Source organism: Schistocerca nitens, chromosome 9 (genome assembly GCF_023898315.1).
Source record: "Schistocerca nitens isolate TAMUIC-IGC-003100 chromosome 9, iqSchNite1.1, whole genome shotgun sequence".
Classification (NCBI taxonomy): domain Eukaryota; kingdom Metazoa; phylum Arthropoda; class Insecta; order Orthoptera; family Acrididae; genus Schistocerca; species Schistocerca nitens.
Genome location: NC_064622.1, coordinates 485303152 through 485532570, shown reverse-complemented (window position 1 = coordinate 485532570; position 229419 = coordinate 485303152). Strand labels below are relative to the sequence as shown.

General features: G+C 40.4%; 2 protein-coding genes across 5 annotated transcripts; one reads left to right on the top strand and one right to left on the bottom strand.

The window, feature by feature from the left end:
* Window positions 1-23397: 23397 nt before the first annotated feature.
* Window positions 23398-58957, bottom strand: LOC126203507 (eukaryotic translation initiation factor 4E-like). The gene is made up of 5 exons (XM_049937833.1): window positions 58804-58957; window positions 58430-58599; window positions 58169-58346; window positions 37660-37799; window positions 23398-24039 (listed from the first exon to the last, which is right to left on the bottom strand). Exons 1-5 carry the CDS (start codon window positions 58831-58833, stop codon window positions 23925-23927), a joined length of 633 nt encoding a protein of 210 aa, XP_049793790.1. The 5' UTR covers window positions 58834-58957; the 3' UTR covers window positions 23398-23924.
* A 16510-nt stretch (window positions 58958-75467) lies between these two features.
* On the top strand, window positions 75468-218603 carry LOC126203389 (homeobox protein slou-like). 4 transcript variants are annotated; one of them, XM_049937694.1, is made up of 10 exons: window positions 75468-75722; window positions 75863-76129; window positions 101049-101372; window positions 136353-136594; window positions 157796-157948; window positions 169019-169129; window positions 173075-173234; window positions 173402-173464; window positions 190421-190651; window positions 218203-218603. In XM_049937694.1, exons 1-10 carry the CDS (start codon window positions 75639-75641, stop codon window positions 218272-218274), a joined length of 1707 nt encoding a protein of 568 aa, XP_049793651.1. In that variant the 5' UTR covers window positions 75468-75638; the 3' UTR covers window positions 218275-218603. The 4 variants fall into 4 exon arrangements, with proteins under 4 accessions (XP_049793651.1, XP_049793653.1, XP_049793652.1 ...); XM_049937696.1 differs by lacking the exon at window positions 218203-218603 and adding an exon at window positions 209585-210043; XM_049937695.1 differs by lacking the exon at window positions 218203-218603 and adding an exon at window positions 199686-201084.
* The last annotated feature ends 10816 nt before the right edge of the window (window positions 218604-229419 follow it).

Genomic DNA, 229419 nt, shown 5'->3' with positions numbered 1-229419 from the left:
AAGAAGAGCCAGTAATTCACAGACTTTGTAGCATGCAAAATAACTTATTTACACATTTGATTGTGAGATTTATCAATCCTTCTGCAGTACCTACTTCTGGTAGTCTGCTGGAATTGAATTTCAAAAAACTAAATATCACAAAGGGAATGAAGATACTGTCACTCGTGTAGGCACTAGAAGCTTCATTTGTCCGCTATAGTCGCTACTACTGGTATTTAACAACATTATGGCACAGTTATCAATTATTTGTTCAAATTCAAGCAAGTTTCTTAAGAACTAGTTCACAATTTATTATTCAGGGACTAGCTCAGGCACACAAAGGCGAACATAAACTCAAGACAAAATTGTTCATGTCGTGGTGGGATTCGAACCCACAACCCCTGAGGAAGCATCTCTGTCTTGGCCTATGTGGCCTCATTTACTTCCTCCCTAGACATTAGCATAATAGTGGCAAGCAGAAGTAAAATCACAGTCAGTCAGTTTCTGTGGCTCACTAGCAGTGTTCAGTTCGAGATAGTCATTGCTCTGATTGAAGAAGACAAGTTTTTGAGTAAGAGATCCTGTCAGGGTGTATGGTGTGCCGTCCACTACTGTAAAGAGATGGTGGAAGAATTATGTTGAAAGAGGCATTACCAACAGAATTCCTGGTGCAGGCAAGAAGAGACTGGATGCACAGCAGGACGACACAGAGCTTGTTACTAAGAGCCAATTGCTTCCCTTCCTAGGTGTGAAGCAGTTGTGGTGAGAGACCAACTTCCCCAGTTCCACTGATACAGTTTGCTGAGGGGTGAGTGAAGATGGCCTGCACGCCTGAAGATCCACCGTAAAACAGGGGCTCGGTAAGGAAAATGTGTTATACCAGCTGGCATTCACAGAGCTCCATCTGAAGGCGGCATGGGAAAACATAATTTTTCATGGGTGAGAAGGTGTTTCCCATGAGCAATAATGGTCCAAGATGGCTTAATGGCCACAAGGGACAAGATATTGTGGAGAATGTGTTGACAAGAAGTGGGCAGCTATCAGTTTCCCACCCAAAACAGTAATAAACACTAATGTATAGTATTAATAACGCCTCCAAGATAGCTCTTCAGCACATTTAATGTGAGCAGGTATTAGTGTTCACCAGGTCTCTTTTAACTGAAAAACTTAGTTAAACAACTAATCCAAAACCAGAATGAGCAGTAAACATGAAAATTAGCAACCTCTCAAGTGACATTGTCATGGACATACACGAAAAATTCATTGGGAAATCGAAAACATGAAGCAGAAACTTTCTTTGCTTAACCCCCACCTGATATAGAAATATGAGCAAAACACAAAAGCCATCAAACATAATTTTATTTTCCCACTTTAAAAACCCTAATAACAAAAATCAGCTCCCATAGCTAGTTATTTGCTATCAGTCTCCACTTAACTCTGAACTAGAATACAAGAATGTCATCAAAACTGTGAGAAAAAAATCTCAAGACCAACATTCAAAGCAGGAAACATTCAACAGCCAAAGGAAATCAAGCACATCACTTCTCACAGAAATAATGTAGTCCATTCTCCTTTTAAGAAGCTGCCAACCGCTAGTGATTTTCACGATGTGCTGCCTTTAGTTAACAACACCACCTTGTATGTCTCTACATTCCCCTTCTCTGCTTTCAACTACAAAACTGCCAACTAACAGTCGCTACTGGGAGCTGTTGCTGTAGTGTCTCGCACCTCTACACTCAATCAAAACATGCTTGGGCACAGAGACATAACACATCTTTATTTTTCTGTCACCAAGTCATCATCCACTCACTCTCACTGACAGAAAATTGAGCAGAAGAACAAGTAAAAAAAATGCTCTCAGTGCTCTAATATTTTGTCCAGATCCCCCATCAATCATACATCCTGGCACGGAATCAATGAAGCACTGGACGTAACTGCCAGAAGAGGCAACTTCTTTCCAGGCTTCAAGTATGCAGTCCCAAAGGGTGTTAGTTATAACTGGTTGGTTTCGTGGCCATTTCTCTTAACAGTGTTCGTGCTACCTCCGCCCACATATCAGCAGCTTGTGGTGGCCAATCCATAATGTTAACGTCCATGTTGGACAGCTGCCGCTGAATGAATGCTGACTTATGCACAGGCGAATGGTCTTCCTGTAGCATGAATTCTCCTCTACTATACACCATTCACACTGAAGGCAGCATCCCAGTCTTCAATATGTGGATGTACTGCCTGCTGTTAAGGGTTCCCTCAATTCTATCAAGCATTCCTGCTCCTCTCGCAGAAATCCAATCCCTGCAGGAAACCGATAGCAGACCACATCTTGCAATCGCTACATATTCTTCGCAATGTCTTGTGCCTTGCGGTTGGTGAACTATTCTTGAGCCATCATTGCTCGTGGAAAACACCTTCTCATCTGTGAAAACTATGTTTTCTCATATTGCATTCAGATGAAGCCCTGCAAACACTTCACTGTGTTCCTGTTTTACAGCAGATCTTCGTGCATGCTGTCCAGCTTCCCACACCCCTCAGCGAACTGTGTCACAGGAACTGGAGAGGTTGGTCTCTCGCCACAATTGCTTCATGATTAGGAAGGGAATCTGTCAGCTCTTACGCACACACTCGTGTGTCCTCCTGCTGTGTGCCCAGTCTCTTCAGTACCTGAGCCAGGAATTATGCTGGTAGTGCCTCTTTCAATGTAATTCTTCCACTATGTCTTTGCAGTATTGGATGGCATGCCATACATTCTGCTGGCATATCTAACCGTAGACTTGCCTTTTTTGCAGCAACAACTCTGTAACGAACACAACTGACTGTCTGCAATGTTGTTTCTGCTTGCCACTCTTATGCTGATGTCTAGGGAGGAAGTAAACATGCTGCTATCAAAAGAAGCAGTAGTGGTGACAGACTTGCCACTTTCAGTGTTCCAATACACCTGCGTGGCTGCAGCCCATGGAGGCCACATAGGCCACTTTTTCAGAGATTTAAGGTTCAAATCCCACCATTGGCATGGACAATTTTGTCTTGAGTTCATGTTCATCTATGCGTGTTTGTGTTGGACCCTGAATAAAAATTTTTGAACTAGTTCTTAAGGGACTTTTTAATAACACATGTGTCCAACATAATTTTCCTAAGCAAAAGGAAAAAGAATCAAGTGTACTGGAAATACCTACAGTAGACATATATGTAATGTATGTCAGGCTGCTGTTGTTGGTTTGTAGTGAATATCACACATTTATTGGATCCAGAGATCGAGTCTAGGGATAGACTTGACATTCCGAGGTTCCATCCATCACACAGATCGATATTCAATTGACAGTTCCCAATACACAGGCAACTTCAATACCCATAGTCATCCTTGTGAATTTGTGTGAATTATATTGTAAACCCTGTGAAGAAATTGGAGACTTTTTTTGCCAATGAAAAATAAACTTGGTACTAACATGTAAGAGGAATCCATTCCTAATTATGATTTTCCTGGAATTAATGTGCAACATAGTCACAACAACAGTACCTCCAGTGCAAGTGTGAGCTGGATCTTATCACTAGAAAAACTAGCGCAAGCAAAATGAATTTCACGAGATGATCAATCTTGACAGATGTCTTTCTATAAGATGCTGGCTTAATCCTCTCCACCTTGTTCCAAAGAAAGATGAAACCTGGCATCCCTGTGGAGATATAGAGCTTTAAATGTTGTTACAGTGCCAAACAGCTATCGAACACCATATTTACAAGATTTCAACTGTCAACTTTCCAACAGAAAGATACCATCTAAAATTGACTTTATACAAGCTTATCAACACATTACTGTTGCGCCAGAAGATGTGCCTAAAACACCTGTTGTCACACCATTTGGAATTTTTGAATGTCGATGCCATTTAGTCTAAGCAATGCAACACAGAATTATAGCGATTTATTCATAGCATCTTGAATGATTTGCCTTTTGTGTATTACTATTTAGGTGATATTTTTATTGCTTCAGCATCAGATGAAGAACATATAACGCCTCTGCAACAGCTTCTTCAATGGCTAGATAAATATCATCATAACATTAATGTGGAAAAATGCATTTTTAAAGAAAAAAGCTGTATCATTCTTGGGTTAGCATATGGCACACCAAGGAATTTCACCTTTAGATGAGAAAGTGAAAATAATCTGTGACTTCCATCATCCTAAAACAGTAGTAAAAGAATGTTGTTCTTTAGGAAGGTAAATTTCTGAATATGTATGCTACCCCATACTGCACAAATCCAACAACCTTTGTCATCTTGTGCAGATACAACAAGAGGGAGAGTAGTCACCATTACATGGACTGGTGAAGTGGATAAATTATTCAGGAAGTTAACTAGCTCAGCTTGCTCATCCCTCAATAGATTTTTCCTGTAGTTTTGATAGCTGATGCTTCGGTCTATGCTATAGGTGCTTCTTTATACCAGCTGCTAGAAGGAATATCTGAACCATGTGCGTTTTTCCCCAGATCTCTCAATAACACTTAACACAATTATAGTACCTACAACCGTGAATTGTTGGTAGCACATTTGGCAGTAAAACATTTTCATTATCTTTTGGCAGGCATAGAATTCACAGTATTCATGGACTACAAGCCACTAACATTTGCCTTTAAACAGCACCCAGAGAAAGAAAAACCTATGCAATTGCGGCATCTGTAATTTCTGTCGGTACATCACTGATTTCAATACTTTCCTGGAGGAGAGAACATTCCTGCTGATACATGTTACAGAGTTGCTAACATCATGTTACCAGCCAGCATTTCAGATAAAGATATTGCAAAGACACACAAAGCGAGGTCCCAGAACTGGCCAAAGTGAAGAATTCAGACTCTGGTTCCTTAGTGTTTATAACAATACTGTTATCTGATGGATCAGAGAGCCTTTGTGACAATTATAAAGGTAAACACAGGCCATATGTTCCTCCATCTTGTTGACAAGTCTTCCATGCACTATGGGACTCGGTTCACCATGGCATCAAAACTCAATGGACTTGTCTTGACAGCCTTCATTTGGCCTTCACAGAAACAAGACATAAAGCTGTTGGTAAAAAAATGTTTGCTATAAACAAGGAAAAATTTCAAAATATAAAACCAATGCTTGTGGAGCTTTCTGTTAAGTTGACGTTGCTTCTTGCATACACATACTGAAGTAGGGAACCATTACCTTGCTGTCAAGGATTCACGTCCTTCTTAACAATGATCGACAGGTTTACACATTGGCCAGAGGACACCTCTGCAGAAAATGTAGCAAGCATTTCATTATCAAGTACTGCCAGTTTTTGAATCCCAAAACTCGTCACCACCAACAGATGATGTCTGTCTAAGTGTCAAGCGTTCACTCGCCTAACAAAGACCCTAGGTATACACCACATTAATACCACTGCTTACCACCCAGCATCGAAAGGCATCACAGTGTCATGCCAGTATTACGAGCATTACTTTCAAATGACTGGGTTGACACCAACAATTTTAATGGGCCCCCATACTTACATAATTTTACAATGTAACACTGCCAGTGCAGAAATGACTTAGGGCAATATAACTAGGCTTCCAGTCAATTCCTTTGATCCTACAATAGAGTGTGACATTCCAACATTAAGTTTCGACTTGAAGCAGCACACGGTGTCACTTAAACCAGTTAATGTTCGACATCATGCCACAGCATCTGTCTTCATCTGCCTGAACTTGTGACCCTTTCACATGTATTTGTAAGAAACGATGTACAGAGAAACTCTCTAGAACCTACCTACGATGGACCATATCTAGTACATTCACACTCTAAAAACGCTTTGTTACTGAAACATCTCATTGTCCAGCAACAGACTCAAGCCAGTCTTCCTGCTGAAGAATATGGATTCCTGATGGCCTGTGTAAGCTCCATGTAAACAACCAGCTCCAGTCACCCAAACTCCAGTGTGTCATCAGCCAACCCAATGATCTACATGTTCTGGATGTACAATGCCCTTCCCAAAAAAATAGTTCAATGTTATCACTTGGGAGGCAGTAATATGGAGCTGTAAGGGACATCATAAAATGTAAACTAATAAAATTTAAAGACACATTGGAGAAAGTAATCTTTTGTTTAGCTGTTTATTGTTTCCACTGCAACTGATATTAAAAGAAGATATACGTGTGCATTCATGGTAGCTTCTTTTGTGTGATGCAGAATAAATAATTTTAATTAGAACCCACAATGTCAGCAATAAGAGGGCTAAAGGTAGGGTCATAATTATTATAACCCACAAATACAATTTCCTCCCCCATGCAAACATCATCGAACATGTATAGAGTGAAACAAAGCCAAGGACACAGCAAATATTTTGTCAAAAAAGTGGGGGGGGGGGGGGTGTCCGATCTGTTAAAAGACGACATTTATTCTGAAAACACCTTTACTTATTTATTTTTTAATTTTATGTATATAATTTTCTCTTTTGAGAGCTTCATACAAACTGTATTTGGTCTATAAAATTAAGCAAGAAAAGCTTTTCTTAAAATAGTGTAAATATACTCTAAGAGTATGTAAGAAATACTTACATGCACAGTTAAAACTCTCTTTATGTGGCAATGTGATACCTTTATTGCCAAACAAATTATAATTCTAATGTAATGTTTTTAATAGAGGGAAACATTCCACGTGGGAAAAATATATCTAAAAACAAAGATGATGTGACTTACCAAATGAAAGCGCTGGCAGGTCGATAGACACACAAACAAACACAAACATACACACAAAATTCAAGCTTTCGCAACAAACTGTTGCCTCATCAGGAGAGAGGGAAGGAGAGGGAGAGGGAGAGGTTTTAAGGGAGAGGGTAAGGAGTCATTCCAATCCCGGGAGCGGAAAGACTTACCTTAGGGGGGAAAATGGACGGGTATACACTCGCACACACACACATATCCATCCACACATATATAGACACTAACAGACATATTTAAAGACAAAGAGTTTGGGCAGAGATGTCAGTCGAGGCGGAAGTGCGGAGGCAAAGATGTTGTTGAATGACAGGTGAGGTATGAGTGGCAGCAACTTGAAATTAGCGGAGATTGAGGCCTGGTGGGTAACGGGAAGAGAGGATATATTGAAGAGCAAGTTCCCATCTCCGGAGTTCGGATAGGTTGGTGTTGGTGGGAAGTATCCAGATAACCCGGATGGTGTAACACTGTGCCAAGATGTGCTGGCCGTGCACCAAGGCATGTTTAGCCACAGGGTGATCCTCATTACCAACAAACACTGTCTGCCTGTGTCCATTCATGTGAATGGACAGTTTGTTGCTGGTCATTCCCACATAGAATGCATCACAGTGTAGGCAGGTCAGTTGGTAAATCAAGTAGGTGCTTTCACATGTGGCTCTGCCTTTGATCGTGTACACCTTCCGGGTTACAGGACTGGAGTAGGTGGTGGTGGGAGGGTGCATGGGACAGGTTTTACACCGGGGGCGGTTACAAGGATAGGAGCCAGAGGGTAGGGTAGGTGGTTTGGGGATTTCATAGGGATGAACTAACAGGTTACGAAGGTTAGGTGGACGGCAGAAAGACACTCTTGGTGGAGTGGGTATGATTTCATGAAGGATGGATCTCATTTCAGGGCAGGATTTGAGGAAGTCCTATCCCTGCTGGAGAGCCACATTCAGAGTCTGGTCCAGTCCCGGAAAGTATCCTGTCACAAGTGGGGCACTTTTGTGGTTCTTCTGTGGGAGGTTCTGGGTTTGAGGGGATGAGGAAGTGGCTCTGGTTATTTGCTTCTGTACCAGGTCGGGAGGGTAGTTGCGGGATGCGAAAGCTGTTGTCAGGTTGTTGGTGTAATGGTTCAGGGATTCCGGACTGGAGCAGATTCGTTTGCCACGAAGACCTAGGCTGTAGGGAAGGGACCGTTTGATGTGGAATGGGTGGCAGCTGTCATAATGGAGGTACTGTTGCTTGTTGGTGTGTTTGATGTGGACGGACGTGTGAAGCTGGCCATTGGACAGATGGAGGTCAACATCAAGGAAAGTGGCGTGGGATTTGGAGTAGGACCAGGTGAATCTGATGGAACCAAAGGAGTTGAGGTTGGAGAGGAAATTCTGGAGTTCTTCTTCACTGTGAGTCCAGATCATGAAGATGTCATCAATAAATCTGTACCAAACTTTGGGTTGGCAGGCCTGGGCAACCAAGAAGGCTTCCTCTAAGCGACCCATGAATAGGTTGGCGTACGAGGGGGCCATCCTGGTACCCATGGCTGTTCCCTTTAATTGTTGGTATGTCTGGCCTTCAAAAGTGAAGAAGTTGTGGGTCAGGATGAAGCTGGCTAAGGTAATGAGGAAAGAGGTTTTAGGTAGGGTGGCAGGTGATCGGCGTGAAAGGAAGTGCTCCATCGCAGCGAGGCCCTGGACGTGCGGAATATTTGTGTATAAGGAAGTGGCATCAATGGTTACGAGTTGTCCTACACTCGTACTCGTACTCTCTGCTGGAAATATCACTTTGCCACGAAGAAAAATGATCCTAATCCTACTGTTAATGATCCAACTCCCCAAGACACTATACAAATTGAACCCTGCCTGGAACAATTCCGTCCTCCGTCGTAGTGGGACCCACCTCCTCTTCCTCAAAATCACCCTCTCCAAACCTTCCAGGAATTTCTGACTTCCAGCCTTGCATCTCAATCCTTCTTAAAAAACCTTAATCATACTCCCAACATCACCACTGCTGAAGCCCAGGCTATCCGTGATCTGAAGGCTGACCGATCCATCGTCATTCTTCCGGCGGACAAGGGGTCCACGACCGTGTTACTTGATCGTCAGGAGTATGTGGCAGAGGGACTGCGTCAGCTTTCAGACAACACCACATACAAAGTTTGCCAAGGTAATCCCATTCCCGATGTCCAGGCGGAGCTTCAAGGAATCCTCAGAAACTTAGGCCCCCTGCAAAACCTTTCACCTGACTCCATCAACCTCCTGACCCCACCGACACCCCGCACCCCTACCTTCTACCTTCTTCCTGAAATTCACAAACCCAATCATCCCGACCGCCCCATTGTAGCTGGTTACCAAGCCCCCACAGAACGTATCTCTGCCTACGTAGATCAACACCTTCAACCCATTACATGCAGTCTCCCATCCTTCATCAAAGACACCAACCACTTTCTCGAACGTCTGGAATCCTTACCCAATCTGTTACCCCCGGAAACCATCCTTGCAACCATTGATGCCACTTCCTTATACACAAATATTCCGCACGTCCAGGGCCTCGCTGCGATGGAGCACTTCCTTTCACGCCGATCACCTGCCACCCTACCTAAAACCTCTTTCCTCATTATCTTAGCCAGCTTCATCCTGACCCACAACTTCTTCACTTTTGAAGGCCAGACATACCAACAATTAAAGGGAACAACCATGGGTACCAGGATGGCCCCCTCGTACGCCAACCTATTCATGGGTCACTTAGAGGAAGCCTTCTTGGTTACCCAGGCCTGCCAACCCAAAGTTTGGTACAGATTTATTGATGACATCTTCATGATCTGGACTCACAGTGAAGAAGAACTCCAGAATTTCCTCTCCAACCTCAACTCCTTTGGTTCCATCAGATTCACCTGGTCCTACTCCAAATCCCACTCCAAATCCCGCTTTCCTTGACGTTGACCTCCATCTGTCCAATGGCCAGCTTCACACGTCCGTCCACATCAAACCCACCAACAAGCAACAGTACCTCCATTATGACAGCTGCCACCCATTCCACATCAAACGGTCCCTTCCCTACAGCCTAGATCTTCGTGGCAAACGAATCTGCTCCAGTCCGGAATCCCTGAACCATTACACCAACAACCTGACAACAGCTTTCGCATCCCACAACTACCCTCCCGACCTGGTACAGAAGCAAATAACCAGAGCCACTTCCTCATCCCCTCAAACCCAGAACCTCCCACAGAAGAACCACAAAAGTGCCCCACTTGTGACAGGATACTTTCCGGGACTGGACCAGACTCTGAATGTGGTTCTCCAGCAGGGATACGACTTCCTCAAATCCTGCCCTGAAATGAGATCCATCCTTCATGAAATCATACCCACTCCACCAAGAGTGTCTTTCCGCCGTCCACCTAACCTTCGTAACCTCTTAGTTCATCCCTATGAAATCCCCAAACCACCTTCCCTACCCTCTGGCTCCTATCCTTGTAACCGCCCCCGGTGTAAAACCTGTCCCATGCACCCTCCCACCACCACCTACTCCAGTCCTGTAACCCGGAAGGTGTACACGATCAAAGGCAGAGCCACGTGTGAAAGCACCCACGTGATTTACCAACTGACCTGCCTACACTGTGATGCATTCTATGTGGGATGACCAGCAACAAACTGTCCATTCGCATGAATGGACACAGGCAGACAGTGTTTGTTGGTAATGAGGATCACCCTGTGGCTAAACATGCCTTGGTGCACGGCCAGCACATCTTGGCACAGTGTTACACCGTCCGGGTTATCTGGATACTTCCCACCAACACCAACCTATCCAAACTCCGGAGATGGGAACTTGCTCTTCAATATATCCTCTCTTCCCGTTACCCACCAGGCCTCAATCTCCGCTAATTTCAAGTTGCCGCCACTCATACCTCACCTGTCATCCAACAACATCTTTGCCTCTGCACTTCCGCTTCGACTGACATCTCTGCCCAAACTCTTTGTCTTTAAATATGTCTGCTAGTGTCTATATATGTGTGGATGGATATGTGTGTGTGTGCGAGTGTATACCCGTCCTTTTTTCCCCCTAAGGTAAGTCTTTCCGCTCCCGGGATTGGAATGACTCCTTACCCTTTCCCTTAAAACCCACATACTTTCATCTTTCCCTCTCCTTCCCTCTTTCCTGATGAGGCAACAGTTTGTTGCGAAAGCTTGAATTTTGTGTGTATGTTTGTGTTTGTTTGTGTGTCTATCGACCTGCCAGCGCTTTCATTTGGTAAGTCACATCATCTTTGTTTTTAGATATAATGTAATGTTTTGTCTCATTGGTATTAAAACACAGGACAGTCTCCTAATATAAGGTTCACTATTACTTCCCGGAATCCCAGAAGCAGTGTGCTAACAGGTGTGGCTACCCTTGCATGTTGGATAAAATTTCAGTCATTTTAAACAGATCCATACAATTTGTGACATTTCATTGCAAAACCTCAGGGATTTTTCACATCCGTTTGAATATTTTGAACTTATAGGAGGTAAATTCATTTATACTGTGTATTCTAATTTTTATACTTAGTGTGACATATTTTAAACTTTAATCCTGCATATTAATCATATTTTGCTGCCTTTAGTGCATAATATTATACTATGTGCACAGCAGTGCATGTCCTCTATTTTGCTCAGTGAAATGATGAATGATAAACCATTTTTTTCGACAATGATTTCAGTGTTCTCAATAAGCGGAGATATAATCTTGTTTCTTTATTGTGCTGTATTTTGGCAAACGACTAATCTTCCTTCACCCTCCAATGTTATTTTATACTTTTTTCCTTTCAGTCTCAATTTGAGTCAAGGAAGTGATCAGGAAACAATGAACGTCAATGATTATTACCGACAGGGTTGTTGGAATAAACAGATGTTCAACTGAGAAGCTAGAACAATTTTTGGTGTTGAAAATGCAAAGAATCTGGAATTACATTTACACTTTCCCAAATTTCCTGAGTTATGTAGTCTTGCGATGGAGAAAGATCATTTTCTGTAGATAAATGCATCAGCCTAAATGAGGAGAATTTGGATTATTATTTACGAGCAGTGAAATGCCCCTATCAAAGCATAAAAACAATGCAAATATGCTCCCTTTAAAAAAAAAAAAAAAACAACTGACTGAAAAGAGGGGTACCAGCTGCCTCTTTCTACCTTCCTCAGCATCTTTAAAATTTTCCCAAACATTTTGGCACGCAAACATACTCTCACTATTTTTAACATGCAACTCCCTCTCGCTCCCACAAGCTCCTCTAACTGTAACTCGCCCACACTCACTAGTCCATTGCTCAACTATCGCTCACACCCATCCACTCTCACTACCTATCGTCACTCATTCATTCATTCATTCATTCATTCATTCAGCCCAACTCATTGTCAGCAACTCTCCGTGCCTCTCTCACTGCCACTGTCTCCCTCTTGCTTTCTCTTACTGCTGTCATCTCATTTATTCCTTCCCACTGCCACTGTCCCTTCTTACTGTCATTATCTCTCTCTTCCTCATTGTCATTTTCATGGACTCTTTTTCTCATTACGATTGTATCTCATCCATTACCACTTTCTCCGTCTCTCTATTCCGCTCCCACTGGCATTGCCTCGTTCACTCTTTTTCCAGCACTGTTATGTCACTGAGAACTATGTTCCGCTCCACTGTGTGATCTCCTTCGCTCTTTCTATACCACATACAACCACTGTCCACTGTCATCCAGTATTTATTACTTGTCCGTCTCTCCCCCCTTGCGACTGTCTCCTCCACTCTCAGAATAAAAAATGTGAATGTGTTCGAATACCAAACTTTTTGGAAGAATTTTAAAGGTGCTGAGGAAGGCAGAACGAGGCAGCTGGTGCCCCAACTTTTCAGTCAGAGCATATTCACCTTTTCTGTGCTCTGTAGGACAATTTTTCAGCTGGTTTCCTTCTTTTCCCTGCTGCAGCAGGGCATGTCGCTCATATGAAAAGAACTGTGTTGGTCAGCAAAATTTTGATAGTTTACTTACTTGAAATTGAAATAACAACTAATTTTACAACTCAGACCAGATTTTTTTATGTGCACAAAAGTTTAATATGTGCTTCAATACTACAACATGACGTTCCCAAAACCATTCTGATGATAATAGAGACACTTTACAGCATATTTCTTCATGCTATGTTACTTTATAAACAACATTTCACCCCACACCAGATTTTATGTATGCCTTTTATGTCTAAAAGTATGGTAACTTTGAATTTCAGTATCTTGGAAACCAATAAATATATCAACAAAATTGTCAAGCTTGCTTGAGGTCAGGATCTTCTGAATGTATCCTAAAAATTCCAGCCATTTGCTGTGCACAGCCACCTTCAAATCCAGCACTCAGTTTTGCTATGAAAATGGTAAAAGCCCTTTTTTGGTTTTTTTTAAGAAACTGCACTTGAACTAATGGTGCCTCCCTAATCCCCTTACGGCCCAATGTAGACCACATAAAATGCAAAAAGAATGCAATGTGCCCTATTTGCTTAAGTAGGTGTAAGTGTGTAATATCCTTATTTTGTCCCCGTACTGTAAGATAGTGACACTAAGACAATCCTTCTGTTGGGTATGCAAATGGTCTGTAGTCCAACATTTCACCTCATACCAGATTTTATGTATGTCTTTTATGTCTACAAGTATGGTAACTTTGAATTCCTGTATCTTGGAAACTAATAAAGATATCAACAAAATTGTCAAACTTGCTTGAGGTCAGGATAGTTCCTGTGAATTATTATGGGTAGAGGTTATACTCAACAGCCATACCAAAATAATAATTGTCTCCTTCTACCGACCCCCGACTCAGGTGATATAATAGCTGAACAGCTCAAAGAAAACTTGAATCTCATTACAAATAAGTACCCCACTTATACAGTTATAATTGGTGGAGATATCAATCTGCCCTCGATTTCAGGGCACCCTAGGAGGAGTGGATGGACGACGCACCCTTGCCCCCACCGTCCCTGCTCGCCATCCATATGGACCTGGACCCGCCATTGCCATCGCCATCTCCATCTTCCCAGGACACACCCTCAGGTCTGGACGTGTGCCCTGGCAGCAGTATTCCAGAGGATATTCCTGTTTCCTTGCAAGCCAGATGGTGGGGTACAGTCGGCACTATGCCATCCTCCACAGTCACGGCTCATCTCTACTTCCAGTGCCCTGCCTCCCCTCCTGTTGTCATTTGCATGAGGATGCCAACAATGGTGTGGCATTTCAGGGAGGAGCAATGTGCTGGCGGAAGCTGTTGGTTGGCAAAGATGAAGCACGAAGATCAATAGTATGCGCTGGATGAAGCGCACCTGTCATGAGATAGAGAGACACCGACAAGCAACACACCGCCAATGCCCTCTTGACAGCATGTGTTTAGGCTGCCACTGCTGACCGGAGGGCCTCACTAACTCAAATTCTAGTTTGGTGTCTGTCAGTCCACTCGCACAGCAGGTGTAGTTAACGCAGGCTATGACAGTACATAGCGTGAGATTTGTGAGTATAGCAAGATTACCAATATTGTCTGCAAGAGGACTATTACTGATGAGCTTGTACCATGAACACGGACTCTATTCAAGTTAAGTAGCAGCTTCATGTAAATAAAGAACCGTATTAATTCACATGTGCATTTGTGTTGTAGAAAGAGGGTACTGGTCACCCATAACAACATCCTCTCCCATGTTTCCTACAGTACAAAACTATACACAATTAAACTCTACCACCTTCAGTGTCTCATTTCCTAATATAGCGTCCTCAATCACCTGATTTAATTTACGTACACGGCATTATCCTTGGTTCACTTTCGTTAATATCTTGTAACCTCTTTTGAAGACACTAGCCATTCCACTCCACTTATCTTGTCCCCTCTGAAAGAATTACAATGTCATCAGTGAACACATTTTTTTTTTTTTCCGTGAACTTAATTTTCCTTTCCAAATTTCTCCTTGGTTGCCTTTACTGGTTGCTCAGTGTACAGATTGAATAACATAGGGGGTACGCTACAACCCTGCCTCACTTCATTCTTAACTACTGCTTCTGTTTCATGTCCTAAATAAACTCTGAAATACAGAAGAAATGCCTGAAGATATGAAAAAGGCACCAATATGACCAATATACAGAGAAGGCCAAACGACCAATTACAGCAACTACAGAGGTATTTCCCTTCTTAGCACACTTAACACCAGTAAGATATTCTCCAGCTGGGTGCTGGAAAATTGTGGCGGATTTAAGATCAACTTTACACAAGGTAGTTGGCATTAAACAAAATATTTCCTATGACACAGTTGAGTGAAAAATACTTTGAATATGACACGAGCCTGTATATCCCATTCATCGACTTTAAAAAGGCATATGAAAATATAACCACACTGACCTCCACAAGATTATGAGTGAATTTGACATACTTCGAGAACTTGATTAGTTTGATACAAATATGTACCCATGCACTGTAGTGGTAGTGCTGTATGAAGCAGAGGTAACCAAGAATTTTGAAGTGAAATACAGACTGAGACAGGGTGATGCACTTCTATTCAATCCATTTCTTGAATGTGTCATCATAAAAGGTGAATATACCACAGTGGTTCAATGTGGTACTGAGTGGCCTTCATAATTGACGAGCCTATGCAGTCAACATTTATCACAACAGTCACAGCATACACACAGTTGCTGATAAAAGGCCTACCTGCAGTTTTTTCTTCTTTAGGACCAGCAGCATAACATATTTCTGATAACGACATGCTTATATAAGCAAGCTTTATTCACGACAGACTGTTTCGTCTTTATCGCCATTTTCAAGTACCTGCAATTGCAATTTTAATGAGAATATGTATGATTGTGAATGTCATTTATATTAAAGTAGGTAGGTATGCTGTTCTCAGGTGTAGACTGATTTGACGTCCACATTACGTAGTTGGTGGACTGTCTTGTAACTGTCACTGTTTTAATAAGATGGTACGTGATATCAATATGTTGAAAGTGAAATGTTAATTACAATGTGACAGTAGTTTGACTGTTCCACTCTTGTGATGATAGATGTTTACAAAGATTGTGCAGGTTACATCGAAAAGAAACAGTTTATCAGGAACTCTATGTAGCACATCTAAAGTTAAGGAACAGTGTAACGCCTTTAACTTTTGATCATATTGCATGTTTTGTACATAGATATATACATGGAACACAAGGAGACATATTCAACATACTCATAACAGGAAATTCACAAAACTTCTCTAGACATCCAGCATCACATATGACAACCTACACACGAATATGAATCTGATTTTTAGTTTTACCCACATTTAGAAAATTTCACAAATATAGAATTTACAGATAACACAACAAATCTCCTTACAAAAGTTCTGAAATAAAACGTAGCCCCCAACACTACAGGAAAATTCTGTAAAGCACTTGATAGCCACTGCTGAAGTTGCAATAGATTTTGCAAATCTCTCATACAGAAGACAAAATGAAATAACAGTCAATGTAACAAACATAGACAAGAAATTATGCAGCCAGAATGCATACAAATACCAACCCAAGACAGAACAGAAAATTTTGAATAACATAAACCATAAACTGCTATTGAGTAATGCTATAGCATTAAAAGTTGATGAAGGGAATAATATGGTCATTCTTAACAAAAACGACTATGTAGATGAGGTCATATCATTCTTTGAATATAACAATAACTTGCAACCCTAGCAACAGATTTACAGCTAAAATAAAGAAAGCCACTAAAAACAGTAATACCATTTTCACTGAACATGGAAAAAAAAACCATGCACGGTAATGAATTCAACTACACTAAAATTATGAGCCCGACCAAAGGCACATAAACTGACGGTTCTGATTCAGCCTGTGATTAAGTGTATAAATAGCCCATCATATTTGATAAGATAAAATTAAATACACTAATAACAAAACTTTATACTTTCAACAAAAAATACAGATCAAAAATTCAGGTAATCTGGCAAGATATACAGAAGACACAAATCCAACCTAATGGTAAATTTATTTCATTTGATGTCACTAATCTATAAAGCAATGTGCCAGTACAGAAAAATATCCAAATAATAAAATTTAACTTGTTACAACATCAGAAAAATCCATAACTGGAACACCTGATATTATAACTCTTTAGAAAATAGCACTATCACAAAGTTGTTTTGAATTTAACAACAAAATTTATACCCAAGCAGATGGAGCAGCCATGGGTAATAGTGTAGTACACATATTAGCCGATATTTTCATAAATTCTCTAGAAGAGAAATTCTTTAACTCAGATTGGCCTACTCTCGACCAAATTGTATACTATTTTAGGTATGTAGATGATAGCCTCATGTTGGTGGATGTCAGCCACGCAGATATTGAAAATATCCATCAAAACTCAACCAATTACATCCTAAAATGAAATCCACTGTGGAAATAGAGAAAGACAATACCATTAACTAATTAGACCTCACAATTAGCAAAAATAATAATCGCCACACATTTGATACGTATAGAAAGACTACCACTTCTGACAGTATTATAAATGTCAATTACTGTAATTCGATGGTTCACAAACTGGCATTTTTCCACTCATGGATTAATAGATTAAACAACATACCATTAGAAAAACCAGAAATTCAAAAAGAACTTGACACACTTCATTATATAGCCTATACAAATGATTTTGACCCGACAGAATCACGAAATTATACTACAAAAATAAAATACCTAAACAGAACACAACACATAGTGAGATATGCCTACCTCAAGAAACGTCACTGACACAGAAAATAAGATACATACTACCAGTCTACCTTGGTAGAATGTCCAACAGATTTAATGCACTTTTTAAAGTCACAAATATTGATCTTGCCTTTTGAATCAATAACAATCTTTCCATAAAATTATGTTCCACCACTACTAGAACATCAAAATATGATAACCCAGGGATATATAAAATCACATGTAACAGCTGTAATAGCTCTTACACTGGCCAAATAGGAAGAAATTTTAACACGAGGCATAAAGAACATATTACACAGAACAAGTATAATCAGTCGAGCTTCTTTCTACACTTGACAAATCAAAATCACACTGCTGATACGATCAAAAATGCACTCCAGATTCTGCACAGAATATCAAAAAGTTTTGCAATGAACATTCTTGAAGAATTAGAAATCCGTACGTACACGAGAAATTATCAACACGAAATATTAAACAAACATACAGAATTTAGACACAAGTACTACCTCATAAACTTTATTGAACTTATATAAAACAATTAAAATTGATAAATTAGTAGCAACATATGCTACAACCAAAGACAATCGTAACAAATTTTAATGAGTAAAATAATGTCACTGCTCATTTGCACAATCTTTGTAAACATATATAGTCATAAGAGTGGAACTGTCCAACTACTGTCACATTGTAACTAACATTTAATTTTCAACATCATTTACCATTTTATTAAAAGTGACAATTATAAGATAGTCCCCTAATGATGTAATATTGATGTCACGTAAATCTAGATGTGAGAACAATACACCTGCTTTAATATAAATGACTTTCAGATTCGTACATGTTCTCACTAAAATTGTAATTTCAGGTACCTGAAAATGGCAATCAAGCTGAAACAGTCTGCCATAAATCACTTATTATAAGTAGCTATTTGGTGATCATCTCTAATAATCATGTCATCATCAGACCTACCTGCACTTTTGGAAGTCATGACATCACAGCAACAATGGCAAATGTACCTGTAACATGATGGGTCATTGATTCACTGCACCAAATAAGAATCCCAGTATCTGAACAACACATTCCCTCAATGGAGGATTTGCTGTGGCGGACTAATTAATTGGCCTGCCAGGTCTCCTGAACTAACCCCTTAGAATTCTCTTTATAGGGCTGGTTAAAGGGGGATGTGTACACTATGAAGAACTTGTCAGTTGCATCACCAAAGCTGGATGAAAGCCCGCCGAAATGAAGTTCAATGTGCAACACAAACACACCCTGCAATGCACTGACAAGTGCAGTGAGGTGGGTGGAGGCTTTTTGAACACCTCTTGTAGGTCGGATCAGTCATGTGCCCCACCATTACTCTGTCCACCATAGGACCTACACAGCATTTCAGTAAGCAATATTCACACTTGTCTTTAAAATCATTCATGGATCTGTAACATTCGAAAATCGGACACATGTTCATGGGACCTTTTTGTTTATTTTCATGTGTAGAATCAACTCACAAATTATATGACATTCCTCCTGACACATCCTGTATATAAAACAATAATGTACATCACAAAAGATAGCGCAGAATGTATTACAAATAATAAAATTCAATTCAGTTCAACATATCAATGTGCATTTAGTCTTAACTGCATAGGAAAGTAACTGATCTTTCCAAAAAACATTTCAACAGCATGAAAAATGATTCAGAATATCTTGAATCTTGGTTCCACCAAACTGGAGGTCACAAAAATAATGCAGTTAAAAACTAAATAACCAGAAATAATACAAAAAAACATTAAATAACCAGGAAATTGTCAAAATAAGCCATATTGAACTTTCAGTCATGATACACATTGAAATTCCAGTGCATGACAATACCATAGCGTGCCACTAGAAGAGCCAAAACAAAATGGTGAAACCCACTAATAAAGCTGAGTACAATAGGGTAACTCATTTCACACATTTGAAGGGAAATAATGCTGCAATATGCCCGGGCTCTTTGCCTCTGTGTATGTCTACTTGTGTGTGTGTGTGTGTGTGTGTGTGTGTGTGTGTGTGTGTGTGCGCGCGCGCGCGAGTGTGTGCCCGTCCTTTCTTCCCCCTAGGGTGGGTCTTTCCGCTCCCGGGATTGGGGTGACTCCTTGCCCTCTCCCTTGGAACCCGAATCCTTTCTTCTTTCCCTCTCCTTCCCTCTTTCCTGACGGGGCGGCCGTTGGTTGCGAGGGCTGGAATTTTGTGTGTGTGTTTGTGTGTCTATTGACGTGCCAGCGCTTTCGTTTGGTGGGTCGCGTCATCTTTGTTTTTAGATATATTTTTTCTCACATGGAATGTTTCCTTGAGGGAAACATTCCACGTAGGAAAAATATATCTAAAAACAAAGATGATGTGACTTACCAAATCAAAGTGCTGGCAGGTCGACAGACACACAAACAAAAACATACACACAAAATTCAAGCTTTCGCAACAAACTGTTGCCTCATCAGGAAAGAGGGAAGGAGAGGGAAAGACGAAAGGATGTGGGTTTTAAGGGAGAGGGTAAGGAGTCATTCCAATCCCGGGAGCGGAAAGACTTACCTTAGGGGGAAAAAAGGGACGGGTATACACTCGCGCGCGCACACACACACACACACACACACACACACACACACACACAAGCAGACATTTGTAAAGTCCCCTAATGATATAATATTGATGTCACGTCAATCTAGATGTGAGAACAATATACCTGCTTTAATATAAATGACATTCAGATTCGAGCCTTTACAAATGTCTGCTAGTGTCTGTGCATGTGCGGATGGATATGTGTGTGTGTGTGTGTGTGTGTGTGTGTGTGTGAGTGTATACCTGTCCTTTTTTCCCCCCTAAAGTAAGTCTTTCCGCTCCCGGGATTGGAATGACTCCTTACTCTCTCCTTTAAAACCCACATCCTTTCGTCTTTCCCTCTCCTTCCCTCTTTCCTGACGAAGCAACCGTTGGTTGCAAAAGCTAGAGTTTTGTGTGTATATTTGTGTTTGTTTGTGTGTCTATCGACGCGCCAGCACTTTTGTTTGGTAAGTCACAACATCTTTAGGGTGTTTCAAAAATGACCGGTATATTTGAAACGGCAATAACAACTAAACGAGCAGCGATAGAAATACACCGTTTGTTGCAATATGCTTGGGACAACAGTACATTTTCAGGCAGACAAACTTTCGAAATTACAGTAGTTACAATTTTCAACAACAGATGGCGCTGCAGTCTGGGAAACTCTATAGTACGATATTTTCCACATATCCACCACGCGTAGAAATAATATGGCGTAGTCTCTGAATGAAATTACCCGAAACCTTTGACAACGTGTCTGGCGGAATGGCTTCACATGCAGATGAGATTTACTGCTTCAGCTGTTCAATTGTTTCTGGATTCTGGCGGTACACCTGGTCTTTCAAGTGTCCCCACAGAAAGAAGTCACAGGGGTTCATGTCTGGCGAATAGGGAGGCCAATCCACGCCGCCTCCTGTATGTTTCGGATAGCCCAAAGCAATCACACGATCATCGAAATATTCATTCAGGAAATTAAAGACGTCGGCCGTGCGATGTGGCCGGGCACCATCTTGCATAAACCACGAGGTGTTCGCAGTGTCGTCTAAGGCAGTTTGTACCGCCACAAATTCACGAAGAATGTCCAGATAGCGTGTTGCAGTAATCGTTTCGGATCTGAAAAATGGGCCAATGATTCCTTTGGAAGAAATGGCGGCCCAGACCAGTACTTTTTGAGGATGCAGGGACGATGGGACTGCAACATGGGGCTTTTCGGCTCCCCATATGCGCCAGTTCTGTTTATTGACGAAGCCGTCCAGTTAAAAATAAGCTTCGTCAGTAAACCAAATGCTGCCCACATGCATATCGCCGTCATCAATCCTGTGCACTATATCATTAGCGAATGTCTCTCGTGCAGCAATGGTAGCGGCACTGAGGGGTTGCCGCATTTGAATTTTGTATGGATAGAGGTGTAAACTCTGGCGCATGAGACGATACGTGGACGTTGGCGTCATTTGGACCGCAGCTGCAACACAGCGAACGGAAACCCGAGGCCGCTGTTGGATCACCTGCTGCACTAGCTGCGCATTGCCCTCTGTGGTTGTCGTACGCGGTCGCCCTACCTTTCCAGCACGTTCATCCGTCACGTTCCCAGTCCGTTGAAATTTTTCAAACAGATCCTTTATTGTATTGCTTTTCGGTCCTTTGGTTACATTAAACCTCCGTTGAAAACTTCGTCTTGTTGCAACAACACTGAGTTCTAGGCGGTGGAATTCCAACACCAGAAAAATCCTCTGTTCTAAGGAATAAACCATGTTGTCTACAGCACACTTGCACATTGTGAACAGCACACGCTTACAGCAGAAAGACGACGTACAGAATGGCGCACCCACAGACTGCGTTGTCTTCTATATCTTTCACATCACTTGCAGCGCCATCTGTTGTTGAAAATTGTAACTACTGTAATTTCGAAAGTTTGTCCGCCTGAAAATGTACTTGTTGTCCCAAGCATATTGCAACAAACTGTGTATTTCTATCGCTGCTCGTTTAGTTTTTATTGCTGTTTCAAATATACCGGTCATTTCTGAAACACCCTGTGTGTATATATATATATATATATATATATATATATATATATATATATATATATGATTGTAATAGAGGGAAACTTTCCACATAGGAAAAATATATTGTGTGTATGTTTGTGTGTCTGTCGACCTGCCAGCACTTTCATTTGGTAAGATATATATCTGAAAACCAAACGAAAGCGCTGGCACGTGGATAGACTCTTTGTCTTTAAATATGTCTGCTTGTGTCTGTATATGTGTGGATGGATATATGTGTGTGTGTGTGTGTGTGTGTGTGTGTGTGTGCGAGTGTATACCCGTCCTTTTTTCCCCCCTACGGTAAGTCTTTCCGCTCCCGGGATTGGAATGACTCCTTACCCTCTCCCTTAAAGCCCACATCCTCTCGTCTTTCCCTCTCCTTCCCTCTTTCCTGATGAGGCAACAGTTTGTTGCGAAAGCTTGAATTTTGTCTGTGTGTTTGTGTGTCTATCGACCTGCCAGCACTTTCGTTCAGTAAGTCACGTCATCTTTATATATATATAGGGAAACATTCCACGTAGGAAAAATATATCTAAAAACAAAGATGATGTGACTTACCAAATGAAAGTGCTGGCAGGTCAACAGACACACAAACAAACACAAACATACACACAAAATTCAAGTTTTCGCAACAAACTGTTGCCTCATCAGGAAAGAGGGAAGGAGAGGGAAAGACGAAATGATGTGGGTTTTAAGGGAGAGGGTAAGGAGTCATTCCAATCCCGGGAGCGGAAAGACTTACCTTAGGGGGGAAAAAGGACGGGTATACACTCGCACACACACACATATCCATCCGCATATACACAGACACAAGCAGACATTTGTAAAGGCCTTTACATGTGGGAGGACCAAGAAAGTTTTCTATCAAGCATGAGCCCCAGAAATTTCGTAGCTTCGGTGAATAGAAGAGCAACAGGCCCAAGACAGCGGAAGGAACTGATGGCATCGCCAGAAATTCATACAAATGGTTTCATCAGTGGAAAAGCAAAAGCCATTGTTGATAATCCACAAGTATTGACAGAGTGCAAACTTTAACTAGGGAAGGAAATTTGTATGCCCATTTCAAATAAATCATTCCAGCTTTTCCCTTATGGAAATTAGTGAAACCACAGCAAACCCAATTTTGGATGGCTGAACAGCGATTTGATCCCTGGTCTTCCCAATTGAGTCTAGTGTGTCAATCACTGCACCATTTCATACAGTGGGAATGCTTCTAGTATGTCAATCACTGCACCATTTCATACAGTGGGAACGCAAGAAGCAGAGTATTTCAGGAAAAGGCAATTAGAGAGCAAAACTTCATGAAAAATGTAAAGTGAATTTATTATATTTATAAACATGTTAAAATCAAGCACACTGTTCACAGAGATTTCTTTATAACAAAAGATATTTCTTAACTACAAATAATCTCGTCCACAAACCTTTATATTTCATTTAAACTTCAAAGAAACAAAGTTTATTTTAATTAACACATGACACTCTACGTGGCACGATTAGAAATATATGTATTAAAATCACTTTTACATTTCACATATCTTGTTTTGTTGATAATTACAAATTTCATGTATAAATTTCAGCTTTGTAACTATGTACAATTTTTCCATAGAAAAATGAAAAATCCTTTACAACTGGGTTGAAAAATCAAATGTATCTCAATTCTAATTCGAAATTTAGGAAATGACAAAATTCCAAAACAGTTTCTTCAGCATTGTTCGAATCTTTGTGAGCCACCAGAACACATAAATTTTGTTATTTTAAATAAATAAAATTAAACAATGTTCTCTTATAAACTCACCACAAAATCAAATATTAGCTAGAATAAACAAAAAAACTCAGGCTGCACATGTTCTATATTCAGCTGTCACAGTCTTGTGTATTCTCACATTTTTTAAAAAACTAAACATGAGAAGATGTTATACAGAGTATGTGATCTTTGTTGCTGATCCAGATTTTGCCATTGTATCTTTGTGACTCTGGTAGCTTATTGTAATATTTCGACCAATCTTCAGCCTCTCTTTAAGTTTATGCCTGCAAATAAAAAGTTTTTTTTAAAGTTGTCTGCACACGCAATGTAGCTGTCACCAAATGTATTCAAAGTCTTCAAATTTGGTTTTTGTGCATAAGGCAGACATCCAAGAACTGGAAATGTTAATAGTATGGAACAAATAACAGTTTTCCAAGCATGAATCTATGTTTAGCATGTTTCACAATAGTATATTAGATACAACTGTACACATTTAAGCACTGGACACCTCATTGAATCTATTTTCCCTCGAAGACACTCTGTGGCACAATTAGAAATACCTAGGCTGCGACCTCCTGGACTTGTGTCACAGGGTTAAGAACTGTACGAGGTCCCCTAAACGGGTCAAGTGTGCACGACACATCAGCAGCTGCTAGTCGGGTAGCTGAGAGTGTGACTGAGACAGACGGGCAGAGATAGAGATAGAGAGAGAGAGAGAGAGAGAGAGAGAGAGAGAGAGTGTGTGTGTGTGTGTGTGTGTGTGTGTGTGTGTGTGTGTGTGTGTGGGCGCGCGCGCGCGTGGGGGGGGGGGGGGGGGGCACACTAGGATTTTTTTTTTTTTAGATTACGCGACTATCCATCCAATCCAGATGACAGCTATAGAAAACCCAGAAGTATAAGTGTAAGACAGAAAGAAATGCATCCCACAATATCGAAATCCTTATGGTGAATTTCCGAAGCATTTGCAATGAAGTGACAAGAGTGTGAAGCGCTCCTGAAAAGTGGTGAAGCTGGCATAATATTAGGTACAGAAAGCTGCTTGAAACCTGAAATTGATATCAGTGAGAGTTCTGGGGAAAATTTAAGTATATTTCAAAACGATGGGCAAATGGGAAATGGTAGTTGCATATTTGTCACAGTAGATAAGAAAATCAAATCCACTGAGATAGAAATCAAAGCTGCATGAGAGATTGATTGAGCCAGACTCAGTATCAAGAATGGGTATACAATGATAATTGGTGCCTTCTAACGTTCACACGATTCCTCTCCTGATGTAATTGAAAACTTTAGAGAAAACTTCAGTGTAAGTTCCCTTGTCACACTGTAATCATCGGTGGAGACTGTAATCATCCAACAATCAATTGGGAAAATCATAGTTCCATTAGTGGTGGACATGATAAAACATCCTGTGAAGCATTACTGAATGTCTTCTCTGAAAAGCACCTAGATTGGATAGTTCGGAATTCCATTCATAATGGAATTATACTGGGCTAATGGCAACAAACAGATCTGACCTCTTTGAGGATGTTGAAACTGGTATCAGTGACCGTGATGTGTGTATGGCAACAATGATTACCAAAAATGAAACCAAACAGAAAATCAGTAGTGTCATATCTCAATGAGGATCTTGAAACTTTCATCGCAAGGTAGCAGCATCTTGAGGAATTATGGCTCAAGTTTAAAAGAATAAGTGACTATGCACTGGATACATATGTACCCAGTACAACAGTTCATAATGGGAGGGACCCTCCATGGTCTACAGTCACTGTAAAGAAACTTCTAAAGAGACTGAGATCACTGCGTAATAGATGTAAAACAAAGTATAGGGCTATAGATATACAGATGCTGAATGAAACCATTTGGTTGCTAAGAGAACAATGTGCACAGACTGCAATGCCTACTGTAGAAGAATACTGTCAAATGCTCTTTCATAAAACACAAAGAAATTCTGGTCATATGTAAAAGCTGTTCATGGCACCAAAGTTAGTGTGCAGCCCCTAACAAATGAGACAGGAACTGAAACTGAGGATAGCAAAGTAAAAGCTGAAACGCTTAACTACGAATTCAAATTTTCCTTTACAAAAGAAAGCACAGAAACAATTGCTCCAATGTTATCCCTGGACCACTGAAAAGATAAGCGGAGTAAGTATTAGTGTCTGTGGTGTAGAGAAACAGCTGAAATCATTAAAATTGGACGAAGCTCCAGGGCCAGACAGAATCCCCACCAGATCCTATACTGAATTTGTGGCCAAGTTAGCCCCTGTTCCAACTATAAGATATCATGGTCCCTTGAACAAAAAAACTGTGCCCAGTTTTTGGAAAAAAGCACAGGTCACACGTGTCTACAAGGTTTGTACGAGCGATGCACAAAACTACTGCTCAACATCCTCGACATCCTCGACATCGATTTGCTGTACAATCATAGAACATACTCTGAGCTCAAACATAATGAGGTATCTGGAACAGAAAGACCTCTTCCATGTTAACCAGCATGGATTTTGATTTTGAAGTCATCTATCATGTGAAACCTAACTCTCACTTTTCTCACATGACGTACTGAAAGCTTTCGATCAAGGCAGTGCGGAGATGCATTATGTCTTGATTTCCAAAAAACATTTAACTCAGTACCACACCTACACTTTTGTCAAAAGTACAATCATGTAAGGTGTCAAGTGAAATTTGTGACTGGATTGATGATGTTTCGATATGGAGGATGCAGCATGTTATCTTGGATGGAGAGTCACTGTCAGATGTAGAAGTAACTTCAGATGGGTAGGGACTGTTTGTAACCCTTGCTGTTCATCCTGTATATTAATGACCTTGCAGACAATATTAATAGTAAACTCACACTTTTTGCAGATAATGCAGTTATTTATAATGAATTACTGTCTGAGGAAGCTGCATAAATATGCAGCCATATCTTGATAAGATTTCGAAGTGGTGCAAAGATTGGCAACTTGCTTTAAATATTCAAAAATATAAAATTGAGTACTTCACAAAATGAGAAAACATGGTACCCTACGACTACAATATCAATGTGTCACTGTTGGAATTGGCCAACTCATACAAATACCTGGGTGTAACACTTCATATGGATACAAAATGGAATGATCGCAGTGGCTCAGTTGTGGGTAAAGCAGGTGGTAGACTTCGATTTACTGGTAAAATAATGGAGAAGTGCAATCAGTTCGCTTTACTGGTAGAATACTGGGGAAGTGCAATCAGTCTAGAAAGGATACTGCTTACAAATCACTCCCGCGACTGGTTCTGGAATACGCTACAGAGTGCGGGACCCGTACTAAATAGGACTAACAGGAGGAATTGACCAAGGTCAGCATGAATGGCCACAGGTTTGTTTAATCAATGGAAAAGTGTCACAGAGATACTGAAGAAACTGAACTGGAAGACAATTAAAAATAGTTTAAGTCTATCTTGAGACAGTCTGTAAATAAAGTTTCAAGAACCAGGTTTCACTGATGACCCTAGGACTATATTACAATCTCCTATGAATTTCTCACATATGGATTGCAAGGACAAAATCAGAATAAATACAGCACACAGAGGCTTTCAAACAATCATTCTTTCCACACTTCATACATAAATGGAATGGGAAGAAACACTAATAACCGATAAAATGGGATATATCCTCTGCCATCACTTCAGGTGGTTTGCAAGTATAGATGTAGAAGTAAATTTATGGTACTAAAGAAAATTTATGGTAGAGTATGAATTATCAATCCCACTGCTAAATATGAATGTGTGTGTGTTATGTAGTGCCCAAAAAGGTCAACCCTTACAAATAAAGTTATTATGGACGGTTACAGTGGAAATAAAATAAGTTACTAGCTTTTTGGCAATGTTTGATAATGTAAATTTTCTGAAGGGCACGAAGGACCATCCCTTCAGGCAAGGTGTTCAAAGAAGAGCAGACACTCACCACTGCCAGCACTGACCTGATCTATAATGTCTCAGATTAAAAAATATATTTGATTAGTGAGCCTAAAACACATGAAAGATCATTTTAAATAATAATTTTTTTAAAGTAATTATGGTATGTATATTAAGACAAAGAAAATATGAATGTTTGTGCGAATGATATCCCACACATTCAAGTACATGACATCTCACTGTAATAAAATTATCATAGTCTTAACACACAATATTAATGTGTGAAATGAATATCATTTGGATAGAAGAGCTGAAATTTTCCCCAGGTATAACTGGCTGATTGACTAATAATGTAAAAACAGGAGGGAGCCTGTCACTCAGTTGTTCAAAATCTGTTTCCCAACAACTTGGGCCAAGTCCCAATTGGTTATAAATTTTAGAACCTGTGGTACACTTGTCCAAATGACACTAAAAATTCATGGAATATCTCCAACCATTTAACACTCTCACATCAGCTTACAAACAACATACAGTTAATATACTATGCGCTATCATAGTGACGCCAAATTCTGGAGGCTCTTCGAGATGCAAGAGGAAGTCATAGATCCAAGGCGAAACGCCTTGTTTGAGCAGCACTAAGTCGATTGTGTTTCATCTGAGTGACTGAATGGAGGCACACCTCAGTATTGGTTTAACTGTCCAAAGTTTTCACTTGTTTCCAGCTACTCTCTTTCTCACATACCCATGACTCCTAATCAGTGATGTTACTAACCTTGGTGGGCCCTTATATATAGCCACTAAATTTTCATATTGAGTTTGCTTGGCTGCTGCGTCTTATTTCATTACCACAAAGTCTGTTGTGTCCTCATACTAAACAGAATGACTCACTCTACCCTGTTTTTGTAGATAAAACGGGGTACAACATATGACCCAGCCAAGGTTCTCTGCTGGGTACTTCCTCTGAATGTTTTGTAGGAGTGCTCTGGGAGTCAGAGTAGGTGAAGAAAAATCTTCATATATGGACACATCTCATCAGCTTAAGGGCCATCAAAATAAAAAACAACTCTGCATTGAGGGCACTAAATTCTGCTGGCATGCAAGTCCTTAGCATGTCATCTGGGAACCTATGAAACATTCAATACAGTTTCCTCAGTTGAGCCATCTCTCTAAACCACTTTTGTCATTACAGAGTCATTTAAAATATAAGACACAATTTGTTCATTTCCCAATTAGTTGTACACAAGTAATTTAAAATTTGTTCTGGGTGCCTCTATTACTCAAATTGTGGAGAACCTCAATATTTCCTACGTTATTCTTTAGTAAAAGCTGTTTCGTCCAAATGTTTAATGGCTTTTGGCTCCAGAGCATTTCATGAACAATCACCCTGCTGTAGGGTGAGAAATGATGGTGCCCACTGAAGATTCTATAGTACTTTTAAAATTAGTTGCACCTTTTCACATTTGGCTGACCGGAGGGGAACATGACACCAGTGCCAAGGTAACACCAGTAGCGAGCTGGATTTTGCTACCGCACTGCCAGCGGTTCGGCTGGTAAAGTGCCCCTGTTGCTACATCAATGTTTGTCAGCTCTCGTAAAGTAATATTTCCTGGCATTGAAGTGTTCTGCAGTCATCAGGTATTGTGAGCAACAGTTTTGTGTTGGCGTCGCATTAACAACAACAGTGCAGTACATCTGAATACAAGATTTCAAAGAAAAGTGTCATCCAAGAACACGTTCCGCAGCCGGGATGATAAAGTTCTGCTGCAAAACATTCCTCGGAATTTGATAATAGTAAAGGACAAAACACCATAGCACTCTGTTGTGATGCATAAAGCTCCAGCAATGCAGTGGAGTAAATTGAGTATTTTGCTCTAGAACCAAGAAAAGTTTCCATGACAAAGTTGAACCTGTATAAGGCTAAGTTAATGGAACTTTTAGTGCTGTACAAGCCAAAACTTCATGCTACCAGGTCAACGAACTGGCTAACGGTAAATGAAATAGTTTAATCAGGCTTCCTCCAACAATGGACGCTCCTGCAAATGTTACAGTACAGGACTGATCTTGAGTTGTCAGCCATACCAAGAAGGTAAATAAGACATTGATTCATGAAAGACTGGGACAAGTTTTGAGTAATACATAATTTCTCTTGTTGGAACACAGCAGAGTTTAGAAATAGTCATCTCAATAACATTCTAAATCAATTGAAATTGTGACAGAATCCTGAAATAGTGTAATATTAAACTGAGTGCAAGTCAGGTCAATATTTTATTAAACAGTCCATTGCCAGTATAAAAATAATCTTGTAACTTCTTGACTTACATTGTTACAAAACCCACAGCAGTTCTCGTTTCACCAGCTTTCGATGGCCCTCGATAATTACATTATTTCACTGACGAAATCTGTAGTCACTTGAATATCGTAGTAGATATGGAAGTTTTGCATACTAATTATATGGCAAAACACTATTGCCTTTGCACACTGTCATTTCCCAAAATCATGTTTTGATATCTCAAACCACTCATGAGATATAAGTAATTACAAATATTTCATTCTAGTTTTCACTGACTCACAAGTTCATGATGGAGCGCTTTACATGCATTCCATTTTCTCGAGACTGGGAACAATGATATCCTTCCAAGTTAAAAGAATATATTATCTACATTTAATATGCAGCAACACGTTATCTAACATGCATCAAACACAAATTCATAACAATACCTTTTTTTCACTGCAAACTACAAATTTCTTGTGGTAGTTTACCTACTATCGAAATATCACAATACGTACGACCATTAACAAAATGATAGGCAGTTCAGCATGAAGCTGACAAATTAAACTATAAGATGTGCAAGAATGAGACTTTATTACCCAATAGTTTCTTTAAAATCATTTGAGAAATGATTGCCGACTGGCCGCTTTGCTCTTCACACAATCAAGTGCCGCGCTGAGTAGGCCTGGCATTATATTGTGGTCACCTGCTGACACGCCCAGCACGCGCTGGCAACTACGCTTCCCTCCACTCGCTGCATACTGAAGTGTCAAAAGCCGCAACTTGTTTTACACGCACTACAGTGAAACTCGTTTTAACAATCAATTGGCCAATCAATTGTTTTTTTGTTCAGATGGTTTTTCAAGTGAAATGAAACTAGTCTCTGCGGCCATGTCAGCTATAAGAATGTTTTCACTCTACCTCTGGTTCTGAGTGTTTTCACTTTATATGAAACAACCAACTGACAAGTCTGTAGTTGCGGCAATTATGTGAACATTTTCTCTTATCTCTGGGAATTAAGTGCTTGCTTTAGCGGATGCCCATTAATTAAGTGACTTGTCTTCTTTAAAATTTGGGCTCCCATCCTCCCCCTTGGTGAGGTATGGTGGGGGCCCCCTCCCCCTCATGTGAGGTTTACCCCATAGGTGGGCACAAATATGAAAAAATAATTTTTAATTGATTTAAACATTACTCAGACACTTCACTTCAATAAAACCACATTTCATACATAAAATGTGGGAAACAGACTTTTAGTATGTGATTAAAAAACACTACTTTAAACATGCCAACTCTGAGAAGCATTGGTACAGGCTATCATTTTGACAGGGCTCAAAAAAATTTACCTTCTGTTGGTATGCAGTACACATGAAATGTCACTGAAGCTTTACTTATTTAGCAGCTGAAAGAAAACATAGTTGGTACCTTCCGTTGAGCCTTATGATTATGTAGCTTTTCAATTTCATCATTTATACGATCACTAAGAGAATTCTTGTCTGTTAACTTCAGCTTATCTTCTTTCCAAAAACTATTTAACTTCTTGCTCGCACATGTGTTTTAGACTTGTCAATATGCTGCTCAACATATGCACTGATACAATATCATGCCGAAAACCATAACATTGGCTTTATATGCATTGTAGGATGACTGACTGGTACGCAGTGACTTCTTCCTGAAGGGCAGAGAACTCCCTGGATGAAAGCTGACACTTGTACGCACTTGCAGCACTTGTTTCAAATTCAGAAATCCCAAGCATGCACACATGTAAAGCATTCAGATCAGTTCAGAGAGGACAAAGATTCATGGGCACTATTGTCTATGCTCGGGCTTAATTCTATAAAACAGAACTAAAAAACTGATGTGAGATTTTCTTTGTTCCTCCCTCCCTGGGACTTTATCGGACTTTATTGAGATTTTGCCAGACCACCCCCTCCCTCCCATTCCGAGTTCACGTAATTAATGGATGGGCCCCTTATATACCTTTTTTTAATCTTTCCCGTTATAATGCTCTGGAACAGTGCTCTAGGAAACAGCAACCTAATTAGTGTTATAATTATGTAGTGAACAGAGTTGTGGTCGCCTGTAAGTTGTTACTTTTTATTTGTTGGTGACTGGTTTCAGCCTACTACAGAGATCATCATCAGACCTACATTTCTTGGTGGTGGTAGGAATCCCTGACATGGTGCAGGTCCAGCCACACCGGTACTGAGACCACTGCAGGGCCTGCTCCACGTCAGGGATTCTTACCACCACCAAGAAATGTAGTAGACCGAAACCAGTCACCAACAAATAAAAAGTAATAACTTACAGGCGACCACAACTCTGTTTACTGTATAATTATTTTCTGTTGTACATGAACCATGAGTAGGGTTGCCAACTTTTTTATTTTTAGGGACAAACAGCTTATGTTATTTGAAGGAGGGATGAATAAAAGTATGTTTCTAAAAATGAAGTATTTTCATAATTTATCTACTTAAATGTGAATTTTTCTTACTTGTGGCATTAAATATGGGTTTTTGGTTGGTTTTAAAATGTTAATAATTGATGTCTTAATAATTTTGTTTTAAGTATCTATTGTCACTTGTCAGAAGTACTTTGTTACCAGAAATATTTCTTGTAATTCATTAATTTTCTTTGAAAATCTTTGATTAACTATTGTTCCACAATATGACTAATCTTTGCAGATACTGTCTATTACATTGATTTTACCCTTAAGGATCACTTTTTACCTGGTTATATAAAAAGCAAATATTGGAATGAAAATAACAGTGACACAGGCGATACCAGAGTGCAGTCAATAATCATGATTTAACAATGAAAAACGATTGAATGTTTCTGCTCAGAGCTAAAATGTTCCAGGCTGCATCGACTATTTGCATTTGGTTGGTCCAACGGACTGGTTTCACTCAAAAGAATAAATGAATAGTTCAACTGATTTATAAAGCTACAAGCAACTGAATCTACTGTTTTCATATGACTGATTATTTGGCTGACTTCCATTTGAAGGCATGTTGCATAGCCAGGGCCTATTGTCGGATAGAAAGTGGTGGCTCACTAGCTTTGACACGGAGGTTAGGGGTAGGGCTCGTTTTGTAAGCTGCTGTTGCCAGTCTGATGTCTGCATGGTGTACTACATCCAACACCCTTTGGTATGACAGTCTTTCTGAACCATAAATGGTACACCCACAGCATAAGTAGGACCAGACAAGTGCTATATAAAACTGTTTTAGGTTAAATCAGTGCAATTACAACACTGTTTTGGCTCATTAAAAATGTGACTCATATGATTCAAATGAACACATACCTTTTTATCTGTTGAAAACTTGAAACCATCTTTTGTGCCCAACCTCCTATACTCTGGAAGCATCAACTGTTAATTGACAAGCTGTCCATGCAAGACAGGAGGAGAAGCAGTAAAGAAAGAAAGAAGTCTATTAAATGTGCCAGTTTGTTGTTTACAAGACTGGAAAGGAAGTAACATTTAAAAGGCTCCCTTCATTTTCATCTACATACAAACTCCACAAGCCATCATACGGGCATGGCAGAGGGTACCTTGTATCGCTACTAGTCAAGACTTTTCCTGTTCCACTTGCAAATGTCCTTTGAGCAACAACGATCTATTGCGTAACAACGATTGAGAGCATGACTTCTATATGGTAATGGAATGATTCCTCAGCAAGACAAGATTTCAACAACATCGGCAACCTTTTACAAAAACGCCAGAGATATGAAGCTGGCTGAATGTTGTACTTCCACATCGTATCATATAACTTTCCAATATCAAAGAACACCCATACAGGCTGTTGTGTATAAAGGGAAACTTCCCGTAGAACTGCCCCTAGAACTGTCAGGTTGTCCAGGTCAAAACAATACTTCTTAAAGTCAAATAAAAAGCAGCTATTGGGTTTCTTGCTCTCTAACAACCATGCTAGAAGGCAATATACCAACTGTAAAACATGATCTTTCACGACCAGAGATATCACAATTAATAAAACATTCCAGGCCATTATGCTGCAGTTGGATGGATTTCACATTATAAATTCACATACTAGCTCATTACTGATTGCAGGAAAATTCCATTTATGCATACCCTTGGACAGTGATGTGACGTTATATGCTTTGAATACTCAAGCACAACTCACTGTAATTGGCTCCCATCATCCATTGTTGCTATCAACCCGTGAAGGAAGACTAGTACACACTTTCTTCAGCATTGAATCCAATTGCCATTCAATTTCATGCCCTCCTCCTCCCTTTCAAGAGCTTCTAGTCTCTTCTTGTATAAACTATTAATTGTCCATGTTTCACTTCCATACATGGCTACACTCCATATAAATACTTTCAGAAAGAACTTCCTGACACTTAAATCTATACCCGACATTAACAAATTTATCTTCTTCATAAATGATTTTCTTGCCATTGCCAGTCTGCATTTTATATTCTCTCTACTTTGACCATCATTAGTTATTTTGCTGCCCAATTAACAATAGCAAATAGCATCTACTACTATAAGTGTCTCATTTCCTAATCTAATTCCCTCAGCATCACCTGATTTAATTTGACTACATTCCATTATCCTCATTTTGCTTTTGTCGATTTTCATCTTATGTCCTCCTTTCAGGATACTGTCCATTCCGTTCAACTGCTCCTCCAAGTCCTTTGCTTTGTGTGCCACAATTGCAATGTCATCAGCAAATCTCAAAGTTTTTATTTCTTCTCCCTGGACGTGAACTCCTACTTCAAATTTTTCTTTTGTTTCCTTTACTGCTTGCTCAATATACAGATTGAATAACATCGATAATAGCCTACAACCCTGTCTCACTCCCTTTTCAACCACTGCTTCCCTTTCGTGCCCCTTGACTCTTGTAACTGCCCTCTGGTTTATGTACAAATTGTAAGTTGCCTTTTCCTCCCTGTATTTTACCCCTGCCACCTTTAGAATTCGAAAGAAAGTATTTCAGTCAATATCGTCTTCATGCAACATGATATCTCTCCTCTCATCTCATCTTCATCTCCATCCTCTTCCGTTTCAATATTACTGCGCACAAGTACATCGCCCTTGTATAGACCCTCTATATTTTCCTTCCATCTTTCTGCTTCCCTTCTTTGTTTAGGACTGGTTTTCCATCTGATATTTTGATATTCATACAGGTGGTTCTCTTTCCTCCAAAGGTCACTTATTTTCCTGTAGGCGGCATAGCAATGTATGCTTCTACATCCTTACACTTGTCCTCTAGCCATTCCTGCTTAGCCATTTTGCATTTCTTGCCAATCTCATTTTTTAGGCATTGTATTCCCTTTCACCTGCTTCATTTATTGCGTTCTTATATTATCTCCTTTCATTGATTAAATTCAAATCTCTTGTGTTACCCACGAATTTCTACTAGCCTTTGTCTTTTTGCCTACTTGGTCCTCTGCTGCCTTCACTATTTCATCTCTCAAAGTTAACAATTCTTCTTCCATATTCCTTTCTCCTGGTCTTGTCAATCGTTCCCTAATACTTTCCCTGAAACCCTCTACAACCTCTGGTTCTTTCAATTTATCCAGGTCCCATCTCCTTAAAATCCTGCCTTTTGCAGTTTCTTCAGTTTTAATCTGCAGTTCGTAACCAATAAATTGCGGTAGGAGTACACATCTGCCCCTGGAAATTTATTACGATCTACAATCTGTTTCCTAAATCTCCGTCTAACCACTATGTAATCAATCTGAAACCTTCCAGTGTCTCCAGGTCTCTTCCACGTATACAACCTTCTTTCATGATTCTTAAACCAAGTGTTAGCTATGATTAAGTTATGCTCTGTGCAAAATTCTATCAGGCAGATTCCTCTTTCATTCCTTCCCCCCAAAAATAAACAATAATTCCCTGTGACAAAACTGTAATAACAAAGGATGCGCAAAAACTTGTGTTAGAATTTGAAGTTACATGAAATATCTGCTGGGAAGATTTGTTTTCACATTTTTTCTCCAATGAATCATATTCCTGTAGTCATGTACATATGATTCAGTGGAAAAAGAACTATAAAAAACGTTTGTGCCAGGTCGATATTTCACCTGTAAACAACTGTGTTTTGATGAAATATGCATGCTGTCTTAAGATGAATTTTATCAATACAGAAGTGGTGGTGATATTTTTTCAATACGGTAAACCAGAATTAATTTGTGGACAGCTGCTGCTGTAAGCCACCACCAATTTGTATCTTCTATAACTGGTTGGATAAGTAAGCTGAAACGCCAGAAATGGCAACGAGCATGCTACCATCAATAGGACCATTCCTCATAATACAATGTTGCAGTGAAGCCAACCTTCAGGTTGAGGGAAGGTTTAACATAACCTCACCTATTTTCCTTTGTATCTGAAATCTAAGTATCTGATTACATCCTATTCATATACAATGGCAACCAAAATTCCTTTTGAATACAAAAGATTATCAAATAATATCAGATTTAATGAAACAATCATAATATGCAATCATAACCTACAACTGAAGTCAATGATATGGCAGTGTCCACATCAAAGTATTTCCCAATTTCAGTCTGTTCATTCAACTCCAAAGTAGAATTATGTACAAAACATAATAACCAGCATGCAGACTGCAAAGAATGGGACACAGCATTCACCTCTCAATTTTCAATTATAACTAGCACGCAGCTTCATACCTTCACAAAGTTCACTCACTACTAACTCCTACGATATACAGAGTGATTCACAAAGATATGCAAATATTTTAATTTGTTATTCTACAAGTAAAACTAAAGAAAAAAGTTCATATAAACATACGTCCACAAATGTTTCGTTACAGAGTTATGGCTAACAAAGACTTTGCCTGAAATGTAGCAACTTCGCTAATATTTGAAGCCACTGCAAAACTGTATGAGGTTAAAGTAAAGCACGATTTACATTTATTTTGTTGTTATCGGTCTGGTGACTCTAATAAAACATGTCCCAGACGTTTATCTGCAGTAGTTTTCCTGAACATCGAGAGAAGCAAAGAAGTAATTTCGTAAAATTTTTAATTTCTTAACTACTTGGACCAATTTGTTTTCTAAATTCCAGACAATTGTACAAAATTTTCAACAAAAGATGTAGAGAATTTAATTTTGGAAAAATGATGGTAATAACATTAACTGTAACTGTATGAATGTGTCAGATAATCTGCTTTTATTAGTACCAGCTTTTATTAGTACCACAGTACACATGTATTCATGTTAAACCTGAAGAAACAAAGCTCAGTGTTAAGGAGGTTGTACAGTGAACATACAATTTCACAATACATTTACAATAAATGTTCAAAAATGTCTCAACGGAATTCGATGTATTTAGCTGCATGTGTATGAACAGATTTCGTTGCTCGTTTCAGTTTCACAGGGTTGTACTTAATTTCATCTATTGCATTCATAATGCGAGCAAGTAATCCCTCACGTGTATTGACTTTGACCTCAAACTATGTCTTTCATCCATCCCCATACACAAAAATCCATGGAAATCGTGCTTTACTTTAGCCTCGTACAGCTTTGCGATGGCTTCATATCAGTGAATTTGCTAAATTTCAGGCAAAATCTTTTATTAGCAGTAACTCTGTAACCAAACATTTGCAGACATGTTTTTATTAACTTTTTTCTTTAGTTTTACTTGCAGAAAAACATTAAAATACTTGCATATCTTCGTGAATCATCCTGAATAATGATACACATTAAAAATTTCTGAGATTTAAAAAGTATGTTTAAGGAATCAAAATTTTGATAAACCTACCCTATTTTCATAATACTTTGTTCATTTGAAGCATCAGATGTCCAAAGGCCAATCTTGTCTCCTTTTGCCCTTATATTGACAACAGCTCCACAGACCTGACTGCTGTATTCATCAAATGCTTCACCAATCAGACACAGTAACTATAAACAGAAATACAAAAATGTATGTCTTCTTAAAACTGAATTAGTATATTAATAAGAAGCATACAAAATCTAAAAAGCATTAAACTTGCATAGGGCACATATATAAGCTACAACACCCTATGGGTTAATTACTGTTCAATATTATTTAAAAATCTTTTGTACATACATCTCAGTTCCATGTAATAACAATACACATTTTAGGCTTCAATTAGAAAGCTAGGATTATTAAGTATGGAAATAAATCCACAGAAACTTCAGCCAATTTAAGTAATGCATGCCCCCCCCCCCCCTCCCACACACACACACACACACACACTCACACACACACACACACACACACACACACACACACCTGTTGTGTTTGTTCATGAGAGATTTCTTTACTTTTCTGTTTTTCAACTTGCAATACATCCTCCACATATAGGTGGAGTAAGAAGACAAAAAATTGCCCCCAAATTTCAGGTATGTCTTTTACTCTACATTAATACAAAAATGTCCAGTGTTTGAGTTAAAATTCCTGCTTGTCTTCAAAACGGTCATATATTTGATGCCGGAAGCTTGCTAACATTGTCTCCCTTCTGCTACACCATTCAAATCCAGAACACTGTCTAGTCTGTGATGCGTCACTACAGTCTGCAGTCCCAGTTAACTTGCACTGAAAGTGGTTTGTGTTATCACTAACAGTACAATAGTTTTGTTAGTAGATGGTTTCATAATGGACAAAAATAAAAGGCTATAAATTGAAAGTAATAGCATATGCAGAATAACATTGAAACGGAGCTGCTGAGCATCATTTCAGCCCTCCACCAACAGGGGAAAAAAAAATAAAAATAATTAAAAAAAAAAAATAATTCACCATAGGTAGGCTAATAAAGAAGAATGAGGAAGACTAAATATGCAAATAGAGAACAGAATGTAAAATGGCCAAACTAGAAGATATTGTATTGAAATTGTTCAAGGACACCGTTACAATGGCACTGGAATTAAAAAAAAAGAGTTCACATGGCTCTGAGCACTATGGGACTTAACATCTGAGGTCATCCGTCCCCTAGAACTTAGAACTGCTTAAACTTAACTAACCCAAGGACATCACACACATCCATGCCCGAGGCAGGATTCGAACCTGCGACTGTAGTGGTCACGCAGTTCCAGGCCGAAGCGCCTAGAACTGCTCGGCCACACCAACTGGCACTGGAATTCAACAATAATTCAAATACGCACTTGTAAGCTAGCACTATAGTGGAACTTAACAGACTTTAAGGGTGGAGCTGGTTGGTACTACATATTTATGAATTGTCATGAACATATCATGCGAACCACAGCCAAAAAAATCTCAGAAAATGCTACAAGAGTATGAAGAAAAAATGCTATCTTTCCACTGCTTTATTATTCAACATCGAAAGAAAACCAGTGTGGAACTAAGCTAAATTGCGAATATGGGCAAAACTACTTTGACATTTGATGTGCTGAGTAACAGAACTGTTGCCATGAAAGGTTCCACAACTAACTATATAAACAAGCGGACAAGGAATAAAAATACACTACACTGTTGTCCTATCATGTTACACGGATGATACAAAACTTAATCCAATCCTCATTTTCAAGTGCAAAACAATGATAAAACCTTCTGCAATACTGTCAGGTGTTGTCGTTCACGTACATGACGAAGAATGGATGAATGAGGCTGGTGCGAAATTATGGATTAACAGAGTGTGCGAGACAAGGAAAGGTGCTTTACTGAAGAAGAGTTCTCTTAGCAGTCATTTCAAAAATTCTGTGAAAGAGAAATTGTGACAAGGAAACACAGAGCTTGCTGTTATTCCAACCTCTTCATGTCTCAACAATTACACCATTTAATGTGTATACAAGAGAGGAATGGAACAAATGGATGATGGATGAAACCCAACACGAATTCACACCGAAAAGAGCTTTAAGGTGACCTACAATCAAACAAGTGTGTCTGTGGATAAGAGTCACAGTCTAGAGTGAGAGAAGACATTATTTTTAAATCTTTCAAGAAGTGCTGACAGCAAACTTCGCAAAGCAATAAACACACTGTGAGACTGTTGTTCGTGTGCCCAATTGTTCCTCATTACGAATTTCTGTGCACAAAGTGCTGTTTTACTCAGTGATGAGTTACCCCAGAATATAACGACATAAGAAATCAGTAAACGAAAATAGGAAAATAACTAAATTTTTAGACTTTTTCATCTTCAAAATGCGATATTTGTATCGCAACAGCTTAGACTTTTAAGAAAATTAATGTGTAACTTCCAGTTCATGTTCTTATCAATACAAACACCTAAGAAAAGCAAACAATGAAAACTCCATGTTGGAATATCAACAATTATGGAAACCATAGCTCATTACTCACCATGCAGATGACATGTTGAGTGTAGACAGGCACAATGAAAAAACTGTTACACATTAAGCTTTCGGCCAAAACCTTCATCAGACAACACACACACACACACACACACACACACACACACACACACACACACGCACACACACACACACACAACGTGTGCCTGCCTGCCACCTTTGGCTGTTCAGGCTGGATAAATAAACCTGTTGGACAGCCTTGGTCACCCACATGGTAATCTAACGTCAACCTTTTTATAGGCCAACTAGAGGAAACCTTCCTAGCCTCCCCAAATCTCTTGTCTGGTTCAGGTTCATTGATACTAATGTCAAGATCTGGACTCAGAGTTAAACTTACACGCTTCCACAACATCACCTACTTCTCTCCCATCCACTTCTACTACTACTAATCCAATGTAGCAACTTCCTGGACGCTGCCAACATGAGTGGGCTTCTGAACAATCTGTTCTACGTCATTACTCACAATAGCAGATAGAAGCGTGAAGCGCAGAAGCACATAACAGAAAACAGCATTCAAACCAGCTATCAAGCATTAGTTCTTTATCTGACACAAGCACGCACGCACAAGCACAAATGTGCATGCATACACTCACACATGTGGCCACAACAAGAATGATGGCTACAGAACCATATGTTTGGGTGTCTATGTGGTTGTGTGTATGAATGTGTATAATTCTGACGAAATAAATCTCGGGTGAACAACCTGGTATGAGTGTGCATAGGACACAATATTTCGGCAATCGACCATGTTGCCATCATCAGGTGCGCTGATGTACTGACCAGCGGTGGGCCGGCGCCATTTATACAGGACAATCCCCCCTCTATCTCCTCCCTCAGGTGCTTCCTACAAGTCGATGCAGTCCGCACGGTACAGGTACAGCGACTGTTCTCCCGCCGCCTGGGTGCTGCGTTTCTATCAGAAAAATAGCTAGTGCTAGAAACCTATTGTGAATGCTGTTTTCTGTTACGTGTTTCTGTGCTCCACGTGTCAATCTGCTATAGGTGACTGCCTTTTCCTTGTTTTACATACAGCTCCTTTCAGAAATTTCCATTACTGCTCTAGGTAATGCTCAGAGAAGGGACATCATAATGTTTTGCAGCTCATACTGTCATGCCCACCACTTAAAATAATAGTGAACTTAGATTTTCTCTCAACTTTTTCATTACATCAGGAGGCGAGTCTGGTGGTTGATAGAAGAATCCAATTATAAGCAATCTTGCATGCAGTTTCAATGTCAAGGGATTTGAGTTTATCTAATGTGACAAATAAACCACATCTACTTCCCACTAGCCTATCCTTTTAATATACACTTACAAGGGGAACTAGCCATAGGTCACTCTCTGGTACAGTGAACACTTGGCAGAGTGAAAGAAGGGTGACAAAGACATTCCTGTTACGGCTAGGTGCCAGCACTCAATATCTTCCAAGAAAATAACAGTCAAAGTCTTGATGAGTCTTCTTCAATTCAATCACATGGAATAAAACCAAATGAGTTAGCAAGGCTCTGGCTAATAGCACAGTTTTGAAATTTTGTTGTCACAAAAGTTATGTGACCCACCGACGCACCAAGCTGAAGATACCCATTTGGCAGAACACTGTGTCCTGCTGCATGAAGAAGTATGTAGCTGTCTGCTGCACATCCTGATCTGACAGGAACTTTCAAGCCTTCAAGCTCTGTTTTAAGGGACCAAAGGCATGATAATTGCATGGGGAGAAATAAGGACTATAGGGCCCAAGTGTCTCCCACACGAGTTGGCTTAACATCTGCATAATAACATTGCAATGTAGGGACATACATTATCAAGAAGCAGTAGCACCCCTTATCACACCATGCCACAATGGTGCTTTCGACAGACATTTTGTCGAATTCACATTCTTCAATGAATGTCTATCAGTGTTTGTCCTTCAGCAGCCACAAAAAGCAAAAGAGGAAGTAGGTCCTGTTTCGATGCATGTGGTAAAAATGTCGCCACAGTTCACGCTTCCGCATTGACCACAAACACAGTGGAAAGACAGAATGCCATACTAATCCCTCTCAGTGCTTATATGCCTGCAGCGCAATTGTGCAATGTTGCATGCAACACTGCAGCAATGCCTTGAAACAAACTTTTTGATTGCCCCTTATACAATGAATTATAGACAAAATAAAAGCATTTCACATCCTATTAAAAACTGGATTTTATCATCACAACTGACATAATGTGTACACGCATATCCAAGAAATTAGTGGCAAATTTAGTCTTTTGATTCCAGCAAGATGTAAACCAATTAATGGAAGGGCATCAGTATGTGTACACATCAGGCACAAAATCTGGAAAGCTTACAAAGGAAACAAGTTGTTAGTTTTTGGAGAAATTTTTGCAATGCTGCATTAAAATGGAGCCATTTCTGTACACCAGTGGCTCTTAGGGTGAGCAAAGCAATCCTTCCCTACACAATGGGCTGTTTGTTGGTGAAATCCATTGTCATTATGTAAATCCCACAACTTATACTTTTACCGACAGGTAAAGAATTACATCATTCACCGGTCGCTCCAGCTTTTGACAAAATGCTTCAATACACATGTTTGGCCACAAAAGTATTGTCTGATTGCAAGATAATTAACTATGTCAATGAGGTTGTTTTCCTAATGACGTTCACACTAGAAAATATGACTGGGGTATATGTGGCACGGTAGTCTCGATTTTCATGCTTCGAAGTTTCTATGAATGCATCAGTGCTCTTGGAGTGTAACAGTAAATACCAACGCAGAAACTGAAAAACTAGAAATTGTGTGTGTTTAATTTTCAGTTATGTTAATTAGGTAATGTTATATAAGATTTGTGACGATAAAGGGTGTATACATGGATCCAAAAAACAATTCCCGGATTTCACGGTTAAAAATACTCTCTTTCCTGAGTGAAAATACATAACACCCCAGGTGAAAGTAATTTTTTTTTCTGTATTAAGAGTCAACACACTTTCCCTTGGAGCTGTAGAACTTTTACTTCTCGATCCCTTGAATGGTAAAGGTTTTATACACTGGCGGAGAACTTCCCGGCTCTTCAGGAAAAAAAAGTCCTGTGAAAAGCAACGCATTTTGGAAAGATATTTGATGTGTGGCAATATCACCAATGCGTATTTTCATAGTACAAATATCTAAATATGAGCTTCACCAAATACACCATGACATCATCTGAAGCATTGACAACGAGGTTGTGATGCACTTTTGGCAACCAACCCTAGTTCATATTGTGTGATTTCACTAGTCAATGACAGCAGATATTCAGAGCACAGGACACATGATGTAATCAGCCAATAACAACATCAGTGTTAAGCACAAACACACAAATAGAAGTTAAATGGTTTAAATTAATGTATATAAAGTACAGCCATAAGAAGAGCTAAGTTTTCACTTATAATACTGGTTGTCAAAAATTTTTTGCTCTTTTTTTCCTCAGTGTATGGTTAGGCAGAATCCTAAGAGCATGCTTAAATTGCAGTGGGAGAATATTTCTAACAGGCACGATTATAAATTTCACTGCTATGCATCTAACATTTCGTAGGTTATATGGCCGAATACATGTTCTATCAAGCACTTCAATTTTTCCAAAGAAAAGCCAATTACATGTGAAATTGCTCAAGAACTCGCCTAGCACTTTCTTTTAAGGATAATTGTACATTTTACCATGGACACTGCATAATCTGTAATCTATGGAACGATTAAAATAAATATGAAAAACTAACCTTGAAGTTTGGTCTTCTTTAGCATACTTTATACTTTAAAATATAACAAACACAAACATACGAGTAAACTTTTAAATAATGGCACAAATGGCTGGTCTTCTAGGCCTGAAATTTTCCTAACTAGCTGGTCCTCAAAGTGTTCAATTTTGAATCAGAGTCAAACACAACTTGATTTAAGAAATTCATTGCACATTCTCACACTAATGCAATTCATCTTGTGCAAAGGAAATTTACTTTGAAAGTAAAGCTTCTCAAACCACCATTTGAAATATTTTTCCGTAACCTGTTAAAAATATAAACAGTTGTGATGTCACATGCATCTAAAGCTGTTTATTGTTACTAAATACTGTTAGTGGTGTTACTAAACACTGTTAGTAAATTGTCAAAGTGTCTATAGCAAGATCCCCGAATAACTCTCCGAAAGAAACAGTAGTAATGCCAATACTGTATTAGGTACCGAATGCTGGTTGAAACCAGACATAAATAGCCGTGAAATTTTGAACTCAGATTGGACAATGTTTAGGATGGCTAGGAGGTGTGTTCATTGCAGTTAAAAGCTGTTTAAACACAGTTGAGATCGATACTGGGTCGGACTGTGAAATAGTCTGGAAAAAGCTGTCAATCTGACAAGAAGTGACCATGGTATTAGGATGTTTTTATAGACCACCGCCATCCACAACAAATGTCGCAGAACATTTCAGGGAAAGTCTTGAGTACATAGGAAATAAATATTCAAATTATCCATTAGTTATAGGTAGAGACTTTAATCTGACATCCATTGTCTGGGAAAATTACATTTTTATCACAGGGGGTAGAAGCAAAGACTCATATGAAGTTATTCTAGGGGCACTCTCAACATACAACCTTGAGCAATTCGTTAGAAAACCAGCTCGAGATGGTTACATATTAGATATCTTAGTGACAGACAGACCTGATCTTTTTGAGGAAGTTAATCTAGAAGAAGGTATTAGCGGCCATAATGTCGCTATAACTGCTATGTCAGTGGAAGTTGGGAAAAAAAGCAAAGAGTTTTCTTGTTTGGGAAAGCAAATAAAAGTGTCATTAATGAATATCTTCTCGTAGTCAGCTCCAAGCATTCACCACGGGACGCAAAGATACTGAGCATCTTTGGTTGGAATTTAAAAGTACTGTCCACCACGTGCTAGAGAAATATGTGCCTAGCAAAAATATAGGGGAGGGAAAGGATACACCTTGGTTCAACAAACATATTAGGATGTTGCTGAGAAAGCAGAGAATTTTGCAGTCCTTTTAAACATAGTCACTTCCCCACTGACAAACAGAAATTATGTGAAATGAAAGCAGCTGTCAAAATGTCAATGAGAGATTCTTTTCATGAATTTGAAAGCAATATTTTATCTGCAGATTTTAAAAATAACCCCAAAAACTTTTGGTCATACGTAAAATCTATGAATGCTACAAATAATGCAATACCTTCGCTTGCTGACAGTATGGCTAATGTAACGGATGATGATCAACAGAAGGCCGAAATTCTAAACCTAGCTTTCAAAAACTCGTTTACGGTAGGGGACTGCAGCACCATTGCCCCTTTAAATTATCGAACAAACGCAAGGATTGCTGACACAGTGTTTAGTGTATCTGGGATAGTAAAACAGTTAAGGTCCTTAGAAGCCAGGATAGCATCTGGCCCAGACAGTATCCCCGTAAGATTTTATGTTGACTGCACTACAAATATAGCAACATTCTTATCCATCATCTATCACAGATCATTGGAACACCGGAAAGTTCCATGGGACTGGCAGATGGCCCAGGTCACAGCAGTCTATAAAAAGGGTAGAAAATCGGATGCACAAAATTACCGGCCAATTTCACTGACATCAATTTGTTGTAGAATCATGGAACATATTTTGTGTTCAGGCATAATGACCTTTCTAGACTATGAGAACCTCATCTGCAGAAACTAGCACAGTTTTAGGAAACAGCGGTCATGCGAGACACAGCTGGCCCACTTTGTGCACGGTATACAACAGGTTCTAGATACTGGCTGCCAGGTTGATACCATATTCCTCGACTTTCAAAAGTCGTTCAACTCAGTTCCGCACTGTTGCTTGCTCCAAAAAGTGCGCACTTACCGTCTATCTGATGACATATGAGGTTGAATAGAAAGTTTTCTAACAGACAGAGAGCAGTATGTCATCCTGAATGGGGAGACTTCAACAGAAACAAGCGTAACATCAGGTGTACTCCAGGGCAGCGTAATACATCTGATGCTTTTTACAATTTACATAAACAACCTGGTTGATGGTATTGACTGCAGTATTAGACTTTTTGCCGATGATGCTGTAGTCTACAAGAAAGTAGTATCACATGAAAGTTGGAAACAAATTAATGAAGATTTGCAGAAAATAAATGTGTGGTGTAATGACTGGCAGTTATCTCTCAATATTAGTACGTGTAACCTACAGCATGTAACAAAGCGAAAATCCCCATTAATGTAAGAGTACAATGCCCAGTCTTTGGAAGCGGTAACATCCGTCAAGTATCTGGGTGTGACTATTTGAAATGATGTCAAATGGAACGATCAGATTACAAAAGTAACAGGTAAGGCGAACTCTAGATTGTGGTTTATTGGTACAATCTTAAAACAATGCAGTCCTTCAACAAAGGAAATTGCTTACAATACTTTAGTTTGTCCAGTCTTAAGAGTATCGTTCGTCTGTATGGGACCCTTATCAGTTGGGTCTGATTCAAGAGACTGAGAAGGCCCAATGAAGAGCGGCAAGATTCACGACTAGGACGTTTAGCCATCGCAAGAGCGTTACAAATCTCGAAGATAGTTTGAAGTGGAACACACTTGCAGATAGACGACGTGCTAAACGGAAGGGGCTGCTCACTAAACTCCAAAATCCGATCTTCGCTGAGGATGTAGAGCATATATTATTACCACAACTTTCAAATGGAGGGGGGGGGGGGTGAAAATAGTTTGGTGCGAATAGTGCCCTCCGCCACACACTTCTTGGAGGCTAGCGGAGTATATATGTAGGTGTAGAGTCTTTGTCCTAAAGCCTGTCACACATTTTGCTATCGACAGATGCTTGTGCGTGTGCGCTGTGTTTTGTTGTTGTAAATGGCACATTTTCCTTGCAACTAAAGTTTTATTTTGGTGTCATTCTCTCATTTATGTTTTATTGGTGCAGTTATATTCTACAGTAACAGGCTAAAGTAAAATTCTAATACATTCCAGGGTTTTTCCCAGACGAAAAAATTCTCAGGTTTTTCCCTGTTGTCCCGAAGCATAAACATCATGTTATACAATCACTTTTAATACGATGTGAAATTCTTTTTTGTTTTGGGTATGTGGTTCCTTCGGAGATGCCTGAAAGGACACCATATATATAAAATTAAGGCAATGACAGCCAACAGTCCCTTCAATGCAGATGCACACCAAGCTTGAACTCTTACAGGATTTGGTGAGATGCCATGAGCCAAGGCAATACATAAGCAGTGTGCGGCATAAGTTGAGAATTTGGGTGTGACAGGAGGCACGCTAGGGTATCCATGCAAATGCAGTGGCCACTGCGTCTGGATGGTACATCTGTCTAGTAAGCAGGAGACCCAGATTTGAATCCCGGTCCAGTACAAATTTTCAACTTTCCCCACAGACTGTATGTACAATACCTTTGTGTCTTGCTTATTTCTTTCACCAATAACTCCACTGTATTTCACAGTGTCACAAAAATATCGATGTCACATACTTCTGTGACAATAAAAGACAAGAAAAAACCAACATACGAATGGATTTGAACGGGGCGCAAAATATCAAAACTGTGCTCTTAGCCATTACACTACACCACAAGTGGGCTGATGAAGTGGTGCTGAAACTTTGACAGACACTGTCTCAGCAATTATCGAATGTTGACATCTACACCTGTATTCCTGGCTGCCTTTCAACTTACCAAGTTTCGACTGTGTCAGAGAGCAGCCTACGATGGGCTCCCCTTGCTAGATTTCCCCCAGTCTCACTGCTGTCAATTTCAGGCCTTAACGAACTTTCCATACCTAGCGTAATGTGAGCCCCACTGTTTTTGAGAAGCACTTCAAACTCTGCCACTCTGATGCAAAAGCTTCGATAGGTTTTTAATACGTTCAATTATGGGTGGCATTTCTTTGGATCTCATCTTGCCACTTCCAGGTCCTATACAGCTATTATTTTCCCCTACAGAAATGGCCTGCTCAATGTTAACATATAAATTCCCACAATTACATAAGGTTTTCGGACGAACATAATACATCAACTTCCTTTTGATGTTCTAGGTCGCGTAAACTGACAAAGTCATCCATAACCCCCTCCATCCTCTATTGTAAGCTTAATTAAGAATTGCCTTTTGTGTATAACACTTCATTTACCTGAACGTCTTTCAACGCAGATATTAACCTATAAAAGGCTTATCTCTCATACCTGTAATCACAGGTATTCTACTACTGGTAATGGTGTCCCCCTTACATTTTTAGCTATCAGTTTAACTAATATATTTTTTCGCCTTCCTGTTATGGATAGGCCCCGTGTTGTGTACGCAATCTCCAAATAGCAGCAACTTAAGGGGTCCACATGCAGAATACTTCTCGGAACTATTCTTGAGTGCTGCTCAAATGTTTTGAATCCCCACCAGATCAGGTGAAAGGAAGGTGTCTCAGCAATTATCGAATGTTGACATCTACACCTATATTCCTGGCTGCCTTTCAACCTACCAAGTTTCGACTGTGTCAATTTGTCATTGGCAGTTTTGAACAACACACAAGTATTAAGGAAATGATTTGGGAATTCAAATGAAAATTCCTGGAGGAGATAGATGCTCATTTTGCAAAATATTACAGAGAAACTGACATTTGTGGCAGACTGCAGAACAATGCTACTGCCATCAGCACACATCCTGCACAAGGACCGTGAAGGCAAGATAAAAGAAATCAGGGCTCAGATGATGATTGGATTGTGGGGCACTCAACTGCGCAATTATCAGCGCCCGTACAAATTCCCAACCTTTTCTCAGTCCAATCTTGCCACGTGCATAAATGATGAAGAAATTATGACAACACAAACACCCAGTCATCTCGAGGCAGGTGAAAATCGCGGACCCCGTGCTCAGGAAGCGAGATCGCGACCACGAGACCACGAGCTGCCGACAAATCAGGGCTCATACAGAAGCATGTAGACAGTCATTTTTGCCTTGTTCCATTTGAGAGTGCAACAGGAAAGCATCAGTTGGCGGGCTGAACAGCGAGGTCATCAGTCCCCAACAGAAAAGTAGTTCATCTGAAGTTAGTAACAGCTGCCAGATATCTGGTGGAATTAAGGGCATTGCTTTCTCATAGAAAGGAGTCCCTTATATCCACAGTTATTGCAGTAATGAATAGACTCTCAGTAGGACTCACATAAAACAAAATGTGAATGAGTCACTCTCTCCCCATCTCTCTTAAGAAGTTTTAAACAGACACACCATGTGCCACAGCACAGGAAGTGGGCTGCAGCTGCACCACGAGCAGGGCACACAGTGCAGTGGGGAGGTCAGTCGACAGGCTGGCCCATCAGCTCCCTGTCTCTGATCCAGCAGTCTGCACTCAACTGCCCAGCCTGGCGGACTGGCCCACAGCCTGTACAGGCCAGGCTGCGAAACACAGGCAGGACGAGTTGAAACTAGTACTGTGCACGACTCTAATCCCAGGGCTCATTTGTCGTGAGAGAACTCTCATGTACAACCAACCCCCTGCCAAGTCAATTACATGGAAAGACATTTACAGAAGAAGCCTGGAGTTTCATAGCAGTAAAAGTGAGAAGCCTGAAAATGTAATGGACATGAGTTGGAGAAACATTAATAACACAAGACGAGAGAAAAAAATCTGATGTGTAAGCAGCTGGGGTCAGGCGAGAGTACTGTGGGTTTCACAAGCTACGGGGGCAGTCTCTCCGACAGCTGTACCACCCCTGCCCCTGATCAACTACAGACAATGGTTGAACACAGGAACAACACCCACTATTCATCAGAATGCTACCACGAAAAGAGAAAAAAATGGTGCAGCAGAAAAAAGGGGCTAACTCCATCTAACAGCAACAAAAACAGATTAAAAGAGGGATCGTCATCAAGGGAGATGGATAAGTAAATAGTGTCGAGGATCCCTTAGAGAGAATGGTGGGAGACACCAGAACCAGGACCAAAACCACCCAGCTCCCGCCACATTAGTAGTTTAAAACATCAAGAATAAAAACCTCATACAGAAACAGGGAATCAGTTCAAATGTATGTGAGACGTCTGCCTATACTGGTTGCAAAAAAACTGGAAGAACGTGCTTAGCACAGAGGTAGGACAGGCCACTTCACCATGATGTGATACAAGGCTCCAAGGCAGCAGAAGACAGCTGAGCCAAACACAGAAACAGGAAAGTAACTGATTTTGTGATTTTTACGAGTTCCTAACCAGGATTGAATAGTGTAATTTCACCTGTGTGCTTTGATAATTTAGTTTCTTGAGTTTCTGCTTATTAATTTAATATCTAACAGCCACAGTCATTGTATTTTTGTCTGCATTGGAAAGTAAACGGATTTTATGCCATATAACAAGTTCCTAATCAGGGGCAAATCATTTAGTTTCACCTGAGTGCTTCGGTAGTTAAGGTTTTTGAATCTCTGTGTATTAATGTAATTTATTAGACATAGTTCCTGCATTTTCGTCAGCGTCTACTATAGAGTTCCTCAGCATGTGCCGATAGCCCATTATATGGGTAGTTTAGTTTTCAAGGTCTTTAGTAAGGATAGGGACTGTGCTTGTCGTGTGCAGATGCGAGTAGAGTTGGTGACACTTCACTCTCAGCTCCAGGTTGTGATGGCTTCGGTTACACAGCTTGAGGCTGCAGTAGATGGGCACCACTGTTATGGGTCAGCTGTGGGGATCCAATAGACATGTAGCATGTCCGAGTCTTCCAAGCGGTCGTCACCGGTGTCCTGCCCTGTTACTGCTCGCACTGAGGTTGACCCTTCACCTATGGTAGAGTGGGAGGTCGCCCCGGGGAATAGCAGACGGCGAAAGACTTCCCAGGGAGCCGCACATAAAGGCTCCCCGGTTAGTCTGACATAGATGTCCCAGGTGCTGTCTTTGGCTGACACTGTTGCTCAGCAAGATGCCGTCGCCTGTCCTGTTTCAGAGGAAACCTCTCAGCCTGCAAGAGCCAGGCAATCACAGAGAGTGAGATTATTGACAGTGTGGAGCTCCAATGTTAGGCCATTATGTGACCCCTTAGGGACATGGCTGCCAGGAAGGGGAAGAAAGCCAATGGGGGTGGGGAGTCATTCCAGTCATGGAACGGGTTCTTCTGGATGCCATGAAGAGAACAGTGTGCAGCCAACTGCAGGCGATGGCTCACATCGGTACCAATGATATGTGTCTCTTTGGATCGGAAGAAATTATCTCTGGTTTCGAGTGGCTAACAGAAGTAGTAAAGTATGCCAGTCTTGCTTGTGAGATAAAAGCAAAGCTGACCATTTGCAGCATAGTCGACAGGACCGATTGTAGACCTCTGGTACAGAGCCAAGTGGCGGGTCTCAGTCAGAACCTCTGACAGTTCTACGACCATGTAGGCTGCAGATTCCTCAACTTGCACCATAGGATGTTTGGGTTTCAGGTTCCGCTGAATAGGTCAGGAGTCCCCTACATGCAGCAGGCAGCAACATGGGTAGCGGGGGCTGTAGGGTTTGGACTGAGCAGCTTTTTAGATTAGAGGGTCTCGGGAAAACACAAAAAGGGCTTCAGTCACAAAGCATGCAAGCTGAACACAGAAAGAACAAAGATATTGTTCTTTCAGCTTATCACACACACATCTCCTTCATATCTGACCTCGCCGTAATTTCTTAACTTTTAATCTGCAGTACATAACCAATAAATTATGGTTTGAATCGAAACCTGTTCCTGGAAATATTTTGCAGTTTAAACTCTGGTTTCTAAATTTGTCCTTTCATTACATATATCCAAACCCTTCCTGTATCTGCAGGTCTCTTCTACTAATGTAACCAGGACAGCTCAACCAAATTCGAGAGCAGAAACTTCATACAATCATTGAATTAATACCACCATTTTATTTAACCGTGTGCTTCTGGGTGAAAAAGAGGCTGTCAGTCATCAAAATATTGTTCTTAAATGGAAACAAACCCATAGCATTTTGTACTTGCAACATATGAGAATTTCAAATGAAAAAATTAACATACTGTTTATCCTGAAAAAAATCTAATATCTGTATAGTCCATGAAAAAACCTCCAATTTAGTTATGTATTGCAAATGGTGAGCAGCATTCACAAGTATGGAGCATTACACAATTAACTGTAATGGGAAAGGTACAAACACTTATGATGTTACCGTGAATAGCCACCAAAATACAATTCAGATTGCTTTAATAGCACTTCACCCCAAATAGCACTCTTGAGTGAAGCTGACAGACAGTTTCTTGGCACCAAGTGAAAGCTTTTTCGTAATGGAAAAAAACCTCTTATACGGTATTTTTTTTAATCATAGCCTGGTCTATACTTGCTCCTGCAGGCTCAAGTTATCAACAGTGGAACGTTTTCTCTCTGAAGTGTACTGCAACAGACTAAGATGCCATTTAAATTTTAGAAGCATACAAGACAGTAATTTCGCGTTCAGTTCTGTTCCCACACAGCTAATGAGAGCAATGTGTAGACTCTCAATCTGTGTCATCTTCAAAATGCCACAATATGTAATTTACAACCCGTTGCTTGCGAAGAGCTACACAACATATAAGCATCAAAAATTAATTGAGACAAAACTCTGTGACAGTAATTACAAAGCCAAACCGAAGTATTTCGACAGTCAATGCCATGTCTGTTGTCAAAATGGCCAATTCTCAGTTTGTCCTGAAATCCTCAAATGCTCCCCCACCCCATGTCATGATACCAAACATGTACTGACTGAACTTAGTTTTTCAGTGGAATACTTGGTATTGCCACTTTCAGTTCTGCATCATAATACGTACTACGATACTGCAGGTGTTGCGGCAGCTCCCATTATGTGTTCAACTCAAAGAGTTACATTCTGTTACCAGTATCTTTGTTGCTGCATTGATTATTGCTTTTTAATATATACAATTTCATATTAACAATGGTTAATTGTGGTTTCAGAGTGTATAGTATCTGACATTACAGAAGTGACCGATTCCACCAGTCTGCTTTGACAATGATGTCATCAATATGGCAGAAACAGCTACTTCTAGTGTGTACAAAATGACGACAATAAAATCACTACCAACACACGCCAATAAAGGCGAACAAAAATAAAAATGACACAATGTTTCAATACAAAAGGCATAGTCCATATCAATTCAGGCAGGACAGGAAAAAGTCTTACCTTCATAGTCTCGGATGTTAAAATGAAGGACTAAGTAAGGAACACATATTTTTTTGTTTCCTAAAAAAAAAAAAAAAAAATCTGCCCAGAGATACAGCCCTCCAAAGATGACACTGTGCATACCATTTTGAAGGTGTGAATTTTAGAAAAAAATTTAAAATACTTATCTCTGGAATAGTTCTAGATATTTTGTTGTTTTTTTTTTATTTGAAAGACAATTGCTTTACAATTACAAAAAATCCTTCATTTGGACTTATCTGACGAAGTTCTTTTACTATAACATTCCGAACTTTTCTATAATTTATAGAAAAAATTCCAGAATGAGATTTTCACTCTGCAGCGGAGTGTGCGCTGATATGAAACTTCCTGGCAGATTAAAACTGTGTGCCCAACCGAGACTCGAACTCGGGACCTTTGCCTTTCGCGGGCAAGTGCTCTAGCATCTGAGCTACCGAAGCACGACTCACGCCCGGTGCTCTCAGCTTTACTTCTGCCAGTATCTCGTCTCCTACCTTCCAAACTTTACAGAAGCTCTCCTGCGAACCTTTTTAGAGAAAAAAAATTTTTTTTTTCAAAAATGCTAATGCATAAAATTTTATTTTTTATTTTATTTTTTTTTTTCTGTTGATTAGTACCACATAGTTCTACATTCCACTTTTACTTTGAACAGGTTTTGTAAAGAATTGAAATTTTTGCCACATATGAAACCTGTTTTATTACCACATTATCACACAACAGGCCCATAAAAATCAAAACCTAACATAATTTTAGTTCTAAAACATGAGTAAGAGACAAATTTTCCAAGCATTTTAAATGGTTCCAAAATGTATGATTTGTCCAAAGACTTAAAGGTTTCAGTTTATATGTAACTTCTGTGCACTCTGTTTTGTACTGAAATTAGCCAGGCAATGAACTAAAAATTTGTTCCACTGCTTCAGTATCTTCCTTTGATATAGAGTGATACCTTCCTGTTGAACCAATTGGAACTGGAGCACTTACAATCTTCAAAACATTGTGAACAGGAAGTGAGCACTGATGGCATTGCTGCTGTCCTTCAGCTGAAGACCTATATTCAGCAGCTGGTCCATGTGGTAGCATAAAGTTCAGTACAATTTCGTTTAACTCATAACTGGTGTCTATAACCTCTGCAATCCACCAGTCACAGTCATAAGCACACACCACAAACATCCCCCATTTCAGGTTGTGAATCTGATTATCATCCTGCTGTTTCTCAGGTGTTGGCCAAACAAACGAAATTTCTTCTTTCTTGCTCTTTAAAGTGCATGCAATATGAGTTTGCCCATCACTTTTGAGTCCAAAATGTGTCTTCAGAATTCTTTTCACAGGAGTAGTTTGTTTGGACCTTTCTATTTTCAGCTCACAGAATTCTTCAATTTCCTCTTTGGACAAAAGAATGAGGGCTGTGGATGTGTAAGATTTCATGATTCTCGTAAAATCGGACAATTCCACATATGTGTGTCCCTGATCCGAGCCACCAGGACTGTCATCAATGTCATGTTGTTGCCGCAAACATAACATCTAACATATTCCGCGATAAGATCAAACATCTGCAGAAACTGTAGATAGACATCATATCATGACACATCTCAGAACATAATGACACACTAATGAACTTCATCCATGCCCAACAAAAAAATCAATTTAAAAAATTCGACTTCTCACTGCACAACAAACACCAAACTTATCAGACCTAACAAACACACCACATACATATAAAAATGGCCAATAAATCACTGAAAACATTTCCACAGCCCACACCAACCACCTAAATTCAAAACCACATTAGCACGCCAAAACTCAAATGAACTAAATACCACACGTTAAACTAAGCACATCCACATCCACCACCATAGGGCACCATCAAATACAACAACAAGACATCTGCAACAGATATGTGACAAAACATCCATATACACATCTCTCCACAAATGGCCAATCCCCTCGGCCACTCCTCCACTTCTGACTAAATTACTGTATTTCCACTTAGCTGCAACAACCAACTAAAAATTGATCATATATATTAAAGCAAAGAACAACATGCTCCATTTTGCTGATACACTACTCCCAAATACTAAAAACTATCAGGAATTATAACTTATATACAAATTTGCACACAAACAGAGCCACAGTTTTTCCTTCTCAAAGTCACTAGTTATTTAAATTCAACATGTTATACAGTTGCCACAAGTGAATCGTAGGCCCCATTCATAAAAAGAAACCTACATTAAATAAAACAACTTCTTTGGCATCAACATTCTGTTTCCATAGTACCACTTTAATTTTGGAAATGCCATGCAAAATATTTTGATTACTACATAGTTTATATAACTTCTTTCATCCCTTATTCACTAACTTCATTAATACTATCTTGCTAGTACTTAAGATTATTAGATAGCCACAAGTGTCTCTTTGTTTCTTACTAAATGTATATAACAGATACGAGATACTTTTAAACATGTCTTGCCATTACAATTTTCTGCTTTAGTTTTCTACTGTTATGTCAAAATATACCTCCAAGTATACAAGTCATTCAAGGTTTTAACGTTTTTTTGTCCCACTCACAATTTTGTGTGGGGGTGTGTGTGCGCATCTGTGCTACCTAGTTATCGTCTATAGTCCATGATGTCCTATTATGGATATTTGCCTGCCAATATCACTTCACACATGAACTAATACAAACAGTGCATTTTTAACGTGTGCACATGAATAAAAAAATGCCTTTGTGTGGGTGCCCAAAGTTACTGGTAGTTTGAGGACATACGTTAATGAAGAGATCTCTTCATTAAGATATGAGCACACAATGCCCCTTTTCTCTTGTGCACCCACTGATACACAGGAACAAAAGCACACTTGCAAAATTTAGTTGGAAGAACATATTTAGGCATGTGTGTTCTTGTGTGCACACATCACACCACTGTTCCAAGAAGTTTGCTATGCATTCATTTCTTTGTTTAGCAATTTGTGCTGTGTTTACTGCGATGAAAGGTGACAGAAAAAGAACTACAAGGTAACTACAGGTAAAACAGCACCATATGTAAACAGCATATGTAGAGAAAAATACAATGTGACAGCAACATTTTGTTCATAAATTTCATAAGGCCTTCGAAAACTGCAATGATAAGGCTGGAAACAACAATCCATCAGTTGGCAACCAGTGACGTAACTACCAGTTTCAGATATATAGATGCAGAGCAAACTTCTTGGAACAGTGTGTGTGTGTGTGTATAGCGCTGTCAGGTCGATAGACACAAAAACAAACACAAACATACACACAAACTTCAAGCTTTCGCAACAAACTGTTGCCTCATCAGGAAAGAGGGAAGGAGAGGAAAAGACAAAAGGATGTGGGTTTTAAGGGAGAGGGTAAGGAGTCATTCCAATCCCTGGAGCGGAAAGACTTACCTTAGTGGGAAAAAAGGATGGGCATACACTCGCGCGCACACACACACACATATCCATCCACACATATAACATACACTGTATATGTGTGGATGGATATGTGTGTGTGTGCGCGCGAGTGTATACCCGTCCTTTTTTCCCCCCTAAGGTAAGTCTTTCCGCTCCCGGGATTGGAATGACTCCTTACCCTCTCCCTTAAAACCCACATCCTTTCGTCTTTCCCTCTCCTTCCCTCTTTCCTGATGAGGCAACAGTTTGTTGCAAAAGCTTGAATTTTGTGTGTATGTTTGTGTTTGTTTTTGTGTCTATCGACCTGCCAGCGCTTTCGTTTGATATATATATATATATATATATATATATATATATATATATATACGCACACTTCACCTCAATTTCTTTCTAGTAGTTTGTTGAGGATTTCCACCTACTTTTTCGTTTCTTTAGTTCAGATGTCAGGTTCCTCAACTGCTGTGCTATTAGATCACCATAAAATGAATATTCACCCACAATTTTCACATGCACTTCTCATAAACTTTCATGCTACTACTTCTCTGTTTCCCTCGTTCAAAACTAAACTTATTCTTTGCAGTGACAAGACAGGAGACCTTTTATCTAATATGGTTCAAATTGCTCTGAGCACTATGGGACTTAACATCTGAGAACTACTTAAACCTAACTTAAGGACATGACACACATCCATGCCCAAGGCAGGATTCGAACCTGCAATCATAGCAGCAGCGCGGTTCCAGACTGAATCACCTAGAACCACTCGGCCACAGCGGCCGGCTGTTATCTAATAATTGATGCTCAGAGCATCTTACCTAAAATGTTTAATCAAATAATCTTTAGAAGCAGCACTCTGCAACTTCTCTTTTTATGTAATTATCTACAAATTTCAGTGGGCTTTCCATTTCAAGGCAAAGAGGCATACGCAAATCCACATGCATTGTAATGGTGTTGGACATTTAAGCTCATGTACAAAACTGGATAGAAATAATGCATGGTGTGTACAGTCTTTCACAAATGTATTTTTAAGCAGCTTTTCCACATGCATTGCAGTGCTGTTTGAAATTTAAGCTCATGCGCAAAGTTAAATAGAAATGTGGAATCATGTGAATGCACCTTCACAAATACATTTTAAAGGAGCTTCAGAGCACGCCCATTCCATTTTAACACAGTAAGAAGATATTGGGAGAACTTTCCACTCTCAAACAAATTACAAGCATTGTTCAAATACACTGAATGGACCACTCAGCACAGTCAAAGAAATGGAAACCCATTTACACTACAATATGGACCCCAAAAAACAGTTATAACATACATCAATGGATCTCTAATCCACACATACAATAGGACAGTCTACAACTGTTTTTCCATATTAAGCAGTTTTCACATATGGTTCATAACACTATAGTTAGACATACCTCTGACATTTATCAGTTTTACTTACTATTTCCAGCCAGAAGTTATCTAGATCACTAGCTCTCTGTTTCTTCTCCAAGTTAATCAACCAACGCCCACCCCTTTTATTCACTTCATCTTCCCACATTGGTCGAATACCCTTCTTGAATAACGAGTAATCGCAGCCTTGTCGTAGTTCACTTGCTGCTTTAATATGATTGTATAAACTGTAGATGGAAAATTTGATGATTGTAACATCGTGTTCGCACTGATGAATAACACAATTGCTTATTCTGATGTGTGATAATACCTCCAGAAGTCCTCCGCTGTCTGAAAGCTTGTTACTTCTTTCTGATTTTCCTCCCAGCTCTTCTGTTTGTCGTTATCTAAATACCACAGAGTCCATGTGTTTTGCAACGGGTGTTTAATAGAGAGTTCTGGTGATACATCATTAACACCATCTTCTTTCTTGTCCGTATCCTAATAAAAAAAAATGGAACGTTATTCAACACAAGTGTTCCATTTTCGCAACCCAGGTTGAACAGCCGGCCACATGCTGCATGCCCGTACTGCATAACAAGCTTGTATACAAAACATTTGTATTAAAATATTGCTGCACAATAACAAACAGCAGTGACCATCACCACACACAACGGAAACTACATGCATTTCATTTCACCTTACCTCCATACCATCGACTTTATTCTCAGCCATGTCACAAGAGACGAACCACCATTATTTGACCGAATTGTCACAGAGCCATCTAGTGGTCAAATCGACACTTACTTTCCATGAAGCCATCTCAAAACTCATCACTGGTCAACAACTACATATGGGATACTCGAGTTACTTTCTCAATCACTAAACTTCACCTCTAAATGGTAGAAGTGGTGATAAAATTCTATATTCAAGCTGTTAAACGGATATCCTATGTCATGAAAAGTAAAATTATTCACCATAGTATTAATGACTCTCTACAACATGGACAATAGAAGGAAGATTAGGGTTTAACATCTCGTAAATAAAACATGGATATTGCTTCTATGACTCAATATTCAAATTTAAATTAAAATTTGTCAACATCACCTACTACGCAAAATGTTCCAAAGCTACAGTGAATTTCTCGCATTTCTCTGTTCATTTTTTTTATCATTAATTGTTCATATAAAGGTGCGGCCACACGGTGGCTCTTTCTTCGTGCTCAATTGCAGACGCAAGGGAAGCAAAGAACATGAACAAAAATTTGTGGAAAAAAACCATGTACCCATGGGCGTTCGCGTATCCACACGTTGCCTAATTGCGCAAATAGTCTGCTATGGATCTCCTTCTTTGCTTGATAGCTAGTGTTGTGTTTACTGTGATAAAAAGGCTACAGAAAAAGAAAAGGTGACTGTAGGTAAAGAAGTACCTAAATAAAAAAGGTTCAAGAAATACAAAGTTACAAACAGCGTTTTGCCAGCATATTTCATACGGAGGCCACAGTGAAATTTCAGATTTTCTGCTTGGGAAACTGAAGCGACAAGGCTGGCAATAACATTTCGTTAGTTAGTAACTGGCAGCTTATATACCAGACTGAACCATTTATTTTGCATTTCAAAACAAAACATTTCTGTGACTGAACCTGAGAAATACTTAAGGGAGTTTGTTAGTCGTTATGTGAAGGTTAATTAACTTTTCGGGCTCTCTACTAGAAAGGAAACCTGCAAAGTGATTTTTGTATAGTTTGGGACAGAGACCGCTTGTATGTTATGTTCGCTCTTTGGAATATTTGATTACTCCTTGTTTGTTACTACCCACAGTTGTAATTGATTTTTGACAGATAAATATAAGTCATTTAGAGTAATAGTGCGATTGCTTAATCGCTACATAAAGCATCATGCAAGAGAGCTAACAACTGATCAATCCACAAACAAAATAAGAAGCACCAGCAGAAGGAACTGCGCGAAGTAACACAGTATTACATATCGTCTGACGACATGAAGTGAAAACAAATGGAAAAACAAATGAAAGTCAAAGAAGAATTACTAATATACTATGAATTACTCATTTATTCACAAATGTTAGTATAAAAAGACAAGATCAATCATCAACACAGATATTTCTCCAGATCATGATGACAATATAACTCGCTTATTTCGTTAGTTCTAGGGTATGCTGACAAGTATCTTCCTTCATGAGGAATGCTGATTATTTTGTGAGGATTGGTGTAAAGTAATTCCCATTTATTGTTATTTCGTGGAAGGAGAGAAGAGTTTGAGCTTTCATAAATCACACAGTCTCGTACATTAATATTCTTGTATCTGGCCAAACTTCTTATCATAATAAGTTTTTCTGTGAATGCCGTAGCTATTGTGAGCATTAAACGTGATCGTTGTGAGTTGTTTAGTGAATTTCGATGCCATTTGTTGCGAGTTGTCATCGCAGATAGTAGTGGTAAGTGGTGAATTCTGCGTAAGTAAGCAAGAGATATAATCTGGACGATATATGGTTTCTTCGAGCAGAGAGCATGCTGCAACTATCGCTTTGAATCGTCAACAATGCAATCCCCGGCGGGGCCACGACATGCGCAAACCGCGAGCGTTCGTGGATCGGACAGATAAAACTTTGGATTGATCTAACTCTTTATTTCGAAAATCAAATTATGGTGACAGCTGAAGTCAAGCATAAACAAATGGAACTCTCTATGACAAAAAAAAAGAATCATATTATGGCTTGATATTTGTCATGGAGAAACCACCAATATCGACTGTAAGTTTCCACTATATCGGTGGTGGTTCCTACAATGCCTCCCACTCCCCCTCCCCCCTTCCCTCTTGTAGACCAAAGATCTAGGTACATATGGGTACTTGTATTTTTTTACTCAGCCTGCCCTACAGCACTTCTCTAAGAACGGAGCCTTCCCAGTCATGATCATCCTCTTAGTGTGCTCCTTCCTGGGGCTGTCACCTCTTGAGTTTTTTATTGTCAGGCCAGTGCCAGATACAGAAAAACCAAAAGGAGGCGGAGCTAAAAATTACTTGAGCTATCTTTACTTTTACCATAATAAAAAATAATCAAGTCACATGCAAAGTTTAAGAAAGTTTTATTTAAACTGATATTACACATATACAAGACAATGCCATCTTATGATATGAGGGAGAGTTCCAATGATGACGTCATGCGGCAATTTATGTATGTGGAACTTTTACTGTCGATTCCGTTCCTTTCTAGTGCATTCGATAGAGCGCCTATACAGTAACAATAGGAACCTTCTCGAAAGTCACTGTTACCAGAGATATATGCTTCAATAGTTTCCCATACCCAATTAGTATTACGAGTTAGGTATAGGAAACTATTGTTATGTTATTAGTAAAAATATTGTTATGAGTCTTGTAACAATGTTTTCACTGAGAAACTACTATGAATTACCGGTACTATTATTAATACTTCACAATCAAATGGTCACTCTCACTCTTGACCAATCTTTACACTTGCACTTGCTACAACTAGGACTTATTACTTATTAACTCTTCAGTCTTAATATTTCTGCTTCTGAATGTAAACTAGCTTCCTATTTGGCGAATAGTCAGTACTTATAACGCCACATATCGAAGTCTCTCTGTACAAGAAAATAATAGAATATTCGCGACTTTTCTCGAACAACTGCCAGACAGACTAACGTATCGAGATCACTAGAATGGCCACGACTTTTCTCGTATGTGTCAGCTATCTAAGTGCCAGGCAAAAACATAAAAAATATGATGACGTAGATGCGCGTGCTACATAGGGAAGTATACCTACTCGATAACTCGATTCAGTCGAGTCGACTGACGAGAGAAACAGACGATTAGCGTGCGGGCTGACTGGTGGGAGCGGTACGGGTGGCAATGCAGGTGGCGCCACAAGGCCGGGGCACATGCCCAGCGCGCCCCCCATATGTAAAAAACAAAGGCTGCTATTGCCTGTTAACATGTTGATGTGCTGCTGCTCCCCATGCTTGCTGGCTGGCGTCTACTATTAACAATAGGGGTGCCTGTGGTACCAAGTGAGCTATTAACATCACTTTTTGTAACTTTGCCTTCACATGTCGAACTGCCCTGTCAGTGTCCATATTTCACTGTAATGGGCAATTGCAAAGATTTCTGTTAATGTGGCTTGTACCTCCACTGCTTTTGGCAGATGTTGTCGACAGAAACTGAGTGCACCCAGGGATCTTTAAAGCTGCTGGTGAGTCACTGGTCGGGTCATCTCGTCCATTATCGATATCTTATTCCCGAGTGGGTGTATTCCGTCTGACACTTCATAGCCCAAAAACGTCACCTGCTGTCTCTGCAGTGTGCAATTTGCATCATGTACTATTATGCCATACTTCTTGATACATTCAAACACAGCAGACAATTACCCCTCATGAAATTTTTCTGACACCGATAACATCAATATGCCGTCAATATAGGCAAAACACCCTTTCAGCCCTCGTAAGTGCATCATTTATAATTCGTTGCCACATTTGCAGTGCATTTTTCAATCCAAAAGACATTCGGACACACTCAGATAAACCATATGGCGTTGTAACTGATGCCTTAGATATAGCTCTTCCACTACCAGTATCTGGTGATAAGCTTTTTTGCAGTCAGTGATGCTGAAGCTATTCGCCCTGCTAACTCCTTAGTGAAGGCGCGAATGTTAGGTACTTGGTAATAGTCGGGTATGGTACTTGCATTCAACCCATGATAATCTCCAAATGACCTCCTTGAGCCAGATGTATAGGTGACGTCCGTGGGCTATATGATGTACGTATGACATTTGCCATCAGTGATTCCTCGAATATTGGTTTTGGTGCTATGAACCAATCAGATATTAACATGCGAGGTCATAGATAGACTGATTGTCTGGGAGGGGTGTAGACGTGATGCACAGCCTTGTGAATCACTGCAGGCACACTTATCACCTTGTTAGACTTTACGGCATGTGGCACTGCTCCAAATTTATGTTTGTCGTTTAGGTAAGTTTCAATCTCATGATTTCTTTTAATCTGTGCGCCATTGATGTCTACTACGATTTTCATGACACAAACAAAATCTGCACCTAATATTGTTTCTGAAACCTCTGAAGGAATGAAAGTTCAGCAGCTGCTATGCTCGAATGCTAAATCCATCTCTAACTGTCACATCCTATGAGTAGCTTTAGCTGATTTATTTTCTCCAATTAATCGCAATAATGTAATCTTACATACGATCCAGAATGCACTACGTAAGAGCAGTTTGATTAAACGACTCTGACATGCAACCTTCTGGAAGGGACACGAAAATGTTTAACTTTACTCATCCTTCAGTAGTCCATGTTTCCCCACTTCTCTGTTCTAAGAACTTTCCTCGAATGTCGCGGCCTCCTGCACTTACTGCTGGTCGATGCTGCCATTTAGGTACATATATGGCTTCTAACACCTCATATCTGTAGCCTCAAAACATCAATGATAACATCCACAGTTAGCTTCGACTCTCTTTCCACTCATATAATTCTCACTGTACACGCTCTTCTAATCTTGCAACAACTGTGATACCTGCTGTTAACACAGCTCGTGCCATTATGTTACTTGCTGAGCAAGCTCTTGGAATTGTTTAGCGACACCTGTTTGTTCAGCTTTCTGTATTCCTGCCACCACCTGTGATGTGTCTTCCTCTTTAATTATTGCCGTGCACGTTGCACGTAAACTGTCCAAGGGCACACGTCCTCTGTCGCACAGTTTACAACTGCTGCTTTTACCATGTCTCACAACTGAGCCAGCCAAATGTGCTTTGTGTCGCATCTGGTATACGCATCTCTCGAAGACATCTACAATATTCTGATGGCGACCTATCTCTTATTTGTTCTTCCTTGTGCACTAGTCGTATGTGTTGACTTAATGGTTTACACGTTCTGCTGATTAAGACTTTTTTGAACTTGTGTAAGGTCACTGTGCTGCAGGTTGTAGTATCACGTCCTCTCCCTTGGCTGCTGCTCTGGCATAAAGAGTACTCATTGTCCTTGCGAAATTCGTGTGCTCGTCGATGATCTCTTCTGGACAAAAGTGAGTTCAATCATTATGAAGCAGAGTTCTGGTTTTCTGGTCTGAAGTGTGGTGCCCATGTTTTCATCTGCTGCTTGTTTTTCATCTACTGGTGAGTGTGCACTTGTAGTTGGAATAGTCTGCACCTCTAATATCAATTTACGTTCTTCAACTTACTTTTGTACCTTGTCTTCACAGTCTGCTATTTGCATTTCCTCGATCTTCTGTTAAGCATCTGGACTCAATTATCTCGATCACCTGTGCATACCATTTCTTCTTTACCATAAGTTTTCAGGATAAGCACTTCAGCTAATGCGACTATTATACTAACTACAGATAAAACTTCAGGTTGATCTAACACTTTAATTTGCAAATCAAGTTTCAAAAATAACTGAAGTCAAGTGCAAACAAATGGAAGTTTCTCCAGCAAGTAAATAAAGAATAAACATTTATGACTTGACATTCGTCATAGGGAAACCAACAATGTCCACTGTACATTTCCACTACGTCATTGGTGGTTCCTACACACTCAAAAAACCTTCCTTCGACCGGGTAACTCTCCAGATGAAATGCTCTCCCTTTTTCTAATGGTGAAGTTTGAATTGTTGACAGAAACTGATGCAGCATTAATTAGTATATACTGACTTATAATTCTTTTGATAACTGGAGTTGTGGTGGTAGATTTTGTGGCACATAATCTGACGTATTTTGAAAAAATATCATAGCAATATGACATGTCTGTATTTATTTTGGATGATAGCAAAGACAAAAATATAACATCACCTTTCTACAACCAATATTGCTGATAGTTACGAGTTTTGCTTTTGCGATTTTCAGCACACAATGGTTCATTTATGTTGTGAAAGTATATGATATTTTTGTTACTTGAGATATGGATAAGATTTGCATTTGAATAAGCAAGTATTATTGAATAATTAGTGAAAGGAAATTTGTAGTTTAAGAACAGTGCACTTTATTCTATAAATTATGAAAATTAATGCAGTACTGGCAGTATGTTCAGTAATATAAATGCAGTGAATTTGAGACAGGAAGTGACAAGGTTACTGGTGGCAGTGTAAATTCATTTTGACTTAGTTTTCAATGAAGAAACTTGAATATCAAATCGCATTCTATAATACAGTATCCTCCTGTGCATATTCAGAAAACATAATTCAAAAATTAGGTGTAGGATAGCTTAAATAATTCGTCATCTCTGACTAATTTGCGACACAGGAGTGAAAATATTAGTTTTAAATGAACCTCCATGGCTCAGTATTCAGCACACCACACAAGAACGTCGAATCTGTGTGTGTGTGTGTGTGTGTGTGTGTGTGTGTGTGTGTAAGTTTATATTATTGGCGAATAATCCCAGAAATGGAAGACATTAAGCCAATAATCTAAAGCCCTCTCTCCTCCCTGATGAAGGAACATTTGTTCCGAAAGCTAGGAACGTATATTTTCGGTTCTGTTTTTTGTGTATCTATCGGCTGTACTGAGCTGAGGTAAGTACTGGACAGCCCCTCTATCTCTTTGTTAGTATTTGTTTCACATCTTTATATGAGATGCTCCATAATTCCACTTATGAACGCCCAATTTTCAGTAGCAAGACTCAAGTGACCATCACATTCGTGATGCCAGAGTAAGTTCAACTTGGTCGTATGTTGTGGTGATGCAAGTTTTCCACGTCTACTCTCTGGTCCCTGGTGGCCATATTTATAAACATCAAGATTACGTTGGGATTATTGTAATAACAGTAATATTCTATGTGTGTGTGTGTGTGTGTGCAAGTTCATAATAAAATTTACAAACAAAAAAATCCCATAATCTCGAAAGAGTTTGTGATGAATATACAGGGTGATTAAAGTTAAACTTTCAAAACCCTGTAGAAATAACTCCACTCGTCAGAATGACGTCGAATTGCGACGGAATATTATCGGAGAAGGGGGAAAACGTATGGCAGAAGAAAAAAAAAATAGTGTGAAAATTGGTCAATTGACAGCGCTGTATGTGTAAGAATACATAAATGAAAATACCTGTCATGCACACGACCCATTGAAGTTTATATAAACACGCTGGGTACATGGCTTTTCTTCCTTTCGCGTCTGCGAAGTTCGCCGTGACTGTCTCAATCCAGGATCGCGTTCTGTTTGTAAACCTATATATAAGAGTGGTGAATTTGCACACGTCGCTCTGCATAAGTGTCGAATACTGAAGGGTTTCAAAAAAGGCATTGGTCTGATGACTGCTGTGGGTCTGGAGAAAATGATTCGGAAATTCGAAAAGACAGGTTCTTTTGGTGTGCAACCTGGTAGAGGGGGGGAAACGAATTGATTCTATATCAGTGGAAGCTGTGGCCACAGCAATGCAGGAGGAGACGAGTGGTGGTGTGCAAATGTGTAGTGCATGGAGAATTGCCCGAACACTGGACGTACCCATGAGCACAGTGCATCCTTCCTCACTATGCATTCAAAATTACGCATGTGCACAAGTTGCTTCCTGTTGACCTGCCAGCATGAGAGAACTTTGCTTTAGAATTAATTGCTCGCATGAAAGTGGACAAAGATTGGCTGTGAAAGATGTTTTGGACAGACGAATCACACTTCCCTCTGACATGATACGTCAATACACAAAATTGTTGATTATGGGCAACGTAAAATCCACACGCAAATCAACCAGTACCACTGTGTGGTGCGGGTTTACGCCATTATTTATAGGCCATATTTTTTCGAAGAAACAGGTGCTTCCAGTCCTGTTAAATGTACCATCACTGGTAAGCCCTATGATTATCTTTTGCGCAACCACGTCATTCCAGCTCTCCAATAGCGTGGATATGTGGTTGGGATCATTATTTATGCAAGATGGCACACCTCCGCATATTGCAATTCCAGTTAAGCAGTTCCTGAAGCGCCATTTCGGAAATGCTAGAATTATCAGCCTGGCCATCCCGATCACCTGATCTTAATCCGTGTGACTTGTGGATGTGGGGCTATCTGAAACATGTTGTGTTCACTGTTCCGATTGCAAATTTACCTGCATTGAAGGCACACATTCTGCAGCACATTCTGAACACACACTTCGATCGGTTGTGGAACATGCTGTTTCTCGATTTCAACTTGTTGCAGAAATCGGTGCATAGCATATTGAGCACGTTTTGACCAGTCACACAGAAATTAATAATCCGATTTGATTTTGATTGATGCTTTTTATGCAGGTTTTGGCCTCAGGATAATTAAAAACCGAGGTGATTGATACTTTTTATGCGGTTTTTGCCTCAGGATGGTTAAAAACCGATTTTTCCCATCCGATGTGATATGACCTTGCCATGGTGCCTATGTAACTAATTGTATCACATCTGTACACCTATGCATACTGAGTAGTACAGTTTTATAACATCAAACATACAGCTTAGGCATTGTTGTATGATTCATTTCTCATTTGTATTCAACCACTTTTAAATTATGATGCTTACAGCGCCATCTATTGCTACACTTTGTAACTATTTATTTTTCTTCTGCCATACGTTTTCCCCCATCTCCGATAATACGAGGGCAGTTCAATAAGTAATGCAACACATTTTTTTTCTCGGCCAATTTTGGTTGAAAAAACCGGAAATTTCTTGTGGAATATTTTCAAACATTCCCGCTTCGTCTCGTATAGTTTCATTGACTTCCGACGGGTGGCAGCGCTGTACGGAGCTGTTAAAATGGCGTCTGTAACGGATGTGCGTTGCAAACAACGGGCAGTGATCGAGTTTCTTTTGGCGGAAAACCAGGGCATCTCAGATATTCATAGGCGCTTGCAGAATGTCTACGGTGATCTGGCAGTGGACAAAAGCACGGTGAGTCGTTGGGCAAAGCGTGTGTCATCATCGCCGCAAGGTCAAGTAAGACTGTCTGATCTCCCGCATGCGGGCCGGCCGTGCACAGCTGTGACTCCTGCAATGGCGGAGCGTGCGAACACACTCGTTCGAGATGATCGACGGATCACCATCAAACAACTCAGTGCTCAACTTGACATTTCTGTTGGTAGTGCTGTCACAATTGTTCACCAGTTGGGATATTCAAAGGTTTGTTCCCGCTGGGTCCCTCGTTGTCTAACCGAACACCATAAAGAGCAAAGGAGAACCATCTGTGCGGAATTGCTTGCTCGTCATGTGGCTGAGGGTGACAATTTCTTGTCAAAGATTGTTACAGGCGATGAAACATGGGTTCATCACTTCGAACCTGAAACAAAACGGCAATCAATGGAGTGGCGCCACACCCACTCCCCTACCAAGAAAAAGTTTAAAGCCATACCCTCAGCCGGTAAAGTCGTGGTTACAGTCTTCTGGGACGCTGAAGGGGTTATTCTGTTCGATGTCCTTCCCCATGGTCAAACGATCAACTCTGCAGTGTATTGTGCTACTCTTCAGAAATTGAAGAAACGACTTCAGCGTGTTCGTAGGCACAAAAATCAGAACGAACTTCTCCTTCTTCATGACAACGCAAGACCTCGCACAAGTCTTCGCACCCGAGAGGAGCTCACAAAACTTCAGTGGACTGTTCTTCCTCATGCACCCTACAGCCCCGATCTCGCACCGTCGGATTTCCATATGTTTGGCCCAATGAAGGACGCAATCCGTGGGACGCACTACGCGGATGATGAAGAAGTTATTGATGCAGTACGACGTTGGCTCCGACATCGACCAGTGGAATGGTACCGTGCAGGCATACAGGCCCTCATTTCAAGGTGGCGTAAGGCCGTAGCATTGAATGGAGATTACGTTGAAAAATAGTGTTGTGTAGCTAAAAGATTGGGGAATAACCTGGTGTATTTCAATGCTGAATAAAACAACCCCTGTTTCAGAAAAAAAAAGTGTTGCATTACTTATTGAACTGCCCTCGTATTCTTTTGCAATTTGACGTCTTTCTGACCAGTGGTGTTATTTCTACAGTGTTTTGAAAGTTTAACTTTAATTATAATCACCCTGCACATAATATAGAATTAAGAATGTGAGCCACATACACATTATGTTTCGAAAGACCAAGCATTGTAGAAATTGTGGACTGAATGTATGAAATAGCCCGCAAGTGTTATGTGGCAGCTGTGAAACTGAAAATTATAAGAAATCGAAACGCCTACATTAACGAATACAATAAAAGCCATGTTTGTGTCAAAACACTGTCCTCATACGTAACTATTCACGTGGGAGCCAAATCTAGCTATATGGTGGGCGATCAAACTCTTGCCATCGAAAATGCTGTGGGAGCATCTTGATTATGCCAGTGGTGTGTGGTCGAGACTTGTCGTGAAGAAGAAAGCACATGACACTTACGTAATATGGGCTGTATAAAATCAGGCGAGATCTCTAAGCAGAACTTCACACTTGGTGGGAGACATTGTTTCCCATGCATCTACAGGGTGTTACAAAAAGGTACGGCCAAACTTTCAGGAAACATTCCACACACACAAATAAAGAAAAGATGTTATGTGGACATGTGTCTGGAAACGCTTAATTTCCATGTTAGAGCTCATTTTAGTTTCGTCAGTATGTACTGTACTTCCTCGATTCACCGCCAGTTGGCCCAAGTGAAGGAGGGTAATGTTGACTTCGGTGCTTGTTTTGACATGCGACTCATTGCTCTACAGGTTAGTGTTCATCACGAACGTGGTTTTGCAGTCAGTGCAATGTTTACAAATGCGGAGTTGGCAGATGCCCATTTGATGTATGGATAGCACGGGGCAATAGCCGTGGCGCGGTACGTTTGTATCGAGACAGATTTCCAGAACGAAGGTGTCCCGACAGGAAGACGCTCGAAGCAACTGATCGGCGTCTTAGGGAGCACGTAACATTCCAGCCTATGACTCGCGACTGGGGAAGACCTAGAACGACGAGGACACCTGCAATGGACGAGGCAACTCTTCGTGCAGTTGACGATAACCCTAATGTCAACGTCAGAGAAGTTGCTGCTGTGCAAGGTAACGTTGACCACGTCACTATATTGAGAGTACTACGGGAGAACCAGTTGTTTCCGTACCATGTACAGCGTGTGCAGGCACTATCAGCAGCTCATTGGCCTCCACGGGTACACTTCCGCGAATGGTTCATCTAACAATGTGTCAATCCTCACTTCAGTGCAAATGTTCTCTTTACGGATGTGGCTTCATTCCAACGTGATCAAATTGTAAATTTTCACAATCAACATGTGTGGGCTGACGAGAATCCGCACGCAATTGTGCAATCACGTCATCAACACAGATTTTCCGTGAACGTTTGGGCAGGCATTGTTGGTGATGTCTTCCACCTATGCTCAATGGAGCACGTTATCATGATTTCATACAGGATACTCTACCTGTGCTGCTAGAACATGTGCCTTTACAAGTACGACACAACATGTGGTTCATGCACGATGGAGCTCCTGCACATTTCAGTCGAAGTGTTTGTACGCTTCTCAACAACAGATTCGGTGACCGATGGACTGGTAGAGGCTGACCAATTCCATGGCCTCCACGCTCTCCTGACCTCAACCCTCTTGACTTTCATTTATGGGGGCATTTGAAAGCTCTTGTCTACGCAACCCCGGTACCAAATGTAGAGACTCTTTGTGCTCGTATTGTGGACGGCTGTGATACAATATGGCATTCTTCAGGGCTGCATCAGCGCATGAGGGATTCCATGCGATGGAGGGTGGATGCATGTATCCTCGCTAACAGAGGATATTTTGAACATTTCCTGTAACAACGTGTTTGAAGTCACGCTGGTAGGTTCTGTTACTGTGTGTTTCCATTCCATGATTAATGTGATCTGAAGAGAAGTAATAAAATGAGCTCTAACATGTAAAGTAAGCGTTTCTGGACACATGTCCACATAACATATTTTCTTTCTTTGTGTGTGAGAAATGTTTCCTGAAAGTTTGGCCGTACCTTTTTGTAACACCCTGTATATGTGCTCACTGTGAACAGACAATTGTGATGTGACATGGTAGACAGCCCTGCTAGGAAACTGTGTAACACATCTGCTCAAAGATTCACAATTTTCACTTTAGTTTTAATTTCACGACCGATTAGACATTGAAAAAATAGCTCCCATCTTTCTTTTATAAATGTGTTTGTTGCCCTTACCTTATTGCTGCACAAAATCTAATTTTGAGTGCAACATTTGGGGTTTTTTTCCTTGTATTTAACTCTTGTCGTGGTTCTAATGCCAAAACGTGCTCTGTAACATTAATACTCATATTATTCAGTGGGCGCCATAATGGAAACAATAATAACTGCCTAGAATTGGTGGCATCCTATGTGAATGATAGCTCATGGTGCCGCAGAAGTATGCCACTAGTTGTAGCGTCACTTTAGCTGTATGTCTCAATCTGTCTTTTCTCAGTGTATTGTGCCAGGAAAACCTGCTCTCTATTACAATACAAATTAGAAAGTATATTTGACAAAATTTTAAGAATTTTAAAATTAGCCATCTATTGCTAAAAATAAAAAAGTAAATTCATTAAGCCCGGTTTCCATAGGCATGATGTCTGATGGATATTCGCCATCAATTGCAGTGTATCTGGTTCTATTACTAAAGAAGTCTTCGAGTCACTCACACATTTGATAGGTCTTTCCTGTCCTTAATTCATTTACTCAAGACATATTCCTCCAGAACACAATTTGCAATAATTTTAAATTTGGTTATAGTTCTGCGATGTTTGCAGGAGAGCTTCTGTAAAGTTTGGAAGGTAGGAGACGAGATACTGGCAGAAGTAAAGCTGTGAGTACCGGGCGTGAGTCGTGCTTCGGTAGCTCAGTTGTTAGAGCACTTGCCCGCGAAAGGCAAAGGTCCCGAGTTCGAGTCTCGGTCGGGCACACAGTTTTAATCTGCCAGGAAGTTTCATATCAGCGCACACTCCGCTGCAGAGTGAAAATCTCATTCTGGAAACATCCCCCAGGCTGTGGCTAAGCCATGTCTCCGCTATATCCTTTCTTTCAGGAGTGCTAGTTCTGCGATGTTCGCAGGAGAGCTTCTGTAAAGTTTGGAAGGTAGGAGACGAGATACTGGCAGAAGTAAAGCTGTGAGTACCGGGCGTGAGTCGTGCTTTGGTAGCTCAGTTGGTAGAGCACTTGCCCGTGAAAGGCAAAGGTCCCGAGTTCGAGTCTCGGTCGGGCACACAGTTTTAATCTGCCAGGAAGTTTCATAATTCCTCTATGTCTGCCGGCCTGTGTGGCCGAGCGGTTCTAGGCGCTTCAGTCTAGAACCGCGCGGCCGCTACGGTCGCAGGTTCGAATCCTGTCTTGGTCATGGATGTGTGTGATGTCCTTAGGTTAGTTAGGGATAAGTAGTTCTAAGTTCTAGGGGACTGACGACTTCAGAAGTTAAGTCCCATAGTGTTCAGAGCCATTTGAACCATTTGAACCTCTATGTCTATAATATTGGAACTATGGTAAATGATGTCCATGCATTGTCTACAAACGATGCTAATAAATGTTTACGTGATCTTTCTAGCATAAATACTCTCCTAGCTTTCTAGCTGGGTGTACTAACCTTAGTAGCCATTGCTGTGATGATGACATCATGATCACTTCACTACACTGGCACAGTCGATAATGTCAAGCCTGTTTGGTCTAAAATATTTCCACAGTGTGTGCGTTATCGAACTAACTAACCAAGACATTTTTTTCGGATAATGAATTCAGAACTACTTCACTAGACTAACTGTGTGTACCACCTGCAATGAACCCACTGACGTCCCAGTCTATACTCGATCAGTTAAAGTCACCTGCAACTAATATTCGCATGGTCAAGGTATATCCACGTTACTGAGCGTAGACTTTCTTTGATTGCTTCTACAGCTGTTGCAGAGTAATTGGGAGGGTGGTAAAGACGTCAGATGGTTACCTGCATTCAGACAATTTCACATCCAGACTAAATTTCGGCCTCAATAGAACCAATATTTCCATTGACTGCAATGTACACTCCCCATCCCATGGCAGTTCATCTGTCTCTCTGATATACATTCCATGCCTCATTAAATATTTTAGTGCTTTCTATTTTGAGTTTCATTCAGCTCCCAGCTCTGAGCATAATTTGAGTGCTCAATTTTTCTGGTTGCATGTAAATTCAGGAACTCTGTTGCGAATGCTTCAGAAATTTACAATTAAAATTTTGTCAGTCGAAGGGTCTTTATTTTGTATCCAGTCTGATTTTCCTCCCTGTGTATCGTTTTGCGAACATTCATCAAAGAACCTATTTCCACAGTGTGTGCATTATCGAACTAACTAACCAAGACATTTTTTTCGGATAATGAATTCAGAACTACTTCACAAGACTAACTGTGTGTACCACCTGCAATGAACCCACTGACGTCCCAGTCTATACTCGATCAGTTAAAGTCACCTGCAACTAATATTCGCATGGTCAAGGCATATCCACGTTACTGAGCGTAGACTTTCTTTGATTGCTTCTACAGCTGTTGCAGAGTAATTGGGAGGGTGGTAAAGACGTCAGATGGTTACCTGCATTCAGACAATTTCACATCCAGACTAAATTTCGGCCTCAATAGAACCAATATTTCCATTGACTGCAATGTACACTCCCCATCCCATGGCAGTTCATCTGTCTCTCTGATATACATTCCATGCCTCATTAAATATTTTAGTGCTTTCTATTTTGAGTTTCATTCAGCTCCCAGCTCTGAGCATAATTTGAGCGCTCAATTTTTGTGGTTGCATGTAAATTCAGGAACTCTGTTGCGAATGCTTCAGAAATTTACAATTAAAATTTTGTCAGTCGAAGGGTCTTTGTTTTGTATCCAGTCTGATTTTCCTCCCTGTGTATCGTTTTGCGAACATTCGTCAAAGAACCTCAGTGCTCTTCGGTATCCTTATGATTTGGAGGGAGCCAACCAAACACACAGATAACTGTTGTTTCTGTGTAGTACCTGCTGTTCACAAAGATCAATCAAGAAAGAAGATAATTCTGCTTTCTAGCTGATTCAGTAAATGAGCCACTCATGGTGGTCTAAGTTATTTTATTCGAGATGTAGACTTACCAAAAACCAAAGCTGAGATTTCAGGTTATATGCTGAAACAGCGGAATGTTATAGACCCACATACTTAGTGTCAATGTACAGGACACAGGATAATGATTTCATTCAAAACTTTAAAAATTAGAATAACCTAAATGCATGAAATGATGTGAATGGCTTGATGAAAGCTTTGAATGTGATGCAGGGACCAGAGAACTGAATGCTACTCATAGGCGCATCAAAGCTTAGTTTAAAAGCTGTGTCGCTACATAGTGGGAATTTTGTGCCTTCAATTCCTGTGTGGCATGCTATCACATGAAGGAAATATATAACAATATTAAATTAGTTCTGGGAGCAATTAAGAGCAAATACCACACAACTGGCAGATCATTGGAGACCTCAAGGTGATTGCAATACTGTTGTGCATGCAGCTGGGATACAAAAAATACTGCTGATTCCTATGTGAGAAGGCAGTCGGTATAAATGTGAACACTACAGAAGAAAACGCTAGTCTCCAAGGGAAGCACTATGAATCTGATGTATGAATGTCCAGCATGGTCCACTGGTAGATGGAAATAGAATTAATCTGCAGCCTTTAAATATCAGACTCGGCCTCATGAACAACTTTTCAAACGGAGTGAACAAGGATTGAGACGCTTTCAAGTACCCGAAAGACAAATTTCATCGGCCGAGTGAGGAGAAATTGATCGTAGGAATCTTCATTAGTACTGAAATTCCTAAAATTCTTCAGGAACAAAATGTTGTGTTAGTCATCCAGAAAAATGAGAAACAATCTTGGAAAAACTTGATCTGTGTAATTTGGGACATCCATGTAATTCTTTTTCTTCAAAGACAGCTGTAAAGTAATAAAAAGCTGCTTATTGTAACAAAATATCTATTAATTGTTAGGTTGACTGGTGATCATAGTTTGAAACTTTTTTGTGGACACACAAAAAATAACTACTGTTGTTTGAAAAGTATGTATCTCTGTTTGTGTTTACCATTTGAATAATTTTGTGCTCATCCATTCACAAGGATACAATTTTGTGTTGAATTAAGCATTGTACAGTGACTGGTCCTTCTTAATGTTACTATGATTTATCGCGATTTTTATTATTGACAATTATCATAATTTTAGTACGTTTAATTATTATGGTTCTTTCCTTTTGTGATGAGGGCGACAGCAGGACAGACGACGCTTGCAACCTTAGTTGATTGTTGTACCCACTGTGTGAACAAGTAGGATCATGTTTAGCGGCGTACCATGACTCACGTCGTATATACAATATGTGTGGTGACCGAATTTAAGTATCAGCTGTTATCGTTTTTTTTTTACTTATAGCAGTTTTAACGCACCAGTTGCTGTTTAATCGCAAGAATTTCATCTACCCAGCGACTTTACAGTTCTGATAAACAGCGTCTTCAAATGTCAATACACTCTTGAGTCAGTCAGTAGTAATGGAAAGCAGTCTGGTAACTCTGTGTTGTGTTTCGTTTTACGCATGGCGCTCTCGTATTCTCATGAAAACTCTGCCTATTGGTATCCCGAACCTGGCAGCCTTAATTACACGGTTATGAAACGGAAGGTAATATTACGAGATATAGCATTCTTCCTGGAGTTTTTAATGTTGAATAGTATGAAATGTAATCAGTTGATGTTTGGGTCTTTGTTTGAGGTTAATGTATGTTTATGTTGTTGTCAGTATATTGTTTATCTCGTCAACAGATAGAAGAGAATGGAGAAAGTGAAGGACCACCTCCGAAAATACCTGGGAACTACTCTTTACCACTGCCTTATGGATGGCAGCCGCCGAGAGTGCAAGTTAATATGAGAGGTGGTGGTATGAGAATGGCGAGAGCTGGACCGTGGAGAGGCGGAGCGGTACCGAGAGGAATGCCAGCATATAACCCACGAGGGTATTTCAGAGGCAATGGAAGAGGGGGTCGAGTAGCACCACCAAGATACTATGAGGTTCTGCAACAGCCATATCCGGTAAGTCCGATGTATCATACATGTTTTACATCATCACATAACCGACGTAAATGAAGTCAGGCTGGACAGAGTATTATTTGTGTAAGATTTGTTAACTTGTAAGCATGACAGGGCTGACAATAAGTTAACATCTATCCTGCTAGTCTGCCAAGTACTTCTATAGCCTACAGATTTTGTTTTGAAATACAAACAACAGTTTCACCTGTTCTATGTGGTTTAAACAGAAATAAACAAACTTTATAAGTAGTTGAACCACATTAATTCACTAGATCAAATGCTAATTCATATGAATTTAGTGTTCATTTATTTGACATTTTATCATACTGACCATGCAGAAAGACACAACGAACTGTGTAATTGCATATTTCATACTGATCACATTGTGACATTTCAAAGTTACATTTCCTTCACTCTTTTTTGTTTGTTTGTTTCAAAGTGCGATAAATACCGAAGAGAGTAATATAAATATTAGCTCTGGAATATGTGTTATAATTGAATTAGAGAAGTCTTATTGCTCAAACTGTACTGTTTATGTTAACGTCTTGGTTTTACGTATTTACTGTGCTTATGACATCTGTCTTTCTGAGTTGCTCTTTGAGTTAAAATTGCAAATAACTTTCTAAATGATCACTATACCTTGTATAGTTTTTGTCTCAGTTTCTTTTGATGGAAGTAATGTTTGTTGTTGTTAAATTATGTTTTTGTGTAGGTTTAATCTGTGCTAAAAAAGAATTAGTTATTATACACATTTCTACCATAAAGTTTATTTACTTACTTTTTTGCCAGTTCTTTCATGGTACATTGAATAATACACATTATATATAGCTGTATTTGGATATAAAAAACAAAAGTCGATGTAACAAACAGTTTCCACATACTTAACTTAATGTTTACAGTATGGTAAGACAAAACAAACACATTGCAAGTCTATTTACAGATTTTAAAAACACGTAATCATCGAAATATATCTTTACAGCATGTGTAATAGTAGTAATTATCAGAAACAGTTTACATATTTACAGAACATTTTTACATTTGACAAAATTTAGAACTTGTAGTTTACACAGATACCTGCGCTAATGGTCATGTTTATGGGCTAAGAAATTCTGATTCAGAAACACAGAAGAAAAGTCTGCAAAAATACTAGTTTTCTTTATTCTTTTTCTGTATTGACTGCTTCTGGCGGTAAGAATCCTTCTGTACATACAAGGAAAAACCCATATATGGCGTGTAGATATAATATTGAATGGTAAGAAAGGGAGAAATGTAGTTCTGCTCCAGTTCTCATACATAAAATCATGGTGTCTTGTGTACAGCAATTAGAATTACACATCTGTAGACCACATAATATTCTAATATGTCTTTGGATATGTATTGTACTGATGGGATTACCAGTATTGTAACAGAATTCAAGATAGGAATACACCACCTTTGCTTACAAGTTTGTGCAGCTTACCCAAGAGGTTGTCACTTGCTGGGATAAGTGCAGTGGTGACGTACTGAATTTAACTGCGGTTTTAAAAATCCCAGTGCTGGTTAAAAGTGTGAATGGAACAGCTAAGATGTTAACTTTATTGTCCAATTTATTCATACACTCCTGGAAATTGAAATAAGAACACCGTGAATTCATTGTCCCAGGAAGGGGAAACTTTATTGACACATTCCTGGGGTCAGATACATCACATGATCACACTGACAGAACCACAGGCACATAGACACAGGCAACAGAGCATGCACAATGTCGGCACTAGTACAGTGTATATCCACCTTTCGCAGCAATGCAGGCTGCTATTCTCCCATGGAGACGATCGTAGAGATGCTGGATGTAGTCCTGTGGAACGGCTTGCCATGCCATTTCCACCTGGCGCCTCAGTTGGACCAGCGTTCGTGCTGGGCGTGCAGACCGCGTGAGACGACGCTTCATCCAGTCCCAAACATGCTCAATGGGGGACAGATCCGGAGATCTTGCTGGCCAGGGTAGTTGACTTACACCTTCTAGAGCACGTTGGGTGGCACGGGATACATGCGGACGTGCATTGTCCTGTTGGAACAGCAAGTTCCCTTGCCGGTCTAGGAATGGTAGAACGATGGGTTCGATGACGGTTTGGATGTACCGTGCACTATTCAGTGTCCCCTCGACGATCACCAGTGGTGTACGGCCAGTGTAGGAGATCGCTCCCCACACCATGATGCCGGGTGTTGGCCCTGTGTGCCTCGGTCGTATGCAGTCCTGATTGTGGCGCTCACCTGCACGGCGCCAAACACGCATACGACCATCATTGGCACCAAGGCAGAAGCGACTCTCATCGCTGAAGACGACACGTCTCCATTCGTCCCTCCATTCACGCCTGTCGCGACACCACTGGAGGCGGACTGCACGATGTTGGGGCGTGAGCGGAAGACGGCCTAACGGTGTGCGGGACCGTAGCCCAGCTTCATGGAGACGATTGCGAATGGTCCTCGCCGATACCCCAGGAGCAACAGTGTCCCTAATTTGCTGGGAAGTGGCGGTGCGGTCCCCTACGGCACTGCGTAGGATCCTACGGTCTTGGCGTGCATCCGTGCGTCGCTGCGGTCCGGTCCCAGGTCGACGGGCACGTGCACCTTCCGCCGACCACTGGCGACAACATCGATGTACTGTGGAGACCTCACGCCCCACGTGTTGAGCAATTCGGCGGTACGTCCACCCGGCCACCCGCATGCCCACTATACGCCCTCGCTCAAAGTCCGTCAACTGCACATACGGTTCACGTCCACGCTGTCGCGGCATGCTACCAGTGTTAAAGACTGCGATGGAGCTCCGTATGCCACGGCAAACTGGCTGACACTGACGGCGGCGGTGCACAAATGCTGCGCAGCTAGCGCCATTCGACGGCCAACACCGCGGTTCCTGGTGTGTCCGCTGTGCCGTGCGTGTGATCATTGCTTGTACAGCCCTCTCACAGTGTCCGGAGCAAGTATGGTGGGTCTGACACACCGGTGTCAATGTGTTCTTTTTTCCATTTCCAGGAGTGTATATTTATTTGCCATTTGACAGTTTTGTAATTTCTGGAGTAGATAAAACAGAAGGAAGAGCAGGAACATTCGTATGTAAACACTTACACTGAAGGTAGTACTCCTGCTAGTACTGTGTAGATATTCTTAGTATACTTCAGAACAAATTGGCATTAAAATGACACATCATTTTCATATAAACTTCAACAACATTTCTGTGAATTTCATTTCCTTTTTTGACCTCTTTAATGTGATAGAAATGGATTACAAAGACGAATTCCAGTTCTGCGTGCATGGGTTCTTTTTACATGTTCTATACAGTGGGTTGTGCATTTGCAAATATTTTAGCCTTTGTAGGAAAAACTGGGTCTGGCATTCACATAAACTATTTGTTACTTTCACAGTTACCAGCTGTAACAATGAAACAAAAGAACAGTACAAAGCAGCTTGTGTGTTATCTGTGAACTGTGTTTCACTGTGAAAGCACAAAAACTACTCTGCAGTATTTGGCTTCTCAGGTGTGTCTCTTGCCTGATCAATAGTAAAACTTTTAAATGCCTCGTGCAAATGCCACATTAATGCTAGTTATAGGAAACAGATCTAGTGACAGGAAGTAGGTTGTGATCATCAGCAGATATTAGTATATGTATAGGGCAGGTTGTGTAAGTATACATAAATTTTTGAATCCATATATACAGTGTGCCTAAACAACAATTCCATTTATACCAAAATACTATTCCATGAGTTAGCGGGCACTGGATGCAGACCCTGCTAGGTCTTAAACATGTGTAACCACGTGTGGTAGGTCTGTTATGTACCCATCCGAGTGAGCCTCCTGACAACACAGGGATCACACGACTGATACGTGAGCTGTTACTGCCCCTTGTATGCCAAGGAGTGATTGCTTGTCTCCTTGGGGCATTGGAACTCCCGGTAACAGCCACCGTGCCAGGCGGCCCGTGCTGTGGCTGGGTGGCATCCATGAAGAGCCCCTGATCGGAATGGGTAGTATCAGGGTGGATGCTTGGCGCATGAAGCGTATCAAACTGCAAAAATCTGGCCATTCTCCAATGGCCATCTCTTCAAATGGTGAAGGATCATTGAATGCTGCTTCATATGACCTGGCAGCCTTCCCTTCCATGGCTATACTAAGGGAGGAAGGGCAGGCTCGCCGTTTTGGGATGAAACACTTTCCCCGCTTCCTTGTCTGTACTGGGATGGATGGTGACACATACACTACCACAAAGCCATTGTGGTATATGGAGGACAAGTTTGGTGAAGTGGAATCTCTTCGTAAGATGCGGTTGGTCTCCCTGTTGATCAAAGCTTCTTCTGCCACCCAATCTGCAGCTCTTTGTGCGTGTGATCTTCTTGGCAATGTCCCAGTGTCTGTGACTCCTCACCAATCTGAATATGGTTCAAGGAGTGATTTTTCATAGAGACCTCATCCTGCAAAATGATGAGAGGAACTCTGGGCTAATCTGGAGCAACACAGTGTTCATTTTGTTTGACGTGTACAGAAGGGTGGCAAAGACAACTGCACCTGTACCAGCGCCTTCATTCTGGCTTTCGAGGGGGATATCCTCCCAGAGAAGGTTAAGGTAATGTGCTACAGATGTGACATGAAGCCATATGTCCCACCAACAGTGAGGTGCTTTTGGTGCTTGCGTTTTGGACAAATGTCCTCCCACTGTATGGTGGATCCTCTGTGTGGTGACTGTGGACACCCATTCCATGAGCGAAGTCCCTGCATCCTGCCGTCTGTGTGAGTCAGTTGTCATGACCGCCACTTCCCTCACTCGCCGCATTGTTCAGCTTACAAGAGAGAAAAGAAAATCCAACAGTACAAGTCCCTGGATTGCATGTCTTATGCTGAGGCTTGCCAAAAGTATGAGAGACTCCATCCAGTGTCACTATCTTCAACTTTTGCCTCTGTTACATCCTTTCTCCCCCCTCCCCCCCCCCCCCGCCCCCCTTAGAGGTGCCATCTCCCCTCTTGCAACCTGAGTCTAACATCTTATTTATGGATGCACTCCATTCTTGTTGGTGACAACCACTGACCGAGTGACATGATCTCCTCTCAGCTTCTTTATGCGTAATCTAGATTCTCGCCACAGAATCGTCCACTGGAATTGCAATGGATACTGCCGACGCCTACTGGAAATACAATGTCTTGTCTCCTCCTGTTCTGCATTCTGTCTTGCTCTTCAAGAAATGCACTTCAGTGATGACCACTCTCCAACATTTCATGGTTATCAGGCGTTCAGTCAGGAGCATGCTGCTCCCTGGATAGTGTCCAGTGGGGTCTGCACTTTGGTTCACTCCGATGTCATTAGTGACTGAATCCCCCTACGTACTAACCTGGAAGCAATAGTTGGAATCATTAGTGGTTAGGAACTTCAGTGCCCACCACCCACTGTGGGGGAGTGCCACTTCAGTGGGTAAGAGTCTCCTAACTGACCAACTTATTACATATCTCGATTTGTCTTTCCTTAATGATGGTTCCCCTACCCACTTCAGTGGTGCTCATGGCACTTTTACTGCTGTCAATCTCAGGATCTGCTCCTGTGCTCTTGTTGCTTCCCTACATTGATCACCCCATGGTGATGTCTGTGGCAGTGAGCACTTTCCATTGATTATATTCTTCCCTTGCTACCACCAGGCAGACACCTCTGTGACAGATCACACTGATGTGGTCGTGCAAGGTGCCTTTGCCATTCCTCTTCATGCCACTGACACTGCTATCATCCTATCCACAAGTCCCTCTCATCATTGACCCATCATTGACCAGCACCATGGTGGACTAAGGACGTAGCAGTGGCTATCCAGGACCATCCTCAGGCGCTTCAATGATTTAAACGACACCCTCCACAGACCAGCCTCCTTGTTTTTAAGCATCTCTGTGTGCTGAGGCTCGTTACCTTATTAAGCAGAGCAAAAATAATGCTGGAAGTGCCATGTGTCCTCCCTGGGGACTTCCCGGGACAACCGGGAGACCCGGGAATTTTTCCATCCAAAAGAAAACCAGGAAAAACCCTGGAATTTTTTAGAATTCTGGGAATTTTTCATTGTTTAAGTTTTCAGTTAAATTTGTGTAATTTTGATTGGTAAGAACTGATACTCTAACAAAGGATATTACTGTATCCCGCTACTGCAGAATAATATTGCAGCAATAAAACATGAACGAGAGAAAAACATGAAAATAAAACTTGGATTGCAAATGAAATGCGCCACATACAACAACAACAACAACAACAACAAAACACAGTGCTCATACAAGCGTATACCAACAGCAAAATGTGGCAAAGGCTCTAGGAAGACTATGCAATGCTTCATAACAACAAATTGCCATCGATGAGCATGACATCACATCTGTTTACATTAGATTAGTTTGATCAGTTACGAGCAGGCTTATGCGCATGCACAGTTGAGTTGCGTATGAGTTGTACCTTCTCTCACCTCTGGCTATAGAAATGTGGCCATTGGCTGAGTAAGCACTAGTGGCAAGCAACCTGATACTACCCAGAAAAATTTTATTGGCAACCAATTTGCCCCTGATTCACGCATGCGCAGCGGGCCCGGATCTTGTTGGGTGGGGGGGGGGGGGGGCAAATTCGTTTCATATTCTTGAGGAAAAGTACATTGGTTCACAAAGCACCTAGCATCCAGCGCATGTTGGTCTATCGATTGTTCATATGATTTTAAACGCATCCCAGTTGGTTTTTGAATATTTTTTAACACATTCTGAATTGATATCTGAATAAATCTCAGCTGATTTTTGAATGCATGCATAGAGTACTTGATGCCTCTGCCGGGGGAATCCTCATTGCATCTAGAAATAAACTTTCCTGCAGACAAAAGGGGATGGGGCTGTACTATTTGAGCGGAATAAAGCCGAACGGATGAATGCCAATTGCTGTTTGTCTATGTGGCTGACTGGGTTTGTGAATGATCAGCATTGTTATAATTACTTTAAAAAAATGCACTCTTGGGGTATCCTCTTATGTCTTGTTTCTTTTATGATTTACTGCAAGATCTTTTAATATTTTACACATACGAACATATGGGCTTCGTACGTCATCTTAGCTGCGCAAGTGCGGTGACGCCTGCTATGTGACACACTCTGGCAACCGCTGAAACAAACCTGTTGCTAACAGGTCGCAGGGAAATATTTGGAATGGCGATTTGAAAAGCGTTTGCTTTCAAAGTAAATTTCCTTTTACGCAAGATGAACTATGTGCGAGAATGTACGATGAATTTCTTAATATCAGAGCATTTGACTCATTTAAAAATCAACTCTTTGATGACGAGCCATTTAGAAGAATTTTGAGCCCAGAAGATTAGACATTTATGTTGATATTAAAAATTTTACTGACATTTGTTTTATATGTCTTAAGGGTAACACGCATAAAAGATCAACATTATATGTGAAAGCTTAGCTTCTTTTGCAGTTTATTAATCTTAGAGACCAATATTATATGTGAAAGCTTTGCTTTTCTTGTAGCAACACTATTAATTTAACCCATTAACATTTGCTGTTTGTGCGTTCACCTTACTTGACAATGATGTTGCTATTAGCTGACTACAACATGTGTCCTATGCTCTGAATACCCGCTGTCATCAGCTGGCGAGATCATGAGCTATGACTGGCTTACAAAATCGCATCACAATCTCGATTTCAATGCTTCGGATAGTAACATGCGCTTTCTGGTGGAATTCAAATTTATACTTTCGTAATATGAAAACATGGAGCGTACATGTTGCTGCACATCGGAGATCTTTCCAAATGTGTTTTTTTTCCCTGAGTTTCGTTTTCTAAAGTGCCGGGAAATTCTACGCTCATGTATAAAAGGGTAACCATTCAAAGGATTGATACTTTTACAGTTCCGAGGGAATGTGTGTCACTTAACTCACCTGGGAGAAAGTGTATTTTTAACTGTGAAAAACCCGGGAATTTTTTTTCCTTGTCCGCGTATACACCTTATCTAAGCTTTGTAGCCTTCCTGGCCGCCAGCGACAGTCAGCTGTCCAGGGTCTTAACCTCCAAGGTGATCTGTGTACTGATCCACTGGTCCTTACAGAACACCTCACGGCACACTTTGCGACGGCATTGGTGTCCTCCTCCTATCCTGCTACCTTTCTCTGGCAGACACACCAAGTTGAACAGACCCCCTCTGTTTCAATCCACACCACGCTGAGCCCTATAATTAATTCTTCACTGAATGGGAATTCTTGCAGGCTCTTACCTCTTCACAAGACATGGCCCCGGGCCCGGATTACATCCACAACCAGGTTATCCAACACTTGAATGTTCCCCAGAGGCAACATCTCCACAGGGTCTTCAACAGCATTTAGCTCATGGGTGATATCACAATGACGAGACAGTATAGTTATCCCCATCCTTAAGCCCGGGAAGAACCCAATGTCTCTAGACAGCTACTGCCCGATTAGCCTGATGAATGTTCTTTGTGAACTGCTCGAGAGGATGGTTCACTTCAGATTATGTTGGATACTTGAATCTAGGGGCCTTTTGTCCCCATATCAGTGTGGCTTCCGGGCAGGACAATCTCCTCCAACTGACCATTTACCTAGATGGGAAACAGCAATCCGACAAGCTTTTACTAACTGCCGGCACCTTGTCGTGCTTTTCTTTGATCTACATAAGGCATACATGCCTCCGTGACTTGGTCTTTCACAGCCCCCTTCCAATTTTTATCCACGTATTTGTATCCCACTATTTCTTCCAGGTTCGAGTTGGCACTTCACTCAGCACTCCTCAGATCCAGGAGAATAGTATCCAACAGGGTTCTGTGCTAATTGTCACATTCTTTCTCATAGCCATCAGTGGGCTTGTAACCTCTGTTGCACCTGTGGTTACCCGTCAGTATGCCGACAATTTTTGCATCTGGTGCAGCTCCCACTCTGTAACATCTGCTGAGCACTGACACCAACGTGCCATCCGATGGGCCTTTGTGTGAGCCACCGCCCATGGCTTCCAGTTTTCTACCTCCAAAACGTGGGTTATGCATTTTTGTCATTGACCCACAGTACACTCCGATCCATAGCTTTATTTAGGCGACCAGCTCCTAGATGTTGTAACACAATCCCGTTTCTTGGGTCTTATTTATGGTATGGCTGCCCCATGTTCGCCACCTAAAGAGTACATGCATGCGGAAGCTTAATGCTCTCCACCTCCTGGCACACACATTGTGGGGTGCAGACCGTACCACTCTTCTCCATCTTTACCATGCTCTGGTCTTGTCCAGATGAGTTTGTGGTAGTCGTGATGCGTCTGGCTGTTGGTGCCTTTCACACTAGATCTGTTGACAGTCTCCTTGCAGAAGCAGGGATTCCACCTCTACAAATACGATGGAGCCGATTCCTGGTTTCTTACGCATTTGCCATTCGCCATTTCCCTGACCGTCTCAGGTACCCTACCCTCTGCGGGTTCGGGGGCTATAATAGGCCTGAGGTATTCCTGCCTGTCTTATGAGGCGACTAAAAGGAGTCTATCACGTTTCGGCCTTTATGTAATGGTCCCCTGTAGGGTTTGACCTCCATTTTTCAAAATTTTCCCGAAGAGCAAGCCAATTGGGGAAGGGCGCCTTACATGGTACATCGTGTCCACCATGCGCTGAGACCTATCGCATCCTTCATTGATGTGGATCTCCACTTCTGCTCATTCTCAAAATATTGGGCGAGGTCACCCTCCTGGGTGCGTATTTTTCCATCAACTGTGCAATATCGTTTTCTACGCTGATGATGATGATGGACTTGTTTGCTTGGTTGCACCTGATATCCAGCCCGGTAGCCAGTCCGTTGTATGGCCATCCTGACAGGTAGCCTTTGCTGCGGCTGGGTGGCGGCTGGGGAGCGCTCCTGGTTGGACTGGGTGGCATCAGGGTGAATGACATGCGATGAAGCGTAGTACTTCATCTCTTGCTGGTGGTCTAACACCAGCAGTCTCTAAGTGTTCACGGGCTCAATTCAACGCACAGAAGTAAAACCCCGAACCGTTCCCCTCCCTGGCCACACTGTGGGAGGAACCTCTGGCTAAGGATGGCAGTGGCTCTTATTTGCCCCATTACCTTTTATGTTTGAGAGCTGATGGGGAATCTTTCATGACGATGAAGCCTCAGCTTTTTGTTGATCATTTAGAGGACAAGTTTGTGGAAGTGGAGAGCTTGTCCAAAATGAGATCTGGGTCAGTCTTGATCAAAACAGCATCCTCTGCTCAGTGATGGGTGTTACTAGCTTGTGACAAGCTGGGGGATGTTTCTGTAACCATCACGCCCCATAAGAGCTTAAATATGGTCCAGGGTATCATCTTTCACAGAGACCTTCTTTTGCAGTCTGACGACAAGCTGCACACCAATTTAGAGCCGCGAGGTGTACATTTCGTTCGGCGTGTCCACCGGGGTCTGAGGGATAATCAGGTTGCCACTGGTGCCTTCATCTTGGCCTTTGAGGGTGATACATTACCTGAAAAGGTCAAAGTGATGGTCTACTGCTGTGATGTAAAGCCGTATATCCCTCCCCCAATGCGGTGCTTTAAATGCTGGAAGTTCGGCCATATGTCTTCCCGCTGTACTTCCAGCGTCGCATGTCGAGATTGTGGTTGCCCATCACATCCCAATATTCAATGTGCCCTGCCTCCCATATGTGTCAACTGTGGAGAGCACCATTCACCTTGCTCGCCGGACTGCAGGATTCTCCAGAAAGAAAGGAAATCATGGAGTACAAGACCCTGGACCGACCAACCTACACTGAGGCTAAGAGGAAATTGGAACGCCTACATCCTGTATGTATGACATTGTCTTATGCTGCCGCTACAACAGTACTAGCTCCATCAGCTCTGCCAACCCCAGTCACCTCTCAGAGTCAGAAGACCTCACCTGCCCCCTTGATGTTGGGGGTACTTCCCTCCGGGGGTACTTCCCTCCCTGTTGCTCCTGCACCACCTACTTTGGGAGCAACCCCCCCAAACCATCGGGTATATCAGTCCCCACTTCTGCGCCGGAGAAGTGTAAGTCTTCTTTGACTCCTCTCTCTAGGAAGGGGTCCCTCGGGTCACTCCCTTCCCAGGTTTCTGCTTGTGGGAAAGATGACACGTCAGTGGCTGAAGAGCCCAAAAGTAGCAGTCCTGGAGACTGAATCAGTGAAGTCCTTCCAGCCAGGGAAACCTAAGGAGCAGCAATAGAAATCCAAAAAGATGATCCCCAAGCCCAAGGGAATTGTGGTGGCACCCACGCCACCACTACCTACAAGCTCTGCATCTGCGGATGAGGTGGAGAGTCTGGCATCAGCTGAGGACCTAGATCTCGCCGGACCCTCAGACACAATGGCTATAGACTACTCAGGCAATAAGTCGGTGGCAGCAGGTGACTCTGAGGTGTAAACAGCCCCATCGAATTTTCTGTGCCTTCCCAATCTCATGATGACGTCATCCTCCAGTACAGGATGTAGGCGTTCCAGTGGAATTGAGGCAGTTTTTTCCACTGCCTGGCTGAGATACGGCAACTGTTAAGCTTTATGCCTGCTTTCTGCATTGCCCTCCAGGAAACCTGGTTCCTGGCAATGCGAACACCTGCCCTCCGCAACTATAAGGGATATTACAGGAACATTAGCGACTATAATCGAGTGTCAGGTGGAGTTTGCGTTGATGTCCTGAACTCAGTCTGTAGTGAAACTGTGCCCCTTCAAACCCCTCTTGAAGCTGTGGCTGTCAGAATAAGGATGATGCAGGAAATAACTGTCTGCAATGTATATCTTCCCCCAGATGGTGCAGTACCCCTGAATATATTAGCTGCACTGATTGATCAACTCCCTAAACCTTTCCTACTTTTGGGAGATTTTAACACCCATAACCCCTTGTGGGGTGGCACTGTGCTTACTAGCCAAGGCAGAAATGTCGAAACTTCACTGTCTCAGTTCGACCTCTGCCTACTTTATACTGAGACTGCCACACATTTCAGTGTGGCTCATGGTAGTTACTCGGTCATTGATTTATCAATTTGCAGCCCAGGACTTCTCCCATCTATCCACTGGAGAACACATGATGACCTGTGTGGTAGTGACCACTCCCCCATCTTCCTGTCACTGCCCCAGTGTCAGGCCCACAGACGCCTGCCCAGATGGCCTTTAAACGAGGTGGGCTGGGAAACTTTCACCTCTGCTGTCACCATTGAATCTCCCCCGCATGGGAACATTGATGTGATGGTTGAACAGGTGACTACAACAATCCTTTCTGTGGCAGAAAACGCGATCCCTCGCTCTTTAGGGTGCCCTCGGCAAAAGGCAGTTCCTTGGTGGCCACCGGAAGTGGCTGAAGCAATTAAGTAGCATCGGCGACCTCTACAGCGGCACCCTTCCCTGGAGCACCTCATAGTCCTTAAATGGCTCTGTGCCCGTGTTCGTCAACTTATCAAACGACGGAAGCAGGAATGTTGGGAGAGATACAGGGTGTCCGAAAAGTCTTTCCCTGATTACATAAATTGATAACCCAGGCTAGAAGTAAGATACAAACATGAAACTGGTGTCTAATTGTTTACAAACTATCAAAGTTTTTTTCACACATCAGTAAACTTCCACATGAGCACCCTTGGTAGCACGTAGCGCATTTAGGCGATATTCAATTTCTGTCCTCACATTAGCCAACATCACTGGAGGGATCGATTCAATGAGTGTGGTTATCCATTGCTGCAGGGTTTCAAGATCTGGTACACATGTTGTTCGGTAGACCTCTTGCTTGACATAACCCCATAAAAAGAAGTCTAATGGGGTTACGTCAGGAGAGCGTGGAGGCCACACCATTGGCCCATCACGACCAATTCATCACCCAGGAAAGGTCATATTGAGCTAGGCACAGACGTCCAAACCCCAATGAGGCGGTGCACCGTCTTGCTGAAACAAGACATCGGGGTGATACTGAAGCAGCTGAGGAACAGCATACAGTTGCAACATGTCCAGATACACTGCAGATGTGATGGTAGCCTCAGCGAAGAAGAGTGGCCCGACAATTCGATCGTGCAATAGCGCGCACCAAACATTCACCTTTGGACTGCCTGTGGTGCACCCCATGACCTCGCCAGGGGGTTGTGAACCCCAAATGCGCACATTATGGCGATTCACTACTCCACTGACAAAAAAGGTCGCTTCGTCGGAAAAGGCAATTCGTCTGAGATAACCATCTTCGTCCTCAATACGTGATAGCATTTCGACCGCAAAGTCATATCGACGTGTAACTGTCATTGGGCAACAATTCCTGAACGATTTGCACTGCACTTTGTATGCACGAAACAATAAACGTTTGTGTAAAATGTCATGGAGAGAGCTTTTTGGCAGCTGTAATTCACGTGAGGTCCTGCGCACCGATTTCTTCGGACTTCGCAGAAAAGACTGCCTTACAGCTTCCACCCTGTCTGCTGAGGTTCTTGGTCGACTAGACCTCGGAAGGTCAGCAACCGATCCTGTGTTCTTGAATTTCTCATACCAGGCTTTAATACTCTTGACATCAGGTGGATTCCTTCCAAATGTTGTCTGGAAGTGTCTCTGCACTGTGGTTGGTGATCGTGTCTCATGGTACCACAGGACACACTGTGCCTTCTCCTGATTGGTTAACATGGCTTCTTGGGCACTGCACCTCATCCACTACTTACGTACACCGAACCTAAAACAGAAAAAAAACTTTGATAGTTGTAAACAATTGGACCCAAGTTTCATATTTGTATCTTACTTCTAGCCTGAGTTATCAATTTATGTAATGAGAGAAAGACTTTTCGGACACCCTGTACATCTTGACCATTGGGTGTCATACGTCACCTTCCCAAGTCAGGGCAAGGATCAAACGTGTTTTTGGGTACCAGACCCCAACAGGTGTTCTTGGTGTTAACATAAATGGCATGTTATCTACCGATGCAGTCGAGATTGCCAAGCACTTTGCTGAGCACTATGCTCGAGTCTATGTGTCAGAGAATTACCTCCCAGCCTTTCGCCCTCTCAAACAGTGGCTGCAAGGGAAAGTCCTCTCGATCACTATATGCCACAGAGAGTCCTATAACGCCCCATTTACCGAGTGGGAGTTCCTCACAGCCCTTACACATTGCCCCGACACAGCTGCTGGACCAGATCAGATCCACAATCAGATGATTAAACATCTCTCATCTGACTACAAGCGACATATCCTCATCATCTTCAACTGGATCTGTTGTGGTGGTGTCTTTCTGTCGCAACGGCCGGGAGAGCACCATCATTCTGCTGCTCAAACCTGGCAAAAACCCGCTTAATGTGGATAGCTATCGGCCCATCAGCCTCACCAACGTTCTTTGTAAGCTGCTGGAAAGTATGGTGTGTTGGGGATTGGGGTGGGTCCTGGAGTCACATGGCCTACTGGCTCCATGTCAGGTCAGTTTCCGCCACGATCGCCATCTTTTTTGATTTACGAAAAGCTTGTGACATGACCTGGCGACACATCATATCCTTACCACATTATACAAGTGGGGTCTCCGAGGCTGCTCCTGATTTTTATCCAAAATTCCCTGTCGCATCATACTTTCCATGTCCAAGTTGGTGCCTCCCATAGATCCCCCCATATCCAGGAGAATGGGGTCCCACAGGGCTCTGTATTGAGTGTATCTCTGTTTTTAGTGGCCATTAATGGTCTAGCAGCAGCTGTAGGGCCGTCTGTCTCACCTTCTCTGTATGCAGGTGACTTCTGCATTTCATACTGCTCCACCAGTACTGGTGTTGCTGAGCGGCGCCTAGAGGGAGCCATCCACAAGGCGCAGTCATAGGCTCTAGCCCACGGTTTCTGGTTTTCAGCCGCAAAGTCACGTGTTATGCACTTCCGTCAGCATTGTACTGTTCGCCCGGAACCAGAACCTTACCTTGACTACAATCCACTCACTCTAGTGGAGACATATCAATTCTTAGGACTGGTTTTCGATGCCTGATTGACTTGGCTTCGTCAACTTAAGTGGAAGTGCTGGCAGCACCTCAATGCCCTCCGCTACCTGAGCAGCACCATCTGGGCTGCAGATCACTCTACACTGCTGCAGTTCTACAGAGCCGTTGTTTAATCCTGTATTGACTATGGGAGTCTGGTTTATGGTTCGGCATTTACTTGACCCAGTGCACCACTGTGGCGTTTGCCTAGCAACAGGAGCTTTTAGGACGAGTCCGGTGACCAGCGTCCTGGTGGAGGCCGGAGTCCATCCATTTGCAGGTTAGGCATGCACAGCTGCTGGCCAGTTACATTACTCACATTTGTAGTTCTCCTGTGCATCCGAATTACCATCTCCCGCATTGGCGACCCAGGTCAGGGCTTCCAATTGCATTTCTGTCCGATTCCTTCTTTCCAAACTGGAGTCCTTGCCTATACTTGAGGTCCATTCACGTACACCTCCTTGGTGTACACCTAGGCCGTGGCTTCGGCTGGACCTTTCACATGGCCCTAAGGATTCAGTTAACCCCGCAGCTCTCCTCTGCCACTTCCTCTCAATTCTTGACATGTACTGAGGCCGTGAAGTGGTTTACACTAATTACTAGATGGCTGATGATCATGTTGGCTTCACGTATGTCCATGGGGACATATTGAACAGCATTCCTTGTCAGATGGCTGCAGAGTTTTCACTGCCAAGCTGGTGGCTACATCTCATGCTCTTGAGGACATCCGTTCATGCCTTCGGGAGTCGTTTCTTCTGTGTACTGACTCCTTGGGAAGCCTACAAGCTATCGACCAGTGCTACTCTCGTCATCCTTTGGTAGCAACCATCCAGAAGTCCATCTATGCCCTGGACTGGTCCAGTCATTCAGTGGTGTTTGTCTGGACCCCAGGTCATGTCGGACTCCCAGGCAACGAACTTGCTGACAGGCTGGCCAAACAGACTAGGCGGAAACCGCTTATGGAGATTGGCTTCTCTGCACCTGACCTGCGTTCAGCACTATGCTACAACGTTTTGCAGCTTTGGGAGATGGAATGGCATAACCTCAGTACGCACAACAAACTGCATGACTACGAATGCGTGGAAGACTTCCACGCGGCCCACTTGCAGGGACTCTGTGGCCCCCGGTCGAATACCTCACGGCTGTTATCATTAATGCTGCCGAACGTTCCATTCCTCATACTACCTCTTCTTCACGTCGCGTTTCCGTCCCCTGGTGGAATGAGGCTTGTAGACATGCTATCCGTTCTTGACGACGTGCCTTACGCACCTTTTGCCGCCATCCTACGTTGGCGAATTGTATTGAATACAAACGACTCCGAGCGCAATGCCGTAGAGTCATCAAAGACAGCAAAAAAGCTTGTTGGGTCTCTTTCACCAGCTCCTTTAACAGTTTTACGCCCTCTTCTGTCGTTTGGGGTGGCCTGCGCCGGCTGTCGGGCATTAAGGCCCACTCCTCGGTAACTGGCCTGACCTCAGGTAATGAGGTCCTTGTTGATCCTGTGGCTGTCTCCAATGCCTTCGGCCGGTTTTTCACGGAGGTTTCAAGCTCCGCCCATTACCACCCTGCCTTCCTTCCCAGGAAAGAGGCAGAAGAGGCTCGGCGACCTTCCTTCCACTCGCTGAATCTGGAAACTTATAATGCCCCCTTTACTATGCGGGAACTCGAACGTGTGCTTGCACTGTCCCGGTCCTCTGCTCCGGGGCCAGATGCCATTCACGTTCAGATGCTGGCACACCTTTCTCCGGCGGGCAAAAGCTTCCTTCTTCATACCTACAATCGCGTCTGGACCGAAGGTCAGGTCCCCATGCGTTGGCGTGACGCCGTCGTTGTTCCTATACCCAAACCTGGGAAGGATAGACACCTTCCTTCTAGTTACCGCCCCATTTCTCTTACAAGCTGTGTCTGTAAGGTGATGGAGCGCATGGTTAACACTCGGTTAGTCTGGATTCTTGAATCTCGATGGCTACTTACCAATGTTCAATGTGGTTTTTGTCGCCGCCGCTCCGCTGTTGACCACCTTGTGACCTTGTCGACATTCATCATGAACAACTTTTTGCGAAAGCGCCAAACGGTAGCCGTGTTCTTCGATTTGGAGAAGGCTTATGATACCTGTTGGAGAGGAGGTATCCTCCGCACTATGCACAGGTGGGGTCTACGTGGTCGCCTGCCCCTTTTTATTGATTCCTTTTTAACAGATCGAAAGTTTAGGGTACGTGTGGGTTCCGTATTGTCCGACGTCTTCCTCCAGGAGAACGGAGTGCCTCAGGGCTCCGTCTTGAGCGTAGCCCTTTTTGCCATCGCGATCAATCCAATTATGGATTGCATTCCCCCTAATGTCTCAGTCTCTCTCTTTGTTGATGACTTCGCGATCTACTGCAGTGCCCAGAGAACATGCCTCCTGGAGCGCTGCCTTCAGCGTTGTCTAGACAGCCTATACTCATGGAGTGTGGCAAATGGCTCCGGTTCTCTGAAGAGAAGACGGTTTGTATCAATTTTTGGCGATATAAAGCGTTCCTTCCGCCATCCTTACATCTCGGTCCCGTTCTCCCATTCGTGGAAACAACTAAGTTTCTAGGGCTCACATTGGACAGGAAACTTTGTTGGTCTCCACACGTCTCTTATTTGGCGGCCCGTTGTACACGTTCCCTTAATGTCCTCAGAGTTCTTAGTGATTCATCTTGGGGAGCGGATCACACTGTCCTGCTTCGGTTGTATCGGTCCATAGTCCGATCGAAGCTGGATTATGGGAGCTCCGTCTACTCGTCTGCTCGGCCATCCCTCTTACGCCGTCTCAACTCCATCCACCATCGGGGGTTACGTCTTGCGACCGGAGCCTTCTACACTAGTCCCGTCGAGAGTCTTTATGCTGAAGCTGCCGAATTACCACTGACCTACTGGCGCGACGTACTACTGTGTCGGTATGCCTGCCGGCTGTTGTCAATGCCCGACCACCCCTCTTATCAGTCCTTCTTCGCCGAGTCTCTCGACCGTCAGTACGGGTTGTATGTGTCTGCCCTGCTGCCCCCTGGAGTCCGCTTCCGTCGCCTGCTTCGACAATTGGATTTTGCCCTCCCTACCACCTTCAGAGAGGGTGAGAGCCTGACACCACCTTGGCTCCAGGCTCCAGTTCATATTTATCCCGACCTCAGCTCACTCCCGAAGGAGGGTCCTCCGGCTGCAGTGTATTGCTCACGGTTTGTCGAACTTTGTGCGCGACTTGCCAGTCACACCTTTATTTACACCGATGGCTCCAAAACTGACGGTGTCGGCTGTGCCTTTGTCGTCGGGGCCGTCACCTTTAAATACTGGCTCCTCGGCCAATATTCCAGCTTTAAGGCCGAGCTTTTTGCTCTCCATCAGGCCGTTCAGTATGCCCGCCGCCACCGCCATTCATCGTATGTACTCTGCTCTGATCCACTCAGTGCTCTTCAGAGCCTTGGAGCTCCCTATCCGGTCCATCCCTTGGTGCAACGGATCCAGCAGTCCCTCCATTCTTTCGCTGATGATGGCTCTCCTGTCAGCTTTCTGTGGGTTCCCGGACATGTAGGAGTGCCTGGGAATGAGGCTGCTGATGCTGCAGCCAAGGCTGCAGTCCTCCTGCCTCGGCCAGCCTCCCATTGTGTCCCGTCATCTGACGTTAGTGGGGTTGTTTGTAAGAGGCTTGTGTCATTGTAGTGGGATACTTGGTCATCCCTTCAAGGAAACAAGCTCCGGGCAGTAAAACCGTTCCCAACTGCTTGGACAACCTCCTCCCGACCACCTCGGCGAGAAGAGGTCCCCTTCTGACCAGGTTGCGGATTGGGCATTGCCGGTTTAGCCACCGCTACCTGCTCTCCAGTGACCCAGCCCCACAGTGCCCTTGTGGTCAAGCATTAACAGTGCGCCATGTTTTATTGTCGTGTCCCCGCTTTAGTCAATCTCGTGTTGTCCTGTCCCTGCCATCTACTTTACCGGATATTTTAGCTGATGACGCTCGAGCAGCTGCTCGTGTTCTTTGTTTTCTAACTTTGACTGGCTTGTCCAAAGACATCTAACTCTTTTACTTATTTTATCTGCATCTTTGTAAGGACTTTCTGGTGTCCCCCCCCCCCCCCCTCCCATTGAGTTTTACTAGATTCTATGTGCTCTAACAATTGTGACTGGGTCCTAATGACCTCAGTAGCTGAGCGCCCTTAAACCCCACACTTGGGTGACACATGGCTACCTCCTGCGCCATGATGACCCACCTCAGTGTTGTTGCGGCCCCCGGCTGACAGTGGCCCATATCTTGGTGAGCTGTCCTTCTTTGGCTGCTCTGTGACAGCCTCTTCAGTTACCAGACTCATTGCCATTAATTTTAGCTGACAACGCCTCATTGGCTAATTTAGCTTTGCGTTTTATACGTGACGATGGGTTTTATCATTCTATATAATTTTCGAGCATGTCCTTTGTCCCTTCGTGTTCTCCACTCTAATGCTTTCAGGCTGGATGTTTTAATTTGTCGCAGAGTGGCTGGCTTTTCCTTTTTATTCTTGTGGTCGGCCAAACATGGTCATGTGCTCTCTTGTTTTTATCTCTTCTACCTGTTTCTTGCTTCTCTTTGTGGTTTTCTTTTCCTGTTTTGTCCATAGTAGTGTTGATTGTCCTTCTGTTGTTCTTCCATTATCCTGTTATTGTGCTGTACACCTCCTTTCTTTTCTTCTTTCCATTGTGAAATTATTTTACCAGAAACAGGGGACTGATGACCTCTCAGTTTGGTCGCTTCCCCTCCCTTCCTTAAACCAACCAACCAACCAACCAACCAACCAACCAACCATGTACCCTGCCCTCTTTGCAAATGAGGGGTGTCTCCCTCCTGACAAATGCCAATGGTTGCTGATTGGCATGCATCGCACTTCCCTCTGTCGGGATCTCCATCTCCACTTACTCCCTCTGCCGCCCCTACGGTTTTCCGATGCCATCCTTGTAAAGTTCCAGGGCGCCGCCACCTTTTAGGCTGATGATTTTAAGACAGTCCTGTTGGCTTAGAACACCATTTGTTGCTGGGAATGTCTAGTGTGCTCACAGCAGAGCTTCTAACCATTCACAGAGCCCTCCATTTTGTTTTTCAGGTCTCTCTCCATAGTGTTTTAGTTTGTTCCAACTCAAAAGGCAGCCTGCAGGCTATCAAGCGATGCTACTATCATCACCCTTCAGTCTCTGCTATCCGTGACTCTGCCCTTGGCCTTGCCACCTGCTCAGTTGTCTCTGGGTCGCAAGTCATGTGAGCATCCGAGGGAATGAACTGCTGACTGTTTGGCTAGAGAAGCAGATACTTAGTCCCCATTCCCTTTCATGATTCCAACTGTGGATAAGCAGATCTACTCCAAATCTGTCTTTGCCCAAAAGTGAAATGACATCTGCTGCGCTACTGCTCATAGTAATAAACTCTGCACGATCGAGGAGTCTACTGAAGTTGGGCACTCTTCCTTCCACTTCTCTCGGAAGTGGTCCACAGTTTTATGCCATCTACTCATTGGTCATACCAGGCTCACTCATTGTTTCATGCTGTGGAACGAACCTGGTGGTTGGGGAGCCAGACTGACAGTATCCCACATATTCGTGGAATGTCTCCTTCTTTTGGCTGTTCATACTAAGTATAGACTTACAGATTCCTTAATTTTAATATTAGCAGACGATTTACGGATGGTTAAGGCTTTGCTTTACCCCTGGAGCAGGGGTAGAGTGGTTGTGGTTGGGACCTCTCTTCATGTCTTCTCGGTCTGGGACCCCATTACACCCCCACCCCCACCCCCCACCCTGTGCTGTCCATTCTGGAAGACGGGAGTGCGGCGCAAAGATCACCACCAGCAGTTTGTGGTCTGTAATTAATGTGGATGTAGTCCGGAAAATATAAATGTGGAACTTCTTAATACCAAAGACAAATGTTAAAGTTTCCTATTCTATCTACGAGTAGTTATTTTGAGTGGATGTTAGCATCTCTGACGCGTAGGCAATCTGTTACTCAGTACCATCATCATCCCTGTGCGTCAACACTACACCTATCATATGGAGAGGTGTCCATTGCCACGATCAGTGGATGCAAAAGTTAAAGGTGGTGTAATGCAGGGTGCCGAGTGCAGCATATACTTCAGCTGCGTGGAGTGTGCTTACGGGCAGCCCTATTGTGAAAATTTTTCTTCTGTACATGGTTTTGCAGATGCACTATATGGGCTGCATGGGGGAGAAACTTAGAACAATAGTTCATCTTCCCCATAAAGTTTCACAGCCCTGTAAGTTTAGAGGGTGGGGTAGAGAGTTGATAGCTATGATGCTCCGGCCAATGGACTGGTTCCCTTCTTTGTTGTGCAGGAACGCAATTATTCCAATTGCTCCTGAAAATGTGGCATTTGTCTAAGTGGCACTCAGTGCTGAATCACACAATGTAGTAAATAAGATGCAAAGGTTTCGCAGGTGGTCTTGACATGTAGCACTGTGACAGTTAATTCACCGAGATAGTTTGCGCAAGTGGTTATGGACATGGTTAAATACTCTGGTTATATCTGAACGATTGATGGAGCTGACGAGACCCCAAAAGGCAAACAGTTGTACTTACATAAGACAAAGCGATTATATATAAAACACCATGTTTTGCGACTCCTCGCCCATCGGAATCTGCAAATATGCATCAGTAAGGTCTGTCTCAGAAAAATATTCTCCTCTGACAACCTGTGTGAGGAGCTCTTCTAAACATTGTTGACTTGCAGCCTCCGCAGAGCTTGAGGTAGCCATTGGATTGCCAAAACACCTCCATCGGTGTGGCCCAAGTTGTTCTAACTGTCTGTTCAGTTGCCTCAGCCTCATGGAATCTATAGAGTTCCAGCTTAACAGCCATCTGTAAGGAGACTGGAATTGGTCATACACAACAGAAACAGGCCACTGTGCATGAACGCAGAGAGATATAAGCCTAGAAATCTGTAACACATTCCAGACCATGTTCAAAAATGGGCACGGAAGCAGCACAAAGGTCATTGAGTTCCGGGAAGGGAGCTATGTCAGAGACAACATGAACCTCATCATTGCTGGAGAATCCAAATGGTGGGGAGGCATCCAGATCAAAAATGTTTCCAGCTCAGTGATTGTTGATAACAAACAGTGTTATCAGTAGTGAGGCCAAGTTGTGTGCTTACCAACTACTGACCACTGGAAAACTTTCGTGTATGAGTTGTGGCATAAATATTATCAATGTCTGATTAAATATTTGTGCATCTTTTTTGAGGAAGTACTCGATTATCGATAACTGCATTCGTTTGCAATAAGTCTGAGGTTGCTATAAATATTGTCTGCCAGGTTGTTAATGTTGAGCATGAACAGCAAGGGTTTCTACACACTTCCCTGGAACATGCTGAAAGTTACTACTACATCTGTAATGGCTCCATCCACAACATTCTGTGTAGTCAAAGCAAGAAATCCTCAAGCCAGTCCCAAATTTTGCATGATACTCCCTCTGATCATACTTTCATCAATAAGCGTTGCTGTGATACTGGGACATACGCATTTCAAAATCAAGAAATACTGCATCTTCCTGACTGCCTTGATCCTTGGCTCTCAGGATATCATATAGGAAAAAAAGCATGTGTTGGGTTTAACACAATAAAAGGATGACATTTTGTTTGATGTATGTCGTTAAGTTTCAACTCTGAACATGTTATGAGATTCTGCAACAAATGGATGGTAGGTTTTTGATCACTTCTGCTACCCTTTTTTGTAGTCAGAACTTACCTGTGGTTTTCTCCAATTACCGACCACAGTTTTTTCAACATGAAGATGCAGAAGAGGGGACAGTGTTTGGTCACTGGGTATGTTGAAACTTAGTTCATTTTCATGGCAACATGAGTGAATGAGCTCAAATATTATGAAAAGAATAGATTGATACTCACCATATGGTGGAGATGTTGGGTCACAGATAAGCACAACAAAAAGACTATAAAACAAGTAAGCTTTCAGCCAAAAAGGCATTCATCCGAATTAGACAACACACACAAATGACCACAGCTGAGACCAGACCTTGGCAACTAGAGACTGTGGTTGTGTGTGTGTGTGTGTGTGTGTGTGTGTGTGTTATCTAATTCAGATGAATGCCTTATTGGCTGAAAGCTTAATTGTTTGACAGTATTTTGTTGTGCCTGTCTGACTTAGAAACTATACTATATGGTGAGTAGCAATCTATGCTTTTCGTAATGTTGTCATTACTCCCCAGAATGTCACAGAGCCACCTCAAGTGTGCACTATGTCTCCCACACACTGCTGGCAGTCACTGCACTAAGTACATATTCATCGTATTTTAAATGAGCACTGCCGTAATATAATAGGATGAGCCAGGGGAGAGGTCGGCTGTGGCAATAGCCTCAGCTGCTCTGTGATTATATCCCCAAGATATGCTTGTGAAGCAAATCATACATCATCGATACAGAACTGTTCACGGCTTTTGAGAGCTCTGGGTCAGATTGAGGTGCAGTTGCACATAAACTTCTCTAACTTTTTGATTAGTGATAATTGTCACATTCACCAACCAGAGAAGCAGCTCTGAAGTACTGGACACTTCTTTCCATCTACAAGCCCAGATTTTTGTGTTCTCGCTGTTTAGGCAGAGAGTCCTGTGTGTCTATTTGTGAACAGGAGTGGCCCCAAATTGGAGGAAAGTGAGCAGGAATTTACATCTGTTTGTTATCTGTTGTGTACCTCTTTCTGGTCACTCTGACATGCCTTCTACAGTTGTTGGTAGGACCCTCAGAATGGTGCCCAAATATCAGTCTACCAAGTATTTTTCATTTTATACTATGGCAAAAGCTGCTGACTAATCCTGTACATCAGCTAATGGTGAAATAATGACAAATGAGATTTGCAGTTTTCTGTGTCTTTGCTACTCTGCATTACTAGGGATGCTTGATCCAAACAGTTAGTTATCAGTGATTTGCTTCTTTTCATTTACCCCAGCAGTATTTATGCTTATTGCCTTTTAAAGGTAGCAATGTCTTACAGAAAGTCTTTATTAACAGCTTTTAATGTTGTGTATTTTTTGTGTGAATATATTCATTAATGTTAGTGAGCATGATATGGAGTCAGTTGGACTTTAACAAAGAGTTTAATCAGTTTGTGCCTTGCGTTCCTAATGTTTTAACCACATATGTCTTACCAGTGTAAGAAATGTTGCTAATAACTGTGGTTTTGAATACCAAAATTTAAAAAGATTCTATCAGTTTTTTATGCTTCTATCCACTGTCTTCCTGTTTTGCAAACTATGCTCTGTACCAAATAGTTTTACAGTCAACTGTGAAAAAAACTTAAACAAAAGAAAAAAGTAAATGATACACTCCAGTATGCATCCAGTTTGGAATATTTTAATAAAGTGCTGTGTTTTCTTCTGAGAAAAGTTCTATATTTCCTAGGAACATGCACTGTTGTATGTGACTATGAGACTGCCTGGGTGAGCTCTTTCACAGCCTACTAATTGTTTTGGACAAGTGGATGCCTCTTTGTATATTCAGGATTAGTGACAAATGGTTATATTAATTTTTGTTGTTGTTGAATTGACAGATACCTCCCTATTTGATTTTGCCTTCAATTTGTGGAGTGGGGTGACACTTTAATAAGAATAAACGTTTCTGTCTAATTGTTTTAATTGAACTTTTCATAGGTAATGTTGAAAAGGCTACAGATAAGCATACACTCGAGATATTAAATGGTAAATATTTCGTTGGAGTGTTGTGATGTTTAAGTTCCTGTTTAACTTAGCAATCAGTTCTGAAATAATTCATTTTTCGAATATAAAGTAAAATGTGATTTTACTGCATCCTCCTCCCACTCTCTTGAACAGTCGAAAATGTGCTGGTAAAAAATATCACACACTTTTTTTTAGTGACATCAATCTCTTACCTCTCACTGCTTGCATACTGTAGTCTTTTTATCTAATTGTTCTCTTAAAGAAGCCCATCTGCAGTAATTTTGTTTATATTAACAGAGGGACTACCAGAAGCCCAGTTGGTTACCTCACTACCAGCAGCATGAGCCTCTGTCGCCGCAGCAGCCGCCGCCTCTTCCTCCGCCGCCGCTACCACCGCCTCCACAAGCCCAGCAACATCAGGCGCATCCTCCACAGCATCAACACCAACACCAACATCAACACCAGCACCATCACCCTCACCCTCACCCTCATTCTCATGCCCTCTCTTCTTCGGGGACCGGTGACACTTCACAGATAGATCCGAACCAGGTGGAGGATCCAAATGCAGGAAACAATATCGTCGTGGTTCGGAAGGCTGTGACTGCACCCGTCTCTGTTGTTGTATGTATACATTCTTATAATCTTGTTTTTATATATACAATGCTAATAGATTTAACAACAATATGGCAGAGTAAATTGCTATTCATGACATAGAGGAGGTGCTGAGTGGCGAGTGGCAGACAGGCGTATTTATAAGTGTGTGTGTGTGTGTGTAAAAGTTGAGCATGTATGAATATTTATATGTTTTTATAAATCTGAAGAACTTTGTCAGATAGCTCAATCAGTTTTTAAAGATACCTGTCTGCTGCAGAAAACTTGCTCTATATGGTGAATCACGCTCTATCCTAATTTGTATTGTTGTTATTCAGTGTCAGATTTTTCCACTATTTAATATATTTAATGTTCTTTCGATTTCTCTGATATCTTTTGAGCACATTCTGAAAAAAGTCTTTAAAAATATCTCAGATATATATTACTGGAAACATGGCAACATGTTTGTCATTTTTTGAAATAGTGTTTCCTGTGGATTTACATTGCAATGGAGAAAAAGTAGTGTTACACTATTAATAATATTAATAGTAACCTTAGACTTTTTACAGATGATGTAGTTATATGTAATCAAGTACTGTCTGTAAGAAGCTGTATAAATATTCAGTCAGATCTTGATAATATTTCAAAGTGGTGCAAAGATTGGCAATTTGCTTTAAATGTTCAGAAGTGTAAAATTGTGAACTTCACAGAATGAAAAAAATGTACTGTCCTAGGACTATATTATTAATGAGTCACAGCTGGAATTGACTAACTCGTGCAAATACCTGGGTGTAACACTCTGTAGGGATATGAAATTAAATGATCACATAGCTTAAATCACAGGTAAAGCAGGTTGTAGACTCAGTTTTATTGGTAGAATACTGCAGAAATGCAATCAGTATACAAAGGAGATAGCTTACAAAGCAGTTGTGCAAATGGTCCTAGAGTATTGCTCAAGTGTATGGAATCCGTACCAAACAGCACTGACAGGCGATATTGAATGTATACAGAGAAGGGAAGCACAAATGGTGACAGGTTTGTTTGACCTGTGGGAGAGTGTCAGATGCTGAAGAAACTGAACTGGTGGACTCTTGAAGATGGACATAAACTATCCCGAGAAAGCCTATTTATAAAGTTTGTAAAGTGGGCTTTAAATGATGACTCAAGGAATGAACTTCAGACCCTATGTATGACTTGCATAGGGATTATCTACATCTACATCTACATCCATACTCCGCAAGCCACCTGATGGTGTGTGGCGGAGGGTACCCTGAGTACCTCTATCGGTTCTCCCTTCTATTCCAGTCTCGTATTGTTCGTGGAAAGAAGGATTGTCGGTATGCCTCTGTTTGCGCTCTAATCTCTCTGATTTTATCCTCATGGTCTCTTTGCGAGATATACATAGGAGGGAGCAATATACTGCTTGACTCTTCGGTGAAGTATGTTCTCGAAACTTTAACAAAAGCCCGTACCGAGCTACTGAGCGTCTCTCCTGCAGAGTCTTCCACTGGAGTTTATCTATCATCTCCGTACTGCTTTCGCGATTACTAAATGATCCTGTAACGAAGTGCGCTGCTCTCCGTTGGATCTTCTCTATCTCTTCTATCAACCCTATCTGGTACGGATCCCACACTGCTGAGCAGTATTCAAGCAGTGGGCGAACAAGCGAGCTGTAACCTACTTCCTTTGTTTTCGGATTGCATTTCCTTGGGATTCTTCCAATGAATCTCAGTCTGGCATCTGCTTTACCGACGATCAACTTTATATGATCATTCCATTTTAAATCACTCCTAATGCGTACTTCCAGATAATTTATGGAATTAACTGCTTCCAGTTGCTGACCTGCTATTTTGTAGCTAAATGGTAAGGGATCTATCTTTCTATGTATTCGCAGCACATTACACTTTTCTACATTGAGATTGAATTGCCATTCCCTGCACCATGCGTCAATTCGCTGCAGATCCTCCTGCATTTCAGTACAGTTTTCCATTGTTACAACCTCTCGATACACCACAGCGTCATCTGCAAAAAGCCTCAGTGAACTTCCGATGTCATCCACAAGGTCATTTATGTATATTATGAATAGCAACGGTCCTATGACACTCCCCTGCGGCACACCTGAAATCACTCTTACTTCGGAAGACTTCTCTCCATTGAGAATGACATGCTGCGTTCTGTTATCTAGGAACTCTTCAATCCAGTCACACAATTGGTCTGATAGTCCATATGCTCTTACTTTGTTCATTAAACGACTGTGGGGAACTGTATCGAACACCTTGCGGAAGTCCAGAAACACAGCATCTACCTGTGAACCCGTGTCTATGGCCCTCTGAGTCTCGTGGACGAATAGTGCGAGCTGGGTTTCACACGACCGTCTTTTTCGAAACCCATGCTGATTCCTACAGAGTAGATTTCTAGTCTCCAGAAAAGTCATTATACTCGAACATAATACGTGTTCCAAAATTCTACAACTCATTATGAGTACAAGATTAGATTAATTGCAGCTCCCATAAAGATATGTGACTGTTGTACCCACAATCCATATGTGACAAATCCTAGTAACTGGTACAGTTGGACATACTGTCTGCCATGCACTTCACGGTGGTTTGCAGAGTGTAGATATACACTCCTGGAAATTGAAATAAGAACACCGTGAATTCATTGTCCCAGGAAGGGGAAACTTTATTGACACATTCCTGGGGTCAGATACATCACATGATCACACTGACAGAACCACAGGCACATAGACACAGGCAACAGAGCATGCACAATGTCGGCACTAGTACAGTGTATATCCACCTTTCGCAGCAATGCAGGCTGCTATTCTCCCATGGAGACGATCGTAGAGATGCTGGATGTAGTCCTGTGGAACAGCTTGCCATGCCATTTCCACCTGGCGCCTCAGTTGGACCAGCGGTCGTGCTGGACGTGCAGACCGTGTGAGACGACGCTTCATCCAGTCCCAAACATGCTCAATGGGGGACAGATCCGGAGATCTTGCTGGCCAGGGTAGTTGACTTACACCTTCTAGAGCACGTTGGGTGGCACGGGATACATGCGGACGTGCATTGTCCTGTTGGAACAGCAAGTTCGCTTGCCGGTCTAGGAATGGCAGAACGATGGGTTTGATGACAGTTTGGATGTACCGTGCACTATTCAGTGTCCCCTCGACGATCACCAGTGGTGTACGGCCAGTGTAGGAGATCGCTCCCCACACCATGATGCCGGGTGTTGGCCCTGTGTGCCTCGGTCGTATGCAGTCCTGATTGTGGCGCTCACCTGCACGGCGCCAAACACGCATACGACCATCATTGGCACCAAGGCAGAAGCGACTCTCATCACTGAAGACGACACTTCTCCATTCGTCCCTCCATTCACGCCTGTCGCGACACCACTGGAGGCGGGCTGCACGATGTTGGGGCGTGAGCGGAAGACGGCCTAACGGTGTGCGGGACCGTAGCCCAGCTTCATGGAGACGGTTGCGAATGGTCCTCGCCGATACCCCGGGAGCAACAGTGTCCCTAATTTGCTGGGAAGTGGCGGTGCGGTCCCCTACGGCGCTGCGTAGGATCCTACGGTCTTGGCGTGCATCCGTGCGTCGCTGCGGTCCGCTCCCAGGTCGACGGGCACGTGCACCTTCCGCCGACCACTGGCGACAACATCGATGTACTGTGGAGAACCACGCCCCACGTGTTGAGCAATTCGGCGGTACGTCCACCCGGCCTCCCGCATGCCCGCTATACGCCCTCGCTCAAAGTCCATCAACTGCACATACGGTTCACGTCCACGCTGTCGCGGCATGCTACCAGTGTTAAAGACTGCGATGGAGCTCCGTATGCCACGGCAAACTGGCTGACACTGACGGCGGTGGTGCACAAATGCTGCGCAGCTAGTGCCATTCGATGGCCAACACTGTGGTTCCTGGTGTGTCCGCTGTGCTGTGCGTGTGATCATTGCTTGTACAGCCCTCTCGCAGTGTCCGGAGCAAGTATGGTGGGTCTGACACACTGGTGTCAATGTGTTCTTTTTTCCATTTCCAGGAGTGTAGATAAATAAGTCTCTGCAACGTGATATTGCCCAGACTATTACAAGAATAGCAGAAAAGACCCTTAGAAATTCTGACAATCCCTTTGAATATAGATTTGTTGTGGCCACTGTGACACACTAGTTTACTTCAAGTGCTGCCACTGGCCAGCTGCTACAGACACTAGGTCAGAGTTGTTCACTTAAGGTGGTCAATATTCTTCATCTTGCCACTGTGTCCAGTCTGATAAAGCTGAGTCAGCACCTCACCCCAGTCAGCTCAATAGAATGGAAAGAGACTAGAATTTCTCATTACAGATTCTGGGCGATTGGATTTTACAGTAAGAATTATTAAACTGTTTGATCAGAGGCCTCATTTGGGTGAGAAAGCAATTTTCATATTTTCGCAAGCTGACTTGCTAAGCCTTTTACTCAAATGGATATCTCATCGCAGATAATGACAATATTAAAGAAACGTGGAAGTCTTACTGTGTGACGATATGAAAAGGAAAGTTGCTACTCACCATATTGTGGAGATGCTGAGTTGCCAATAGGCACAACGAAAAGACTGTCACAAACAAGCTTTCACCCTCTAAGCCCTTTGTCAAAAATAGATGATGCGTGCATGCGTGTGCGCGCACACACACACACACACACACACACACACACTGGTGTAGAATACAGGATTTGTCTAAAAATTTTCAGGAAAACTTTTGGAAAAATAGATTTATTTGAGATATTGCTACAGTGCCTCAAAATTCTTCGAAGTACAGCCGTCGAGCATTGTACTGCCAGTACCTTTTCTGCAGCCCAAAGGCACTTTTAGGTGGATTCCAGGAGATCCTTAAGGGCAGACATGCAAGTTTCTTTGGCGGCACAGGATCCTGTGGTGGTGTCCTTTGGGAAAGTATTTCACTTTTGGGAACAGGAAATAATCTGCTGTTGCCAAGTCAGGACTGTAAGATAAGAGGGTAGGTAAATTGTCACAATGCGGTGAATAATGTTTATAAAATAACTGGGTAAATGATCCGCACAATGGGAGTTGCTGGAAAACAGTGGACCTATAGACTTTTGCAAGATATGGAAAGAAGAAAAGGCATGAGCTGACAAAATAGGCATTGTGATCACTAGAGACCGGATTATATGCACCATAAAAACCTTAAAATATGCATGAAAAATGCGTAATGCGTGTGCATGTCAGTTACTAGGAAGAGTGCTGGTCATGCGAAAAATCGATACATTTAGAATGCTGATATCATTTTCTAAATACTTTGTGGTAGAGGTTAGGAAGGGGGCCTTTCTGGGATCATTTTCTAAAAATTTGCAAAATGGGGTCACATCCCGTGTTTCAAGAATTGTTCCTTCTTTGCTATTGTTGTCGGTAACAAGTGGATGCAATGCGAGTGAGTCACACCAAAACAGTTGATATGTACAGGACCAACTTTGAGATGTATCGCATGCTGAGACACATGCTCAAAAACCCCATAATATTTTATTTAAAAAGCAACATACAATCATGAATTTTTGATCAGCATTAACTTTTAATTAATACTATTGGACAAAAGCACCATTTACAATTTATTTTACATTTTTCTACTACTATAAACACAAACGACCAAATTTTCGGTAGTAAGATTGTGTCTTCGTTCGCTCAAAACATTTTTATAAGCAGAAAAGGACTGTTCTACATCAACTGAGGTACCTGGGCAGTGTTTGAATTTGGGTGCTATGTTGGCACTTATTGTTTCTGGTAAAAGTTCACCCATTCCATTATTAAACCATCAATTTGGCACAAGGGTTCAAAGCCTGGATTATTGTTTAAAATGTTTTCAGACTTTTCTTTCAGTTTTCTTGGGAATACCTCCGGCCATGAGGAGTTTGCTAGAATAATTTTATTCATTAACTCAGTAAATTCATTCAACACCAACCCTTGTGTTTCAAGCTCTTTAATACATGCAGGTATATGGGAAAAATGAGAGATAATCACAGCAATGTCTTTTTTAATACCGGAATCATTAAAAGCTTCCTTGCACTGGCAAACCGACAAAGCCTCTGCACTATCGCAGTTGTTTACTACCCCTCTAATGGCCTCAAAATGTTCTATGTAAAACAACACAGCTTCGACCCATGTAACCCAACGAGTTGCCACTGGTTTGTGAGGTAAAGGCACATTTGGTAGTTTTTCTTCGTAGGTCTTGATGCAAGCAGAAGCCTTTAGAAACAGTTTTTTTGTGGATGAAATCGGTTTATTTACATTCACAAATGTGGAACATACTTCTTGTTATAACGTCAAGTTGAACAAATATATTTCTAGGGCGACACAGTACATGTAAGTCACAGATCAAGTAAACAAAGTAAGACGTGTGTACACTGTAACAGTCAAATCAGCACTGAGTCAAAGTCTAGCGGCCGCTGGCTGACTGGCCACTTAGGTGGCACGGCTGCTGCATGGCTGGCAGGCGGCGCCGCATGTAGAGGACGCGCGTAACTGCGCGGCAGCGCTTTGAAAGATCGGCAAGTCACAACACTTTTCCCCCCTTTGAATTTTTTGCACTGGTCTTGATGGAGGTGGCCAGTAGATTGCTAACGTCCATAGGTGTTGTTTGACTGGCCATAAAGTCTCGAGGAGGAGGCTTCCTGTACGGACGGAAGTGTCCCCGAAGACAACGGGTCGAGATGTGCCCATTGCGGCAAGTCCGGTTGTTATAACAGGAGACACGGGCGATGTGTCGGTGTCCGTAGGAGAAGGATGTGAGTAGAGTTGCTCCGAAAGATGATGGTCATCTGGTTCCTGCATGGGCACATCTCCTGGTGGTGCCAGGTCTTGTGCTGGCACCAATATGATGATGAGAGGACTGTGTTGTGAGTAATGAGAGATTCCAGTCTCCCGAGCATCAGGTAGAGCCGAAGGTGGTATAGCGGCATCCGGAACAGGTGTTGCCGGCACACGAGGCCGAAGCTGGTCCGAATGACGCACTGCAACACCAGTGTCTGTCTGGATTTCGTACAGGCGTTGGCCACGGTGTTGTAAGATGTGGCCAGGACTCCATTTGGCCACCTGCTATATCCCCCCCCCCCCCGTACCCATACAAGGTCGCCGGCGGTGAAACGGCCAAGCGAAGACACCCGCGGCCGTGAGGTGGAAGGCCGCAGAAGATGAAGTAGCGTGTGGGGCTGTCGGCCATGTAAGAGCTCAGCCGGGCTGTGGTCGCCCATGGGGGTGAAACGGTAAGAAGCCAGAAATTGGAGAAGCGCATCATCACCAGCAGCAGAAGAAGTCAGGAGTTTCCTCATCTGAGCCTTAAATGTGCGGACCAGTCGTTCAGCCTCACCGTTTGACTGTGGATGGAACGGAGGGGCCGTGACATGCATGACGCCGTGATGGTCACAAAAATCCGCAAAATCGGAAGAGGCAAATTGCGGACCAGTATCAGTAACAAGAGTAGAGGGAAGGCCTTCCAAGGAGAAAATGGGAGCTAGAGCATTGGTGGTTGCCGCGGTGGTAGGCGATGTGCAACAGACAATGAAACGAAAGTTAGAGTAGGAGTCAATAACGAGACGCCAATAAGTACCTAAAAAAGGTCCCGCAAAGTCAGCATGAATGCGCTCCCAGGGCTTCTCAGGCGATGGCCACGGTGACAAAGATGACTTCGGGTCAGCGGCCTGTGACGCACAAGGGCCGCAGGCAGCGACCATGTGTGCGATTTCAGAGTCGATGTCGGGCCAGTACACATGATGGCGCGAAAGAGATTTTGTGCGAGAGACACCCCAGTGCCTTTGGTGAAGTAGGCGCAAGACCAAAGCCCGCAAATACGCAGGTACCACAACACGCGGTGAAGCATTGTGGGTGGAAAGGAGGATAAAACCATCCCTAGCCGTGAGGCGGTAACGCAAAGTGTAGTAGTTCCGTAACAGATCAGAAGTCTTAGCGGACCGACAATCTGACCAACGCTTCTGAATACAGCGTAAAACAGGGAGAGGGTAGGATCAGAACCCGTAGCAGCTGCCAGCCGGTCCCCAGTGATGGGGAACCCATCCACAACCCGCTGCACGGCAACATAAGTTGGAAACACAAAAGTTCGTCCCTATCGAGTGCCAGATCAGGACCCATGCGAAGGCGAGACAGTGCAACAGCATTCACATGTTGAGCCGTCGGCCGGAAATGAATCTCATAATTGAAACGAGACAAGTAAAGAGCCCAAAGCTGGAGGCGGTGTGCAGCCTTGTTGGGAAGTGACGTTGATGGATGAAACAAGGAAACAAGTGGTTTGTAATCCGTAACAAGATGAAATTTGGATCCATAGAGAAAAACACCAGACTTATGAAGAGCATAAATAATGGCCAAAGCTTCTTTTTCAATTTGAGAATACTTTCGTTGGGCATCCGTGAGCGTTTTGGAGGCATAAGCAATGGGTTGTTCAGAACCGTCAGACAAACGTTGCGCAAAGATTGCACCAACCCCGTATTGAGAGTCGTCCGTGGCAAGAACAAGATGTTGGCCGGATCGATAAGTAGCCAGGCACGGGGCCTGTATCAGGATAGTCCTCAATTTCTGGAAAGCCGCATTGCATGACACGGACCAGTGTAAAGGCACGTTTTTATGCAACAGGCGATGCAACGGCTGAGCCACCGGAGCAGCAGACGGTAAAAACTTGTGATAGTATGCTATTTTCCCCAAGAAGGCCTGCAGTTCCTTAACAGATGTAGGGCGAGGAAGGGCATCGATCGCAGCGACAGTTTGCTGAAGCAGACGAATACCATCCCGAGAGAGTTGAAACCCCAAGTACGTGATAGATGCCTGAAAAATTTTGATTTCTGAAGATTACACTTAATACCGGCAGTATGTCGGACATGAAAAAGTGTGCGGAGATTATGAAGAAGTTCTTCAATGGTGGAGCCAGTGACAACAATGTTGTCCATGTAATTTATACACCCAGGAACAGGGAGCAATAATTGTTCCAAGAATCGCTGAAAGAGAGCAGGGGCGCTGGAAACCCCGAATGGCAATCGTTTGTATTGATAGAGGCCGATAGGCGTGTTAAGGACCAGAAACTGCCGGGAAGCGGCGTCGAAAGGAAGTTGATGATAAGCTTCTGACAGGCCAAGTTTAGAAAAATACTGGCCTCCAGCAAGTTTAGTGAACAATTCGGGGCATAGGGTAAGTGTCGATGAGTCATTGAGCATTTACAGTGGCTTTGAAATCACCATAGAGACGAATATCACCATTGAGCTTAGCAACAACAACAACAACAACAACAACAACAACAACAGGAGGGGACCACTCACTGGAAGTGACAGGAAGCAAGACCCCCGAAGCAGTGGGACGATCCAGCTCCCGTTTGACCCGATCACAAAGGGCCACAGGAATGGGCCGAGCCCGAAAAATCTTGGGCCGAGCAGTGGGTTTGAGCGTGATATGAGCTTCAAAGTCGTTTGGGTTGCACGGTCTAACCCAGGAGAAAAAAGGGACGAAAATGTCCTCGCCAAGGAATCCAATTTAGCATAAGGAATAGCATCAGAGACGATATTGACAGAGTCATCTATGGAGAATCCAAAAACGCGAAAGGCATCGAGACCAAAAAGATTCTCCATGTTACTATGGTCGACCACAGATATGGAAACAGTGCGAACAACGGATTTGTAAGATACCTCAGCATTAAATTGTCCAAAGAGAGAAATCTTCTGTTTATTGTACATCCGTAATTGCCTAGTGACAGGTGATAGGATTGGAGAACCCAACTGAAGATACGTCTGAGAATTGATGATAGTGGCAGCAGAACAAGTATCCACTTGCATACGAACATCCTGACCAAGGATTTGGACAGTGAGAAATAACTTCCCTGAAAGGGAAGAAGTACCATTGATGGACAACACAGAATCAGAATCAGCATCACATTCATGAACGTCAGGTATGCGGTCGGATTTGCAAACGGATGACACATGACCCTTCTTTTTGCATTTGTAACACATGGCCCAACGTTGGGGACAATCCTCTCGTTAATGTATCGTAAAACACCGCGGACATGAAGGAAGTTGCTGTGGGTTTTGCTGCAGTTGCTTAGAGGTTTGTTTACGGTTAGGCCGAGGCTGCGCTTGGGAGCGTACTGCGGCCACGTTGGCCGGCGGGCACACACCGCACGCTTCGTCAACAGTGTAAAGAGGTTGTACTTCCCCGACGTAACCCCGTGCCTCTGTTTGCGCTCCAGCGGCGTGAGAAATTTCAAAAGACTGAGCGATGGATAGGACTTCATCTAGAGTTGGATATGCCAACTGAAGGGCACGTTGCCTAACTTCTTTGTCGGGCGCTGATCGGATAATAACATCCCGTACCATGGAATCGGCGTAGGATTCTTTGTGAACGTCGGTAACAAATTGACACTTTCGACTGAGGCCGTGAAGTTAAGCAGCCCAAGCGCGATAGGATTGATTCGCTTGTTTTTGACAATGATAAAAGGCAACACGAGGGGCTATCACACGCGTATGCTTTTGAAAATGTACGGACAGAAGTGGACACATTTCAGCAAACGACAAAGATCAGGAACTTTCAAATAAGCCAACTGCAACAACAACCGATACATTTGAGGTGAAATCCATGAAAGGAACAGAGACTTACATATTTGGTCGTCCGCGACATGAAATGCCAAGAAGTGCTGTCGAAGATGTTTTTCGTAATCAGACCATTCTTCCGTCGTAAGGAGGAAAAGGAGGGAGAGACAACGACGAGAGACGCCCTGCATTGGATGCCGCGACGAAATCACGAATCGCAGATGTGAGAAGCATTTGCTGTTCAATTAGACCTTGCAATAGTTGCTCTAAAGTAGCTATGGAACTCGTGGGTCAACGATGAAAAAGAAAAATTCACTACCTCGTCGCCAATTGTTATAACGTCAAGTTGAACAAATATATTTCTAGGACGACACAATACATGTATGTCACAAATCAAGTAAACAAAGTACACTGTAACAGTCACATCAGCACCGAGTCCAAGTCTAGCGGCCGCTGGCTGCCTGGCCGCTTAGGTGGTGCTGCTGCTGCATGGCTGGCAGACAGCGCCGCATGTAGAGAACGCGCGTAACTGCGTGGCGGCACTTTGAAAGATCGGCGAGTCACAACACTTCTCCAGCAATCCGATGTATTCCATGAGCAAAGCATGTCACATGAATCAAATTGGAATAAAATACTCGGAGGTCTTTTCTTGCTTTTATCATATTGGGAGCAGCATCTGAAATAAACACAAGCATCCTTTCATCTGCAGAAGATTCTGGAAATATTTTTCTAGTGCCCACATTCACAAATCTGGCGATTGTAGAATGGTTTACTTTCTCAAGTTCTTTGCAGGCCGCTAAATAGGAAGAAGAAGGTTCTTCTTTTAAAGTACAAATAGTTAACTTTGCAGTGTAGTGGCCATAGCTGACATCCAGATAATGCTGTCCTTGAGTTCATTGTGTATTTCTTCCACAACATTTATGTAAATTGTCAGTGTGTTATTTTTACGCAATGTTAATTCATCTGGTATATTTTGATTTAAGCAATATTTGTGCAGGAAGCCTTTGAGGATAGGGTTTGTACATTTGTGAAGAGGCATATTGCTTGCAATGAATGCTTCACAAGATCTATGTTAAACCGACTTTTTTGGTTACCTTTGGACAAAATCCTGCTACTGCAACTTGCTGTTGTCAGAAATTGTCATGGCCTTTTCTTCTGCATTCCTGCGATTTGAAGGCTTGTCTTGACATGCCGGTCTATTTGAAATTATTTTTTCAAGAAACATTTTTCTCACAAACTCGACAATGTAAAACAACTCCGTCCTTTGTAAATGTTCCAGGATATTCAGCTATCCACGAAATGACATTTCTTTTTTCGGACGGCATGTTGCACAACACGTTACACACTACATGTTGTAAACACTTTAAGATGTGTACAAGTAAATAGAAAGCTAAACTGAAACAATGGACATGCATTTAAAAGCTTATGTGGTTTAATTGTTGCCGACACATATGTATGACAGCAGAGGGAATTAACTGGGGACACAGGCATAGGAGCATTGACTCTCTGCCTGTTCCTGTTACTCTTCTGTAATGATTTCACTAGGCAGTGGCTTCTCGGTTAGCAATTGCACGCAGTTCTAGGTCGTGGTCAGTCTATGAGACATCAAAACTAGATCGAGCTAGAGACCGCCCATCTAAATTTTTAAAATATTGTAAACATAGAGCGAAAATATGCATCATCACTAGCTTTTAGTTAAAATATGCAATAACTGGTGAAAAGGAGATAAATACGCAAATGCATATAATCCGATCTCTAGTAATCAAAGTTTTAAAGAAAGGTGAAAGAAAGAAATATTGTAACTACAATGGTATCTTTTTAATGTCTCAAGTGGATAAACTTTATGAAAGAATTGTAGAGCATAAGCGAAGATGCCCCATTGAAGAAAATCTTTTGGTGGAACATTATTGAACCAATTGAACCAGGAAGGGAAGATCAACAACAATGTAATTTTTGCGATTTAATTAATGGAAAAATACTGTGAACACATCTGAGACCTGTGGCTAGCCTTTTTGGATATAAAGGAAGTGTTTGGTGGTGTGAACAGGGAAAAGGTGTGGGAAACACAAAGAAAATTGGAATGCAAGGTGACATGGTGCACAAGATGAAGAATTTGTATGAAGATACCCACAGTACAGTCAAAACACGCTTATAAATGACTCAAAACTACATCAACAACGTGGGTTAAGGCAAGGTGGAGTCCTGTCTCTTCTTCTTTTTGTTCCCTTAATGAACAAGATCCAATGAAAGTACACCAAATTATTGGTGGTGGAAGAAATGAAAGCTATGTTGTTTGCTGATGCTGTACGTCTGTGGGCCGACTCTAAAGAAGACTTTCAAGATCAAATAAACACCTGAGCAGAAGCTGGTCTCATCTTCAGCCGGGAGGAAAGTGAGGCACTGGTCATGAAAATGTATGAGAAACCAATGAGACATGTTGAAATGGTGGGAAAATAGCTACTAATGACTGATTATTTTGGATATCTTGGCAGTGTTGTCTCGGGTACTGCTCCTATAGATGAAGAAATCTCTCACAGAATTGAAGCACGTAGTAACTTCTATCATATCATTAAAGACCGAATATGGAACAAGACTGTATCACTCAAATGTAAAAGTGTCATCTGGGAAACCTATTACATGCCCATTTTGACATATGTGGTTGTGAAACATGGACTTGAGAAGTAAAGACATTGGCGTAATTCAGGCAGCTGTGATGAGGTGTGTTCTTAGCGTGATTGGAAACACGTGGAGGAAATCTGAAAGCAGGCTTAAGTTGTAAGACTAAAAGACAAAATAATCTCACAGCAACTGGCGCAGTATGGACATGTGCGACATGTGGTTGCTCACAGGCTACAAAGACTAACGTACAGACTGAAGCTCAGAGATGAAAAGTAAGAGGGTGACCAAGACGTGTGTATAAAGATAAATCTGACTTCAAGTAGAGGAGACATTTCAGAGATGGCATCGAAGAGGAGAATAATTTAAATGACGGTACTTGGTTGAGAAGCCTCAATTGCCAACCTGTTGAATAAGATGGAACAATGTGGGATATGATTATGAATCATTAAACTGTGACAACTTACTGAAGAACTATAGCTGTTTGTTATAAAATAATGTCAATTTCTACCATTCTGAACTCTTGTGTTATCTAAATAATACTTTGTACCATATTTACCCGAGTGTAAGACGACCGCCCCCCCCCCCCCTTTTTAAGAGGCTCCTTGAAAAAAAAATTATTTTTAATATATTCTGACTGTTTGCCATTTATTGATTATCTAGATTTTGATAGTGCTAGGATAAATAAAATAAACAAAAAAAATTGTTTACATTAATTTTCTGACTATTTTTTGCTCTGCTTTATAACTGTTTCTTCCTCCCTCATGTATGTAATCAGTTTATATCTGTTCTTTTACTAAGAAGGGATGACATGAAAAGAGGGCCAGATGATTTTGTGAAAGGTGTAGTGGTTGGACTTCAAAATTAGTTATTGCTTATAGTTTATCTCAAATGGGAGAATCATTTATAAAGAAGCATCTTACTTATGCAACAGCGTAAGTGTGTGGGACTGGATAGAAGACCTGTAATCTTATCGTGAAAATATTGGAAGTTGTGCCATTGCCTGTTTAACAAAAGGATGCCATGACTATGTTAGTTGAAGTTAGTTGAAGCTGAAATAATGACAAAATAATTTGAAGGTATTGGACTTTGAAATCCCTGAACTAAGTGTTCGAGAAGACAAGGTTCTTGGATATCCTGGCCATGCAATGTGCACTAACAGCATTGACAATTTCTGTTGGCCAGACGCATCTCTTTGTTATCGGCATATTGTGACAGTCCCATAGACAATTTAAAACTATGATAAGAAAGATGGATTACTGCTAACTAAATTATTTGAACAACTGATTGCATTAAGTTAAATATATTTTATGATGTTTACTTAAATGTTGCACATTACAAAATGGTTGTCGCACCTGTAATAGAAAAGGCATCTAGTCGTAACTAGAGGTAAAACAGAAGTGTGTCTCCTTCGTAGCAACGTGGGAGATATAAAAAAAATCATAGATTTATTTAAACAAAAATCTGTAGTCTATGGCATCACAATTTTTAATCATCATCATATCACCCTGATAGCACAGCTTTGGAGGTTTTTGTTATGGTGAGACTTGAGAACACAGATTTTTTCCAAATATGTAGTGGATTTCACTTCTATATTGATGTGAGAATGTTACAACGTCTCTTACTTCCAAACATATTTCTTGCCCTCTGCTCTCTCAGTAGCTGTGTAGAAAACCACCTGACACACTCCCATTCAATTGTGTCATACGTCATGTTGATTCTGAGTACAAATGGATCCAGGTAAACGACAGTTTTAATATGGTAACCATAGCCGAAGTATGCAGTGTAAATTCACTTGTGTGGCAGCAAGAAGTAATTTGCTGCCTACTCGCAACTCCCCTCCCTGCACTCATTATAGTACTCACGTAAGCTTGTGTTACTGTTTCCCCTTAAAGCCTTCCATAGTTCTGTGCTTGAGCAACAGTGAAACACAGATGGGTATATCTTCTAGGGTACAGGACATATTTAACAACAGCAACTAATACATAAATAAAAGGTTACAATCATGATTCAATCCCATTCTCAAACTTCTGCTCGTCCTGTGATCTAGTACCGTCTGTTGGTGCAATCTCCACAGTGGGTCTTTCTGTTATAATTTGTTCTTGCGAGAGCAATTACAGTCAGTTTAATGTGATTGGTTTGATTTTTAAACATTTAAATCCGAGTTAATTTTTTTTCTTGTGCCATCTGGATGTCAGAATCCCGTTCTAAAGCTGATTAAAAGCTGATAACATTTCTCCTGATATTCTAATATCCGAAAAGCTACCAAATTGTCATTTGCGACACAGTTCGTAAATCATTGGTTTTTCATACCCAGATTAAATACTGACTTGGGTTCAGAATCATGTAACTGTTTTTGAAGGACAAAATTTTTGCCTTTGAACATTACCTTTACTTCAGAAGCCGCATAAATGTATGCATATGGTACTCATACATGTATGACAACTTCTATTGCAAACCTATTCAAATGCAGCAAAAGTGGGTGAGTTTATAGAATTTAATGCTATTTCCTCATGTATTTCACAAAGTTGTCAATCTTTTAAACAGTAGTGCATACTTTGCGGTTTCTGTATCCATCCGTTGCACAAGCACCGCGAGTCAGATGTCACAAGTTTGATAGAACGAGGTTGTTACTGTATAGAGCGCTTCTGCGTATCAGTAAATCTCGAGCCTATTCAAACAAAAGTACTGTTTGCTAGGCTCTACCCTTCAGAACTCTTCAAAATAAATTTGTACAAAACACAGCTGCCAAAGCTTCATCTAAAAATGAAAGGTGACCCCTACATTAATCTGTTAAAATACTGTAAAAATGTTTACCTCAGCAGAAATAGTTTAATCTGTGAATATAATATGACCTTGTATTTTTTGAATGACGAATTTGGGGAAAAACCTCATCTTATAATCAGGTAAATACTGTAGTATAAATTATTTAAGAAATATTTCTTAACAGACTTTTAAGTGCTTGAATTTTAGTTATCTTTTTATTCTACTTGAGCAATTTATTGTATGCTTTATTCCTTTATCGAAAATTGTGTCTGTTGTTTGTGTACTCTTGGTAAATGTAAGTTTAATCTGACTCTTGTTCCATGATCATGAATGCTGTTGTTTGTGTGGTAATTGCTGATGTTCTTCTTGTTGTGGCAGGTGAACCCACGCTATCCAGTCAGAACCCCAGCTGTTTAAACAAGTCTCTATAGGAAACTCAGTTGCATTTTTAGTTAATATTCCAATGGGCCTTTTCTTTGGTTTGAAGACTGTGTTCGTGATTAGTGTATGATGTTGTTCTGGACTTCAGTTGAACGGATGGCTTGAAGTTTCTCCCCACACTAACCTAACTTGTTTAAGCTTCTTTATTTCTGCATAACTATCACAACCTAAGTACATCAGACCTACTTACTGTGTTCAAGCCTTGGTCTCTCTTTGCAATATTTATTCCCCACACACTTTCTTAATTGCCAGTGTGACAATTCTTTGCTGCCTCACATGTATCCTATCACCTGAACACTTCTTTTGGTCACGCTGTGCCATGAATTTCTGTTTTTCCAATTTGATTCAGTACCGCTTCATATTATTCAATCTACTCATCTAATCTTCAGTATATTTCTACAGCACCTCATTTCAAAAGCTTCTATCTTCTTCTTGTCTCAGTTACCTGTCGTCCATGTGTCACATCCACACAAAGTGACACTACAAACAAATACATTCAGAAAAGACCTCCTAACACTTAAATTTATATTAGTTGTTAATGAATTCCTCTTTATCAGTTGCCAGGATGGAATGTAAAAATGTTATGAAAAGGAAAGTTGCTACTCACCATATAGCGGAGATGATGAGTCGCAGATAGGCACAACAAAAAGACTGTCAAACAAGTGAGCTTCCAGTCAACAAGGCCTTCATTGGACTTAGACAAAGTACAAAGTAGACACACACACACACACACACACACACACACACACAGAGAGAGAGAGAGAGAGAGAGAGAGAGAGAGAGAGAGAGAGAGAGAGAGAAAGAGAAAGAGAGAGAGAGAGTCACACAAACACAATGTGGTTTCAGTTGCCTGAGACTGCAGTCGTGCGTGTTGCGTTTGCATTTGTGTGTGTGTGTGGTCAATTTTTGACGAGAGCCTTACTGGTCAAAATCTTTATTTGTGACAGTCTTTTTGTTGTGTCTATCTGCGACTCAGCATCTTCTTTATCAGTTGAAGACATAAAGTCTGAAAATGAGTCAGTGATTATATTTTGTCATTTTATTTTACAAGTCTGTCTTGATCACACAAACTTTTACACTTCAATATTACCGGGTTCTGTTACTGCTGTTGATAGCATGCATTTTATATCTGTCCTACTTCGGCCATCATGAGTTATTTTGCTGCCCATATAACAAAATGCCTCTACTACTTTCAGTGTCTCATTTCCTAATCTAATTCGCTCCACATTGTCTGATTGACTTTTACATTCCATTACCTTTGTTTTACTTTTATTAATGTTCATCTTGTAATCTCTTTTCAAGACACTATACATTTCGTTCATCTAGTCCTTAGATGCATCTCACAAAATTAAAATTTCATTGGCAAACTGCAAAGTGTGTATTTCTTTTTCCTGAACTTTAATTCCCTTTCCAAATTTCTCCTTTGTTTCCTTCACATCTTATTCAATGCACAGATTGAGTAGCATTGGCAACAGGTTACAACCTTATCTCAATACCTTTTCAACTATGGCTTCTCTTTCCTGTCCTTTGAACGTTACAGTTGTGGCCTTGTTTTTATACACGTTATAATAATCCTACAGTCTCTGTATTTTACTCCTGCTATATTAAAAACTTCAAAGAATGTAGTTAGTTCACATTCTCAAAAGCCTTCGATAAATCTACAGATGCATATGAACATAGATGTGCATTTCTACCACATATCTTCTAACATACGTTGTTGGGTCGATATTGCATATGTTTCTCCAGAACCCAAGCTGACCTTCATTGAGGTTGGCTTCTACCACTTTTTTCCATTCTTTTGTAATATTATTTATGTCAGTATTTTACAACCACAACATATTAAATCGACTGTCCAAAAACATTCATGCCTGTCAGCACCTGCCTTCTTTGAAATTGGATTTATTATATTGTTCCTGAAGTCTGAAGTTATTTTGTGTCTCTCACATATCTTGCATAGTAGATGAATAATTTTGTCATGGTTAGATCTTCTTAGGATCCAATAAATTTGAGGGAATGTTATCTACCCAAGGAGCCTTGTTTCCACTGAAGTGTATCAGTGCAGTGACAAATTCGTCTCACAGTATAGTATCTCCCATCTCATCTTCACATATTTTTTCTTCTCTTTCTATAGTACTCTCCTCGTGTTTGTTCCTGTCTTACAGAGCTTTTCCTCATATCTTCCAGCTTTTCCTTCTTTGCTTAGTACTGGTCCTCCATATGAGATCTTGATTTGCATACAATTTCTTCTCTTTTCTCCAAAGGTCTCTTTAATTTCAGTACGCAGCATCCATTTTTCCTCTAGTTATGCAATCTTCTGCAGCCTACCATTTGTCCTCTAGCCATTCCTGCTGAGCCATTTTGCACTTTTGACAAATCTCATTTTTATGCATTTTTATTCCGTTGTACCTGCTTCATTTGTTCTATTTTTATATATTCTCCTCTTGTCAATTAAATTCAATGTTTCATGAGTATCCAAGTAATTCTACTATGCCTTGTCTTTTTTTACCTATGTGATCATTTGTAAACCCTACCTATTTCATCTCTGTTACCTATTCATTTTCTGTTGTATTCATTTTCGTTTCAGTCTAACATTGCCTATTGTTCCCTCTGAAAGCCTCGGGAAGCTCTGGTTCCTTCTATTTATCCAGGTACCATCTCCTTAATTTTCTACCTTTCTAAAATTACTTTAGTTCAGTCTGCAGTTCATAACCAATAAATTATTATCAGAGCCTATTGCTACCTTTGAAATTACTTTATAGTTTAAAATCTGATTTCAAAATCACCATGTCGTACCATTGAATGACGGTTGGAAATTAAATAGTGGAAACTATTTATTCACAAGCGATACAAAAAAGTTACATGTTCGCACCTGTTACTGTCCTTCAAAGTAGTCACCAGCAATGCAGAAGGCTTAGTATACCATTAGCAGAGCCTATTCTGTTGATGGTGAGAATGTATGGAACAGGTCTGAAGTGAATGCCAATAAGTAGTTCCTTCATCTTCGGAATCAAACCAAATTCACAAGGACTTAAGTCCAGGGAGTTTAGTGGATGGTACAGTAATTCCCAGTCCCATCGACAGAACAGAGCAGCCATAGCTTGCGCTGTATGCGCCCACGCATCGTCGTGCAAAATGATGGGTGGGTTGCACAGAAAGTGTTGCCGCTTCTTTCGCAAAGCTGGTCGCAGGTGATGCTCTAAAAACGAACAATAACACTGTGCATTGATGGTCTGTCGTGGAGAAACATAATGCGTTAGGATAACACCATCACAGTCGTACACGAGAATCACCATAACTTTCACCATACTGGGGCTCTGATGCACTTTCGACTTTTGCGTCGACCCATAATGACACCATTTGTTGGATTGGTGTTTCAGTTTTGGCTCGTACGATGTGGCCCATGTCTCATCCAGTGTTACGATACAGCATAAGAAAGCCTCTCCTTCGCACTCATAGTGCTCCAAGTTCGTCTGAGCAGCGTCTTAACACATCCATTTCCGCATTTCCATCGAGTCATGTGGAACACATCGTGATGCAATTTTTTCGCATGCCTTCAGGATGCGAAGTGCAGTCATATGTACTAATGCAGTTTTGTGGGTGAGCTCACGAATCGTACGGTGTCGATCACTGTCCACTAACGCAGCAACAGCATGCACATCTTCTTCAGAGACACTAGGACGACCTGCCCGATGCATGTCTGCCGCAGTTTGCAGACCTACGTTGAAGGCTTTTACCCAACGTTCTACAGTTGTGTACGGCACTGCCAATTCTCCGCACGCCTCTTGAAGGCCTTGATGACACTGACGTGCTGTACAACATCTGCCACATTCAATCTTGATCCAACTCCATTGTTCCTGTTTCGAAAACATATTGACATTGTTATGTTAGACTGCTTGCTCACAAGTGACTGTGTTTCCCTCGATTGTGCGCACGCCGGTGATGTGGGACAGGCGAGTCCATTTGCTCAGAGGTAAGGTAGATACGTCAAAAACGTGTGCTATCAGTGGCAATAGTAGTTTCCATTGCATAGTGTCTCCACAGCAGTGTTTCCACTATTTAAGTTTCAATCTATGTATGATCAATCCGAAACCTTCCAGTGTCCTAGGTCTTTCCCACCAATACAGTCTTCTTTCATGATTTTTAAAACAAGTGTTGGCCATGAGTATGTTATCATCACTTTGAATAAAACACTCTAACTTTCGATAGCGGCCTCCACCATCGTCATCAGGAATTAAAATCACTGGCTGCCAGGCTGACACGGTGTTCCACAACTATATAAGTAGAACACTGGTGCCAGCCTTAGCAGTCAATGACTGTAACTGCAAATGTGATGATGGTGAAGACAGTTATTGAAAAGTCAAGTGTTTTACTTGAAGTGACATGGCTTGTAAACTGAAGAGATTTTATTGGATTTATGTTATGAAGACATTAGGCTGTTATCTGATACCTATTTCTGTGTCCAATGTTTCATCACCCAGTGCTGGAGATTTCCTCTGTGGCAATAAAGACTCAAGATAGTAGCTTCAAATTCAAAAATTCTTAGCATGCTATACCATTTTATATGCATCAACGCCACACTCGGGTCATGATGCCGTGAGACTGCTTCCTAGCATCACTGTGTCATGTTGACATGGGCTGTCGATCATGTAGTGTGGAAGAGTTAGCCCTACTTGCTTTATTTAGCACTGAGGCTCACAACTAGTCTAATTTAATCTGTTCTTCTTTTGTGTTAAAGTTGTTTTTATGATTCTGAATTTCTGTTTCCCCTTTGGATAGTGTAGCATAGTAATAATTAGTGTTCGGATCGATATGCACTTAAAACTCACAAAATATGCGCCAAAACTCCTCAAAATATGCAGTTAAATTATGCTCTTACTGCCACTATATGCCTTTAAATATGCAGCTAAAATTCTTTAATTATGCCTTCTCTTAGATCAATTCTTTAAAATATGCATCTTACTTGGGAAAATTAATGAGTAACCATCAAATATTTTCAGTAATGGCTATAATTGAGTGAATAAAATTAAGTATAATATTGGTGCTTACATGATATGTTTGGTAAATTCTAAAAATTAGAGTTTGTTTGACCTACTAACATTTTTTCCGTATTCTCTACATGAAAATTTTTCCTGTGGTCAGATAATAACATTTTCAATCTTGAAAATGATCGTTCAACATCACATGACACTACAGGTAAAAATTTAAGAGCAGCAACGTCAGACGACGTGAAATCATCTAGATTCTCGGAGCATTTCTCTCCTTCCAGTAACTGGGCGGACTTCTGAATCGTAGACCAACCAAGATTTCTATGAAGAATTGCATCCAATTTTCCTCTGAGTCTCTCATCGATCGGACCTGGCCAACTCTTGCTCTGTGTTCTGAGTCCTACGATGACAGCCACTGCCTTCGTAACTTCCTTATTATGAGTCTCGGGTTTCTCAATTAGGTCTGGAAGGCCACCCAAGTGCACTCAGATGAAAGATAGGCTGTGTAACATGCTGGAATTCTTCATGGTGTCCGTAGCTGTTGTTATGGCTAAATTTTTGCTATCTTCCAAGCCCTTTAGGACCTGGAACAAGAAAGTAGTAATCTAGTGAATGTCGGTTTCAACTGAAAACTGCTGTACAGAGAAATAAGCGTAGTATTGGAATTCTATGTTGTGTTCATTTTCTTTGCTTATTCAACTTCTCCAGAACTACATACTCATCCATACCTCTTCAACTTTTCTGTGGTTGTCTGCATAATAGTTTACAGCTGAAATTCACATTCCCCACCTCGTCAAGACTGGTTCAGGTGGCAATGGGCAGTCAGAGTGAGCAGTCTTGAAAGCTCTCACTCGACTTGATGCCTTGATGAAAACCTTCTTTGCTGAAAATATAAGGCTGTTGACCTCTGGCAGTGCGGCTCTGACCTCTTCAGCGACTCGATGGACGCCATGAGCGAGACACGTGAGGTGAATAATTTTAGGGTAAAACATCCGACTGCTCTTTGCGGCCTTCACCATATATGCGGCACTATCTGTCACAATGGCCAAAACCTTGTTCTCCCCATGTTTCTGATCTTCACTTCTCCATAGCACGCCTGAAAGAAAATCAAAGGATTTTGCAATTTTTTTTATTATTTTACTATTGGCTCGGGACATGATGTTTAAAACTAATTATTGGCTTAGGATATGATGTGAAAAACTGCACCTTTATATTACGTATAATTTATTTTAAACTATTCAATATCGGCAAAACTTACACTCTGCTTCCTTCACAGTGCGTGCAATCGTGGTGTGTGTCATTCGTTCCACTTCTTCGCACAGTATGAGGTGTCCTCATCCAGCCTCATTGGCAGTGTGTTTTCCAATTATGGCGTGCACCATATACCGACTGCAAGAATCAGTGGTTTCGTCAATGGATAGCCAGACTGGAGAATCACCAATGCCTTTCCTAATATTCTCCAATGTCTGTAATAGAGAAACTAAATTAAAAAAATACACATAAACATGGGGACAGTATGTAGGAGACACATACATGAAAACAAACTATATCCATTTTAGCACCTACCTATATTTTGACTATTTTCTTATGTATATACATTAACCAAAATAATAGTCGTTTAATTTGCACAAAAAAATTATATTCTTTAAAAATAAATTTACTTTCTTTTTTCCTGTGATGAAGATTTCGAGACAGACTGTCTCCTCCTCAAGTCCTTTCTTCATTTGTCTTTTTCTTTTCACTCACTTTAAATTTAGTTTTCTTTAAATTCAAGTAACAATGTTCATTTTACAAAAATAAACATTCAAACATAATTTAAATTTATTTATTTTTTTTATAAACTACTATTATTTTGGCCCATGTATATACCAAATTATATCCATTGTCTTTCACATACCTACGTTAAAAAAAAAAATACTGAAAAACCTCACCTTTTCATACAGTGGGCCCACATAGGTCTTTCTGAGCATTGACTCGTGAGGAATATCTTTTTCCTGTGTATTTTTTTTCAAGAAGGTCCTTAATCTTTCATTCTCCAGTTTGTTCAAGGGGATGTTTGCTTTTATTAAAGCCTCACAAAGATCTCCATTGAACTCATTTTTGTCGTTCATATGCTTCAAAAATGAGGAGATCAGTGGTTGCTGTGAAGTTTTTAAACTTGTCTTGGTTACGTTGTTCTGGTGTTGAGTTGTCTTTTTATGCTGATCCAGTTGAAATTTTTTCTTAACCCTGGCCTAAAGTGTTGGAGAAGTGAATAAATATCAGTAAGTACGTACAGTTGTACAAAAATGTAAGAGAGCAGTGTGTACCTGTGAGATGGTCACTCAAAACAGTGAATTAAGACTACAAATAAGTTTCTAAAAATTGGAACTTTGATCCCCTCATAACATTTAACATTTTTTTTCTAATTTGCAAGAACGCCGAAGGTAATTCCAAAAGGTTTTTTTTGTTCCCTCCCATTCCTATGTAGAAAACATGCATGCAAATTTAAAAATTAACTTAATAATTATTTTAATTTCTCGGAAATATTATTGAAAAAGAAAAAAAAACAAAATTAAACTTACCTCTTTTTCACATAGTTGGCAGAATATTATTTTTCTGTTTGTTATGTACGCACAATCGCTCTCGATCCATTTCCTTAAATTATTGGTTTTTGGCCTGGGCACATTCATAATTTGAAGAAGGTAGCAAAGAGTTGATGTGAAGAGCATGGAAACACACGCAAGAATGATTCACATTCCGAAATGCCAACAGTAACTAGTAGAGCATAGTTGGCGCATTGCAGAGATCAGGTGAGCGACGTGAATGCATATTAAATGCAGACAACGAATACTGTAGCACGATTCTCCTCCGATAATCCATCTTACAACAAAGAACCATCAGAAGTCTTTAGCATCCTTATCCGAGAGACTACCTAAATGGCAAAATAAGATAATTTCCCTCCATAAGCTACCCACGTTTACCTGAAATGATTTTATTCTGATGGCTCGTCATGTATTATCTCATTTTGGAAATTTATTGGCCTAGTATTCTGGAAGGTTCTTGGGTTGTCAGGGAACAAAATGAACCTCAATATTACCTCTAAATGTAAAAACTATGCATCTTTACAACCATTTCATCTGAATATGACAATAATATGCTCGAAAAAGCCATTTTAAATTTGAAATTAAAGTAGCCTAGTACCTCCAAAATATCATAATTCATGAAGAAACAACACAAGGTACTGTAAAAAAATGATATGCAAAATATGCAAAATCCGAACTCTAGTACTGATTACACATTACTCATTGAGGAAACTGTAGTATTGGACTTAAACCATCATTTGCTACGTGGAACTCTACAAGACATGCAGGAATAGAGTCAGCGAGGTTCTGAAAAGTACTGCTGAGCGAGCTGTCCCACAGATTCTCGATTAAGTTTAAATCTGGAGAGTTTGGTTGTGAATTGAGTACAGTAAACTCATCCTGGTGCTATTCGAGCCATCACATACATTGTGAGCTGTATGTCACATTGTCCTGATGATACATGCTATTGTGTCGAGAAAAAACGAACTGCATGTAGGACAGATGCATAATTGTGTTCATCTGCTGTGCCATCCAGAACGATATCATGCAAGTAATGCCATGAAAACATTCCCCAGAACATAATGCTCCTTCATCTGGCCCTGTCACTCCCGATGATTGTTGCAGGTTGCTTGCTTTCAGACTTTCACACTGTACACGACAGGGCCATCTGTCTGATGGAGCAGAAGCTTGATTCATCTGAAAAGGTCACCTCTTGTGTCCAGTTGTGGTATTGATTTGAAAATTCCAAACTTAGTTGCCAATGAACAGCAGTCAGCATGGAGTGTGAACCAGACTGCAGAGGCTCATATGCAGCAATGTTTGCTGGACAGTCATTGAGGAGACACTGTTGGTAGCCTCTTGGCTCATTGGGCAGTCAGTTGCTCGACAGTTGCACATCTATTCGCCCATACACATCTCTGTAGCTGTTGTTGACCCCTTTCATCTATGCACCACAGTTGCTTCGGTGTCTGTTTTTGATACCACCATTTATCCGTGCACAGTATACTTAACTGCAGCGACACGTGAACAATTTGCAAACTTAGCTGTTTTGGAAATGCTTCCACCCTTGGCCTGAAAGCCGATGACGGTGCTCTTTTGGATGCCAGATAAATTGCTCTGTTTATGTATTATGACGACTGCACTGTGTTCTACATCCCACCAACATGCTTTATATACTCTCCACCGCTAGTGCTACCTCGAGTGACCTGCGAGTGGTGATTGCACATTGATGTTGAACAATGGCGGTGGTCACATAAATATGACTGGACCGTGTATAAGCCGAATAGTAACACACAAAAGCAACTCCTCCTGTTGTGTCTACAGCTGTGGTACTTCAGTTTACAATTCAGTGTACAGTTCTATCATCAGTATCACATACTTCTACTGTTTGTTATTGTGACTTCAGGTGGAAAAAAAAGTGGAGTCTCATTTTCAGATTCACATTTGAAAAAGTTATATACATGGACCATAATTCCCCTTACCTGCTTATGAGATTCTTCATTTTCACCCATTCATCCGATAAAGATATTTAAGATGCACTAGCATACTTACAGACACGCATTGACAGCTCTGCTGCTGTATCAAAATATCACTGACCCTTCAGCTGCAATTAGTAATTTAGTTGCTCTACAAATGAAACTGTCACGAAACAAGGAAGCACAGTCTGAAAGAGTGCAATTGTCACTGTTTAGCAGTAACTAGGTGCTTGGAAAGAGAACAAATGTTATTGCCTGTCAGCTGTTAATGGGGACGATTGAAAACTACACTTCCTTTTGGCTTGATGTGTGCTATGAAAGCAGTGAACAAGAAAAAAGAAAGATAATTGTCCACAATTCCATGCATATACTCTGTAGAAGCTTCATTATTAAATGTTTTAAGATTTCATGGCATGCCACAAGTAATTCCTAACATGCTAAAAGGTATTTTAGTTCCTTATCAAAATGACTACCCATCTTCTTATTTTACAGTCGTGCACTGTTTGAAGTACTTGTTTTAATAGTTTGAATCACTTACTGCTTGCTTGTTGGGGCCAAACTTATTAATTTACTGACTTACTTCCTTCATCTTTTTTCAGTAAGCAATTTTTTTTTAATTATCTCCATTATTGAAAGTTAGTTGTATTACAGGTATTTATGTCTTGGAAGTTACACCTCTGTGTTTGTCGTACATCAGTTGTCAGGTGTCACTGAATGTAATTGTGATTTGTACTATACAGGGTGATTCAGAGGAATAGTATATCTTTATGCAACACTGCACTAAACTGATGCCGTTATATACTATGTGATCAAAATATCCAGACACCCCCAAAACATATGTTTCTCATATTAGGTGCATTGCGATGCCACCTTCTGCCAGGTACTCCATATCAGCAACCTTATTAGTCATTAGACATCGTGAGAGAGCAGAATGGGGGCACTCCGTGGAACTCACAGACTTTGAACCTGGTCAGGTGATTGGGTGTCACTTCTGTCATTCGTCTGTATGCAAGATTTCCACACTGCTTAACATCACATTGTTTCCAATGTGATAGCGAAGTGGAAATGTGAAGGGACACATACAGCACAAAAGCGTACAGGCTGACCTCGTCTGTTGACTGACAGAGACTGCCGACAGTTAAAGAGGGTCGTAATGTGTAACAGGCAGACCATCACACAGTAATTCCAAACTGCATCGGGATCCAGTGCAAGTACTATGACAGTTAGGCGGGAGGTGAGAAAACGTGGATTTCATGGTCGAGCAGCTGCTCATAAGCCACACACCACGCCAGATAAATGCCAAACAACACCTCGCTTGGTGTAAGGAGTGTAAACATTGGACAACTGAACAGTGAAAAAATGTGTGGAGTGACAAATCACGGTACACAATGTGACAATCCGATGGCAGGGTGTGGGTATGGTGAATGGCCGGTGAACATCATCTGCCAGCGTGTGTAGTGCCAACAGTAAAATTTGGAGGTGGTGGTGTTATGGTGTGGTCGTGTTTTTCATGAAGGGGGCTTGCACCCCTTGTTTTTTTGCATGGCGCTATCACAGCATAGGCCTACATTGATGTTTGAAGCACATTCTTGCTTCCCACTGTTGAAGAGCAATTCGGGGATGGTGATTGCATCTTTCAACATGATCGAGCATCTGTTCATAATACACGGCCTGTGGCGGAGCAGTTATGCGACAATAACATCCTGTAATGGACTGACCTGCACAGAGTCCTGACCTGAATCCTACGAACACCTTTGGGATGTTTTGGAATTCTGACTTCATGCCAGGCCTCACTGATTGGCACCAATACCTCTCCTCAGTGGAGCACTCTGTGACGAGTGGGCCACCATTCCCCAAGAAACCGTCCACCACACCTGATTGAACGTATGCCTGCAAGAGTGGTAGCTGTCATCAAGGCTAAGGGTGGGCCAGCCCCATATTGAATTCCAGCATTACCGATGGAGGGCACCACAAACTTTGTCATTTTCAGCCAGGTGTCTGGATACTTTTGATCACATAGTGTATAAGCACCGGCATGGAAGCAAGGGATTAATGTGGCATTTTGCGTCCTTCTGCTGTGCATGCAATAAATGCAGAAATGTGAATTGTGGCAATGCTATTACTAGATGTGTTCAAACAAGTTCAAGGTGCTGTTACTCTTTTCTTGGCTGCTGAAGTACAAACATCCGTAGACATCCACTGGTGACTGAAGAATATGTATGGGGCAGCATGTCTGTAGAAAACCAACGTTGTTGACTGGTGCACCAAAAGATACTGCTGGAAAGCAGAAGTTACACAAACTTGAGTGGGAGACACTCGAGAACCTGCTCTCTAGTCCTGATCTCTCACCATGCGGTTGTCACACCTGCTATCCCACAAAAAGGTCCTTGGAGGGTCAACGGTACTTGTCGGATGAGGATGTGCTCCAAGCAGTTACACAGACTTCTTCACGCAACAGGACATGGTGTTTTACCAAACAGGTATCTTCAACCTGATGTGTCAGTGAGACAATTGCCTTCATGCTTATGACAATTTTGCCTGATTGGCATACCAATTCTGTGCTGTGTAGCCTTCGAACAGAAACCTTTTGATTGCTTGCCCCTTATATATGACAAAGTGGTAGTATAGACTAATTAAAATAAAATGTGCCATACAATATGTTCATTTGTTATTGGTTACAGAGATAAAGCTGTTACAGTGTAATCCAGACAATCATAGGAAGTGTTAAGGAAATACCAGTGATTAAGTTCAAAGTTAATTTTAATAAATTCAACCTCCAACTGCGATAAACTTTCAGATTTCATGACACCACCACTTATAACTACTCTTCTTAGTCTGTCTTGGCAGTCTTGTATGAGAGCAGCCTTATTCATAACCCAAACAATCAATTTGTTACTTGTGTGTTTTTTGTACACTTTGAATTTCAGCTATATCCTCAGGCAAAAATCTGTATTTGTAAGGTCAAGGCACTTGGTCACCAGGAAATGTGACTATTTCTGCTAATCAAGCTTCCAGGGAATGTTGGGTATAGATGCTGTGTCACCTGACAACTAAAGTGTGTAGGGATACCGTCGTGCTGGAAGAAAATAGACATTCTTGTAGCCAAAGGAACCTCCTTCAATAACCCAGAAGCTCATTTTCGGGAAAGGCTAGGTGATGGGCCCCTGTAAGACAGTGCGGTAGTGCAAAAGGCCAGGCCCAGTCGACTGATAGACAAAAAAGCTGGAGGGTTTTCATTGGAGCATCAGTGTGAATTCTGAGTGTTATTGATACCTTCAAGATAAAAGTTGTTCCTTGTGTAAACAGTATTAATGGAAGTGCTTGCGAGTTTCAGTTAGCCAGTGACAAAATATCTGGTCTTCTACCTACATCTCCTTTTTGAAAGTGTTGAATCTGCTGTAAATGATAAGGACAGAGGCCGTGCTTACATCAGTGCACCATTCTCTTATGTACAGTTAAAAGACTTTCACATATAACTTTTGGCCACAGCCTTCATCAGTAAAAGAGAGAAAAACACACACACACACACACACACACATCACAGACACACAACTGCCAACTCCAGCATCATCTTGGGCTGAAATGCTGAAGCTGGTGGTTGTGTGTGCATTAGGTGTGTTTGTATATAAAAACAAAGATGATGTGACTTACCAAACGAAAGTGCTGGCAGGTCGATAGACACACAAACAAACACAAACATACACACAAAATTCAAGCTTTCGCAACAAACTGTTGCCTCATCAGGAAAGAGGGAAGGAGAGGCAAAGACGAAAGGATGTGGGTTTTAAGGAAGAGGGTAAGTAGTCATTCCCGTCCCGGGAGCGGAAAGACTTACCTTAGGGGGAAAAAAGGACGGGTATACACTCGCGCGCACACACACACATATCCATCCACACATATACAGACACAAGCAGACATACTTAAAGACTTTTGTGTGTATGTTTGTGTGTCTATCGACCTGCCAGCACTTTCGTTTGGTAAGTCACATCATCTTTGTTTTTTATATATATATATATATATATATATATATATATATATATATATATATTTTTTTTTTTTTTTTTTTTTTTTCATGAGGAAAGAGGGAAGGCGAGGGAAAGATGAAAGGATGTGGGTTTTAAGGGAGTAGGTACGGAGTCATTGCAATCCCGGGAGCGGAAAGACTTACCTTAGGGGGAAAAAAGGACAGATATACACTCGCGCATACACACACATATCCATCCGCACATACACAGACACAAGCAGACATTTGTAAAGGCAAAGAGTTCGGGCAGAGATGTCAGTCGAGGAGGAAGTACAGAGGCAAAGATGATGTTGAATGACAGGTGAGGTATGAGCGGCGGCAACTTGAAATTAGCGGAGGTTGAGGCCTGGCAGGTAACAAGAAGAGAGGATATATTGAAGGGCAAGTTCCCATCTCCAGAGTTCTGACAGGTTGGTGTTAGTAGGAAGTATCCAGATAACCCGGGCGGTGTAACACTGTGCCAAGATGTGCTGGCCGTGCACCAAGGCATGTTTAGCCACAGGGTGATCCTCATTACCAACAAACACTGTCTGCCTGTGTCCATTCATGCGAATGGACAGTTTGTTGCTGGTCATTCCCACATAGAAAGCTTGACAGTGTAGGCAGGTCAATTGGTAAATCACGTGGGTGCTTTCACACGTGGCTCTCCCTTTGATTGTGTACACCTTCCGGGTTACAGGACTGGGTTAGGTGGTGGTGGGAGGGTGCATGGGACAGGTTTTACATCGGGGGCGGTTACAATGGTAGGAGTCAGAGGGTAGGGAAGGTTGTTTGGGGATTTCATAGGGATGAACTAAGAGGTTACGAAGGTTAGGTGGACGGCGGAAAGACACTCTTGGTGGAGTGGGGTGGATTTCATGAAGGATGGATCTCATTTCAGGGCAGGATTTGAGGAAGTCGTATCCCTGCTGGAGAGCCACATTCAGAGTCTGATCCAGTCCCGGAAAGTATCCTGTCACAAGTGGGGCACTTTTGGGGTTTTTCTGTGGGACGTTCTGGGTTTGAGGGGATGAGGAAGTGGCTCTGGTTATTTGCTTCTGTACCAGGTCGGGAGGGTAGTTGCGGGATGCGAAAGCTGTTTTCAGGTTGTTGGTGTAATGGTTCAGGGATTCCGGACTGGAGCAGATTCGTTTGCCACGAAGACCTAGGCTATAGGGAAGGGACCGTTTGATGTGGAATGGGTGGCAGCTGTCATAATGGAGGTACTGTTGCTTGTTGGTGGGTTTGATGTGGACGGACGTGTGAAGCTGGCCATTAGACAGTTGGAGGTCAACGTCAAGGAAAGTGGCATGGGATTTGGAGTAGGACCAAGTGAATCTGATGGAACCAAAGGAGTTGAGGTTGGAGAGGAAATTCTGGAGTTCTTCTTCACTGCGAGTCCAGATCATGAAGATATCATCAATAAATCTGTACCAAACTTTGGGTTGGCAGGCCTGGGTAACCAAGAAGGCTTCCTCTAAGCGACCCATGGATAGGTTGGCGTACGAGGGGGCCATCCTGGTACCCATGGCTGTTCCCTTTAATTGTTGGTATGTCTGGCCTTCGAAAGTGAAGAAGTTGTGGGTCAGGATGAAGCTGGCTAAGGTAATGAGGAAAGAGGTTTTAGGTAGGGTGGCAGGTGATCGGCGTGAAAGGAAGTGCTCTATCGCAGCGAGGCCCTGGACGTGCGGAATATTTGTGTATAAGGAAGTGGCATCAATGGTTACAAGGATGGTTTCCGGGGGTAACAGATTGGGTAAGGATTCCAGGCATTCGAGAAAGTGGTTGGTGTCTTTGATGAAGGATGGGAGACTGCATGTAATGGGTTGAAGGTGTTGATCTACGTAGACAGAGATACGTTCTGTGGGGGCTTGGTAACAAGCTACAATAGGGTGGCCGGGATGATTGGGTTTGTAAATTTTAGGAAGAAGGTAGGGGTGCGGGGTGTCGGTGGGGTCAGGAGGTTGATGGAGTCAGGTGAAAGGTTTTGTAGGGGGCCTAAGGTTCTGAGGATTCCTTGAAGCTCCGCCTGGACATCAGGAATGGGATTACCTTGGCAAACTTTGTATGTAGTGTTGTCTGAAAGCTGACGCAGTCCCTCAGCCACATACTCCCGACCATCAAGTACCAGGGTCGTGGGCCCCTTGTCCACCAGAAGAATGACGATGGATCGGTCAGCCTTCAGATCACAGATAGCCTGGGCTTCAGCAGTGGTGATGTTGGGAGTAGGATTAAGGCTGGAAGTCAGAAATTCCTGGAAGGTTTGGAGAGGGTGATTTTGAGGAAGAGGAGGTGGATCCCGCTGTGACGGAGGACAGAACTGTTCCAGGCATGAATGGACACAGGCAGACAGTGTTTGTTGGTAATGAGGATCACCCTGTGGCTAAACATGCCTTGGTGCACGGCCAGCACATCTTGGCACAGTGTTACACCGTCCGGGTTATCTGGATACTTCCCACTAACACCAACTTGTCAGAACTCCGGAGATGGGAACTTGCCCTTCAGTATATCCTCTCTTCTCGTTACCTGCCAGGCCTCAACCTCCGCTAATTTCAAGTTGCCGCCACTCATACCTCACCTGTCATTCAACATCATCTATGCCTCTGTACTTCCGCCTCGACTGACATCTCTGCCCAAACTCTTTGCCTTTACAAATGTCTGCTTGTGTCTGTGTATGTGCGGATGGATATGTGTGTGTGTGCGAGTGTATACCTGTCCTTTTTTCCCCCCTAAGGTAAGTCTTTCCGCTCCCGGGATTGCAATGACTCCTTACCCACTCCCTTAAAACCCACATCCTTTCATCTTTCCCTCTCCTTCCCCCTTTCCTGATGAAGCAACTGTTGGGTGCGAAAGCTTGAATTTTGTGTGTATGTTTGTGTTTGTTTATGTGTCTATCAACCTGCCAGCACTTTCGTTTGGTAAGTCACATCATCTTTGTGTGTGTGTGTGTGTGTGTTTTTACTGATGACAGCTTTGACTGAAAGCTTTGTGTAAGTGTCTTAATTGTGCCTGTCTGTAACTTGATGTGTCTTCTTTATGGTAAGTAGCAATCTGTCTTTTCCTGCATTGTTAGTGATATGAAAAGGATAGATTGCTATTCACGATACAGTGAAGATGTTGAGTTGCAGATAGGCACAACAAAAAGACTGTCAAACAAGTGAGCTTCTGGTCAACAAGGCCTTCATTGGACTTAGACAAAGTACACACACACACACACACACACACACAAAAGCGCAACTCATACACACATGACCACAGTCTCTGCCTGCCTTTTTGGCTAAAAGCTTAGCTTGGCAGTCTTTTGTTGTGCCATCTGCAACTCAATTTTCCGCTATATGGTGAGTAGCAGTCAAACTTAACATTACGGAATTTTTAACAACAATAATGTAATATTCGTTGTTTGCTTTGATGATGGCTACTGTGCAGTGCCATTACCAGCCATACAGTTTATCATGTATCATAAAATTATTTGTCACTCAGTAAGTATAAAAATTTATCCAGGAATGAATGGTTTAATTGTAAATATATTTATGATTGCAGTTGGCAGTTTTTATACGATGTGTTGCACTCTGTTAATTGATTTGATGCACTTGCATTTACTGGCCTCCCTAGCCTCATTTCGTGTTATTAATGTGAGTGCTATGTCTGTCGTTAGATCACCGTATATGCTACTTAGGATCCAAGTACCTGCAGTCCAGCATAGCTGAATTGTGGCCTCCTTTAAATGCCACACTACCAAAACCCAGTCATCATTTGCGCTAATGTCTTATTGTCCATAGGTCCTCTCAGAACCTAATCAGCGTAAACCATTTCCAAAATTCTAGCTTTCTGTTCACATTTACTCAGACTCAAAACCCACTTAACTATTTGCTATGTTCCACTACATCCCAAGACTTGTTAAGCTACAGTCTTCAATTATAATCGTGTTCTCGACCGCTCAAGAAACATTAGCTACTTTTTATGTTCAGTTCCACCAAGTGTTTCTCCAAAGACTCGTAAGGTACAAACTATAGTATCAGTGTGCAGAATGAAAACTTATCTGTGTAACAAATTATAATTGGATATCTGTTGTACAGAATAATTTATTCAAAATAGTCCATACTGCAATCTCCCAAAATATCATTCCTCCTGAAACACTATGGGCTATATCAGGCACCATCTGTATCTAACCTAAAACCAACATTCACAATTCTCCAGTTACATTTTAGACATGCAGTTTTAGACTGAAAATTTGTGAAACTGATTTTTTCAGCCAGTGACAAGGGATGGTTGATAGTGACTGTAGATGGAGTCAGTTTTTTTGCCACTGCGCCTTTAGAATGTGTTTGAGCAACATTTTGCCATCAAATTTTATGGTCAACTGAATGAAGATGCTGTTGGTATGATTCGTAAGGCTCACAAGGATGATACCATTTATGCAATGTACATATATTTCTTTTGATGACTGGAGTCACAATACTAATGATACCATTTATGCAATGTACATATATTTCTTTTGATGACTGGAGTCACAATACTAATTGGTCAAAACCTGTATTTTGACAGAATGTCAACAGACAAAATCTGACCAACAGGGTGATCTGTTCTTTTTATGTGCCACAAATTTAGAGGTATTCCTTTTTGTTGAGAACTTTCAGTGCATTTTGTGTGAGAGAGGGAGTGGTTTCTAAAATTTATTTTTCTAATGTGATGTAAAGTTTTATTTTCAGGTGTTTCAGGCTTTATGATGTTGAATAACTTGTTTTGTCCTTAACACCTCTTGAGGAAACTTCATAGCTACTGTTTATATAAAAATTATTCTCATTCATATTTGCAAAATTGTAAGTTGTGTCAGTTAATTATGTATGTAATTATGGAGTTAATATTTTCTCTTTATCTTGAATTGCGTCCTACAAATTCATGTGCACAATACAATAATGTGCAGTATCATTCTCTGGTATCATTTTGCACTTGAATGTGAAATATAAACTCAAAAATTTACTTGAGCAAGTAAGATAATGTATGATAAATTATAGCACTTTGTGTGTAAGAAAAGCCTTTTTTATTTAAGAATATAATTGTATTTTACAAGTAAAATTGTATAAAAACAGGAGGAGACCTTCACCAAACCTAAGTCAAATAAGCGACGACCAATGTCGCAGAGCTATCCATCACGTCCTTGGAACAAGGAAGATGCAGAAAGAGCTTTAGCAGTTGAATCTTCACACATGAAAGGTCTCCGAAATCAGTCTCTGATCATTCGGTTCCCAGACCCAGAGCTTACAAAGGATATGGTCAAAGCATTCCATCCAGGAATTGAGAATGTCCATTTCCAAGTTCCAAGTGGTCCAAGGTACGGTATATGTGAAATTTGGGCAATTAGATGGCTGTTGGATGAAGTGATATTTACGCTTATTATACTGTGCTTGTAGACTGATGTACAAGGAGTGATCAAAAAGTAACAGAAATTTTTGTTGTTCTTAAAGAATCTTTATTTATTCATCAACACCAACTTTGTTCCCTTCAAAGTAATCCCCCTCAGATATAATACACTTATTCCAGAACTTTTTCCAATCTTAGGAGGTCACCTGGAACTGACTTTTCGTTACGGTGTTCAGCTCCATCAACGGTTCTATTTTTATCTCATTAATGTTGACAAAATGATGTCCTTTCATGGTTCTCTTCAGCGTCGGGAATAGAAAGAAGTCGCAGGGGCCATGTTTGGCAAATTTGGAGGCTGAGGCAAAATAACTGGTTTGGTTTTTCCTGAAAATCACAAACAAGCATTGACGTGTAAGTGGGAACATTATCGTGATGCAGCTTCCACTAATGATTTTGCCACAATTCTGGTTGTTCTCTTTGAATAGCTTCACACAAACAGTGTATGACTTTCAGGTAGTATTCCTTGTAGACCATATGACCATGAGGCATGAACTCTTGATGCACTGTCCCATTGTTATCAAAGAAAACATTGAGAAGAACATTCACTTCTCGTAGAACTTGTCAAATTTTTTTGGTCTTGTCTCTTTAGGTAGTTTCCATTGGGACACTGGGCCTCGGTTTCGATGTTATATCCATATAACCATGTTTCGTCACCTGTTATAACTGTCTTTAGAAGTTCTGGGTGATTGTCAACTTAATTCAGTAATTCCTGAGTGATGTCTATGCAACTTAGTTGTTGGTGGAATTCAGCAATTTCAGAACAAACTTTGCTGCTACAAGTTTCATGCTGAAAACATCTAAAAAAATTGCTCAGTGTGAACCAAAGGATATGCTGACATCAGCAACCTCTCTGATGTTGATTTGGCAATTCTCCAGAACAATTTTCTTTACATCTTCCATATTGTTGTCAGTAACTGATGTGCCAGGGCATTCAGGGTGGTCATCACCTTCATCTTATTGACCCTCTTTGAAATTTTGTAAACTCTTATCTTTTTCATAGTAGATACGTCAAAAGCCACAATCAACAATTCGAATGAGGTGCTGCAGTTCATTCCATTTTTCAAGTAAAATTTAATTCAAATTCTGTGATCCATCTCTTTCGAAAGTGAAAATTTGCCATCACTTGAAAACGTGTAGCCTTTTTAACTGTCAGCAATAAATTAAAATTCAAAACAGTTGAAAATACAAACATACGTCAGAAACACATGTACCAACAAGATTTAAAGAATATTGACAATTGGATTTATAAAGCTCGCAAAATTAAAAAAATTCGTACTTTTTGATCACACCTCGCATGTACTCATTGTTACCTAATGTGTACTGTTTGGACAGCTGCCATATCTCTCTCTTGAAGTTGTGACCTCAACAAGTATTGTCATAGTAATCTAATCTACTGCATAGCTGCTTGAAAACAACAATCTGTGAAGCAGTCCCTGCATGCAGTAGTAACCATCTGCAACTAGTTGGGGTTACAATAATCTCACGGGTATGCTTACACATTGTTTGGATGTTGTGATCCAGAGAACTGTTGGGACCACATGGTTGCATTATTGAGATGAAGTGCAAACTAATATACAAGTATACAAATGTGCCACACACATTCTGAGGCCCATCAGATATCTTTTAAAAAGTGTAATGTTTATGAAAAATAACAACCTTGGTAATATGTGTTATTGTTATGTGACATTATCCCTTAACTTACATCAAATTTACTAATCCAGTTTTGTTATAAATGTTGCAGTTTATGGCTGAATGTTATGGCAATATTGCAAACTATTGACAAGGATTAAAATCTGTACTGTAGACCTAGGCGTTCGTTAGCCAACTATTGCTGTGGGTGGATATAGTATAGACATGTAGCTGTGTCATTGGCCTCTGTTGCATGTACATTTTGTTTATGTAGTGCAATAAAAGTTGGAAGTAATTGTTTGTGGTTGAAAGCTTTGCCCATGCGTTCAGAAGTAGCCCCTTTAAATGAAGAAGTGATTAAAATGCTGACTTGAGATAACAATATTGAATACACACATTGGCCTGAAACCACAGAAATTTATCTTGTGGATTATCTCTTTTCAATCTTTGTAAACCATAACATACTAGTTTTACTCTAAAGGAATTATAGTTTCCTTGAGACGTATGAGTCTCAGCTTTATCTTTGATAATGATAGCTGAAGAAAGTATTAAAATTTGAACCGTGGCCGGACCTCGAACACGGGTCTCCTGTTTACTAGGCAGATGAGCTAACCGTTACACCACTGTAGCAGTATGGGTAACACAGCTGCAAGGACTACCCCAGTCCAGTGCTCTACCTAACAAATATCAGTTCACACCTTCAGGCCATTTTCCCCTTCTTAAATCATCAGGATTTCTGAGGCTGTCTGGTTGAAGAAGGGGAAAACGGGCTGAAGGCATGAGTTGAAATTTGTGTTAAAGAGGGAACTGGACTAGGGTAGCCCATGCAGCTGTTTCACTCATACCGCTACATTGGTGTAATGGTCAGCATACCTACCTACTAAGCAGGAGACATGGGTTCAAGGTCTAGCCGTGGTAGAAATTTTAATTCATTCTTCAGCTTCTATCACTATCGAACACTATTTTTGTTTTCTAAATTCTGATTCATGGAGGTTAGGTCATTGATGTGCTACAAGTTCAGCAGAAGAAACATTAATTTCAGTGGTACTCAAGAACAGAATTACAAAGAATCTGTTGATTTTCATTCCTAACAACTCTCAAAAGCACGTATTTTCGTGTGAAATGAGCTCTTTCACAATACATCTGATTACCCTAACAACAGGAACAACAAAAACAACTTTGTAGGAGTACTGTAAGTCACACTTATAAACTATAACTGATCCTGACCTTATAATTCTACCTGCAGACAAAGGCTCCACCACTGTTGTTTTGAACTGCAAGGATTACCTGGCAGAAAGACTCGGTGAGTTGTCAGATAATTCCTCCTACAAACCTTGCCACAGTGACCCCATTCCAGTAATCCAGCAGGATCTTCAGTCACTACTCAAATCCTTAGGCCCATTCCAGAACCTCTACCCAGAGTCCATCTCTCTACTCACCCCTACCACTTCCCGCACTCCTACCTTCTACATGCTTCCTAAAGTCCACAAACCTAATCACCCAGGACACCCCATTGTGGCCGGTTACTGTACCCCCACTGAGAGAATCTTTGCTCTCGTTGACCAACACCTTCAACCTATTACCTGGAACATACCCTCCGATATAAAAGATACCAACCACTTCCTCCACCGACTCTCCACAGTTCCCGTCCATTTACCACACAGTGCCCTGCTTGTCACTATTGATGCCACCTCCCTGTACACTAACATTGCTAATGCCTGTGGCCTTACCACTATTGAACACTACCTTCCCCAACACCAGACAGATTCGAAACCGACAACCTCCTTCCTCGTCTCCATGACAACTACATCCTCACCCACAATTACTTCTCCTTTGAAGGCATTACTTACAAACAAATCCAGGGTACGGATGTGGGCACCCGCATGGCACTATCCTATTCCAACCTATTCATGGGCTGTCTAGATGTTGACCTCCACCTCAAAGATGGCTACATCAGTACCTCCGCCCATATCAAACCTACTAACCACCAGCAATACCTCCACTTAGACAGCTGCCACCCATTCCATACCAAGAAGTCCCTTCCGTACAGCCTAGCCACCCATGGTCATCGCATCTGCAGTGACGAGCAGTCCCTCTCGAAATATACCGAGGGTCTCACTGAAGCCTTCACTGAGTGTAATTAGCCTCCCAAACTCTTACAAAAACAAATCTCCGGTGCCTTATCTTTCCAGTCTCCCACCACCTCCCAAAGTCGTACCGTCCGGCCACAAAGGAACATTCCCCTCATAATTCAGTACCGTGCAGGACTGGAGCAACTGAATTACATTCTCTGCCAGGGTTTCGATTACCTCTCGTTGTGGCCTGAAATGAGAAATGTCCTGCCCACTATCCTTCCCACCCCTGCTACAGTAGTATTCCGCCATCCACCAAACCTACACAATATACTCAAGCATCCTCACACAACTCCTGCTCCCAATCCCTTACCTCATGGCTCATACCCCTGTAATAGACCTAGATCAGGGCTTAACAACTGGCCAGTTTTGAGCGCGAGTACTCGCGTCTGCTCAGGCACGTGCTCACGAGCAGGTGCAAGGTCGTGGAGTAGGGAGGGAGGGGAAATGCGCGCACACGTATGAATAGGACCGCAGCGTGCCTATTGAATTCGCGCCGACTGTGTAACGCTTAAAGTACTACGATCAGCTCTAACAGTCACTTCGCTGGTTAAGAATCATGTCAAGTCGCCGTTGTGTAACCCCAACCATGCTTTCGCAGTTCAACCCCCACTGGGAGGAATTGTATCTGTTTACAGAAAAAGATCGTGTTGCAAAATGTTTAGTATGTCACAAAACGCTGAATTCTTTTAGGAAATTTAATTTGCAGCGACATTATATGTCGTACCAAGCGAAAGACTACGGAAGTGGAAAATGTGATGGACCAGATCGTGCACAGGAAGTTATTAAACTTAAAAGGAAGCTATCCGAAGAAGATCTGGATGACGAAGAAAAATAAACTGATGCAGCTCTCAGAGTGAGCTACAAAATTGCTTTGTTTTTAGCAAAATCCCTGCGCCCCTTCACTGATGGCGATTTAATAAAAGATGTTTGGTAGTTGCAGCGGAACATTTGTGTCCATCTCAAGTTGAACAGTTTCGGATTGTGTCATTATCTGACCATGACCATTATGCATCGCATACAGGACATGGCAGACAACGTCCAGAGCCAGCTTGCAAATATCTATAAAGATTTTATGGCGTATTCTCTAGCTCTGGACGAAAATGTTGATATCACTGGAACAGCGCAGCTTTCCATATTTATTAGAGGTGTTCATAGAGATCTTCAGGTGAGGAAGGAGCTCCTCGATGTAGTAGCCATGAAGAACACTACAACCGGAGGTGATATTTTAAGTAGTGTTGAAGAAAGTGTTGGAAATATAGGATTGTCGTGGAATTCTTTAGTCTACAGACCGTGCACCAGCGATGTCGGAAAAAATTAGGTTCGTTGCGCTGTTGAAGGAGAAAATGTAAAAACTGACTGTGCCAAATGAAATAAGGGGCGTTCACTGTGTGATCCACCAGGAAAACTTACGTGCAAAGAGTATCACTCTAAAAAATGTGATGAGTGTTGTTCGTACAACCAATTATATAAGGAAGCATTTGCAAAGAGTATCACTCTAAAAAATGTGATGAGTTTTGTTCGTACAACCAATTATATAAGGAAGCATGGGCTACAACACAGACAATTTAAAAGCTTTCTTGAGGATGTAGAAAGCCAGTATGGTAGCCTGCCTTATTACAGCGAGGTCCGCTGGCTTAGTCGTGGCGAATTATTAAATCGAATTTTTGCCTATTAGATGAGATAAATATGTTCATGGAAATAAATAACATGTGTGTTCCTGAATTGAAAGAGCCTTCATGGAAATGTGATCTCGCGTTCTTAGCAGATTTAACTAGCCATCTGAATGCTTTGAATATTTCACTACAAGGTAAAGATCTGCTAATTACTCATTTCATAGATCGAATACGAGCTTTTAAAATGAAATTGACACTTTGGGTGAGTCAGCTGGAAGCAGGAAATCTAGCTCATTTTCCTAAATTATCATCCATGCAAGATGTTCACAAAGACTGTGAACGTTATTCACATAGTTGCCCTTAAGGAAGAATTTGATCAACGCTTTCAAGATCTGACAGCACTAGACAGTGATTCTGATCTGTTCTCCTCTCCATATTCAGCGAATATTGAAGAGATTCGTCTTGAGCTGCCACTAGAAATTATTGACCTCCAGTGTGAGAGAGAATACAGAGACAAATTTCAGAACAAGAAAAAAATTTTGGAATTTTACAGACACTTCCCTCAGGATAGATTTTCTCATTTGCACAAACTGGCGGCTACAATAATATCAATGTTCGGTTCCATGTATGTTTGTGAATAACTGTTCTCTGCAATGAAATGTAACAAGACGCGCCTGAGAAACGCATTGTCTGATCGAAATTTAAACTGCACGCTGCGCCTACGATGCACAAGAACAATTACTCCGAACATAGACGCAATTGTAAAGGGCAAAAAGTACAAGAAAACAGAGAATCCCACACTTCAGTGACACCTTTTATTGTGTAACAGTTAACAAATTAATACAAATGTAGAGGCATACACTAAGCTAATAAAATTATGTGGCACGTGTACATTCTCCTTTATTTGTTTCATTTGTCATAGTAATAATTCGTGAGTGATATCCCTGCAGGTGGCTGCGGATTTACATTGACTGGCGGCAGCTGTTGTGTGCCCCACGTCACTCTCCCCACTCTCCGCTCTGGTCCGGTAGTGGGGGTAGCGTGCTCGCGCTGCTCCGTGCTCGCGCCTTGCTGCTCACAGCTTGCTCCGCGAGCACGTATGTTGTGAAGCCCTGACCTAGATGCAAGACCTGTCCCACACCACCACCTACTCCAATCCGGTCACAAACATCACCTATTCCATCAAAGGCAGGGCTACCTGTGGAACCAGTCATGTGTTCTACAAGCTAGGCTGCAACCACTGTGCTGCATTCTATGTAGACATGATAACCAACAAACTGTCTGTCCGCATGAATGGCCACCGACAAACTATGGCCAAGAAACAAGTGGACCACCCTGTTGTTGAACAAGCTGCCAAACATAATATCCTTCTTATCAATGACTACTTCACAGTCTGTGCCTAATGGATCCTTCCCACCAACACCAGCTTTTCTTAATTGCGCAGGTGGGAACTTTCACTGCAATATATCCTATGTTCCTGTAACCCTCTTGGCCTCAACCTTCAATAGTCACTGTCCTCACCCATCCAGCCCCTTCCCTGTTCCCATTCCAGCACTACATAGCCGTCATTCCAACACCACAGTTTTTTTATTTCTCTCCTTTTCCGCTACCCCCCCCCCCCTCCCACCTCTCCCCTGCAGCACTTCACTGTCTGCCACCCCCACCATACTGTCCCTCCCCCTCCCCACCCCAACCTCCTCCTTACCCTCACCCACTCGCCACTCCCATTGTGCAATGGCGCTGCTGCTCGCAGTTTAGTTTCAGTTGCCTGAGACTGCAGTCGTGTGTGTGTGTGTGTGTGTGTGTGTGTGTGTGTGTGTGCGTGCGTGCGTGCGTGCGTGCGTGCGTGCGTACGTGTGCGTATGTGCATGTATTGTTGACGAAGGCCAGTTGTCGACAACTTCAATTGTGAGAGTCTTTTTGTTGTGCCTATCTGCGATTCAGCATCTCCGCTATATGCTGAGTAGCAACTTTCCTTCTCATAATATTGTAGATGTATCGACCGAGGTGACACAGTGGTTAGCACATTGGATGCATTCTGGAGGATAATGGTTCAAATCTGTGTCCGGCCACCTGATTTAGGTTTCTGTGATTACCCTAAATCGCTTCAAGCAAATGCCTGGATGGTTCCTGTGAAAGGGCGTGGCTGACTTCCTTCTCCATCCTTCCCTAATCCAGTGGGACCAATGACCTCCCTGTTTGGTCCTCTCCTTCAGATCAACCAACCAACCACAAATAATAAGTATTTTCTTTTGGACCTGTAGAAAGAAGGAGAATTTTTTGGAGATGTCAGTGGAGTAAAAGAGAGTGTTAATGAAAATTGTGCTTTTTTTTTTCAAGTTCTTACTTTTATTGAAATTGAATTCTTGCGTAGAAAAGGTAAGGAAACCATAGTTTACCTATGTTGCAACTGAGCAAACATTATTCCTTGCAGAATGTGATAGGGATTCTTACAGGTTTGGTGATCTCATTGAATTTTAGTGATTTATATTTTTTGGCACCCCTAGTATCGATCACTCGATGATTGACAATGAGCCTGATACACTCTTAATAGTAAGTTGTTCATTGCACAGACAAATTACTGTGTTTTATTCATAACTAGTAGATTTGAATAAGTCTGTGACTGATATTTCGTGACAGATTTAAGATGTACTTGTCACTGAAACACACACCTCTGTTTTCTACAATATGCTTGTACCAGATAAGCAATCTGGCATGTCAAATTCTAATTCTGTCAATACTTTTCTCTTTTGCTTCCAAACTCTGCAGAAGGTCTCTTGCATAACTTGGTGTACTTATGCTTATGTTGCAACTAAGCCATTCTCTGCTTTGTCTTTCCTTCTAAGTCTAGTAATGTGTACAGAAGAGTATCTCTGTAGTTTAGAAAGTAGGACAGAAATATTGATTGATTAAAACTATGAAGCATGTCTTGACAATTTAAATGAAAGAAACCAAGGGCATTTTAAGTATTTGGATGTATTTTCTTGTCGAGAACTTAGTTGTAATTTGCCAGGCAGAGTGAGTAATTCTGAGCAGCTTCCGCCTTCAGGTGAGCGCATCAAGAATGTGTGGTAAAAAATATTGTTAATCTTTGCACTGTTGAATAACAGGACTGACATCTAGTCCTAGCTACTAAATGAAATTGAGCTATGTCTAGTAGACTGGTCGCTCAGAGCATTTGCTCTGTATGCTAGACGTCTGGCAATGCAATGTATGTATTTCTCAGAGTAATACTTGCTCATTTGTCTGTTTATTACAAATTCAGTAACATGAAACAGAAGAAAGAAGGAAGTTTACCATCAGTGATAAGGTTATTAGAAATGCAGCCACAGTTCAGCTTGGAGCAAGATGAAGAAAGAAACTGGTTGTCTCTTTTTCAAAGAAATCTTTCCAGCATTCACTGTAAGTGGTTTAGGGAAACAACAGAGCATATTTGGATAACTGGACGGTAGTGTGAATACCACTGCTCCAAACTACAAGTCAGGTGTCTTTACTGCTGTGCCACCTTGTTCTGTAGTAACAAATGGAAGATTATGCTCTTCATAAATGAAGCCTACATCTGTTTGGAGAACAGCAGTGACAACGGCATGCCCTCTCCGAAAAGATTGGAGAGCTCTGTTGGCATCTGATCCTAAACCGCACAGAAGCTGTACAGAGGTGCCATTCTGTAAGCCAACCACCTAAATTTTTTTTGTGCCCATCTGCAACTCAATGTGTCATCTTTATCTCTCTGTATGTCCATCTTTTCAGAGATGGTTGCGGGACTCAGCCGTTTGCTATGGGATTTTAAATCAAACAGCTTTCACCCATCTAATCTCCTAACTTATTTTATTTGGCTACCAGTTTCGGCAATTTACTGTGGCATCTTCAGGGCTCTGACTGACATGTAGGAGATTCCACCTCTTTTCTGGTGAAAATAACGGCCAGCATTCAAATATTGGTATCTGTAGATTTCTGCTTGCCATAGTGATCACTTCAACCATCAACTGTGTCGGCAGTTGATGGTTGAAGTGATCACTATAGCAAGCAGAAATCTGGCCCGTATTTTGACCAGAATGGAGGCGGAATCTTGCTACACGTTGGTCAGGGACCTGAAATGGCATAGTAAATCGCCAAAACTGGTAGCCAAATAAAATAAGTTAAGAGATTAGATGGCTGAAAGCTGTTTGATTTGACCTCCTGTCATCTTTATGGTGAGTAGCAATCTCTCCTTCTTATAATATTGCTCATATATGGTTAGATTTAACTGAGTGCCATAAATGGAACCAACTGATTATTTATAAGTTAGAGTTTCCACCTAATGTTTTTCCCTCCAGCCATCCAGTAGTACTTCCAGCAGTGAAGAGCAAATCAGAGAGTGGCCAGAGGTTAGAGGAGGTGGTCTTTTGGCTGGAATACAGACTTTAGGCAGTAAGCAGATCCAGTTAACTTACGTGTAAATTGGAGTTTTCAAGTGATATTCTCCCTCTAGTTTGAGGTGCAGTCATAGGAATTGCCAAGGAAATAGATAAGGTGGTCATTTGACAAAGGATGGTGGACAGACATTGATATTGTGAATCCAAGTATACTTTACATGCAACTCAGAGAAGCAAATATACCAGAGTTTATAGAGATTCAAACAATGGAAAGCCCAGGATGGAATAACAACTATATGGAATTGCTACTCACCACGTAGAGGAGGCATTGACGTGCAGACAGGCACAGTGGTAAAGAATGTTTGGAAGTATTTGAGCTTTCGAACAAAGTCCTACTTTAGATGAAGAGAAGTCAAACATGTTCACAACCATATAGGACAGTCTAAACAAGTGGCCGTGTGTGTGTGTGTGTGTGTGTGTGTGTGTGTGTGTGTGTGTGTGTGTGTGTGAGAGAGAGAGAGAGAGAGAGAGAGAGAGAGAGAGAGAGAGAGAGCTGCGTCTTTGTGAATCTGTGTGTTTCCTACTTCCAAAGTAAGTAGCTGAAATATTTGTAGCATTCTTCTTCGTTGTGGCTGTCACCAACTCAACATACCGAGCGAGGTGGCGCAGTGGTTAGCACACTGGACTCGCATTCGGGAGGACGACGGTTCAATCCCGTCCCCGGCCATCCTGATTTAGGTTTTCCGTGATTTCCCTAAATCGCTTCAGGCAAATGCCGGGATGGTTCCTTTGAAAGGGCACGGCCGATTTCCTTCCCCATCCTTCCCTCACCCGAGCTTGCGCTCCGTCTCTAATGACCTCGTTGTCGACGGGACGTTAAACACTAATCTCCTCCTCCAACTCAACATATCTTTTGTATAGATTCACGAATTCTGCAAGCAAAACTGCTTTATACAAAAATACTTTTACACACACACACACAAAGGTTAATTTCTGAGTCTTATAAAAATTAACAATCATGATAGCAAATTGTTTACTTTACATGATTAAAAGAGAGGATACATTTTGTACACTGGAGCTTACAGTGGCACTTGTAACAGTCACATCCCTCTTCGTATACTTCTGTCTGGCTACTTCAACAAGGGGTGTACTGTTTATATGGACAGATATTACAGTTGACTAGATGTTTTTTACTTTCTGTGGGAGAGTAAGACCAAGGCTGTGGGAAAGTGCATGCCTGCCTAATCAGAGAGGACTTCATAGATAAGGGGTAGCCAATAAAAGGCTAAAGAAAAGTGAGTACATACGTATGAAGAAGAATCACTTGTTGTCTGAAGTGGAGGTACATCTGTCTGCCAGTTCTTTACAAGATGACTCAAGAACACAGGTTTGCAGCAAAGCAGGGATCAATACGAAAATTAAATATGATGCCGTTGTAGACCAAATCTCAACATAACGTGCTGGCAAATGGAATGGTGGAAGAAACTGTTTTTTATCTTTTTATAATGGCAGCTGTGAACGTTTTAATTTCTTATCAAAGAATCAGAAATAATTAGGATAGAGGCCACCATTGGCAAATGTCCTACTGCCATTATGAATGATGTTTGCAAGGAGAGGGGACATACATGAACTGCTACTTGATCAAAATGAGTACAACAGCAGCCATCCATGAACGAATCTCTTTCACAGGAAGATAACACATCTCATGAGGGTACAGAAAAACAAAGTGGCCCAGTGGAATGTCTTTAAGAAGAAAAAACAATGTGTTGGTGCCCTTATCATAGAGATCAACTTGCATGCCAGAGTATTTCAAATTGTACCAAACAAGGGTAACTATTGTTAAACATGATAATGAGAATCTGTGCAGATGTTTTTCAGTAAAAATGTATTGAAATATAAATAAAGTTGATGTGCTTAATTTTGTAGTAAACTTGTTTTATTTTGTAACTGTATTAAAGAAGAACCTATGAACTTCCATTGTATGTTTCCATATTTGTACATATGGATGAGAGTATAGAATGGTAGGTACTGATAGATATGGCAGATATGTCTGTGATTCTGTGAGGTACATACTGCAAAGAGCTTTGCACTCAGTGTTAACTGCCATTGGAGTGTACAAAGTATGCACAGCAATAAGCAGATAACATTTCGATGCGAAAGCGAGCTTCCTTTAATTTGTGCTCTTTAAGATGGATGGAACAAAGAAAATGTTCTATCATGGTATAAAATGAATTGGAGAATGTTTTTTTTTTATAGAGTGTATGGAGGAAACACTGAGTAAAGTGATTATGCTTCCAAAGTGATTGTGTAGTTTACTGTTGTATGACTGTTATAAAAACTGAACAAGCTTTACAGTGGTCTATGTCAGGTTACAGGCTAGGCATTTGAAAGTGTTGTAGTGTGTGTAATTTATACCAGTGACCCACTGAAATAAGTATAACTGTGGTTTACTAACCATGTGAATGTAAATAACAACAGTATTATGAAAAGGACAGATTGCTACTCAGCACTCCCACAGGCCTTGAGTTGCAAAGAGGCACAATGAAAAGGCTGCTAAACATTAAGCTTTCAGACAAAAAAGTTCTTCCAGCAGTCTTTTCATAGGGCCTTCCTGGGACTCAGTGCCTGCTCTATGTAACGAGTAACAAACTGCTGTATTCATATTATTCTTATTTTATTCTGGACTTTCCATTTTGTGGAATGTGTGTAACTTTTGTGCTTAATTTTAATTGGTTCAAAACATATTGTGTGGATGGTTAAGACCCATTCCTCTCTGTCCTCAGTATACAACAGCAGCAACATTGTATAAACAAGACGTTACCATCGGCTATTTCAGCTTATATTTAGCACTGCAGCATACTTGTCACTTCAGCACTGGACAATAAAAACAATATATGGACATCCATATCATAGACCATCTCCCTTACAGTAAAATTCGTGAGCTGCTGTCTGATAAGCAATTCCTGTAACCTTAATCCCTGAAGAGTAAACTGGGTACAATAACAGCTGTATAAGATGCATGAAGTTGAGAACTATGTCTCTTGGAATGAGGAGTTATGGTACATGTTGGTACACACACACAGCAGGTATAAATGTTTAGTAAACAAGACAATAGGTCTTTTGTACCAAAACAGGTCTATCTGTTGGTGTAAGTATCAGCAGGTGTGGGCTGAAGTTGGGCATTTGCTATCATCTGCCACAGACAATTGTTACATGGAGCTGCTTTCAGATCATGTGCGTCTGGCTTGTTTACCCAATGTGAAGGAAATATACATGTTCAACAATATACTATACTGCCCTACTGCTTTTGCATGATATTGTGTTTCAGCAGACACACCTCTTAATTGAGGGTACTTGCCAGGATCTCAAGTTCACTTGCCACCCCCATTGCACTGGCCTGCATGCTCACTACAGATGTGCTCATGTCACAGACTCTATTCCTATCAATCTCTGTGAGTGTGTCTGTGGTTGTGGAGGGATTGTGATTTGACTTAGTTTACATTGTTCTACAAATCCTGCAGCACAATGAACACTGCGGCACACATATTGAAAGGATATGAGGTGGTACTGCTTAAATTGTACTGAGAAAGGTGGCAGTGTTTAACATACTGTATTACATTCAAAATGAGTGAGCCTCAAATTTCCTTCCAGTCATCCGGAATTACATTTTTCATCGTTTTCCTGAATCATGTGAGGTGAATGCTGGGGTGGTTTATCTGAAAAAGCCACAAACAGTTCCTGCTCCACCCTTACCTAGTCAAAGCTTCTGCTCTATTTCTAATGGCTTGAGTTGTCTGTCCAGTGTGATATCTAGTTTCATTAATGTAGTTCACAAATACTCTTTTTTAATATTGCATTACAAATACCAGATCAGTAAATCTGGTAAAAAAAATTGTGCATACTTTTTTCGAAATTTATGTCTACATAGAAAAATTCGGAGTAGGTATTAAAATCCATGGAGAAGAAATAAAAACTTTGAGGTTCGCCGATGACATTGTAATTCTGTCAGAGACAGCAAAGGACTTGGAAGAGCAGTTGAACGGAATGGATGGTGTCTTGAAGGGAGGATATAAGATGAACATCAACAAAAGCAAAACGAGGATAATGGAATGTAGTCGAATTAAGTCGGGTGATGTTGAGGGTATTAGATTAGGAAATGAGACACTTAAAGTAGTAAAGGAGTTTTGCTATTTGGGGAGCAAAATAACTGATGATGGTCGAAGTAGAGAGGATATAAAATGTAGACTTGCAATGGCAAGGAAAGTGTTTCTGAAGAAGAGAAATTTGTTAACATCGAGTATAGATTTAAGTGTCAGGAAGTCTTTTCTGAAAGTATTTGTATGGAGTGCAGCCATGTATGGAAGTGAAACATGGACGATAAATAGTTTGGACAAGAAGAGAATAGAAGCTTTCGAAATGTGGTGCTACAGAAGAATGCTGAAGATTAGATGGGTAGATCACATAACTAATGAGGAGGTACTGAATAGGATTGGGGAGAAGAGGAGTTTGTGGCTCAACTTGACGAGAAGAAGGGATCGGTTGGTAGGACATGTTCTGAGGCATCAAGGGATCACCAATTTAGTATTGGAGGGCAGCGTGGAAGGTAAAAATCGTAGAGGGAGACCAAGAGATGAATACACTAAGCAGATTCAGAAGGATGTAGGTTGCAGTAGGTACTGGGAGATGATGAAGCTTGCACAGGATAGAGTAGCATGGAGAGCTGCATCAAACCAGTCTCAGGACTGAAGACCACAACAACAACAACAACAACAACAGTTGCTATTGTGACTATAATGCTTGACTCAGCAGTATCCCATTTTTTTTCGTTCTGTTAGACACACCTGTTTTCACAAACTTTTTAAAAATATTCATCTGCAGAAATAATCAGTTCCTCATTTAATCAGAAATTTTGTCTTCTGAAATAGGACAGACTAAGGCAAATGAGGCAAAAGCAGTTTGAATCCCAGCTGATGCTTTTAGACAGTGTGGAGTACTGCTGTGATGGTTGAAATCTGGGTTTAAGAGAGTTGTCTTTTGGCTATTTTTCTGTGTGCTGTTGCTGTGATGGCTGAAGTTTTTGTCTAAGAGCATTATTTTTTGGCTGTTTCTTCTATCTACTCATGTTTCATACAGTCCAGCATTGAAGTACAATAGAAGCCAGTTGTAGGTCATCTTTTGTATATTGGGATTACTCTATGGAAGCTGCAAAAAGGTATGTCTATCATCTTTTTCAACAAACAAAATAGTCTTTCCCTTATTTGATGAATTATAGTGAGCACTCAGTTTTGTTGTTGTTTGTGCTCAGAAATGTGATTATGTACAAAATTTCATAAACAGTCATGAATCTTTCCAAAAAGTCTTGCGGATTATGCCTAAACATGATGTAATTCTGTACTGAATGTTGTTTATTATTATTGTTATTATTATTAGTATTATTAATGAACAAGCCATTTCAAAAGATGAGAGTTCATTTTGAGATGCTGCTTAATAGTAGATTTTTCAGTTGACTGTTATGACTGTAAGTTGCACCGGAAGATGACCCCTCAGAGTTTGAAACACTTTTATGGGTTAATTGGAGACTAGTTTGTGACCAAAGGCAATTTTTTTTTGTAGTACAAAATTTATAGGACATAGTCAAGGCATAACAAATTTGACCATGGATAAGATGGAATTGTTAAATTTTGCTTTGAAGTATTCTGCCACAACTCTCTTTGGTCCGAAGCTAACAGTTGTTACACACAGTGTAAATAGACTTTTTTCTCCCAGTGCTGTGAAGAATTGTATTGTACGTACTGAGATATAATATCAAACTATTTCACATCTATCAACTTTGTTGTCTTTCATTATCATATCGCGAGCTTTTTTAAAAATTAATTTCTGTATAATGACATCACCTACCAGGCACAAGTGCTTTTCAGGTTCTGTGGTGCTCAGTGTATAAAACTACTTTAAATCAAAGTTAAATTACACTGAATCTAATGTTTACCAATCTTTTATGCTAGAAATCGCACTAACTACATCATCTTGCTGCCAGCCAACATCTGAATGTTGTTTCCACTTGAAACTTTCAGCAAAGCATTTCAAGAATCAAGCTGCACTGCAGCACTTTAACAAAATGTCCTACTCTTTCACAGAAATATACCACTTATCACTCTCACATTTGTTGAATCTGAGATAAAGCAAAAAATCATATGAAGGCTGAGTGATGAACTCTTCTCAGGTGATCAGCCGAGTGGTTGCGTTGTCTTGTCACAACATTTCGATGAGTTTTGTACCCATCATCCTCAAGTGGGGTCACCTCTGTTGAGGATGATGGGTATGAAACTCATCGAAACATTGCGACAAGATGACACCACCACTCGGCTGATCACCTGGGAAGAGTTCATCACTGGAATACGCTGACAAGGCCTGCAACTGCATTGTATGAAGGCTTGTTGAAAAGTAATTATTTATTCTGTTCTCAATATCGATTGGGATATAACATGTCATGTGTATTACTCAGTCGTCGACTTTCCCACTTTGCTAATGCAAGTTGCAAATATCTGCTCAGAATTGGAGCACGTATCATGGGGTGTGACGTAACTATGTCAGTGCATGAGGAACAACATGCTGTAACCGAGTTTCTAACTGACCACACATGGAACATCCTCTCCTTCAGTGTGACAATACCAGACCACACAAGAGTGCTGCGACACCTGCAACAATCTGATGCTTTGGGTTCACTGTCATCAGTTATCCTCCGTACAGTCCCAACTTGACCCTATCCAATTTTCATCTGATTCCAAAACTTAAAAGAACACCTCTGAGGACTTCACTTTGATAATGATGAAGCAGCGTAAGCTGAGGTGATTCCCAACAAAGTCAAACAGTCTTCAGTTACAATATCAACAAACTTGTCCCTCATTGAGAGAAATGTGTTCATCACCAGTGTGACTCTGTTGAGAAATAAATATGTAGACATGAAGAATAAAGATGTGGAATGTTAATAGTTTTTTTATTTCCATTTAAAAAAAAAGAAAAGCTATAGGAGTTGTCACAAAGAAAATTTGGAGTCATTACTTTTTAGCACAACCATGTAATTATTCGATGATTCATTGTTTTGCACATCCACAAGCAGTTAAATTGGAGACACCTGCCTAGTACGGCCATCCTGATTTAGGTTTTCCGTGATTTCCCTAAATCGCTCCAGGCAAATGCCGGGATGGTTCCTTTCAAAGGGCACGGCCGTCTTCCTTCCCTAATCCGATGAGACCGATGGCCTCGCTGTCTGGTCTCCTTCCCCAAAAACAACCTAGAAACAACAACAACACCTGCCTAGTGGCGTATAGTATCACCTATCAGTCTGATGACTGTAGCAATATAACATGGTATGGATTCTGCAAACACTGAAAGTGTTGGGAGCCAACCTGACACTTGACTTCTTAAATCTTGTGGAAATTGCTTGAAGTTAGTTCAAAGATGAGTTCACCTTTGTACATGAATAACTGGCCTTAATTAAACTCAAATTAATCATTGGACATTTTTACAGGCCACCTAATTCTGCCATAACAATTATGGAGAACCATTCAAAGAAAGTCTAAACACAGTGGCACAAAAGTATCTACTGGGGATAGACAAGAAAATCTGTGGATTAATCACAAGTGGTATGAACAGACAGTCTCGTAAAGTAGTTCTGAACACATTTTCCAAAAATTGTCTGGAGCAGCTAGTTTGTCAATCCAAACCCAATGGAAATATCCTAGACATTGTAGCTAATACAGGCCTGGCCCTATTTACAGTGTCTATATAGAGACAGGGATTAATGATCATGATGTCATCATACCAAAGATGGTTATTAAAGGTAATGAATGCATCAAGAAGGCTAGGAGAGTTTTTATGCAGGTGATAAGCAGATAAGCATTTGTTAGCATCCTGTTTAGACAGTAAATTTAAATCATTTAGCACCAGTAAGATGTACATAGAGAAATTATGGGGCAAAATTTAAACTGATTGCAAATCATTCCGGGAAGAAGTATGTGTCAAGTAAGTGGATTAAGGACGAGAAAGATCCAAAATTCAATAAATGCTGAGGAAGCAAAGGCTTTTGCACTCTCAGTTCAAAAGAGAATGCAGAAATATCAATGGGCAAAAGTCAGTAGAAATTCGTGTGCCTGTAAAAAGAAACATGCACAAAGCATACAACAATTTCCACCACAATACCTCAGAAAAAGATCTTTCCAAGAACCCTAGAAAATTCTGATCCTATGTAAAGTCACTAAGTGTGTCAAAGGCTTTTGTCCAGTCACTTGTCAACCAGTTTGATGTGGCAGTAGAGGACAGTAAAAGGACAGCTGAAGCTTTTAAGTTCATGTTTAAAAATTATTTGTGCAGGAGGATCATACAAACATATTGTTATTTGACTGTCTTAAAGGCTCCCATAAGGAGGACGTAGAAGTAGGCATCCCTGGCATTGAGAAGCAATAGAAAGAATTGAAAATAAGTCACCAGGTCTGGTTGGAATGCCAGTTTAGTTTTACAGTGTGTAGTCTATGACATTGGCCTCTTACTTATCTTGCATTTATCATGAATCTCACCCAGTGGAAAGTCCCAAGCAACAGGAAAAAGGCATAGGTGATTACTGTATATAACAAAGGTAAAAGAACAGAGCTGCAAAATTACAGACCAATATCCTTAACGTGGGTTTGGTGCAGTATTCTTGAGCGTAGTCAGAGTTTGAATATTATAATTTTCCTAGAGACAGAAGGCCTCTGTTTACAAATCGGCATGTATTTAGAAAGCATAGCTCATACGAAACTCGCCTTGCCTTTTTCCCACACATTGTCCTGCAAACAATGAATGAAAGGCAATAGGCACATTCCATATTACTAGATTTCTAGAAAGTATTGCGACGCTTTTGGCTGAAGAATATTAACAGACATTTGAACATACCAAATGGTTTCCCAGATATATGAGTGGCTTGAAGACTTCTTAAGTTATAGAACCCAGAGATAGAACCCTGGAGGGTGAGTGTTCATCAAAGACAAGGGTATCATCACGAATGCCTCAGGGAAATGTGATACGACAGCTCTTGCTCTCTTTATATATAAATGATCTTATAGGTAGCATGAGCAGCAGTCTCCAATTTTTAACTGATGACACTGTAGTTCACTGGAAAGTGTCTTCGTGTAATGACTATAGGACGACTCATGTCGATTTAGACAAAATTTCTATTTGGTGTGATGAATGGCAGGTTGCTCTGAATGTAGAAAAATATAATTTCATGCAAATAAGTAGGAAAGGCATTCCTGCATGTTCAGATATAGTACTAATGATGTGCTGCTTGACACAGTCACCTCAATTAAATATCTAAGCGTAAGACTGCGAAGTGATATGACAGAATGAGTACGCAAGGTTGGTACTGGTGAAGGTGAATAGGAGAATTCTAGGAAAGTGTAGTTAATCTGTACAGGTTAACTGGCACGACCCATTCTCAAGTGTGCAGGTTTCCGCAAGGTCGAATTAAAGGAAGACATTGATGCAATTTCGTAGGTATGTTGCTAGATTTGTTACCTATAGGTTCGGTTGGCATGCAAGTATTACGGAGATGCTTCAAGAACTCAAATGGTAATCGCCAAAGGAAAGGCAACGTTTTTTTGGAAAACGTTATTGAAAAAAATTACAAAATTACATTTTTGACTGACTACAGAAAATTTCTACAGCCACTAATGTATATTTCATGCAAATACCATGAGGCAAGATAAGAGAAATTAGGACTCGTACAGGAGCATATGGACATTCGTTTTCCCCTCGCTCCATATACGAATGGAACAGAAAAGGGAAAGACGAAAGGATGTGGGTTTTTCCAATCCCGGGAGCGGAAAGACTAACCTTAGGGGGAAAAAAGGACGGGTATACACTCGCACACACACACATATCCATCCACACATATACACACACAAGTAGACATCTCACAAGCAGACATCTCACAAGCAGACATATTTAAATATGTCTGCTTGTGAGATGTCTGCTTGTGTGTGTATATGTGTGGATGGATATGTGTGTGTGCGAGTGTATACCCGTCCTTTGTTCCCCCTAAGGTAAGTCTTTCCGCTCCCGGGATTGGAATGACTCCTTACCCTCTCCCTAAAACCCACATCCTTTCGTCTTTCGTCTTTCCCTCTCCTTCCCTCTTTCCTGATGAGGCAACAGTTTGTTGGGAAAGCTTGAATTTTGTGTGTATGTTTGTGTTTGTGTGTGTGTCTATCAACGTGCCAGCGCTTTCGTTTGGTAAGTCACATCATCTTTGTTTTTAGATATTTTTTTCCCACGTGGAATGTTTCCCTCTATTATATTGGAACAGAAAAGGGAATGACTAGTAGTGATACTCTCCGCCATGCACTTTATTGTAACTTGTGGAGTATGTATAAAGACTTAAATGGTGTTCCTGATGAGTTTAATAGAATTATGATCTGGTAGGCTGTGGGCACACACAACCATCATCTGCATGGAACTTGTGACACAATTCAGGAGAGGTGATATGCTGCACTGCCCTGCTAAAGATAGAGGACAGGTCACCTGTGGGGTGCTGCATGGGAACAGACAGCCAGGTCAGAGGTTCCTGTCTCATTCACTGGGGAGAGATGTAGATGAATGTATCATGGACTCCATTTTCTCGTGTATAAATCTCCCCCACATGAGACTGCATCCATCATGTGCCTCAGTGGTGTTCATCTGACAAGTGGGATGCGTCAGTTGTGTGTCTGTGTGTGTTTTCTTTACACACTCGCACCCTACAGTAAGCAAGTACACTAATTATATGGTCCTGGTATCATTTTCCCACTTGTTTGGCATTATTCTGTCTGTGTTAATCTCTGTGCTGTGTGGTATTTGGTGCACAGAACTAAGTATGTGTGGTGGAGCTGCAGCACCCCATTGCAAGACAGTGGTTCTAAATGTTTATTTTGTCCAGTTCTGAACTGCTGAGTTATGTGTTGGATTGTGAGCTGTCTATATACTGGAATACTCAAGATTTACTTAGTTACATTTACTATGAGTGTATTGCTACATGTCTGTACTTTCTCAACAAGAAAGACAAAAAAGAATTACTTGATTTTGCATGAAAACAGCTCAAGCTGCAACAGCCATGTTTTGTGAATAGTCAGTTAAGAAGTTCTAATTCCAATACCAATTTTAGTTATACAGTATAAGTACAGTGATGTGCGATCCCCCACCTCACATGCTTCCACCTCCCAAAGGGCACAACCTTCCCTCTCCTCCAAGTCTCCTTGTTCCTGTAATGTGTAGTTGCTTGAATATGATATAGTATGTGGAAACTAAAGAAGAAATTCCTGAAGCTTTTTTGAGATGTATCATCACTGTCTGTTTACTTTTGTTTATGTAGGTACTGCTTTGTTCAATTAGCTGAATCAACAAATGCAGACAAAACCATGAAGGAATTAGAGAAGATTAAATTTGGATCAGGAACTTTAAAAGTGGAGAAAAAGTTTTCGAAAGATGAAGAGGAGCTGTCACCTGAGGCTATTGATCCTTATACGTAAGTTTTTTTTTTATGTACTATGTATTTATATTATATCATTAATATTGCTGTCCTTTGTAATTTTAAATAGCAAGGCATAGTAAATGAAATGACAGCTTGATAAAGACAAAAATCTACATGTAAAGTGGGAGAAGACAGATACAAACTAGCAATAGCTGATAGAGACAATAGCTTTGGAAGCAAGTATCTGTATATCCAGCAATAGGAGATCAAAATTAGCAACTACATTTATTCTAAGTGATTTAACTGCTTCAATTTTAAATAGGTACAGCTTCTCAAATCTCACACTTTCTCTTTCTGCTGGCAGGTAAAGAAACTCTGATTTTTAAAGTAAGTCTGTCTGCCATCTTTCATTCTCTTTTATTACTATAAGCAAAGCTAGTGGAATTTTCTTCAATCTATATTTCTTTTTATTGTTGTATATTATAAATGAAGGAATAGATATTTCTGAGGTACATGAGCATTGGCACTCATTAATTAATTAATTGCTGGGGTCACTGTGAAGTTACTATATCATCTTCATTGCCATTCCTAACACTGTGCAAAGTGATTGAAGATAGGAGGAAGGGCAGCATGGATCATAAAATTTTAATCTGTTTATTGCAGATTGATTTCAGCTACAATATAGCTGTCTTTAGTGCAATTATATCCAAATCATGAAGACTCGTCATAACAGTTGTGACTCGCCGATCTTTCAAAGTGCCACCGCGCAGTTACGCGCGTCCTCTATATGTGGAGCTGTCTGCCAGCCATGCAGCAGCGGTGCCACCTAAGCGGCCAGCCAGCCAGCCAGCCAGCGGCCTCTAGACTCGGACTCAGTTTGGATTTGACTGTTAAAGTGTACACACGTCTTACTTTGTTTACTTGATCTGTGACTTACATGTATTGTGTCGTCCTTGATATACATTTGTTCAACTTGACGTTATAACAATTGGCGACGAGGTAGTGAATTTTTCTTTTTCATCGTTGAGCCACAGGTTCCATGGCTACTTTAGAGCAACTATTGCAAGGTCTCATCGAACAGCAAACGCTTCTCACAAATGCGATTCGTGATTTCGTCGCGGCATACAATGCGGCGTCTCTCGTCGTTGTCTCTCCCTCCTTTTCCTCCTTACGACGAGACGAAAAACGTCTTCGACAGCACTTCTTGGCATTTCGTGTCACGGACAACCAAACATGTAAGTCTCTGTTCCTTTAATGGATTTCACCTCAAATGTATCGGTTGTTGTTGCAATTGGCTCCTTTGAAACATCCTGCATCTTTGTCCTTTGCTGAAATGTGCTCACTTCTGTCCGTATATTTTCAAAAGCATACGCATGTGGTAGCCTCTCGTGTTGCCTTTTATCGTTGTCAAAAACGACAGAATCAATCCTATTGCGCTTGGGCTGCTGAACTTCATGGCCTCAGTTGAAAGTGTCCATTTGTTACTGACGTTCACAAAGTATCCTATGCCGATTCCTTGGTACAGGATGCTATTATCCGGTCGGTGCCCGACAAAGAAGTTAGGCAACATGCCCTTCAGTTGACAAATCCAACTCTAGATGAAGTCCTATCCATCGCTCAGTCTTTTGAAATTTCTCGCTCCACTGGAGCACAAATAGTGGCAGGGGGTGACGTCGGGGACGTACAACCTCTGTGCGCTGTTGACGAAGCATGCGGCGTGTGCCCGCCGGCCAACGTGGCCGCAGTACGCTCCCAAGTGCAGCCTCGGCCTAACTGTAAACAAACCTCTAAGAAACTGCAGCAAACCCCATGGCAACTTCCTTCATGTCCGCAGTGATTTACGAAACATTAACGAGAGGATTGTCCCCAACGTTGGGCCATGTGTCTCAAATGCAAAAAGATGGGTCATGTGTCATCCGTTTGCAAATCCGACTGCATACCTGATGTTCATGCACATGGCGCTGATTCTGCTTCTGTGTTGTCTGTCAATTGTACTTCTTCCCTTTCAGGGAAGCTATTCCTCACTGTCCAAATACTTGGTCGGGATGTTGGCATGCAGGTGGATACTGGTTCTGCTGCCACTATCATCAATTCTGAGACGTATCTTCAGTTGAGTTCTCCAATCCTGTCACCAGGCAATTACGGATGTACAATAAACAGAAGATTTCTCTCTCGGGACAATTTGATGCTGAGGTAACTTACAAATCTGTCGTTCACACTGTTCCCATATTTGTGGTCGACCGTAGTAATGCGGAGAATCTTTTTGGTTTCGATGCCTTTTGCGTTTTTGGATTCTCCATAGATGACTCTGTCAATATCGTCTCTGATGCTATTCCTTATGCTAAATTGGATTCCTTGGCGAGGACATTTTCGTCCCTTTTTTCTCCTGGGTTAGGCCGTGCAAACGACTTTGAAGCTCGTATCATGCTCAAACCCACTGCTCGGCCTAAGTTTTTACGGGCTCGGCCCATTCCTGTGGCCCTTCGTGATCGGGTCAAACGGGAGCTGGAGTGTCTCACTGCTTTGGGGGTCTTGCTTCCTGTCACTTCCAGTGAGTGGTCCCCTCCTGTCATTGTCGTTGCTAAGCCTAATGGTGATATTCGTCTCTGTGGCAATTTCAAAGCCACTGTAAATGCTCAATGCCTCATCGACACTTACCTTATGCCTTGACCTGAAGAATTGTTCACTAAACTTGCTGGAGGCCAGTATTTTTCTAAACTTGACCTGTCAGAAGCTTATCATCAAGTTCTTCTCGGCGCTGTTTCCCGGCAGTTTCTGGTCTCAAATTGAAAAAGAAGCTTTGACCATTATTTATGCTCTTCATAAGTGTTTTTCTCTATGGATCCAAATTTCATCTTGTTACGGATTACAAACCACTTGTTTCCTTGTTTCATCCATCAACGTCACTTCCCAACAAGGCTGCACACCGCCTCCAGCTTTGGGCTCTTTACTTGTCTCGTTTCAATTATGATTCATTTCCGGCCGACGGCTCAACATGTGAATGCTGTTGCACTGTCTCGCCTTCGCATGGGTCCTGATCTGGCACTCGATAGGGACGAACTTTTGTGTTTCCAACTTATGTTGCCGTGCAGCGGGTTGTGGATGGGTTCCCCATCTCTGGGGACCGGCTGGCAGCTGCTATGGGTTCTGATCCTACCCTCTCCCTGATTTACGCTGTATTCAGAAGCGTTGGTCAGTATGTTGGTCCGCTAAGACTTCTGATCTGTTACGGAACTACTACACTTTGCGTTACCGCCTCACAGCTAGGGACGGTTTTATCCTCCTTTCCACCCACAATGCTTCGCCGTGTGTTGTGGTACCTGCGTCTTTGCGGGCTTTGGTCTTGCACCTCCTTCACCAAAGGCACTGGGGTGTCTCTCGCACAAAATCTCTTTTGCGCCATCATGTGTACTGTCCCGACATCGACTCTGAAATCGCACACATGGTCGCTGCCTGCGGCCCTTGTGCGTCACAGGCCGCTGACCCGAAGTCATCTTTGTCACTGTGGCCATCGCCTGAGAAGCCCTGGGAGCGCATTCATGCTGACTTTGCGGGACATTTTTTTAGGTACTTATTGGCTTCTCGTTATTGACTCCTACTCTAACTTTTGTTTCATTGTCTGTTGCACGTCGCCTACTACCGTGGCAACCACCAATGCTCTAGCTCGCATTTTCTCTTTGGAAGGCCTTCCCTCTACTCTTGTTACTGATAATGGTCCGCAATTTGCCTCTTCCGATTTTGCGGATTTTGGTGCCCGTCATGGCGTCATACATGTCACGGCCCCTCCGTTCCATCCACAGTCAAACGGTGAGGCTGAACGACTGGTCCACACATTTAAGGCTCAGATGAGGAAACTCCTGACTTCTTCTGCTGCTGATGATGCGCTTCTCCAATTTCTGGATTATTACCGTTTCACCCCCATGGGCGACCACAGCCCGGCTGAGCTCATACATGGCCGACAGCCCTGCACGCTACTTCATCTTTTGCGGCCTTCCACCTCACGGCCGTGGGTGGCGTCGCTTGCCCGGTTCACCACCGGCGGACCTTGTATGGGTACGGGGATATGGCATGCTGCCAAAATGGAGTCCTGGCCGCATCTTACAACACCGTGGCTGACGCCTGTATGAAATCCAGATGGACATGGGTGTTGCAGTGCGTCATTTGGACCAGCTTCGGCCTCGTGTGCCGGCAATGCCTGTTCCAGATGCCGCTACACCACCTTCGGCTCTACCTGACGCTTGGGATCCTGGAATCTCTCATAACAATAACCACACATGGCACCACATTGGCTTTACAGATAACAGTTTAACTGCTACACAGTAGCTGAAATTGATCTGCAATAAACAGATTAAAAATTTACAACTGGTGCTGCCCTTCCACCTATCATGGATCTCATTAATTCAGTCACTGTTGCGAATGGAAATAAACCTGACTGTACAATAATGTCTCATCATTTTTCTATATTTACATTACTAAGTTACTTCATATGGTCATGTGGATATCAGCTGCTTTACTGTCCAGACAAAAAAAAAAAAAAAAAAAACATTTTTAGAGTTGCTTTTTTTGAAGATATGAGTGACATTGAAAGTTATTGGAAAAATTGGACATTGTCTCTGTTGTGTTGCATTATTTTTTCCCCTCAGAATGATTCCTGTTATAGGAAGGTCATTAAATATCTGAGTTTTCAGCACAAAATTTTTAACAGTGTGGTTCCCCCATTGCCTTTAGCTAGTAACACGAATAAAGCATGTTAGAATAAATGTTGGATATAGAGCAAAAGGTGAATGACAGATGCACTCAGTATTAAATTATGTTAGAGGCTGTTCTCATATGATGAACCTGAAGCCAATTATTTTCATTTTGTTGTTGTTGTTGTTGTTGTTGTTGTTGTTGTGGTCTTCAGTCCAGAGACTGGTTTGATGCAGCTCTCCATGCCACTCTATCCTGTGCCAACTTCTTCATCTCCCAGTACCTACTGCAACTTACATCCTTCTGAATCTGCTTAGTGTATTCATCTCTTAGTCTCCCTCTACGATTTTTACCCTCCACGCTGCCCTCCAATACTAAATTGGTGATCCCTTGATGCCTCAGAACATGTCCTACCAACCGATCCCTTCATCTAGTCAAGTTGTGCCACAAATTTCTCTTCTCCCTAATTTTATTCAATACCTCCTCATTAGTTGTGTGATCTATCCATCTAATCTTCAACACTCTTCTGTAGCACCACATTTCGAAAGCTTCTATTCTCTTCTTGTCCAAACTATTTATCGTCCATGTTTCACTTTCATGCATGGCTACACTCCATACAAATACTTTCAGAAACAACTTTCTGACGCTTAAATCTATACTCGATGTTAACAAATTTCTCTTCTTCAGGAGCTCTTTTCTTGCCATGGTCAGTCTACATTTTATATCCTCTCTACTTCGACCATCATCAGTTATTTTGCTCTCAAATATCAAAACTCATTTACTACTTTAAGTGTCTCATTTCCTAATCTAATTCCCGCAGCATCACCTGATTTAATTTGACTACATTCCATCATCCTCATTTTTCTTTTGTTGATGTTCACCCTATATCCTCCTTTTAGGACACTGTCCATTCCATTTAACTGCTCTTCCAAGTCCTTTGCTGTCTCTGACAGAATTACAATGTCATCGGCGAACCTCAAAGTTTTTATTTCTTCTCTATGCATTTTAATACCTCCTCCAAATTTTTCTTTTGTTTCCTTTACTGCTTGCTCAATATACAGGCTGAATAACATCGGGGATAGGCTACAACCCTGTCTCACTGGACTCTCATTCGGGAGGATGATGGTTCAATCTCGCGTCCAGCCATCCTGATTTAGGTTTTCCATGATTTCCCTAAATTGCTCCAGGCAAATGCCGGGATGGTTCCTTTGAAAGGGCTCGGCCGACTTCCTTTCCCCTCCTTCCCTAATCCGATGAGACCGACGACCTCACTGTTTGGTCTCTTCCCCCCAAACAACCAAACCCAACCTGTCTCACTCCCTTCCCAACCACTGCTTCCCTTTCATGCCCCTCGACTCTTATAACTGCCATCTGGTTTCTGTACAAATTGTAAATAGCCTTTCGCTCCCTGTATTTTACCCCTGCCACCTTCAGAGTTTGAAAGAGAGTATTCCAGTCAACATTGTCAAAAGCTTTGTCTAAGTCTACAAATGCTAGAAACGTAGGTTTGCCTTTCCTTAGTCTGTCTTCCAAGATAAGTCATAGGGTCAGTATTGCCTCACATGTTCCAATATTTCTATGGAGTCCAAACTGATCTTCCCCGAGGTCGGCTTCTACCAGTTTTTCCATTCGTCTATAAAGAATTCACGTTAGTATTTTGCAGCCGTGACTTATTAAACTGATATTTCGGTAGTTTTCACATCTGCCAACACCTGCTTTCTTTGGGATTGGAGTTGTTATATTCTTCTTGAAGTCTGAGGGTATTTCACCTGTCTCATACATGTTGCTCAGCAGATGGTGAAGTTTTGTCAGGACTGGCTCTCCCAAGGCTATCAGTAGTTCTAATGGAATTTTGTCTACTCCCGGGGCCTTCTTTCGACTTAGGTCTTTCAATACTCTGTCAAACTCTTGACGCAGTATCATATCTCTCATTTCATCTTCATCTACATCCTCTTCCATTCCCATAATATTGTCCTCAAGTACATCGCCCTTGTATAGACCCTCTATATACTCCTTCCATCTTTCTGCTTTCCCTTCTTTGCTTAGAACTGGGTTTCCATCTGAGCTCTTGATATTCATACAAGTGGTTCTCTTTTCTCCAAAGGTCTCTTTAATTTTCCTGTAGGCAGTATCTATCTTACCCATAGTAAGATAAGCCTCTACATCCTTACATTTGTCCTCTAGCCATGCCTGCTTAGCCATTTTGCACTTCCTGTCGATCTCATTTTTGAGACGTTTGTATTCCTTTTTGCTTGCTTCATTTACTGCATTTTTATATTTTCTCCTTTCATCAATTAAATTCAATATATCTTCTGTTAGCCAAGGATATCTACTAGCCCTCATCTTTTTACCTACTTGATTGTGTGTGGCCTTCAATATTTCATCCCTCAAAGCTACCCATTCTTCTTCTACTGTATTTCTTTCCCCCTTTGCTGTCAATCGTTCCATTATGCTCTCCCTGAAACTCTCTACAATCTTTGGTTCTGTCAATTTATCCAGGTCCATCTCCTTAAATTCTCACCTTTTTGCAGTTACTTCAGTTTTAATCTACAGTTCATAACCAATAGATTGTGGTCAGAGTCCACATCTGTCCCTGGAAATATCTTACAATTTAAAACGTGGTTCCTAATTCTCTGTCTTACCATTATATAATCTATCTTAAACCATTCATGTTATGATTTGTATCACTCATAGCATCCCCAGCAGTTTGAAGATGTGCATTGTGAGAAAGCTGTTAGCTACACCCGCTTACAATAATAGCTGACCACATACAGCATAAAAAATCTTGGCCAGTTTAACCACACCAATTAAATACCCACAAATACACACCAGAAACCAAAATTGCATTGAGACTTGAAAGCCCAAAACAGATTTTACATACCAGTTTGCTAGTACCTTGTCAGAATCCAAAAATGCAGAAAGTTATAGTTAAACAGTATTATAGGCAGGGATTATTTTATCAGTCTGCAGACGAAGGGGTTGGAAGACATCATCCGATATTGCTTAGTGAAGTTACTTGTGAACCCAGAGCAAGGGTCATAGCAAGTTAGGACAAACAGTGAAATGCTAAAAAAGCACAAGATTTAATGTAAAAAGGACAAGATTTGAAAACTTAAGTAACTAGAATTGTGAGAGAGTTCAGTTGATTTGTTAATGACTTTTGAACAGCAGGCTGCAAATAGAAGCCAAGGAACAGAAAAAACACCAATACTGGCCTAGCAATAGCCAAGGAAGTAAGCGAAATGAGATGTTGCAAAATATGAGAGAAGAATGAAAAATGAAACATAATTAAATGGAAAGTGTTCACAGTGATTGCAGGAGCAGGGAGTGGAAGACAGGGGTTATAAAATGGCACGATTTATTAGTGTAAGTTGAGGCCAGTCACACGGTGGGAACTGAGTGCATATTGCAGAAAAACTACCATAGTATGTTGTTACAAGAGCATGGCATTACGAAGGAGAGTCAAATGTACACACATGGCAAAAATGTATACACATGGCAAATGAGGCAGTGAAGTTGTGTTGTAAAGTGTGATCTATAACATCCTTATGTGGTATCAGAGTAGACACCCTGTGCCCATTTGGTCACTGTCAGCTGATGTTACTTTCCTCGACAGTGACACTACCTTGGGTGGAGTTTTTCAGACGTTTATAGGGTTAGAGTAGGAAGTAGTTCGAGAGCACATAGTACAAGTCCTGTGTGCCATGCTTTATGGAAGTAATTTAGGTAAGAGCACAGGGTGTGACTTGTGTGTTGAGAATGTCAGGGAGATCGCTGAATAGGATGAGCTTCTTGGTTGACGCGATTTGAGGAATTTGATCAAAGTAAAGACAACAGTGACACTGACCATGAATGTAAATAGTGAAACAGTGTCCAAACAGACTTGCCACAAATGTCATAGCTGCAGGATAGGGAACGTGTTTCATGTCGAAGAATTTGTGATTCGCCCTTGCAACAATGTGTCATGTAACAATGTGTCATGTAACAATGTGTCATGTAATCAAACCCAGCTAGAAATATATAATGCCCTCAGATCACGCATCTCATTGTTGCTTGACAGACTTGATCTTTGTTTTGCTGAATTGTTACTGCTACTTTCTTTATGCCTGCTGAAATAAGTATGTACATAGGCTGGATCATATCAATGCCCCATACTGTTTTTGCACTCTGCACACTTTTTTGTATCACTGTAATCCACACTTCCATGATTCATTGTGAGACCAAATCTCCAGAGATGACTATTCAGAAATTTTCCTGTACCTCCTATGAGTCACTAATGTTTAGTATGTTTATAACACACTTATAAAGTACTACTTATACAACTTATAGGATGTGACCTAATACGCTCCCTTAACCCTCGAGTGGATGCACCGTTTTCCATAACAGGAGTAGGCACGTGGCGTACTTTGTACACATTTAAAGAATAGCGGTCTTTATGTTACCAAGGTAAAAATGTATGAGCAAAATCAAGGTTTAATCTTAGTTTAATAGAACAATGATAAAACGAACTTACATAATATGAGCTAAAGCACTGTTTAGTTAAATAATAATGAAATACATTTCATTATACCACTCTGTTGCCATGGACAGATGTTATCACACAGTAATCACCTGGTTGAAGCATTAAACAGCGCATTTGCATCAGATCACAGACAATTGCCTAATTCTGATATTGTGCTGCTTGCTTGTAATCTGGGGAATTTTCACACACGTATTGTAAAGTTTTTTTCACTTAGCTTGCTGTTATTCTATATTATTGCTGCTCACTTGGACATATGATAACACTATTTATCACAGCGTTAGCTGAAGCATCAATGAAGGAGTATGTCCTGGCTCACAATTGTGAAACAACAATAGAATGGCAGAAAACAATTTTATTTGTGCTTGGCACACTTTATACATAGCTACACGTGCTCCAGGGTTAAAATCGTATGTACTTAATTCTTGTAGTAATTGCTGTACTCATACTATCAGCACATGTTATAGGACTGTTACCACACTATGTGCTTATTTGAGTCTCTCACAATGTAATTATTAACAGTTTCCTCCAAGTTTTCTGGCTGCAACAATAACAGCACCTGCTTCCATTGCCCACTAATAGATGGTGCTAAGATCTAACAGTATAAGTGCTGCTGTCAGTAGTTCTGACATGTGCTGCAGTTCAGAATTAGTCAGCAGTGAGACTGAGGTTAATGTCGCGGAAGGTGGCATGAAGTTTATAAAAGGTACACAAGGCACTTACTAGCAATTTACATTCAGATTTTGTATGAACTACAGCAGTAAAATTTGTTGGAGTGCAGATAGAGAATATGTTATTAATTTATCAGAATCAGGAAAGCTATGAAATATATCTAGACCTCTTAATTCCAGGAAAAACCTATCCAGGTGACTGACGTAACAGTAGTGCAGATGGCAGCTGTAGTGGTTTATGTATATCCATCGCTCAAAAATGAAATAGTTATTTCTGACTACAAAATTGTGTAGGGGATGGGGAAGAACAGCATAGGTTGTCTCTGAAGTATGAGTTTCAGCTGAGAAAATTTGTTTAAGGGAGGCGATGACTAACAAGGAGTGGGTTGAGAGGTTAGGGCAGACTAGGATTTCAGAATGCTTGGGAAATGGTTATTTTTTAAAAAAGAATAGGTGTTTTGGATAGAAGGCTGGAGATCATTTGAAGCAAGAAACTGCAGCGCATCTGAAATGGCTAGGTTTGTATATCTTGTGTAGAAGTTAGCAAATTCACATAAAAAGTAGTGGGTGTTTCCGTGTGTCATCCTTGGATAGGTTAGAAGTTTTAGTGACTTTTGCAAATCCATTACCACATGGGTAATTTGGTTCTCATGGTAAGTACTGAGCAGAAACTGGTGGAGACTCTTTTTCCACCAACTGGCCAGTTTAGTTGTATAGTAGTGAACGCCTTGCCTACTTGAGGATAATGATGGAAATGTTAACTTTTATGGAACGAAGAGTCTGCAATTCTTTAATGGATAAGTTTGGACCATATTGCAGTCATCAGAGGTAATATAGTGAATCCATAAGTGTAAGAAATTCCTGGAATCCAATGTTTCAGTGTGCTATCTTCTTTGCCTGTCATCCACGTCAGTGACCATTTTCGTAATAGATATAGTAATACTATGTTATATTTTAGAAAGGAAGATCTCCATTTTGCTTCTCACCATTGTTAGGACTGTAAGGACAGTATTACATATATCCTACAAATTTTATTCAACACTGCTTCCAAAGGTGCTGAATTGACTGGCTTCTAGTGATGTCAAAGAAACGACAATCTCGTGGCAGAAACAATAAAAGTTCTCAATAACACTGAAACTGACATTGTGCTTCAGATATTATGCTTGCCACAACAAAAATTACATGTATGTTTGTCAGCAGATTCATAGAAGTTGAGTTAAAAGTGTGATATATTTTGTGTTGCAGGTTATATATTGGAAACTTACCTACAAAAGTTAATATAGCTAGTGTCAAGGAGAAATTCCCAACAGCTTCAAGGATAGACATTGGCTTTGCACAGAGGATGAAGTTCACGCGGTATGTACCTTGGTTGGAGAGTCATCATCAGATGTAGAGGTAACTCCAGGTGTGCCCCAGGGAAGTGTGTTTGAACTGTTACTGTTAATGTTGTATATAAATGACATTGCAGGCTATATTAATGATAACTTCAGACTTTTTGCAGATGATACAGTTATCTACAATGAAGTACCATCTGAAAGAAGCTGCATAAATATTCAGTCAGATCTTTGTATGATTTCAAAGTGGTGCAAAGATTGGCATCTTGCTTCAAATGTTCAGAAATGTAAAATAGTGCCCTTCACAAAATGAAAAAAAGAAAGTAGTATCCTATGACTATAATATCAGTGTGTCACAGTTGGAATCGGCCAAATACCTGGGTGTCACACTTTTGTAGGGATATAAAACAAAATGATCACATAGACTCGGTCATGAGTAAAGTGGGTAGTAGACTTTGGCTTATTGGTAGAATACTGGGGAAGTGCAATCAGTCTTCAAAGAAAATTGCTTACAAGTCACTCGTACAACCCATCCAAGAATATTGCTCAATTGTGTGGGGCTTGTACCAAATAGGACTAACAGGTGATATTGAATGTATACGGAGAAGGGCAGCATGATTTGTGACAGGTTTGTTTGATCTGTGGGAGGATGTCAGAGAGATAAGGAACTTAACTGGAAGACTGTTGAAGATGACTCTAGGAATATATTATAATTCATTACATATAATTATATAATTCACTACATATCACTCACATAGGAATCATGAGGATAGGATTAGAATAATTACTGTATAGTTAATTGTTTTCTCTCAAATACCCCATTAGATCATAGTATTTAATTTATAATCATTAAAGAAGAAATTTATGCAGAGTGAAATTACCCTCTTTTCCTCACATCTGTTCTTTCTCAGCAGAATACATAATTGGGTAATTAATGCAGACTATATTGCCTGCAAAATAAAATAAATTGTATACTGTAAATCTTTCTCTAGTATTTAGCCAGTTGTATAACTCCACAAAAGTTGACAAGTTTATTGTTAATGTGGTGATTGCAAAACTTTTGAACATTTTTTGGCTACATTCGAAAGAAGTTACGTGTTCAGTAGCTACACACAGAGTCAAATGTTGACTGTAGTAATTAGTGTTCAAAGAAAAATTTAAAGGCATTTTATAGTTATTTATGAGACATGTTAAAAAAGTAAGGTGATTTTTCAAATTGCGCGGGCAGCGTATGTCCAATTATCGAACTTTTTTTATGTTGGTACAAGTCTCAAACATATGTTCACAGTTTCAAGTGCACAGCATATTTCATTTGTTTTTGACATATGGAAAGGTTAGATGTGTTTTAGTGTGCTCGGTGATTTTCGATTATTATAAAAATGAGCAAATAATTTGCATCAAATTTTGTAAGAAAAATGGAATCAAGTGCTCTAAAACACATGAAATGTTGACAGTTGCATATGGTGAGTGTACTCTAAGTAAAAAAAATGTTTACAAATGGTACAAGCTCTTCCAACATGGCCGAGAAGATGCCAATGGTGAAACTCGCTCTGGGCGCCCCAGCACATCAACAACAGATAATAACGTTGAAGCTGTGAAAAAAATTGTTTTGGAAAATTGTTGAATTACCATAAGAGAAGTTGCTGAGGACGTTGGCATATCGGAATGGAAAAACAATTCATGATTTTGCATCACGACAATGCACTTGCTCATTCGTCATTGCCTGTGAGAGACTTTTTGGCCAAAAACAACACATTAATCATGCCTCACCCACCATATTCACTGGATTTGGCCACCTGCGACTTTTTCCTGTTCACAAAACTGAAGAGACCTATGAAAGGACAAAGATTTTCATTGATTAAGGGAATAAAAACTGCGTTGCTGGAAGTACTCAAGACTGTACCAAAAAGTGCTTATGAGAAGTGCTTAGAGGATTGGAAGAAGTGTTGGCACAAGTGTATTGTATCTTAGGGGATTACTTTGAACATGAATATTGATGACTAAATATTTTTTCCTAAAAATAAAAAGTCACCTTACTTTTTGAACACACCTCATACATGGATTACTGATATAATCTCCATCATACACTTCACAGTAACTGGATTGTATAGATTACAGTCACATTGTCACAAAGAAAGGGTTGTTTAGATTATGCATCACCACTGAAATCTTCCCCCAACCCCCATAAAAAATAAAATAAACTGTAAATGTTATCTCATATGCATACACGTCAAGATAATGACTAATCAGCAGTATTGAAAAAAGATCACTACACACACAAATAATGGCAGGAGTAAAGGTAACCAATCGACATATAGCAAAGGTATTGAATATTTGAGAAGTCCATAAATACAACTTAAAGTGAAACTTCCTGACAGATTGGAATGTGTTCCAGACCAAGAATTGAACCTGGGGCCTCTACCTTTTGCAGGCAAGTGCTCTACTAACTGAGCTACCCAAAATTCAGAATGTCACTAAGTTTTCAGACGGTGTCTTTCCTTAGAGCTACTTAAAAGGAACATTCACATATACAGGGTGTTTCATAATTCCTATTACGGACTTCTAGGGATTGTAGAGGGGACTTAGTAGGTAAAGCTTTGATAAGGAAACCTCGCCCAGAAATGTACCATTTGTTTATAAAATAAATTTAAAGGTGAGATCACTTTCAAATCTGTTGCTTCGTGGTATGCACACAGACTGAGAAGAGGACCATCGCGTCACCTGACGTAACGTACCATGTGCTTACAATCAATGCGTCAGCATTGTGCTCCTTTGTCAGTCCATCATTGAGCAGCAAGGATGACTGAGACAGTATGGGATGGTGGAATGCATGTTTGAAGAGTACAAAGAGGTGCTGATAGTTTTCAATGAAGCTGGATATATTGGTAGGGCTGTACAGCAGAAGTATGTTTTCTGAGTCACTGCAGTGCATCATATACCACATTTGTTCAACTACAACACCAGCTGGGAGAAACTGGTATGTTCGCAACTAGGAGAATCGACTGTGGTGCTCCACGGATCTGCTGCACTCTTGGCATTGAAGCAACATCCTCCGTCACATTGAAGAAAACAATGACGAGTATTAGAAACATTGCCTGTGCCGTGGACATGCCCTATGCAAGCATCTGGTGTCTTCTGCATGACTGGCATTCCAATTCCGATCTAATAAAATGTGCAACCGTTAACTCTGGCATATTCTCCACTGTGACACGTCAATTTCAGGACACCGTTTCTACATAACCGACTTTGCACAGTACATTTTTTTATGGATCAAGCTCACTTCACCAGGGAGGCTGTTTTGAACTGCCAAAACAGCCACATCTGGGACGACAAGAATTGTAATGCCACACATTCACATGGTTATCAGCAAGGGATCGGTATCAGTGTATGGGTCGGTATCATTGACGGTCGTCTTATTCGTCCCTACAGTCTTCCGTACCATATGACAGATCCTAGATACTTGATATTCCAGCAAGAGGTACTGGTAGAGTTTGTGGAAGAGCTCTGGCAATGATTTGTTAATGTGAAAAATGCCAAATTGCACAATGGCTCAGAAACCGCATTAAACTGTAGGCCTGATTAGAACTGGCTGGTGAGGGCCCGATTAGAACTGGCTGGTGAGTGAGTTTAAAGGTAAGAATATGGCAGTGGTATACCACCCTCAATAGAACCAAGTATAGTAAGGTAATAGAGTTTTCAAACCAACATTTAGGTCAGGGACAGCTTCCACTTTATGATTTGTATAGAGATTGTAAATCTTATTTCCATCTTTATTCAGGTAAAATCTGCCTTAAATTTAGTGGGATTGGGGTGAAGCGTGCTTAGTCTCATCTTAAGAAAACAAAATATGTTTAACAGCATATTACTGTTTGGTGTATTTCTTCAATGTGATACTTTCCTTCTATGTGTAATTTCAGATAATTTGTAGCTTTAGCAGCTTTTCTGATCAATATGTTTGTGTGTTCAGGTATGCATTTATTAGGTACAACACAGTTGACGAGGCAATAGAAGCCTACAAAAGCACACACAATCTTGTTCTCGATTCGAGAAGCATCATTGTCAGGTTTAGGAGACAACGAGGACCCGTAGGTCTACCAGGTGAAAGTCGGCCACCGAAACCTCCAAAGGTGAGATACCATTGTTTGGTTTACAGTGAATAGGGGCTTCCATATTTTGCTATGTATAGTGTGGTGTGCTTTGCCTTAAATGTTGCCTTATTTGTGTACATCGTATGGAAGGGGAGAGTGTGTAGCTACTGGTAGCATTCTAAAATACATTCACTTATTTGTCCTAGGCTCAAAAGGAAGCAGCAAAAACACAAAAGGGGAAGAAGGAGAAACCTGTTAAACCTAAAGAAGTGAGTACAACAGATAAAATGTAGTTTTTTGAAACATTTAATATGTTTTCCAGCATCTTATTTGTACAGGTTTCTAATTTTCTTTAATAGTGCAGTTTCTACTTCCTGCAATTGGTCTCTAAATAGAATGGTCCTGCACTTGCCCCTTCTTTCTTCTCAGCCTCAGTTTAAATTGTTTCGGGCATTTTTTGTCTCCTAATTATGAGACCTCTTTTTTTGCTTTGTAGATTTAACCTTTATTCAACACCCGAACCCCTGTTGTACAGTGTTTTTGAGTTTATCTGTTATTACTCTTTACTGATAATTTCTTGCCACAGGTAATGTATCATGCTATCTACTTCATTATTGGGACTGATGCACCAAACACACTGGGAATCTTCTATACATTGTGTGTATGAATTAATGTTTCAAACTGGCACAGTTGAAAGCACAACCACTATGAGTATAAGCAAAAATGTGTGAATAAACTTGGCTCTGCATATAAACTGTTAGTGACATAATTTTTAATTTGCTCTTACCAGCACCCACTGATTTCGCCCACTGATTTCATTTTGTGTAAAACTCATCTTAGCTGGGAAGATGGGCTTGCTTAACCAAAGTTATACGAATTTTGGTAGAAGTATAGTTGCTTTTAATAAACAAGTAGTTTGAGAGCTAGTTGTAAAGTTTTAATTACCACTTAAGAATAATAATGTTAACATAACTAACCCTTTGACTGCTACAAATGTGCTCTCTACATTGGCTTTGTCGTTGCCATATCACTCACTAATGCTGCTGCCTGTTCCGAGAGACGATGTTATGGTCATTATGAAATATGTAACCCCCAATTTTAAAGAATTATTCAGTGGAAAAATTAAGATTTTTGCACACCTTACAACCTGTTACCTTCTCTCAATAAAGGGCTAAATTTCTTTTTGTTGTTTGTCGTAGTTACTGTGCTAGGTCAAATAAAGTAAACCATTGCATGAAATTTTAAAGAATTTCTGCAGGTAAAAATGCATTGCATGAACCCTGTGTGTGCTTGATTTTAGCTCGTATATTAATGTGTGTGAAATGTAAATACACATACAAACAATATACACATAATACTTTACATTTTATTTATTTATGTCTAAGTTAATGTATTACATTATACTATGTCACATGGTGTTCTTTAAAACCTGTTAAATACACCTGACAGTGGAAAATCCAGGAGGCAGTGTAGTTTCAGTTGCCTGAGACTGCAGTCGCGCTCGCGCGCCACGCGTGCGCGCATTTGTGTGTGTGTGTGTGTGTGTGTGTGTGTGTGTGTGTGTATCTATTGTTGACGAAGGCCTTAATGGCTGAAAGCTTTTATTGTGAGAGTCTTTTTGTTGTGCCTAGCTGCGAATCAGCATCTCCGCTATATGATGAGTAGCAACTTTCCTTCAAATATTGTTAAATACATATGAGGTGATTTTGAACGATTGGGCAGTAGGTCATAGTTTTCTACATTTTCTTTGCTCCTTGGCATTTGGTATCTTCTTCTGATAACATAGGTTGCACATCCTTTGCATAGGCTTCCCCTGCTGATTCTTACAAATCGCTAAACTATGGGACAGTTCCCTTGTTTTATGTGTATTACTGTCATGCATAGCATTTCAGCAGACAGCAGTTTGGTAATGAGGTGTTCATGAAATTTTTTTATTTCTATTTATGTATTTGTGGTCCCCTCATACACGAAGTGTCCATTTACACTACTGGCCATTAAAATTGCTACACCAAGAAGAGATGCAGCTGATAAACGGCTATACATAGGACAAATATATTATACTAGAACTGACATGTGATTACATTTTCACGCAATTTGGGTGCATAGATCCTGAGGAATCAGTATCCAGAACAACCACCTCTACTGTAATAACGGCCTTGATACGCCTGGGCATTGAGTCAAACAGAGCTTGGTCGGCGTGCACAGGTACAGCTGCCCATGCAGCTTCAACACGATACCACAGTTCATCAAGGGTAGTGACTGGCGTATTGTGACGAGCCAGTTGCTCAGCCACCATTGACCAGACATTTTCAATTGGTGAGAGATCTGGAGAATGTGCTGGCCAGGACAGCAGTCGAACATTTTCTGTATCCAGAAAGGTCCGTACAGGACCTGCAACATGCGGTCGTGCATTATCCTGCTGAAATGTAGGGTTTTGTAGGGATCGAATGAAGGGTAGAACCACAGATCGTAACACGTCTGAAATGTAACGTCCATTGTTCAAAGTGCCGTCGATGCGAGCAAGAGGTGACCAGGACGTGTAACCAATGGCACCCCATACTATCACGCCGGGTGATACACCAGTATGGCGATGCCGAATACACGTTTCCAATGTGTGTTCACCACGTTGTCGCCAAACATCGATGTGACCATCATGATGCTGTAAACAGAACCTGGATTCATCCAAAAAATGACATTTTGTCATTTGTGCACCCGGGTTTGTCGTTGAGTACACCATCGCAGGTGCTCCTGTCTGTGATGCAGCATCAAGGGTAACCGCAGCCATGGTCTCAGAGCTGATAGTCCATGCTGCTGAAAACCTCATCGAACTGTTCGTGCAGATGGTTGTTGTCTTGCAAACGTCCCAATCTGTTGACTCAGAGATCGAGACGTGGCTGCACGATCCATTACAGCCATGCAGATAAGATGCCTGTCATCTCGACTGCTAGTGATAGGAGGCTGTTGGGATCCAGCACGGTGTTCTGTATTACCCTCCTGAACCCACCAGTTTCTATATTATGCTAACAGTCATTGGATCTCGACTAACGCGAGCAGAAATGTCGCGATACGATAAACCGCAATCGCTATAGGCTACAATCCGACCTTTATCAAAGTCGGAAATGTGATGGTACGCATTTCTCCTCCTTACACGAGGCATCACAACAACGTTTCACCAGGCAACGCTGGTCAACTGTTGTTTGTGTATAAGAAATTGGTTGGAAACTTTCCTCATGTCAGCACCTTGTGTAAATGCTCTGAAAAGCTAATCATTTGCATATCACAGCATCTTCTTCCTGTTGGTTAAATTTCGCGTCTGTAGCACGTCATCTTCGTGGTGTAGCAATTTTAATGGCCAGTAGTGTAGTATACGTGTTCCGAAAAGCAAATGTAGTGCTAATTTCCACCACTTAATATCCTTCTGTATCATTGTTGGATATGACACCATCTGGTCACTTCTGCTGATGCCAGTTTTGCCAATATTATAAGCTAGAATCGCCAAAGTTTTTTGTTTCGGAGGATGACCATGATGCATAAAATTCAAGCTTGATATCATAATAGGCACGTTTGTTGATTGCATCGTAACATTGCAAACATCCCTTCATTTTCATCACACACTGCTGTCATCTTCACTTGCTATCATTTCACCTCTGTTCAGCGGGTATGACATTACAAAACGTGGCGTAAATTTTTTGTTGTACTGTACAGTTCTAGTGACATGTGTTTTGAATTTTAGACATTCAATTGCTAATTCGTAGCTCGTGTAAAAGTTGTTGACAAACAGAGTTCGTCCTTCATTTAGCAATTTAGCTGCAAGTTCAGTACAGACATTTTCGTCTATGCCAATTTGCTTTCTTCTGCTGGTATCTCATCCAGAACATATTTTTGCAGATGACGTATACCATTCAGTGGAACACAGTTTGAAACTTTTTATGCTATAATTGTATGTGATTTTGTTGGTGTGTATTGTCATCCCCTCCAAGGAACCTCCTAAACATACTCATGTGGTGAAAAGACTTTTTGATAGTTGTCTGTCAGTATGTTTAGGAGGAGTAAACCTTTTCCAAGTCTGCTACTCTCATCTGTCTTTTTGTTGTTTGTGAAATGTGATTTCACTAACAGTAATTCAAAACGATTTCTGTGCAGAAATGGAAAGTTGTAAATAGGGTTCATTGACCAACATCTAAAAAGTAATGTCTGTACTAGACCCATCCAAATCATGAGCCCAATGAAATTTGTAATTTCTTCATACGTGGTGGGTTTCCATTTATTCAGTCAACCATGTTCAGTCATTTCGTGTCGATGCAGTTTTTGCCCTGCATATCGGTTAGTCTCTGTGACTAAAGGCCTCAACCCTTTGTTGTCTAAGAATAACAAAAGCGCTTCGCATGCGTTATTATCAGATGGCAAATCCATCACAAGCACACATTTTCCAATGAACAGAAATGGGTGTTTATTGTTAGCAAATTTATTCGACTGGATATTGTGCAATGAATCATCAACAGAGCTCAATTCCTCTTCTTCGTCTGCAGCGAGCTCTTCCAATATATGATCAAGATCTTCACTCACATACGATTCCTCCGTATCGGGATCTGAACGCAATGGACTTCTATTTATCACTTTTTGTCTAAAATGCACTACTTCATCATTACTACTGTTCTCACTGTCAGTTATTCTTTCACATCATCCAAGGAATATTTTGAGGATACAGAAGTCACTAACATGAGTCTCAAACACAGTACGCTTTTTGACTCTATGACAAATCTAGGATAGCTGCAGTGAGATCACAGGCGGTCCTTTTGCTGAAGTGCTTGTCACTTTCCCATTTTTTGAACTAAAAACTTCATTCTTTGTAATGAATCGAAGGCTCTGTGGCATTAGATCACTGGCAACGCACGGACATACTCGAGTCACAATGTCGTTATTTCCTCTCATCGTTCCGTTTAGATTCTACAATCTGACAGTCGGATTTGGGACTCAGGTGAAACTCAACCAAATTGCACTGAGCAACAAATATGTCAAAACTGACAGCTGGATATCACCTCACTTTGTTCTTGAGTTGTCGGTTTTTATATTGGGTGGATGGTTGTGCACAATGTGCACATATCCACCCCTGTGCATCACGAATAGTATGGTCAGAACAATTGTCACATTTCATAATCGGTTCAAGATATCAAAACGAGGTTTATTGCAAATGATAGCACACAAAGAGTCACGTACGTCATACGATAATACTCGAAACTTTTATATTCACTGAGATACGGAAGTAACGTGCCCGTATCGGTGGGAGGGTCAGCAGAACAGGATGTATAAGCACAGGGGCTGCACATGAGTCTCAAACACGTCCTCAACACCTGCACCTGGGGAGTAGCAGAATGTGACGAGTTAACTCGTCCACAGCAGTCAGAGGTTTAATTTTTGTTTGTTTGCTGATACGTGCCTGCAGTCATGGTACACACTCCCCTCCACCAAAGAATTGTAGGAGGCCACCAGAAAGGCCAAAACAAAGAGGCATAGCAATTAATATAGTGCGGTATTGGACAGTAATTTATTTCCAGCAGCAGCAGAAATGTTGCAGCCTTGTCAGGCTGACCCCAATGGGTAGAGAAGTTATTTTTATTGGCCTGACCCAGTGGCAGCATTTCTGATGCTGCTGGAAACGAATTGCTGCCCAATACCCCACTTTACCAATTGGCTACATCTCTTTGTTTTGCTCATCTGGTGCCCACCTACAGTACTTCAGCGGTGGGGATTTCAGTGTGTAGCACTGGCAGAAGTGCCTGCAAATATGCAAAAATTTATTACATATTGTATTTTTTCGAGATGATACTTATAACTTTATGACTATCCCTCCTATTGTGACATGTTATGATTACTGTATAAGTTCAAAGTGTTGGCCTTACAGTTCTGTACTCATCCCCATATTGAGGTTTGAATTTCGTCAAATGACTGTGGATAATTTCTAAACTGTCATCAAGAATTCTCTGCTCCAGTTCTTCAATTGTGTTTGTAGGGGTGCTGTACACACGACATTTAACATGGTCCAGACGCAAAAGTCCATAGTTTTCACAGCAAATAATCTTGCAAACCATCACAACAGATCTGCTCTGACTTGTGCATTATTGACACACTATGTACGAATTGCTAGGTGAGCAATTTTTCGCATTGAAAGTGTTGTTGAGAGTACTAGTTGACCATTTTATTGTTCCATCGGGGTATATACATTCCAGCACAACTGGGAAATCCGGGAATTTTTTCATTTGGGAAAAAAACAGGGAAAAACCCAGAACTTTTTTTAGAATTCTGGAATTCTTTTTTTTTTTTTTAGTCTTCAATTAAATCTTTATACTTTTGACTGGATGAACTGATAAACAGCAAAATGTGTCAAAGGGTTTAGGATGAATACTATGGAATACTTCACAACAATAAACTGCTGACAATGAGCATGATGTCACAACTGTTTACATTAAGTTCATTTGAGCAGTTGCCAGCAGGCTCACATGCTTGCACAGTTAAGTTGCGTATGAGCAATACCTATTGTCACTTTTGGCTACTAGTGTGTAGCTGGTAGCTGTATCAGCAGTAGTAACAAGCAGCCAGATGCTACCCGGAAAATTTTTCTGGCGCGCCCAAGCTGCCAGATTCGCGTATGCACAGAGTAGTCTGAGTTGTAATGGGGAGGGGTTTAGTCTTCACATGTTCCGTGTTTACGTTTAGTGATTTTGTTGTTTCCTCCTCATTTACAATTCTCACTTCAGATGAAAACAAAGCGGATTTCTGTGGCTGGGAGCTGTCAAGTGAATTGACATACATTCACGTAATTACGAAAGGCTAAAATACGTTGCTAGTTTCAGTCTTCTGATTTTATTTTATTTCCACATTTCTGGCAGTCAAGCATTAATCGCTTTGCAGAACAATGAAGTTATTTTTGTCACTTTACGAAATGAATGTGGCTTCTCTCCTGTTTGGCCCTTTGCATCGGCATGACTACCACCAAATTATCAGTTAGGATGAATGGCCATAGACAGAGGGTGTATGCAGGCAACATGCAATTTCGTGTTGCAGAGCATGCTCTACATGACAATCATGACCTCGGCACCTGTTTCACAACACGCGCCACCTGGATCCTTTCCCCAGACACCAGTTTCTCAGAACTCCGCAGGTGGGAACTAGCACTACAACATGTCCTTGGTAGAGATGGGCAAACTTGTTCATCCTTGGGAACTAGTTCACTAGTGATCTCTCTTTTATGGGAACCATTCTTTTTTACTCATTCACCATTCATATGTGTGTGGTACATGGTTCTTATGAAAAATTGAAAATTAGTAGCATAGGTGACTGAAGGTGGAAGGCACCAAGAGGTGGCACTTGTTTCCGCTCTGGAGTACAGAGTTTTTATTCATTACAGAATTCTCACACACTTATAGAAGTAATTTTCATGATTCTGCAAAACTTCTCGTTTAGCCAGCTGTAGCATTATGTGGCCAATCGCAGTGAAATAATATGAGGTGTCACATGAAAAATCGGCTCCGAGTACAGACCGCTCACCAATTATGCATTATTTGTTGTCCACTACGAGCAGAATAGTAAACATGTAATAATTAGGCAGTAAAGAAATAACAAATAAGCTAGTGCAACCAACAACTTCGAAACAATAGATGATGAGTGGTGGGTGACGATGAGCAGTCTAGTACTCGGGGCTGATTTTTCGTGCACCACCCTGTACCACTGAAATAATGTGACAGCAGACAGTCGATTATGGAGCGCGGGCTTCATTCGGTTGTAAGTCGGTCTGCCTTCCGTAACAATGAACATGCTGTTTTACCTTGGATAAAAAAGAAGACAGAAAATGGCCACTCATGTATGCCGTACTGACTTCCTTAGCATGCATAATAACAAAACAACTTGCCTTTTTATAAGCATGTCTTCTGCTGTTTATCGAAATAGTGAAGTAAGCTGATATGCCCTTTTGTTACCTGAAAAGATGTATGTATTACATACCACGTAATTTTTATGTGATTTACATAATTATAGAATATGAAAAGAACCAGAAGTCCAGAGTTCAAAAAAAGGTTTGAAACAGATCTAGAATGGGCATGTGCAGTGGACGAAACGAACAACAACTCGATACTGAATAAACTTGGAGCCGTCGGCAGTGGAACTGTGAGTGGCTACGTAAAGAAGGATGATTTCGGCCGACGGAGACCAAGACAGATGGGAACGGGACTGAGGCTGGAACAAGACTGGCCGACGTGCCGATGCAGGAACGAGACCGAGCGTTTCCTGTTCTGAGGAACTAAAAGTAGAAAGCCGCGACCGAAGTGAACTATGAAAAACTGTTCCTTAGAACTCATTCCTCGCTCTTTCCGTTCATCTTGGTGAACCGTTCCTTTGGACCCATTCGTTTGCGAGGGACCCACCTCTATCTAGTCCTAGGTTCTCGCCACCCACCTGGCCTTAATTTATGTTGATTTCTTCTGTCCCAGCATTTCTTCACTGTAACTACTCTTTTTTCACTTTATTTTAGTTTTCTACATCTTTTATCGTCTTACTCATCTGTTTTTCACTGCTCCCCTCCTACCTCTGCACGTACAGTGCAATTAGCTTTTCACTCGTATGAACTATTGCATGATGTTTAAGCAGTTATCAATGCCCTGCATATTACCCTGTCTTCCACCTGTAAGCTGTTAGGTTTTCAAATCTCGTCCGATGCAGTCCCCAACAATCAATCTTTCCTTTTCATCCCATGCAGCAAGTGTCCCCTGACACACGGTTCTGGGTTGCTTTCCCGAAATCTACTCCTTTTCCAAACCTCTCCAGTCCTTTTCCTTCACTCCTCTTCCTTCCCAATCAGCCCTTCTGCCTGAAAAAAGAGCAACCGGCTCCAAAAGCTTGCCTAATTACAACTGTCTTTTGTGTGTGTGTTCTGCCACCACTTGGTGAATAGATTTTTTTCTCTATCCAATTAAATTATTATGTCAAAAATTGATTGTTTTCCTTGCATATTGTCATCGTAGCTACCCACACACAGTAACACCTGTTTTCTGGTGCTCTGCTGAAATGAATCTATTTCTAAAAGGTTGTAGGAAAATATTATGAATGGTGGTTTGAAAAGTGTTACTTTAAAAGCAAATTTCCTTTTACACAAGATGATATGTTACGTGTGAAATGTCAGGGTGTATACATGGACAAGGAAAAAAAAATCCTGGATTTTTCCCGGATGTCCCGGTTAAAAATACACTTTTATCCAGGTGAAAATACACTTTTTCCGTGATAGGTGACAGAGTACTTTGTCTCAGAACTATAAAATTTAGAAACTCTTTGAATGGTTAAGCTTTTATACACTGGCGTAGAACTTCCCGGCGCTTCATAGAAAGAACACTCCCCTCCTCCCAATAAAAAAAAAGACCTGTTTTGGAAAGATGTTTCATGTGCAGCAGCATGTACACCGCATATTTTTGTATCACGAAAGTATATATTTGAATTCCACCAAACACAGCACCTTAGTTTCCAAAGCATTGAAATCGAGACTGCGATGCCCTTTAGTAAGCCAGTCATAGCTGATGTCACATGATCTCGCCAGCCGATGATAGCAGATCTTCAGAGCAAACGACACGTGACGTAATCAGCCAATAGTAACCAACATCACTGCTATTCAGTAGTGCGAACACATAAATATGAAAAGTTAATGGTTTGAATTAATACACATGGTGTAGCTACAAGAAAAGCTTTCACATACAATATTGGTCTTTTTTGCACATGTTATACTTTAATATACATCACACAAATGTGCCAGTAAATTTTAAAACAATACACAAACGTCTAGGCACGAATTTTGCTAAGTGGTTGGCCGTCACAGTGTTAAGCTTTAAATGAGAATCCAGCGCTCTGTGATTTAAGCAATTCAAAGCACATTTCACATGTAACATAATTCATCTTATGTAAAATGAAATTCATTTTGAAAGTAACACTTTTTAACCACCATTCGCAGTATTTTTCCGCTACCTGTTAGAATTTGTTTCAGCAGTTCTAAGAGAGTGCCAGAAAATGGTGTTATGGCACGTGCGCAGCTACGATGACATAGGAAGTCCTCATGTTCGTACCTATATAGCATTAAGAGATCTTACATTACATCATAAATGAAACAGAACATCAGAGGATACTTCAAGAGCATTGGAATTTCGTAAACCAGACTAAAATGCATAATTCGGCAGAAAGTCCACATTCATATGTCCAAATTCACAAAGAAATAGGCCCCAACCTGATGTTAAGCTTTTCAGGTGGTTTTCGGGCTGCAAATTTTCTTGGAGTACAAGTATCTAATGTTTGGTTCTTTATTATGGCATAACGTCATACGTGCCAGGGGATAAAAACGGGCACTTGTAATTCAGCAAACAGTTGACACTAGCCAGTACTGTGGAATAAAATGCTTCATTTCAAATAAATTGACTGCCTCTGCAGAAAAGATTAATAAAAGCCAAATTTCTTTAGCAAATCAACAAAAATAATTTCAGTATTCTGAAAGGTAATTAATGCTTGACTGCCAAAAACCTGGAATTAAAATAAAATGAGGAAACTAAAACTAATAACATTTCAGTCTTTCGTAATTATATGACTATTTTAATTCACTTGCTAGCTCTCAGCCACAGAAATTCGTTTTGTTTTCATTTGACGTATGAGTTTTAAACGAAGAAGAAACAGCAAAATCACTAAATCTAAACACTGGTCACATGGAGACTACCGTCATCTCCACTGCTACCAATGTAAAACTTAAGTTGCAAAGAAAATGCTCCATTTACAACAACAACAAAACAAGTGCCCACATAAGTGTGTGCCAGCTGCAGAAGTGTCAAAGGCTTGTTTCAGCAGTTCTAAGAGAGCGCCAGAAAATGGTGTTATGGCACGTGCGCAGCTACGATGACGTAGGAAGCCCACATATTCGTACCTATATAGCATTAAGAGATGTCCTAAAGGACAAAGACTATGCAATACTTTGTAACAACAAAGGTGCTTTCATTGAGCATGATGTGATAACTGTTTTTAGGTTTGTTCAAGCAGTTGCCAGTGGGCTCAAGTGGACAGACCTGAAGTTGCGTAAGGCACTGAAGTTGCGTAAGGCAGTGCCTTCTCCTATTTTGAAGTGTGGCTGTTAGTTGTATAAGTTCTAGCTTCAAACAGCCATATGCTACGTGAAAACAAATGAAAGCCAAACACATTTCAGTGGCTGGGAGCTATTAAGTGAATTAAAAGACATTCACATAATTTAATTATGGAAGACAAAAATATGTACTAGTTTCAGTTTTCTGATTTTATTTTATTTCCATGTTATTGGGAATCAAGCATTAATTGCTTTGCAGAACAGTGAAGTTATTCTTGTTGGTTTGCTAAGAAATTTGCCTTTTATTAATCTTCACCGCAGAGGCAGTCTAATTATTCATTGTCGAATTTCAGGTGCACATTTTCATTTTCTGGCATAATGCCATAATAAAGAATCAAACAGGATATAATACAATATTGGTATTCCAAGAAAATTGGTTTCCAGAAAACACCTCTGAAAAACTTTACAGAATTTTACATATCTACTTCCCATGAAAACAATGTTTTTTGATGACAGGACATGTTTCAACACTAGTCTGGTATCTCCTCTAACTTTGATGTTAATTTGTTTTGTTTATGTCTTTATGGAACACAGTTCTTCAGTAAATTGTAGACTGGGAGCACACTGTGTTTTATCATTGAAACTCCACACAAGGCATTATATTTACTCCTGGAGTAGAATAGAAACTACCAATTATACAGTTTCTTGACTTCACAAATAAATGTGTTCATTGTTTATACGGTTCAGAAAAGTCATAAAAAGGTTATTGTTCTTAGTTCTTTTGCACACAAACAAGCAAGAAATTTTTTTTCTCTTTCCTTATTGCAATATTGTGTGGATGTAAACCTGTTTGGAAATGTTAAAACAACATAACAGAGTATGAATAAAAAAATCCATGCAAAAGCCACCATTTTGCAACATATCAGGGTACTTTGAGTTGTAAAGTCTAGTTTTGAAATTAATATTGTGCCAAGGACTGCTTTCGTATTTTGCATTCCTTATTTGGCTAGAATGATGTACAATACCTCCGTATGTCCCCTTCGAACAATATGCTGCAATGCTGCACATGGTCACACAATGCCCCAATAGACACGAAATTCCAAAGAGAAATGTGACGAAAGGTGTACGAGCAGAGCAATCACTGAGCACGGGCTTCCTGCGTCGTCATTGCTGCACATGCGCAGTAATGCCTGTTTTTTGAAGGTCTCTCTCACAGATGAACCTATTTCTAACAGTTCATTGGAAAATATTGCGACTGGCAGTTTGAGAAGCATTACTTTCAAAGTAAATTTCCTTTTACGCAAGATGAATTGTATTATGTGTGAGAATGTGCGATGAATTTCTTAAATCACAGAGCTCTTGACTCTCATTCATAATCTAACTCTTTGAGGACGAGTCAATTAGAAAATTTTGGGTCCAGAAACCAGACATTTATGTCATTATTTAAAATTTTTCTGACACATTTGTGTTTGATACATCTTAAAGGGTTGTTGTTGTTGCTGTTGTTGTTGTTGTGGCCTTCAGTCCAGAGACTGATTTGACGCAGCTCTCCATGGTACTATTCTGTGCAAGGTTCTTCATCTCTCAGTACCTACTGCAACCTACATCCTTCTGAATCTGTTTAGTGTATTCATCTCTTGGTCTCCCTCTACGATTTTTACCCTCCACGCTGCCCTCCAATACTAAATTGGTGATCCATTGATGCCTCAGAATATGCCCTACCAACCGATCCCTTCTTCTAGTCAAGTTGTGCCACAAATTTCTCTCCAATTCTATTCAATACCTTCTCATTAGTTATGTGATCTACCCATCTAATCTTCAGCATTCTTCTGTAGCACCACATTCTGAAAGCTTCTTAAATGGTAAGCTTTCAGATATAGTATTGGTCTTTATATGCATGTCTTACAGGTTAACACATGCAAATAAAGACCAATATTATATCTGAAAGCTTAGCTTTTCTTGTAGCTGTATTATATACATATCAATTTAAACCATGCACTTTTCGTATTTGTGCATTCAACCTATTGAACAGTGATGTTGCTATTGGGTGATTACATCATGTGGTCTATCCTCTGAATATTTGCTGTCATTGATTGGCGAGATCACATGATTGGCTGATGAAAGTGTATCGCAATCTCAGTTTCAACATTTTGGAAACTATTGTGCTGCTTTTTGTGGAATTTGTATTTATACTTTCATAATATGAAAATATGCAGCGTACATGTTAACTGCGCATTGACAATATTTTCAAAATGCAATTATTATTATAAATATAATTTTCCTGGGTTTTAGTCCCTAAAGTACAGGGTGGTTCTTCACCAGTCAATAAAACCTTTACCATTCAAAGGATTGATAAGTTTTACAGTTCCAAGGGAAAGTATATTGTCACTTAATATGGAGGAAATATATTCTAACGAAGGAAAATGTGTGTTTTCAGCCAGGAAAAAGTGTATTTTTAACTGGAAAACCTGGTATTTGAGATTGCTTAAATAATGCTGTTTCTTTGGTGGCTCACTAGAGCGCACCAAGAGGCCGACACACATGGCTCTGGTAAGCCAGCTTGTGAACAATATGTGTCATCAGTGAAGATACATTACTTCTCCCTTCTAGGGGGTGAGAAAACCACATACATAGGTACAAACATTAAAAAAAAAAAATTAGACAGAAAAAATGCACCGGGGAAACTGATTGCACAAAGCACTGAGATTACGAGTCATGGAACACACCAGTGACGGTGATGACTTCCAAAAACAGCAACTGCTGTAGCATGTGGCAGGCAGGTGAAGGTGAGTAGGGGCGGAAGTGATGGGGAGGCAGTTTAGTGCACCGTCTCCCCTCTTGTGAGAGGCCGTAGGGCAGGACCAGGGAAAGGTCTCCATAGTGATGTCCTCGTCGAGGTCTGCAGTCAGCACCAGAGGTGTCAGTGGGGGTGTCAGAGATAACAACTTCACAAGCTCCAGCTATGTAGGTGGTGGCAGTGGCGGCTGCAGCTTCAGGTGCAGCGGGGGTTGCACCAACGACAGCAGTTTAGGAATGGTGCGGAGGCAGAAACCCCAGATGCAGTCTGCCAGGCAGCAACCCCCTCTGTGGTGTTAACTGGACCATCTGCAAGAGGAACAGGCATCTGAGGTGGCAGGTGGGCGGGGGGGGGGGGGGGGGGGGGAGCAATGGCCTCTTCGCTATGGGACTTGTTGTGCATGGCCACAGCATGTTGAAGTGACAAGTGACGACTAGTTGCGTCTCCCCGTCCCCCCTTCCCCATCCACGCCTCCCGAAGACAGGAGCCCAGTTCTGCAAAAACCGCTAGCTCAAACAGGCACACCCAACTGGAACCATCATGAAGCCAATAACACCAATGAACATGGCTTCAGATGCAGCAGGTGAAGAAGCGTCCGTGGTTGCTGTCCCTGTAGCAGCTCTGCTGGGTTCTTGTCTCTACCGGAGTGAAATTTTACGAGATCAAAAAAGGTCTAAAGCAGCTCAATGCACGTGCCAGACACATACTTCCTCATCTGAGTTTTAAATGTCCAAACCACGTGTTTTGCCTCACCATTAGATTGAGGAGGAAATGGGGGAGCTCTGAGATTGTGAACACCCCTAGCCTTACAGAAAGTCGCAAATTCTTGAGAAACAGACTGGGCCCATTGTCGGTAACCATGGCATATGGCAGTCCCTCAGTTGCAAAAATCTTAGACAGGGCCAAAATAGTGGCCGCAGTGGACGTGGACACATAGGGAAACTTGGAATAGGCGTCCACTACCGATTTAGGAAGGGCCTAACAAAATTGATGTGTAGATGACCCAATGGATGCTGTGGCATTGGCCAGGGGAAAAAAGTTGTCTGCGGCTCACCTGTTCCTGAATACAGTGAGTGCAAGCGGTGATAATCCGTGGAATCTGTGGGCCAACTACAGAGTCGTACAACGCAACAGGTGCCTGTCACTCCTGGATAGAGAGAGAGAGAGAGAGGGGGGGGGGTGGACTCTTTCATGGTAATGTGGGCCAGAAAACTAATAGCACAATCTATCCTGTGGGAAAACAGAGACGAAAGTCAGAGCAGAGGGACTCCTGTTGCTGATACAGAACTTGATCTGACACTAAATTTACGTCGTCAACAATGGAGAAACGGAAAGCATTAAACGTATCTAACTTGAAAAAGTCTGCAGTATGGGAATGATCTGCAACAAGAAAGGTGAGAGGGCAAACAGCAGATTTGTAAGAAGAAGGAGCAGAAAACTGATCTAAGATTGGAATCTTCCATGAAACCGGCGTGAGGGGAGGGGAACCCAAGTCCACGTACTTTTGTGCATTTACCAAAGTCACTCTAACTCCTGTGCCCACTTCTGCTTTTAGCAGTTTATTTAACACACCCAAGTCAATAAACAATTTGTTTGGGAAAACAGTCATTGTAGAGATAAAATTCATGTCCATTGGTACTACTGTGTCCAGCAAATTTGAAGAGGAGCTACACGCCGATGCAGTGTGGCCTTTCTTTTTGACACTTGTTGCAAAGCGCCCAATGCTTGGGGCACGCAGCACACTTGTGTTGGATGAAGTAGTGCAAGCAAGATGGAAGAGGGCATGCGGCCACTGCAGTGGCGCAGTCTGTTGCTACTGTGCCTGTAACTGATGCTGCCCCATGCGGCAGTGAGTCGAAGGTTGTACTGCTGCAACGGCTTCCCCATTTCCCCGTCGTCCAGAACAGTTGCAGCATCCCTAACAGTGGTTGACTGAACAATTTCTGATACCTCCCCTCATGTGCAGCAATCTGATTGCCTGCAGCCTGTGACACTTCAAAGGAGTGTGCTGTATTGAGCACATCTGTAAGCATCAGACTCTCACATTGAAGTGCTTTTTTGCATACTTCCCTACCCGGGACCAGACAAACAATAAGTTCGTGCACCTTGTGATCAGCATAGGATTCGTGATGGGTACTAGTGACAGATTTACGACAATGGCTCAACCGGTGTAATTTTGCAGCCCAGGCTTTGTAAGATTGGTTTTGGCATTTCTGACCAGCGGTAAAATTCTACAAGCGTCACAGTGATGTACACTCTATCACAGTAATAGGTTGAGAGAAGCTTGCACATTTCATCAGATGATAAGCTGGCCTGTTCCATCAGATGATAAGCTGGCCTGTTCTTGCAAAGGCACCACTTGGCACAACAATTGATACATGCACGCGAAAGCCAGGAAAGAAAGAATGCCCTACTCAGGTTTGCAACACCCACAAGAGAAACTTGGAAATGTTAGAGTAACCGTGTCTTGTAGGAGTCCCAACTTTCAGCTGATTCACCATATTCTGTAAAGGGTGACAGCTGCACTGACAGGACAGTAACCTGCTGTGAATACGCGCAGATGCCACTTTCCTGAGAGTGGTGGCGAGATTTTGTTGTTGTTAGCGAAATCTTGCCACTGGTCAATGAGATGTTGCAGTATTTCTTCCATGGAGATGTTCGACAGGTGATTTAGCACTGATGCTAATACACAGAGAAAATGTAACCCTCACTTGTCGCAAAGTTTGTTATAGCAAGAACAAACACGATGCGTGGAACATAGTACTTTTCATAGCAACACATAAGACATAGGTTGTGCATAGCACTGAACACATTGAGTGGACAACAGTAATACAGTATAAAGAATAGGTCGAGCACTCATTTGCAGTCACTTAAATAATGCTGTTTCGTTGGTGGATCACCAGAGCATGCCAGGGGACTGACCCAGGTGACCTCTATAAGCGGGTCTGTGACAATGTATGGGCGTGCGCTCTCTGAAATCGTGCACGTCTTGAGTGAAGGTACATCACTTACCTCTCAGAATTATTTGCTGCTTTGATCTTTTTACTTTTCATTAAGACTGTGATATTCTACTTCTACTGTCAGTTCTGTAGGTACCAAAGTGTATAGCTCATTAAAATGTGTGTTTAGAGTTTAAATACATTGCAGCATATTGAAATTATTGTTGGTTCAAATTATTTTAGTTCCATCGTTATAATTTCTTCATATTCCATCGTTATAATTTCTTCATATTATGTTGATGGTATACAAGGGTATTAAATGAAACAGTACTCTGCAATCAAAGAAAGAATTAGTCAACTGTAAAGTGCTACTATGTATTTGCATTTGTTTCAGGAGGAGGAGGAAGTCGAGGAGGAAGAAGAAGACGATGATGAGGACGACGATGACGATGATGAGGATGAAGATGATGATGACGATGATGATGATGAAGATGAGGATGATGAGGAAGAAGATGATGACGACGATGATGAAGATGAGGAACCAGATGATCAGGATGCAGCTGACGACGATCCTGATGAGGAAGATGAAGAAGACGATGAGGAGGAGGAGGACGACGACGAGGATGTAAGTGTGAAGAGATGAGAAAATATCAATTGTACACTCACTAGACTAATAAAGTATTCTTCTTTGCCAGACTGGCACTGTCTACAGCTAGGAGATGTTGTCAGCATTACTGCTTTCTGTGCCTTATCAGTTTTATTCTAGAGGTAGACAATTCTGAGACAGCCTTTTTAATCTAGTATTCTTACAAAATTTATAATATTATTTAGTATATATGGAAATATTAACATTCACATAAACCGGCACAGACTCAGTTCTAAGATCACAGTCAGTTTGGTGTTCACTGGGGCTTTTATTCCACTTTAACTTTCAGATGATGTGGGGGGAAGGTTCCATTTATAATCGCTTCTCCATAATGAGAGATCTTGTTTTGACAATGGAAGAAAGTGACTGACTGACTGACTGACTGACTGAGCATTGGGCTCTGTTCCCTTGTGTCATTTGTAAAACTCCCTAAACAAAAACTAAATGGAGTTTATTGAACTTCTTATGATATTGCCCTTCTGATATTCAATTTTGTTCTATTTAACTCACATTTTGTGTCAATTTCATGTGTATGTTGTTTTATCCAGTTGCATTTACTTTCAGCCGTTCTGAAGATCACGATGAGTAATATTAAGTCCTATGGTTTGTGTTTCATTATGTCACATGCTGTCAGTAGTGTTTAATTTTTTATATCTTTTTTTCCCCACCATTAACAGTGTTTAATTTTTTTCACCATAGTCTTCCCCTCAGCACAGTAAATATTGTTACGCTATTTTTTTCTTTAATTGCTTATCTCAACCACTGGTCAATTTTCAGAGCTGTAGAGCAGTTGATGTCCTTTTTGTTTGAAATATCAAATTCTGAACCAGACATTCTTCACTGTGAGCACAAATTGCCAGATCACCTAATTTTCCCAACTATGTATGTTCTTCAGTATATCTTGAATTTCACAAGGAGATGTGTTGTTGCATTTATAACATGTTTCACAAATTGTGTTTAGTCAGAAAGGCATTATTGTCTTCAAAGCAATGCATTGTTGAAATTTCTATAAAATATGAGGAAAAATCACTTCTTCAAGCTACATAAACAGTCAGCGAGTTACCAAGGTGTTTGAATATACACCCCTGGAAATTGAAGTAAGAACACCGTGAATTCATTGTCCCAGGAAGGGGAAACTTTATTGACACATTCCTGGGGTCAGATACATCACATGATCACACTGACAGAACCACAGGCACATAGACACAGGCAACAGAGCATGCACAATGTCGGCACTAGTACAGTGTATATCCACCTTTCGCAGCAATGCAGGCTGCTATTCTCCCATGGACACGATCGTAGAGCTGCTGGATGTAGTCATTTCCATCTGGCGCCTCAGTTGGACCAGCGTTCGTGCTGGACGTGCAGACCGCGTGAGACGACGCTTCATCCAGTCCCAAACATGCTCAATGGGGGACAGATCCGGAGATCTTGCTGGCCAGGGTAGTTGACTTACACCTTCTAGAGCACATTGGGTGGCACGGGATATATGCGGACGTGCATTGTCCTGTTGGAACAGCAAGTTCCCTTGCCGGTCTAGGAATGGTAGAACGATGGGTTCGATGACGGTTTGGATGTACCGTGCACTATTCAGTGTCCCCTCGACGATCACCAGTGGTGTACGGCCAGTGTAGGAGATCGCTCCCCACACCATGATGCCGGGTGTTGGCCCTGTGTGCCTCGGTCGTATGCAGTCCTGATTGTGGCGCTCACCTGCACGGCGCCAAACACGCATACGACCATCATTGGCACCAAGGCAGAAGCGACTCTCATCGCTGAAGACGACACGTCTCCATTCGTCCCTCCATTCACGCCTGTCGCGACACCACTGGAGGCGGGCTGCACGATGTTGGGGCGTGAGCGGAAGACGGCCTAACGGTGTGCGGGACCGTAGCCCAGCTTCATGGAGACGGTTGCGAATGGTCCTCGCCGATACCCCAGGAGCAACAGTGTCCCTAATTTGCTGGGAAGTGGCGGTGCGGTCCCCTACGGCACTGCGTAGGATCCTACGGTCTTGGCGTGCATCCGTGCGTCGCTGCGGTCCGGTCCCAGGTCGACGGGCACGTGCACCTTCCGCCGACCACTGGCGACAACATCGATGTACTGTGGAGACCTCACGCCCCACGTGTTGAGCAATTCGGCGGTACGTCCACCCGGCCTCCCGCATGCCCACTATACGCCCTCGCTCAAAGTCCGTCAACTGCACATACGGTTCACGTCCACGCTGTCGCGGCATGCTACCAGTGTTAAAGACTGCGATGGAGCTCCGTATGCCATGGCAAACTGGCTGACACTGACGGCGGCGGTGCACAAATGCTGCGAAGCTAGCGCCATTCGACGGCCAACACCGCGGTTCCTGGTGTGTCCGCTGTGCCGTGCGTGTGATCATTGCTTGTACAGCCCTCTCGCAGTGTCCGGAGGAAGTATGGTGGGTCTGACACACCGGTGTCAATGTGTTCTTTTTTCCATTTCCAGGAGTGTATGTTCAAAGCAGTAATATGTTACTTTATCCACTCTTCTCAGAATGTACATTCTCAGAATATAGCATTAAACCTCTCCATGATTCACTGTGCTTCTTTGTAGTGTCTTCGAATGGAGTTTAATAAGCATTTCCAGAACACTCAAACGCTCACTAAAAGAACTTGTGACAAAGTTTGCCGCTGCTCTTTCAATCGTCTCTGTCTTCTGTATTAATAGTGTTCTGTGAGGGTTCCAAACTGACAAGCAGTATTCAGGAATCAATTAGTTGAAGATTTTGTTAATTTGTCACATTAAAATTCGTGCAGATGCCAGTATTAGATAAACTGCCTTGTCATTTACCTAGTTTTATGTGAATGCTGCACTTAAGTTTGTTTCAAGCACATAACACTAGGTATTATATAATAGTTAAACTTTACAGTGATTAATCACCAATTGCATACCGTATTTACTCGAATCCAAGCCGCACCTTTTTTTCCGGTTTTTGTAATGCAAAAAACCGCCTGCGGCTTAGAATCGAGTGCAAAGTAAGCTGAAGTTCTGAAAAATGTTGGTAGGTGCCGCCACAACTAACTTCTGCCGTCAAATATATGTAGCACTACACAGGCATGCTTTGCAGGCACAAAGATAAATACTGGCGCCAAAGCCTCTGCATCAGTAAATAAATTTTTTTAAAAGATTGAAGACGAGCTTTTTTTCCTCCGCCCCGAGTTTCGACCACTGCATTTTCACACATTATCCATCGAAGTAAATACAAATTCCATATTGTTCATCTTTGAATGTTGCAGTGTTTCAATGTACTATGAAAATCCGACTGGCAATATGGCCAACTCTACGTTCTGAATTTTTTCCTACCTGTGAGAAGAGATGGGTGCTAATAGGAACTTTTGACTTGTGAATCACATGCAGTATTCTCTTCACCATAAGAATAATACGAATATAAACATTTTGCCATGTGTTCTTTCATGTTTGCTGCTATCTCATTTAAATTCTGTCTGCCTAATAAACTACGAAACTAGATTCTAGAGGGAGACAACAGCAAACGCGGAAGAATATACATATCATGTCATGTTTATATTCGTATTATTCTTATGCGTAATAGTGATACAGTCAGAAATGAAGCATGGCAATTGACTAGATTTTTAAATCTAAGATGACTGTAATTTCTGTGCAGAATGTAATGTACTAAAGAGGCGTCTGCAAAGATTTTCAAACGGAGAAAAATTTTCGTCAAACTCTCGTTCAGAACATCTTCAATCATACGCAGTCTATTATTTGGTTCTTGTTGATCATTATCAAAGAAAGCAGCAGTGTAAGTAACAACAAATAGCAGTCTCTTGCCATTGTTTCGCTAATGAGACGATTACTCTCTCTCTCTCTCTCTCTCTTTTTTTTAAATTTGTAAGCGGCGGTAGCACGCACAAAAGCAAGCCGTGCCGCGAGCGGCGACAGGCCGTAAACACTAATTATCAGAATGTGACAAACAATGCGTGACACAGTACAGTAATGCATCTCCAGCTTAGAGTGACATAAACACCTATAACAAAGAGAACGGCACTAATCAGATCAAAGAAAATTAAGCAATCAATTCAAACCAGACGAAGCACGCGGAAAAGGAAGGGTACCCGTATAAATACGGACGGAGCGCCTGACACATGGCAATGGCTACCTGATAAAGCTTAACTGCTAAGCTTACGACTCGAACCACACTACTGTAGCTGTATTGTCATTCATTCGACCTAAATTGTGTCTCATATTACAATGGACCAACTTTGTTTCGATTTGGAGGTGCGGCCTAAAACTTTTCTCTCCCCTTGAATTTCAAGTCTCAAATTTCAGGTGCGGCTTAGATTCGGGAAAAATTTTTTTTTCCTTTATTTCGAATCTCATTTTTCAGGTGCGGCTTAGAATCGAGTGCGGCTTAGATTCGAGTAAATACGGTAATTGAACAGTGGGTCTTTACACACGTTTATGCACAGTGCATTACTTTTCTTAGTTTTTGGGTCAACTATCAGCTGCTGCACCAAGTGGTGACACCTTGCTCTTCTTCCTACATTTTCTTACAATTTTCCAACATTAAGACTTCATTATATACAACACCAGCTGAAAAGAGCTTTATGGTATTTCCAATGTTATCCGCTATGTTATTTACATGCATCATGAACAGTAAGGGTTATACAACAGCACTTCACTGGGATATGCCCAAAGTCACTTTGATATTCAGATCATCTCTTCAGAAAAATGGAACTTTGCAGTCATAAAGGAAAAAAAAATCATTTCTCTAGTCATGCCCTTCATTTATTTTTTCTTTGATACTGTTGCGCCCATCAGTCCAAAGACTGATGTGATACAATTGTCCTTACTAGACTGTCCTGGTCAAATATCTTCACCTCTACATAACTACCATAGCCTACATCCATTTGAACCTAGGTTTAATATTCGAGCCTTGATCCCCCCCCAAGTGCGCGCGCACACACACACACACACACACACACACACACTCTCTCTCTCTCTCTCTCTCTCTCTCTCCTCTCCTCTCCTCTCCTCTCCTTTTCCAAATTGACAATTCCTTGATGCCTCAGGTTATTTGCAAGTGACAGATAACTTCTTTTAGCCAGGCTTTGCCTTTTGTAGGACATCTGCAACTGAGAGACGTGATTAATAGAATGACATCCACTTCAGTTGTAATAATGATTTATTCAATCTGCGACCAGTTTCAGGATGTGAAAATCCCATCTTCAAGTGATTGGTGTATTTGTGGGAGAGGACCAAACAGCGAGGTCATCAGTCCCATTGGATTAGGGAAGAATGGGAAAGAAGTCGGCCATGTCCTTTCAAGGGAATCATCCTGGCATTTGTGTGAAGCAGTTTAAGGAAATCACAGAGGACCTAAATCAGGATGGCCTGATGTGAGTTTGAACCGTTGTCCTACCGAATGCGAGTCTGTAGTGTTAACCACTGCGCCACCTCGCTCGGTTGTCGTGAAGTGTATAAAAACTGTAACACACACTTGGAGAGGAGGGAGGAAATATAACATAACATGTCTGTGCAAACCAGGGGAGCAGACTAATGAAGCAAGAGGTCGGGAGGCGCCGAATGTCGCAGGCACGAACATTGTGCAAGGAGGTAATCTGAAGACTTTATTAATGAAGGTATGGTAAATCAGGACTGACTGGTCCAAGCGCTTACAATACTTTATTTAAGTGAATAATAAAATATAAACAAGCCATGAGTGGGTGCCCAGCTAGATAACTCTCAGGCATGTAAACAAAGTGATGTTTTAGGCAACAAGGTAACGATATGTGGGCAAAATGAGTGAACAGAGGATAAGAAACAGTAAAAAACAGTGATATAAAAAAGAATGGTAAAATAAACTATGCCAATTAAACCATCATCATATTTGTAGGATACATTACGGGATCAAGTTACGTCAAATGAAATATATAAAAAACTATCATAAAACTCTGAAATGTTAGTGGAACTATGAAAGCAGTGAAATACCAAAATAACATGGTTTGGCTGAATACCCTGCATTATACAAAACGTTACTGATATGGAAAGATGATTAAGGGGTGAAATAAATAAACAAATGGAAGTTCAGAGAAATAGACTTGAACATGTGACATATTATTTAAAAAGCTTATAGTTATTTAACAGTACCATGTGTAGTGGTTTGCTGATTTAGTGTGCATAGTGGATTTTGGTTCAAGTTGCACAAAATTTCAATTTCTTCAAATAAATTAAGGATTGATCTGTTGGCTATAGGTGGAGTATACTTAAGTTGTTGTTGTTGTCTTTAGTCCTGAGACTGGTTTGGTGCAGCTCTCCATGCTACTCTATCCTGTGCAAGCTTCTTCATCTCCCAGTATGTACTGCAGCCTATTTTTTTTGTATTATGAGTAGAATGCTTGTATGGTTTTAGGTGAATAGTTAACACAGATAGTGAATTACTTACATCCAGGTGTTCTTTGAACCGAATGATGAATGCACCAATTATGACGTTTTACTCAGTATGTTTATTTATTTATTTATTTTTATTACTTGTTAGCACTGTTACTGTATCACTTTTAGCTCATTGTGTCCTGTTTAGCCTATGTACCATTTCGTTGTTGCCAAAAAATAAATCAAATTTTTTTACATATCTGACAATTACCTAGCTTGGCAGCGTACCGCAGATTGTGTATGTTTTATTATTCATTTAAATTAAGTATTGTAAGCACTCGGACCAGTCAGTCCCAATTTTCCGTATCTTCGTGATAAGGACTTCAGTTTATTTCCTTGCATACTGTTTGCAGCTGCAGCTACCTCCAGACCTCTGATGTGATGCTTCATGCTGTCCTTGTTGGCATTCATAGCATGCAAGTGCTTGATGGTGGACAGTGTGAGAACACTGTTTGGTTTTGATTTCTTTTTCCTTCGTCGTACCCATCCAGATATTACATTTTTAGGTCCATTTGATTATTAGGCCCTCTCCTCTTTCATCTAGATCCATCTGAGATGTAAGGATTTGGTGTCTTTGTACTAACTCGCCTAACCAAATGTCATGTGCGACCAAATAAAATAAGTGAGTCACTTTGTTTCATTAGCCCATTCTGGTTTTTACAGATGTGTTACGTTATATTGCCTCCGTCATCTCCCACTTTGTTTTGCGGTTTTTTATGCAGCTGTAGATGTGTCTTTAACATCCAGAAATCAGTCATGGATTAATAAATCATTATTACAACTGAAGTGTATGTCATTCTATTAATCACAACTTCCTCATTAGTTGTTCGATCTACCCATCTAATCTTCACCATTCTTTTGTATCAACACATCAGATGTTTTTGATTTCTACATTGACTGAACTGTTTATCATCCACATTTCACTCCGTACAAAGCCACACTCAATACAGATACCTTCAGAAATGACTTTTCTTTATTATGGTGCACAGAATGTACATTGAAAGGTCAGTGCATTCAACCATTTATACTGCCTCCACCTTTCTCCACGAGGTAGTGGCATGATTTTGTCTATTTGCATTTTCAGTGTATTATTTTTTTCTGAATTTTGCTTCCTAAAAGTAAAATTTAGATAATGTTACAAAGTTTTGTGTGAATTTTCATTGCTCAGCTCTTTGTTTGACTTGGCCTCGTTCTGTACCTTTTTGGTTGCACATGGATAATTCAGCAGCTTCAGGTGAGCAACTTATGTTTGTTTATGATGATATTTTGTTGATGTTCAGACATTGCTGTAAATACAAAAAAATGTGAACCAAATAGTGAGGTATTTGCATGGCGTTTTTATGATGTTTAGGTTACACTGTGTGACCATAAGTCTCCAGACACCCACTAATGCTCATTCTGAAGGTGCCATCCACACAGCTTAATTTTGCTACTATTTTAGTGTATACTTTTTACGGAAAAATTTCTGCTGAATACTTAATTTGTTTCCACCTTTCTAAAAAAGTAGTGTCAAATTTTTGGGTGAATTCATTTGGCATGAAACAATTGTTTTTTATCATTGATATTTGATAGGGTTCACGTCAGCAATTTGTGTTGACTAGTCTAGTAAACCCACATTATCTTCTTTGATGTATGATACGTCGGTCTTGGATCTGTGGAAGTATTATCGTGCCAATACAGGAAGTTCAGATTGAAAGTGTTTCTATGTGATGGTAGAATGGCATTGTCCAAAATGTTTTATATGCACCTGTATTAATTTTGCTATTGATCAAAATGCATTGCATGAGACAACCATGTTAATCAGCACCAAACCATTACACAAACTCTACTGAATTTCATTATTGCTGCAACAGTTTGAGATAAATACCATTAACTGAATTACCTGTCAGTGCTTGGCATAAAATGTCAATAACAACATAAGAGAAACACTTATTTCATGGTAAATACCATTTGCTGGGAATCCACGAGGTTCACTCTTGACTGTCTTAGTACCAGTTGTGACTCATCACTCTTAAAAACATTCTTCCATTGCACCTCAGACAGTGATATCATTGTTTGCGCTATCCGACAGACATCGGTTATTTATTATTGAGAGGAACAGCAGCAGCAGTGCAATATTTTTCTACTTAATAGTTCATTTTATCGATAACTTCTGTACCTAAGCTGCAGCAGAAGTCCTTTATAATAGCAGGCAGGGATGTTCGATGATCAGTGTTCGGTTCATACTATATTCTTCAGAGTTTACATATCAGTAAATATGCAAGCTCTTCCATTTTGGTGACTGGATTTACTGCCTCCCTGATCTTTCCGTAATAACAGCACAATTGGGATCATGTAAGTACTGTTACATCACTGTGATGTAGTACTTGATCTTGAGCCACTAAAATCAGACCCCACTCAAAGTAACTCAGTTATATCCATTGACCTTTTCTAATCTGTGATGCTGATATATCATGTTTACATTTGTATGCCCTTAGATAGATAACATGATGTCATACATAACGTGTTCAGTGGGGTTTCTAGAGACTTTTGGCCACATATTGTATGTCAGCAAAACATGTCAATGTTGACTTGTGGTTATATTATTTTACAGGAAAGGAGAATACTGAACAGAATATTCAACAATTTCCCCTGAAAATGGAGGGTTGCCAAGTACATAAACAAGATAACACATATGATGTTATGTTTTTTTGAAACTAAAATGAAAACTTGCCTTATAAATTGAATCTTGATAATGTTCAAGATGGTGTCAAAAATGTAATGAACAAAATTTTCTGCATTCATTGCTGATGCGGAGCCATCTACATCGGCAAAGAAGAAATATTTTTCTATGTTTAACTACTCTTTTCAGAGAAAGAATCTGAAAACTGTGATCAATTCTAACATTAAGAATAAAACTTCTGCAACATATTTTCAAATATTTTGCTGATAAATGCAGGAATTGTGAATAATTGACTATTGAGAGCCTATGTTGAAGGCTGCGTAATGAACAAGGCCACCATACCATGAGAAGCGGGAACTGCAAGATGTGTCTAAAATATTCAGTGAATGGACAGCTGTATGAACATGATAGTGTGCCAAAGATGGATAGACATGCCTAGAAGTGTTACCAAATGTCAACACACTAAGTTGAACCAGACTGATCTGGTGACTGAAAATTCAGATCATATTGTGATGGAACGTTCCATAAATGCAAAGTTTTGTCACAAATTGTGAAAAATAGCAACTGAGCTGTCAGATTTAGAGGCAAGTGTACAGAACAGAAACCATAAAAAGGAAATGTTTCTACAATTGATTGACACGCATTTAGGACACCATGTTGATACTGGCTGCCAATAGGCCTGACACACGACATTGAGCAAATTCGATAGTCACCTTTGTTCAAGGAAATTTTTAAAACTATAATTCAACAAGATTTAGGAAAGCGGAATGTCTGTTCATGTTTGGTGGAGTGCAAGTTGTTTGATTACAGAAGGAAACTGCTAGATATTTCATTGACACATTTGACCAACATCCATCTTTTCTGTCAACATCATTTGTGATGGTGTAGCAAAGGCATCCACCGTGGCCACATTGTGCCTGTTACTGCATTACAGGTTGACAAAACATGAAAAGGTGTGTGAGATAAGTACTGGCAATTTCCAGCCAAAACTATGTTGTGGCCAGTAAAGATTACTTTGAGAATGAGTAAAGATATTTTGCTTATACCTTATAATTTATGATTTTGTATTACCGTTCACCAAACTTTTTAGACTCACATTGCAATTCAAGTTAACAGCAAGCTGAGCAAGGGCATGTTATTTTTCTAAAACTTCCCATTCAAGTGGATCTGCTAGATGTGAGAGATCATTCATGGCATATCATCTTAGTTCATCAGGATGATGCATAATTTCATAATTTTAAGAACAACACCAGGTGGACGCCATGGTGAATTTTCAAGTCAGCTAGCATCAGGAGGAGTTAGAATAGAACTGCAAAAGATGGTGCTTAAATACAAGACAATAAACTGTTTACACAGTTGTAGATAATTTTAAAGAATAAAAATTGTTAGCAAAAAGTGCTTTGTGTAAAAATAAATATACTTTTTTTTTCCGTGCACACTGGATTCTTCCAGTTCTATGTGTAAAATGTTCTGTATTATGCAACATTGGACCAAAATTAATATAACGCTGAAGACATATTCCCAAATGACACAAAAGTAATCTGATTTGTGGGAATCTTCACGAAGTTACCAATTTCTTAGCTATCAACATGCATTTCTTTTGGCTTATCCGGAAATTAGAAAGATTTCATGTAATAAATACAATTTTTTAGGATAAAAGAACAATACTTGAATGCCATGTCAGTTTTTACAATCACATGAACTTGACAAAAAAGTGAAATGAGCTGATTGGTTTACTGCCATGAACATTTTAGAGAGAAAAAGGGCAAAATTATTATGTAATAATTACATACTTTTCAAAATACTGTGACATTGTTTATAGCATCTTGCTGCCAAACTTACCAAGTATTAGGTAAAAATGTCTGTTATTGGGGGAAAAACTGAATTTTCATTGATGCAATGCCTCAGTGACCTCACTTAAGTGAGGCTGTACTCCACATTCCCAGTATGTTTTCTGTCCCTGTGTTTCACCTGTATAAGAACTGTGTCCACAGATATATTACTCAGCAAAATTAACTCTGATTCCAGTATAAAAGGCTCTGACTTGTCCCAGTTGAAATTAAAGCATCCTGGAAAGTGGTAGCTGGAAATGTCTTTGCAGACAGACATGACAAATTACAGTGAACATAGTTAAGTTTGTTGATAATAAGAAGTTGAAAGGAACGAGGCAATTCCCTTTCAAGGTTTTAAAATTTCGCAAGATGGTAGTGAGAGAGACATGTAAATAGGAGGGAAATTGTTTATATACCCCAAAGAAAAAGAAGCAAAATACTTACCAGTAAGTATTCCATTGGTAATGGTGTGCTAGCAGGCAGCAGTTTCTGTGATATTGTGAACAACATTATTAGATGCTAAATTTTCTTGAAGATCATAACTTTTGTTAGACAGCAGTGAAACTCAGTTGTGTCAGAACAACTGACAAGAAATATCCTTTCTATAGGATTTGGTTTTTATGGCTGCCAACATTAACAAGTGAAGCATTTGTGTCTAAAGGACAAGATATATTGTGAATGGGTATGCTGGATCAAAATATTGGGGAAAAAAAGAAGTGTAATTAAGGAGGATTGGTTTATTCAGATAATATGTGTATTTTCAAATTATGTGCAGTGAATAAATGCTGGCAAAGTGACACCACGTGTGAGACATACTGGTAAACAAAAGTTCCAAGCAGTGTTTATTGCTGCTAGACTTCTTAAGGTTCTGCTGCACACTACTGTAATAATAGAGGGACATGTGCTGTTGATAACTTCATCCCCTTTTAGGGACATAAACAAGACGCTGACACTGTTCTGGCCATGACCACAGTTGACTTTGGTAGATTTATTCTATGTTTGTGATTAAACTATTTTGCTCGTGAGTTTCTGTGCCAGTTAGCACACTCGCTTTCATAAAAGTGACTAGCTTCATTCTTTTTTTCTCCCTGCATTTTTTTCCTTATCATCATCATCATCATCCTCCTCCTTCATCCCTTATTTGGCACTGATACACATTTTATTATATTCATAGTGTGAATTTCATCATAAAATAATTGTTTGATTTCTTCTATTGAGCTCTACTCTTGCACAATGGTTGTTCATCTTATTTTCGTCCAGTGCTCATGTTGGTGGTTCCAAATTTCCTGTTCAGCTGACCATATTTATTTTACTACAGTTGTTTTCTTCATATACTACAAATCAGATAGAATATATGCAAAATTTGATTTAGAATATATTTATGTTATCTTAGGAAAATTACTTTTATTATGTAATGTTTGATTAAATTAGCTTAGGAAATTAAATATCAGTAAACACAGACAGCTGATAACAAATGGAAGTAAATATAGTGATAAGTTTCTTTTAATAGATATCTCTGATTTCCTAGATTTGCCTGCTAACTGAAATTGGTGAAAATATAAATAATGTTGTTCAGTTTTTGTTATGACTTGGAATTTTTTCCAGTTTTTCTTAACATTTAGATCAAATGGTATTTTTGCCCATTTAACACACAGCATAAAATATCCAAATAGTTCAAGTAATCAAGTAACAGCAGAAGTACTTGTAATAGATGTATTTAATGTGTTAGATTTACAAATTTCTAAAGAATAAAATTAATTGAGTTTAAGCATAATTTCTGAAAATTTCTGTGCTTTCTTTTCAGTATGCATCAATGCTAGCTTGCAGAGATGACAGTGAACAGAAAATTACATTATGGAGTCAAAGTTATTATATTGATCACCTAAGTACTAATTGTTTAAACTTGCATTTTGTGTTTCAGCTGGCAAGGTATTGCCTAAGATGTAGAGCTGCACATTTTTACTTATGTGGAGTTTATATTTATATTTTTTGCCTAAAGTTCTGGATAAAATATACGTGGATGTTGGAGAAGATATCTGAGGAAATCTTGCAGGAAATTAAAAATAGCATCCGACACATTTAATGCACCCTTAAAGAAACTGTTATTGAACATTATCAACGGATGTACAAAATCACATAACATGCACCCATTTGGAGTAGGGTTATAAATGTGGGCGATTTTGGAAAACATTTCAGTTTGTGTGGAAAGAACACATGTCAGTGTACTTATTAAAAGTAACATCATATTCTTCCAGTACTTTGGAAATTTCTATAAAAAGTTATTTTCAGATATAGAATTTTAAAACATATTGATAAGTGGTGCAAAATAACATCAAGATAATGGCATATAAGTGAAGTACTTGTAAATTTCATATTTTCATCGTCTCATTTATGAACCACAGAGAAGATGTATGCAGACTTCCAGAAAATAATATAAATTGTGTAATTGCTGGCTTAGTTGCACTTAAATAAATCATGATGAACCTGACAAAACAAACATATCATACTTTTAAGATGTCACTGCTCTAACACAGAATATTTGTCGGAGACATACCTAATGTTGTCATCTTGGATGAGTTTTCTTGCTCAAGCAACTGCCAAGTATAGAAGAAAGAAACATGTTGAAAAGTGGTGCAAAATAACATCAAGATAATGGCATATAAGTGAAGTAGCTGTAAATTTCATATTTTCATCGTCTCATTTATGAACCACAGAGAAGATGTATGCAGACTTCCAGAAAATAATATAAATTGTGTAATTGCTGGCTTAGTTCCACTTAAATAAATCATGATGAACCTGACAAAACACAGAATATTTGTCGGAGACATACCTAATGTTGTCATCTTGGATGAGTTTTCTTGCTGAAGCAACTGCCATGTATAGAAGAAAGAAATATTGTGTTTGAAAACTTTATGGAGACAAGGAGACAGGCATACAAATTAAGAACTTATTTTTGTCAACAAAATGTAAAAAAAAGGACTCGAATAATGTACACATTCAGGGGAGAGAAGTGCAGTTTTATAGTCGCCAATAATCCATCTAACTCTACCATCTGAAAGAGAAAATAGTGCTTCACTAAGAGAACAGTCACATTGAAAGAATGCTACAGAAAACTTTTTAAATCGTTTTCATTCATCATGTTGCAAGAAGACACCAGTGCTGTTTTTTCTACCCTTTTTTGTCTTTCTCTGAATAACAGCGCATTTTGTGAAGTATATGGTATATTTATATTATCAAAAATAATCAAGTTTGTTGTGAAGAATGATAGTGTGGTATTAAAATAGTGTCTGGTAAAGGATCAATGGCATTCTGATACATCAGGATTTATCCATGACGGTGTTAAACAGAAGAGTGACTTCCTAGATCTGGTGATCAATAAATTTATGACATGTAAGTGTAAATGCATCGTATTGCCATTTGCATGAAGAAAAGATGCTGAGTGAATTGGAATTAAGAAGGTAAAAAGCAAGTGGGATAGTATGACTTACATTATAACAGAACATTGAGAAAACTACATATGGAAATAGTTACAACTAGTGTTTAAATGCAGTGGCAAGTGTGTTAAAAGGTGTCAGGGAATAGAAGATTGCGAATCTCATTGTAGATTCCAGCTGCATTCTACCCAAGGAACTGAGTGTAATATCAGTGGGAGAGGTGTGTATACAATGGATTCTGAAAAATCGTAAGTGTTAATATGTTATCTAAGATAAAATGGGCATAATTTTATACTCTGTATGGAACACTTTTGTTTCTTCTGGAGAACAGATATACCATCAAAGAAGTTACTTGCGTCAAGATAGCACAGGGCCAAGTTGAACAAACATGTATCTGTTTTCATTTCAGATTAAGGAACATTTATAGTCAGAGTACGAGTATTCATATTGTGTATGACAGTTTCAAGTGATGAGGATAAAAATTAGTTTCACAATAATTATTGTTGTTAAACGGGCTCTGGAGAGCTCAGTATTTTCAACAAAAGTGACAGAGTAAAAGTGTGTTGTATCTTGAAAAATATGTACACTCGTATGCCATTCTCAGTGTAGAGATTAGATCAGAGTATTTTTTGTCTGTATACACTGAAAATGACTTAGAGGTTTCAGGTATATCTCATAACAGGACAAATTAAAAACTTCTAAACTTCAATGAATGTGCAAGCATAATGAAAGTATGCAGAAGTGAATGAGGATAACACAAGACTCTGACAAGAACATTGAAGAATGAACAAGAAAATATTGCTTTATTCAACAGTGGACTAGTTACGAGAGACATCATGACTAATTGTGAACCAGAAAAGGATAGTGGAGTCACCGCACACCAGTCAATAACTTCCGCTGGACAGTGTCTCAGGAGTATAATCTGGAAGGTACTGGAGCTTGAATTGCTTAATGCTACTGCAAGTCTGAGAAGATTTTATTGAAGAAACTTGCGAAGTCTGTTGCCATAAAAAGATGTGAAAAACATGCAGTGAGTAAGAATAGCGTTCCTGGAAGTGTCTACTAGAAGAAAAGGCGCCAAATATACTTCGCTCTATTCAGAATTTTTCAATTTTTAATGCTGAGAGTTAATGTGAAACTTACATCGGAAATCGAAGTGTAACACATGTGGTTCAAATGTTGAAATTCAAGATGAAAGTGGAACAAATCTGTCTTTACATCAAACCCTGACTCTGCATTCTGAAAGTGATTATCAGGCCTCACTACCATCTGAAAAGCTCAAATCTTGTGTTCAGTTTAAGCATAAGCTATTTATTCTTGTTACGGTATTCGTCCAAGTGAAGAAACAGATGTATGTGTTCATAAAACAAAAATATTGGAAGTATTATTCTAAATAATATAGAGTGGTGATTGTTGATTTGAAAAGAAAGTAGTGAAAATTAACAATTATATCTTACAACCAGTGATGGGTTTCTGTATTTAGGGCAATGAAGTAAATAACTGAAAAGAAAATATTACAAATTAAAAGTAACGTCATAGAACCAGTGATGAGTTTCTCTACGTAGGACACTGAAGGAAGTAACTGGATGAGCAGAAAAAAGAAATAAACAGAAGAGTAAAAGTAGCCATGAACACTTTCATGTTTCCTGTGTGTCTGAAATGGAAAGTTTGCAATCAGTGTTGCTGTTGACGATCAGATAGGGACTTCTAATGTTAAAACCATTCAGAAAGTAAGAGTTGCCTGTGGGCAATTGAAAGATGCATATTGCGAAGTATTGCAGGAAAACAAGCTGTTGGATTCAGGAACAAACTGGAGTGGAAGACATAATTATAACACTAATAAAATCAAACAGGCATGAGTGGAACATTTTGTCAAGCAAATTGATGATAGACGAACTAACAAAATCATTCCGTAGATTTCAAGAAATAAGAAAGGATAGGGGCTTTAGCCAAACAGAAGATGACCTTACGACATTGTAAAACAAGCAGGAGCAAGTTGGATGCATATGGCTGTGAACTGTAATGCAGGGAGAAGTATGGATGAGGCCTCTGCTCACTTGTGGGTGTCAAACAGTTGAGAGTGAGTGAGTGTTTTTGTGATGAGGAGGCATGTTAGTTGGAGCTACTTCAAGAAAGGTTGAGTCTCGGAGATTCTATACTGTCCTGTACATGAAAGTGACAGTCTTACTCTGTAGTTAATGTCTTACTATGTTGTGGACAATCAAAATTAGAAAATCTGAAATAAGTTACATGAGACTTAAATGACAAAATATGAATACACTTTATTGTGTATAAAATAAAGAAGGGGCACCAATTCACAGTATTAGCATGTTTGCTAGATGGAGTGATGCACAGATAAATCACTTGTTCATAAGAAAGAGAGAGATATTTCGAAGAAAAGGAAGGAAGTTGTTACTTCTTATTGCATCATTGCGTCACTGCAAGTCAAATGTTGTGTGTGTGTGTGTGTGTGTGTGTGTGTGTGTGTGTGTGTGTGTGTAGGGAATAACTGTTGATGTCAGAACATTCTGGTTGGTTATAAACTGAGCCTTCGGAACATCAAAAACGATGTGAAATACTTGTTGTTAATGTGAGACAGAAAATTGTTTACAAAATACTAAATACTTGCCTGCTTTTGATTTGAAGATAAAGAAATGGAAAATATGACAGGTTTTAAAATAAATCGTGAAGCTCAGCAAGACAGTACAGATAATCAAATATAGAAAAGTATTTGCAAGTAACTGAAAGTAAAAAAAAGAGTGAAAATAGCTGTTTCATCAGAGAAAGATAATTGTAAAATCTGTTGTGTTGTGAAAACTCTTCATTAGTTTCAAAAAGTTTTTAGTCTTTTGTCATGTCTAACACAACGTAAGTAAGTAAGAAAATCTTTGTAGTCACAAAATTTGCGTGGATGATGTTTGGTAATGGTGGGATTGCTGATGATCAGTAAAGTGTGAAAGAAAAGAAAAAAAGATAGTTCAGGTTCTGAATTTTGAAGTTCTTTACACAAAATTTAACAATGGAAACTCCAGGTTTGAATATCAACAATATAAGAAAAAGATAGATTGCTACTCTCTGTAAAGATGACACATTGAATTGCAGACAAGCACAACGAAAAGACACTTACACATTAGCGTTTGACCAAAGCCTTTGTCAGAAAAGCAAAAACACACACATTCATTCACACAAACAAGCAAATCTCACGCACACATGACTGTCATCTCTGGCAGCTTGAACACACTATTACTTCTGCTCGATCTGCTAGAGATGGCGATCATGTTTGTGGGTTATGTTTGCTTATGTGAATGAATGTATGTGTGTGTGTTTTCTTTTCTGATGAAGACTTTGCTGAAAGTTAATGTGTAAGTGTCTTATTGATGTACTTGTCTGCAGCTTGACATGTCATCTTTACGATGAGTAGCAATCTGTTTTCCTTATATTATTTATACAGAGTGAAATTTAATTTGGCTGATGGGTATGGGAAAACAGGACAATATAGCAGAAAAGTTACTCAAAGACATCCTATACAGTTATGAGATAGACTGACTGGCAAATGTTTTGTTTAAAAGTCAAAGAATCAGATAAATATTCACGGATGTATAACAAGAAGGAATCAAACAATAAATAAAGTTCATAGGCTGGTTAGAGAAAAGAGCTGAAAGAGGAAGTATAAGAAGAAAAGAAAAAGGGAGAGGAAATAGACAACTCACAGTTTTTAAGTTTTTAGGGATATTTTAGGCAGCACACGGAGTGAATACCACAATCTTAATCAAATTAAAGATATTGGAGAAGGAGAGTTAACACCTGCAAGGTCTAGAAAAGCTGAGGGTAGACTAAAATTCACATACCATTGAAAAACAAACAACAACTTAGATCTTTTATATGAGCAGGAATGAAATATTTAAACTGAACAATGAGATAGAGAGCATATTGGTAGTGTGTGTGTTAATAATGAACCGTATATGACATTTTTCATCAGGTGAAGGACAGAAACATCATCTATGTTGCTCTGTTGTGTAAGTGAGCATATAGGTAAGAAAAAATTGCAAGGAAAGAAACTATCATAAAATATTTTACGTGTACGTTGAAAATAGTTTCTTCAAATAAAATTGATTCAGATGTTGCAGGTGCGCATATAGCATTTTTTTTTAATTGCATAGATTGAAGTACTTTTCTAGATAGCATCTGCTGCATAGTGTTTCAACAGAAAGGAGCAGCTTAATTACAGCTGATGGTTTCCGTGATGCAGTGTTGTGTTTTAATAGTCTTCAGCTGCTATCAGTATTAATTTATTTGCATTGTTTAAATTCCAAGCCAGTTCCATTGTAGTGCAACTTGAAATTGGAGGCCATCTTGTTGTTCTTATTTGGCTATATTTAAAAAAGACAGAAGTGAAATCAGTTTTTTTACAGGATGCATAATATTTGCTGGTAAATTAGCACTCACAGGTCAGAGACTAAATTAGGTTTTATGTCAACCTCTTTCTGGCAGAAGAGCACCTTTTTAACAAATTCCATTTGATTTTGCAGTAATTGATACTGATACTTTTCTTATTCTTTGTAAGGACTCAGATTCCAGTTCTGGAGCATAACCATCTCGGCTACAGACAAGAGGGAGGAACGGAGTAAGAACAAACCACCTTGATACACATTTAAATTGGTGTGACTTGGAGCTTTAATATGAGTGAACAGAAGTGAGTTCTTTTTGCAAAGTGGTCAATGAACAACAAACACGGAATGCATCTGTCTTTTCACCAATGTGTGCAGAATTATAGTTGCTTGTGTTTCATGTATAGACAGTGCCTCAGGAAGCTAAAGTTGGTGCTATCTGCTCTTCATAAGTGACAAGAACTGCATTGGTGTGTGTGTGTGTGTGTGTGCAATGAAGATCCTTTATTTTACTGCCTTGCATCTTGATAACCAAGAAGCAGAATGTTTTGCTTTTACATGTCTTGCTTCCCGAGAAAATACTTCTGTCTTGCTATAGAGACATCTACCATCTGAACGTAATAGTCGAAGGGTCTTGTCTTTCACATTTTTCTTTTTGTGTATGACTACAAACCACTGAATATCAAACAAATGATAAAAATGTAGATAGAAAATTATATTGCAATGATGTTTCTTCAAATATTTGCTATCTGTTAAAAGTTTATAAAGTTGGAAGGACGATATATACTTTACATAGAAAAGATAAATTCATTTTTAGAAAATTTATAGTATTAAATGAATGAATGATGTTGATGGTACTTTAATTTTAGAGTACTGGCATGCCTCTCCCTACTGACAGATATCAAACTTAATGTTGGGACAAAGAGTAAATACTTTAAAAATATGGTGAGTTCAAACTGTATTTAATGTGACATCGTTTGTCGTCATTGTTCCATATTGTTTACCAGAAATTGTAGTTGTCAGATAATTGTAAATGAAGATCTTTAAGTGTATAAACATTTAATTTATTCATAGGTTTCAAATTTTTTACTGAAACATACTGACTGTTTCGTTACAACAAAGAAGCAATAGGGAATGGAAGGAAAGATAGACACAAACAGTTTGACAGAGGAGAAAACAGTAATATGGTGAAGTGATCACCTAGAAGTTATCACATTAATATGCGTGGAAGAGTATATAACATAAGAGGAAAAGAAATGCTGTGCAGCTAATCAAGTTATTCAGTGATGAAACTTTTTTGTCAAAAGAAAGCAAGATGATTTTTAAGGGTGGATTTGTGAGATATAAAGGATTTGGTATATGTTAAAGAAGTAAATACAAAACATATTTTTAGCATAAATCAATGGTTCTGTTTGCTGATTTACCACCTATGATATTCTGTTTTGTTTGTTTTGAGCAATTCCACCTTAAAACAGCGTGGTATCTTGAAGTTTTGTTGTTCAGAGCCCTCTGTGCTGGGTTTCTCAGTTAACTAGTAAATGAAGTGAATGGTAAGTACTTCTATTAACATTTACTAAAAAAATTCTGAATATTTATGTATCATTATGAGGTAGAATTGCTGGTCATCACTTATCTTCAGACACTATCCTAGCTTTCCGATCTAATAGTTTCTTCATCTGGAAGGATGGTCAGTCCCTTTCATGCCGGGGTCCGAGTGACCTGCAGCTCCTTGTTAGCCTTTCTCAACCTATCCCTCTCTCCTGCCAATGAAGGAACTGTTATTTCTGAAAGCTAGGACAGTGTATGCGCTTTTATATGTGTCATAATTTTAGTTTCCTCCATTGAATTTTTCTTTTGATATGAATAATTAGTCATTTCCAGCTGTCCTGTTTTACTGATTTCACATTGTTTGTGCTCTTATCTCAAATTATTATTAAATATTTTATTCTCCTGTTAAACAATTATCCTATCCTCAAAAAAGTACGGTAAATTCTATTTGGTAATTATTGTGAGTTTTGATGTAATAAACATACATTGCGGGGTCAGATGTCATGGGATGCAACATTAATGCAACTACAAACTAAACTTACACTAACCAGGTTTGCCTTCATGTGGAATGAATATGAAATAGGGGAAATTTAACATACGTTTGTCTTTTGATAGATAATGCTATATGGGAAAATTAATCGAGATCTGAGCTACCTAATTTCTTCTTCTTCTTCTTCTTCTCCTTCTTCTGCTTTTACAGCCTCATTGGACTAATTCAGTTAGTAATTTTCTGGTCTCTTCTTCAATAAGCTTCTTTCCAAATCGCCCAGTACCTTTTCATTCATTCTAATCTTTTTTGTCATTCCTGATTTGTTAGTACCATTTTTATTGTCTGTCATGTGATTTCTGGTTTGAATCTTATTTTTGTGAGTTTCAGTTGCTTTAAATTTTTTGTTTTGTTTTGCAAATTGCCCGGGGCTAATTCTAGCTCATTAATATCCTCCCCAATATTCTTTATGCATCCTGCTTGTTGCTTGATGTTCCAAAATTTCTGTATAATTTTTCTTGGTAATCTGCTTTCTGGTGACAAAGAAAAAGAGATACTTTTCTTACACATAGTATTTGCAATGGGTTCCAGTTCGCTGTACACTACTTCATTTGGCACTAACCACCATTACCCATTGTTTTGATATTTCTTATTTATGCATGTTCTCTCTACTGTTAGGAGAATTTCACTTTTGTGTGTTATCTCTGGATGAGCCACTCTCTTGTAATGTCTTAATTTAGTTTTTATTATATGAAGACCATGTAAATTTTTTTATCATTTTATTAGTTCTTTCTTGCCATACAGGTTTCTTGTTCGAGTTGTATGTTTTAATTTCTCCTAGATACTTAAATTGTTTCACTACTTTTACTTTCCTGTTGTTTACTGTTATGTGGTTGATTACTAGTGGATCTGTGCCATTATCTCAGTCTCTTCTAATGATATCTGCAGTTCTATTTTTTTGTGCTGTATTTTGTAGGCTTGTTATTTGATTTCTGGTTTCTTTCTTTCTAATTAACAAGTAACACTAAATCATCTGTGAATCCCAAGCCATTTAGGTTTATTAGATCTTTCTTGGTTCCAGTTCTTATGTTTTTAGGATTTTCCACATACTATTTCCTCACCATGAACTCTAGAGCACAGTTGAAAAGTAATGCCCTGTTTTAATCGTAAATATCTCTGATATTTCTTTTCTGAACTTTTGTACCTCCATCATTGAAGATTGTGGATCATGAGACTTTTTTAAGTTACAACTGTTAGGACTTGTTTTTGTCTTGTTTTGTAGTAATCCATTACCAGTTTCAAAGTAATTATCTGTTCTGTGCAGCTTTTGAAGTGTCTAAATCCTCCTTGGTATTCTCATAGTTCCAGTTCAAGTTGGGCTTTACAACGATTGTATAGAATTCTTGATATAACTTAATATGTGATATCCAATAGGGAAATTCCTCAGTAGTTGTATGGATTTGATTTGCCTCCATTTTTGTGTAATGGATAGATTATAGCTGTTGTCCAATGTTATGGTAGTTCTTCATTATTCCAGATTTTCGCTCTGCATTGGTGCAACGACATCTTCACTGGTTTTCCTGCACATTTCCAAAGTTCTGCACAAGTTTGATCTTCTCAACTTGTTTTATAGTCTTCAAGCTCTTTTAAAGTTTCGTAGACTTCATGGATTTCTGGTGTTTTAATAGAGGTACCTGTGTTTATTTGCAGTAGTTCTGGGGTCTTTGTAATTTGTCAAATGTGTCTGCTGAAATTTGTGTATTTTTTTTTCTATTGCTAGGGGCCACCTTGCTATTTTTATCGTTTAACATTAATGTTGGAGGGTCATGTCTCCGTAATTGTTTGCTGAATAATTTGCAGTAATTTTTCGCATTTGTTTTCTCGCTATTTGCTACTGCCATTAGAAGTATCTGTATCTTTTTGGTATTGGTGTTCAACTCTTCTTCTTTTTTTTGCGTTATGTTTTTATCGTTCTTTGTTTTGTGAGTTCCAAGTGTGATTCTTCTGTTTTATTATTGTGATATATTGAGCAGGCTTGGTGTCTATCAACCACTGTTTCACTACACGCATTATTCCACCATTGGGTTTTTTCATGGATTTATTAGTGCTACTTGTTCAGTTATTTGTTTCAATTGAGGAACTATATTCTCTAGATCTTCTGTAATTTTTGTATTCCTTGTTTGTTCTTCGTATTCCTTCTTATTAATCAATTTATGAACTTCATGGTTTCTCTTTTTTGGTGGATTTTTGTATTTGACAATGAGATGATTTTACTTCTGTTTTTCTCATGTAATGATGTGATGCAGTGTCTCTCCCTCTCTCAACTTTCACATTGTAGGTTTCCCTCTGGCAATTTTTGCCCATACAGACATAACCCAGTTGCCATTCTTTTTTTCAACCTGAATGTTTCCAAGTTTTGAGCTTATTTAGTCTTTTCTTCAAATATGTTGAATTTCAGATCATATCATGCTTTCTGCTGAATGCCACCAGTCTCATGCCATTTTTCTTTGTTCTTCTTTCTGCTGGCCATTTCCTTTTTGTGTGTCTAATATCTGCTTGTGGTGGGGCAAGTGTACAGTGGGGTGGGTAGAGGGAGAGGAACTGGGGGTGGGTGGCTAGCAGCATGGAGGGATGTACCCTGTTTGCTGGCTAGGAATACAGGAGGTAGGGATGGCAGATATATCTGCATCATTGGCTCCTACATTGTGCATGCTAAAATGTTTCTTGCGGTGAAGTATCTTTTGAATAAATTGATGCCCTTCCAAACCTTTAAATTGGGCACATAGTGTCTCTTTATATTTTGTTGTTCTTTTCCTGTTTGCTAATATAAAATGGACTGCTTTTTAATCAGCCTTAGATATTTTAATTCTTTAAACACTTGTAATGTAATTTCTTGCAGTTCTGTGGTAATATTTAGTATAGTGTCCTGATTGTTGCAACCTAGTGTAGATGATTAAAATGTAAGTTAAAGGATAGTAGAAAACAACATTTTGTTCCTCTTACTCCTGTTAGTGGAGCATTACTTCTAGTTCTCCATTCATATTTCAAGTGGCAATGACAATATAGTCTGAGAAACGTATTTTGTACCAGGTTTGAAGGATTTGCTAAGTACAGCTGTAGACCTATTTCATTTCAGTAAGCTGTGGAATATGATCATAATTGTTAAGAAGAGGTAGTTTATGTGTTTCTACCCAGAAAGGCCATTGTGCACCTGATTTCAACAGTTTTGAATGCTTGGTATTGGGCTTCTTATAGATAGCATTCAGTGTTCAAATATTTTTCACTGGTGTTCATTTGAATTACTAGACTATTAGAGAACAAATTGATATAAAAGAAGTGTAACAGAATGAAAGTGTTTCAAAGGAAAGACATATCTGTGAAAAGAAAAAAAAAATGTTTGTTTGTAAATAAATTGTTTAACTCCAGCAGTTTTGTGAATAAGTCTGTCTGTGTAGCAGAAAACATTTGGAAGAGCCCTGATTTATGTGAAATATTTTGAAGACGTTGTAAGAGGGCGTGTCAAGAAGAAACAAGCAACATGTGATGCCGAAACATTAAATGCCGAATGAGTAAAACAGTTTCGACAAAAAGAAGAAGCAAATCATAAAAATAAGAACACTTACTACTTGCGATTGCAACCTGTGATAGACGTGATGAGTAAAACAGTCAAACTTCAAGAATTATTATAGATGTTGAGGAAAATTATTTTGTTCAGTGCATTGTGACCAGTTGGCATGTGCTAGAATAAATATTTTATGCATACATCATGAGATACGAGTAAGCTTACAGAATAACTTCGAAAATCAGTGCAGGAGCAAACTATGAGCAATGTGTTGCTTGAGGAAAATGTTATTAATATTTGATGTGAAAAGAAGTGAAATAAATAGTAGACTAAAAACATTTTTTTGCTATAACAGGTACATTGCACTTATTTCTCAAGTAAGGTGCTACATTTTAGTAGTGACTACACGTACTTTTGTCAGTATAATTTGCTAGTTTATTAAACTGTCAAGGCTGTAACTAACTAGCACAAAAGATGGAAAATATTGGCAAACAAATTTTTTGACAGTAAATACAACTTTCATAACCAAGTGGAACAGATGATGATGAAAATGTCGTTGCTTTCAGGTTATAGATTGTTGTACAGCTCAGAATCAACCATTTGTTCCCAAATTTGTCAGCTTGTATTTAAACAGTATGGGAACTTGTCAGTGATATTAAATTGTGCGAGGTTATGAGGATGTTAACTTGAATTACAACTCAGACAAGCAAATGGTAGACAAAATTACTTTGACAACCCAGATTGCAATATATACACCATAGTGCATCACTATGCATGATGCTGCTAGAGATAATATGCTGTTGCCTTCCTCGAGCCTTTGGACTGACCTACTCAGTCAGCTATAGTCGGAACTAGAGTTTAATGTCGACTCAAAACCATGGCAAAACTTAACAAAGTTTTGTACATCTTCCGAACTGTTTTTAATCTGTTTTCATTTTTTCTCCTCCTGTTGCTCCACTTACTATCAGAACGAAACTGCATTACTATGCTTCCAGCAGAACACTTGTCTTCTATATCAAGTCATTGGCTGTGTTAGTTATGGATTATAAAGGGATGACCAATGTAGAAGTTTCGTAGGTAGTGGTATGTGAGATTGTGAGGATGCCATAAATATGGCAAAGATATTTAATTTTGTTGCCTTTCACATCTAATGTTTAGTAGTAATTATTTTTACAGTTACTCCTTAGATGTATCAGCTACTCATTTACTGGAAATATCTGTCTGTCTCTAAACTTCTTTTGTAGATTTTTTTAGCAAGACTTGTAGGAGTCATCTTTTAATTGCATCATATTTAAAACTAGTGTGTCTCATCCTGTAGCTGAGTGGTCAGCACAGCTGACTGCCATACAGAGGTCCAAGGTTCACTTCCAAGTACTGCTAGGGATTTTTCCTCAGTGGAAAGAGGTCCACACTCAGTCTTTCGATGGCCAATGAAGAGCTACTTGAATGAGAAGTAGTGGCTCTGAGGCCTCCAAAGCTGACAGCATCTGGAAGTGCCATTTGCTGGCCCCACACACTTCTGTACTGACTCCGAGTGACACCATCGGCTGAGAGTGATATGACAGTCGATAGCTTCTGAATGACCCACAAGGCAGAAGCTTTGCTTTGCAAGTGTCTTACTGTGCTGTGAACTATAGCTGACCGACTTAATACCTTTTTCCACTGAATGTTTTACTTTCACAGTTTCATTACTTGGATGTCCTATCTGCAGTATTAATGTAGATAGTAAGGTTTATAAGGCAAATGATATGGCTTCATACATTTATACTATATAAGGCACTTTTCATACTGAAATGTCAAACTAAAATAGTGCTCACTGATATTTACTTGTGGCTGTTGTAGGTGGAAAGATAACTTCCTCATAATTTCACTGCAAGATTCTCTTAATGTCTCATTTTCTGTGTGATTTTAAATGTTACATCACTGAAACTATACATGTTTGTAAGAAGAAAAAGAAAATATTGCAAAATTATATTTAGTGCATAGCAAGCAGCAATTTTGTGTGATACGTGGGATATAACAAGCACATTTAAATTGCAAATGATGCTCAGAAATTGACGTTACAATCTGTTGCTGTTGTGAGTAAATTCACTCGAGGAAACTGAAGAGTTGATGAAATTAAAATATTAAACATGAATTAGTGATCCAAGGTCAGTTGAATGTCAGTTCATTCATAAATGGGAACTGTTATGTAATTCATTAGGGGGACATAGCTTATAGTTTATTTTATAATTTTAGACACAAGTAACTGAAAACATAATATGTACTAATCTGTGCAGATCGAATCATCCAGCAGTTCAAATCAAAATGTGGAATTTGCCTCATACATGTGATATCCAGCAGTAAGGTCAATGGTGTTGATAACCATGAGTGTTTTTACCCAACAAGCATCCAGTACAAATGAGCTGCAGAGACTCTACAACTAATCCTCTATAAGCAGCTGAAGAATAGTATCATTTGTGAAGACACCAATGGCAGAGTTACACTTATTTCAACAAAAACTTTACTTTAGCAAAAAGCGCAGTGGCCAGAAATTGATACCAGTTACAAATTAAAAGAGATTATATATGCAGCATATTGTGTTGGTAGCATGTTTACATCCAAAACAAGCAATACAGTTTAAGCACCACTATGAAATGTAATATGTATTGAAAATGCAATACCACAGTTAATGAGGTCAGTGACTGATGAAATTTCATGCTGTACATTCTCACTATGTGTTTAGGATGCATCAAATGTGTGCAAACTCCATGAAAATATGATAGGAAAAACTCAAAATATTTCTTGAAGAAGTGCTATCTTCATAAACCTTTGAGTGATTTGTGAACTCATAATAGTAATAAAAGATAATTGTGAGAGTTTCTGTGGGGGGAGGAGAATAGTACAGGGCAAATATGCAATCACTTTATGATACAGTGGTAAATTTGTGTTAAAAATATCATGTATTTTATAATATCAATACTTTCCTAAACCTAAGACAAAAAGATAACAACTATTCTTAGTTCATATATATGCCCAGCTGTGTTGTTTTGTGCAATTCATTACATGGCAGTGAATGATTCATGAGCTTCCTACTGTCCATGTCACATTTGTAAATTATGCACATGTTGGGACAATAGAAGAAAGTAAGATTGTATTCTGATTATTATAATTGCATATGCCATAGCAAATATGTCTCGAATGCATTTCTATTTCAGCTCTCGGGAAGCCTGTTGCAACAGATCGACTCTCAGATTGGAGATATAGATGCGTCCACATTTAAATTGTAAACTATTGGTGTGTAACCGAAATTCTCTTTCTGTAACGCACTATTTTAACAGACAGTAATGCAATACGTACTGATTATGCATTGCTTCAGAATTCTGAAGCCAACTAAAGATGACAAACAGTTGAAAAATATACAATGGCTCATACAGATTTGCAATTGAAAGTGAGTGGCATATTTTGTACTGACATGGAAATAATCACACTGAAAAATCTCAGATAGAATTAAGTTATTTTCACTTTATTGCACTATCAAGTCTGTTGGTATGAAATTTATCTTGTTTATATATTAGTCTAAGTTTGTCATACTTTGTGTAAAGCTTAGACCAATACTATTCACAATGAAAGGAAATTTTTGAACACAAGTATGTTGATTTTGCATTCAAAGGTCAATGCAAAACTGAGGTACTTTTACAGTATTAGAGAGTGTGTGTGTGTGTGTGTGTGTGTGTGTGTGTGTGCGCGCGCGCGCGCGCGCGCATGCACACGCATGTGTGCACCCAGTTTTGTGCATTCACAGGTGGTTACTCTTGCCTGTATTGTAAAGCCAGTCAAAATATATGATGGAAGTAGGAGAAGGTGTATCAAAATAAAGCATATTGTCATTATGCATTAACTGCACAATGTGAACTAGGTAGGTCATTTGATTAATAGCATTAACCAAAAACATTTCCATATTCTGACAAAATTATTAACAATACAGAAACTTGAGGTAATGGATGTTCAGAAACAAAATTTGTTTTTTGTATTTGAAATGAAATTTCATACAGGATCTTGAGCTGTTGTAACAAAGCCAACTTAGAATTAGTCACTGTTAGTTTGCATAATCCAATTTCAAAATATGTTATTGGTGAACTACTATGGTTTTGTGTTTCTCTGCTGTTGGATAATGTTTAACAGAAGTAACACATAGTAACTGATTGTGGAAGGCCTCTAATTTAATGATTGCACTTATTTTTCAATTTATGATAGGAAAATTAAGTAGATTTTAAACAACACCCCTGTCCACCCTTGTAGCTTTTTGTGTTGACTGTTCAGCTATTAATAAAGTAATACCACATGTACTATACCTGTTTTAGTATGAAGGGTATACCAGGAATCTTTGCTCTTCTCTAAAATGCCATTTAATACTGATTTTCAATATATATTTAACCTTTTTTATGCTGTGTGTTTCTATTGTTTCTGATTGTGCATGGTATTTTAATTCACAGTCATAACTGAAGCCACTTGTTTGATGATTCATCTAGGTTTCATTGATCAATTGATCACATCAGGCATGATGCATCCTGGATGTGCAGGCTAATGATAGCGAGCATCACCTGTGGCATTTAAATGAAATATCAAAATTTTCAAAGCATGTTCAGTGACCACTTAAAAACACATATGCATCCTTAGGAACAACTTACATATCTAACTTTGAGAACAGTTCTTTCTACAAATTTCCTTCTGTAGCACCTCAACTCTTGAATTAAGTATTAGTGAAATCTTTAATATGGCTTTTAAAACCCTAGATTGGAGTACAAGCAGCATAATGACTATAGGTTACTACTTGTTATGAGTAGAAAGGTATTTTGTGGTGAATAGGTGCACAAACTAGGGATTGAGTGTAGCAGTTCAGATTGAGCTTCTTCTTCTTGTCAGCCATCTGTCTGCATCCAGAGTAAACCTCATGTTCAAATGTGAAAATGTTTTCAAAGTGTTAGTGTAGTGTGTATCTGACACAGGATGTGGGCACCAGCCTGGCATTTACCTAGTGGGATGTGGGAAACCACCAAAAACCTGCAACAGGCTGGCTGACTCATGAGCCCTCTTCCTTAATTTGCAAGGTTGATTGAATCTGAGGCAAACTTGCCTCCCAGAATCCCAGAAGTGGCATGATAATGCACTCAGCTCTACAGGTGGGTGGTTCAAAACAGAGCTGAGAAGGCATTAAGATGTGCAAACCCATCCACCACTTCCTGTCAGTATTATACAGCAAGTGTTTATGTTAACTCATCAAATTTCATCTGTCCAGATGTTGGTTCACTTTTTTTGAATACCACAAAGTCACAGAACCAGATCTGGGGAATAAATTTGATGAGGCAACATTCAAAAGATCTTCCAGTACTGCTATCAGGGCACTACATCAAATGAGCAAATTTTCATATTTATTCAACTCTCCAGTCTTTGAGTCTTGAGGGCAGACTTACTTGAGCCATTTGGCAGTCATAATTTGCTGGTCATAAAATGAAAATGGCTTGCGTACCATACTGTTTTTACACAAAGAAATATGTAAATGGTGTTGATTCCCATAATTTGACCTCTTCATTTTTTATCTGTGGATTACCACACCTGTTATGCGATAAACAACACATGAGTGTCACCCAGTTTGTCGGCATAACATAAATTGGTACACTTTAGCTGTTACTCTTTTTTCCTGTTTGTGAATAGTTGTCAAATGTATATGAGAGTAAGTTTTCTACAGTATGCAAAGGTTCATGTAGCATTTATCTTTGCTGCTATTAATCTAATGTTGATAGACTGTTGAACTCTACATGCCTCGTTACCCAGTTGTACAGTAGTATTAGTGCAGGAAGTATCTGTTAAATGTACTTACAGCATTGTGACTGATTTCTCCTAGTGACTGAGTTCTCCTGAGTGGATGATTTCGTGGTACTGTAAGTCCTGCATGTTTCATTGTGCACTACAAGACAGCTAAAGTTTCATACATGCTTCTCATGTGAAGAGGGACAGAAGTACTGTTTTTCTCTCCTCAAAAGATATAATTGTGCAAACCTCATTTGTGGAAACAGTTCATTCATTATTCTTCGTCAGCTGAATATCCAATGTTTTCAGCTCTGTGTTCCCTTTGTACCTTTGAAGAAACCAAGAAAGTATACCGTAGTTTGGTTTAGAGCAAAATAAAAGAATTTGATCATGTCATTTTTTCTGTAACGTGAGAAAGCCAGTACCATAGTTTTGCTGTTTTATCTGATTCTGATATACCTTACTGTTTCCAGACTCGGAGACACCTCTTTCCGTATTCTTGTTGTTACTTGTAGTCATGTTCTTGCAAGACAGAACTGTTCTGTCGTAAGACTAAAATGTACATTACACAAAAAATTTTAAATTCTTGTCAGGTACCCTTCTAAAATATATTTCATCATCATACAGGTTTACGAAATTAATAACTAGCGCAAAATACCTTTCCATGATCTTGGAAAATATCAGTAATTGTTTAGGATGTAATAGACATTAATTTTTTGATTATTGTAGTTATTCGTATTGTATTTGGAGGCAAGGGTCTGATTTTTGCCTGTATTATTCAGTATTAAATCGAATTTCACTTTGAGCAATGTTGTCTCCAGTGTAATGAAGACTAACGGAATTATAACACTTTGTTAGGGAACACATTGCTGTTTTCCAATAGTCTCAGCAACTAGGCAATAGATTCCATCAAATAAATTCTACAGTCAAGCAAGCACTAAATTATACTATAAAATACAATCAAGTTAACATTTGCAACTTATATCTTCCAAAGTAAACTGACTAACTGCAGATATACCTAAATTTTTTGATCAACATCCTCTTCTGGGACCCTGAGGCAACAATTTATCTGCAAAAAGAATTGATTGGTCTTTTTGCCTAAAGTTCTGTCCTCTTTACTCTTAGAGATTATTCTTGTGTCTTGGTTTTTCCACCTTGTCAAATAGTCATTGGTCTTTGATATAAAACATTTCTATTGTGGATGTCTCCTGGTGTGCTTCTTGCAAATTTTGGGTTATTTTTTTTATTTCCTAAATCCACGTAATAGTCTGCATTCACATTTTGGAAACATCTGTATGTGATAATTACCGCTCATATTGGGAAGTATTTGACAAACTACATTTGCAAAATAGTTGTTAGATTTCGTTTGGCAGTGAAATTCTTGGAAAATAATATCTTTGGAATCATAGCAACAGTAATGCTGATTTTTATGTATTTTGTTCTTGATACATTTGTTATGTATGTTAGCTTAATATTTTTCTCTCTGTAGTTCTTGCTCTGTATGCTATCATCACTCTCCTGATAGAAAAATCTAGTGGCATTGTCCATCTAGGTTCTAATCTGTGTAATACTCGTCGTTGCTGTTAATGCTTAACATTGGTATTTTCTAAAGAATGTCATTATTTTTTTAACTTTTTAAAAATATTAACTACTATTCTAAACATTGAACAATCGGTATGGAATATGATGTACATTTAGTTCTTTAATTTGTTATAGACAGATTAAAATCACTCATCTGGGCTGAGAGCTTAAGGTAATCTGAATTTATATCATTAAGAACTGGCAAATAGGGATGAAACATATTAATATTCCAGATGAGATTACATGTAAATTTAAACAGCTTCCATGGTCTTCCACATGAGGCATGAAAAATCTGGGAAGTTTGCAACTTTTGAGACTAACTCAGTTTCATATAACTTCAGCATTTTCTCTAATTTAGCGAATAATTACGTCTTTGGCTCAGAGTCCAGATATTATTATTCCTCATCTGTCAGTGATATACATGTATTTTTGCCTTTGTTATTTGCTTAGGGCAGCCACTGGTGTTAAAGGATTAAACATAGTTGAAGACTGAAAGTGGGAAACTCTGAATGTGTTAAAAATAAATATTTAGGAAAATGGGAAAAACTTTATGGAAGGTATATTACAAACAATTTGTATTTTATGAAATATAATTCTGATATTAGACATCACTGTTAACATTTCACCCAAACACATTTTAAAAAGGAACATTTGATAATGAGCACAGATTCCCATAAAATTTGATGTTTCAGTAAGGCTGAATGTGTTCTGCTACTTATCCAACCTGAATGTCCACGTAAGTTCTTACACTCTGACAGCATGTACACAAAGATTTATTAAATGCTCTGTATTTCACATTGGGAAACAGGATCATAACATGTAGGCCCTTCTTTTTCTCTTCATTTAATTTGCTTGACAGTGGAAATTGTGGCACAGTTCCTAAGGACGGTATATCATCGAAGTTCTGTCCCTTTTTGAAAACGGGGATCGCAGTCCAGTTTGTTTCATCAAAATGAGTTTTTGTTAGAAACTTCTCTTTCTTGTCTGAAACTATCTTTTAGCTAGCTGGAGTTAACGATATGTATTAGTTAAGGTAACCAGAGCCAAGAGACACCTTCAGCCATGCCTATCACCATAACACGACTGTTTTGCTAAAGCTGTGGCCACCATAGCTTCCAGTTCTTCAGACACCATGCATTTAACATTCTTTTGCTTTTCTCTGTAATACCAAAATCTTGATTGGAAAGCGCGTAACTATGACCAGACACTAAAAACTTGATTTCAATGCTTTAAAGATACCTTCTGAAACAAGCATTGTTAAAGCCATCAACATTCGATTTTTGTTCTGTCTGACATAGTTATCACACTGCAAAATTAGTTTCTTTGTGTGTGTGGATCCTGAATACATAATCTTTAATACCCAGGATGCCACTTCATTACCTGCTTGACCAGTTAGGCCCTTGCGGCACATGGAAATAAACATGAACAATTTACCTAAAGAGCTTGTATTCCCAAGTATAATGTGTGAGCTGTCATGAGTAAAACATTCGCTGTGTGTCAGCATAAGTGTAACCATAACTTTTTGCAAATCTGTGGACACAGTGCACTACTCGTATAAGGGCATCTGTGAATTTCTAAAGTCGATTTTTATCAGGTGCTGAGCTCTCTCGGCATTTACCTGATGAGTTGGCAGTGCAGACTTCACAGATTCTTCAGTGGTAATGTAGCCTGCATACTCAACTTAGTACATATTTCACATGTGTCACTTTTCAGTTTGCCAAAAGACACATTGGTGAAGAATTTTGTGAAGATGATATATTAATATTTGTACGTCACTGAAGAATCCATGTTTTTTTCTTTAAAAGAAGCATAAATATGGTTTGTCTCGGCTGAAATATTCTTTACTTGACTTCCTTCTGTCATAGTGACTTTCTTCTCTGGGAAAACTATTTATGTGTGCTTTGATTTGATTCATGCCTTCATTGTTGAACTTTATTTTATGAACGTGAGAACTTACAGTTGTGCTCTACAATCCTTGTAGGTTGTGCCTCCCTTCCCCTTTTCTTTTGAGGATTCTGTAGCCATCGGGAAGAAATTCCAAAAATATCTGAGAACATTTTATTACATACTTATGTGAGTCTCTTAGAACCATTAGACACTGTGTAATTCATGCTGGTTTGCTCCTGCTCTCACAGGGCTGATTGTATGTAACGTGATGTCTTCTGACAACAGGAGTTACTTGAGTGCACCCAATTGTTGCTGTTGCTCTTCAGAGAGTTGGTAGAACTACACAATCAGAAGATTTCTATTTTTATATCGTAATGATTTGCAGGAATATCTGCAGCTACACACCTGAAAACAAACCTGTGCAGTGGCAATGGGAGTAGTAAAACACACGGCAATACCTATGATTCTAACTTACATCTCGTGTTGATGGCTGGTTAGGAGTAATAGCTGTCCCTTTGTTCATTGAATGTGAGCTGCCATGAATTCTTAGCTCTGAGTTTCTTTTTGAGTTAGCAACCTTTCCTTTCCATTATAAGAATAAATAGTATCAAAACAAATACACAATATTCAGATTACTATAGTGGTAGAAGTTCACACCAGACGCAGCTGCCTTTAGACGCATGGCACATCCAGTGCTCATCGTGCTGCTGCTGATGGAATGTCTGTTCTCCTACATGAGTTGGATATATTGTGAACTGAAAGGAAAGCTTGTGGTAGTCCCAGCCTTTTCCACATTATGTTAGCACATAAAACGGTTTCCATGAAAAATCAGACATTGCACAATTTTGGCACTTTTAGTATTTCACATTTATAATCATGGAGTTTTCATCAGTATTATATTGTGTTTAAAGGTAAGAAAATAGAATATCAAGCTGCAATACTTATTGCAGTAACCAGTGACATAAAATGCCATGCTTCAGGACTATAGCTGTGTATTGCTCAGTTTGTGTCTCCTTGGTTTCATCAATAAATGAATTTAGGAAAATATATTTGTCCATACAAGAAAATGTTTTAGCAATACTGTTTTGTGTATCTCTCATTTCGTACACAGTTTTCTGGGTGTTCACCAATACATGTTCTTATCAGGCCAAGCACAAAAGCAGTTTCTATGAAGTTGGATTATGCTGTTTATATATATTTTCGAGGCAGTTAGTTTTCTGTGAATTGTACCTGAGGTCAACACTAGCTGTTACAGTGACTTAATCTGTAACAATATTATGAAAATTATATGGTTATTCGGTTACATGTGATCATTGTATTGTTGGACAGTTTATTGTTTTGTGCTTCATATGTTCTTAACTGTTCCATGTTCTTAATCTAGTGTGACGGCCACGATTGTCAAATCATAAGAGTTTTCCCTTAGTAACGGTAAAGGATTTTTAAGCACCACTCCAAGTATGTCAAAGCTATGAAGCCAGCATTCTTGCAGATAGCACAATGAAATAATTCATTGGCTGTTGCACTGATGAAGCCAAGTGATTGTATTGTATGAAAATGGTACAATAATGTTATCATAATGCTCACTTTTGTTTTCTCGTAGTAAAGTTTGTCAATTTTGTTCTTTTGTGAGAAATGAAGTGTTAAGCAAACACTTGTGTGTCTGCTGTCTGAAAATTCGTTGGAAATATATGTATGTAAAATACAATGTAAATAAAATATTTTAAATTTTATAATTCAAGTGAGTATTTTTTTCAGCAGCAATCCCTGCTCTTTTTTTCTTGAAGATGATAATCATTCTACAAAATATGTTCCTTCTGCTTGTTTCTCACATTTATCCCAAACATGCTACTCCCCATTATTATATAGTTGCTCAAGAGATTTTTTAAGCACAGGCATATTTTTACTCAACAACAGCACTTGGAATTTCAAATGGGTGTCCAATTTTCAGTATTCTAAACTTTATCTAGGACAGCTAAATTGTCAAGCAAAAGATCTTTAAGAAGTGTTGTTAAAACCATGATGCTAGTGGACTAGTGGGCACCTTGCAGCTGTAATGTAAACTGTGAGACCTGAGTTTCTCCTGGCGTATACAACTTTCAAATAACTTCCGGGAATTCAGCCAGGTAACAAGTGTTACCTGGCTGAATTCCCGGAAGTTATTTGAAAATATAATGTAAACTGTATTACATGCTGACCAAACTTCAGAAGACAATAACTGGGGATAGTATATACATGAAAAAATTGTTATTGACTCTAATATTTTAAAATTAGAAAAAAAAACAGATGAGATGTATAAATATGTCACAGATTTTGAAAGAAGCGGGAATCCTGAAGGAGGGGCACTAACTGACCAACTGCAGTCTTAACACTGTAATTTCTCAAGATACTGGCTGTCGTTGACATTATCATGTGTATTAATGTTTACTCAGTTACAAAATAAGCTTTTGAAATATCATCCTCTTATATAAGATGAAGTTAAGTCTCCTTCAGACACTGATAACTTCACACTTACAAACAGCACAGCCCTTACATATGTGTTACCTGCATGTTGCACATGCTTTATATCTCTCCCTGTCGTCATATACATTGTACTGCGAGAGTATGGTAATATCTTCAATACCAGCAATGCTTTCCAAAAAAGATAATTTTTTGTAAGCGAAGTAGATGCATTTAACCTAAGCTGTCCTTTTCTCAGACTAAGATTAATGTGAAGCTATATACAATAATACCACCATCAAAACAACTGCTAGAATGAGTTCTTGCTAACGCTATTTTCAGATTTCATGTAAAACTTTTGAAAATTTATGACCCTTTAAGGATTCGAACCAGCGTTCTTCTTATCCATAATTATGTGCGCTATCAGTTGTGCCATAGAGCCCCTACCTCTGGCCCTATCTATGCTGAATATCTTGTGTAGCAGAAATCAGCACTTAAGATTTGCCAAGAACAGTTTTGTTGTGCTTTGGGACTGGGTATTATTTCATGACTGGTAATCGACAATCTCGATATAAGATTGCAAAAGTTCCACAACACAATTCCTTAGTTTTCAGTAGGTTTCATGATGCAGAGAGCAGGGTAAAGAGTGTCCTTCCTTATACATATTGCTGCTGCAAGTGAGTGGAGCATAAAAGCATCAATTTTTGTAAGGTTTCACTCTGTGTTCACAGAATTTCTTCCTATTGTTACTTAAAAGTTGTAAATACATTTTCAATCACTAAATAGCTAATTTATTTGCAGAAAAAGTATGTAAAAACCTGGTAATTACGGCTAACACACATGTTGCTTTGCCTTACTCCTAGCCTGTGACATCAGCAGAGCGTCACCCAATAACAGACCATTTTTGATCACATGACCAAATCTTGATATCTAATGATTTTTAAGTTTTAATTACATGAAAATAAGAGATATTTTGTGAGAATATTGACCATAAATGTGATTTGAATCTTATAATCACCCTGAATAACAACAATTTGAACCATACTTTTAACAAAGCAAAATAGCCTATTCCGTGCAAAGATTATCATACTCTTTCCATTTCTCCCTATCACCAGGTATTTTTTGAAGTTAAAATTTATTTTAAAAACTCAGTATATGTTCATTTTATTGTGTGTTCACTGTTGTTTTCCACATACTTGTGGTACATTAGAATCAAGTTTTACACGTTACAGTTGTAACACATAAAATGAAAAATATGTCATTGAACAAACACATGTATTAAGCAGAATTAAAAAAACAGACTATTTCAATGTGTTATGCATTTCTATCTGTTCCTCCATGTAGTGGCTATGAAAATATAGGCACATTTTGTATCTTTAACTACAAGAAAATCATAACTGTAGCCCTCAGAATTTACAATATACCATACATTCACTCACTGTAAAATCCACATCTACTCCCACTGTAGAATTCTACCCACACTAAAATCACAACAATTACATAAATTTCTGTACAAATATGTATACGTACAATCTTAGTTACACTTGCAGCATAATTATCACAACAGAATTGACAGAGCTCACTGCATGACATACATTAATGCACACCCACTGCCTACTAGAAAAATACGGCAAAATGAAAACACAATATTGTGTTCCCCACCCTGTGTGAGACAACTGCCGGCAACTGTTACACTCAGTGCATAGAGCTTGCTCCTGCCACCATACACTACTCTGTGCTCACAACTTAAAATTCGATCTCCTGACCAAAATCACTGCCAGCCTCTAAGCACATTCGTGGTGCTTCTTTTCTCATGCATTAAGCAAAGCCCTTCTGTTTCTCATGGAGCTGCTGCTGTCTCCCCACTGGGAAGGCCACCGACCACTCTCCCGGCCTGTCGTGTCCACTGTGTTCATCCACTCCCCGTGTTATATAGGGAAACATTCCACATGGGGAAAATATATGTATGTAAAACAAAGATGATGTGACTTACCGAACGAAAGCGCTGGCAGGTCGATAGACGTCCAGGGCCTCGCTGCGATGGAGCACTTCCTTTCACGCCGATCACCTGCCACCCTACCTAAAACCTCTTTCCTCATCACCTTAGCCAGCTTCATCTTGACCCACAACTTCTTCACTTTTGAAGGCCAGACATACCAACAATTAAAGGGAACAGCCATGGGTACCAGGATGGCCCCCTCGTACGCCAACCTATTCATGGGTCGCTTAGAGGAAGCCTTCTTGGTTACCCAGGCCTGCCAACCCAAAGTTTGGTACAGATTTATTGATGACATCTTCATGATCTGGACTCACAGTGAAGAAGAACTTCAGAATTTCCTCTCCAACCTCAATTCCTTTGGTTCCATCAGATTCACCTGGTCCTACTCCAAATCCCATGCCACTTTCCTTGACGTTGACCTCCACCTGTCCAATGGCCAGCTTCACATGTCCGTCCACATCAAACCCACCAACAAGCAACAGTACCTGCATTATGACAGCTGCCACCCATTCCACATCAAACGGTCCCTTCCCTACAGCCTAGGTCTTCGTGGCAAACGAATCTGCTCCAGTCCGGAATCCCTGAACCATTACACCAACAACCTGACAACAGCTTTCGCATCTCGCAACTACCCTCCCGACCTGGTACAGAAGCAAATAACCAGAGCCACTTCCTCATCCCCTCGAACCCAGAATCCCCCACAGAAGAACCACAAAAGTGC

What these genes read in the sequence shown, in the direction of transcription:
- LOC126203507 (XM_049937833.1), bottom strand. Translation starts at nt 58,833, where the DNA reads ATGGCTGAGAATAAAGTCGATGGTATGGAG. An exon ending in ACAGCGGAGGACTTCTGGAG is followed by an intron (nt 58,347 to 58,429) that starts GTATTATCACAC and finishes TTCCATCTACAG; the next exon opens with TTTATACAATCATATTAAAG. An exon ending in ATAACTTCTGGCTGGAAATA is followed by an intron (nt 37,800 to 58,168) that starts GTAAGTAAAACT and finishes TTCTGTTTATAG; the next exon opens with TTACTGTGTCTGATTGGTGA.
- LOC126203389 (XM_049937693.1), top strand. Translation starts at nt 75,639, where the DNA reads ATGGCGCTCTCGTATTCTCATGAAAACTCTGCCTATTGGTATCCCGAA. An exon ending in GAGGCTATTGATCCTTATAC is followed by an intron (nt 157,949 to 169,018) that starts GTAAGTTTTTTT and finishes TTTGTGTTGCAG; the next exon opens with GTTATATATTGGAAACTTAC. An exon ending in AACCTGTTAAACCTAAAGAA is followed by an intron (nt 173,465 to 190,420) that starts GTGAGTACAACA and finishes CATTTGTTTCAG; the next exon opens with GAGGAGGAGGAAGTCGAGGA.